Source organism: Heteronotia binoei, chromosome 16 (assembly GCF_032191835.1).
Source record: "Heteronotia binoei isolate CCM8104 ecotype False Entrance Well chromosome 16, APGP_CSIRO_Hbin_v1, whole genome shotgun sequence".
Lineage (NCBI taxonomy): Eukaryota > Metazoa > Chordata > Lepidosauria > Squamata > Gekkonidae > Heteronotia > Heteronotia binoei.
Genome location: NC_083238.1, coordinates 31,868,531 through 32,112,323, shown reverse-complemented (window position 1 = coordinate 32,112,323; position 243,793 = coordinate 31,868,531). Strand labels below are relative to the sequence as shown.

The 243,793-nt window shown below is 43.1% G+C and overlaps 3 protein-coding genes and 1 long non-coding RNA gene across 8 annotated transcripts; 2 read left to right on the top strand and 2 right to left on the bottom strand.

Moving 5' to 3' along the window:
• Window positions 1-1,081: 1,081 nt before the first annotated feature.
• On the top strand, window positions 1,082-71,748 carry LOC132585447 (neurabin-1-like). Of its 2 annotated transcripts, XM_060257344.1 has the most exons (19): window positions 1,082-1,732; window positions 3,256-5,159; window positions 12,639-12,771; window positions 13,324-13,444; window positions 15,942-16,046; window positions 16,179-16,296; window positions 16,455-16,598; window positions 18,126-18,179; window positions 20,817-21,046; window positions 23,573-23,669; window positions 23,749-23,932; window positions 24,687-24,838; window positions 33,697-34,003; window positions 37,086-37,167; window positions 38,722-38,793; window positions 39,007-39,196; window positions 51,704-51,820; window positions 57,729-57,917; window positions 70,475-71,748. In XM_060257344.1, the coding sequence occupies exons 2-19, from the start codon at window positions 3,540-3,542 to the stop codon at window positions 70,640-70,642; spliced, it is 4,083 nt and encodes a 1,360-aa protein (XP_060113327.1). In that variant the 5' UTR covers window positions 1,082-1,732; window positions 3,256-3,539; the 3' UTR covers window positions 70,643-71,748. The 2 variants fall into 2 exon arrangements, with proteins under 2 accessions (XP_060113327.1, XP_060113328.1); XM_060257345.1 differs by lacking the exon at window positions 51,704-51,820.
• Window positions 71,749-73,719: 1,971 nt separating this feature from the next.
• PDK1 (pyruvate dehydrogenase kinase 1) lies at window positions 73,720-98,295 on the bottom strand. 2 transcript variants are annotated; one of them, XM_060257456.1, is made up of 11 exons: window positions 97,857-98,295; window positions 93,678-93,819; window positions 92,035-92,106; window positions 89,676-89,860; window positions 89,352-89,447; window positions 88,421-88,498; window positions 85,460-85,536; window positions 84,420-84,518; window positions 80,919-81,029; window positions 76,920-77,033; window positions 73,720-76,816 (listed from the first exon to the last, which is right to left on the bottom strand). In XM_060257456.1, exons 1-11 carry the CDS (start codon window positions 97,972-97,974, stop codon window positions 76,676-76,678), a joined length of 1,233 nt encoding a protein of 410 aa, XP_060113439.1. In that variant the 5' UTR covers window positions 97,975-98,295; the 3' UTR covers window positions 73,720-76,675. The 2 variants fall into 2 exon arrangements, with proteins under 2 accessions (XP_060113439.1, XP_060113440.1); XM_060257457.1 differs by lacking the exon at window positions 80,919-81,029 and having other exon boundaries at window positions 97,857-98,217.
• Window positions 98,296-108,001: 9,706 nt separating this feature from the next.
• Window positions 108,002-177,732, bottom strand: ITGA6 (integrin subunit alpha 6). Of its 3 annotated transcripts, none has more exons than XM_060257455.1 (26): window positions 177,562-177,732; window positions 147,650-147,777; window positions 146,764-146,843; window positions 144,516-144,774; window positions 140,948-141,079; window positions 139,123-139,239; window positions 135,658-135,871; window positions 133,209-133,402; window positions 132,769-132,857; window positions 131,223-131,350; window positions 130,386-130,481; window positions 129,747-129,808; window positions 127,644-127,801; window positions 125,450-125,608; window positions 122,948-123,063; window positions 122,639-122,828; window positions 122,472-122,555; window positions 120,952-121,031; window positions 120,745-120,822; window positions 120,552-120,654; window positions 117,649-117,822; window positions 117,194-117,286; window positions 115,454-115,564; window positions 115,256-115,354; window positions 113,279-113,404; window positions 108,002-108,524 (listed from the first exon to the last, which is right to left on the bottom strand). In XM_060257455.1, exons 1-26 carry the CDS (start codon window positions 177,729-177,731, stop codon window positions 108,363-108,365), a joined length of 3,402 nt encoding a protein of 1,133 aa, XP_060113438.1. In that variant the 5' UTR covers window position 177,732; the 3' UTR covers window positions 108,002-108,362. The 3 variants fall into 3 exon arrangements, with proteins under 3 accessions (XP_060113438.1, XP_060113436.1, XP_060113437.1); XM_060257454.1 differs by lacking the exon at window positions 139,123-139,239 and adding an exon at window positions 110,958-111,087 and having other exon boundaries at window positions 108,295-108,524; XM_060257453.1 differs by lacking the exon at window positions 139,123-139,239.
• A 74-nt stretch (window positions 177,733-177,806) lies between these two features.
• LOC132585514 (uncharacterized) lies at window positions 177,807-188,341 on the top strand. Its single transcript, XR_009556313.1, has 2 exons — window positions 177,807-178,127; window positions 187,556-188,341. It is a non-coding gene; the product is annotated as an uncharacterized LOC132585514 (long non-coding RNA).
• Window positions 188,342-243,793: the final 55,452 nt, after the last annotated feature.

The following is a 243,793-nucleotide window of genomic DNA, read 5'->3' as shown; positions in this document are numbered from 1 at the left end:
TTCCACTAGCATGCAATGAAGTAGGTAGCAACCTACAAAATTCATGCTCTGTAATTTTTTTTTTTTAAGTTCAGGGCACCACTGTATTTTAAAAATATTATTGGACTGAAACAGTATGTTACCTAAATGAAATGGTGCCAGAGCAAATTTTGATGCAGTGGCACACCTCAGCAAGGTAATAACCAGTCAACAAAGCATACTTTCAAGTTCCACTGTATTCAGTGGCCTTACTCACAGATAATATTGCAGGAATGCGGTTACAACCCCCCCCCCCATATGCATTCAAAAGTAGATTCCATGGATTTCCATAGACTCCATAGTGTCTGTATGAACAGGTTGTCCGGGAATGCCATCCACATAAAACTGTACAGAGGAAAACTTTTAAATGACTGGTCTTAACAAAGTAGGAGTCCAGTAGCAACCTTAAGACCAACAAAGTTTTATTCAGAATGTAAGCTTTCGTATGCATGCATGCATACTTCTTCAGCAACCTTAAGACCAACAAAGTTTTATTCAGAATGTAAGATTTCGTATGCATGCATGCATACTTCTTCAGACAGGAAATGAGGTACAGTGAGTAGAGCTACATACAGCTGGTGGGCAGTGGTTTAGAATGCAAAGTGGTACAACGTTAAAATCCAACCGCAGAGTAGTGAAATTAACAAATTGAGACATTTGGATTTAAGCATCACTGTCACAAAACCCTTACATAAGTGACAGAAACATCCAATAATAATATTTATCTGCTAATTATTGTTAATGCTAAAAGTTTCCAGTTGTCTTCCCTTTACCATGTACGTTTAGTCTTAGAAAACACGTATTAAAGGAAAATGCTTGGTGCTCGGAAGCTGGAACCCCCCCTCCTCAAAAAAAAAACAACAACGGAAAAAAGAAAAGCAACCTAAATATAGTTCACTGGCTTCTGTTGAGATTGCAGCCCAAATATTCCCTCTCCTCCCTCCTTTCTCAGGCTTCTGTGAGGCGCCTGAGAAATGGAAATCGGCAGATAAATAAGTCCCAGGAGTCTCTTTGCTCTGCGGAGTGACACCAAAATCACAGCGCGTCCCAGCTGCTACCCCGCACCAGGCAAAGGCAAACTTGGAACAATAGGCGCTAACGAGCCCTTTTCTTTTTTCCAGGACCGTCCCTCACATGGTATCACCCAAACCCCTTTATCCCAATATGGTATATCCCAACGGATAAAGGAGGCGTTTCCTTTAGAACTTAGACACGCTCGCCTCTTTCCTCTCTCCCCCCTCCCTCCTGTGCCCGAGTCTCAACCCCGCCTCCTTCCATACGCGGACTTAGGGAAAGAAGCGAGAGAGCAGGCTCTTCTTTTGTGTGGGAGCCGGGGCAAGGGGAAGAGGGGGGCGGGGAAGAGAACGAGAGAGCGCGCTCAGGCACACAGTCTCGCGCGCGCACCCGCCCGCCCGCGCGGCCCTGAGGGAGGGGGGAAAAGAGAGAGAGAGTGGGGGGGGGGGGTGAACCCACTATTAAAAACTAACCCGGCCGTGCGGGCGGGCGCGCTAAAAGTCAGTCAACAGTGGCAGGAGCGGGCGGGCGAGCGAATAGTTTGGCGGGGTGTGTGGAATGAAAAAAATAATATATAGGGCAAGAACCGGCGGGGGTTGGAGATAACGTTTTGTGTTCGCCGGCTGAGGGAAACGGCGAGCGGGGAAGCCCAAGCTAAGCAAAGAAGAAGGAGCCGCGCCGGGACTAGACTTGACCTCAGGTGAGTAAGTCTTATGGTAGGCTGAGCTCAGGAAAGTTTCCCCTTGTGTTTATTTGCTGGGCTGGGGAGGCGCGCCGCCGCTAAGGAAGAAAGGACCGAGGAGTTTGCGGCGGGGGGCTCCGTTGTGCGATCCGCCTCCCCTTCTCGCTCTTCGTCCTCCCCATTCCCAGCCCGGCGGCGGCAGGGAGGAGGAGCTGGCCTGGCTGGCTCTTCGCAAAGGAAGAAGCCCCAAGTTTGGGCCGGAATGGTTGACATTCCTGGCTGGGAAATGGAAGCGAAGTCCCCGTTGAGGGGGTTGGGGAAGGCCGAGGAGGGGACGCGGGGAAACCAGGGGTCGTTTTGTAGGTGGTGGAGATCATCAGCATAATTTATTTTTGTTTAAACAAACCAATCAAACTTTATTGAAATAAAAAGGGGTTACAGCAAAAGGCATAGTAAAGTTGAGAATAACTCAATAATAATAACTCAATAGCATATGCCGCCGCCCCCCCCCCCCAACCAGCCAACAGCAACCTGATACAAGAAAAGAGAGCCCCAGGCTAGCAAGGCCTGCTTGGGCTGGCTAAAGATCCAGCCAGCCCAAGCAGGCCTCGCTCACCTGGGGCTCTCCTTGGCCGCCCCCGCCCACACAGCCAATAAGCCACCTGCCACCCAAAATCACATAAGAAGTGGAGAAAGGGTGCCGTGGCTTCTCCAGGGGCTAATGAGGGCTACTGGGGTTGTGGCAAAGCTCCTGGTGGCTGGCCTGCTGCCCGCTCTCCTAATCCAGGAATTGTTATGCAGCTGCACCAACTATTCAATGGACAAGGTAGGTGGGGAGGAAGAGGGGGAACCCTCAGAAAGGTGCTCCTGTGAGCTGCTGAATTCAAGACCTGGGGGAGACAATTATTGCAAAGGGCTCACTGTCGCCTTTTTCACAAGTACACACACCCTGCCTCCCTCAGGAATGATAGACGGGGAGGGCCTCTTTGAGGAAGTGAGCTGTGAGGTGTACTCAGAGCGCCCAATCTCTTGAGGTGAGGGTGGGGGAAAAATCGCCTGAGGGAAGGCATTAGGCTGAGATTCTTCCTCTTTTCCTTTTAAAGATTTGTTTTCGTCCCAGATAGGGACTTTTAGCTGGTGTGAATATTTTTGGGTGCTGGGGATCCAGTCTGACTGCAAGCTGCATCCTTGGCCCTGGAAGCTCTTTTCTGTTTAATCCCCAGATGAGTAGGACTGGGCCGTACATGCTTAGTGCTGTTCTCTTATTTATACCATTTCACATTTAATTCGACTGTGAGAACAGGCTCCAGGGCTATGACCCAGTGAAGTTTGTTCCTGTTAATGTGGTGAATTCCAGAGGTGGTTTTGCGTCTCTGTTTCTTTTCCCCGTCCCCTCCACTTCTGCTTTCAGTCTGGTGGGACACAGCAGAGGTAAGTTTCTTGCTGTTCCTCAGGGTATGAAATTCCATTTGAGACAAGGTTGAAGTGCTTGCCATTAAGTGGGTGAGGCCACAAGCTCATTAACTTTTTTTTTTTGGCAGATAGTTTTCTGGATAGGAGTGGATCAGCGGTGCAATTAGTATCCTGTATTTCCACATACGGTCCTGGAGCGCTTGCTCTCTCTGTGTGTTCCTCTTTCCCACAACTCGCTTCAATGCCTGCTCAGAAGAATAAGCCGGCCAGAGGCGTCTTCCAGTCTCATTCTCTCTGCAGTCTGTAATAGGCTTGTATCCAGGCATTGTGGGGGGCAGTAGGGGCAGCTGCTGTTGGTTTTCATTTCCTCCCCCTCCCCCCCTAAAGAAGTGAACGCTGTCTCCTTTTGACAATGATGAAGACTGAAGGCAAAGGAGAGAGGACTTTGAGAAGTGCTTCTCCACACAGGAATGCCTATAAAGCTGATTTTCATGCCATTAAGTGCAGTTTTGATTCAGTGAACACTGATAATGCTTCAAGCAAATCTGGTCCTCAGCAAAAGCTACCCAACTCATCCAATGGAGGGGGCAATGAACAACATGTTCGTGGCAGAGCTGTCACCTATGGCAACAGAGTACACAAGATCAAAAACATGTTCATGCAAATGGGTGGCTCTTCTGCTTCCTCTTGTTGTGAGAACAGCCTATCCTCTGAGACCAAGACTGGCACCAAAACACCTTCAACTGACTCTGGCCCTTCCTCTCCCAACAGTCCATCTTTTCTCTGCATTCAAAAAAATAACCTTCTCAATAGTGGCAGCGGCTCTCAGGATTCATTGTTTTCTGGTGCTTTAACTGACAAAATTATCCACAACAATGATGAGGGAAATCTAGACAAAGTTGCCTTAGCAGAGAAGTTTTCTGAGACTAGGAAGCTTTTTGAAAGGAACACAAAAAAAGCAAGCACAGTGGAACGATGTACTTCCAACAAAAGTGAAAGGATTGAAGACAGGAGACATGACTCTCTCTCTCCCAATGGTAGTAATGTGGTGGATCATTTTAATTTCAATCATGAAGTGAGTTCTCAGGTTACCCCAGGAAAAACAGAAAGTCAAGGAGGCAGTGAGCGCAAGCTGCAGCAATCCAGTGGTAGCTGCAGATCATCGCTGAATGCTGGACCTATTTCTAGGCGATTGGAGAGTTTCTTGGCTGACAGTGACAGTGAGGATCCCAAAGACACTTTGAAAACTGAAGGTATTCCAAGTCCTGGCGAGGTAGTGTTCTGTAGTTGGGAATTGCCAATGGTTAATGAAGAACAAGGCTTGAAGCAGAATCAGCCACCTGCAACACCTGCTGTTTTCAGCAGCAGCATTGTTGAAAGGGATGAGCTAAGTATGGCTGCTGAGGAAGCATCTAAAACAACTTCTGAAAGGGATCCACAGGATACTTACAGTGCTTCTTCTAAAGTGGACAGAACACCCATAAAAATATCTGAGATAGAAGTTGTTAGAGCAGAATTGATTGTAGTGCAGAATGAAATTTCAAGGGATGAAATTGTGGGGGAAGTGAATGTCTTCCAGGAGAAGAAACCACTCAGGTTCCCAAAAAGGGGTGCTGAAGGGAAGGGACTTGCAGAAGGAAATGGCCTCACATTTGAGGAAGTAGAGGAACTTAGTGTGTGCAGTGAATCCAGTGATAAAGGGGTAAGAGAGATAGTAGCACTGGAGGAAGTTCAAACAAGAGAGCAAGGCCAGGTAGAACAAATAGGGGGTAGTGAAGAAGAGGAGGAAGAACAGCAAATAGACCTGAGAGAGAATTTTAGTGGATTCTCTTCCAGTGCATTTGGTATAGAAAATGAAGCTTTTGATGATGGCAGAGAAACAGAAGCATATAATCAGGACCTTGAAGGGGAAGAAACCTTGGCAGAGGAAGGCTGCGACTATGATAGTGATTATGAGGAATTTCCTGGACTTTCCGAGGAAGAAGATCTTGATCTACATAGGAAAGTAAAGTTTTCCACCGCTCCAATCAAGGTAAAGTATTCTGGATACTCTGTTTTGACTTTTCTTTTTCCTAGTGTCAGTTTTGATGGTACTTTTTCCAGGAGTTTAAATGTTTACAGTGCTGTACTTTATTATTATTTTCAAACAATTTTAAACTCTGGAAATTCATTCTGTAAATTTTTGGTTGTAATTTACTGATTTAATCATAATTAGCTGATTTAATTTTAGTGATGATCAGGACTGATAAGTGTATGTCAAAAGAGAGAAAGCCTGATCCACACATTTACTCAGAAGCAAGTCCCTTTCAATGCCAGCAGGGCTGCTGAATATGCATAGAACAGGAATATAAAGTTTAAACAATTTATATAGAACATTGTGCCTAACATAGTTAACTCAAATATCATTTTGTGGGTTTAGGGAGAAGTGGTTAAGAATATCCTGTAACCTTTTTTGTTGGAGAAGAAATTGTTTTCTATTTTATCAATTTATATTATGCATGGACATATAATTAATATTGCAATAGGTTTGCAAGAGACAGTACTGATAGTCAAAGTGGTCCTTAATTACTTTTGCATGGTCTGGTGTGAATGATCTTAAGACAGTTATCTAAGGCTTTGGACTCTGCTTGTTGGCCCTTCATGACAACTGGTTGGCCACTGTGGGAAGCAGGATTCTGGACTAGATGGACCACTGGTCTGATCCAGTAGGACTCTTATGTTTTTATCATGTCTAGAAACAGCTTCTCTGAGTCACTATGGTGTGAATATCTTTGATAACTTTAAATTGTATTCTTAGTGTGCAGTACATGTACTTATTAAGGGCAAAAAGATAAAGAGCTGGATACAACCATCATTTCTGCTAGTAATTTTTTTAAGTAAGGAGAGAGTGGCTGTTAGCCACAGTGTGTATATGTATGTGTGTGTGTGTGTATATATATATATATATAATTTTTTTGGCCACTGTGTGACACAGAGTGTTGGACTGGATGGGCCATTTGCCTGATCTAACATGGCTTCTCTTATGTTCTTATGAGGGTGTTTTATCCCCCCCCCCCCGGCAAAGATTATAATGGGGGGTCATTGGATATGCATGCATGCAAGCCTTGGGGGGGGATGGGGCTGTAGTAAGGAGGGAAATTGAGCAAGTGAAAAGCTGGCTGGATCCAATCCAAAATTTAAGCAATGCTAAGTGGGCGGTTATAGAACACAAAGTACGGTAATCTTTGTTAATTTAGGGAGGTCAGTTATATCGTAATAATCATAGACAAAAATTTAAAAGTGTATGAAACATAGCTTAGACTTCTGTATTCTGTAGGACGTGAGCAAAAATTTGTAATGTTTTTGTAATGCTCTTCTAATAAGTTTCTGAGACTTAGTAATGTGTTTGAGGCTCCAGTCTTTGTGCTTACTAAGGACAGTAAACACAGTGGGACTTCCTGCTGAATATTTAGAATTGTACTGTAATTCTGGAATTTCATACAATCTTTCACAACTCATATCCCATTTTAATTTTTGTAGAATTTACTTTTATACACAATATTTCTCTATAGTTTCCTACTTACCTTAAGAAATTAGTAGGCACATCATGTCTATACCATTTGTGTGAGCACTGTATACTCCAGAGGTGGCCAACGGTAGCTCTCCAGCATGGCCAATGGCTGGGGCTGATGGGAGTTGTACGCAAAAAACATCTGGAGAACTACCGTTGGCCACCCCTGGTATACTCCATCACTGGCAGTGGCACCCCCACCCCCATAATGCACCTGAAACTGCACTCATGGTGAGCCATTCTAATCTTTAGTCAAAACTGACATCAGTCATAGTAATATGACATATACATGTGAATTCTTGAACTGCAGCCAGTCCTATGCATAGAGGCCTATATTGCTATCCTAGTAGAGGCCCATAACTGAGTTTGTTAGGCTAACTACATTACTATACTTATTATTATAAAGAAAATTTATATAGGCTTGATTAAAAAAGGTCCACTGTTCAAACACTAAAGTTTCAAAAGGGTAGTCTAAAAATTATATGAGGACAAAAACACATTTGTGTTTTTTTGAAAACACAATTCAGAATTGTGTACATTCTTTTTGCAAAATAATCATTTAATGTCAACTTGGCCTTAGTTAAAACATTTGAAGCTTATGACATATACAGTGAACAATTTCAGACTGAAGCCAGTTGTTAGGTTTTCAGAGTTTCAAAACCTCATTTGTAGCCCATGGGGAAATTTGAGATGATCAATGGTGAGAATTCATCATCATGTGAGATTTTTGTTTCACTGTCCATTTAAAGATACTCAGTTGACCTATTTACCATAATGACTTTGACATTTGTTCTTATTTTGCCTCAGTAAAAACCAGTGTTTGTCTTTTGCCTTGTTGGTAATCTCAGGATTAGGCAAATTTTTATATTCAGTGCATTTATGCATAGGTCTAGCTCAGATAGAGAGCCCCGTGGCGCAGAGTGTTAAAGCTGCAGTACTGCAGTCCTAAGCTCTGCTCACAACCCAAGTTCGATCCCCGACGGAAGCTGGGTTTTCAGGTAGCCAGCTCGAGGTTGACTCAGCCTTCCATTCTTCCGAGGTTGGTAAAATGAGTACCCAACTTGCTGGGGGGGAAGTGTAGATGACTGGGGAAGGCAATGGCAAACCACCCCTTAAAAAGTCTGCCATGAAAACGTGAAAGCAACGTCACGCCAGAGTTGGAAACGACTGGTGCTTGCACAGGGGACCTTTCCTTTCCTAGCTCAGATGTAACGTTTTTGATCACATAACTATGGTTGTCTCTATGCTTAGATGCTCCCTTCTCCTTTCTCCTTATTTCTGTGGCATGAACTTCCCTCCCTAGTCAGCATCAGCATAACTATGGTTATGCTAAACAGTTTCCTTCCTGACCTGTGGTGCAAATCTGCATAAAACCCTGACTCTTATGAGAGTTGGATTAGTGTTTGTATCTTCACCAACCAGAGCCATAACCGAACTGTGGTTAAAGATGACATGGAGGAAAGATGACAGTTTACAGCAGTGAGCGGTTATCAGGAGTATGTGGCTTTGTGGTTAAGTGCAGTTAAAGATCTGCATTGTTCCAGAGCTATACATGCTTTACTTTTATAAGTGTATGGATCTTCTTAGAACACTTCAGTTTTTATAAATTCTAAGACGGTTGGCCAAACTGTGGCTCTGGAGCCACATGTGTCTCTTTCACACATATTGTGTGGCTCTCCAAGCCCCCAGTGCCCTGTTGGCTGGCTTGGAGAAGGCATTTCTCTCTTTAAATCACTTTGCCAAGCCAAACCAGCTGGTGGCTTGGAGAATGCATTTAAAGTTGCTTTCTTCCCACCTTTGCCATCTATTTGTCTGCCTGCTCTCAAACATCTGAAGTTCATGTTTTGTGGTTCTCAAACATCTGACATTTATTTTGTGTGACTCTGACGTTAAGCAACTTTGGCCATTCAAGAAATATGTATTAATTAGAAGATTTTATTTGATGATGGATTGAAAATCTTCTGAGCAGGGATCATTTGAATTTTATCAGGAGTTCATGAAGAGGATTTAGTAGATAAATTTGACAAAGCCACACCTCTGTCCTGGAGAGCAGACTCAGGACTCTGTGTACTTAGCAGTGTATCACCAAGTTAAAATCTTTATCTTCCTCTCCAGCTCCGAGGTCAACGGGGGGTTATCCATATCATATCGTGTTTGCCTGAAAGGTGTTGTTTAAACTGCATCTCGCTGTGGAAAGGCCTTGATTCTTTTCCTCTTCCCGATTTTGCTACTACCATTCCTCGCCACTCTCTGCCCGTCTCTGTGGCTACTACAATGACTTCCTTCCTTGCCTTTACAGTGCCAGCATTGCTGAGGTGATCCTCTCCCTCCCTTCCCCTCCATCTGGTGTTCTGTATGTGATCTGCTGCTGTTATTGTGTGGTGCAAATGCCTGCATTGCTCTGTCACCTTGAACTGGAAGAGATGACCCATACGCTGAATATGAAGAAGTGATGAAAGGTGCTTAGAAAGTGGAAAAGGGAGCATGTTGGTTGCCAAGTGTTGCTGAGGCAGAAGGGTGCGTAGAAGAAGCAGGGATCATTCAGCTTTGTCATATTCTTGTATGGGAGGGATGGCAAACCTTTGTTATGGCAAATGCAATACATGGATTTGAGGACCCTCTAGTCTCACACTTATTTTTGTCCTTTGCTGTATGAGTCATATAGGTATCAAACAGAAATTGGTCACATAGGAAAAAGCGAAATACTAGCTGCTGGCTGGTGGCCCTGACCATAATGTCATATTATGCCATGCAGTATGAGTGCTCGTTGTTGTTGAAATAGTTGTGGATCTTAAGAGGTGCTTATACTGATCATTTTGCTGTGCCTGCATTTTTTCCGCTTTTTTAAATGTTTTGGTGTTAGCATACTGATGGTAGTTACCAGTACTTTGTCAGAATTTATTTAAAGTGACTAGGATAAATCCATATTTTTGCAGAGTTGACATTCTTTTGGTATTGCAGAGTGTATGCATAGGTCTAGCTCAGATTAACTACATTAGCTATTTAATGGGTACTCATCTGCTGGGAATGTTAAAGGTGCCATTATATTTGGGGAAACCAGAGATAGTGATCTTCTGTACGTTAAATTGGAAACTTCATGCTACACATTAATGTTGTCATACCCCAAACGAAAACAAATAAAAACCTCCAAAGAAAAGTGAAAAACAAAACTGGTGGCTGGCTGTACTTTGCTATTAGATTCTCTTTCTTTAGTTGTAATTATGTGGCTGAGCTAAAAATTTGTTACAGGTAAATCATATTTTTAAAATATGTACTGAGCAGCTTGTACATCTTATTTCTCCTGTAGGGAAGACATGTGTATATGCAGGGCAATGTGTGTAGAGGATAAGCAGGACTGAGCACTCTGGACTTGCCCCTGCCTTTGAACATTCATCCTAGTCATATTTTTTTTTTTATATTTAAGAAGGCTGAATTGTTGGACAAGCATTTGTTCTAGATTGAGTGCCCAATTTCTAAAAATTTACCTGAGTGTAATTGCACAACACCTTTACTGTCTATTGAAAGCTAAAGTTCAAAATTCTAGGAACATTGAGCAGCTTGTGCATTTTACTGCCCCTGTATGCAAGACTGTGTGTAAACAGAGCAATGTATGTAGAAGGAGAGCAGGACTGAGCTCTGAACTTTATATGTGCAGATTGCAGAAACAGGCTGCAGCAATCAGGAACACCGGCATTTCTCATAATTGGTACAGCACCACTGTGTATTCAGTTTGTACTCACATTAGGCTGAACATGAGCAGGCAGGGCAAGCCAGTGCACTTGATTCTTACATCTTTGTACATGTTGCCTTGTATACCTGTGCTGTGTGTGCAGGGCTTTTGAAGCGAACAAACAGTGGAAGCAAGGCTCTTGAAAGGACCCTTTAAAACACTGTGTTGCTTTAAACTCATTCAAGTGTTGAAGGGGTAAATTTAATGCTTATGTGCTAAGGGTGATTGATTTTTTTTCCTTCGGGCTGTGGATACAGTGGGGGAGAAAGATACAGCTTACTTGCATTGTCCAGAATCTAACTTGGAAATAGGAGACAGCTTTTAGTCAGTGGCAGCCCAAGTGTTGGCTGTAAAGGTCCTTTCAGTGCCTGAGTCCTGAGAGGATCATTGACTGCTAAAGGCTGCATGGGATCTACTTCACTTCAGTCTCAGTCCTAAAACAGCAATGTTCTCAGCTGCTGAAACTCTATCCTTTTTGTTGTACATTTAATCCATGAAATCTACCCCTTTTTGTGGAAAGTAGTATAACTTTCAGAGCGAGGTCCTTTATTCAGAGAATGCTTTTTAAGCAGTTACATTTTATGGCTACTGTGCTTTGGGTATTGCATCAGTGGCGACACAGCACACTGCAAGTGCCTTACAGTATTATTTTTGCTTCTTACTGGTTACTGCCTAGTTCAGAAAGTGAGTCACTCAGCCTCACACTTCTGAACCAGAAGAACTACCGTACTGGTTCTTCTGTTCCCACTAATATGCCATTAAGGGACATAGCTGATAGTCTCTTGTATTATGGAATTTATTTAAATCAGAAAGATGACAGATTATGTCCGTAACTTATTAATATCTTGTGTGGTTGGTACATAATTTACAGTTGTGAGTGTATATAACCTCTTAAGATTCTGGACTGTTTGGATGATCTTCAGGTTGCTCACCTATGTATGAAGAAATAAAAGATAGCTTCAGGAGGGGATTGGATAAACATCTGGAGCAGAGATCCATCAGTGGCTATTAGCCACAGCGTATTGTTGGAACTCTGTCTGGGGCAATGATGCTCTGTATTGGTGCTTAGGGGGCACAGTGGGAGGGCTTCTAATGTCCTGCTCCCACTGGTGAACCTCCTGATGGCAGTTGGTTTTTTGGCCACTGTGTGACACGGTGTTGGACTGGATGGGCCATTGTCCTGATCCAACATGGCCTTTCTTATGTTCTTATGTTCCTCTTCCATTTATAAGATAAGATTTTTCTATAAGATAGTACAATTATGCTAGTATAATAGTTGCTGTTTTGACTGAGTGACTCACCTTCTGAACTAGGCAGCTGCATGGAAGCATGTTGCCCATTTAATTTTGTTTTAGTCTAAACAAAGGATTCTCCAAAACATAATGTGTAACTGTATTTAGCCAGTATCATAGCAAATACACTATTTACTGTGGGATTTGTCTATAGAAAATAAAGATTGAGAAGTTCATCTACAGCGATGATTACTAAATACAGTTCTAGGTGGTATTTCATGATCTTGGAAAACAATTTGACTCTGAACAATTTTCAGTTTCAATATAGAACTGCTAAGACTTTTTAAACCCCTTTCCTTAAAAAAGGAAAAAAATAGAATTGCTTTCAGTGTGGATTTTGGCTTCTCCATATAGAAAACATAGTATTTAGCATATGACTTCAGTGTGGATTTTTGGCTTCTCCATGTAGAAAACATAATATTTAGCATATGACTTCAAGTATGCTTTGGCTGGGATGTTTCTCAAAATGTCCTGCAGTGAGCTTGAACAATGTGCTTAATACCAGTATGTTAAAGAAAAACTGGTTGGGAAATGGGAATTCGTTTTCTTATACAGCTCTTTTTCTTTCTCTCCATGGCTACTGTCATCTTTTGCCTCTATGATTATACTCCACTTACCTCCTGTCTTCATATTTTTCGTTCATTCTATTCTCTCCCCCCCCCCCCCGGTAACATGCCATTTGAAAATGAGTTGTGGAGGCAAAATCAATTATACATATATGTCCTTCATATATACATAATTAAAGGTTATTGTATTTGCTGTGCAATCTGAGCTAATAAGAAACTGAGCTCCTTTTTGATGCTGAGTTCATATGGATGTTACTGCATACTGCTTGCAGGGTGATACAAAATTAGTGCACTCTGTATTTAAATACTATCTATTTTAAGATCTTGTCAGCTTACCTGAGTGAAAAACTTCTAAAATTACTTTTTAATTCAGGTTTTCAGTACCTACTCAAATGAAGACTATGATAGGCGTAATGAAGAAGTTGACCCTGTGGCAGCATCAGCAGAATATGAACTTGAGAAACGGGTGGAGAAAATGGAAGTTTTTCCTGTGGAAATTGAAAAAGGTACTCTTGTAGTAAAAATAGATTAATTATTAGGGATGGAAAAATTGGACACCCAAAGAGTTCTAAAAATCTGATGTGTAGAAATGTAGACCTTTTTCTGCTCAGCAGAAAGACTGCCTCCTGAATATTTCATGGTGGTCCCAGGTCTAACAAAACTTTTCTGGGACTAAGTTCCATTGAAAGATCTGAGTAGAATTCTGACTGAACTTAATTAGGATTGCTCTGTTAGTGCCTTATTGTTCATGATTCAACAGTTTGCATATGAACATATGAAGCTGCCTTATACTGAATCAGACCCTTGGTCCATCAAAGTCAGTATTGTCTACTCAGACTGGCAGCGACTCTCCAGGGTCTCAAGCTGAGGTTTTGTCACGCCTACTTGCTTGGACCCTTTTTAGTTGGAGATGCTGGGGATTGAATCTGGGACCTTCTGCTTACCAAGCAGATGCTCTACCACTGAGCCACCGTCCCTCCCCAATGTGTGTGATAGAGATTTAACTGTAGCTATTGAACTAGTTTTTAAAATGTAGTTTTTATTTTTGTAAATTGTAGGTGACAGTGGTTTAGGTATCAGTATTATTGGAATGGGTGTTGGTGCAGACCAGGGACTGGAAAAGCTTGGAATTTTTGTGAAAACAATAACAGAAGGTGGCGCTGCACAGAAGGATGGTCGGTGAGTTTTCAGTAGAAATGTTTGGTTTTGCGTGCTCTTTCTTGAAGAAGGGTTTATAGTTGCATGGTGACCAAAATGCATTGTAGAGGACTATGCATCATCAAGTTTTGCCATTCACTGATAGTCCAACTCTAACACTATTAATATGCTGTTAAGGGGCATGGCTGAGAATCTTTTGTATTATGGAATTTATTTAAATCAGAAAGGTGACAGATTACATCATGGACTTAAACTGTTTTCAGTCTTCTAACTAATATATTTCTTGAACTGTCTTTATCCACTCTGCCATAGTCACTGTTAGAACCTGTAGGACTCTGATTTAGAAGGACAGAGTAACGGGAGATGCCACTGAAAGAGAAGAACATAGTTTCAGTTTTCTAAACTAGTCACATCAGATATGCAAAGTGTATTGCTTAGAAGTTCTGGATATCCTAGGCTAGCCCAGTCTCATCAGATCCTGGAAGCTAAATCTGGTCAGCCCTGGTTGGTATTTGAATGGGAGACCACCAAGGGTTGTAGCGTGGAGGGAGGCAAGGCCAAACTACCTCTGTATGTTGCTTACCTTGAAAACCCTTAGGGGGTCACATAAGTCAGCTGCAACTTGATGGTGCTTTCTACCACCACCACCACCACCACCATTGCCTAGAATATAGTGAAATATTCCATTGGGCAGTACAATGTTTTAAGCTGTCCATTCACTGGGCTTGTTGAAATGTTGCTACTTCTCCCAAATTCTCTGTGTTGGGAGATTAGAAAAAGCTTTTAGTCTTACATGCTCCTTTCTGCACTCTTCTCAGTGTGCTAGCACTCACAATCAAGATCTCTCCATGTAGTCATTTTCATCTGTGCATGATAAGCAGTGGAGAAAGGAGGCTCATGAACTTGATAGCTGCTTTTGGTCTCAAAGCTCAAGGGGGCTCAAGGTGAAGAGGTACATCTGAACAGCTCCATTGATATATTGTAGTAAAGCTTGTATTAGAATTATGAGGAATTTGAATTACATGGAACTATGAATATTAGTAAACATGTATGTCCAAGGATGCAGAATTAAGATCATTGAAGTGGCTGTAATTACAGGGTATTTAAGGCTGCAATCCAGCACGCAACAACTAGGCTGCTTAAATCCCATTAAAGTAAGGATTTGCTATGCGCAAGATTGCAGCCAAACTTTGAAGCCCAAAGAATGTCAATGTAAAGCTGTAGACTGGTAGACCTTTGGGAGGTTTTTGCCACTTTTTGTGTAAAAGTCTGTCATCTGCAAATTTGATAGACTAGATTGAATAATGATATGGTGTCTTGTAACATTGTTGAGATTTTTAAAGATATTTCAAACAACATAACTGTTGTATCCACAGGACAATGATTTTCTGTTGTGGATTCACTTTTGCCTCTAGTATTCTTTAGCAACAGAGCATCCACATAGATACTTCCCCTGCTAGCAGGCTTTGAGTGATGCAAGGAAAAATGGCAAGTGCCGGGGTATGATGGTACGGATGAGGGCAGAAGTTTTGAAAAAGTACACCTCATGCATATGATATGCAAATCCATTTCAGGACTTCCTGGCGAGTTCAGTTTCCTCTTTCTTATGACCTACGGCTTGCTGTGGCTGGGAGAAAATGGGGGGATCCCACAGTAAGGGTATTTTGCTTCCCCCAGCTTTGAAGTGGGATAGTGAAACTGATGGGTATAATGGCTGCCAGCCATTTCAACCTAACAGCTCAGCTGTGGACCCCACACCACACAGCTGTTAGGTTTAAACGGAGAGCCGGTTTGGTGTAGTGGTTAAGTGTGTGGACTCTTACCTGGGAGAACCGTGTTTGATTCCCCACTCCTCCACTTGCACCTGCTAGCATGGCCTTGGGTCAGCCATAGCTCTGGCAGAGGTTGTCCTTGAAAGGGCAGCTGCTGTGAGAGCCCTCTCCAGCCCCACCCACCTCACAGGGTGACTGTTGTGGGGGAGGAAGGTAAAGGAGATTGTGAGCCGCTCTGAGACTCTTCGGAGTGGAGGGCGGGATATAAATCCAATATCTTCTTGAACAGGCAAACTGGACAAAAGTCCAGTAGATGTTTGGGGAAGGCACCTTTCCCGAATGTTGGTTTAGGGGCGCCGAACAGGCACACTTTTGTGCTGGATTATGGCTCGTGAGCCAGTTTGTGCCCATCCCTAGTATACAGTTTGTAAAAGGCTAAGTTTGCAGTCCTTATCTGTGTAACAGGCAGGTTAGAATTATGGGCCCTACTTTCTGCTTGCAGTTTGGACTGGCGTTTCAATATGCATGGAGAAGAAGCTTCAACCCTCTCTCCAATGCTGTTTTCCTGTCCACTCTCCCTTTTTTATTGTGTTGGGAGAGTTGTGCAACCCCAAGACTGATAGCAGGTTGAAAGTTCTTCATATGGCATAGTGACTGAATAAGCTATCATTTTTGGTGAACATTTTTTCCCCTCAGATCAAAAACAGTGCTAAATGTAAAGTTTTATTTCTTTCTTTGCATTTTAGAATCCAAGTAAATGATCAGATCATTGAGGTGGATGGTACGAGTCTTGTAGGAGTAACCCAGTTTTTTGCAGCAACTGTACTAAAAAACACAAAAGGTACAGTCAGGTATGTATTGCTTTATAAAATAATTAATGAAGTAGAAAGAAAAGTTCCATGCTAATTAAAATGTTTTCCTACCAGAAGAGTTAGTATAAGAGACTCTTAGTTTCTATTAACTAACTGGTGAGTTTTCTTTAGGTTTCTTATTGGAAGAGAAAAACCAGGAACCCAGAGTGAAGTAGCTCGCCTAATTAATGAGACATTGGAACAGGAGAGGTGCTTGCTGGAGCAGCAGTATACCAATGATGCAGAACAGGTAGCAATTAAAATATAATATGGCATATTGCAAATATTCTACATTATTTGCTTAGAATCTTTACTTTGGATACCTTGATTATTTATGACAGTAATTGTTTTTGTCTTGGTTACTTAATGATATATTTAGCTTCAATAAAGTAGTTAATATCTTTTTAGGATGATTATGATGATGATGATGAAGATTCTTTTGAATCACATCTACATGGGAAATCTGTAGAAGTATTTTACCTCCCTGAAAATGAAGATATTGGTCTTCCTCTGGACATGGATTCTACGCAGTTTCTACTGAAGTTCAAAGAGGTATAATGGACGTTGGGTTGTATGATAAATATATGCTGTCATCTGTCTGTCCAGTGGGGAACCCTGAATATGCCTTGCGGTCAGCGTGGTTTATATGGTATGCTGAGTATAATTCCAGATTTAAGGAGACATTTAAGGAGAAGTTGACATTCTCCCTAAATCTTCTGCTTCTTTTTTCAGCAAATTTCTTTACAGTAGAAAGGAAACATAAGATTCATAGAATCATAGAGTTGGAAGGGACCACTAGGGTCATCTAATTCAACCCCCTTGCACAATTCAGGAAATTCACAAGTACCTCCGGCCCGCACCCTCAGTGACCCCCTTGCTCCATGCTCAGAAGGTGGCAAAAAGCCTCCAGGATCCCTGGCCAAACTGGCCTGGAGAAAATGGCTTCCTATCCCAAAAGGATTGATTAGCATTTCTCTGATATTGTAAGAAGGGGCCATAAGAACTAAGCACTGATGCAACTAATACTCCCGCTGGAGTCTTATGAGCAAAAACTCTGTTTGAGTTACTGGCATTAAAGTTGTGAGTTTCTGCATAAATTAGTTTGCTCTGGGGCCATTTTTCTTGAGCTAAGACATAAATGTTTGAGACAAAAACTGTGAGCTAGCTCACACTAACTCAGCTTAGAGGGAACACTGGATGCAGCCCTTCCTGCCCTCCCTCTCATGATCTGCCTAAGTTCACAAAACCAGCATTGCTGTCAGATGGCTGTTTGTCCTCTGTTTAAAAACCTTCAAAGAAGGTAGTTATGTGGCTGTAGTTACATGTAAGTGCAGGGTTTTCAATTTATTTTCTGTTGTTACTTGTAGCATTTTATTCCTTATGGTGTCTCAAATTAGGATATTAACTGATGTGACAATAAACTTTGATAGCTTTCTGAAAAGCCATGTGGTTTAATGCAGGTTTTTCTACTTGCACATAAAAATACTCCCTGTTTTGCTTTTTTTATCTTCTCCCTGAGGTACATCAGAGGTTACTTATACAATTTTGCTGAGTTGCATTGAAGTAAATGAGGGTGGGGGCCTTAGAAGCAGCAAATTGCTCCCCGTTGGAAGGGGGCTCCTTAGAGCTCTGTATTTATCAGGAAGCTTACTGGGGAAAAACAGATATTTGAGCTCACTGAAGGGATCCTTGCTATCTTCAGCTTCTTTCTGAGCTCTGTGAAAATCTGTTTTCTGAGCCTTAGGAGAGCTCCAGAAATCATGTGATGTATTGGTGGGAGTAAGGGGATATTAGCAAAAATCTGATCATGCAAGAATTGGGGGATGGGTGATTCCTGTTTCTCAGAGTCACTTGGACTTCATGTTTGCATATTGGTGCAGTGAGTGCTGAAAAAAGAGAGGAGGCAACAAAGATCCCTTCTGCAAGTTCTAGATCCAAGTCTTTATATTTTGACAATTCAAATTTAGATGAATAAAAAATTGAGAAGTATATTTACTGATTTAAATAAAGACATGGTGATACAAAAACAGCAATCTTTAAAGCGTGCTTTGACAAAGGTATTATTGTATCATTGTTTAGTTGCAGCTAAAACATGCAGTTACAACAGCTGAAGTTAACCAGCTCAAGGAAAAGGTAAGATTTTCTTGTGTAATAGAAACATCACAAAAAGTTCTGCTCTGACACATGCAGTTTTTTATGCCTGGCCCCATTGTGTATGGAGGGGAATGTATTACTTGTGAAAGGAAAACACTCCCTCCATAAAGCAAGGCACATGTGTAGCATGATGCACTCCCATTTGTCATTCCTTAGAGGATCTTCTTGCAGTGACATTAATTTTTCTCTGGACTGAGTAAGAGAAAAGGAAGTTGCTATCCCCTACTTTATGTTGGTCTTGTACAACTGAGGTATTGCTTCCCTGGTAGTAAAAAGACAGAATTAGATTTACCAGATCTAGACTAGAAAGGACTTTTATGCATAGTTATCAGTTTAGCTTTTCTGATCAGAGTGCTGCAGGAGAAGAAACTGGTCCAAAAGTAAGGGTTTTTAAAATTCATGTATGTGGTTTAATAAAGCATTGGTCATGTAGGAAAAATACTATTGAACTTTATTTTTTTTTTCTTTGGCAATGGAATTCTTAAATCTAGAAGTTGCTCCTTCATAGTCTCTGCACAGGCACACTTGTGGACTTCACACCTAAGTAGAGTGCCACTCAGAACCTTCTAATGTCATGGCTTTTTGTTGCAGGTGCCACTTCTCCCAAGTCTACTGCTAGATTGCATGCCTAGAAGCTTATACACAATCACTGCATCACTTAGATCAGCGGTGGCCAAACTTGCTTAATGTAGGAGCATAGAATAAGTGTCTGAGACCCGCAAGATATGAACATTAGATATTTGAGAGCTGGATGGCAGGCAAATAGCTACCCACTGTCTGGCTTGGCCTGGAGAAGTGATTTAAAGAGAGAAATGCCTTCTCCATGCTGGCTTTAAGAGCCACACAATATGTGTAAAAGAGCCACATGTGGCTCCTGAGCCACAGTTTGGCCATCCCAGACTTAGACCTTTCTCTTCATTCTGATCATCAGTGAACAGTCCTTCAAGTTTCTTCTCTTCTTTGCTGTTGTTCAGTCGCGCAGTCGAGTCCGACTCTTTGCGACCCTATGGACAAAGTCATGCCACACCCTCCTGTCTTCTATTATCCTCTGAAATCTGCTCAAATTTGTGTTTGTTACATCAGTAACGTTCTCTTCTTTAGTTTTCCTATTTTCCTATCTGTGGATTTTCTGTCCCTTCTGCACAAGATTACCTTTAAAAAGAATGTATATTCCAAGGAATGTGCCACCAATTTGGGAACTGCTGTGTAGGAATACATGGTGTCAGTAGAGGACATGATGGCTTTGTGGACATCTACCACACCAGTCTGTCTCTAAAGTCTGTGATACTGCTGTTGTCCTCACATCTTCCTGATACTGCAGTCTCTGCTCCCAAGCAACACCTCAGCTCTGAACTGAAGGCATTGAACATGAAGCATTGGGCACATTCTCCTTGGCAGCTAAGAATGTTAAAAAGAATGAGAAATGCCATCCTTTTACTAATGTAAAAGGAGCACAACTGACTGTTCCAACTTTTATATGTACCAGTTTTGGAAGTTCAGAGCACAGATTGCCAGAGTTCCCTCCATCCCAACACCTGGTACTATTTCCTCATCCAGTGTTAGATCCAGGTTAATTCTGTTTCCCTGGTTGCTCTGCTTTGTATTTTCTGAAGTACAATTGATTGGCTCAGTTTTGGAGGGTCATAAAGAAAATACACCATAGGCCTTATTTCCTAGGGTACGGTGGTCTTCCAAAAGCTCATCACCTTGGATAGATTCCCTAAGAGGTCAGTCTCCACTTGAGTCGTCTTGATATTTTCTGACCCAGAATCTGGGGATGTCACAGAGACCAATAGCAAGCTTTTTGGTACCAAATCTCTGAAGTCTTCTGTGTTTCACTCCCTTCAGTTCTCTTAACAGTGCGGTGAGGACAAACATATTACCCTCTGGGCTGTGTCTAGTACTTGACCCTCTCTTCCAGAGCTTGTTCATCTTCTTCTGATTATAACACAGACAGATGGAGAATTGTATGTAACCAGAGGTTGCAACTCGTGGTTGAGATCAACAGCTTCTCTTTCTAGATATGAAAGTGCTTACTTCCCACCCTGAAATGTTCTGGGTCAGGATCAAGTGACTCACCACTAAGGGGAAGATTTTCTTGAATGTGAGGATCTTCTGACTTGAAAGCAGTCTTCCATATGCCTTCATAGTTGGAGTTGAGAGTGATCTCTGATGGTATATGATACCACAGCAGCTAATCTTAGTTTGGCCCAAGATGAACGTTGAAATGAAAACTCTATATAAAATGAATAGTCCTATCTATTCTAGTAGGTTTAATGAAGAAGTGCTTTTCAGAATGCATAAAGCACTGTTAGATAGCATTCATATTAGTATCTGTTTACTGAAAATAGTTGAACAAAGCAGGAGTCAAGTTGCACCTTTAAGACCAACCAAGTTTGACTTCTGCTTTGTTCAACTACTTCAGACCAACACAGCTACCCACTTGGATTTATCTATTGAAAATAGATCAACCAAGATTTTTTTTTAAAAAAAAATCACATTTTCCAGTATTATATGAGAGGCTGGGTATTTTTGAAAAATTAAATTGATTAAAATAGTTGTGTGAAGAATGATAATCGCACACTACTAATATTCTGATGATTGATCGTTTTGAAGTTAAAAGCAACAGAAGCTGAAAAGAGTGAATGGGAATTAAGTAAATCTCAGCTCCAGGAAACTTTGGAAGAGCACAAAGAAAAAATAAAGAAGTTGGAGACCTATTGGTTAGAAGCACAGAGTTTATGTAAGACAGTAAATGAACATCTTAAAGATACCCAGGAACAATATGATGCTTTGGAGAAAAAATACAACAAAGCCAAGAAATTGCTCAAAGAATACCAGCAAAAGTGAGTATATTTCCTTTTAGTTAAGCTCACAGTAGTCTGTGTCTGTCATCTCTTTTATGTACTAAACCAAAAGCTTTGCATATCTGAAAAATCTTGAAGTAGGTTTGGAGCCAGAAGCAAATCTATAGAAATGGCAATGCCCAGGGTTGGGGTTTTTTTGTAGAAAAAGCTGAGCAGGAACTTGTTTGCATATTAGACCACACCCCCTAACACCAAGCCAGCCGGAACTCCATTCCTGCTCAAAAAAAGCCCTAGCAATGTCAGTGCTTCATGTTTTGATAGTCAAATGGTACAGAGTTATGAGAATGGGAAGGCCCTGACAGATAGGGCAGGTTACAAGAGATGGAGTGTAAGTTAAGAAATCTCTATGTAGTATCATGAAGCCACCTTATAAGGTCTGTCATGGTCAGTATTCTCTATTCAGCCTGGCTGTGCCTGTCTAGTTTTTCAGGTGAAAGTATTTCAGGTCATCTCCTACCTGGTCCTTTTAGGTGGAGATGCCAAGGACTGTACCCAGGACCTTCTGTGTGCTGAGCAGATGATCTCTCACGGAGCCACAACTCCCAATGCAATCAAACTGTATCTATATATTTCCTGATCTGGGTCTACACTGAGTGGATTTCCTGAGAACATTTTTTTTTAAGTTGCAATTCTAGTAGCTTATCAGATGCCACCCACTGACTGTTTCCAGGTCATCAGGCTACTTGTGTTCTTTTGCAGAAAAACCCTAAATGGCTTGCATATCAACAGCAAAAGAACAGCAAAGTGGTAATGCAGCTAGAAATCTGAGAGTACAGAGAGGGAGAAGAAATCCTACCCTTCTGCCACTGACTCCAGCCCCCCCCCCCCCCCAAGAAAGTGGGAGTTAGTAAGGGAAGTGAAGAGACTGTGAGAAGCTGATTTCCTTTGATACAGAACAAGAATGACTGCTTGATATCTTGAGGCATTGCCTTGGCAACCAAGATGGTGGCTGAAATCTTGCAAGATGACCACCATGGTTTTTTGGGAGGGTATGATGTTGAGATGCAATTTTTGAAATGTTCAGGTTTTGTGCATAAGTGAGGGTCCCTGTTAATATATAAAACCTTTTCTGCCCTTCATAGTCTCAATGCATGGCTTTCACCATCTTAATGACTTTACTATTATATTTAGAAATCCACAAGGCTTAGCATGTGAATTTATTTTAAAGGAAATCTGATTCCATGTGGCATTAGAACTTAAAAGAGAGAAATAAAATTGGCAAAAGAACATAAAAATAGAAAAATACAATATTTTTCAAAACATATCTCCTATACCTACCAGGGTTTCCAGAACTTGTATTGTTTTTACTTGTTTCAAGCTATAGCAAAGGGTTTTAAAATGTAGCTAGCCATAGTATACCAGGGATCTGGTAGTGTCAGGCAAACAAGGCGTTTGTGTAGGCATCAGGAACTGGAGGGGAAGAAGTGAACTTGCTAAGAGACTTGAGTTCTCCCTTTTTTCAGAGAAAACAGTGACTCTCAGGTCAGTCACTATGGAACCGCAGATAGCTGAGATATACTCAAAATTAGAAAGGTCTTGAAAAGATCAAATGGAAAAGGGTAAAGTGTGAATGTCTAAGGTCTCTCTAGCAACAATGGGTGGATGGTGAAGGAATTCCAAGAAAGGAACAGACGGCCAAAGTCCACAACATGTTTTTTCAGCATGCTGATCAGAGAGATGGGGAATCATGCTTTCCTGTTTGTCGCGGAGAGCAGCACACAGGACAAATAGTCTGATACGAACAGGGAAGTTTTGGATCCTCAGAGAAAAAAATGAAGCCAGTCAAGTTAAGCTGGTAAATTTTTAAAACCTCCTGACCTGATATAGGTTGGTTTGTCACACTTGTTTTCAGAGCTTTTGTATGGAGCAGGTGAATAATGCTTGAAAATAGCTTTGGCAGTATGAAAGAGGCCACCTTTTCATCTGCTGAGGAGAGAATGTTGCTTCAGAAGAACATGGATGAACAGGGTGACAGTTAAGGAAAGTGAGTGGGGATGAAAGTGGAGAAAGCAAAGGATGCTGAGGACAGGAAGAAATGTTAAGTGATTGGTGTGCATTTACCCTCAATCCTATCTGCTGTTTAGAAATTTGGAAGCATTAACTGGTTGCATATATTGGAATAGTTGGAATACTGCATTGTGAGATTATAGAAACAAAAACATAAAAGGTATTATAGGCTAATCATTTTGAGCATGGAAGTTAAAGGACTTGAACTGAAAGTACTGAAAACTGCTTTCCTTTTCAGATAAAACAAGAAGTCCAGTGGCGATTTAAGATTAACTACATTTATTCCAGAATAATCTTTCATGAGTCACAGCTAACTTTTTCCGATACTATGAAAAAGAAATCATATTTCACTTTTTATAGGGAAAGTTACTGAAAGAAGGGAAAGTTAGGAGGCAGACAGAGGCTTGGTGTGAATCCCACCGTAAATCGAGTGTTATTCTAAGTCTAAGATGAAACTCTTCTAATTGCACAGTGTGGTTATGTCTGTTCCCCCAACAGAGAAATAGAATTTATGAAAAAAGAGGAGGACCATATAAAACTTTTTTACGAGAAAGACCAGGGACATATAAATCAACAGAAAATATTGCAGGAGAAGGTAAGTCATGGTGGCTTTTGAACTTTTTTTGTAGGTTACACTACGTTTTGGTTTTAAAATTGTGTTTTAATACTTTTAGATTACAGAACTTGAAGAGAAATTAAAACTCTATGAAGGTGCCCCTTATGTGTTTGGGAATGGCTTAGAGGCTGCTGCTCCAAGTCTTGAACATCTTGGAAGCAAAAGAGAATGTTCAGGAAACTTGGAAGCAAAAGAGAATGTTCAGGAAATTGAGATTTCAATGGAGAAACTAGACTTTTCTGGTAAGTAGAGGGAATATGCTTATGTGATTGTTTTTAAACACTTCTTTTGGCTTTCTTATCATTGTAAAAGATGTAATTTACAGTGCAATCCTTAACAGAATTACACCCTTCTATTTTTGTTCACTTTACTGGATTTAGAAGGGCCTGTATAGGATTGTACTGTTAATTTCTTAAATTAGCTGTAAACTGCATTGCTAGAAAGTAAATACTTGTTGGACACTAGATGATGCAGTTTTTTAAATTAGAGACTGAGAATTTTTTTAAATTAGAGACTGATAAATTAGAGACAGTTTTTTAAATTAGAGACTGATCAATCTTGTTACTTACAGGAAGGAATTAATAGGTTAGGGTGTTATATTTTCACTGATGAAATGTACTCAAGATAAAATAGGTTTTGGGGAAAGCAGGTATGTCTTCTCTTAAGTATTCAGAAGTTAGGATTGTCCCTTTGTCCTGTACTCTACAATTATAGTACAATACGCATTGCGGGGGGTGGGGCGGGAGTCAGGAGTTAGGTAGCACCTTGAGGTATAGGAAAACCTAATTCAGTGTAAGCTGATTCCATCTGAATGAAACATTCAACCATTGGGCCTTATTTTACATACAGTGGGAGTGTGGATGTATTTTGGCTATAGGAATTCAGGTTACCTAAAAATATTTAATGCTAGTATATGAATGTGTATTAGTGAAGTTTCTTGAGCAATAGAAGTTGCATTGCTGGAATTTTTAAAATTTAACACTGAATTTGTTGTAGATTTTGATGTTTTCCTTGGTGACACATCAAGGTTAGACACCAGTGCACATAAAGCAAAAGCTCAGCTTGCTTTGAAAGTGAAACGTCAGCCACCTTCTCGGTCAAAGCGAAAAGAATCTCTTGGAGATGGACTGAAAGATACCAATTCACAGGTACAGTGTTATTGGTTTTTCAGCTTCAGTTTTAACAGTTCCTTTGATGAATGAACATAAGAGAAGCCATGTTAGATCAGGCCAATGGCCCATCAAGTCCAACACTCTGTGTCACACAGTGGCAAAATACACACACACACACACACACACACACACACTGTGGCTAATAGCCACTGATGGACCTCTGCTCCATATTTTTATCTAAACCCCTCTCGAAGGTGGCTATGCTTGTGGCTGCCACCACCTCCTGTGGCAGTGAATTCCACATGTTAATCACCCTTTGGGTGAAGAAGTACTTCCTTTTATCCGTTTTAACCAGTCTGCTCAGCAATTTCATCGAATGCCCACGAGTTCTTATATTGTGAGAAAGGGAGAAAAGTACTTCTTTCTCTACTTTCTCCATCCCATGCATTATCTTGTAAACCTCTATCATGTCACCCCGCAGTCGACGTTTCTCCAAGCTAAAGAGTCCCAAGCGTTTCAACCTTTCTTCATAGGGAAAGTGTTCCAGCCCTTTAATCATTCTAGTTGTCCTTTTCTGGACTTTCTCCAATGCTATAATATCCTTTTTGAGGTGCGGCAACCAGAACTGCACACAGTACTCCAAATGAGACTGCACCATCGATTTATACAGGGGCATTATGATACTGGCTGATCTTCTTCGTGGTCTCTGTGCTTCACACTCATGGGATAGTGCGCCTGCGCCGATCCCCGAATCGGTATCTGAAAAGCCCGGGATTTTTTCGCGCTCTGCGCCAATGGGCGTGCGCATGCTCACCGGCGCCCGCGCGGGAATCCCACCAGTTCCTTTCTGACCGCTGCGCTGAGAGGTTTACCTTTCTGTTTCCCCGGTTGGTGAGAATTCTTGGCTTTGCCTTTTTTCTCGTTATTAGCCCGTTTATTGTTCTTAGTTAGTTAGTAGTTGATAGTATAGTTAGTTAGTGTTAGTAAAAAAAAAAAAAAAAAAAGCGTTCTTTGTTTGTCTGGCGGACTGCCCCTCGGGGTGTTTCGCTTCACTTTTCCCCCGCTTTTTCTCTCAGACCGTTCTGAGTAGTTTTACGTGCGGCCCCTTTCTATGGAAAGTCGCTGGGGTTTTTTCAAGCGCTGCCGTGCTTGTGGGAAGAAAATCGCCCCTCCGGATGGCCATTCCCTGTGCCTGCTGTGCCTGGGAGAAGCGCACAGAGTAGAGACTTGCCCGCACTGTCTCCACTTCTCGAAGCAGACCCGAAAAAATCGTGCGGCCCGGCTATCGGCGGCGTTGACCGAATCGGCGCTTCGGCCTCATCGACCGATGGAGTCATCATCGGTACCGAAATCGACCGACACCCCGGCACAGGAGCTTGCATCAGCCGATGCTCCTCCGACACTGACTTTAATCGAACTGCCGGAAGAGCGTGGCTCCACAAAACGTTCCCGCGAGGGCTCGGTGGATACGCCTGCTAAGAAGCGCCGAGAGGACTCGGGGACCCGAGCTCCTAAGAAGGCGAAATCTAAGGAGAAGCGGAAGCGACCCCGCACTCCTTCCCCGTCGGTCAGCGCATCGGCATCAGCGATCCCTAAACCGCCGAAGAAGCTCATGGCATCTCCACGCCGGAGCCCTGTGAGTCAGCAACGGCTGTCGGAGCAGGAGCCGGAGATCGATCTTACCCAACACTCGTCATCTTCCGGGTCCCGTCGACGGTCGGCCAGCGGATCGACCTGGGAGGTGGAGGCGTCGGCACCGATAGTCCCGCCGATCCCTCTCAGGCCCCGAGACAGGCGTGAGCCGGAGCCATTCTATGCACCTCAACACTTCACCATGGGAGCAACGCAGGTGGCAACCTCCGTACTCGAGATACGAATCCGGTCATTGGTACCCTGAAGACTACCAGGACTGGGAGCGAGCATCGGAGCTCTCGTCCATGTCGAGGGTATCACACCGGTCCCGGAAGGCGTTGGTGTCGGTCCCTCCGGATCGACAGTTAGTCCCGGTCGAAAGTCATCGAAGACCACCGCCGGTCCAGCTTCCACCGCGAGAGTCGACCCCGATTCTGTCGGAGCACTCCGCTCATCAAGACTCCTCGTCATCGGAGTCGGACAACGAAGCCCAGGACTTAGACCCTTCACCGGCCTCCCAGACGGCTGAGGATCTTCCGATTTCGCCTTCGGAGGATCTGAAGTCCTATGGGGACCTCGTGAAACGCATTGCTGCCACCCTCAGACTGCCTGTGACCCAACCAGAACCCGTAGTGGACGACAACGTGTTCGACATAATGCAGAAGAACACGTCCACTGCGGTCGCCTTGCTGGTCACTAAGGTGATCCTTCAGGTTGTCAAAGAGCCCTGGAACAAACTTCCTCAACTCCGGTGTCATCCAAACGGCTGGACCATATGTACAGGGTCCAGGAGGCAGGGGCTGAATTTCTATTCACCCACCCACGGCCTAATTCGGTGGTAGTCTCCTCCTCCTCAAAAGCCAGGAAGGTCCACTCTTCTCCGCCCGACAAGGAGGGGAGGAAGATTGACGGAATGGGCCGCAAGGTCTATTCAGCGGGGGCACTCGGCATCAAGGTATCTAACTATGCCGCCTGCATGGCTAGGTACCAATATGCTGTGTGGGAACAACTTTCCCCGCTCCTCTCTTCTCTAAGCGAGGATAAGAGGGCTGCTGCAACCAAGCTGCAGAAAGAAGGTCTCGCTGTGGCCAGACAACAACTGGCTGCAGCGAAACATATGGTGGAGGCTTCAGCCAAGCAAATCACCTCTGCAGTCTGCATTCGGCGATACTCCTGGCTCAGGTCTACGGCACTCCACCAAGACACCAAAACCTTCATTGAAGACCTGCCTTTTGAAGGTGACGGGCTCTTCAGCACTACAACTGACACGGCGCTGCAAGAGTTCGATAAGAGTGTCAAGACTTCTAAAAATTTGGGCGTCCAATCTACCCCCAAGGCTTCCAGATCCAAGCAGTGGCCTAAGCCCTGGGCCAAGAAGCCCTACCAAAGGTTCTCCCCCGAGCAATGGTGTCCTCGGCCTACACAACCAGAACGACCTTCCTACTCTGGTAACAGCAGGAACCGTTACGGGGCCCAACCTTCTAGCAAGTCTAAGGGGGCTCGTCCCCAGAAGCAGGGGGTTTGACTTCCTACAAGCACGCGTCATCGCTCCCACTGTTGGTTCTTCCATCCGCCTATGCCCTTTCCTGCCTGCCTGGGAGTTGATCTCCACAGACAGGTGGGCTCTGTCCATCGTAAAAGAGGGCTACAAAATAGAGTTCGTTCAGACCCCAAACCAGTCCGTGGTAGTTACCACTCCCCCTTCCCCACCTCTGCTGGCGGAGGTGAACAACCTCCTACAGAAACAAGCCATAGAGGTAGTTCCACTGGAGGCCAGGACAGGAGGCTTCTACTCCCGTTACTTCCTGGTCCCCAAAAGGGACGGGGGCCTGAGGCCTATCATGGACCTTCGGAGTCTGAACAAATTCATTCTTTACCAGAAGTTCAGAATGGCTACCCTGCAAACTAGGATGCCTACTTTCATGTCAGCATTCACCCTGCGTTCAGGCGTTTCCTAAGGTTTGCAGTGGGTGCTTGGCATTTCCAGTTCAGGGCCCTGCCGTTTGGACTGTCTACTGCTCCTCGGGTGTTCACGAAGCTGATGAGTGTGGTGGCTGCCCACCTTCGTCTTCAGAGAGTCGTTGTCTTCCCATACATCGACGACTGGCTTCTTGTGGCGAAGTCGAAGGAGAGATTAACAACACACATTGCCATCACTCTGCGTCTTCTCGACATCCTGGGTTTGCAGGTCAACCTGGAGAAGTCCCATCTTACTCCTTCAAGGACAGTTCAATTTATAGGGGCTCTGTTGGACACAGATCAACACCGAGCATTCCTTCATTTGCAGAGGGCAAAGGACATTATCAACCTGGTAAAGCTTCTTCAAAGGCGGCAGTGGGGCACAGCCCAGCAGCTCCAGCGCATGCTGGGGCTGATGGCTGCGACGACAAGCGTGCTACGTTTTGCAAGACTGCGAATGAGAGGACTGCAACTATGGTTCTTACGCCATTTTCGTCCCCTCAGAGACTCGCTCCGCAAGAGGTTCTCCATTCCTCCTGGGACTCTCCAATCTCTGCAATGGTGGGGATCGGAGAGCAACATCTGCCAAGGGGCTGCCTTCCATCTGCCAACCCCTACCGTGACTATCGCTACCGATGCTTCCATGTGTGGGTGGGGAGCTCACCTGGAAGATCTATGTGTGGGGGGCCAGTGGCCACCGAAGTTGAGTCGGTGCCATATAAATTACTTGGAACTGCTGGCGGTTCACTTCGCCCTTCGCTCCTTCTGTCCTCTGTTAGTGGGGAAGACTGTGGCACTACTTACAGACAACACCACTGCCCTGTGTTATATAAACAGACAGGGGGGGACAGTGTCCCGCAGACTATGCTCGCTAGCAATGGATCTCTGGACGGAGTGCCTCCAATGGGACATTTTTGTGAAGGCAACACATCTGCCGGGGGTCCTCAACATACAGGCGGACTCTCTCAGCAGGGGTGGAGCTTTCCCACACGAATGGTAACTGCGATGGCAGTTCCTGGAGCCGGTGTTCCAACGTTGGGGGTACCCGCAGTTAGATGCCTTCACCACAGCGGAGAACAAGAAGTGTCCCTTGTTCTGTGCCAGGGGGGGTGCGGATCCAGCCTCGCTGGGAGACGGACTCCTACTTCAGTGGGGGGGCTGGTTCCTTTACATGTTCCCACCCTTGCCTCTGCTGACAAGGGTAGTCCACAAGCTAGTGCAGGAGAGGCCACGTTGCATCCTGGTGACTCCTTGGTGGCCCCGTCAGAGCTGGTTCTCGATCCTGCTCCAGCAGTCGAGGGGGGTCTTCTACCAGTTCCCGACGGATCCGGACCTGTTGTCGGCCCAGGGCGGGCACGTACTCCACCACAGCGTGCCTCACCTGAAGTTGACAGCGTGGTTCATCGATCACTAGCTTTTTCCACCAGGGTCCAGCAAGTCCTCCAAAGCAGCAGGAAGCCTTCCACGCGTGCTTCTTACGAGAGGAAGTGGAAGAAATTTAGTAACTTTGTGGCTGACTCCCCTAGGTCGCCTGACTCTGTTGGGCTTTCGGCAATTTTTGAATTTCTTTTAGCCTTGGTGGATGAGGGGCTGGTATTCTCTTCCATCAAGGTTTATTTGGCAGCTATCTCTGCTTTCCATGGTTCAGTAGAGGGTTACTCTGTTTTTGCCCACCCTCATTCCAAGAGGTTCATGAAGGGTCTGTTCCGCCTTCACCCCCCCCCCCTCTAGATCCCCCCACAGTTGTGGGACTTGACTCTGGTTCTGGACAAGTTGACTCGTCGTCCCTTTGAACCTATGGCGACATGTTCCTTACAACTTTTGTCTTGGAAGACTGCATTTTTAGTTGCCATTACCTCAGCACGTCGTGCAGGGGAGCTCACGGCAATGCGCTGTGACTACCCTTACCTTGCCTTTAGGGAATCAGGGGTCTCCTTAGCCCCGGACATCACCTTTCTCCCCAAGGTGGTTTCCCAATTCCACCTTAACTTAGAAGTTTGGCTACCCACGTTTTATCCTAGCCCTTCCTCGGATGAGGAACGCAGGTTGCACGCGTTAGATGTTAAACGTGCCCTCCTGTTTTATTTGAATCGTTCACGGGGTTTTCGTAAGGACAACCAGCTTTTTGTCTCCTACTCTGCCCCTAAGTTAGGGTCCAAGATTTCGTCTCAAAGACTTTCCAAGTGGCTTACTGAGACGATTAAACTGTTATTTGTTGACAAAGAAGCCTTTACCTGGACCTGTTCGTGGACACTCCACAAGGGCGATGGCCACGTCGGTGGCATTCCTGAAGGGTGTGTCCCTTTCCGAGGTCTGCAAGGCGGCTACCTGGTCTTCTCCGCATGCCTTCATGAAGCACTACGCGCTGGACGTGCATGCTCAGCAGAGGACTCGGTTGGGAGCTGCGGTGCTGCAAGCTGTGTCTTCAGGTTGACCGTCTTCCCGCCTCCAGGTATGCTTTGCTTGCTAATCTCCCATGAGTGTGAAGCACAGAGACCACGAAGAAGATAGACAGGTTGCTTACCTGTAACTGTAGATCTTCGAGTGGTCATCTGTGCATTCACACTACCCGCCCTCCTTCCCCACTGCTGACGGTCTCCCTCCAGTAAGGAGCTTCCAGCGGTCAGGAAGGAACTGGCGGGATTCCCGCGCGGGCGCCGGTGAGCATGCGCATTGGGACGCCTGCGCATGCCCATTGGCGCCGAGCGCGAAAAAATCCCGGGCTTTTCAGATACCGATTCGGGGATCGGCGCAGGCGCACTATCCCATGAGTGTGAATGCACAGATGACCACTTGAAGATCTACAGTTACAGGTAAGCAACCTGTCTATTTGTTTTCAATTCCCTTCCTAATAATTCCCAGCATGGCGTTGGCCTTTTTTATTGCAAACGCACACTGTCTTGACATTTTCAGTGAGTTATCTACCACGACCCCAAGATCTCTCTCTTGGTCAGTCTCTGCCAGTTCACACCCCATCAACTTGTATTTGTAGCTGGGATTCTTGGCCCCAATGTGCATTACTTTGCACCTGGCCACATTGAACCGCATCTGCCATGTGCATTCATAATACTTAATTTGATAATAATTCATAATACAAGAATTTCTGAAAAACTGGCTTAGACTCAGAAAATCTCTTACATAATTAGGCCATTATTGCTCTGAATCCAGAGCAGGTACTCTGATTCGTCTTCCCTGCTGCCCAGCTGCAATCTTTCACATTGTGTTGTATGCAATTGCAGTCTCTCCTCATCCTGTGGAGCAGTCAGGGAAGGGGGAGCTGTAAGAGCCTGCAGCAGGAAGGAAGAGGCAGACCACCCATGGTGTACGGGCCCACTCAGGGTTCTTTGGAACATAGCAAAATAAACATAATTTTGGACTGAATACTTTCCTGATTTTGGGTTCTGAAATTGAAACATATTATCTATATATTAAGGAATTTTCAGTAATGTTCTCCAATAAGCCAGCAGTACATTGCAGTCCAGTGGTAAGAAGCCTGCATAGTTGGCACTGATCTTCTGATTTTTATAATTGGCATTGTTAACCTGTAATTGAAAAGCTGTTTTGCAGACAGGCTTAGTGGCATGACAGAACTACCTCCCCCTCCCCACACACCCTTCCAGCAGGCAAAGCACAGAGAGTCCCTTGTTTCTTTGTTCTAATATCTTTCTGAGCAAATAAAGAAGTCCATTTAGCTATAGTGTTCGTAGCTAAACGGTGTGTAGGCAACTCTCCCCCCTTCTTTGCAGCTTTTCACTAATTTTCTGATCTCAACTGATGGTGCATTTCCAGTGTTAGGTAAAATAATTGCAAATAATAATAAGTACATTCCGAGGAGGTTAAGACTTAATGGAGTTCCATGAAAAAAAATACATAGAATCCATAAAGGGGAGAAGAAGATACTTTAGGTATGCTTCAGGGACAGTTCACTCACCGCTTTTGTGTGTGCTGATGACCCACCTCAGTAGGACTCTATTGTTTCTCCTTCACTGCTGCCCTGTCACCACCACCAGGATATGCACTGTCTGTGTCTTGAAAGTCTTGTTCTGAGAACCAACAACATGCCCAGGGCAGAGAGGAAGAGATAGTTATGTTTAATGATAACAGCAGCTGTTTGTGTGCATGCATACTGTAGTATTGTTTAAAGGATGAAGAATTTATCTAGGCATACTTCCACTATAAACTGCATTTGTTTTTAAAGATTCCCTCAGACACTCTTGGACAACATGAGCTGGTGCAACCTGGACCACCCTTTAACCTTTGGGAACTGGTGACATTATTGGGCCCTCCTTCCTGCTAGCCACCTGCTCTCTTGTTTACAGATCTTTCCTCCTCTCCAAAACAAAGTTTGCTCTTACAACCAGGTTGTAAAATCCTGGTTAGGGATGAAATGTAGTCAGTTTAACCATAGTTCACTTGAGTGACAATGGTTAGGGCTGTGAGGGAGAAGAGCAGGAAGAGTTTGTGGGGTTTGCAGGGAGAGCACAGCCCGCTCCTAATCCCTTGATCAAGTATAATGGGCCGACTGAGTTATATGTTTAAGTAAAAAAAGGTAAAGGTAGTTGCCCTGTGCAAGCATCAGTCGTTTCGGACTCTAGGGTGATGTTGCTCTCACAATGTTTTCATGGCAGACTTTTTACGGAGTGGTTTGCCATTGCCTTCCCCAGTCATCTACACTTTCCCCCCAGCAAGCTGGATACTCATTTTACCAACCTCAGAAGGATGGAAAGCTGAGTCAACCTGGAGCCAGCTACCTGAACCCAGCTTCTGCTGGGATCGAATTCAGGTCGTGAGCAAAACTTAGGACTGCAGTACTGCAGCTTTACCACTCTGCGCCACGGGGCTCTATGTTTAAAGTACCTAATTTTAAATATTTTAATATCCCCGTTGGTGATACTTACAGAATGGTGTTACTTTCCCTAGTTTTCACCTCACTTTCATAGAGCTTATATTGCTAATAGGAATATAGAGAGTTAGTTTCATTCTGTTGCCTGTAAAATAAGGTAGTCAGGATGCAGTTTAGTGGAGGAGTCTGTAGAATAATTCATATGTTCTGGCAGTGGTGCAGTGTGAATTGCTTCTGTCTGATTGGGGTTCCACACATCTGCAGCAGCATTTGAATCAGCTTTCTGTAACATGGCATGCAGATTACATGGTGAAATAATTTTCTGCTGCAACTAGAAAGGGGGAAAATTAAAGATTATTTAAACAGTAGAAATACTCAATCAGAACTGCGCTAAATGTTTTGCAATGAAAAATAATTTTAGTTTTATGTTTTTTAAAGTTTAATTTTAAAATATTTTCAGGATGATGACTCAGAGGAAACTGTCCAGAGCAAGTTTTCAGAAGTGACAGAAAAGTTAACTTCACCACAGCGGAATGACGTGGATGAAAGGGTTGATAAATATGAGCGTGCTGAAAGCACAGATAGCTTATTAGAGTCCAGTCCATCAGTTTCTGTGCACTCTTCTCCAATTTATAAGCCACACATAGAAAATAGTTCTGGAAATGCTCATTCCACTTCTAATGATGATGCAACTCTAAGTTGTCCTTCAGGATACTGCAGAAATGTTAAACAAAGAGAATCAAAGGGCAAAGGCAAAGAGAGCAAAGGTAAGTTATTTGCATGATAGACATTCTGTGCTACTATTCTGCCGCTCTGTTCGGCAGATCTACATAGCTACAGTGGCACAGAAAGCAGTGTTACTTAGGAAAAACAAGTTTTACAAAGCTTGAGTTCTACTGGAGTCCTGTTACAGCAAATGATTACAGCAGGGGTGGCCAACGGTTGCTCTCCAGATGTTTTTTGCCTACAACTCCCATCAGCCCCAGCCATTGGCCATGCTGGCTGGGGCTGATGGGAGTTGTAGGCAAAAAACATCTGTAAAGCTACCGTTGGCCACCGCTGGACTACAGTGTATTAGTGCAATGTTGATGATTCTTGCTTGGAAGGTTGCTTAGTGTCCTCCAGGACAGTGGTCCCCAACTTTCTTGGAACCGGGGACCAGCACCAGGGGTGGCCCGCCCACCGCGGCCCCAGGGCCAGCAGGGTGGGGGCACCGAATTCAGTCCCACCCCCATCCCCTGTGGTGCTGTGCAGCGTCACCACCCCTCCATGCCATGCAGCCTCGCCACCCACTCCACCATGTGGCGCCTCCTCCCCCCTCCATTGTTACAATTTTAAGGCTGGGAAGGGGGTGGTGAAACGCCGCCTTCCCTGGCTCTTTAAAGGCCAACACCCCTTTCCCCCTGGGGAAACCGCTGCCACTACTGCGGCGGTTACCCAGCTGATCGAAGGTGGGGGGGGAGCCCGCTTCACCACCCCTTTCCCAGCCTTAAAATTGTAACTTCGGAGGATGCAGACTGAGTAGTGCCGTGGGGGGGGGGGTGGCCAGGCTTCGCGGCCCGATTGCGAACAGGCCATGGCCCGGTAGTGGTCCATGGCCCAGGGGTTGAGGACCCCTGCTGTAGGATGACATGTACCCAAAATGCACCTTCTTCCCATGTCTTCTGTGGTCCATGATGGCTGTTGCCAATAAAGATGTAAGTTCTCAAGTCATAATGAAACCACAGGGGGAAAAACCAATGTTTTTGTGGGGAAATTGAAATGTGTTGAGGGGGGGGGGGGATGAAATGTATGATACTTTCCTGTCAAACTTTCCTATCAGATCTGTACTTTTTATCCACCGCACCATAAAATAAATTACTTACAACTTAGGTAGCATATAAAATTGGTACTATTCAAGGAGAAGAAGATGATGTAGGATTTATATCCCGCCCTCCACTCCGAAGAGTCTCAGAGCGGCTCACAAACTCCTTTACCTTCCTCTCCCACAACAGACACCCTGTGAAGTGGGTGGGGCTGGAGAGGGCTCTCACAGCAGCTGCCCTTTCAAGGACAACCTCTGCCAGAGCTATGGCTGACCCAAGGCCATGCTAGCAGGTGCAAGTGGAGGAGTGGGGAATCAAACCCTGTTCTCCCGGATAAGAGTCCACACACTTAACCACTACACCAAACTGGCTCTCCATTCAACATTCTCATGGAATTTAAAAGTTTAAATAACTTCACTTTCTTTAAGATAAATACCATGTCTCTAGAGGATGTTGCATACTGCTGTACCATATGCTACCCATAGCACATGTATCTTTAATTTTTGCCACGTGTGTGTGAGAGAAAAAAAGTTGAAGGCAGAAAAGAAATTTTGTAGTAATCAGTGCAAATTGTGTTTAGAAAGAAATTCTCTCATGGAATTCCAGCTAGGACTGCCAGAATATCAGGTGTTAAGCTAAACGTTATAATATTGAAAATACTGAATTCTTTATTAATGCATTTAACACATTATAGCATTTTGCCATCCAAAAATGTTGCAAATCAAAAAGTTTGCAAATGCTGTGTAAGTCTACAGTATAAGACGGGGTTTTTTTCCAGTACACCTCAACATTTCCCATTTTTTTGTTGAAAATCTTGAAAAAGTCCTCATGGTTTTTCATGGTAGAAATTTTGATATGAAAACCCTTGCCTTGTCGCATTTTATATATGCATGTGCTGTTAAGTCAGAATAACCTTATGGTGACTTCAGTAAGGGCTGTTCAAGGCAAGTGAGAAGCAGGTGGTTTGCCACTGCCTTCCTCTGCAGAGTCTTGGTGGACTCCCATCCAAGTACCAGCTCTACTCATCTTTCGAGATCTGATGACATCAGGCTATACCAGGGGTGGCCAAACTGCAGCTGGGGAGCCACAGGTGACTCTTTCACAGATATTGTGTGGTTCTTGAAGCCCCTCTGGCCAACTTGGAGAAGGCATTTCTGTCTTTAAATCACTTATCCAAGCCAAGCCAGATGTCAGCTTGGATAATATAATTAAAGTTGCTTTCTTTCCACCTCCCTTCCTCCCTTCCTGTCTTGTGGCTCTCAAACTTCAGATGTTCATGTCTTGCAGCTCTCAGACATATGGCATTTGTTCTATGTGGCTCTTATATTAAGCAAGTTTGGCCATCCCTGATGTAAAGCATGTCAGATACCAACTGTTGACAAAAAAAGTACAATGTCATCTGTCATATAGTAATACAGGAAATGTAAGGCTGGCAAGCGTTGGAGCATGAAGGAAAGATTATGAGTAGATGAGGACAAGTAGACATTAAATAATCGAAGGGCTAGAATGTAGGCATGGCAGACCACCTATGAAGGTCTGTTGCCTTGAAAACCCTATGAAGTTGCCATAAGTTGGCTGTGACTTCACCAGAAAAAAAATACAGGAAGACATTGCTAATGTATTTCTGCCCATACTTCAAAATGTTCCAGGAGACCATTTCAAAGGTATTGTCATGGGATGTACAGAAAGTTCTTGCAGTAATGACTGTATACCACCAACTTAGCTTTCTGGAATGCAGACATTACAGGACTTAACAGGTCGGGAAAAGCTGTGTCGCTAGGGGTTCTGTGCCAACTTAGGAGCATTCCAAAAATGTCTAATGGCCTGCCTCTCCATATCTACTTGCTTTTGAGGTAGGTGGGAATTAGGAACAGAAGACAGAAGCAGAGGTTAGGTGGTCTCACTAGGAACTTAATAGAATTATTGGACACAGAACATCAGCTTCATTTTGCAAAGCGTCTTTAGGGCAGATACTTCATATCAGTATTTTCATTTGTTAGACTTAGGAATTATGAGTGATGTGAATCTTTTTTTAATGTAACAGAAGAGAAAAAGAATGAAGAAAAGGCTGAATCAAATGAAGGTGCTTCTACAGGAAAATCCAAAAGGCGTTTTCCTGATTTTGGGTAAGATTTCTTTATATTTTAATGATGGATTAGTAAAGTTTTTTCATTATCTAACCAAACTACATTTTTACTATATAGTGTTGGTTTGCTGTTTGTATATCTCCTGAGAATAGAACCTTCCAAATGTCTTGCTGCATCTTGGTGGTGACAGTGAAAAATGCTTACTTTTAGTTACGTATGGTTAGGAAGCTGGCTCCTATTTGCATATGCCTTATCTGTCCATGATAACCATGGTGCAGTAACCTTGAGGCTAGATTACTGTAATGCACTCTACATTGGATTGCCTTTGAAGATGATTTGGAAATTATAGCTGGTGCAAAAATATGGCAGCCAATTTATTATCAGGGGCTAACCAGCAGGATCATGCCATTCCTGTTATGAGGTTCCCTCACTTGCTGCCAACTAATTTCTGAGTTCTATTCACAGAATCATAGAACCATAGAATTGGAAGGAACCTCCAGGGTCCAACCCCCTGCACAATTCAGGACATTCACAAGTACCTCCCTCTGCCATCCTTTTCATGATCTGCCTAAATTCACAGAATCAGCATTGTTGTCAGATGACCATCTAGCCTCTGTTTAAAAACCTCCAAAGAAGGAGAACCCACCACCTCCTGAGGAAGCCTGTTCCACTGAGGAACTGCTCTAACTGTCAGGAAGTTCTTCCTAGTGTTTAGTCAAAAAATCTTGATTTAGTTTCAACCCGTTGGTTCTAGTTTGACCTTCTGGAGCAACAGAAAACAACTCTGCACAATCCTCTATATAACAGCCCTTCAAAGTACTTGAGGACAGTGGTCATATCACCTCAGTTGTCTCCTCTTCAGGCTAAATATACCCAGCTCCCTCATCCTTTCCTCATAGGACTTGGTCTCCAGACCGATCAGTGTGTTGGAACTCATCTTTAAAAACATTCATGACCTGTGGCCTGCATGCTTGAGGAACTGCATGTTCCTAAAACTCTCTGATCCTAAAACTGCAGCTTTGTTCTTGTTAGCAGGTTCTAGTGTCAGTCTAGTGTCTCTTATCCAAGGAGTGCTTGGCTAGATGATTGGGCCTCAAACCTATAAGAGAGTAAAAATAAAGACTGAAGTGTATTTCTCTAGCAGGTGGGATATATCTTAGATGTGATGAAATATGGTTCAGTAAGGGCAGGAGATATTGGAGTTCTGAAGAATCCTCAAATTGACACTGGCAGCATTTCTAGGGACAGCTTGGAATTCATATGTTGCTTGTGATGAATGCTGGTGGTACACTTCCAAGATGAAACATTAATGCTTTATGATGCTAATATAGTCACCAAATGAAGCATAGGTTGCTTCCGTATGCAGGGTTGCTGCAGACAGAGCATCCATATCTAGGAAGGAGGTGCAGCTAAATACCACCTTCAAAGTGGCAGTGCTGAACTTGGCAGCCTCCCTTTAGTGTTTTGTGTCTTTTAAAATGTGAAGTGTCAGTTCTAATTGGCAACTATGTGATAGTTACCAAATTCATATCACAACTGTCTTTGACGTCCTGTTTTTATGACTGCCAAATTAGATGTCTTCCTTATTTTCAGGGGCCTGAGAAAATCTGGCGGTAAAGGCAAGAAACAGGAAAAAGAAAATGCAAGAGGTTCTCTGGATAGCCGGTATTTATAGATTCATATTGCATTCTTAACGTTGCCCTCCAGACTGAAAAGATTATTTGAAACTTGAACTTTTAAGTTTCCTGTTTGTTTTGGCCTCAATAGACTTAACATAGCTGTCACATTTGGAATTTTTAGTCAAATATATTTAGTACAGTATAGTTATGAGTACAAAAGGTTATCTCAGAATCATTTACAAGATTCATTCTATTTCAGAGGCTCTCGTGAATTACTGGAAGACAACAATTTATCTGCCTCAGATTCCGATTCCCCTATTCCCACTTGCATGCCTTTCTCTTGGTTTGGAGACAGCCATAAAGAGCATAGTTCTGGTAGCACTCTGAGTTTTTCTCAGGGTGGCCCTGATATTGTCATTGAACAGACCCAAGAGAAGAATAGAATCAAGGTAAATGTATACAAATTCACTATATTTTGTGTATTTAGATTCGATGACTGATGCTTGGACTTTACTGTACTTGTAGCATGTTCAGTACTGAAGGTAAATTATTGCAGTGTACTTTAAAGCTGTCAATTTGTGATAAGACTGAGAGTTTTAAAAATCTGTGTCTTAATCTGGCCTAATGCATGGATTACCCACATGTGCTTTTATTATGCAGATAAAATGCATAGCGAATGCGTGTTGTCTTCTGTTGGCTTTTGGGATGCAAGAGCTTTGATTTTTGTTTGTTTTTTGTAGTACAGCTTTTTATAAGGAACTATTTAAATACCCTGCTATAATATTCTGAAAAAGTACACAATTGTGTTCTGAGGCATATTTATACCTCAAGCCAAATTCCAGCATACATCATTCTTTAAAAAACAACACCCCAATGGTAAAATAATTTGTTCCCTATGTTTGTTTTATACCCCAGGTGCTTTTTTTGTAAATAGAAATAAAACTGTTCAGCAGCTGCACTTTGAGGACATAATTTACTAATGTGCAAGTGACAATGACCTAAGAGGAAAACTCTGTAGAACTACTTCTGTATGTAGTCTGCAAAAAAAAAAAAAGTACCACTGGGGTTGTAAATTTACCCCATAAAATTTTACCAAGTTTTAATACAAAATATCAGTTGGAGTTCACTTGCAGACTCCCTTTCCATCCTCCCCTTTCCTCCATATAAGACAACACTTTAATTATGCCTTAGTTCAGAGTGTTTTAACATTTTCAAAATATGTTCAGACTAAGACAATTATACCGCCAAAGAATCAGCAGATATCAGTAAAATTTGCATTCAATAAAACTCTCATAACTAGCGTCTTAGCCTGTGGGCATAATTCTTTAATAAAAGGCAACATGTTTTGACTGTTCTTTGATTTGTTTTTTAAGGTAGCAAACAGTTTTTAAAAATTATGGAGCAGTTGATATTCTCATTTCAGAAATGTTTTATGTGTTGCCCATATGTTGTCAATTGTAGTTGTTACGTAATATTAATCTGTCTTAAATGGTACTCTAATATCAATTAGTTTATAGGCTTGAAAAGTATTTGTGACAACTTCCCTTCAGTGTACCCTGTTTCCATCAGTAGTATGTGACTTTTTCATTTTCCCCATCCCACTGCTGTTCAAAATACTTCCTGAAATGCTGCTCCCAAGGAATAGGGGACCCCCAGGAAGATCGGGGTGTGTGTGCATTTGTGTGTGGAGTCTGAGGTCTGTAGTGGAAGGTTGGACTTGATGGCCATCTCCAGGTTTGTGGAAATTAGGGGTGTGCATTTTTTTTTCTCAGTATTTTTTGACTCAGGTCTATTAGACCTGGAGAAAATTCGGGATTCTTGAAAAAACCTAGATCCCAATATTGGTAAAGTATTTGGATCTGGGATTTTTCAGAAATCCTGATTTTTTTTTCAGATCTAGTAGACCCAAACCAAAAAATACAGGGGGGGGGGGGAAGCAGCAGCAAAGCCACAGAAAAAAACTGAGAGGTGGCTCAGCTGGGGCTCTTTTGGGCAGACCCTTCAAACTGGACTGCCCAAAAGAACCTGCAAAGGGGCTGATCCTGCAAGAACTCTCCCTGGAGGCTTTCCTGGGGCTCTTCTGGGCAGCCCAGTTTAAACCAGACTGCCCATCAGAGCTTGCTAAGCAGCTGGTCCTGTGGGGAAAGTTATTCCCGCAGGCTCTTCCAGGCAGTCCCCCTTAGCTGTTCTTTGGGTTTGCTGGTAATTCCTGAATATATCCGGGATTCTTTGGGAAATTTCCTCGTGTTTAAAATGAGTACCCAGCTTGCTGGGGGGGAAGTGTAGATGACTGGGGAAGGCAATGGCAAACCACCCTGTTAAAAAGTCTGCCATGAAAATGTTGTGATGTGACGTCACCCTAGAGTCGGAAACGACTGGTGCTTGCACAGGGGACTACCTTTACCTTTAATATACCTGAAAAATACCGATTTCCCCCGGATAAATTAGGTGGGGAAAGTTGCCACTGTTGCAAGTTGTGTATTCATTTTTCACTATATTTAACAAAGTTCTTTAAATTGCCTCACAAGAAATAGTTGGCTCATTAGCTGAAGGCTGCACATCTTAGTATACTTTTACAAAGCCAGCATTTAATTACTGGACTTGCTTCAATCACAGCATGCACTGATGTGCTGTCTCGCTGTTGCATGTCTGATGCTTTTCGTATGGTGGTAATTTTGACCTAATAAATGTAGATTATTTGTGAATCTTTCAGCTCTTTCTTGCTGTGGCTTCGTTACATGTTTCAGCTTTCTGTGTTAATGTTGTACATGTATGCATATTTTAGGTCATATCTACTTTTTTTCTCTCTTGATCTAGTGAAAGATTAGTTGAAAGTTTGCACAATCTTTGCCAACTGACAGATTCCCCATATAACATGCTATCTCAAACAAATGATTGTATTGGTGTTTGTGCCTGCATAGGAGCAGCAGACTAATGCTCGCATAATGGACATAAGTCTTAAATAACTTTGATATATTTTCATTACAGCTTAATATTTGTATTGAGTTTGTTTTTGTAATCTGCTTTGATAATACAGTATTGGGGGACTGAAAGGCAGAATAAAATTCCATAAATAAATACGACCTTAGATGAGATTAGGTTGGTTGTCACCAAGGGAGCAGGGACTGCGTCCAAAGTTCTTGTTCAATATGAATTTTTGTTTAGAACTTCAAATTCTGAATTCCCAGGAAGCAATATTTGCTGTAATTACATAATTGTATTGCTGGTTAAGAGAATTTAAATATCTGTCTCCATCTAGTTGCATTGCTTGAGGGAGTAACTCATTTTAGAGCATGTCAGAGCTTTATACATGAATGCATTATGGAGCAGAGGTCCATCAGTGGCTATTAGCCACAGCGTATTGTTGGAGCTCCTTGGGGCAGTGATACTCTGTATTCTTGGTGTTTGGGAGGGGGACAGTGGCAGGGCTTCTAGTGTCCTGGCCCCACTGATGGACCTCCTGATGGCACCTGGGGTGTTGGACTTGGTGGGCCATTGACCCGATCCAACATGGCTTCTCTTATGTTCTTATTATACCTAATCAGACCCATATTTAGGAGTGTGCAAAAAAATGGCAATTTTTTGGTTCAGGTCTATTGGAACTGAAAAAAACTCCGGTATTTTTGAAAAATCCAAAGTTTTTCAGATACAATAGACCTGAGAAGAAAAATGCCAAAAATAATAATTTAAAAAGCCAGCCTGACCCTGGGTCTGGCTTGGCTTCTCCTGCAGCACTGTTTAAACCATGCTGCAGAAGAAACTGACTCCAGGAGCTGCATGCAGTGGAGAGGTCTCTTTCTCCCTGCCACATGCAGACCTGGCTGGGAGGGCTTCTGTTGTGGTGTGGCTTAAATCTTGCCACGGGAGAAGCTGACCCCAGGAGCTGGGTGCAGTGGGGAACTCGTAGCTCCTGCCACCCTGGCCGATCCTGGGCTGGCTCCTCTTGCAGCTCATTTTAAACTGAACTGCAAGAACCAGCCCCAGCTGAGGTGGTGCAGAACTCTCAGATCCTGCTGCCCCAGCTAATCCTTGGTGTAGCTTAATATCCCCCAATAAAATAAAAATGGCTTTTGTTCAGGCTCAGCTATACCAGTAGCTGATCAGATTCTCTGAATCTGTATTCAGCTTAAACAATATCTGAAAAATTTTAGACTTGGTCTGTGCTGAATGCACACCCCCTACCCTTGGTCCATCAGAATCTGTATTGTCTTCTCAGACTGGCAGTGGCTCTCCAGGGTCTCAGGCAGAGGTCTTTCACATCACCTACTGCCAGATCTTTTAAATGGAGGTACTGAGGATTGAACCTGGGACCTTCTTTGTGCCAGGCTGATGCTCTAAATTGAGTTTGATATGGAGGAGATTTATTCAATGGAGTGTATATCTGTCTTGTCAGATAGGAACCCTTTCTGCCCTTCACGGCTTGTTATGATAAACATGTGACTGTGGGGCCCAGTCTGGCTTCTGTTTGTTGATAGGAAGATTACGCTAGCTTTTTTTCAGAATTAGGTCATACTGCAATTAGATGTGAACTATAAAAACATTAGGCTTTGCTTTAAAGGTATTAAGTATAAGATATCAAATTATATTGAATGTCAGATGGCTGTTTACAGTTTTTCTTACACTGTGGTTCTCAGAGTGAGTGGTGAACTTCACTTAAGAAGCAGTTAAGGGAAACTGGGTAGGCAGGAGAATTTTTTCATCTCCTAGAGCTTCATCTGTGAGGTGGCCAGGACTTCTCCTTCCGCAAACATTTTGTATAGGTGGTTCTGTAGACTGTGCGCCTGTGTTCAAATATATTTCTCCCTATTCTCACAAAAACAAGACATTCCTATTTCATTTAAACCATCCATCCATCCTTTGGCATCAGTGAACATTGCTTTTGTGATGTTTTCTCTTTTACAAATATGAAAACCAGAAAGGTTCACGGTTGTAAATTACTTGCAAGTATTCAAACTATTAAAGTGTATAATTCAAAAAGTCTTAAAAATACATTTAGCACAAAGCTGATAACATCAATCTACACAAGTGAATTCCTATGACATCAAATTGACTTGATTTTTCATTTTGTATAGATATGAGGGGAAGGTTGGTCTCGAACAGGATGGGACTTCCAGGTTATGTTGCCTTGAGCTCAGTGGGGATCCGCAGAGCTTATCTCTAGCGGCCCCCCTGAATCAGGCGGTTGGAGAGGTGCCACAAACATGGCATCTCCAAGGAGACCCTGAAGGGGTTTCCTTTCAGCATGGGGCTTTGCAAGAAGCCAGGGGCATAGCGGCAGCTGTTCCTGTCCTTATATTCCCTGAAGCTCCGCCACCATGATTGCCATTATGGCAGTAAGAGGTGAACACCCGACCGCTTGCTCTTTTTTTTCTTAACAAGCTTCTGATGCATCGCTTTCCTACCTCAAGCACGGCAATTCTACTCGGCAAGTAAGTTTTTAACTATATAAATAAATAGTTAACTTGGATCAATTTTTAAGATAGCAGACAACACAATTATTCTGTTATCTGGTAGATCTGCTCTTAATATGTTTGTTTGGAGAAATTGTTTATACTGAGACAGATAAATTACTATGGTTTTTTCCTGCTTATTACTTTTTTCTCTCTCTACATTTTATGATATTTTAAATCTGATTTTTTTCCCTCTTTCTGTTTGAAATAAGTTAGAAGGATAAAGATATTTGCATTTTATGCTCATTTTAATTATGACATTATTAAAATAACAAATTTGTATTTTTAATATGGTTAAGCTTAGCCAGTTAGTTCTGTGTTGAGACTTCTCTGACTTTTTTATACTTATATGTGCTGAAGAAGAATAGTTTAGTAAAAAGTGTATAATGAAAGATAAAGATGGTAAAATATAAGGGGAAAATTTAATACTTGCAGGTAGAAAGAATTGGGTATTTCATTTGGAGGTAGAAATGTAACTGATATATTTGCATTTTTCTTTGTTTCTGGTCTCCCACCCTGTATCCACTCCCTCCCCCTCTTTAATGCTTCTGTATCTATGCTTATGCTTTTTCTTTTTATAGTTAAAATCAATAAAAATTATAAAAAACAAATCAAAGTGTATAATTCAAAAAGTCTTAAAAATACATTTAGCACAAAGCTGATAACATCTATTTACACAAGTGAATTCCTATGACACCAAATTGACATGGCAAAAAGGGAAAACTTGAATCATCAGTCCAAGATATATCAAATTCCACCATAATCATTTCCACACTTTATGAGGCAATCATAATGCCATTTTTCAGAGATTGTCAGTGGTGCAAGAGCTAAATCGAGCAGCCAGAGCATTTAAAGTGCCCAATAGCACTACTAGCTCTGGCTGCTCGGTTTGCCATCAATCTTGGCAGGGGAAAGAATTTTGGAGTCCCAACGGGGTGAAAGTCACCCTGAACCATTTCAGCAATTGCCGCACTCAACGGGTGGTGTACTGCATGTCCTGCTCGTGTCCAAAATGATACATGGGAAGTACCACGCGCCAAGTGAGAACCTAAGGTCCTTGAGTACAAATCTCGTGTTTGTTTATCCGTGCCTGATGCTCCTCTCGTGGGCCATTTCACCGAGATGGGCCACAGAGCAGAGGATTTTCGATTTTTCATCTTGTATTGATATGAGGGGAGGGTTGGTCTTGAACAGGATGTACGCAAGGTGTTGCTTAAAGAAGAGACTTCTGGGTCCTTTAAATTAGGTACCTTGGCTCCCAATGGTCTTAATGTCAGTTTGGATTTTTCTTGTTTATAATTCATGATTTTGGTGTTTTCCAACTAACTGCACTTCTTGTGATGGTAATAAATTTTTGTACATATGTACTGTGTTACTGTACCTTTAAACCTGTAGCAGCTTGTTTGCAGCTGTGCTCAATTAAGATCTTTTAGAGTGTGAGACTCCCGGGCTTCTTTCTGGACTTCCTGGGAGGAGCCAGCAATCTTGACTCAGAATGTTGAATGTATTGATTAATGAATGTAAGTCTGATTAAGTTTTTTTTAAGAATTCACTATTTGTATTTAAGCCCAAAATTGTATGGTTTGTAATGTTGTGTATGTTTAGATATGAAATACTGCAAGACCCCGTTTTGAACATCTGACGAAGTCATTCAGTGTGAAACGGCCGGCTCCAGCATGCTGCTGGCCCCGTGATCAACTCATGGAATTGGGGTTTAGCTCTTGCACGACTGACAATCTCTGAAAAATGGCATTATGATTGCCTCATAAAGTGTGGAAATGATTGTGGTAGAATTTGATATATCTTGGACTGATGATTCGAGTTTTCCCAGTTTGCCAGGTTTTTGCCGAGTCAATTTGATGTCATGGGAATTCACTTGTGTAAATTGATGTTATCAGCTTTGTGCTAAATGTGTTTTTAAGACTTTTTGAATTATATACTTTAATAGTTTGAATATGTTGCCAGTAATATATAACCATGAACCTTTCTGGTTTTCGTATTTGCATTTATTTGTGGTTTCCTCTTATTGTTTTTGCATTTTCTTTTACAGCATGATTAGTGAATATTCCTTTCTATACAGCCTTTAGAGAGATTCAGTGTATCTGAATTGAAATAATCATATATTTTTTTCTGTAATGAACTGCATTTGCACTTTTGGTTAATTGTGACTGCTGTTGCACACAATTGGGGGTAATTTTGACTATTTTTCTATGTGGTTTCTCTGGGACAGTGAGAGAAGAATAGATCCATTGTATCAGACTTTGCAGATGAGTTTTGGGTATAGGAACTTTGAACAGTACAGTGAAAATGTTACAGTTCTTATCATATGTCCCAGCTGTTTAGAGTTATATTCATGTATATAATTAATACTCAAACGTGTGTTCTTCCTCATTCTTTCCCTTATGCCTGTGATATATAATGTAATTCAGAATTCATGGTTAGAGGAGCCTGAATCCTGTCTGTTCTTAGTTTCTTCTTATGCTGTTTGTTTGTTTTCTGTTATGTTTGGATTTTGATACTGTAGGGAAAATATCCTTATGGGGAGAGTTAAAGATCAAGAGAATTTCTAAAAATAACTAATGAAGTGACCGAGTAGAATTATTCCAGCAGCATTTTTCATTTCCTTAAGAGAGAAGGTTCACTGTGTCAGGAGCAGATATGTGACATTTCAATTTGGCAAATTAATTCCTAGATGATTAAATACGTTCATACGACTATAAGAAGAGTTTTGCTGGATCAGACCAGTGGTCCATCTAGTCTAGCATCCCGTCTCACACAGTGGCCATCCAGTTACTTACTATGAAGGGCCAACAACAGGGCTCAGAGACTAAGGCCTTCTCCTGATGCTGCCTCCTTGCATGGATATTTAGAGATTTGTTGCCTCCTTAGTTCCATAGCATCGAATACACCTATCCTCCATTAACTGTCTAATTCCTCTTTTAAAGCCATCTATGCTCTTGGCCATAACTACATCATCGGGCAGCAGATTCCATGTTTTACTCACAAAAGTATTTTCCTTTGCCCTGAATTTACTTCATTGGATGCCCTTGAGTTATATTAGGGAAAGAGAGAAAAAGTTCCATGTCAGTTCTCTCTACCCCATGCATAATTTTCTTCCTTAGTCATCTCTTTTCTAAACTGAAAAGTCTCGGAGTGCTCAGCCTTTCTTCACAGGAAAGGAGTTGCAACTGCTTAATCATATTGGTTGTCCTGTGTCCTGCCATACTTTTTCCAGCTCTGAAATGTCCTTTTTGAGATACAGTGTGCACAGTAGTCCAAATGAGGCTGAACCATAGATCAGTACAGAGGCATTATGATATTGACTGTTTTGTTTTCAATCCCTATCCTACAAATCCCCATCACTAACTTTGCCACTATTACTGCTATAGTACACTGGATTGACACTTTCATTGAGCTATTTACCATGATCCTAGGGTCTTTTTCCCTCTCAGTTTTTGCAAGTTTAAACTCTATTGGCATGTATGTGAAGTTGGGATTTTTTGCTTCAATGTGATCCTTACAGTTACTTATACTGAACTTAATTTGCCGCATGCTGCACATCCACCCAATTTGTGGAGAACTTCCCGGAGCTTTCAGTCAGCATTGGTTTTCATCATCCTGAATACTTTTGTCCTCTGCAGACTTGACCACTATACTTGTCACCCCCTGTTCCAGATCATTTATGAACAAATTAAATAGCACTGGCACCAATACCAATGCTTTGGGACTCCACTGCTTACTTTCCTCCATTAAGAGAACTGTCCACTTATTTCTGCTCTTATCTTTCTGCCATTTAACCAATTCTTAATCCATAAAATGACACATCCTCTTATCTCATGTCTGCCAAGTTTACTCAAGAGTCTTTGTTAAGGTTCTTTGTCAAAAGCCTTTTGAATGTTCAACTGTATAATATCAACCAGGTCACTATTATCTCTGTGTGTGTGTGTCAACTTTCTCAAAGAACTTCAGAAGGTTAGTTAGGCAGGACTTCACTTGAGAGAAGCCATGCTGATATTCCATTAGCAGGTCTTGTGCCTAAAAATCTGACGTTTGATTGATTTTGCTAAGATAGACATTAGTCTATCTGGCCTGAAATTACCTTTAAAAAAATCAGTGTAACTTTTGCTACCCTCCAGTCCTCTGGTACAGTGATTTTAGTGACAAGTTACATATACTGGTTACTAGATTAACAGTTTCCCATTTGAATTGCCTAGGAGCCCTTGAGTGTATGCAGTTAGACCCAATTAGATTGATTTTTATTTTCCCCAGTAGGCCTAAAAAGTCATCTCTTATCACCATAATTTGATTCAGTGCTTCAGACTCCTTTCCTGAAAATGGGACTCTAGCCCGGGTACATCCCCTACACTTTCACAGTAAACACAGATGCAAACGGTTCATTTAGCTTCTTTTACATCTCCCATTTTCTTTAGCAATCTTTTTATTCTGTGGCCGTCCAGAGAATGTTAAATAAACAAAATACTGCGAGAGCACTGATCTTTTAAGCATTTTATTTTTTAAAAAAATTTTCATTGTGTTTGTGCCCTTTTATAAAGTTTACATCTCTGGTACCTGGCATTACATTTTATGACTCATAGGGCCCGCCCCGCCAAGGTCTCATGTATGTCAAATCCAGTCTTCATAACAAATGAGTTTGACACCCCTGCTAGGGTTTTCAAGGCAACAGAAGTTCAGAGGTGATTTGCTATTTCCTTCCTTTCTGCCTGGTATTCCTTAGAGGTCTCATTCAAATACTAGTTAGAGCTGGCCCTCCTTGGTTTCCAAGATCTTTGAGATCAGGCTAGCCTGGGCTGTCCAGGTTAGGGTTTCTGATTTCTAGGAATCTCATTTCTGTAGCATGATTTGAGCACATGTTTACCTGGTCAGTATGAGAGTAGCTGAAGTCACCCAGTGTCACAGCATTATTTGCTTTAATGCCCTCCCTTATTTCCTTCTCCATTTCAAGGTAAGTTTCAAGGGAGGTTTGATTCTCTGCTACTGGATTATGGTTAAATAGTGGGGGAAGGAGGGAGTTGATGGACTAATTGATTGACATCCCAACTTGAGGTGTGGCCTTCTCTACAGTAGCCAAGGAAACAGGTTTATGCTGATGGTTTAATAAATGCGGGTCAGTGCTGAGTAATAGAGTTGTGAACTTGGACAAGGTTGAAGTTCACTAGCTGTCTTTGGACAGGTCATTAGACTTAAAGGATGAAATGTAATTAGGTGTTCCTTGAAGAATGAGTAGAATACAAATGCTGATTACAGTTATTGCCTCTCCCAACTAGTGGTACTGCACTAGATCATAGTTCTCCTTTTATAGACAGAAGAAAGGGCACATTATGCAGAGCCAAACTCCAGTTTGTCATCAAGTCTTGCAGAGCTGCTTCGTACAGCTTACCCTGTTCTTTCTCTTCTGTTCTGGCTTAATAGTTCATCTGAGAGAGAGACAGTTCACTTCTGGGTCTCAACTTATGCTTTGAGAACTGCTGCTGTTGTAAGGTTTTTAAGCATTTTACACTGTAACATTATATAGGAGAAAGGGAATGATAATTCAGGTAATTTGCTCTAAGCATGTTAAATCTAGGCTAGATGTGAATCAAAACCAGTTGATTTGGTTGCTCACATAAAGGCACGTGTGTGTGTATGAATTCTATTTGCCTAAATTGATACATGTAAGAATTAAATCTTAACAGTTAACAGTGAAAGAATTTCAGTATATTGAGAATTTGGGTGTTTTTTTTAACTTCTTGAAATTTAAGATGTATATTAGGAAGTTAGGAAGTCAGTATTTTACATTTGGTTAGAAAAATGCATCAGGCTGTTGGTTAGTAGTATGTCTGGTGTATCTCTTGTGTGGTATAAATCTGACATGATTTATATGTAACTAGTTGTTAGGGTTGCCAAGTCCAATTCAAGAAATATCTGGGGACTTTGGGGGTGGAGCCAGGAGACTTTGGGGGTGGAGCCAGGAGACATTGGTGGCAGAGCCAGGAGCAAGGGTGTGATAAGCAAAATTGAACTCCAACAGAGTTCTGGCCATCACATTTAAAGGGACAGCACACCTTTTGAAATGCCTTCCTTCCATAGAAAATAATGAAAGATAGGGGCACCTTCTTTTGGGGCTCGTAGAATTGGACCCCCTGGTCCAATCCTTTTGAAACTTGGGGGGTATTTTGGGGAGAGGCACTAGATGCTATACTGAAAATTTGGTGCCTCTACCTCCAAAAACAGCTCCCCCAGAGCCCCTGATACCTGCAGATCAATTCCCCATCATTCCCTATGGGAATTGTTCATGGAGGTGCATAATAGCTGTGGGGGTGGAGCTTCCCCCGCCGGCCAGCTGGCTGGGGGAGGGGGGAAGCCTGTAAAACCAGGGGATCCCCCACTGGGCCCGGGGATTGGGAAGCCTACTAGTTGTTAAGCCTGGGCAATCCTTGCATGTTTGCTCTTTCCTCTTTGCTCCAAGGTGCTCAGATTGAAATGCTTCAACAAGCTATAGTTAGTTATTTTATCCAAATCGCAAGCTCTTCTGCTTTTGTGTGTGTGTGTGTTTGTATGTGTGTCCATTCTGGCCCCATATTGCTTTGGTTTATCCCCCAGTTTCTGCACACGTTTTTGTGCCTCTAGTCTTCACTTCTTTATTTTTTTCCTTTTTTCTGGTGCTTTAGAAACCACTTTTATCCTGATCTTTTCCTGGAAGTTTGCCTTTTTCCTTGTGCATAAAGTTTCTGTTGGTTTTCTTTGTCCTGCCCCCCCCCCCCGCCTCCAGCCCACTTTTCAGTGATAGGACTGTCATTGTCACACCACTCCCTCTCCTCCCCCCCTAAAGCTGATTGATTTAATTTTAATCTCTTTTAAAAATGGCACTGAAAGATCAATATACTGTTGCAATAGTAGGGTGTGCAGGCTCTCTGAATTCCAAGCTTTCATTTTTTTAAAAAAGTTTTTCCCTTGTGGAGATATGCCTCCTCCTCCCCCAAATTCATATAGGAAGAAGTTAGAGACTTTTTCAAAAAATGAAAGCTGGGAATTCAGATAATCTGTTTAACCTATCAGTTCAGTGGGTATGTTGATATTTGAGTGGCCAGAACAGACTCATCAAAAAAAATTACCTATATTTTTGCCCTCAGTTCCTCAGATACATCTCGGTCTGAAGGGAATCACCAGCACTATAAACATTCTCTTCACAGTGCAGCTCTAAGGAGAGTTATATGCTTCCATGCCCATTAACTTCAATAAGAAGGGTGTAAAGATTGCACTGCTAGCATACTTCTGGGATTTTCTGAAAGTTCATTTTTACAAATCAAGTAGAAAGAACCCACATTTGTGTGTTGTAAGATGGGAAAAATTAGTGTAAGTTATTCTAGCTAAAATTGATTAAAGCTGACTGGAAATTGAAGCTGTTGATTCTTTTTTAAAAAAGACATGCTTAAGGTACTGTGTCTCCTTGCGATTTACTATCCCCCAGGGGTAAGTTAACAAAACATTATTTTCACTTGTTTGCAGAGTAGAATTGTCATAGATGATTCATACCATAGCAATCCAAGTTGTGATCTCTCAGGGTTAGTGACAGAGCCCAGTCTTTCAGGGCGTTCACACACTTTAACCTTCTCTTCAAATGAGGTGAGTTTTAGTGTGTCTGTGTATATTGTTGATGTCATCATTCAGTCTACATTATACCATTTTGGTTTGTCTAAAATTAAAATGGTAGTCATCATCATTGCACCTTAGTATTTTGATAACCGGATATTGAAAAATGTACCCAAGCAAAGAACATTTTATGAACATTTATTTGCTCCTTACTAATTCTAGTTCTATAAAGGCATCCAATAAAGGCTAACTTGCACATACATGAAGTACACAAGAAGCTGCTTTATACTGAATCAGACCATCGGTCCATCATGGTCAGTCCTGGCTACTCAGACTGGCCGCAGTTCTCCGGAGTCTCAGGCAGAGGTCTTTCACATCACTGCCTACCTGATCCTTTGAACTGGAGATGCTGGGGATTGAACCTGAAACCTTCTGTGTACCAAACAGAGGCTCTGCCACTGAGCCACAGCCCCTCGCTAATCATATTTTATATGGCTTTGCAGATCGTTTTATAAATAAAATTGCAGCACTTGTTATCAGAGCAAGATTAAAAGAAATTAAATTTTCCTATACAGTGTATTAAATATACGTCTATATTAGGTGAGAGTTAATTCGTACTGGTAAAATTCTGTATGTATGATGCTTTCATCAACTAATCTTACTTGCAAGTTGTTAACTATTTAAATATTTAGTAGTTCATTGAGTTTTATAAACTATATAAAATAAAAATGTATATTTACAGAATAGGTCAATGGGGGAAAACTGCAAATCAGTTACATTTTAAATACATCCCTACTGTGTAGGAAGGCAGCTCATTAATTAATGGCGTCACTAGCCAATGCAGTTTACTTTGAGCATGGTTACATTTTCAAATACCGCAGCTTTTGTGAATGACGTTTCAGAATACAGAGATATTCATTTCTAAAGGAAAGGTGCTTGTCTTTTTAATTGTAATGGGTAATGCTTATTCAGTTACTGTTAAGACCAACATACGTCTGCATGGTCTCTGCATCACATTGGTGGATTTTATGATTGTGCAAAGCAATGATTCAAAATGTGTAGAGCTAGCTTTGTGGCATGAAGATTTTTCCTTGAGGAAAGTAGCCCCAAACTCTTAAGATACAGTTCTTTGCCTTTCTGACTCAGGCTGGAGCTATTAAGACATCTTTGACCAGGGTAACCCATTCTTACCACCAAAACCTCATTGCACTCTGCTCTCAGACATCTCTAGACAGGGCTCCAAAAGCAACATTAATTCTTTCAGTTGTCCCTGGGCAGTGTAAAAAAAAGAAGTTCCACCTCATTTCTCTGGAACTCCTGGATGTGATTGTGCTTTTCTCATCAGGTAACAGCAAAGTAGTACAGGTGGGCCACCAACAGTGCATGGTCCCATGCTTTGAAGAGCCTACCCTGCTGCCTGTGAAAGAGATGCATCATATCCAATATCATGCCCATTGCCATCCATATTGTTGCCCAGGACAATGTGTGTGCTGATGCTGTCAGTCATCAGTGCCCTATGGTTAGGGAGTGGAAATGCAACAACTGGTATTTTGGTCCATTCTTCTGTTGATGGAGGTTTCCCCACATAGACCTTTTTTGCAGTATTATGTCCCAGAACAGGGAAGGGTAATTGATCATTGATCTCTAAGAGATGTCTTCCTACAGAAGTGGTCAGGATTTCTATTCTGTGCTTTGCATCCTATCACCCTTGTCATCAAAATCTTGAGGGAAATAGAGAGGGACTGCATGGATTACCATCCTAATGACCCCAGTTTAGCCTCTCCAGCTGTGGTTCCCTTAAGCGCTGCAGAAGTCCCAAGAGTCACTGCATCCTCCTCACCAGGACTTGAAACTTGTGACGGCATCCCAGCAGGATCTTGTAGCTGGACTCTGTGCACCAGCACTTTGGAGGACTGAGCCAACTAAAAGATTAGAGAAAGTCTGAGGGAGGATCCTTCGAATGCATGGAAGCCATCTATGTGGAGATTGTGTAAGTGGAAGCAATTCACCTTCTTTGCTTCCCAGTATGGGTAGAATCCATCTACCTGCCCCCCCAACATCTGTTCTGGAGCACCTGCTACATCTTCAGCTTCGTGCATAATTCAGAGATCTCAGCACCTTTTCTCAAAGTTCAATAATTTTTCCAACGATCTCTAATGAAACAGTTATTCCTGGATCTTCCAATCCAGACTCCCATTTTCTGCATGGGATCTGCAGCTGGTCCCTGAGTAATGGGTAAAACCTTTGAGACTGGCTACAGTTGACATCAGCCTCATCACCTTCAAAGTGGCCTTTGTTATCTATGTATGTTCTGCAAGATGAGCTGCAGAACTCTGTACACTGAGATAGGATCCTCCTTACATCAATTTTCATCAAGAGAAGGTGAAGGTGATACCTGACAATAGCCTTTTTACAAAGGTCATCTCAGGCTTTTACTTAAATCAGAATTTGATTCTGCTGAACTCTCATTCCCTCATCAGACACAGACAGAACATTGATCATTTGACCTGAACAGGGCATTTTCATTTTTCAGGCAAGATAAGAAACTATTCATATGTTACTCTGGAGCACATACAGTCTGAGGCTGTGCTCATGAGGACCAGGTCTTCATGTCAAAAAGCTAGTCACAGCAATGTCTGAATTGTTGCTCTGCACAGGTACAAAGACCATCCATGTGAATGTATAGATAACCTCTCAAAGAACAGCAGTTACAGGTAAGCAGATTTTTAATAAAATATTGTGCAGGTTTCAGTGATGTGGTGTGAGTTAAGTCATCCTCATTGTTGAACTTCACAGTCCTTCATGAGATATCTAGTCATTGCCATCCGGATTACAATCGCTTTTAAAATTCTTTTGTTTGTGGAACAGATATGGTTTCTTTGCAGTACTGGCTGACTTCTCTGTTTATGCTTTTTTGACCTTCCATTTTTTTTCCTTTTAAATATTGTTCTGTGCCCTTCTGTATTTAGCCAGGTACAGTTCTTCATCTTTCTTCTCCTGTGTGGAGATCTTGCACTCTTAAAACAGCAGGAATATCTTTTACTGTTATCTTTTGGTAGGAATTGGTGTATCTTGCATTCAATTCCTTCTTTAGAAGTGGTGGGTTTACCAGTTTACAAGGAAGAATGAATTGGAGCCAATTAAAAAAACTAATATTGTTTTTGAGTAAGCATATGTACATAGTTTACTGAAAATGTTTTAATAAAGCAGTGTTATTTTTATAAAATCATATTTTCCATTAGAGGTGGAAGACTTGATATTTTAGAACTGAGTAAGAAGAAAGGTGTTCTGAATCCAAAGACACCACTTACTAATACATTTTTGAATTTGTTGTTTTGTTTTAAATGATCCAGTTATTTTTAAACTGTGACTTTTCTGGTGCATTTTCAAATTACCCACAAGAATTCAGCACTAGCAGAAGGAAATGCTGAAGAGCAAGGTGGAGCTGGGGTGGGAAGGGTTTGCTGGCTTAGAAATTAACAAGACTCCAGCCTTGACCTAGATAGCCCAAGCAAGCCCATCTCATCAGATCTTGGAAGCTAAGCAGGGTTGACTCTGGCAAGTTCTTGGATGGGAGACCTCCTTGGAATACCAGAGCATGGAGGCAGAGACAGACTGTATTCAGCCACCTCTCTGAATATCCTCCACACACCCCCAGTAGGGTAAGTCGCCAGAGGTTGCCATGACTTCCAGATATGCACAATTGCACACACACACTCTCATGAACAAAAATACCACAAAATATATTAACAAAACTCATTGAAAACACAACTCATTTTTCAGTTTTAACATTTAAGTTGAAATGCACATTGCCACTTCAACAATACAAGCAGCTGCCATTGAACCTTGATTTTGCAGAGTTCTCCTGCATGTGCAGATTTAGCACTATTATATCATGACCAGCAGCTCAGTTTAATTTGAAAGCTTTTTAGGCTCCCTGCAGATAGCACATGTAAGAAAACGTCATGGTCTGCAAGGAGTGCACAGATCAGAAAAGCATCTATAATAACTTTACACGTTATGGTCATAATCTAAGGAAATGAGCTGTAAGTCCAGAGGGAATGGGGTGTTCTGATAAACACTTTTCAACCCAATTACAGCTAGAAACTTGTTATAGTTACAGCAGAACTTGTTATAGGTAGAATGAATTAAATACAAAGAAAAGTTACTAGAGATCATATGGCAAGTCTAAGCAGTGGTAGAATTTCAAAGAATATAGGTGTATGATCGTCTTAATAGGTTTTGTTTTGTTTTGTTTTGTTTTGGTGTAGTAATAAGTAAACAATGAAGGGGTCTGCTGTGTGGACTTGACCAAGAGACGAAACATTCATTAGCTGAAGATTGTATGCTAAGTTGCTAACTTTAGAGCCTTGGGTTCACAGCATACTGCCTTCCTAAACTTCTAATCACATCCCTAATTTGCAATGCAGTGGGAGTTTGGTTTTTAAATGGAAACTTCTGGCTGCATCCCAGAGTATAGATACATCTAGAAGCTTCTTGGCTAGGGCATCAGAACAGTGACGAGATGGGTCACTGATGCCCAGTGCAAACTTCTGGGATGCAATGGAGACATTTCCTGTGAGGAGTGGCTCGGAATGCCACTCTCTCAGCTGTTGTCGGGACTCAGATTCAGCATTCTGACACAGAAATGCACTAGTGGAAATTTCTCCTTGGATCCCAGGAACTTGAACATCTGAGAGGCCAGAAAACAGCCAAAAGTTGGTGTTCTGCCCCCTCTCCCCCCAAAAAAAGTTACTTGGGCCATAATGGAGCCAGGTGGTTTCACAGGGTTGCCCACAGGGTTGCCCACATGATCCATTATGGTTCATGTAACTGCTGGAGTTGTGCACTCCTGCTTGTGCTCTTGGTTCTAAGTTTGGAAATCATAGTATTTCTGAAAGAGAGGGGAAAAGAAGAAAAAAGATTTCCTTTATACCCTTAATAAGAAGCAAAAAAGCCCTTGCTGTTCTATATAAAACTTACTGTCCTCATATTTAGATTTGCATTTAATTATGCATCTAAGTCATAACCCTAGATACCAAATTGTAAAAAATTGGCTATGCTGTCCTGTCAAATAAATGTAGAAATAGATTTCATCTAAGTTGATAGATATATGGTCTCGTACACATGGTACTCAGCCTGAAATTTCAGCTTTTTTTCCCTTTCCTTTTGGATTGGCTAGTATCAGTTTCAAGGGAGTTCATAAGCAGTCATAAGTGGGAATTTCTGTACAACTTCTATATGTGGTAGAAATACTGTGTTCTGAACCTAGAAGATCAGCAGCTGAAAGCAAGACAGATTCAGATGGGTAGTCATGTTAGTCTGAATCAATAGAACAAAATTTGAATCCAGTGGCACTTTTAAGACCAACAAAGTTTAATTCTGGGTGTAAGCTTTTGTGTGCATGCACACTTCTGCACATTAAAGCTTACACCCGGAATTAACTTCGTTGGTCTTAAAAGGTGCCATTGGACTCAAACTTTGTAAGCAAGACAGTCTGACAAATTCACTACATACTGTCATCCCTGTAAGTATTAAAGGTGATCCAGAAGTTATGGATGCATCCAACTTTGAGACCTGCTTTTTCATAAAGGTATTCAGAAAGAGGGACCCTGAATTACTTCTCATGAACGTGTGTTCTAGCATTTTATTTCAGATACTTGAATTTATTTCAGTCAATATCTGTTTCTCAAAAGTATGGCAGAAAAGTACATTTTACTGTACATTAAACTAAATTTGGGGGGGGGGGGATCACAAATTTGAATACCTAGCTATTTTAAACGCATTTTGACCTAAGCATGGGTTTAGATTAACAAATGTTATTTTTAAAAATGTGTATATTAAATGTGCAAGTATATTATTCTTAAACTAGTAAATGATATCTTCTTGTTTAACCAGTTGAATACATGCTAGTTTACATTGCTTGGTTTTGCTTGGTCAGACTTTAGATGATGAACCATCGAGCACAGGGAAACAAAATCAGTGGCACAATAGGCCTATTTCTGAATGGACAACACAACAAGTATGCCATTGGCTAATAGGAATGAACATGGAGCAGTACATCACAGAGTTTACAGCCAGGAATATAGATGGACAACAGTTAATGCTGCTGGACAGTGATAAATTGAAGGTAAGCTTGTGTCCTAATATGAATCTACACAAATTTTTAATAGGATAAATGATGATGAGCCTAGATTTCTTGCTTAGGACATGGGTCGACGACAACGAAAAATCCAGAAACAACTTGCAGGCTACTAAAATTTGATCTTAAAAATATACCAGTATCTTTGATGATATTGGATTTATACCCCACCCTACACTTTAACTCTGATGTAGCCACTCCACACACCCCTGATGTAGCCAATCCTCCAAGAGCTTACAGGGCTCTTAGCACAGGGCTTCCTGTAAGCTCCAGGAGGATTGGCTGCATCAGGGGTGAGTGGCCTAATATGCAAAGGAGTTCCTGCTACAAAAAAGTCCTTGGCAGATTTGGAGTTGGAGCCAGTTTGGTGTAGTGGTTAAGAGTGTGAACTCTTATCTGGGACCAACCGGGTTTGATTCCCCACTCCTCCACCTGCACCTGCTGGAATGGCCTTGGGTTAGCCATAGCTCTGGCAGAGGTTGTCCTTGAAAGGGCAGCTGCTGTGAGAGCTCTCTCAGCCCCACCCACCTCACAGGGTGTCTGTTGTGAGGGGAGAAGATATAGGAGATTGTAAGCCGCTCTGAGTCTCTGATTCAGAGAGAAGGGCGGGGTATAAATCTGCAATTCTTCTTTCTGATTCATTTATACTCTTATGATTCTTTCAATACATTGTAGTCTTAGTAACTGGAAGAGACCCAGCAAGTCATTTAATCTGAACTCCCAGGCTAAGTAACCATTATTTTATACAACCTTTTTCATTAAAATTGTAAGCAAGAAGAAGATGTCTGTTTTCATTTCTGAATTGTTCAAATTATCAAGAGTTCCCTGAAGGAACCTTATATGGAAATCTGGGTTAAAACTAATGAAGCAAAACTTCTGAAAACTTTGAAACTTTTAAAGAAAACCATTTTCTGTTTGGGGGAAAAAAACCCTGGAAATTTGGGGGAAATAGATGCAATACTTATCAAACCTGAACTTCTTACTCTTCAGCAAAATAAAATGCAGATTTATAGCAAGCGAAAGCATATCCTTTTATTTGTTTATGACATTTAAAAATAAAGATGTCTTTCTTGGTTGTCTGCAAACAGAACTATGAATCCAGTACTAGAGAAAGGGACAGAGCTGCAGACTCCTGCACATTGTGCTATTTTAGCACATGTATCTTGTTTGCACGATCTGACAAGCAGGAGAAAAAGTAAATGTATACAGTATGCAGAAATGTTGTTGTCTAATATTGTGCATTATACTACAGATTTTGGGTGAGTCCTATCATTAAAATCATTTCACTCATTCCAAAAGAGAAAATATTGTTTTTCTGTACTCAAAATTTCCAGTTTTCCGATGGGGAAAAAATTGAATAGACATTGAAAAGGAAAACAAATCTGTGGGGTTTCTCCCCCAATATTCTTTTTTAGGGGGAAGGCCTGGGCCTCCACATTTGTTTCAAACTGGATTTTTATTATGGAACAGAGATCAACTTTTGTTCGTAATACTGTTGTTCATTACTGTTGTGGTAAGATTTTAGATTTCTGTTCCAAGACAGGGGTGGCCAGTGGTAGCTCTCCAGATGTTTTTTGCCTACAACTCCCATCAGCCCCAGTCATTGACCATGCTGGCAAAAACATCTGGAGAGCTACCACTGGCCACCCCTGATCTAAGAAGATTAGACTGCTTAAAAACACACATACACACAAAATAGGGTGTTGTTTTCCTGGGCATTTTGGTAAAAGGGCAGAGGAGATTGTAACACTTGAAAATCTGACTATTGGCTACTTCCTAGTGATAAATTACATCAAATCTACACAAATAACATCTAAAATCTATTACTTTGAAAATGTGGAAGGCTAGTGTGTTCAGAACTTGCCAAAAGGTTTTTCTTATCTTGTCAGATGTTGCCATCTGCTGATTAAAAACTATACTACACTTTGCTATCAACTCGTTGCTACCTTTTCATTTGCTATAGCATATTTTTAAAATCGATCTGTCAGTCAAATGTATAACTTCTTCTTACAAGCTGGTGTAAAGTGAAGCTGTTCATTTTTTGTTTTGTTTTTTACTTGTCAAAGTAGTGGGAAGTACAGCAGACTGAGAAATGGGAATCAGCTCAAGGCACCCACTGGACTAAATTGCCATGTAGGGATTTGATTCCTGGCCTCCCCTGTCCAAGTCCAGCATCGTAGCCACAGGGCTGCTTTGCATGCACCATGAGCTTACCTCTGACCAGAGCGGTTTTTGTTTTCTTTCAAATTCTTGTACCCCAGTAGATGGAGCTTTCAGATTCTAGAACCACAGTAGATGGAGCTTTCAAATTCTTGTACCACAATAGATGGGACTTTTGAAATTTCTCTTGGATTTTCAAAGCAGTTTTTGCCATGTGGCATTGGGGAGTGAGGGGCTGTTGCTGAGAAACACACCTCTATGCAGTTATTTCTATCCTGGCCACGGGATGATCCAGTAAGAAAATTTTTAAAGAAATTTCATTAAGAACTTGGCCTTAAGCTAATGTTACTTATATTGGTTGTGACTTAAAGTATCCTGTTGATTTCAACCTGTTAGGTTGTTGGGTGGAGGTTGGGGAGGGCGTTGAGTGTCTTTACATATCCTTAATAACCTATTACTTGTTTTTCTTCCAACTGGTCTGCACCTACGTGTGCAAACACAAAAATTATTCAGTGGTCTTGGTGATTTTGGCTCTGTTTGAAGTGCTGTCAAGTCACTTCTTACTTATGGCAACCATGTGAATTAATGACCTCTAAAACATCCAATCATTAAGAGCCTTGCTCAGGCCTTACAAACCGAAGGCAGTGGCTGCCTTTATTAGAGCCAATGCATCTCATGCTGAGTCTCCCTGATCTTCTTCGTGGTCTCTGTGCAGTCACACACATGGGTCTTGCCGCAGGCAATGAATCCATTCCTCGGAGTTCCAATAGCTCGCCTATAGCGCTTTTGGCGCGCTCCCCTCCCGCCCTGGGGAGCAGGCAGCGACCGCGCATGCCTGGAGCGGGGGGGGAGCGCCCATTCCACTCAGTTTCTTCCTTTCCGCCGCCCGGACAACACCTTCCTCGCTGCGCTCTTCCTTAGCTCGTCTCTCCTCAGCTCATCTCATCTCTACTTTGACTGGTATCGTTCTCTCTTTCTCCCGTTTCGTCCTAAAAAATATACAAAAAAAAAAAAAAAAAAAAAGAACCCCGTTTCTGCGCTTTTAACTCTCTTTTTCCATACCCGTCCCTTCCCGCCCTTCCCTCTCCCCCCCCCCCCACCGTCCGGGGCGTATGGAAGGGAAGGTTACCTTCAAAAAGTGTAGGCACTGTGGGGCTAAAATTCCCACCACAGACGGCCACAGCCACTGCCTTTTCTGCCTCGGGGAGGGCCATCGAGTCGACGCTTGCCCGCATTGTGCAAACTTTGGCAAGCAGGCACGCAAAAACCGCGCCGCACGACTACAGGCCTTCCTCTTAGAACGGTCTCTGCGGGCTATGCCCACCTCCGACTCGCCGCCTCCCCCACCTCGAGCGGGAGATTCGGCTGCCCCGGCTGCGCCTCAGCCTCAAAAGACGCACAAGTCCGGGAAACGTCCTTCGAAGCACGCCGAAGCCGGCCACAAGTCTTCGAAGAAACTGCGTCATCCCGAATCGGAGTCGGCGCCGAAGAAGCCTCGGCACTCGGATTCGGCGCCTAAGAAACCTCACCATTCCGAGCCGGCGCGTCATTCCGAATCAACGGACTCGGCGCCCATAAAGCCCCGCAGCACCATGTCCTCGACCGCTCAGTCGAGTTCAGCCCAACCACTCTTGCCGTCCGAGTTGTCGACCCCGGTTGATGTCATCACGGACATGCCCAGGCTTACACCTCACACCTCCACGGCTGTGGAGGTGATTCCGATTCGATCTCGATCGCCTTCAGTACATAGCGTGGTACCTTCCGAGATCCTTGAACCCGACCGTTCCACCGACCCGACGCAGACTTACTTACGCCCGTCTTTGCGACCTGACGCCTTCCACGATGTTGCACTCTCTCCGCTGTACCGTGAATCGGCAACGCAAGTTTCCTCCCATCGGATTCGAATTCGATCACGCTCTCCGCGTAGCCGCCACGACTCCGGTTCCTCCGTTTACTTTGAACAACAGGATTACTACTCGAGAAGGCGATATGAATACTCTCCTCTATCCAGATCGCCCTCACCTCGACAGGGCAGATCCCGTCACCGTTCCGGCTCCCACTCTGATTGGGACATCCATCGTAGATACCACGAGTCAGACTCCTACTTCCACCGTGATCCCGAGACTCCACGGGTCCGTTATGGCGGTTCGCCTCGGTCCCGCCACGCGCGCACAACCCGACGCGAGGATTCGCCTCAGCTCCACTTCGACCGCCCTTCTCGGCTTCGTGACCCTCGAAGTCACTTCGAGTACTCACCCAGACTCCTCAATCGCCTGCTATCATCTGATCAAGAGGCTGGCCCCTCGCATCATCACCGTGACCACCCTCGGTACCGAGACGTGGCTAAACCGCGTACTGCCTCTGCCACCGTTTCCGTGGCCCCGGATTCTAGACTTCGGTCTTCTCCCAAGACCTCGGAGGCAGCCCCCGTCTCGGAACCGATCGTTCATCCACCCTCCCCCTCCACGGGGGCCTCTTCCTCGGGAAAGGAGTCCCCAGGCTCTTCGGATTCGGAGGACCACTCTCCCTCTCTCCCACCGGACTCGGCGCAACAGCTCAGGCTCTCTCCGTCCGATGCATCCAAGGCCTATCTCAATCTTATTACTTCCATGGCGGAGGCACTGAAGATACCTCTCCAGGCAGACTCCCCCAAAGTGTCGGACATGGTACATGACCTGGTTCAATCAGACTTCCCTTCAGGGTCCTTGCTTCCTATGCTACCGGTGCACCTGGAGGGTCTTCAGGAGACTTGGGACAAACCTGCATCAGTACCTCCCACTTCTAAAAGGCTGGACTCCCTCTATCGAGTCCATGCCCCTGACGCCAAATTCCTTGCATCACATCCGGCTCCGAACTCTATAATTGTTCATTCTGCCATGAAGGCCAAGCCCTCCAGGCATCCCGCACCGCCGGATCGTGAGGGAAGGAAATTAGACACCTTGGCAAGGAAAATCTTCACACTTGCTTCCACCAACTCGAAGCTTAACAATTACCTGGCTTATTTTGCTGCTTATACTTTTAATCTAGCGAACCAGTTCACACCACTGATACCATCGCTTCCCGATTCCTCTCAGGGAACAGCATCAGCCCTGGTTTCCGAACTCTCCAGGGTCTCCAAACAACAAATTAATTCGATTCGACATGCGGTCTCCTGTTCATCCCGTGTCTTTGCCTCTGCGGTTGCCCTGCGTCGTCATGCTTGGCTGAGATCCACTAATCTTCAACCCGACATCAAGCAGAAGATAGAGGATCTTCCGTTTGATGGCCTTGGCCTCTTTCATGCCTCCACCGATGAGGTCTTGTCCTCTGTTGACGACGGCCGTAAAAGGGCCAAGCGCCTAGGAGTCGCCCAACCTGCTTCGCAACCCTTCGGCCGCAAACAATCTTGGAAACCATCTTTCCAAAGACGCCAGCGTTCTCCTAAACAGTCTGAATACTGGAAAAGAAGACCTGCTCAACAGAAGCCTTCTTTTCAGCAAAGGCAACGCCCTCAGCAGTCCAAAAAATCATCCCCCCCTACCAAGCAGTCTCTTTGACTTCCCCATACAGTCACCTTACCCCACGCGTCTTTCCCCATTCTACGGGACTTGGACTTCAATCACGACCGACTCCTGGGTACTCACCATCGTACGTCTGGGGTACGCAATAGAGTTCGCTTCGCTGCCTCGCCACCACTATTTCGTTGCTACCCCTCCATCCCATCACCTCCATCACGAGATTCTGGACCTGCTCCAGAAAAAAGCCATAGAACCGGTTCCCCCCCAACACCGGGGAACGGGACTCTACTCAAGGTACTTCCTGGTCCCCAAGAGGGATGGAGGCAAGCGTCCCATTCTGGATCTTCGGAAGCTAAACAAATTTATCCTGTACAAAAAATTCAGAATGATCTCGTTGCAGTCCATCTTGCCCTTGATTCCGAAGGATTCATGGATGGCTTCCCTAGATCTTCAGGACGCTTATTTCCATGTGACTATTCGACCTCAGCATCGCAGATACCTCCGGTTTGCGATGGGCCAACATCATTATCAGTACATCTCCCTACCATTCGGCCTCTCCACCGCACCCAGGGTATTTACCAAGTGCATGGCGGTGGTGGCAGCTGCTCTTCGACTACGAAACATCACGGTCTTCCCGTACATCGACGATTGGCTCCTCATTGCACCGACCCCAGACCAGCTCGAGTCCAATCTCCACGAAGCCCTTCTCCTGCTGGAGTCTCTAGGCCTGCGGGTGAATGTTACAAAATCGCACTTCACCCCCACTCAACAGCTCTGCTTCATAGGGGCCCATCTTCGCACCTCTATCCACCGTGCCTTCCTCCCAGAGGACCGTGCTATGACTATCATCACCCTTGCCAGGATGGTCCAGCTACATCCCATCCAACCGGCCCTAACTATTCAGCGTCTTTTAGGTCTGATGGCCGCTACTACAGCAGTCCTCCTCTTCGCCAGGCTACGAATGAGACCACTTCAGCTCTGGTTCGTACGTGCCTACCGGCCTCACGTGCAACCTCAGAGCACCCTGCTCACCGTCCCCAGGAGAGTCCTTCCTTCTCTCACTTGGTGGACCAGCCTCGACAACCTCCTCGAAGGCATGCCGTTCCTACCAACTACTCCAACGGCTATCGTGACAACAGACGCCTCCATGTGGGGATGGGGAGCCCACTTGGAAGGCAAGACTGTCAGAGGTCTCTGGACCCCTCAGGAGAGGACCCTGCACATAAACTGCTTAGAACTGATTGCAGTACACAGAGCTCTTCAATCCTTCCTTCCTCTCATTGCGGGTCGCCACATCCAGATTTCCACGGACAACATGGCGACAGTATTTTATGTAAACAAGCAGGGAGGCACCAGATCCCCTCGACTATGTCGCATAGCCACTCTGCTCTGGGAATGGTGTATCAAACACAGCATCCACATGACCGCCATCCACCTCCCAGGTGTACAGAATGTATTGGCCGACTCCCTAAGCAGGATACGTATAGACGACCACGAATGGTCCATCAATCTGACCTACCTTCGTCGGATTTTCAGGTGCTTCGGGACCCCCAGGGTGGACGTCTTTGCCTCCAGGGACAATGCCAAATGTCACCGCTTCTACTGCAGGAAGGGCGACGATGCCTTCCTACATCTCTGGAGAGGTCCCCTCCACTACATTTTTCCGCCAACCCCCCTACTGACACGCGTGTTGACGAAGGTCGCACGGGATGGCACGGACTGCATCCTTATCGCACCGTGGTGGCCACGGCAACCATGGTTCACCAAACTTCTGCAAATGTCACAACACACTTACCGCCGCCTCCCGATCGTGGGAGACCTTCTCTCGCAGGCGAACGGCCAGGTACTTCATCACAACCCTCGGGTTCTGGCCCTCACCGCTTGGAGGATACACTCACCTGCCTCTCCACAGAAGTGACCAATATTCTTCTCAACGCAAGGAAGCCTTCCACTAGACTCTCGTACCAACGCAAATGGAAGCGCTTTTGTTCCTTCGTTGCACCCTATCATTGGACTCCTGAGGTAACACCTCTGAACCTGATTTTAGATTATCTCCTATCTCTGCAGAAATCAGGCTTGTGCTACTCTTCACTTAAAGTACACTTGTCTGCCATCTCGGCATTCCATGACACTATCGACGGCAGGACAGTGTTCTCTCACCCCTTATCTAAATCCTTCCTCAAAGGAATGCTGCACCTACATCCACCGGTTAAACCATTCGTCCCAACGTGGAGTTTATCCCTTGTTCTTTCCTGTCTAATGAAGGCGCCCTTTGAACCCATGGCGACAATACAGCTCAATCTTCTCTCTTGGAAGACAGCATTGCTAATAGCCCTCACCTCGGGTAAGCGGGCAAGTGACTTATGTGCCTTCAGACATGACCCTCCCTACACCATCTTTCATAGGGACAAGGTTGTCTTAAGACCGGATCCTACGTTCCTCCCCAAAGTTGTCTCCAAGTTTCATCTGTCTACCTCCACCGCGTTACCAACGTTTTTCCCTAACCCGTCGGACCAGGGACAGCGATCCCTGCATTCTCTGGATGTCAGAAGGGCGCTAGCCTTCTATCTGCATCGCACACAACCTTTCCGTAAGGACCCTAACCTGTTTGTGGCCTACGGTAAACCACGTAAAGGACACAAAATTTCTACCCAAAGACTATCCAAATGGGTAGTTAGTGCCATCAGGTTGTGTTACGAACTGGCTAAACAGCCTCTTCCCGAAGGCCTCAAGGCCCACTCTACTAGAGCGGTCTCCACGTCTTCGGCTTTTCTACAGGGCGTCTCCTTAGAGGACATCTGTGCAGCTGCATCGTGGTCCTCTCCTTCCACGTTCGTCTCCCATTACGCTTTGGACGTTCGTGCGAGACGAGACGCCTCTTTCGGCCAAGCAGTTCTCCGATCCATCTTCCACTGAAGTATGGTGAGTGTTTTCGCTTCTGCCTCTATGTCTTGGAACATGATCTGTTTTCTTATGTGACTAACTTTCTTCTTTTACCAGCACCCTCCTCCAGGTTACTCAGCTGGCTAGTCACCCATGTGTGGGACTGCACAGAGACCACGAAGAAGATAAACAGGTTGCTTACCTGTAACTGATGATCTTCGAGTGGTCATCTGTGCAGTCACACACGCCCACCCAGCCTTCCCCGCTGCTGGCTTCCTGTGATTGTTATTTAACTCTGTACTGTGTTAGGTCAGCGGCGGCTGGAAGAAACTGAGTGGAATGGGCGCTCCCCCCCCGCTCCAGGCATGCGCGGTCGCTGCCTGCTCCCCAGGGCGGGAGGGGAGCGCGCCAAAAGCGCTATAGGCGAGCTATTGGAACTCCGAGGAATGGATTCATTGCCTGCGGCAAGACCCATGTGTGTGACTGCACAGATGACCACTCGAAGATCATCAGTTACAGGTAAGCAACCTGTTTTTTCCCTGCTGCCTCCAACATTTCCTAGCATTATTGTCTCTTCCAGTGAGTCTTGGCTTCTCACAGTGTGACCAAAGTGTGATAGTTTCAGTTTAGTCATTTTAGGCTTGTTTCACTAATGATATTATGTATATTTTTAGTTCCCCTTACCAAGAGTGCAAAAGAGAATCCTTTGTTCTCTCTAATATACTGCAGGGTGGAGTGTCTTCAGTAATTTTAAAGGAAACTTTAAAGTGAAAATACACCCAGGCCCAATTCATTTCTTAGATTCTTGTAGATTTATTTATTTATTTATTTATTACTTTACATTTATATCCCGCCCTCTCTGCAAGCGGACTCAGGGCGGCTTACAACATCAACCTGTTAGGTTGTTGGGTGGAGGTGGGGGAGGGCGTTGAGTGAGATAAAAGTGAGTTTTGTCACATTCCAGAAACACAGCTTTGGGGGAGAAAGCCAGAGAGTTTTGTGAAAACTCTGTGAAGGAAAAAAAGATTGCAGAAGAAAACATTTGAATTTAGCCCAGTAACAAGTTGGTTACTGATGGAGCTTTTGAAGGGTATCTGCCTCCACCGACTGATGATAACCACCAATCTGGCCAAGTGGGGTTTCAAGGGCAGTCTGTGGTGGTTACTGGGACCCACCTGTGAGGGGACAGTACTTTAAAGATCCAAATGAAGATTAAAACCTCTTTGGCTGAATTAAAACAATGTATTGATCACTAAATCACAGTGCTGCTTGATAATTGAATGCACCCTGTGTGAGGCACAGTCCTTAATCTCTAAGGGAGATATTGAGGGTTTTTGTTTCAAGTGCAGAGTAAAATTCTTTATTTCTGAGCCAATAAACAGTCAATATATTTCTTAAAATTTTATTTAAACATAATCTGAGCACTCCAGATCTGATTAAACAAAACATTAGATACTCAAAACACTGGCATTCCCTATACAAATCAAGCCTGTATACCGGGTGGGGAATCTTTTTTCTGCCAAGGGCCATATGGATATTTATAACATCATTCGTGGGCCTTAAAAAATTATCAACTTAAAAAACAGTGCTCTGCTGAGGGAGAATGATTCAGGCCAGCAAAATTAATGCAAATAATTGTTTTTCTATTTGGTCGTGTGGGGAGAGCCTAATCTGGCACACATACACACAGCCCACCGCCCTAGGCAAATGCCTAGTTTCAGGGCTTTTTTGTAGAAAAAACGCAGCAGGAACTCAGTAGCATATTAGACCACATCCCCTAATATTAGCATATTAGGCCACACACTCATTAGCATATTAGGCCACCCCATCTGGGATAATCAAGTGCAAACTGAACTGTGACAGTAACTTTTCCAGGCCCTGCAGCAATTCTGGCTGGCCAGCCAGGCCCCAGGGAGGCTGCTGCACAGTACATCTGGGCCCTGTAATCCCTGTCTGGCCCTGGGGAGGCTGCTGCACAGCGCAGCTGGGCTCCACGATCTTCACTGGCCAGCCAAACCCCAGGGAGGCTGCCACATGGCTCGGTTCGGCCCAGCAATCCCCGAGGGCCACACCAAGTGACCTTGAGGGCCGTATACGGTCCTCAGGATGGAGATTCCCCGCCCCTGCTGTATAAGCATAGAACTTATACCCATGCCCAAGTTGACTTTAGGGGGTGAAAAGTTTCAAAGCTTTTTACCCAGAACTTTGACAGAAAAGGGGAAGGCAGATTTCAATGAATTGCAGATCTGAGAGATTCAGAGGTTATCAGATGTGGCCAGTTTATATAGAAGATACTATGTAAGCTAACATGTGACTTTACTGAACCTTTTGATTCATGCTCTCTGAAGGCATGATTATTTATTTATGTCATTTATTACCCACCGAAGTGTGCTTAGGACAGGTTACAACATAAAATCACAATAAGAAAAAAACACGATACAAGAAATTGTTTCTAAAAATCTGAGATTAAAGTAATTTAAAAACTACTGAATAACATTAAAATGGCAGACATGCTGTCCTTGGGTCTGGTCAGATGTTTTAACTTACTAGGCATCTCTGAGATCCCAAAGAATAATTGTTGCAAACTCTGTTCCATTAGTTCTGGGCATAAAGCGATCTATTTGTAAGTTCCCATTCAAGGCTGAAGGTTAGCTAGTTAACTACAACAGTAAAAAGATGCATGTTTGCAAATTTATACTAAAACCTAAAAGCAAAATCTCAGGCCTACTATTTCAAAACATTTTAAACAATGATGTTAAAAATCTGCAATAACTCCATAAGTATAAAGTATCTTAAATGCCATGTGTTTTACTGTTGTGCTAGTCTCCAGAGACTTAGAATCTAAAAAGAACAATACCCAGAAATGGGGAAGGAGAGGCAGAAATTAAGAGGTTAGAGGTGTGCAGAAGCAATAGAGTTTCAGATGCTGTGTTTGAATACTTCCAAGGAGCAAGGTGAGCAATTGTAAAGGTAGGGAGTTCTAAAGAAAGGGGATAGTAAGATAGAAAGGACAAAGGCATGAAATAAAGTAACTGACCCAAGGTTTTAGCCAAGACAAAAGTACCTGCAGAGCAAAGGCAATAAGAGAGCCAGTAAAGAAAAAATCTATAGAGGAAAAAGAACCAAGATATTCTACAAATAAAAAAGCAGAGATTTAACTGAACTTGATATAGAAATGGAAGTCAGATAAGAGAGTATAGCAAAGGAGAAATGTGGACAAAGTGAATTACAGGGAAAAATCAAACCAGCAATAGAATTAAGGATAAGGGGAGCAGGGGTGAAGCTGAGAAAAATATACACAAGCAGAAAGAGAATAGAGTACTCAACGTGAGAAGTAATAAGCAAATAAAACAACTTTTATCTGAACACACACATACACATAAATTGATTGACTTAAAACTTGGAATCAGCTGGTTTTTGAGGTAGCTTGAATTTTTAAAGAGTTAAAAAGGAGGCTTCATGATTCCATCTTGGGAAGGTGGATACATAGAAACTTTACCTATGGTGAGAGCAAAATGTCAGCCAGGTTAAGAAAACATATTCACCACAAGTGAGCTGATGTGTATTTTGTGGGACTACTGTCTCCTTTGCCTTCCTTACAGGGTCACATACCCTTGTGATAGGGACAGTTTTTTTGTGAACAGCACTATCAGAAAGGGTTAAAATCCCCACTCCTCCCCCCCCCCCAAAGCTGCCACCAATTGTCTGAGTAAAATTTCACCCATAATGGCTGCATTTCACAGGGGAAATTCTTTTCTGAGAAAGGGCCGCAGAACTATATAGAAGTTATACTTGTACTTCCACACTCTTTCCAAACCAAGACTAGAATTCATTTAAAAAAAAACCTCAGCAACACCCTTTCTGGATGCAAAGGAATACTCCATTTGAATTTTTGTTTTGTCATGATGAGTTCTGGTAATAGGTACTGATAGATAGCACAGGACAGAACAGAGCACTGCTGCTACTCTTCGGGAATTTAATAAAATGTACTTCTTTCTTTGATAGGCCCTTGGAGTGACTAGTCAAAATGACCGATCAACAATAAAGAAGAAAATTAAAGATATCAAAAAAACACAAGAAAAACTGGAGAAACAAAAAGAAAAGTTTCAAAGGAAAGAGAGGGAAATGCGAAGAGGCGGCAGAGTGGTTGCTACTGTAGAATCAAGCTGCTAAAATGATCAAGCTGCCATATGCAACTAGATACTCTGGTGTAGTCTCAAGGGCTAAACTGGAACTATGCCAGGGTAATGCCTCGTTATGTTAATTTTATCACAAGACTGTACTTCAGCTTGAAGAAGTGTAATAATTGTATATTACTGTATAATTATGGATTGGGACAAAAGGAAAATGATAGTTATACTTTATAGGCTTTTTACCTCCAATTTCCATAGTTGTCCCCCCATTTATATGATTCACTAAATGAAATATTTTCAATTTTTTATATTTAGATCACTACTTATACTAATGAGTATTAAATTAACTTTGTCTTAAGTAAGGTGTAAATATGTGTTTGGCTGTCCTAACTTCCTGAAGTGTGTATTGAAAGCGAGAGATACAGTGTAGGAAAAATAGAATGTGATGCAAGTAGCAGTATAGCATTGGGTGATATCTGGCATAGACACAAGATCAGGTCATTATGTTTTGTTGGAGAGAGTCTGCCATTAGTTTTGTATAGAGAAAAAAATTAAGTTTTAAAAAGTAATAGAAAAATTAATTTAATCATATTTCAAAGTTAAGTTTGTTAAATTCTGTATTTTCCAGAGTCCATTTTAAATTCAAAACCTATTGTAGTAATATAATTTGCAATTTACTTATTTTCTGGAATAAGATATCACTAAGTGGTCTAGTATGCTGCAGCAGGATTTCAAAGCTTATAGATCAATTTTATACACATTTTTGTATGTTATACAGTTTTATAGTATATGTGATGAGCAAGATCAATTTGTAATACACATATTTCACTTTCTTACTCAAGATGTGTCAGGACCAAAATTTATTTTTTTCTAATTTTTAAATGATTCTGATCTTCCAGGCATAAATACAAGAATTGGACTAGCAGGGAGGAAAAGGCAATAGCAGAACTCTGGATTTCTACATTACATATCACTGCATTGTAGGCTACAGAATTGTATTCCTCTTTTTTAATGGATTGCATTTGTTTTCCAGAATAGTGTGAAACACACCTGCTTTTGGCTTACGCCACAATCTGTTGTACAAAAACAAAGAATGCTTCAGTGATGCTTATGAAAAATTGAATAAATTTCATTCAAAACACACAACTTTTGGTATGTTGCAGTTTCAGGGACAGTGTTATACAACTATGGCTGCAATCATAGCTCTACCTGAATATGTCAGATTGAATGACGTGAGATGTTACTCTGAGTAAACATACCTTAGACATATATGACTAGAATGCTGTTTTCTGAAGAAAGATACTTTTCATCAAAAATATATCTAATGTGGCCCACTGGTGTTGAAGGAAGCCAGACTATACTATGTTTCTGCAAACCTTGGTTAATCTCAAATCCAGAGCACACTAGACATTATATTTGACATATAATCCTGCCCTGTTGCTGCCCTGACATTAGTAAAGGAGAAATGGAAAGTAGTTCCACTTAATTCTACCGTTACAGGGGCTGCCTCCTTGGGTAATGTATCACCACGGAGGAGCTGAGACAGTTGTAATCAGAAAGAAAACATCAGCTGGCCTCTAGACTGGCCAGTTACCAATGCTTCTGGACCAAAGTACCTTTTCATATTGCTGCCAAAGCATTTTGCATACCTTCTGGATGGGCCATTTGATAGGTTTAGAGGGGATTTTGTGTAGTGCTGAGAATTTTCTGTGCTCTGAGAACTGGTTCCATCTTATTGTTCTAAGTATGTTTACTGGAGCCACACTGATGGGAGTTGTAGGCAAAAAACATCTGGCTACCATATTCTCACAAAGTGGATTCAGTTCAAGTACAATGTGGCATTCATTCCAACAATATTCCTAAGGCTATACCATTCTGAAAGTTCTGATTAATTTGTGTTTTAAATAAATTTTTGAATGGTTCCCCATGGGCAAGACAGCGGAGTATTTTTGAAGTAGGAATTTATATATATTTTTCTACTGGTATACGGTTTTCATAATAGACTGGTAAGTATATATAAAACTAAAAAAATACATACATTTTATGTAATTGAGTGTTTAGCATTTGATTACGGTCGTTTTGGTCATTATTGACTTTGTATATGCACTATAATCCTTATGGCTCAATTAGTTACAGGTCTACAGCATTAATGATACCTATCTTACACACACATTTTGCACTATACATTTTGAGTAAGGAAAGGTCCCCTGTGCAAGCACCAGTCGTTTTGACTCTGGGGTGATGTTGGTTTCACAATGTTTTCACGGCAGACTTTTTATGGGGTGGTTTGCCATTGCCTTCCCCAGTCATCTACACTTTCCCCCCAGCAAGCTGGGTACTCATTTTACCGACCTCAGAAGGATGGAAGGCTGAGTCAACATCGAGTCGATTACCTGAAAACCCAGATTCCACCAGGGATCGAACTCGGGTCGTGATCAGAGTTTAGGACTGCAGTACTGCAACTTTAACACTCTGTGCCACGGGGTTCTTATTTTGAGTAAAGCCCTCTTAAAAAAAGAAAAATCGCTCATTCCAAAAGGTACAAAATATTTCATGGGAATTTTTTGCAGTGCTCCCCAAATTTGACTTTTCTCCATTGGAATAACTGAAAAGTCCTGTAATAAAAAACATAGGTTTGCCCTAAATTTTTTCCTTCTCCTCCTTCCTTGGCATTCACATCTTTCTCCAGGGAAAATTATATTAGTACTCTGGAAATTAGTTGTAATGCTGGTGAAACTCCTGCCCATCTCACACCTTGAGGTTTGTAATCCTAGGGTGGTGGTGGCGGCTAGTATTCTGAAAGTATTTTACTTTCTGTAGAATTCTAGTGCAGTTACAAACTGCGGCTTGATTTCTGAGTTTACCAAGGTCTAGTCTTTTGGCAAGATGCATATTCAGTTCCACAAATTTACAGATTGTAGAATATAGGCTACAAAATATAGTAGCATAAACTCCTCCTTCAGAAGAAAATTAAGACAGTTTTGAAGCCCTAAAAATTATATGACGAAAATGTACAAATGTGGGAATCAGAAGCATCACCCATACAATAAACCAAAAATCTGATTTGTAGAGAAATGCTTAAACTTTATTGTTCCTTATAAAAATCACCACAAGGCATTTTCTTGCAAGCCAAAATTTATTTTCACAGTACAAGATTAAAAATTCTGAATACAAAATGTCTCAAATTTCTACTTTATTCTTCCCTCTGCAAGCAAAATTTGTTTAAACCTACCTGTATTACTAGCAGTAAGTGAACAATACCTATGTGTCATCATAAATTAATCTTATGAAACGTGTTTTTAATGGGAATCTATCTTCAGAGAAACAGTAAATTAATTCATTACACCTATGACTGGGCAATGAGATTCCCGCAACAAACAAAGCAGTTGTTATGGTTATCTCAAAACATTCAGTAGTATGAATTCTTGAGGCAAGGGCACAGCAAATCATTCTCATCCAAGAAGGACAATAGTGATGCAGATCCTCTGTTGACTGGGAACCATTCACAAAATAAGCATCTAGTTCATATGGCTATATTCACAGTTCCTGTTATCATATTAGAAGCTACAAACAGCTCGGATCCAGAAGGTGGCTACAGCAGTTCAGATTTGCAGGGATAGAGGTACTAAACAGGTGGCCAGCCCTTCTTGATTTGCAAGTAGGTATGCATTTGGGTACTGCATTAAACCTATTGAACTAGCAAAATTACTGTATGTAAAGCAATGGCTCCATTTAGGCGTTAACTATGCCTTCTATGAAACCTTTCTGCCGTTTTAAATACCATTTTAATTCTACAAGCCTAAATCTACCAGTACCAAAGCATATGAGAGTGCTGTTCTACTGTGACCCTCATTGTCTAAGCATGCAATTTGGCACAGCCATTATCTTCAAAAGGGTCATATTCCTGAGTGAATTTTATTTAGGATCTCATCGTTAGGTTCCACTGCTCTAAATGTGCCTTTCTCTGTCTTCCTGACTTCCATTCAGTTAACTGCAAACTGGTTGCCTTCCTGATTCTGCAGCTGCAGGTTAACTGAGAATTGTGAAAGGGGGGGGGGGGCAATTAAATGTATTGCAATTGTGTACCTGAACAATTTATTTGACAGGATGCAGCAACTGCAGTGATCATCTCCTTGGGTTGTATACAGTACATGCTGTAGGTTAAGGATATGTATAGGATTAAGAAACAGTAAAGCACAGCCTGAGACACTTCACAGTTGAATGAGCTATCCAGATTTACAGCAACAGTTGTTAACTAGGTATTTCGAGAAGTCACAGGCTTCTACATAACATGTTTACAACTTGACAGCCTTTCTGGGAGTTCTTATTTTTTCTTTTTCTTTGCATGTCTGGCATTAAATTCCCTAGAAGCTGCCTTGACAGCATTGCTAGCAGTAAGAATTTACTAGAGTTACATGAAACAAAGCTGATTTAATGCTACCACTTTGGCTTAACTGAGTTATTGGTCAAGAACACATCAATATTATTCACAGATAAGTAGCAGCCTGGAAAGTTCTGAAACAATAGCTCTGGGGAGGGAACTACACTATGCACTTGAGAACTGATAAATTTAAATAAAAAAATCATTTCAGTAATGCCTTTTAAAACAAAAATAGGGTATCCAAATGTTTTGACAGAGAAATGCTATAATGTCTAAGGAAGTATTTCCAAAGCAATTCGACACGAAAATTCCAGTAGACACAGCAGCTGAACTGTCTCAATCTTTCTGTTCCTAAAGATTGCTATAAGAGCAAGCTGTGGTTAGGTGAATCTCAGCCTGGAAAGTTATGAAACATATGTTATGAAACATATATACACACATACATATACACACACATCAAGTTGGATCCATACTGCATGGAGTGCCATTTTCCTGCCTCCCGCAGCAGCCCCAACAGCCGTCCAAACTCCTGTCTCTGTTCCCTGCCCAGAACAGAATTTGGTATTTCAGGCTGCTGTGAGTGGGGATGTGGGAAACTTGGTGCGTGGCAATCCTAATGTCTGTAGAAACAGCTAGTCTGCACCTAAACCATCAGCTGCTGTACAGCGTATCTCCACAAACACCTGCGACTATGCTGGCAGTGCAGCTACAGACATGCAATGAAGGCACAGGTTTCTAGCTTTGTGTACCAGACAAAACTAGCACATGGAGATTTCAGGTTTGGGCTTCAAGGGGTTTTATTTATTAAAAGTGGTGCCACAGTTCAGAAATCTAAGACTGTTAAATAAATTCCTTTAACTTCCACAGGTGAGTTAAAAGGCCTGGCCTGCTTAACTTCAACTGAAATAATCTGCGCCTGAAGTAAGATGGTACCCAGCAGGGTGACAGACACAACTCTAAATACAAAATGGCTGCCTGTTCTAAGCATGTGCCAATATAAAACCAAAACCAAAGACTTTTTTTTACCAGTTGGCAGATTTGAAATGTTCATTGAAAGCAGAGTACAGTATCTGATCCAGCCAAAGTTAAGTAGGTTTTCCCCCCAAATTCAGCAATCTTAGTGAGATTTAAATATAGTTTAATTACCCGACTGAAATTAAAGAGGACTCAAGTACTTTAATCTGGATCAAACACAAATTGTGTACTGGAATCTAAAAAACTTGTTTAACAATGGTTGGTATCTAGAACTAAAACCACAGAACAGTGTGATTCCAAGGAACATTTAAAAATAAAACACATGATTATTTTTTTATGTGTCATCTGCCACGTTGTATGCCACTTTTGGAGCACTGCCAGAGAGGGGTTAATAAAGCGGTAATATTTTAAATAAAACTATGCCCCTGAATACTTCATTAGGATGTTTAGTACGATAATGCATGAGCAAGTCTTCTACAAATCTGTACATCTCAAACTAGAATTTGTACCCCAGATAGATTGGCTGAAACAGCTTAAAATAAAGACTGAAGCAAATGAGTATGCACAATACTATAGAAAAACCATGTTATTCTGGTTCTTGTTGAGCAGATGTCTTACCTTCCCTAAAACAAAATATTAGAACTCTCCTGGAGTACAAAGCCCTGCCACAGCCTGGTGGTGCAGTATCTTCAGCGTGCTCCGATCTCTTCCATAGCGCTATATACTGCGGAATGTAGTCATGTCCTTTGGTTCACTGCTTGGGACACACCAGTCATCTGCTTCATGATTTGCTGTGTAATGTCTCCAAGCTGATTTGTTATACACTGGCAGCCTTTCAATAGATTCTGTTGATAAAGCCTAGGCAGAGAAAGCGATTGAGAGTGTCAGTGCAGTTTGCCCTATTGAGAGTCTGTCTTTTAAATGGAAAGATGTCAGTCAAAATAAGTGGTAAACTACATGCCTTGATGAAGATAACAGCATCTGTCCCATAACCCTCTAAAGAATACAGCTTCAGATCTCCTTGGAAGTACTGAGCATAAAGACGTGAGATAGGTAAGCCATAACCAAATCCAGCCTAAGCAGAAAAAACACACTAGAATTAATGGGCACACAGAAATAAAGAACAAATAACTACTACTCAGTACTTCTTAAATTTACATGAAAGCAAGTTTACTGCTAAACATCAGGAAGAAAAAAAACCCTTTTACAACTTTTACAGCTGAAAACAGAATGAAGGCAACAATACAGCTTGGATTTTATGGTTAAAATGTGTAGAATTGATTTTATTTTATTTTTTTTTATTCTATGTGGTTTTTAACTTGTTAGCTGCCCTGAGCCTATTAGGGGAGGGTGGGATATAAATCTGATAAAATAAAAATAAATACAAGTAAGTAAATCTTGTACTCTTTCTTTCGCATTCAAGCCAAAGGTGTCCTACTCAGTAGGAACTGTAACTAGCAGCTGACCTTGGCCGTCTTGTTCTTTCTGTACTACTGCTGCTCAATAGCTCAGCCAGCGCATTTACTCCTAGTACAGAAACTGGGCAAAACAAGCCAGTTCACATATTGCAAAATCAGGGTTGCATGTGTTTAACATGAAAGGAATACATGTGAGTAACGTGTGTTGAGCCACTTGTTTTACCTCATGTGTTACAAGTGGCGCTTGGTCCCATAACAATACATGCAATCCTTACAACAGGGCTATGTTCAGATATACAAACTATGCACCCATTAATCTTATAATGTGTCCCTTGGGTATATATATTCTGTAACCTGGTATACATGTCTCTGCCTGGATAGTTCAGGCTAGCCTGATTTTCTCCAAACTCAAAAACTAAGCAGGGTCAACTCTGGTCAGTGCCTGGATAGGAGACTACCAAAGAAGTCAAGGATTGCTATGCAGAGGAAGTATATCATAAGAACCATCTCTTTGTCTCTTGCACTGAAAACTGCATGAGGTTACCTTAAGCTGGCTGTGATCTGATGGCCAAAAACCAAAATGCAGTACCTACATAGCTTAATAAAAAAGAATGCAAGGGAATCAGAGGCCCTGCAGAACTTCTCACAAAAAGCAGAAGCCATGCACCTGCAAAACGAAGCCTGTACATCATTTAACAACCTGTCCATCTGACAGGTTATTCCGTAGCAGAATTGTTTTAAGAAGGGAAAAGATCTCAACACCAACACAAGCAGCTTTGCCTTAGTGTTGGAACTAGGAATGGGCATGAACCAAGAAAATAGAAGTTCATCCCGATTCGTGAAGTCCCACGAACCGGGATGAACCTCTTCCAGTTTCCAATCTGGTTCACTTCATGGATCTTCCCCTCTCTCCTTTCTGCTGGCAGCGACTCCCCAAGGCCAACAGACTGGAAGGGGAGGAAGATATTGCAAAAGCTTTTGCAAGTCATTTCAGCAATCCCTTTAGCTCCCCGCCCTGCTTCTAAGTAGGGAAGACATTTAAATGGCTTCTTGGTTCACCTGTGAGTTGTGCCGCAGCAGTGGTGTGGTTTGCAAAAACCATTTAAGGAGACTGCAGTATCTTTAGAGGCACCGGCACCAGCATGTCTGGGGACACAAAACACACAAACCCACCCAAGCAGTTTGTGTACCTCATAAGGGTGGGATAGCATGAACTGAGGTTTGCAAAGCAGAAACTGGCCCCAGTTCATGACAAACTTTGATTCGTAATTCAGTTTCTGCCCATTCATAGTTGGAACCTAGTTAGGACCACTAGTGCAGGACTGCATCACTGCTACTAGCTAAATGAGCTCCCAAGATTATTTAGTTTATGTATTTCAGCAGCAAAGAGAAAACATTCTGGGCTGAGCTTATTACTGTGTGTTTATGTACATTTCACCCTGCCCCCCATTCAAGGAAAAGTTGAACTTGTAGTTTTTAAAATGACTGTCCTGTCAAAATCTTTTATTGGAACAATACTACCAAAAAATCTTCATCCAACGTTGTCTTGAATCATTTACCTTTGTCCCAGTGACATGGCCTGAATGAGAATACAGTCTTTTATAAAACAGGAATACGGTGCATTTAAAATTCCTCTTTGCTTCTAGTCTGAGAACAGCCATCAGAAAAGGGAATTAAGTTTCTTCTTTCCATGTGCTCCAATACCCTTGGAACTGATACTAGCAACCCTTAGTGGAGCATATGTTTTACACTAGCAGTTTCTGTAAGCTTTCAAGAGAAACTGAGCTGGTGCAGAAGTTATTGCAGACAGATAATGGCCTGAATATAGTTAGGGACCACAGGACTGTTAACATCAGAGAAAGAGATTCTCAGAAGTAAATGGTTCTTGTGGTTGGGGTTGGGGGGAAATCACATTTCCAATTTACAATTGTGGGATTTTTGTGACCAATGAAGAACAGTGGTTATTATTATTTTTCTGCCCTTGGACAATGGTCCTATGAATAAATAAGTAAACAGTTATTTCTGGATGTAAACCCTTGGATTTCACCAGTTTACAGAATCTCAAAAATACAAATGTAGTTTAAAAGTTCAGCATTGTACCATTCCACCTGTTAGAAGCCCACGATCTTGCACAAACTAAGCATAATTAAAAGCATGGATCTGGATTTCTGTGCTTCTATAATGCTTGATTTTCCTCCTGGAAGATTGGTTTATTTAGTTTACTTATAGCCAACCTCTCTTCCTGAGATTCAAGAGAGATTACAGGGTGTAAGATAATGCAATCAAATAGCATGAGACATCCAACAAACTTTTATTTTGACATCAAAATGCAGCTGACTTATGGTGATCTCAAAGGGTTTTCAAGGCAAGAGACATTCAGAGGTGGTTTGCCATTGCCTGCCTGCACGTCATGACCCTGGTATTCCTTGGTGGTCTCCCATCCAAATACTGACCAGGGCCAACCTTGCTTAGCTGATGAGATCTGGCCAGACTGGGCTAATCAGGGCTATCCAGGTGAGGGCAAACAAACAAATAGGATAACAAAAATTAGAAACGGGGGGGGGGGGGGTATGAGAGGAGCCAAGCCTCACCGCACGGGGAGATGACGGAGCTGTGTCACATTGCAGCTCTGCAAAGGGCAGGTGGGAGGTGGCAGCAGTGTGCAGGGAGCCTGCCTGGGGCGCTATGCACCCTTGGGCCGGCACTGGTTAGCAAACAGCACAAAGTTTTAACACAGCAGTCACTTGTATTGAATCTGAACAGACCATGTGGTTGCAAAGTTACAAGATACAAATAGCCACCATTTCAAGTTGAAATTAAACAGTAACTACTTTATTACAGAAATACATGTCTGGCAGTACAGGTTAAGAGAAAGAGACAGATTATAAGCTATCTATCTGGCAGATGGGGATGGATGCAGAGAGAAGCATCCTGATTCCCCATCCTGTATGCATGCAAGGAGAAAGGAGTGTTCATTTGCACTCCAAAGGAAGACTGTGACAATAGAGAGCAAACAGGAAGGAGATTAGGATGCGCCTGCCTTCCCTGTGGTCACTTGCTTCTGGAGGTCTGTTTGAGACACAGGGGCATCGCACCAGTAACTTCCAACACATAACAGCATTTTGTAAGAACTAGTTCCCACCAAGGAACTTCACTTAACAGTGTTGCTGGCGGGGGTGGGGGAGCTACTCTTGCACCAGTTTTTCTGACACAAAATACCACTGGAGGCATGATTTGCTCTTATGCCATCCCACACCATTTTGGGTCAGAAAAACAGCACAGCTGTGAAGGTAGGCGCCCCCTCTCCCCCACCTGCATCACAGAATTTCTAAACAGAAATGGGCCTACACAGTGCTTTTTTTAAAAGTTCCACACGGTGTACTCACACCTGCAAAATGGCAGCTCATTTCCATTGTTCCGCTCTAATTTATAAGAATTTCAATTTATACTTGTAATAAACAGTGGATTCTGATTAAAAATAGTTTAAAATGAAGAAAAACAAAGCATTTTTATTTCTTAACAATGTAAATGATTGCACAAACCAGAGGTGTAGCTCGTGACGTCTCAACACGAGGACGTGGTGCAGTTGAATACATATAATTAAACAGGCGATCTATTTTCCTCAAAGGAACGCCACCACCGCGATCACACATCTAGGATGCAAAAATACCAATTGTTCCTATGTGTATAACAATTCTTTTCTTTTTTAATGGAATATGTTCCACAAACATTAGCACTACTGAGTAGCCCTTAGAGCTGATTCAGATACCAATTTACAGGTTTGCCAAAAACCAGTTTCACATTACAAAGTCCAAACTTATATTTATTTACGGTATTTACAAATTTTATACCCCAACTGGTTGTCCTCAAAAAGGGCCACCAGGGTGGCTAACAAACACACATGATAAAAACACTTCATTAAAAACCAACCCATACAAAATTTCATAATTAAAACATTAAAACCATAGCTGAAATACTCAAAAACATAAAAACAGAAGTTGAAACATGAGACAGGAAGGAGGGATCACTGATGGAACAGCAGACAAAACCAAAAAAATGGGTTTCACCCACTGGTGGAAAACAGCAAAAGGAGACAGACTTTATGGTTTCCATCAGCACAGGTGTAGACAGCCTAGGGTGTGGTCGGATTCTGCACTATCACTGGATAAACAAGTGTCCATGGTAGCGTGGTTGGCATTTTTTTTTCACCTACGCCAGGCCTGCCAGCTGGCTCCTTATTTATTTGGGTTTGACCTTGCCACATTGAGCCATGCAAGTTACCTCCAGATTGGGCTACTGCAATTCACTCTACCCTTGAAAATGCTTCAGAAACTGCAGGTGGTCCAGAACACAGCTACCAGGTTGCTGACCAGAACCTTGTGGCCTGCTCATATTACTCCAATTCTGCAGCAGCTGCACCGGCTACCAACTACTCTCTGGATCCAATTCCAGACTATTAAAGTCCTTAATAGTCTGGAACCCTCATACCTAACAGACCACCTCTCCTGTTGCAACCCCCTGTGCTCCCTTTGGTCATCCTCTAGGGGCCTCTTGCAAATGCCTGACCCTAGGATGGCTCCATTAGCTGTCACCAAGGGAAGGGTCTTCTCAGTTGTGGTTCCCCTGTGGAATGCACTCTCGCATGACACCTGCACCTTGCCATTCTTGTTTAGTTTCTGCAGGGCATGCCAGGCTGAACTGTTTAGTTGCTCATTTAGGTTGCCCTTTTGAGGGTAATCCATGTCTGGGTTGTTTTTGCCAGGGGTGTGATGCTAGCCACATATTTTAATACCTTAGCATTTTAATGTTAATAGTTTATATTTGCTGTTTTTTACCTTATTTATTTTTAATGTTGTAAGGTGCTGTGAAACCTTTTTGGTAAACCTAATAACTAAATAAGTCTCCCTGGGGAGAGTTCCAGAGTTTGGGTGCCACAGCTGAGAAGGCTCTCTCCTAGGTTGCCACTGGTCTAATCTCAGAAGGCAAGGGCAAGGGCACCCAAAGCAGGGCCTCAGAAGATAACTGAGGGTCAGGTAGACTCATAACAGAGTAGGCAGATGTGAATGTTGATTTGCATGTACGAAAATATAACAGGCAAAGCAAATCACAGTGTTCAAATTTTACTGCGACTTCCACATCCTGCCTCAGGATCCAGTACTTCAAGCAGTGAACAAGATTTTGTGCGTGAGAGCAAGGAAGAGTTAGAATATATTTGGGTATGACTGTATATTCCCAATCTGCAACCTGTAGCTCAGTTTAAACCAAACATGGCTTTAAAAAAAACCCCAAATTAAATCTTTAAGTTACAGTACATTGCAGGACCGAGTGAGATGCTAGAGTCACCAGCAGGTAAAAGAATGAAAGGTGAAGATGTTCATGGTCTTAAAATTTTTACACGTTTTTATATTTCCGTGGCAAAAACTGAGTAGAAATATAAGGAGCTGTGGCTCAAGCTGAGTGGAAATACAAGCTCCACCGTCAGGCTCGGTGCTAGGGGTGCCTGCGCCCATAGGCCGGACTGCAGATTTTCTGAACTCAGCTTTTCAGGTCTCAGATCTCAACATTGTATTAGGCCACGTGACATGACTTCAAGTTGGGAAATCTCATAATACCAGAAACTTTGGCGTTTAAGGGCTGCTGCTATTGCCAAAACACCTTATACTGCAACTCAGGAAAGCTGTGGCTCCACCATATATTGCTACCCAGACAAAAGAATTACTGGGTTTAATGGCAAAGGAAAGAATAGCATTTAATACAAAGAATGCAGGAAATTAAACGTGAAACTTATCTTTCAGAAAAATATTAAATCCAAGGCATTTATTTGTAACTCCTAGGAAATGTTTCCACCTTTACTTTCCCTCCTTTCATTCTTTACCCCCCCCCCACACACACACCTTTCTTTGACCTTTCCCTTTGTCTTTTATCTTATTAAATGTCCTTCTATTCATCCCTTTCTGTTTCCAGTTTAAGGCTAAATGAGAGGATGGCTTTATGGGAGGAAGAGGGTTATTTGATAACAAGTATTTATTGCATCCCCCCAAAAAAGCAGGGCATGTATATATATGAGAAAATGTGGAGTCAATTTCTTTCTTACATGTCCAGGGAAATGCTGATCACCTTTTCGGGGTCAGGCAGCAATTTTTCTCCAGGCCCAACTGGCCAGGGATCCTGGAGGGGCATGCAGCATGAATCACTGGGGTGTTTGAGGGGGAGGTATGTGTGAATTTCCTGCATTGTGCAGGGGGTTGGACTAGATCAGGGTTTCCCAAACATTCCCCCCCTGTGGCCCATTTATTTTTACATGTCTCCTTCGTGGTCCACTAAAATTCGGGGGTGGAGCAAGGCGACAGGAAACGCTGGCCAGGAGCTTTCTCCGCCCCTCTCTGATGTTTCTGAACATCAGAGGGGTGGGGGAATGTGCCTGGCTGGTGCGCAGTCTCAGTATCGCACCCTGAACATCCTCCAGGCAGAGGACGCTTAGGGAGCGATACTGAGACTGCACGCTGGCCAGGAGCTTTCCCAGTCCCCCTCTCATGTTTCCAAACATCAGAGAGGGGCTAGGGAGTGTGCCTGGCTGGCGCACAGTCTCAGTATCATGCCCTGAGTGTCCTCCGGGTGGAGGAAGCTCAGGGAGTAATACTGAGATCGCGCACTGGCCAGGAGCTTTCTCCACCCCTTGCTGATGTTTCCGAACATCAGTGAGGGGCAGGGGAGGGCTTCTGGCCTGCATGCAGTCTCTGCAGCGCTGAGCGTCCTCCACCTGGAGAACGCTGAGGGAGTGTTAAAGTCAGTGGCGGCAGCGTGGGAGGGCAGGGGCTGGAGGGCAAGAGGGGAAGGGGCAGTTGGGCTGCCCCTGGCGACCCAGCATTGAGGCTTGCGTGGCCCAGTGCCGGGTTGTGACCCTGCCAATGGGAAATGCCAGACTAGATGACCCTGCAGGTCCCTTCCAACTCTATGATTCTAATTATTAAAAAAAAAATCACAACTGGCTGGCAGTTGCTATCACAATGAATAGGAGATGGCAGGGTAAACAAAGCAATTACCTTCACTGTTAAATCCTCATTGCCTAATGTGACGTGAACGTGAATTGGAGGGTAAATCCCTCTATCAGCATGGTGTTCCATGGTCGCCCTCATTGCATTCTAAGATTTCAAAAAAATCAAAAGAATATTAATAAAATGCTATTTTATACCACACTTATTTACTATATATTTTCCTAAGTGTGCGCAGATACTGGACCAAAGTTTTTCAAATTTATAAAAGTCTGACACCTATTATATCTTGCCTCCTGTTTTATCGACATGGCTGTCTAACTAGCTTAAATGATCAATTGTTGGTCTATAAGCAGAGGGCAGGGTAAATTTCAAAAGGGTTCATGTAAACAAATGTTGACTCTTAGAACTTAGCACAGCATAGAGAGAAAGCTCCTAATTTCAGTTTAGTGGAACTTGAACAAGGCCCCCAAAGTACTTTGCCGTTTCAAAATTGAAATTAGTTCCATTTTGTTTCAGAGTAATCTATTAAAAAACAGATAGATATGGGCGTAGCAAATTTTAGCTGGAAGGAACACAAGGGTTTCCCTCCCCTCATATTCTATCAAGAAAAAGTGCAGTGTTTCCGATTTGCATATGATTACAGTTATGTACAATTAGTTATGTAATGTACATTTAAAAATCCGTTTGTGTATAAATAACCTTTTTCAGAAGAATAAGAGTTGGGTTTTATACCGAGCCTTTCTCTATCCTAAAGAGCCTCCAAGTGGCTTACAATCGCCTTCCCTTCCTCTCCCCACAACAGGTACCTTATGAGACACATAGAGCTGAGAGAGTTCTGAGAGAACTGGGACTGGCCCAAGGTCATCCAGCAGGCTTCCTGTGGAGGAGTGGGGAATCAAACTTGGGATCCATTTAAATAGTTTTTGCAAGCTGCACTTGAACCACCGTACCAGTGACGCTTAACTGCCTGTTTTTTAGCATTATCAAACATGAGGAATTATCAGGTTTATCTTCCCTAAGAGCTTTGACTAAAGAAAACAGAAAAAAAGAGTAAATACATCAAAGTTTTTGTTTTCCATTGAACAAACCTTAAAAAGTTCAAAAACCATGTAGTAGAGGTGTGATGGTACATACACCACCTGCATGGGTTGCTCTGGTAATTTTACTGAAACAGAAGGGGAAAGAAAACAATCAACTGAATTGGGAGGGATTTTAAAATTATTTTTGCCTTTGAACAGCAGACTCCCCCCACCCCCGCAAAATAACATATTACAAATTGATTGCAAATGTGTAAGTTTCACAAGTAGTTTGCTGCACAGAAGTCCAGGAGCTGGGTTGCTACTGAACTAGCAGAAGTCTAAAACATCACTGGTATGGGAACCAAGCAGCAGGTGTATTTATATGTTTTTATGCAATTTATTACAATACTGTTTTGAGTTCAATCCAGTAAAATGTACTCAAACCTGGTTTTAGAAAGCTGAATGGATGTTTAAATAAAGTTTTAGAAAGGCAATTTCAATCACTAACCACTGTATTGAAGGCAGAAACCTAATACATCAGAATCCATATTACTTAAACTTTTGGCCAAACAATCCTCAGAAATCAAACACTGAGGTAATATCTCTTTTATTAATGGCAGGAAAAATTGAATTAGCCCAATTTTGGAAAAGCAATAGATTTCCTACTTTGAAACATTGGTTTGTGAAAATATGGGATATTGTGGTTATGAACAAGCTGGCCTCACAACTTGTTCAAATGGAAAACCCTAAGTTAAGTAATTCTTTTGTGGAAAAATGGTTTGTTTTTTAAATTATATAACTGAACAATCTTCAGATATTTGTACTTTACCTACTAAGTATAAAGATTTTGTATTCTATTGATAGAATACTCACTTGTATTGTTAATATTATCTCCTGATGTTAATGGATGGATTTTTTGTTTTATTTTTATTAATGATGTAAAATTATATGTAAAAGGTAATACATTTTTTAACTTCAAAAAAAAGTTATATTTATGCTTATTAACTTCTTTCACTTACAATGGGATTAACAATTTAACTTGTTACAGCACTTGTCTCATTTGAATAAGTAACAATGGGATTAACAATGAAAGTGGTATCTATTTCCAGCTGCTGGAGTTTGGAAAGGCACATCTGTCTCTCTTCTACAACCTTTTATATATGTGGCAATTGATATGTTAAATCTTTACAATCAGAGTAGACCTTATTTGAAGAGTAGTGTGTAGTCTCTGCAAGAGAGCAGGCAGGAACTGTGAATTCTAGCATCATACTAATTTATATATTCAGAACATATTTTAAAAGCAGTTCCTAAGACTTATTTCTCCAGTAAGAATCAACTAGAGTTAAGTTCTGAATTAAGCTGATAATAGTTGTACTTTTGTCTGCAACAGCCAACAGCATGGAGATTATCTGAGCACTCACACATGTTTTAGACTCATTTTACAAGCAGTAACTTAAAACTTTTCCACAGTAAACAAGGATAACAACTAGTGTCACACAACAGCATAATTCATGATAGGTTCTACTTGCTCTGGCAGAATTCTTTTCATCTACACTTGAAAGAGCAGAAAAATGAAGCTCCCTTGATCTGCTCTCCCAGCTTCACAGATAATTTTATTCAAATAAAGAGTAAACATTTGTGAAAATGTTCTGATCAGCTTACCAGACTTATGTGTGTACTACAGCCAAAGACCATGCTGAGCTTATCAGCACTTTTGGAATCCTGAGAACATCTAGCGAGCGTCATCCTAAAATGGCTGACATGCTGGGCTCAGCGAACCACAAAATGGATGCTATGATGGCTACAACCAACAGTTGGGAGCTCCAAGCCAAGCATTATTCTAGAATAGAGTCAGTTGTTCCCAATTAAGTGCTCCCTGAATCTCCTGACTGTTCTGAAGCACCTCTTGCCTTAATGAGATGGTGGAAACTCAGGACACAGACAGCTCTTTGCTTTGGGGAACTGTGCTGAGCATCACACACTTTGGTCTGGGTGAGAATACTGTTGGCATGCCAATACTGTACAACTTTGGGTGTGATGCACATTGGAAGCATATTCAAATGAGACAAGTGCTGTGACAAGTTAAGTTACATCACATGACTCACAACACATTTGTTCCTTGCTGTAGTAACCTCTGAATGATACTGCAGCTCTTTCACTAAGAAACTAGAGGGATCTCATCCTGTGTAAATGAAGGTCTGCCACGTACTTCCAGAGCAACCCAAAGCAAGAGAAGCCTGAACAAGCAACATTTTTTAAATATCACTTGTAGCAGCTCTGTGGTTTCTCTTGACACTGTATGAATGCACACAATCCGGTACAGGATCTGTCAGTACTGCAGAATAAATAGACCAGGGGTTCCAATGCAATGCCTGTGGGTGCCATGGCGCCTACCAACAACTTTTTTGGAGCTCACCAAGTTTTATTAGGAAGAAGCTGGAGCCTGGTAGGGCTTTTGCCCAGCAAGGCTTCTGACTGGCTGTGCAGATATTTAAAAATGTTGTTTTGGCAGCAGCTGCCACCACAGTACAAGGCTCTGCACAGCATTACTGAAGTTAAGCTGTGGCAATCACTCTGTGGTTAGCTCCGCCTTCTGTGGCAACCCATTTTGCTGATGCACCCACTACGCTGTGTCAGAATTCCAAATGTGCCCAAAGGCTCAAAAAGGTTGGGGACCATTGGAATAGATGCATCTTGCACCAGATGACCATTAAACCTTTTTACAGGCCACAGGGCCTGTAAAAGAATTCCCATCTACACAGATTTTCCTGCCTTTTCTTCACTCTGTTCTTCCCCTGGAACAGTATCATAGACTTATTATGAGCCATCTAATAAACTGTAAATGTTGAAATTTTTAAACTGGTATGTTTTAATTAGGTTATGATTTGTTTATTATATGTTGTGACCTGCTCTGAGCTCTACCATAGTGAGGTAGAGTGGGATACAAATAGAATAAATAAATAAACAGAAATCCTTCTGCTGGCAATTTTTGAAAGAAAAAAAAAGTCAGTTCCCCCTTCACGTTCTTACCATTCTGTTCTTCAAGTACAAGCTCTGGACAGCTCATGTAATATAAGTCACAGAGTCTCTTTGCATTTTCATAGCCATCTGTAGGAAATTAAAGGCATAACAAACTTGTTTAAAACACTCCCTGGATTATACAATCTATTGTCTACAAGCTTCAATGTCTCCTGAAATTCTTGGAGGAAAGGGTTTAAGGGCTGCCCAGTTTTACTACTCAAGAATAAAATTTTGAAGTCTGTGGTTTACATTTATCATACACTTCTCCCAGCACAGCAAGTTAAATTACCAGTATAACCAGGACAGTCCATTAGCTCTGATACCATGAAAGTACAAGTCAAGTACTTGGCATAAAAAAGGCAGTCCCCTGTGCAAGCACCAGTCGTTTCCAACTCTGGGGTGACATCGCATCACGACATTTTCACGGCAGACTTTTTAATAGGGTGACTTGCCATTGCCTTCCTCAGTCATCTACATTTTCCCCCCAGCAAGCTGGGTACTCATTTTACCGATCTCGGAAGGATGGAAGACTGAGTCAACCTTGAGCCGGCTACCTGAACCCAGCTGCTGCCGGGATCGAACTCAGGTCGTGAGCAGAGAGCTTTGACTGCAGTACTGCAGCTTTACAACTCTGTGCCACGGGGCTCCTACTTACTGTAATTACCTGTTTATTTTAAGAAAAAAGCAAATTTCTATGCTTGGGAATTGTGTATCTAATAGTGTGTGGACAATGCATGGTAAAATCTCAGAAGGTAGCTAGGTTGCTGTGGAACATTTCCATTGGTCAGGAGAATCGGCTTTGAACATAATCGTCATGTCTGCAGTTCAGCAGAACTGAAGCTATGAGCCCCTGATTTACATTAGAGACAGTCAACAACCCCCATATACTAACGCCAACTATTTTTCAGTAATATGGCAGTATTCCTTCCCTAAATTTTACCTTTTATAACTTCAACAACATTGCACTTTGGATCAATGCTTCCAATGTGTTTCGGATGAGCTGGGTTAACTTTGACTTTCCCTCCAAACAACAAAGCTGCCAACACACACAAAAAAGATAACAATGTCTCATTAAGTGGTTTCACAACTTATGGGCTTTGAGAGCAACACACTGAAAAAACTGAAAGGCAAACAAAACACCCACCAAACATTAAGCAGTATACACTCGAAAGGTATTAAAAGAAACAGCACACACTTAAGTGTTCTTTTTCAAAAAGGTACACCATTCTCCACATATAGCCCCCCCATATGAAGAAGTACTTACTGTGTTGATTAAGCAGCATTCTAATTGAAATGCGACTCATGAAAAAGCGATCTAAGAAATACTGCACGTTCTGACTGGTCACTGGATCGACTCCGTAATGATCCTTATATTCTATTATGCCCTGAGCCATGGTAGGAATGACATCATTGTGGCGATTTCGGATCGTTATCACAGTATCTGTAAAACTGAAAAGAGGTTTGTTCTCTGTCCAGTGGATTTAAAGGAACTATTAAATATCCTAGCCTGTCACTAGCGGCTGCCATACTGACTTCATTAAACTATCCAATGCAAAATTCATGGCAACTTGCTATTTAGATATAGTGGGGTGGTTTTACACACTACAAGGGGAGAAGAGTTTCTTAGGCATGGAGAGAACAGGAGGCATGAAATGGCATGCGTAGAAGTAGTAGCAATATCCCATCTATGCTGTGTAGCCACCTCAGTCACACCAAAACTCACTCCCATTGTGGTGCAGCTCCACCCACTGATCAGACACATTTGGTATATTTCTTAGTTGGCTCCTAGATTGATTTTATTTGGATTTTATGATTACATCCTGCTGGTGGACCTCCGGATGGCACCTGGGTTCTGGCAACTAAATGACACAGACTGGATGGATCATTGGAATGATCCAACATGTTCTTATAAAGAGTACGATTTAGAATTTCTCTAGTGGAACTTCTGTTTATTCCAGTGGAGTCTGCCTGGAAGTTCTCAGTGAATGATATCTTTAAAAAACTGCAAAGAAAAAAAATACTGGAGATATTTAGAGGATCCCAATAAAAGTGAGCCCCACAAAATTACATACTGAATTTAAAAAAACAAACAAACCCCAGGGGAGAGCTTTATTCAAATATAGAAGCTTTTCCTTCCAACCTGGGTACAGACTGTATTTCTAGAATGACATAATAAGAATGATGTCAAATTTAGCATATAAACATTATTTACTTTATCAAAGATTTCAGGTTTTCACGGCTGGTAACATCATTAGGGTTTGTAGAATCTTTTGAGCTCAAGTGCCGTGTTCTACTGGAGAAAGTTTTTCTTCCAGACGTTTCGTTCTCAGCTGCGGAGAACATCCTCAGTGGCGTTGCAGCCGGAGCAGGCGCTCTGACCTTCTTGCTTATGCACAGCAGCCAAGAAGGTCAGAGCGCCTGCTCCGGCTGCAGCGCCACTGAGGATGTTCTCCGCAGCTGAGAACGAAACGTCTGGAAGAAAAACTTTCTCCAGGAGAACACGGCACTTGAGCCCGAAAGATTCTACAAACCCTAATTATTTACTTTTGTTTTTTGAATTAAAATAATTGACTCCCAGCAGCAATTTGCTACCTGAATCCAAGGTTCCTCAATATTCTCAAACTACCCATTCAGATACTTGGCAGTAGAAAAGGACAGGCCTCATCCTCTCAGGGTAGAGAAAGATCTGCCCTGGTAGCACATAGGGTCCGATCACACAAGGAATCTGGTGTGACAGTATCGCCCTGGATAGTGTCATGCCAGATACTGTAGCTGGAAGAGACACTGGCCATACACATGCATGAAGAGCATCCAGACCACTCATGCTCGTGTGGGGCAGATGTGCCATATGCCCAGCCATTCAGATGGCTGGGAAATGAACCCTCATATGGTTTAGAGCAGGGGTGTCAAACTCATGTGTTATGAGGGCTGAATCTGACATAGATGAGACCTGGCCGGGACAGGCTGTGTCGGGACAGGCCATGTGCTTATCTATTCAAGATTAGGTAGCAGAGATATAAACTTTATAATAGACTCAGACAAACATAAAGATTTAAAAAAAACTCTTAAAATAAAACATGCTTAAAACATTAGCACTTGTTGGTCTTAAAGGTGTTTTATTTATAATTCTCCCTTGGGATCTGGGGAACTGGGCAAAGGAAGCTCTGGCTCTTTCCCTCCTTTCCCAGGGAACCAGGATGGGGAGGAACCTCAATCAATGGAGGAAACAGAAGTTTTGTTCTGTAGCTGCTGTGTGATTGAGTAAGCCTGGCAAAGCAAGCTGTGATGCAGAAGGAAGCAAGAGAGAGGGTGAAGGAAGCAGATGACAGCCAGTTGCTCAGGAGGCTGATTGGAGCCCTCCGGGGGCCTAATTCGGCCCCCGGACTGCATGTTTGACACCCCTGGTTTAGAAATTTGCTACCAGGAAGCTCCTGCTTCCTCTCTAATCCAGTCCCAACTCTTCCTAAGATGAGGTAGGTACAGGCGGGACTTGGGTGGCAGATGTGCACGTGGGATTGTGCACATTAGATCTGAATGGGAGGTGTGGCTATGTCAGGTCAAATCTCTCGTGTGAATTGTCACATTACCTTCACAATTAATTAAAACACAAAAAACTTTCTTACCAAGAAACAGTTTCTAAATCTTCGGCACTTTTATCTTTAAAATCGAGGATCTCCTGAAGACTTTGGACATACCTAAAACACAGTGTTTACCTTTGTTATACCAATTTAGTTAGAGAAGCATGTACAATGCATTGTCTCTGTTATGTGAAAAGTGTTAAATGTTAAAGTCCAGTTAAGATCTCTTTCTGTTTCAAGGAAAGTATTCCTCCTTTTAAGCCATCAAGTAATTCTTATAACTGGTTGATCCTTGGAGGGGGGGGGGGGGTTGGAGCTGCCTATTCCTATCTGAGTCTGCGTAGTCTAGTAGTTTAGATGTCAGACCAGAATCCAAATCCCATACTGGTTGACTAGGGCCAGCTGATTTTTCTCAGCCTAGCCTACCTCACAGAGTTGTTGTGGGGATAAACTCTTTGGAGGAAAGGTAGAATACAAATATAGCTAGTACACAGCCAGTTCCACTGAGCTCTGATGTTGCAATCAACAGCATGAACAGCCACAGTTACCAAAACATCCTTGCCAAGCCAAACATGTAACATGCACTCAATGTACTTACACACAGAAAAAATGCTATACAGACCCATTCCACACACACACACCATGCTGGCTTCTCAACAAAAGTACCCATCATGATCCCTTCGGCACAGAAAGAATCGTCCTGTGTGTTTTATGGAATGTAGTTCGCTTTTGCACACTACAGCATTTCAATGAAGTCAATTACATTGGAAACTGATGCAACCCCAGTCCAAATTCACACTGTGCTCTGTTTTCTTAGTGCAGCACAGCCTGAGCATGTCCAAAAGCAAGATCCATCTAGATAAATGTTCTGGTGATAATGCTCATATAAATACTGAGACTGATATTTAACTTAAAATTGCCCCAAATCTCTTTTGCTTTTACAATGATAAATTGTCAGGAATCCCAAGAACCGCACAAGAAGTCCCATGTGGCGAACGAGAACTGCAGCCTTTCTTGAACAGCACAACAAATTTTATAGACTTTTAAAATCAAAATTAAAGTCTGCTATTCAAAGGGAGAGGGAAGGGCTCAAAAATTCCAGTGGAAGTGCTAAGACTTTTGATTCACCTGGAATAGCTTCCTGGGAACCAGTCATTACACTTAGTATTTTTTGGAAACAAATTTGTGATACAAGCCGAGCTTCTTCAATTAAATGGAAGCATCACATTCAAACAGCTTGAATTTAATGTAGTAAGAATAACAATGACGTAGACACAAGCCTGTGAATCAGTAACTATTTAAGCATCTGTTTTGTGCTTTGGTCTTGTCATGAAACTTCTCAAGCAAATGTTTTTGTTCTGAAGAAAATTTGACTGCAATTGTTTTTCAGCTTTACAGATTACAGAAGTGGTGTAAAAGATCAATCTGAATTTTAAGACAGAAAAATACATTCAGGAATGTTGTTCACTCAGTACCAAACAAACCAAAATTTTGCATGAAAAAGACAAAGCATATGGTATTTGAGGAAATGCAGCCAGACATACGTGAGATAGAAGAAATTTCAACACAAACTTGTTAACTGCCTCCAAAACAGAAGCGTCTTTCCAAGAATCATTCCAAATATGCTTCTTCACTTTCTTTATCACCACATATACTGATTAAATTATTTCAATTAAAAATGTTCTTACCAGCTCTGAACAAGCTGAACTGAAGGTGTTTTGAGAAGATTGTCTGGAAGCAGGCTTATTTCTTTCATTATATTTGCCAATCGTACAGGCAGCTCTTGCCTTAGAAACATAAACGAAGTTTTCTCACAAGCATTGTCAGATCCTAACGGGGGGAAATGCATAATTGTTACTGGGACAAGAGAAATCATCTCTTGGGAAAGCGCTGAAATTTATTGGCAGTGCACACAATTTGCATATAGAAATAACAGATTCAATCCCTGGCATCTCTAATTAAAGCAGGGGTGTCAAACTTATTTATGAAGGATGGATCTGACATAAATGTGACCTTGTCGGGCCGGGCCACGTGTGTCATAAAATGCAATGACAGGTAGGGGAGATATAAACTTTATAAAGGACACAGACTAACACACACACTCAGCCTAATCCACCTCACTGCCTTGTTGTTATTCCTTATCTAAATAGTTCACATTGCTTTCCTACTGAGACAGACTGGATCATGAAGGCATGAATACAGTGGCAGTTGCACCCAAGAGAGCCCTGGCGTAACGAGCCAACAAAACTCTCTCTCTCTCTCTCTCTCTCTGAAGCAAAGCAAAAAGCTCATACCTTGAATAAAACTCTATTGGCCTTAAAGGTGCTTTGTATTTCTCCTTGCAATCAAGGGAACTGGGCAAAGGAAGCTCTTGCGCTTTCCCTCTCTCCCCGGAGGAGGAGGAGCCTCAGCCAATAGAAGGAAGAGAGGCTTGGCTCAGTAGCTCTGCTGTGCAATTAAAAGAGTTTGGCAAAGCAAGCTCTCCTCCCTCCGCTTCCTCCCCAAGGAAGGCGGTATAGCCAATGGAGAAAATAGAGGCTCTGTTCTGTAGCTCCTGTGCAATTGAGCAAGCCTGGAAAAGCAAGTTGTGGGGAAAGGAAGCAAGAGAGGGAGAAGGAAGCAGATGACAGTGAGTTGCTCGCTGGCCTGATAGGAGCTCTCCGGGGGCCTGATTCAGCCCCCAGGCTGCATGTTTGACACTCCTGCTGACAATGGGGCATAGAAGCTGTGGTCTTCCCCTAATGTTGCCTCATGGCTCTGATTCAGAGGATAAGCCTCTGAATATGGAGTTCCCCTTCAGTCACCATAGCTAGTGGCCATTGATAGACTTATCCTCCAAGTCTATCTAATCCTCTTTTAAAGCTGTTTATTCCTGTGGCCATTACTACATCGTCTGGCTGCGAACTCCACATTTTAATCACTCTCTGTGTAAAGTAGTATTTAGTCCATCCTGAACAAACTGCCCATCAGCATCACTGGATGCCCCCGAGTTCTAGTATTTTGGGAGGGGGAGAAAAAGTTCTTTGTCAACTCTCTCCACTCCGCACATAATTTGACAGTTACCAGTCTACATGTTGTTGCATGCTTTTCCTGCCAATGTCTGAACTACTGTTTACTGTGTTGCCTTTGATTTTATAGTAATCGTCCTGTTTTAATCTTGATACGTGGATTTTAATTTTGATATGTTGTTTTTATTGTTGTAAGCCACCCTGAGCCCACTTGTGGGATAGGGCGGGATATAAATTAAAAAATTAAATTAAATTTTATAAACCTCTACCTTGTCTCCCCTTAGTTGTCTCTCTTCTAAACTGAAAAGTCCCAGACTCTTCAGCATTCCTTCATTTCCTCATAGGGAAGGTGCTCCAACCCCCAATCATCTTGGTTGCCCTCCTCTGTACTTTTTCCAGCTTTGCAATGTCTGTTTTGAGATATGGTGACCAGAACTGTACATAGTATTCCAAATGAGGCCACACCACATAGCACTATGTTGTTGTTCAGTCGCACAGTCGAGTCCGACTCTTTGAGACCTCATGGACAAAGTCACGCCAGGCCCTCCTGTCTTCCACCATCCCCCGAAGTCTGCTCAAATTCGTGTTTGTCACATCAGTAATGCTGTCCAGACATCTCATCTTTTGCTGTCCCCTTCTTCTTTTGCCTTCTGTCTTTCCCAGCATCAGCGTCTTCTCCAGTGAGTGCTCCCTTCTCATTTGGTGGCCAAAGTATTTGAGCTTCAGTTTCAGCATCTGACCTTCCAGGGAACAGTCTAGGTTGATTTCCCTTAGGACTGACTGATTTGATCTTCTTGCAGTCCGAGGGACTCTCAAGCACTATACAGGGGCATTATAATATTGGTTGCTTTATTCTCAGTTCATGTCTCCAGGAAACAAGAATGACCCCTTTTCAAAATTCTTACACTATTCAGGAGTGCAGGCACCAAACACTGATATTCATGCATCATGTAAAATTACTACTCAAAAGACAAATCATCCCTGAGCATTTTTGTCATTAGAAACACTGTCAGAATGACATTTATCAGCTGCTATGCCACCTCAATATCAGAAATCGTGAAGATGCAATAAGCAATTGGATACAACAAAGGAAACAACAAACTAAGAGCCAGTTTAGCTTTGAGATGCACGACTATTGTTAAACCATTATAAAGCCTGGTGTTTGCAGATTCGTAATGTGTAACATTACTGATTTTCAAAAGCTACAGTGTGGCTGATGCAATATAACGCATATTTACATGGGCCTGTTTGCAACTTTGACAGATAAGGGAAAAAAACCAGTTAATAAAACAAACTTATCTTTGCCTAGCCTTGTGCACCCAGCTACCCTGTATTAAAGAACTTTATAAGGAAAGTTATTTTGAACTGGAGTCTTTTGGAACAAAGAACATGCATTTTAACACTAATACTTAAAAAGAAAAAGGTCCTGTCACCTGACCATGCAAGAGAAAAAGTACTATATCAAATAACTGTTGATGTATAAAACCTGGATTAATTTCACTGTGATGTTTCTCACTCCAGCACAATAGCACCAATCTTCTGTTATTATCTCAAACAGCTGCACTGCCATTTTCCTTGCAAAAGTAGTTTTATGCATTAGCCTTCAGAACTTGGACAAACTTCTCAAAGCCGGCTTTTAAACCCACAGGTCCAGTTCTCATCACATTCTGAGTAGCAGTTGCTTTGTAAAAAATAAAGCAGAAGTCTTGTGGCACCTCGCAAATCACCAAAATGCTATTCCAACATAAGCTTTGGTGGAATCCTCACTATGCAAACATTTTATGTCTGGAAATCAGTCACATTAAGACAAAAAACAAGGCTGTCCGCCCCCATCCTCCAATATATGATTGGTTTTGGCAAATGGTAGCTGATACTGTATTTGTTGTGTATTGCACTTTGTTGTTAACTGTTTCAGCTCCTGCTTTTGTCAGGAGAAAAACAAGCAGATAAATATTTTAAGTAACTAAATAAAAAAGTCTTCATTCACAGCACTGGAAGAACTGGGCTCAGTCCATGGAAGATTATGATGGAATAAAATTTTAAGTCTTTACAGTGCCAGGACTCCCATTAATTTGTCCTAGTATGGTTCCTCACTCCAATCCCAAGAATTGCTAGATGCCAAGTAAGTGGAGGTATAGAATTGGAGTCCAGTATGCCATTAGCAGTTAGGGTGGCCAACTTCCAGACGGAAGCTGGAGATCTGGGAATGGGATTACAACTGATCTGCAGGAGACAGAGATCAAGTCACCTGGAGAAAATGGCCACTTTGGAAGGTGGACTCTGTGGCATTATATTCCACTGAAGTGCCTCCCCAAACCTCGCCCTCCTCAGGCTCCACCTCCAAAATTTCCAGGTATTTCCCAACCTGGAGCTGGCAACCCTACTATGCAGAGCGACCCCAGCCTAGGTGCGAAGCAATCGGCGAGCTTTGACGGGCACCATTCTGCACTTAGACTGCAGAAATTTGCACAGGAGGCCTGCACTCTTTGCAATGAGTTTAGACTGGAGTCACTTTGCATCAGGGGCTTGCGGTGGAACTTCTTCAGACCGGAGTCCTTTGACACAAGACAACTAGCGAGTCTCCAAAAACTCATCCTGTATGCAGCTGAGGCCTCGTTCCCTTTAACCGGGGAGACTGCAGAAGGATTGGCTGCGGGGCCTGGGCCCCCTATCGCCTGCATTGCTCCCTCGAGGCACCAGAAGCAGAGGCCTGGTGGCTCAACTCTGCGGAAAGTGGGCTGGGTAGGGGGCGGGAAATGGGGGGGATAAAGTGCGCGTGTGTCTGCGGGGGGACTGGGAGTAGGGGGGAGGCAAGGAAGAAGGCGAGGGGCAGCTGACTTCCCACCCGCGCTCACTCACCGAAGTCGAGGAACTGTTTCATGGAAAGGGGGGACGGGGAGAAGCGGCAATAGAAATCCACCTGCTGTGGGATGGTGGCGGGGGAGACGCTCCTCAGCAGCGCCCGGAGCAGCCTCATGGCGACCCTCCGGCAACAAGCAAGCACCCGCGACTACTTGGCTCTGGTTCCCGTCCCCCTGACCTTAGCTCGTCCCGGCCGCCATTTCCAGCCTCAGCCCCGCGCGGCCCGACCCGAAGCCTCCCGCCGTCGTCACGGCGCTTTCCTCAGGCAGGAGGACGGGGGAAGAGGAGGAGGAGGAGGCCCAAGCTGGGACGAGGGGCCGGGCGGCGAAGGCAGCTGCCGCGGCGCCACCTCCTACTCGTCGTAGGGACAACCCCGCGTCCGCCGAGAGGAGGGCCGAGAGGCGGTGCGGCCGCCGGGGAGGTGGGAAGAATGCCTGCTCGGTCGACCGCCAGGGCCGCTCAGGTTTGGGGCCTGCTTGCTGAAGGAGGCCAGGCGCGGCCCGCCCAGTTTGCATTTGGAAACACAGAAATACGTTGGGATGGGGCCAGGGTCCCGCCTGTATGTGGGGCGGGGATTAGTTTGGCTTTAGTGGCTGAATTTTCTGGATTTCAGTGGCCTTAGTTAAAAGGTTGGTCTAGGTGGGCAGCCGTTTTGGTCTGAAGCAGTAGAACGGTATAGGGTTGCCAAGTCCAAGAAATATCTGGGGACTTTGGGGGTGGAGCCAGGAGACATTAGGGGTGGAGCTAAGATCAAGGCTGTGACAAGCATCATTGAACTCCAAAGGGAGTTCTGGCCATCACATTTAAAGGGACGGCACACCTTTTCAATTCCTTCCTTCCTTAGGAAATAATGAAGGTTAGGGGCACCTTCTTTTGAGCCTCATAGAATTGGACCTCCTGGTCCAATCTTTTTGAAACTTGGGTATTTTGGGCACTAGATGCTATACTGAAAATTTGGTGCCTCTACCCCAAAAAACAACCCTCCCAGAGCCCCAGATACCGGTGGATCAATTCTCCATGATTTTCTATGGGAATAAATCTCCATAGGGAATAACAGAGTTCCCAGCAGACATTTCCCTCCCCTCCCCCCGCTTTCTGACGACCCTGACGCGGGGGGAGGGTTTCCAAACTGGGGGATCTCCTGCCCCCACCTGGGGATTGGCAACCCTAGTACAGTATCACCATAGAACAAAGTTTTATTCAAGGAGTGAGCTTCTGAGTGCACAAGAAAGCTTACACCTTGAATAAAACTTCGTTGGTCTTAAAGGTGTCACTGGACTCAAAATTTGTTTAACTGGAGGTTGTGGCTGAAGGGCAGTCGATAAATAGACTCCTGGTGGGACCTGACTCAGGCATAGAGTGCCTGCTTTGCATGCTAAAAGCGCAGAAACCTGGCATAGACTGTCAAGAAGTAGGTGATGTGGAAGACCAGCAGCCGCAAATCAGAATAGACAAGGCTATTCATAGGCTAAAGGCGTAAGGCAGCATCATGTACAATACAAATTGTGTATTAATTGTGTATTAATATAATAAAAGAGAGAAGCTGTGGGTATTGTTTCATGCACTATGAGTTATGGGTAACACAGGCTGAAAAGCCCTGTATAAAGAAAGAAATCTTATAGTCTTTCAATAAAGGGGAGAGATGGGGGCTCAGTGGTAGAGCATCTGCCTTGGTAAGCAGAAGGTCCCAGGTTCAATCTCTGGCATCTCCAACTAAAAAGGGTCCAGGCAAATAGATGTGAAAAACCTCAGCTTGAGACACCCTGGAGAGCTGCTGCCAGTCTGAGTAGACAATACTGACTTTGATGGACCAAGGGTCTGATTCAGTATAAGGCAGTTTCATATGTTCAAATATGGTTGGCACGTCTGTATTTCCTATTTTCATCTGCCAAAATTCAAAGTCAGATTGGCATCAGCGTTTCATGCTTTTCAAAATCTATTTTGTATGCAAGTTCCCAAATTCAGTCCCTGGAATCTCCAGTGGAAAGGATCAGGTGATGAGAAAGAACTCTGTCTTCAATCCTGAGAGCTGCTGCTGGTCAGAGTACACACTACTGATCTGGTCTGAGTATAAGGCAGCTTCATATGTAATTCAAGTTTGACACTCTCTCTCTCTCTCTCTCTGGCTGTCTAGTTGCAGCCGACTTACAGCAACCCTGTAGGTTATTCAATGCAAGAGATGTTCAGAGATGGTTTGCCATTGCCTTCCTCCATATAGCAACCCCAGTCTTCCTTGGTACCATCAAGTTGGTGGTCTCCCATCAAAATACTGACTGAGGCCAGCCCTTCTTACCTTCCAAGAGCTGATGAGATTGGGATAGCCTGGGCTACCCAAATCAGGGCCCTTTTTTTCACTATGATCTGCTAAAATTTGGGGTCCAGCTGGCATTGGGAGGTTGCAAGTGAAGAGACCCTTGACTATTGTAAACTGAGAAAGGGCTGCCCTTTTATAACAGTCTTGTTTAAATGCATCCCTGAAAACTTTTCTCATTTGTTGCATCTGTAGTACTAGTCCATGAAAGCATAGGCTAGGATAAAGTTTTGATAGGCTTTATGGTGCCGCAGGACTCCTACTTTGTGTTAGTATATTTTGATGCCTTTCATAATGAATTAGTGTTCATAATGAATTAATTAATGTTAATTCTACAGAATACAGGGTTCCTCCCCTCAGTGAATACCAGCTGTTTTCATTCACTATACACTAAGCAGCCTTGAGTACAATGTTGTCTACAATGAAATAGAATGATTCACCTTCTCACTTTGACTTTCTTCAGTGTATTAGCTCTGTACTTCACAATGCCACTGTATCACTTGTATTGTCTTGTGCTAATTTACCTTTACCATTGGTTGAGAAGCAGCCCATTCCTGTGCTTGTTTTCTGAGAAGTCCCACTGTATTCAAGGTAGCTTAGTAAAAAAGGTAAAGGTAGTCCCTTGTGCAAGCACCAGTCGTTTTCAACTCTGGGGTGACATTGCTTTCACGTTTTCATGGCAGACTTTTTACGGGGTGGTTTGCCATTGCCATCTACACTTTCTCCCCAGCAAGCTGGGTACTCATTTCACCAACCTCAGAAGGATGGAAAGCTAAGTCAACCTGGAGCCAGCTACCTGAACCCAGCTTCTGCTGGGATCGAACTCAGGTTGTGAGCAGAGGGCTCCAACTGCAGTACTGCAGCTTTACCACTCTGTGTCACGGGGCTCTTGACAATGTGTATAGGATTATAACCTGAATAGACTGTACTGGGGTTTTTTTTAATAATATGACTGTATTGGTTTAATGTTGCAAAATACTGTCTGATTCATCAGTGTGATATTTCATAGAATTAAAACTTGGAAGGGACCTAGAACCCATCCAGTCCAACCCATTGCATCATGCAAGATGACCTAAAGTACTCCTGACAAATAATTACCCAATCTCTGCTTAAGTGCTGCCAAGGACACCAAGCAACCAGTTCCACCACTGAACCATATTTTGTTTTAAAAAGTTTATCTTATATCATGACGGTATCCTCTCAACCATATACACCCATTATTATGAGTCCTATCCTCAACTTACAATTGAAACAGCTCCCTATTCTCATCTAAATGACAGCACTTTAAATACTTTAAAAGAGTAATTCGATCTCCCACAACCTCCCAGAGGCTGAACATTCCCAGTTCCTTCATCCTTCAAAATCTCTAAATCTCCTAATTATCCTTGGTGCTTGCTCTTACGTTTCTGTGTCCTTACAAAAACGCCTCAGAACTGGACACAATACTCCAAATAAGGTTTGACTTATGTATACAGTGGTTCTATCGTATAGTATGTCACAGAAGTGAGTACACGCCCTCACATTCTGTAAATATTTAAGTGTATCTTTTCATGAGACAACACTGAAGAAATGACAATTGGCTACAATGTAGTGAGTCTACAACTTGTAGAACAGTGTAAATGTGCTGTCCCCTCAAAATTACGCAACACACAGCCATTAATGTCTAAATTGCTGGCAACAAAAGTGAGTACACCCCTAAGTGATAATGTCCAAATGGGGCCCAAGTAGCTGTTTTCCCTCTCTGGTGTCATGTGACTCGTTAGTGGTACAAGGTATCAGGTGTGAAGGGGGAGCAGGTTATCACTTTCCCTCATACTGGTCACTGGAAGTTCCACATGGCACCTCATGGCAATGAACTCTCTGAGGATATGAAAAAACGAATTGTTGCTCTACATAAAGATGGCCTAGGCTATAAGAAGATTGCCAAGACCCTGAAACTGAGCTGCAAGACAGTGGCCAAGAGCGTACAGCGGTTTAACAGGACAGGTTCCACTCAGAACAGGCCTCGCCATGGTCGACCAAAGAAGTTGAGTGCCCTTGCTCAGCGTCATATCCAGAGGTTGGCTTTGGGAAATAGATGTATGAGTGCTGCCAGCATTGCTACAGAGGTTGAAGGGGGGAGGGGGGGTCAGCCTGTCAGTGCTCAGACCATACGTCTCACGCTGCATCAAATTGGTCTGCAGGGCTGTCATTCCAGAAGGAAGCCTTTTCTAAAGATGATGCACAAGAAAGCCCGCAAATGGTTTGCTGCAGCCAAGCAGACTAAGGACATGGATTTCTGGAACCATGTCCTGTGGTCCGATGAGACCAAGATAAACTTATTTGGTACAGATGGTGTCAAGCCTGTGTGGTGGCGACCAGGTGAGGAGTACAAAGACAAGTGTGTCTTGCCTACAGTCAAGCATGGTGGTGGGAATGTCATGATCTGGGGCTGCATGAATGCTACTAGCACTGGGGAGCTACAGTTCGTTGAGGGAACCATGAATGCCAAAAAGTACTGTGACATACTGAAGCAGAGCATGATCCCCTCCCTTTGGAGACTGGGCCGCAGGGCAGTATTCCAACATGATAATGACTCCAAATGCACCTCCAAAACGACCACTGCTTTGCTAAAGAAGCTGAGGGTAAAGGTGATGGACTGGCCAAGCATGTCTCCACCTAAACCCTATTGAGCATCTGTGGGGCATCCTGAAATGGAAGGTGGAGGTGCGCAAGGTCTCTAACATCCACCAGCTATGTGATGCCATCTGTGGAAGAGGACTCCAGTGGCAACCTGCAAAGCTCTGGTGAACTCTATGCCAAAGAGGGTGCTGGAAAATAATGGTGGTCCCACAAAATATTGACACTTTGGGCCCCATTTGGACATTATCACTTAGGGGTGTGCTCACTTTTGTTGTCAGCAGTTTAGACATTAATGGCTGTGTACTTTGGGGGCAGCACATTTACACCGTTCTACAAGCTGTAGACTCACTACTTTACATTGTAGCCAAGTGTCATTTCTTCAGTGTTGTCACATGAAAAGATATACTTAAATATTTACAAAATGTGAGGGGGTGTACTCACTTCTGTGACATATTGTATTTCATGTCTTAGACACCACATCTGTTGATAGACCCTAAAATTGTGTTTGCTATCTTTGCTGCCACATCACACTGGCTATTCATACTAAATTTGCAATTTACCCAGATCCCAAGATTTTGTTCGCACACAACTACCCAGAAGGGTATCCTCCATCTGGTATGTGTGTATCTCTTTTACTATCCAGATGCAAAACCTGCTGGGTGACCTTGGGCCACTCATGATTCTCTCAGCCCCACCTACCTTACAAGGTGCCTGTTGTGGGGAGAAGAAGGGAATGTGCTTGCAAGCTGCTTTGAGACTCCTTAGGGTAGAAAAAAGTAGGGTATTAAAACCTTCATTTTGCTTGTAGTGCTCATTTTCTATTGCAGGAGGTTTTAAAGTGGAAGACTATGCCTACACATGGTCCTTTACCTGCAGTCCATTCTGCAGCTTTATTCCCCTCCTATGAACAGATCAGGCCTGGGAGAAAGTCAAATTGACTTCAGTGGTCTTACAGGCTAATCATATCCATGTGTACTCAGAAGCAAGTCCCACTGTAACCAATAGCTTGGTTAGAGGCCAGTGTTCTCTCCGAGTTATTGTGAGCTAGCTCACAGTTTTTAGCCTCCAGCTCGCACATTTTTGTCTTAGCTGAGGAAAGACAGCCCCAAGAGCACACTAATTTATGCAGTAGACAAATTGCTTATTTACTTTAATGCCAGTAGCTCACAAAGTAGAATTTTTGCTCACAAGACTCCGCAGCTTAGAGGGAGCATTGTTAGTGACTACAATCTAGTTCTGTTGTTTTGAACTGACCAGCTCCAACTACTGCCAATGGAGTGAAACTGTCTGAAAATGACTTCCTTGCCTCTCCCCAGTCCTCAGTCACCTCAGGAACGGTTCAGGGGGCAAGTTGAAATCACTGCCCCCTTTGAAGTGCTGTTCCATCGGCGTAATTGCTGTTATACTGTTGAAATGGCACCTTTGGATCAAACTTAGTCACAACTAGCTAGCTGAATTGAGCAGATATTCTTCTGTAATGAATGAAGTGGACTCAATCAAGCACAAACCAAGTATTTCATATTTACAGAAATTAAACACATGAAAATAGTATGCAAATACTACCAGCACCAAAAGGAGTTTTTCATACAAAATTTATTTCACACTTTTATACAAATATCCACAGGTAATTTCTAACCATGACTTAACATTAGATGTTAGTAACAGTCAGTGTATAAGATGGAGATATATATATACAAACACCAGTGATGTGACTTGAAATGATATTTAACGCTGCCTAGATATTTGCTCTTCTTTACAAGCCACTAGAATCAACTGAAGTTGTCATGAAAATAAAACAGTAGTGTATCAAAAGTATACATTTTCAGGGTAAGTAGTCCAACCACACACACATACACACAGGTGGAATTGAGAAGGATGCTATCCACCAAACATGCTGCTTTTGGGGCTTTTGTGCAGGCCCCACAAATGACAGGTGAGCTGGTAGCAGTGCTTGGTGGGTAACAGTCATAGAGCAATCCTAAGCAGAGTTATACTATTTTAAGTTGATTGACTTTAATGGACTCAGAAGGATGTGATTCTGCTTAGGATTGCACTGTGAGGCACCATAATTGTTACTGAAACTTGGTAAGAGAAAGTTTATACACTGAATAGAACCCTTTTGATTTTTTTAAAAAAAACGTATAAATTGTGTCATCAAAAAGTTATTTGAACAGCTCTAAAAAGTTAAAATTGGCAATTAGAAACCAAATTCTGCTTTAACCTAGAAAGAGCAGTAGTCACTCCAAAACTTCTTTTGTAATGTGACTTACATAGAGATTAAAGTGTATAGCAGTTGGTGTTGCATAGCTTTTATCCCTTCTCAAACAATATCACATACTAAAGATTTGCCTTTTAAATACAGTAAATATCAGCACTCTTTATTTAACCAGTACCAATATTTTAAGATGCAGCTTTTAAAAATTGCAAATACCTATGTTACAATCATAAGTATTATCAAACACACAAGTTTACAGAACTATTCTTCCTTAAAATGCCAGTATTTAAAACATTCAGTAGTCTTAAGTTGGACCATTATAGATCCATAAGTTTGGAGCCTGTGTTTTGGTTCAAGGGCTGTAACATTTGCAGTAGCTGATCTTGCTCCAGATTCATAACTAGAAAATTCTCCTCCACCTCACCCCCAAGAAGCACCTGCCATATTCTCCATTAAGTTAGTCATATAAAACTTCTATAGATAAAACATCTGTAGGTATGCATTAGTGCACAAATTATTCGGAAGATACAATATTTCCATACTACATAATCAGAACTATGTAAAGAGCTTTCCAAGAATATCTCGGTCACTGAAATCCAAAGTATTGGCACATACGGTGAAATGTTTGGTTTTAATCAATGAACTATTATATGCTATTGTTCACTAGTTTTAGGGTTCCGTTAAAAATCTTTGGCTTAACAGTGAGTCAAAGACAAAGATTCATTGTAAAAATAAATATATATGACTTACAGTATATACAAAGTACAACCAATATTCAAGCTCTTTTCAAAAAAACCTGTATATATTTGGCAACAGCAACGGATTCACACAAATTGACTTTACAAAGAACATCAAAATATGACCTATTGCACATTTAATATCATGCTTTCCCTAACTACCATGGCTATACAAGAGGCTTAGAATAAGCAATCAGCAGATCTACAAATTCCAAGTTTACCAGAGAGGGGGAAATGCCAAACCCACAGTGAACAAAGGACTTGTACAACAATTGAAAGACTGACTTTAAATATTCAGATAGTGCCTCCGGTCTAAACTAATTGATATCCAATCCTCAAGTCCACCACATGGACACAGTGCCATTTTAGAGCATGTTTAGTTGTAAAAAATTGAACTCTAAATAGCACCACATCTTTGTGGTGGACTCAGGAGCACAGTATTGTAGTTTGGCCCTTGGTCACTCCACTAAGAAACAATATACCTATAGACAGGGAAAATAGCTTCCATGTGTTAAGGCATGAGTATAATGTCCAAAGCTGATCCCCAGCACTTCTTTTTCATTTTGAAATTAAGCCATGGCATAAGTTCATAAACCCTTGTACTTCTAGGTGACTATGTACATGTCAATCGACAAAAGACAAAAATGAAAAATAAAAGCATTTAAAATGCCAGTAAACTAGTTGCATGTGGGTGGGGTTTTTTTTAAACCATTTTTTTCTAAAATTCATCACTAAAATTTGAAAAAGAATTTTAGTTACGTGGACAGAAATCAACAGGTTGGATCCCACCTAAAATTCCTGCATGCAAAGGGGAGTGATGTTGCTAATTCCTTCTTCCTGTGGCAGGTTTCCAACTCCCCCACTCAGCTATTCCTTGGTTCCCCCCTCTCACAGGAGTATTTTAGGGGGCATTTCAGACTTAATATGGGGGAGGCAGGGAAGTTGGTACTGATGGAAATTTAAGGCAAGAACCAACCCAAGGTTTAATTTTATCCAAGGCCTACCAGAGCTTGGCATTTCAATGCCATGACTTGGGTTCAAGAATGGTGATGTCATAACCTCTGACCACACGCAGAGTACCTCTTTACAACTGAGTAATTAGCTTCCACATGTCTGGGATTAGAGAGAATGTTTTCAAAGTCTGGTAATTTAGCTTGGTATCAATAGCTTTGAGAAACCATATTTTTCATGTTAGGAATTTCACTGTCTCTCAAGCATACCACACACACAAAAAGCAAGCACCAGAGTCGGTGCTTTGCATGTCACAGGTAAGAAATACAGGCAGGATCACCATCTGCACCTGAGGCAAGAGGAAGAAATTATACCATCTTCCACTTCACATAAAGAGTCTCATTTTTTTTTCTAGAACTTCTAAGAAGTCTGGTGTGATATTACCCCAACAAACAAGCAAGACTCAGTACAAGTGGACTTCTCCCTCCTGCAGACACCTATTTAAATAAGAAGTGTTAATGAAGTAAACTGCAGAACACTCTTAATTAGGAAAATAGCATCGTTCATTCAGGTGGGAGTGGAGGGGTCCAGCTGCAGAAGTACGCAGCTCTAGCCAAGAGACCAAAGTCCAAAAAGCTGAGGTGAGGTCTTTATGCAGTTCAGACTCAGGCACAGAGGGAAAAAAGACTGAATAAGCCACAAAATGGACTTCATTCCTTTTATTTCTGTTTGAGTTACAGCCCTTCCCTACAGCAGCTCTGATAAGCAGGTGATGGGCTCTCAGTTGGGCTGCCTTCTCCCAGCCCCAGGAGGCATTAGGGAGGGATGGTGGCTCAGTGGTAGAGCATCTGCTTGGTAAGCAGAAGGTCCCAGGTTCCAATCCCCGGCATCTCCAACTAAAAAGGGTCCAGGCAAATAGGTGTGAAAAACATCAGCTTGAGAGAGCTTGAGAGACCCTGGAGAGCCACTGCCAGTCTGAGTAGACAATACTGGCTTTGATGGACTGAGGGTCTGATTCAGTATAAGGCAGTATAAGTTCATATATATGTTCATTCATTGCATTTGCCTTTGCAGGAAGGGAGAGAGAGAAGCCTGACAGGCAACCAGCAGGCGGCAAGCATTCCAGCTACAAAAACTGGTGTGTTGGGGGGCGAGGGACAGACCCACTAAATGGGATGGACTTATCTGGCTATGTTCCAAACAGCGGCAAGGCAGTCTAAATAATAACCTAACTCTCTTTGCAGGAAATGTTCCTGATTGCTGGTTCAAATCTGAAATGAAAATTAGTTTGGAGAAACAAAGCACACACCATAAAGAAATTCTCTTTAATTTTTTTTTCTCTCTGATTAGAGAAACTCCACCCTTCTTCTCATAATTAAAACAGCTCCTGGTTCTCTATGCGCATTGTAAGCCAACTGCCAAAATAAAACAAAAGCTTGGGCAGGCATGCTTTCTAGCTCAAAAGACTGATGAAGAATGCAGTCCTTTTAGTTTTTAAGACTGGAAAATTTAAATAATGCATTCAAAGTTACTTTTAGTCTGTGAAATTAGATCTGTAAAACAAAAGGCTTTGACATAAGCTGACAATATCTACCAAAGCTTTATCCATCTGTCATGTGAGTCAAAGACATTTAAAACCATTTAAGCCTTCAGTACAGGGGGAATCCTCAGGAGTAACTTTCATTTTCATTCCATTTCGTGACCCATTGCTTTTTTGCATGATGCTCTTTAGTTTTTCCATCTTTGATCTGCCTCTCCTCTTTCCGAATTCTTACAGCATGGTATCGGGGAATGCTGGCGTCGTACCTAGAACGCTGGAAGAACCCACACTATGGAGAGAAAAGAATGCAAATTGTCACAGCAGGCACATTATAAGAACCATAACAATGTCCTTGTTATATATATAAAACAGATTGCATTCCAAAAATTGTTGTAAATTAAGACACCCTAGAGGATATAACAGCAGAAAGCGACAGCAGAAAGCACAATCCAAGCATGTAAATGCCTCCATTAATCTCAAATCTGTTTTACAAAAGAACTGTTTTTGAGCCAACATGGTATTTCCTGCTTTGTATTGGATAGCCCAGGCTAGCCTGATCTCGTCAGATCTCGGAAGCTAAGCAGGGTTAGCTCTGGCTAAGATTTGGATGGGAGACCACTAAGAAATATGAGGGTCATGGTGCAGAGGCAGGCAATGGCAAACCACCTCTGTTACTCTCTTGCCTTGAAAACCCCACAGGGTCACCTTAAATCAGCTATGATTTGACAGCAAAAAGTGAATGAGGCTGTTATAGTGCTTTATTATATTCATTTTATTATTTATTTATTATATTCATATATTTATTATAGCTTGCTGGGGGCAAAGTGTAGATGACTGGGGAAGGCAATGGCAAACAACCCCGTAAAAAGTCTGCCTTGAAAACTTTGTGAAAGCAACGTCACCCCAGAATTGGAAACGACTGGTGCTTGCACAGCGGACCTTTCCTTTTCCTTTCCTTATCATGAACACAAGCCCTAAAGGCAGGCTCTCACAAATGAGGCCAGCGTGGTATGGTGGTAGAGGGCTGGATTAGGCACTGGGAGATCCAGGTTTGAATCTTTGTTCTGCCTTGGAAGCTGCATGTGTGACTTTGGGCCAGCCACACACTCTCAGCCCAACCTCCATCACAGGGTTTTGTGAGAAGAGGAGAGACTTATTTACATTGCTATTAATGGGCTAAAACATCATGAGGTTATATATTATTCTCTGGGGGGTTATAGTATTCAACAGAACAAAGCAGTAGACAAGTGCACCTTTACGACCAACTAAGTTTTATTCCGAAGGTAAGCTTTCAACAGAGATCAGTATCCTGGAATATATCTGAGGAATGGCTAATTTTCCTATCTTTACATTTTTAGCCTCTTCAGTCATTGTAATAAGTAAGAAATCTGGGACTTGATCATCCTGACAGTTCTGTAAGCATAACACACATTTATATATATGATTCAGGTTTGCAAAAGCACCAAGTGTACATGCAGTAGGCAGGCTTAAGAAAAATGCATACTTAAGTATAGAACAATCTAAAGTTGCAAAATTTATCAGTAAACTTCCCACAGAATGTGAGAATCCAGAATGGCCTCAATGAAAAAGGCAGTCAAAGCAGTCAAAGCTTTTAGCATGCATTGGCAGTTAATAAAGCTATTTAACTTCTGAGCATAGAGCATCTGCTAGTATAAATGAAAAAAAATACAGCTTAAGATTGTAACATGTATAGCTCTCACCCTTCTGAAATCGATTGCAAATCTCACTTTGATTTAATGGCTGTGGAATGCACATATGGGCCAGGGATTGTGGCAACTGTGTAGTTAGAATGGTAAAATGCTAATTTAATAGTGGCACATAATACTTCTTTCTTTGTGTTGGGAGATCCTATAAATAAGCTTACATTCATTTTCCATTGTTAGATTTGTTGACTGTATTAAAAACTGATAAGGCTGCCTCCTTAAAGTGTATATATGAGAAAAGTTAAGTTCTACTGAAATCAACGACAGAGAAGGCCTTTTCATACATGAGGCTTGAAGGGGCTCTTTAGTTTCTAATGCAAAAAGCAAAACCTGCTGTTAGCCAGAATGGTCATTCATATACCTCCTCTTCTGCTTTCTCTATGGTAGTAACACCAATAAGGCACTCAGGTAAAAAGCAGAAGAGATACTCAAAGGCTACTTAAGCTTCACATATGAAAACATTCCAACTTCTTAGGAAAGAACTGGAGTTTCATACTTAAGGTGGCTTAGGTCAGTGTTTCAGAATATGTCTTCTACGTCAATGGATCTGCTGTGAAATCTCTCAGTGTCTGCTACAGTATCCTGCATTATAAAGAATTCTTGGTCATGTACACTCAATTCATATGAGATTCTCTAGCTTAACACAGGACCTTTTCCCTTCTTACTTGCAAAATAAATAGGCCACAGAGCACATTTTGTCTTTGGGACCATGAGCTTGGGTGTTTAGAATAAGCGTTCCAACTCTGAGATGAAGTCTTCAAAATTTCAAGGAAGAATGCACCAGAAAACAGCTGTTAAAAAAAAAAACTGACAAAAGGATTTTGCGTCCTTGTGCACGGAGAAAGGGGATTATTATAAATGTAAGCAAGCAAAAAATTGACATTTTAAAACGAGGCAATTAATGGAACAGATGCAGCAAGCTTCCAGTCATTAGCCACCACAACCAAAGCAAGTCCCGCAGCTAAAAATGTTTCTAAAAAAAAAAATCAATCAATTACCAATTACAGAAGTAGATCAATACTATGCATCAGAAGTAAGCCTCTCTTTATCAGATGGCTGAGCATGGATCTCAGCCTTGTGATATGTGGCATCATAATGATCTTTCTTATCTCTCTTGAAGAAACCACACTATAAGGAAGCAAGGCATTTAGTCAATTTTATGGACTAATGTGAAAAACAAAAAGAGGACAAACCAGGTTTATTTGCATGCGCATTTTAAAGCAGGCACCTGATCCTGCTTCACAATCACATCTCAAGTTGACATTTTCTGCATTAGAATTCTTCACAGGCTGTCAAACCTTGTTGACTGCTTTCTTCATGATAGATTAAATATCACCATAATAATAATACTCATTATTTAGAGAGCCCAGCATGTTTAATGTGCTGAAATCATGCTTGTTTTCTCTAGTAATAATGCTCTGACTCGCTTGTCTTCAGAACTGGAGCTTGATGTTATAAAAAGAGAATTCCAAGGCACCATGTGAATAAGTTTAGTTTTGATTCAGAGTAAAAAGCTGCCCATTGCAAACTTTTAGCAAATGACTGTGCACTGAAGAAGCCCTGAGAAATTCAACAGAACACCACTTTTCCACACCACTGTTGCAGCTCAGCTTTGTAACTCCATCTGTTCTCACCATCCCTTAGCAATGTCTGTGGGGAACTGCTCTCCCACTTTTTCTTCAACTTTTTCCTGTGTTTTTTTTCAAACACCTTTCAGGTGGTCGGAAAATAAAACCCACAGGAATAATGCAAGAAAAATAAGGGCAGCAACAACCAGCCAACCATTCTAGCTGTAAGGCAGGAAGGAACCCAATACAGTTAAGAAGCTGAGCTGCTTCAAAAACATGGTGTGGAAAAAACCCATTTCTTGCAAGCAACCAAAACCCCAGATTTCAGGTAACTTGAACAGCACTGACAGGGCAGCTGAGTAAAGATATGATAGGCACATCAAAATACCTTCCATTCCCTGCAATGTCCTAGTGCTCTGTTTCTGCACACATCTTGGCATATGCACCAAGGTGAGGGCAGGGAGAAAGAGAACAGACTCTGTTGGCCACTATGACAATCCTCCTGTAGACATGTATTGTTCTATTGTATGAATAAATGGTTGTCTCTGCAATAGTTTTAGACCATGTAACAAAATCATTTTTAAAATTACTGGAATCTTTCAGTACAGGTGATAGCATATTTATATACATCAATATATCTAATTCTCAACATGACCCCATCTATGGATACTTAAATCCTGAGACTGGTACTGTGAACAGATAAGACAGATCTTTCTATAAATGTGTGTGGGGGGAACCCTAAGTTAGCAGAAAAATCTGAAATATGGAAAAAAAACCCACTGGGACAGGGTTAAAATCCCCTAAAATAATAGAAGCAGTGCCTGTGGCTTTAAGAAATATATGTCCTTTAAGTGGCCACTGTGGGAGTTACTAGGCAAGTGGCTGCTGTGGCTCCAGATCTCTACCATACATGGAAGCTTGCAGGGTGATCTTAGGCCAGTCACACACTCAGTCTAACTAATTTTACAGGGCTGTGAGGATAAAATGGAGGGGGGAAGAATGATGTAATGATGTAAGCTGTTTTGGGTTCCCATTGTGGAAAAAGACGTGGTATAAAATAAATGTATCTGAAGATAGGGGAAGAAAAGTTGGTTGCTCAATGGGTGAGGATATGGGGGCTATCAGGAGGGGAAAAGGAAATAGGGAAGAGGATGCAAGGTGATGTGATGTTCCCCCCACAAGACTTGTGGGCTCTTCATCATGTAGCTAGGCTCAGCCAAGACTGATGGCTGGCACTTGGTGACTTAGCCATAGTTTTTCTGAGGAGAGGTTGCTGGGGAAAGGAAGGTGGGACTGCTGAAGACAGAAGGGACGATAAAAGTAAATTGGCTGGTAGGTGGGGAGGAAAGAAGGAAGCAGGGAAAGAAGAAATAGTGGGGAAGGGAGAAAAGATCCCCCTGAAAGTTCTTGCAGGTCGCCTGTTTGTACATATCTCTATTCTGAATCTCAACTTTTGTAGACATGTGAACATATTTATCCCAGGGCTGACATATGAACATATTTATTCCTAGGGCTGTTTATTTAATATTTGTACATTCAAACAACATTATCCGGAATTTCTGCCAAAAATGCATATGAATTTAAAAATCTGATATATTTTAAAACCCAAATAATGTAGCATTTAAAATTAATTTAATTCATTAAATTGATGTCTCTTTCCCATATGCAAAAACATTCAAAAGTTAAGTTGCTTGCCCACTTTACGTAACATGTGAGCAAATATTAGATAACAGTTCAGTAAAGTAACTCACCTTCCATAGTAAGAATACCAACAGAGCAAGCATTAACAATCCTGCAAGAATGGCTACTAAGATGATCCACCAAGGCACACCTTTATACAATGCTATTGTCTTTGCAGGAAAGACAGTGACCCGTACCTGAAAGAGAACGGGGAAGAGATACTTTCAGTGTGTGCAGGTAACATATCCTAGTTTTATTCTTTTTGAAGACTGCTAAGATTCTGTGAACCATATTGTGATGGACAGGCTACGTTTCGCCTCTCCCAGAGAGTGATCAGTGACAGCTGACAAAATGCTGGGAAGAGGAAGTGGGAAAATGGCAGTTAACAACAGCAGTTGGGAGTTGGCAGCTGAGGGGCTGAAAGGGAGAAGGAGGATATCTGACTGAGGGAAATGTACATAACAGCTGCTTCCAGCATGGTGAAAATAGTAAAATTGTAACCAAATTTTCCAAGTTGTGGGAATAGGACCACAGTTCAAAAGTTCAATGGAAGCCAGACTTTGTAACTTATACCTTACTTTCTTTAATGTTATGTTAATAAAAAATAATAGTTAACATTGTGTTTTTGTTGAACCCTATGGGCTGTGTGTCTAAAGGAAAGAAACACACACAATTTAATATCTCAGTGTGTGACAGTGAATGCATGGAAGATTGTTTGAGCCCCAACCCCAATAATGTTGAGTTATTAAAGGGTGCTGGGCTACCCTGTCTGTGGATGTCTCTGGGAGTATGAGAGAGGACTTGAGGTGTAAAATGGTCATGGCTCTCTGTGTATTTTAAAAGGGACAAGAAGGGTGGTGAGTGTGAAGTCCTGACTTACGTGTAACCAATAACCTGAGAGGTTTAAGGGGGTGTTAGCACTCTGTGTGAGCAGAAAAAGGTTGTCATACCAAGCAATTTTAAATATCTGGAGATGTCTAAATATCATGCAGGGATGAATGTCACTTCCTCCAAGGCAACTGATCTCTGAAGTCTGGAGATCAGTCATAGAGTTCCTTCTAATCAAGGGGCAAGGTTGATTAGATATTATGTCAGGGCCTTTTGAGCTGTGGCCCCTATAGGGTCAGTTATCATATGAGGCCTGACCTGGCAGTAGGGTTGCCAGCTCCAGGTTGGGAGATTCCTGGAAATTGGGGATAGAGCCTGAGGAGGGTGAGGTTTGGGTGGGGAGGACCTCAGCAGGATATAATACCATGCAGTTCATCCCTCCAGGGTTGGCTGTCACTTCCTCCAAGGCAATTGATCTCTGAAGCCTGGAAATCAGTCATATTTCTGGGAGATTTCCAAGCCCAACCTAGAGAATGGCAACCCTGCCTGGTAGGCCAAGCACAAGTGGTACCAGTGTTCCCTCTAAGCTGAGTTAGCGTGAGTTAGCTCACAGATTTTTAGACTCCAGTTCACACATTTTTGTCTTTGCTCAGGAAAAATGGCCCCAGAGCAAGCTAATTTATGCAGTAGCTCACAACTTTAATGCCAGTAGCTCACAAAGTGGAATTTTTGCTCACAAGGCTCTGCAGCTTAGAGGGAACATTGAGTGGTACAAATATTTTTTACCTAAATTTGATTTTAAAACATAATTCTTGCAATATTGTTCTGAGAATGTGAGAAGACAAAGATGGCCATGGGGCATATAGTTTGCTGTATGCAATTTGAACAGTGGTGGGTGCTTGCGAGGAAGGAGAAGACTTAGAAGTTAAAAATAAAATGGGTGTAGTGGGGTTGATAAAGTCTGAGAGCATCTGATCTAAAACATTTCTATCCGTTCACAGCAGCAACATCCAATGCTAACTTCCTGCAAAATAGTACAGCGTTTGGAAACATGTTTAGGAAATAAGGCCTAATGTAGCAACTGGCATATGAACGTTTGGAGATTGAACAGAATCAGAAACTCTGTACTAGAAAATTCCTAGCTACATGGAATCTGTTCATTTCCTGCAAGGTTGCAGTCTCTACTGTGAATATCATAAAAATAAACTTTTCAGACTTACCTGAGTAGCTTCATTTACTAGCTTAATATTATCTGCAGAAGCGGCAATGCTTATTTTAGCTTTAAGGAGAACATCTACATAGTTGAGTTTAGAATATTCCTGATGCGGAGTAAGAAAAAAACAAAATATATGTTTAATATTAGAACCAATAAAAAGGGCTGATGCAAACCTGTAACAGAATACATTCATGGAAGATACCTCTAGGAAAGTGCTGTTCCACAATCGTGAGCGCAACATGACAGATGCCTTACTGTCCAGATCTTGCAGGGGACAACTTATGACGACACAGTTTGCTTCACCATTACAATCCTGTGTTAAATACACAAAGAGCTAATAAAAAATACATATTTCAAAGCAGACTGACAAAATGTGTTTGTTTGCCGACTTCTACAGCCTCGAGAAAATCCCAAAGAACATTGAAGAAAAAGCAGAAACTGTATAATTTTATTAACTGCTAAGCTACTATTGGGGTGGAGGATTCAGAAACAAAATTAGAAGAAACAAAGTGAAGAAACAAAATTAGGATATAACAATGCAAATAATATAAGCCTCAGCAGTAGGTGATGTGAAAAGATGATGTGTTGTTGCTTCCCTTTCACTGGCTTTGTTCCTCTTTAAAGACATATTCCTGAGGGATAATGGTATTCATCTCTTGTAGCAAAGAAATAATTAAGCATCCTGCAGCTCAGAAGCTATCAGAATGGCCTAGAAGGAATGTTGACTTTGTTTGTTCACACAATCCCTTTTCAGAGCCAGTTTGGTGTAGTGGTTAAGTGTGCAGACTCTTATCTGGGAGAACCGGGTTTGATTCCCCACTCTTCCACTTGCAGCTGCTGGAATGGCCTTGGGTCAGCCATAGCTGTGGCAGAGGTTGTCCTTGAAAGGGCAGCTGCTGTGAGAGCCCTCTCCATCCCCACCCACCTCACAGGGTGTCTGTTGTGGGGGAGGAAGGTAAAGGAGATTGTGAGCCGCTCTGAGACTCTTCGGAGTGGAGGGCAGGATATAAATCCAATATCTTCTTCATCATCATCATCTTCTTCTTCTTGTTAGATGTCTTGCAGTTTGTGGTATCTGAACTGGCCTGCTATATATTGTTCAAAGCAGAGTCACAAATAGCAGTTTGTTCTTTGTCTAAAATCCTGATTGACAAGGAAAGTGCAAACTTTAGGATGTCATTTGAGATACAATAGCAGCCCGTGGCTTGTCACAAACCAGGAAGTATTTTATTAGCTGACAGAAGAGGATTGCACAAACAAGCCAAAAGTTCTTTCCAGGCTTTCTTCTTATCCAAATATTTTACACCTGAACAGATGAAGCTGCCTTATTTTGAGTCAGACCTTTGGTCTATCAAGGTAATTGCTGAGGGGCAGCAGCTCTCTTTAAGGCCTCCGGCAGAGGTCTTTTCACATCACCTACTGCTCAATCCTTTTGACTGGAGATGCTGGGGATTAAACCTGGGGCCTTCAGCATGCAATGCAGAAGCGCCACCACTGAGACACAGCCCTTCCCCAAACAAAGCTATTGACCAATAATTTATGGTTAAGCTTTTGTAGATCTGAGGCCACTTCATCACACCTCAACCATGTAACACAGTGGGGTCTAAATCAATAAAAGCTTAAGCTACAATAAAATTATTAGTCTCAAGGATTCACAGGATTTTAATGGATTTCAAGGACAATTTTAGAAGGGTGTTTTAAACAAAATGGTCAGTATGAAGGCTGAATAAACTTAATCAACAACCCATCACATTTATTATGTATATATGTAAAAAAATCTTCATGCATAAACCATCATCAAACATTTTTAACATTTATCTGCAGAAGAATAAAAGAGTAAAACTCATGTTATCCTGGCAGACAGACCTCTATACTAGTTCCCAAAATAAAAGAAGGAAAAAGACCAGAAAGCAAAAGGCGATTGCCTAAGGGAAGTGCTTACCAAAGTCTTGTATTTTCTTTCTGAAAACAAAGAAAACCTTTTATCTGTCTGCTTCTCTGCAACTTCACGTTTTTTCCTTGAGCTTCTAAATGTCTATAAAAATTACATACAACAAATGAAAACAATCAATAAAAACTGTGTTAGAGAATGTTCAATCTTTGAAAACAATTGAGTATTTAGAACATGACTGCAGAAATACTGAATTGTGTAACCTAATTCTGGAACAAGTGTAGCATTTTTGAATCTGAGTTGTTGATATATGCAGCAGTATCACGTGCAGCTGATTGTGCAGAGAGCATTATGCACATGTATAAACTACAGTTGTTCTGTCCCTATTCAAGAAGCAATCCATTATGACTTCTGCCTTATCATGTGGCTTGCTCTTTTAAAAGGAAATCTTGCTGTATCAATGGGTCAGCAATATAATTCAAAAGTTTAAAGACAGGGAACATTACCTGAATTCCTAAAGGGTTTATTTCATGTCGTGGTTCACACTGAAGTTCTCCTAATTCTTTGGAGTTTATTGACACCAAATACAGCAGCCACTTGCCATTCTTAATTTCTTTGGGCCACAGGATATCCAAGGAAGCAGTGCCAAATGTTTTAAGCGGCTTGCCCAAATTCGTTATCTGTCAGGAATTACAATAATGATAATAATTAATAATATAAGAACTGTCTTCATAAAATAGACTTTATAGCTGTGTACTGACAGGCAGCCTTGTTTTGGGAACGATAATGTAGCTGCAAAAGAGACATTCTTACATTTCTATAAATGATATTGTTTTCTGGCCAATTTTTGACTACCAGAAGAAAATAGTAGTACAATGAAATTACAGAAACTATAACATACAAAAATATCTAGTTAATCAAATTCTGTTTTTCATATTAACAAAGGTTTTTTAAAAAAGCTAAAAACTAAGCAAATATCAGTAACTGAAATGCTTCTTCCTGAACTAACGGTTTCTGATGCTTATTTTTAATCTACATCTTGTTTTTCCTCCTAAATTGGGTTCCAAAGTGGTATATTATATCATTTCTCCCCTCATCCAGTCTTGCTTCACAACAACAATAACCCTGTGAGACGGGTTAGGTTGAGAGACTATGACAGGCCCAAAATCACCCAGTGAGCTTCCATGACAGAACAGTGATTTGATCCCAGTTGTTCAAAATTCAAGCCAGTATACTATTCCACACTGGCTCTCTGATGGCTTTTGTACCCAGGAGGAAAGAAGCGTTCAGATTTCATGATTCACCTTTAGTACATCATTCCACCCTAGCAGATAACTAGGTATTTCTTAAAAGTTCAACTATTTGATCACTTCAGATGCCTTTATATTACTTTCCACTATAACCCCCTGGCACTTTTCAAAACCATTAAAACAACACAGGGCCTTTTTTTGTAGCAGGACCTCCTTTTCATATTAGGCCACACACCCTGATATAACCAGTCCTCCAAGAGCTTATAGTAGGCCCTGTAACAAAAGCCCTGTAAGCTCTTGGAGGATTGGCTACATCAGGGGTGTATGGCCTAATATGCAGAGGAGTTCCTGCTACAAAAAAAGCCCTGAAACAACATATTTAATTATTTAAAGCATTGAATACATTCATATCCTGCGTTTTTGAATAAAGTGCATTAAACTGCATTAAAAAACAAATATACGGTAATTAACAGTGCAATTGTCAATAGAGTTATGCCCTTCTAAGCCCACTGACTTAAGTAGACGTGGAAGGGTGTAGCTCTGCTTAGGACTGCACTGTAAATTTTAAAAAGAATGACAGAATTATAGAAAGACCATATTATAGGACAGCAGTATAGGGAGACCAATTAGAATCATAGGGTTGGAAGGGACCTTTAGGATCATCTAGTCCAACCCCCTGCACCATGCAAAAAACTCACAAACACCTCCCCCTAAATTCACAGGATCTTCATTGCTGTCAGATGGCCATCTAGCCTCTGTTTAAAAGCCTCCAAGGAAGGAGAGCCCAACACCTCCTGCGAAAGCCTGTTCCACTGAGGAATCGCTCTAATGGTAGAAGAAGAAGATGAAGATATTGGATTTATATCCCGCCCTCCACTCAAGAGTCTCAGAGCGGCTCACAATCTCCTTTACCTTCCTCCCCCACAACAGACACCCTGTGAGGTGGGTGGGGCTGAGAGGACTCTCACAGCAGCTGCCCTTTCAAGGACAACCTCTGCCAGAGCTATGGCTGACCCAAGGCCATGCCAGCAGGTGCAAGTGGAGGAGTGGGGAATCAAACCCGGTTCTCCCAGATAAGAGTCCGCACACTTAAACACTACACCAAACTGGCTCTCAGGAAGTTCTTCAGGAAGTTCTTCCTAATGTTGAGCCGGAAACTCTTTTGGTTTAATTTCAACCCATTGGTTCTGGTCCTATCTTCCGGGGCCACAGAAAACAATTCCACACCATCCTCTATATGACAGCCCTTCAAGTACTTGAAGATGGTGATCATATCACCTCTCAGCCGCCTCCTCTCCAGGGTAAACATCTCCAGCTCCCTCAACCTTTCCTCATAGGACTTGGTCTCCAGACCCCTCACCATCTTTGTCGCCCTTCTCTGGAACTGTTCCAGCTTGTCTATATTCTTCATAAAATGTGGTGCCCAAAACTGAACACAATACTCCAGACGAGGTCTTACCAGAGCAGAGTAAAGTGATTATCATCACATTACGTGATCTGGACACTATACTTCTGTTGATACAGCCCAAAATTGCATTTGCCTTTTAATATTAATATTAAATTAACATTAAATGTTATTAAAAATGGGGGCAAATAGAAAGCACTTCATTTTATATCCAAATGATAATAATGATGGTGGCCAGGTATCAGAACAGAAAAGGCAGTAAGCCCCCAGCCTCAGGGTTTTAAGGATGGGAAACCAGAAGGCAAAAGATGAAGTTCTTAATTGACAGACTGGTCCATATGAAAGCATGTTCTTCAACAGTCGTAGAAGTGTTGTGATGAATACATTCAAGGAGCATAGCCATAAATTTCACAGGGTTCAGAAATGATTTTTATTGGTCTATATATCTTGTTTTGGATGCCCCAAACCCAGGTTACTCAATTTCTTTTAACTTCATTCCTCAAGCATGTCATGATTTTGTTTCAAGCACATACTCTGCATACACGTCCACATTATGTATACCATACCACACAAATTTGAAGAGACCATCTAACAAAAACACAACAGCTGCCTTATTCAGAATGAAGTTTAGTTAGCAGGTTAAGGCTAGTTTTTTTGTTGGTTGGTTTTTTCCCTTTGGTTTGGGGTTTTGTTTTGTTTTTGGCAAGACTAGCTTTCTGACAGGATTACATGTGAAATTAAGAGAACGTCTTACTCGGAAGTCGTATTCTATCAAACTACCCATGTCATCTTCGTATTTCATAGCACTTTCACCAATGACATTGCCTCCAAAATACACCTGGGACGGCTTTGCAACCCTGTGTTTGGAAAGAAACATCACATTTAAATTACTGTCATAACAGGTTGTCTTGAGCATTGATTTGTTATGCTAACTATAAAAGGCTTACCCTGTCAGCGACAAGAGCAGTTCAATAACTACTTTAGCTCTAGCAATAATTGGATCCAAATTAACTTGATTGCTTGTTCTGCATCAAAAAGAAAGCACAAGACTCAGATTTTAAAAAAGTGAAGCCATTAACAATTTTCACTGAGTTGCCTTCACAACTATTTCAGCATTTTAAAATTAATGAGGGATATTTGTTTTTGGATCTTACGTTTCCAATTTCAGATTAATGTCCAAATCCCGCGTATCAACGTTCACTTTAGTTGTACTTATAATTACATAAAATGTAACCTTAAAAAAAGAAGAAATGCAGAATGGTTAAGATATATTCCAGACGTATAAAAACCTCCCCCCCACCACCCCAAAAAAAAATGGTTTTGGTATGAACCAAAACTATACATTTTACAGAAGGGATTCCTAAAGTGCACAAATTATAACAGTACACTATGATAAATTAACCCCAACGTCAGATTCCACTGTGTACATAAAGTACCCACAGAGGAGACTATCTTCTGCTTCTCTGTATGATCCCCTGCTATGGACTTGCTTCAGCCTCAGTTGAAGGTAGGTAATTCTGCAGTCTCTCTGAACCAGCTGTGATTTGTGAATGTAATTATTCCTGTGTTGAGCTGCAGCTACTACTCATCGTCAAAGAAGGCTGCCTATTGCTTCTTTGTACGAACCACCACTTTGCTTCTTTCCCAAGGCTCAGCCTGGTAGATCGAGTGGATACACTACCTGCCTTAGTATATATATGCCCCATATACATTTTTAAAAGTTGGGACATGGCAACATCTGCTTGAAATGACCAGCTTGTTTTTGAAAGCAGGAAAAAGTTGTTAAAAAGTTGTGGTTAAAAATATCACTGGTGGTGAATGTCTCCCCCCCCCCAAAAAAAATCCCTCCCCCCACACAAGTAGTACTTTACTTGCCCAGCTCTGCCCACCCAACTTTCCCCTGACCCTCTTGTCCTGTTTAAGTCACTCAGGAAAAAAAAAACAAATACCTGTGACAAGGAGCTTAAAGGGAATGAGAAGCACTTCTTAAAAATATTATTTAAGGAAGAGGTTCAACGACTGGAATGTATTATTAGCGCCAAATTGTTTTTAAAATGTTTTAATTGTTATATTGTTTAAGGTTTTAATTAATGTTTAATATTTGTACATGTTTTTATCGTTGTGAGCTGCCCTGAGCCTGCTTCGGCGGGGAGGGCGGGATATAAATCCAATAAAATAAATTAATGAATAGGCACTTCTGCACTTCAAAGTAATTGTCAATATTTAATGTATGCTTGGGTACCTGGGCTTAATGGTGCAAAAATTCAAGGAAATGACTCCCTCTTAAAAAAACAGCAGCACCCTCTATGGCCCTATTCCTTCCGATCAGGAGACATTCCCAGATCAGTGACTCAGATGAAATCTATTGAGGGTTAGCAATGTTCATCCATAATAACAATCTGTAAGTTTTAGTTTATTGGATTTATATCCTGCCCTGCCCGCCGGAGCAGGCTCAGGGCAGTTCACAACCCATAAAAACCGAACAATTCACATTACATTATTAAAACAATTAAAACAGTCTGGTGCTAATATCAGTTGACAATATTACTCTCTAAAACTCTGTACGCGTGCCTCTGACTTTAATTCAGATAAAAGCATATCTCGGCTTTCAAAACTATAGAAAACATCAAATCAAACATTTCTGTGTTGGCTATCAAAAGTAAATCCCACTTACTGTTGAGTTTCTTTTGAAAGGATTTCCAAGTTCACATTCTACTTGAGAACCATTTTGATTGGCTCCACAGGTCAGCTGTTTGTCCTAAAAAATTGTTTAAAAAGATTCTTCAGTACCAAGTTAAGCAAAGCCTTTGTATTTCCTTAAAAACTAAACTGAATACTTACCAGAGAGCCTTTTGACTCCCTGAAGGCAGAGTAAGTCAAGCTATCTGGAAAGGTGGCAATTAATTTAGCTTCATGGGCATCGTCCCCATCCTTCTGGGGTTGTCTTGGATCTGATGGGAGGTTTGTCACTGTAATTTCAAGGGCAATATCTTTCTGGTCTTTCAGGACAAGCACCGGAATACCATCCTCACTAGGAACAAAAATATAAAGAACGAGTCACATCCTAGAGACTTAAGGGAGAAAACATCCCACCAAAGAACAAAAGACGCTATCTTTTCTGATGCTACCACTTTATGCAACAAAGCTTACATTGGTAAATAGGCAAATCTCTCTTCAATTCCTTCTCTGGTGCAGTATCTGTACTGAAGCTCCAGATTGCTGTGACATATATTGTCCGATCCACACCCTTCTTTTAGGAACTGTACCTATGAAAAGCCCATAATTTAAATTCATTAGTCGGGTATTAAATATTTTAATTAATTAATAATTTCAAAGCCCGGCTAGGCCTTCATTCCACAGCCCTGCTTAAATGTCTTCCCTTCCCCAAGTAAACTACCATTTCTACCATGATCAGAGCCAGAGTAAGGTCAGCTTCCTTATGGTCCTGTTCTACAGCGCTCCAGTAACACTTGCATCTGGGAAGCACCAGGGAGGTGACTTGCTAGTTGCTGAGTACTGTTCTGTACTGCCCAGCCAGAAAACAGGGTGAAAAGAACTTATGCAACTCACTAGTTCCTAGATCATTGGTTCTTGACCTTTCATTTACTGCTGCTTCCCCCAAGTACAAAATATTACCATTGAATGCCACCTCCAATGTGTTTATTTGTTTAGATTCTACCTTTCCCACCAACCAACCACAGGAGCTCAAAGCAAAAGACACCTGTTCCACAGATGACATAACATCAGGGCTTTTTTGTAGCAGAAACTCCTTTGCATATTAGGCCACACACTCCTGAAGAAGAAGATGAAGATATTGGATTTATATCCCGCCCTCCACTCCGAAGAGTCTCAGAGCGGCTCACAATCTCCTTTACCTTCCTCCCCCACAACAGACACCCTGTGAGGTGGGTGGGGCTGGAGAGGGCTCTCACAGCAGCTGCCCTTTCAAGGACAACCTCTGCCAGAACTATGGCTGACCCAAGGCCATGCCAGCAGGTGCAAGTGGAGGAGTGGGGAATCAAACCCGGTTCTCCCAGATAAGAGTCCGCACACTTAACCACTACACCAAACTGAAGTAGCCAATCCTCCTGAAGCTTCCAGTAGGCTCTGAGCTAAGAGCCTTGTAAGCTCTTGGAGAATTGGCTACATCAGAGGCGCGTAACCTAATATGCAAAGGTGTTCCTGCTGCAAAAAAAAAAGCCCTGCTAACATTAACATTAAAATTGACAAGAACACAGAGCCTATAACTTGTCAACAGAAAACTCCCTTTACAAAATTGACTGGAAAATACCCACCTGACAGTCTTATATTTCTGAGGGAAGGCAGAAACTGTTGTGGAGGGCACTCCATAACACTGGAGCCACCACCAAAAAGGAGGAGGCCAAAGATGTGGCCAAAAAGACAGCTCAGAAGAGAAGGTTCAAACACGAGGCAGCCCTGGGAGCACCCACGGTGATGAACAGGGTCTTAAGTGGTTGGTTGTTTTTAAAAAGGACATAGAAACAGCACTCCAGAGAAAGTAGAATTATTTATATGAACATCAAGGATTTTATGCAACATGGATCTTAGACATGCATTCAATGAAACGGCCGTCAGCCCACTCCTTAATGTGAGGTTTCAATCCTATTTGCTATGTGCCACTTTTTCAAGAGCCTCTGAGAAAAATGCAAGACCCAGGATTGTATCCTCAGTGCAGTGCAAGCTATATAAAAGAACAACCCTTCTCTTGCTGTCAGAAGCAAATGGAAGTGAAGAGAAAGGACTGCCTAAAATCTTGAATTCTTTCCCATTTTTCTCTGAAGAGTCGGAACATTTTTTTCCGCAGGCCCTGTTTCTTTGGCATTGGGAATGTTTTAGCCTCCCCCTTCACACACACACTTTAGCCTCCTATGAACACTGTGTTGGAACAGACCATGTCGGGTGTACAAAGAAGAAAAGAAAACCCTGCAAGGGGCAGCAAGAAGACAAAGATAGGATACTGAGGTCAGCACCTCTCTTGTTAAGTGTCAATCCTTGTCTGTCTCCAGATTGCCACTCTTAGGGCAATATTCTGCTTCTTCTCGGAAGTTCCACACTTCATCTACCCTCTCTCTCTCAGCAAGAGATATAGTTAGGACTGTATCTCTGCCACTCCTCTTTACTATCAAGTGTGTTCATTCCTAAATAAGCCTTTATCCACACTTTAATCATGTTATGCACTGTTGCTGTGTTAATTACTCTGCCAACACACTACTGCACCCTTCTGCAAAAGGGGAGGAGCAGGTATGTGGGGAAAATAATAGTACTTCTTGCAGGGAATAGCACACAAGAAACACAGAATTTGAATAGCAAATAAAGTTGAAATAAGTGTCTGAGGTAAATCTGTGTGTGTTCTTCCAAATAACTGTGGCATAAGTTCTAGGGTGGCCTGCCTTGAGGTGGGGGAGGGGCTCGAGTTCTTATGGAATGACAATGGTCTTCAGACTTCAGAGGTCACAGTTCCTCTGGAAAAAACGGCAGCTTCAGCAGATGGACTGCATGGCATCATCCCTGTTCAGTTCCCTCACCTCTCCAAACTCTGCCCTACCAAGGCTCCACCCTCAAATCTTGAGGAACTTCCCAATTTGGAGTTGGCAACTGGAATAGATCAATATTTAAAAACAAACAACTTACTTCTGAATGAACTGTTCTTGGTTCGTTTGAGTTTAGAATTGGAACAAGATCTGGAAGTGACCTTCCTTGCCTCCTGCTGGGTTGAGCACTGGATTCAGACCCTTGAATTCTGACGCCAACTGTTACAGGAATAGGACGCAGTTTGTCTTTAATTTTGTCCTAAGGAATATTGAAAGAATATTCAATTAGTACCCCATGAGAAGATGAAAATCCCCCCTCGAACCTGCAACCAGCAACTTGATCCTCGGATGTTAAATTACTAAGCAAAAGCTTTGACTGTTGTGTAGTCACAGTCCGAATCACAAAAATGGGTTGCACTAGAGTTCCCAAGGCACATCTGTTTGCAACACAAGGGAACGTCACGGATGGCACATATGCAACTTTTGCTGCACCAGCTACACTGGCTTCCAATGGAGTACCGAGTCAAGTTCAAGGTTTTAGTATTGACCTTTAAGGCCTTAAGTGGTCAGGGACCAACATATCTGCAGGACCATCTCCTCTGGGATGTCACCAGGGGAGCGTTACGCTCCCTAGACAGTAATTTATTGGTGATTCCCTGCGGAACCTTATGCAATAAGGTGATGTTCCACCAGACGTTTGGCTGAGGACAGCAACGGTTTCCATTCCCTCTCTTCCTCTCCAGGCTGCTCTGTTCCCTCCCCAAACACCTATGAGGTGACCACAGACCAGAATAGAAAACTGAAAGAAATTTTGCCATCTGATTTTTTTTAGAATTCTGTATTAGTATTGTTCTGTGTTTAATTTATGGTCATGACCTTTTCACAACTCTGGTCCTCTCATTCACATAGACATCAGCAGAAAGGATAGCCCAGCCCCCTTTACTAATAGGCCCTCATGCAAACATTTCACTGAGTTATTGGGGTTGGGGGCTCATATGCTGTTCCACTCACATGCCATCACCATTTATTCATATCCTATACACACACACACACACAAAACAACAACTTAATATCTTGTGTGTGTGTTTCTTTCCCTAAGACACACCATGCAATTTAAATAAACAAGGAGTTAACTTTTATTTGTAGTTTGAAAATAACATTAAAGGAAGTTAGATGTTGCTGTTAATTTCCAATTAAACTTCTGAACTGTTTCCCTATTCCCACAACTGAGATCCTTTGTTACAAATTGACTCTTTTCAGCCAGCTCTAAGCAGCTCTTCTCCAGTGTTTCACTCAACCAGACACACTCTTTTCACTCTTAACTTCCTAGCTGTCAGTTCCCAAATACTCCCTTAACTGTTCTTTTCCAGCTCTCATTGGATGGTCTAAGGAAGAGACAGAACCTAACCTGTTTGTCAGAAGTATCTACATAGCCATGCCAGAAACATATATGCTCATTTACTTCATCCTACTTTTCTCCATATTGGGGACACAATTCCCCCCCCCCCGCCCCTCCATGTTATCTTCACAACAGCCCTATGAGATATGTACTGTGGCTCCGTGAAGCAGCTTTAAAGACAGATCAGGCTGAAGAAGGACTGAAACCATGGAAAAAACCTAGGAGTGCAGTCCCATATTCTCTCTTCTGGATACTTTGGACTCCTTTAACAATTATTGGATCTTTGGGGGTTCAACAACATAATACTTTGGAGGCATTTAGCCCAGAGGAACATTTTTTGAATTATTTCCTGAGGATGATATGAGAACCTGGACTTTGTTAAAGGACTAGTCACTGCATTCAAGGGAAAGGCAAAGGCTGTATTGTATGAATGGTGTGCTTTAATTGTTTGTATAAAATTTATTAGAATATACTCATTTTGAGTTTGAGAGTTAAATAATTTCCAGTGAGCTATTGCTATTCCAATTTCACCTTACATCAGAACCTGCGGGGGGGGGGGTTGCTATGAGATAGGTTAGGCTGAAGGTGAGTCACTAACCCAAGGTCACCAAGCAAGCTGCCATGGCAGAGTGGGGATTTGAACTGGGGCCTCTCAGATGTTAGTCCAACCACTTGCTTGGGATGGTTTGTGTCTGGTTTACTGAGCTGGGGAGCAGGAGGAATACAGTGCCAGAGAGGCAGGCAGGAGTGTAGGCTTGTTTCTCTGCCATAGCCAGGTGTGCCTCAGATTCCCACTTCCTGGAATTCTTGAGGCACATGAGCCACAGACCCACGAGGTATCCTGAAATCCAACTAAAAGCACAAGGAAGGAAAAATGCATTTGTACTTGTCGTACCTGCAGAATGAGCTTGTTGGTCACACACTCTCGCCTCTTCTGTCCCGCCAGAGTCACACTTCCGCTGAACTGATCGGAGAGGCGTTCCACAAACTGCACTCTAGATGGCAAACCTAAGCGCCGCCTTTCATTTTCCGCTTCAAATGTATAGTCCAGAGCTGGGAGGGTTGCAGGGGTTGGGGTGGAGGAACAAAAGCAAAATCACCAAAAGTAGTTAGGTAAGACTTTGTGAGGGCTGTATTCTGAACTATGCAGCCTGCAGAAGAAGTCACATGCTAACCAACAGGTAAAATATACATGTTTTACTAATGTTTAATTGTTACTGTACGTGTTGCCATACCTACAAATGATGTGCATTAAATGAGTCATTTCTATGCTGTGCTTGGTGCATAAAGCCCTGCAGCAATAAAATGCAAGTAGGTAGGTGAGACAGGCCAGGGACAAGGGCCCATGGATGGGGTGGAGGAGATGGGCTGGGAGATTTCCTAAAGAGACCCACAGGCAAAGAAGTGGGTCACTGCCCCATCAAAAGAGTATGGCCAGGAACGCCAACAGCAGGACAAGGCTGGCTGATTTAAGCTGCTGTAAACACTTAAGCTGGTAGTGCAAAGGAGCTGGGTGGGGGGATCACGGGAGTGAAGGGAATTTCATCAGGAGTGCACAGGGTTAAAGGAAACTGTAGGGCTCATGGAGGAGAGCAGATGGGAGGGAGGTGAACTATCTGCCTACACCCCGAGAACAAATGCTGTATAAATGCATTTGTCAATAAAAATTTGGGAATGGCTAGAAGGACAACGCCTCTTTAATATGATGGAATCCCTGCTCAAGTGTCCATCCTATCCACTTCACGTCTCCCACCCCCACACAGTAGCCCATCATAGTAGAACAAAGTACAGCAACCCTGAGCTTGTTTAAAACATAATATGAAGCTGCTGCGGGGACATTGTGATAAACAGCACCAAAGGCTCCAAGTGACAGCAGTGGTTAAAGTTAGGTTTTCAAGCATGACCTTCTCAGTGATGGCACTCACACAACAGAACTCTCTCCCTTGAGATGTTCAGGAGGCCATTTTGCTTCTGGCTTTAGTTAGTATTTTTCTGGAGCTGTATAATTTTTATTTTTTATTTTTTTATTATATGTACTATATTTATTAAGCTAGAGGATGTTTGACCACTACTGTATTATTTGTCGTATCTCATTATTCATACTAATGTCTTATATTTTATTTTCACATTTATTTTTTAAATATCTTACGTTTCACCTATTTAGGTCCATCTTGATTTTTTATGATTTTTATGTGGTTGTTGTTGGCCTGCATTGTGCTGTGTATTTGGTCATGGACCGTAATAAAGCAAACTGAACTGAACTGAAAATTAGTTAACATCTTTGAATGCTGGTAGGCATTTGGGGGGACATAAATGTCATTCCTGACTAGCTTAACTGTATTGTTACTGATAACTTGTATAGGACTGTCATTTACATTGTTTAAGCCAACTGTATTATTGTTAGCTTCACTGAGGCGTCTTTGTTTGCACTGAGATATAATAAATACACACATATTTGAACTGTGTTATTCGTCTATGATATCAGTGTAATGTCACAGCAGGTGGAACTGCGCAGACCCAGCAATCTTGCACATATTGTGCTCACAAACATACCTTCTTAAGCATTTGTTGTTCTATAGATCACTGTAATTAATAAAGTACTCTGCTGATCCCATCCATGGGGCATTCTAGGCAAGAGAAAAGCAGAGGAGATCTGCCATTGCCTTCTTCCACCTTGCAACCCCCAGTCTTCCTTGATGGTCTCATGATCTCAATACTATAATCTGGTCAACTCTGCTTAGCTTCAAAGTTCTGATGAGCTTGGGCTGCTTGTCGTCTTCAGGTGATGAAAAGCACAGTATCTACGAAACTCTAAATTAACAATAATCCACCCTCAGAACATGACATCTTCATGTGGACACCCACTATGGGAATCCACATGATAGTTATGGAGTAAATGTGTCCACACACAAACATGTACCACAATAGGGTCAGAACACAGATTATTGGAATTCACCCACAGAACTCAGTGATATGCAAGTATGATTATACAACTTACTTATTGGGGGGTTGAAGTTACTCGGACTAGCTGTATATTCAAAGCATGCTTTAACGTTCATGCTGCAAGAATTCAAGAGCACAGAATTAATTTTTAAAAGTTCAGTAGGGTAAATACTTTGTTAAACAACATGGCACTTCTCAGGAGAGAACTAGAAATACTGGTCTATTTCAGGGCCCATTCATGACAGCCAAAAAACTTGCTATAAACCCTGTACTTGTGTTACTACAAGGATGTACTTAAGTAAAGACCTGTACTTGTGTTACTACAATAATGTGGGAAACTTGGCAGCCTCACTCATTCTCACATTGCCAGATTAGCATGAAGATTTTAGAATTATTCAAGAGGAATCTCCACGGTGGTTTCTACACTTGTCAGCATCAGCCCTAAGGAATCCTGGCTAACTCTGGGGTGAGGAGGAACTAGAGCGCGGGTTGCTCTCAGAGACACTGAAAGGAATGGAACTATGGCAGCTCCCGCACTGCCAAGCAACATCTTTTCCTGAGAGGCAGAATATTAGTTGTCAGGCACAGCAACTTCTGATGCTATATTCCACCCACCCTCCCACACAAGGCTTGAAGTATATGGCATACAAGGAAGTTAGTTTCCTAAACAAAAGATGAAGATTATACTTCTTACCATATTCCACTGGACTCAAGACAATTTTTTCTGTTCATGTCAATTTTGTTTGGAGAGATCTCGATAGTTTTCTCAATGTTTACCACTGGTCTCGATCTGGTGTATTTGAGAGGAAGAAATTATTACAGTTATTATTTGGCACCAAAAAAGGAGGAAACCAGCTACTATGATCAATTGCAGAAATATCACTAGGCCTCCCTTACACGGCTATGGAAGTACAGAGACAGCATGCTTTGCTATTTACTCTGCATTGCTATTCAAGGCATTCCGAGCCTCTCTTTTTCACTGGTGACAAAACCGTAGAACATTTTAATTTTAAAAACTTAGCTCAACAGACAAAAGCCAAATGACTACGTCGAGATCAAAACCATGACTTCCCATTCCCTCTTTTCTTATTTATTCTGCACAAAAGACAGGAAAAGTCATAACGATGATTCCCTACAGTGGATTTGAGTCTCACAGGTAAGGCGGTAAATCTGCACCACTCCAAACTCACATAGAAAAAGGTTCAGAAAAGCAGGTTCTGCTAATCAGTCATTTATTCTTTGCTAACACTTTGTGTTAAGCACACTCGAAACTTGAAGTATCCACACACTGGAAAGAACAAAGTCACTGCCACCTTCTGTTACACATATCCTCACTCCCTCAGCGCTCTCAGTAACTTCCTACTGACTTCCAAGGCTGAGAGCTACACACCACTGCATGTGCAAATGTGACAGCAAGTGAGAAATAGACAATCCCTCCATGAGTGATCTAGAGATTGGGTCTTAACTGCCTCTCATCACCTTTTTACTCAAGCAACCCAATGAATAATAGTGAAGAGAGCACTGTACACACCTGAAAACAGCCACAGAATCTGAAAGTGATCCAACAGCAATATCAGGATAGGAGTTTCTGTCAAGATCCATGTTTCCGGCAATAGAATAACCAAAGACCATAATGTCATTGCCTTTGCCTTCGAGAATCTAAAACAAAACCAGGGGTATACAAGCTGTTATGACAAACTGCATTAGACTATCAATTAAACTATATCCCTGAGAAGAGGAATATGCAAGTTTAGAGTGCAACCAATTATCTAACAGGAGTATTTCCAGTTCTAAAGCTGTTAATTTGCAGTATTTTGTTTATCTCTGATATAACAGCTTTCCAGTATTTCTGGATATGTCCACCAAGAGTGTATATATGTAGCGATTTGACCACATTGCTTGACACAAAAAGTAATAGTGGTTGCTTTAAATCTATATAATGTAGATAAAGGTAATACCATCTGGTTAAAAGTTTGATTGATTGAAATTTAATTACAAAAGTGTTAGAAGTGAAGCCGGGAGCAGACCAGTTTTCATTCCAATCATCATTTGTTAATTGTTTCCCTAGGTCTGTTGACCATTGTTTTTGATATAAAATTACTTCTTCTTCTTCAATTGAGTTTAAGAATTTGTATAATATGGTGATAAATCCCAGTTGTTGTTCTTTATTAGTATGCAAAATTTGTTCAAAGGGAGTCATTTCCTGTTCCATTCCTGTTCCATAGTATGCTTCAGTTGAGTTGATTCTAGACAGTGACGAATTTGCAAATATTTAAACCAAGGTAAGAGCCCCGTGGCGCAGAGTGGTAAGCTGCTGTACTGCAGCCCAAGCTTTGCTCACAACCTGAGTTCGATCCCAGTGGAAACTGGGTTCAGGTAGCTGGCTCATGGTGGACTCAGCCTTTCATCCTTCCGAGGTCAGTAAAATGAATACCCAGCTTGCTGGGGGTAAAGTGTAAATGACTGGGCAATGGCAAACCGCCTTGTAAAAAGTCTGCCATGAAAACGTTGTTTTAGCAATGTCACTCAAGAGTCAGAAACGACTGGTGCTTGCACCTTTACCTTTTTATTTTTTGTTTCAATTTTTTGTACTAAAGTCTTCTTATCTATTATGGAGTCTCTTTCCCAAAAAGGAATAAGGCTGATATCTATGATTAAAATTTGAGAGGGTCCATACCTGGGCCAAACCACTTTTGGTTAACATAAGATCCTTGTGGTGAAATTTGTGGTGCTAATTTATTTGTCCTTTGGCACCATAAATATATTGAAGTGTCCAATAGATTATAACCCCTGTTTTCCATTTTCTTTAAAAGGTCAGAGTTCCAAAGCATATCGTAAAGCATGTTTGGGAGTAGAGGATATAATTCTCTGTCTACCCAATGGGGGGATATTGCGCTGTGGCACTTTTATGAGAGTACCTATGTTTGCCAGAAGGAATAGAAAGGAGTAAAGGCTGGAAGGAATAAAAAGAAGCACATAAAGGCAAAGAGGAGGCAGGGAAAAAAAGTGATCAGCTGTTTAGGATCTTGGGTATATGTGAAAGAAAGTTCAGGGAAGCAGACCCTCTCTTTTATTACCTGTGCTGGTTTTGTCATTATTCCATTGCTGGAGCCATGATATATAAACACTTTGCCTTCCTCATCATATGGTGCTCCCACAGCTATATCTGTTTTGTTTTCCCAAATAAAAAAACACAAGCATTCAAAACCGAACTCATGATTTTTTTAAAAAAAATGCTTATGCATTATTCATTTGTTTATATAAGACATTGTAAATTGTATTTATACAAATTTATACTAGAATGGTACCATTTTTGACATAAATTTTGTAAGGCTATATTTTCAAATAAATGAACTATACCATATTTAGGAAAGGAGTTTATACCACCACCAAAACAGTTTTTGTTGGATTCAACAACTATGACCGTGAAAACATCTCCATGGACACACATGCAACCCCCCCCCCTCTCTTTTCAGTGCCAATGAACAGAGCATAAGCTGATTTTTGGACTCCTTACCAGGAAAGCCATCTTGATTAACGTCACCAATACTCTCAACAGCAATTCCAAACATGGAGTTTTTGGTTCCATTGAGCCGAATTGGCTTGACCCCTTCCCACTTGCCTTGTTGATTAATAAAAATGTACACAGCACCACCAATGTCTCCACTCCTGTCAAAATATTGTGGGGCGCCAACAACTATATCTTGCCAACTAAGGGGAAGAAAGAAACCAACAAAACTATATCAGTGACCACTGAATAACTCAATACAGTATACAATACAATGAGAAGCAGCAACTCAGAAGTGTTCCTTTAAAGCTATTTTAGTAGGTTCAAGGAGAAAATGACCAGAACCTTTTAAGAACATAAGAGAAACCATGTTGGATCAGGCCAATGGCCCATTCAGTCCAACACTCTGTGCCGTACAGTGGCAAAAAAAAACACCAGGCGCCATCAGGAGGTCCATCAGTGGGGCCAGGATACTAGAAGCCCTCCCACTGTGCCCCCTCAAGCACCAAGAATATAGAGCATCACTGCCCTATATATAATAATAATAATAATAACTTTTATTTCTATCCCGCCCTCCCCGCCTAGGCGGCTCAGGGCGGCTAACAACAACTTAGACATTAACATAAATGATAAAACTTTAAATTTAACAATTAAAATTAAGCATAAAAACCAGTCAGTTAAGTTAAAATACATGATTTTCGTTAGCCTAGATATATATGAGTGTATCTGGCAGCGATTGAGCTGTTATGGCGCTGGTTCTGCCAGTTTAGGTAGTCTTATAGATGGCGGTTCTTACACCAGGCAACTCAGCAGTCAGTGTCGTTATAAGCTTGCCTAAAAAGGGCGGTCTTGCAGGCCCTGCGGAACTGGCCGAGGTCCCGCAGGGCCCGCACCTCCTCCGGAAGCTGGTTCCACAATGCCGGTGCAGCCGCTGAAAAGGCCCGTACTCTAGTATGTTGGAGTTTGACCTCTCTCGGCCCAGGGATGGTCATTTTGTTTTTACCCACTGACCTCAGTGCCCTCTGGGGTTCATATGGGGAGAGACGGTCCCTTAGGTAGGCTGGTCCTCGGCCATATAGGGCTTTAAAGGGCTTTATCACTTTTACCAAACTAAGTTCTACAGTGTTTTATGAAGTATATTTATCGGTATTCTGTTAACTTCTTTGTAGTTTTGTGCCTGCAAAGACCATCAGCATACATGACCCACATGAAGAACAAGGACATTGAGCTTCCCAGCTTTGATGGGGTTCAGCTGACACTTGCTGACTCGGTTAAGAACCATGGAGTCATACTAGATCCAACATTACTGCTGGAGAAGCAAATTAATGCTGCTGACAAAAACACTTTCTTTCAACACAGTTGACTCCAGAAGACAGCCCTTTACCTTGACATATTTGATGTTGCCACCTGGATCCACACTATGGTGACATCAAGACTGGACTAATGTAATACACTACACATAGATCTCCTCTTGAAGTCAACTTGGGAGTCCAAGTTGATGCAAAATGCCACAGTTTGGTTATTCTCAGGAGCAAGGGAGAGCATGAATACAATTTCCATTCTATAGTCACTTTGTTGGCTGCTCTTCAGTTACCAGGTCCAATTCTGTGTATTGCCTGTCACATACAAAGCCCTTCATGACTTTGGACCCTCATATCTGTGGGACTGCCTCTCCCCCTATGCTTCACTGAACAGCTTCACTCATCTAAGCAGGGCCTTCTGCAGGTTCCATCCTGCAAATGGGGAAACATCAACAACTGCCCACACACCTGCATTATCTGTGGCAGCCCCACCTAGTAGAGAAGACGCCCACATCCCAGCATTCCACAAACTATGCAAAACTTAATTATTCAGAAGGAATTCTTACACAGGTAATAGGACTATGGTATAATGGAACAGTTCAGAAACAAGCTCTATAAAAGGGAAAGCGACTATGGACTATACCATTGAGTATAGTACATACTACCTTTTACTGTACATATTAGCCTACCATGTAATTTTTGCATCTTACATGTCATGCTAATACTTAAGTTTTGTTTCAGATTTGCCTCAAATTTTTGCTCAATCTCAGATTTCTCTAGTCCTAACCCTATTCCATGGTTTATTGGATGTTCCTTTGCCTTACACTGTGCAATCCGCTCAGTGAGAAAGGCATAAAGAATGTAAGCAAATATATAAAATAAATAAAACAACAGTTACAGGGGTTTTAACTGTTATAGGCCTATCCTGAAACAGACCATTGGTACATAAAGGCTTGTATTGTCTACTTAAACTGGCTGCAGCTCTCTGGGGTTTCAGGCTGAGGTCTTTCACATCACCTTTTAACTAGAGATGCCATGGATTGAACCTGGGATCTTCTGGATGCAAAGCAGAAACTCTTCCACTAAGCCAGAACACCTCCCTCTGAGCTACAATACAAATGAAGGAAGCACAAGTAAGAGTCAGAGGAGAACCTTACTCATCGTTGTTGAGGTCTACAACTGCCACATCATAGCCGAATGAAGAAGCCAGCCCCTCGCCTTCAAACATGTGCTCAAGGGTCAGCGCACTTGGAGTGTTGCGATCTTTTTTCAACAGGACCACAGCTCCGCTATGGTTTGCTCTTGGGGCTCCAGAAACAAACGTCATATCTTCTTTAGATACAATACCTTTTCCCGAGTCCAAGGAAAACCCTACAACATAAATGGTTCAATTGAAGTGAACTTTACACTGTTACTTGTCAAGCATCAGTAACTTTACTATATTAAAGTGGTGGCTGAAAAGATGGGTTTTATATACGTATATTTGTATAGTTTTATATAATCACATGGGCTTTGCCATTTTGATTTAACTGCACATACTTCCAAAAGTCTGTGCCGTACCACTTTAACATAGGGTGCCCATGACATTAAATGAATGTAATTCCTCATGAAGAATGACCCATGCTCTTCACATTCTCTATACAAATGCCATTCATCATCAAGCTTATCAAGTGGGACCTTACTAAGCACTGACACTATACCTCCACATTCACTTTGATGGGATAACCAACACAGCATTCCATGAACTGAAACCTAAAAAACTAAGCAGCAGTGAATTCATCAGCATTATTCTCAAAAGGCCCGTGAAGGAAATGTAGAAGCAGTAGTCTACAATGTCTGGGGGTTTTGGTTAAAAAAATCTTAACTTTCAGGGCAGAACTACATGTTACAGCAGCATGTGATGATCCTGGCCAACTCAGCAAGATTACTGAGAGGGCTTTTTTTGTAGGAAAAGCCCAGCAGGGATTCATTTGCACATTAGGCCACACCCCCTGGTGTCACTATTGTTTCACACAGGGCGTTTGTAGGAAAAGCCCAGGAAACTAATTTGCATATTAGGCCACACCCCCTGACACCAAGCCAGCCAGAATTCCTGCTCAAAAAACCCCCTGGTTACTGTAATTAATATAATGCTTGGGTCCATTTTGGGAATTTGCACTACCATCCATCCTAGCCAAAATAAATATATATTGCTTTTCCTTTGTTGAATCCTGTCCTTCCTGAACTCTCAATTCAATGATTAATAAGGACAGGTGCTTGGCAGAGGTGACCTTCATGACTGCCTTAATTCTAACTGTTCCAGGTCTGGAGGTACAGTGATATAGCCTTTGCAAGTAAAAATAATGAGGTTTGCTTTGTTGTTTCTTGTGGGTTTTTAAAAGAAGGACTGGTAGGTGTTTGTAAGGGCAATTCTAAACAGGTCTTTTCAGAAGTGTCCCGTTTTATTCTTATTCCCAGGAAGCTGTTTTTATGTGCTCTGTGTGCTAGGTTCTTCAACAGCTGTACAGGAGACTAGGAGGCTATATAGGAGACTAGTGGGCTCCTCTAGAACTTGAAGAACATCGGGACCTTGTAGTCAGCACCATGGTTTTTAATCTGAGAAGGCAGGAGTAGGGACTTCCATAAAAATTTAAGCTCCACCATTTGCCTCTCATTTAAAAATTAAACCATACTGCATGACGTGTGATTTAATCAATAAATTTTAAAAGTACACGCATTTATATGAGGTGGCAATGCTGCTATACTGAAAAACATTGTGGCAAACATTTCGAAAAGGGATTAACTCTAAAACAGAACTACTATTGTTAAATTATGTTGTAAGCATCCCACTTTTTCACCAAGAAATAGTTTTATATACTGTCACAACTGTTCATATAGTGTGTGCCAGATACTGGAGGAAAAATTCCTCTTGTAGCAAATGGCTAGACAAACTGAATGATACGTTATGCATGATGACACGGACTGCTTATTTACAAGTAAGGCCTTTTAAAAACATGACTTTCTGGCAGCAAATGATTTGCCCAGCAGATGATAATTAACATTGATTTGTGTATTTTATATCTATTGAAGACCTCTCTCTTTTTTTTCATCTCCATGCTTGTAACTTCCACGGAAAATAAAATCCAAAACAAAAAGTATATGCATCCCCTCTGCCCAAACATTTTGTAAAATGCAAGCAGACACTAGCTGATGGTAGCTTGTTTTTAATTCAATATCTCAAAAATTTAAGAATTTGTTTCCCTACATTTGAAAGGGAAAAAAAACCTGAATCATTTCAGTCACGTGGATAAAAGCAATGGTTTAATTTGAGCCAGGGTCCACTAGATTATATGAACATATTGAACATATGAAGCTGCCTTATACTGAATCAGACCCTCAGTCCCTCAAAGTCAGTATTGTCTACTCAGACTGGCAGCGGCTCTCCAGAAGCTCAAGCTGAGGTTTTTCATGCCTATTTGCCTGGACCCTTTTTAGTTGGAGATGCCAGGGATTGAACTTGGCACCTTCTGCTTACCAAGCAGATGCTCTACCACTGAACAACCAATTGTACTGAATAAGTGCTGGTCATTATGATGTCACAATTAAACAATAATACTCTACTGATGGGCAAGGGTGGAATTCTAACAGGCGCTCCTTTGCATAATAGGTCACACACCCCTAATGTAGCTAATCCTCCAAGAGCCTACAAAAAAGAACTCTTGGAGGATTGGCTACATCAGTGGGGTGGGGTCTAATATGCAAAGGAGCTCCTGCTAGAATTCCATCCCTGTTGATGGGGGACATCTTGACAATGGGATACCAGTTTCAAGGCAGCTCAGTGTTTTCTATAACAGGTACTGTAGCTCCACTCTCAGTTTCAGTTGTACTAAACTCAGTTCTAGAAAATAAAGAAATATCAAGGTGAACGTATCCAAATTCAATCTTTTTTTTAACATTCTGAAGTAATTGTCAGGAGAAATCGGAAAGGAAACATGATGCCCCAGCCAGTGTTACCCCCTTAGACTCCTTCACTGTTGCCATTTTGACTGTCAGAGAAAAGATATTCATTGTCAGATGAGATCAGGTCAGATGCAGATACCAATGAACTACAACTCTTCGGTGCTACTACATTTTCTCTCCCCTAGTGATGTATTTGGAGAGGGAATTGATGACTGGAAGACCACTTGTCAAGTGACTATGGTTGCCAACTTCTAGGTGGTGACTGGGGATCTCCTGGAATTACAACTCATTTCTAAGAGAGTGAACAGAGATCAGTTCACCTCAAGAAAGTGACCAGTTTGGAAGGTGAGTTTTTTTGGCATTATGCCCCACTGAAGTCCCTCCCCTCCCTACACCCTGCCCTCCTCAGGCTCAAAATCTCCCAATCTAGATCTGGCAGCCTTTCAAGTGACCACTGGATCTTCCAATCTCTCCAAGGCCCCTAATCAGGGACTACCTAGAAAGTTTGAGTTCTAGTGCTTCTACATTTTAAACAAAAGCCATCTTGTATCATAAAGACTCTCATCTCATTTGTATTTCTTCTATAGTATGCATTAATTTGAAATGGAAATAAAACATGGCGGGAAAATGTCTGGAATTGAATTAATGAAGCAGCATGGACTATCATGTCAGAGGTCACAAACCTAGGTAGCTATTCGTCATCAAATCAGTGGGCTTGTCTACTCTGACACCAGGAGGTGGTGTTTTGTAGACAAACTGATCAGGGTTAGTATCAGACACACTTGTCATAAAAAGAAGACCTGTAAAATGTGAGCGGAGACAGAAGATTCAGGAAAGGAAGACAGTCGAGTTAAGAAAAGAGCATCACAAACAGAACCTGATGTGGTTACCTGAAATACAGAAGAAGTTTACCAACACAGAGTATAGACCAGGAAGAGAGAAATCAAGACAAAATACATTAACTGAGGAAAAGAAGTAGAAGGATGTCTACCGACAACACATTCAGAAATGTAAACATATGAACATTTGTTGTAATACAGCATTATTAGCTTCTTTTTTATCTTATTCTTGGCAAACTGAACATTTCTTTACACTGCCTTCTCAAATCTCAGTCCATATAAACAATATTAGCTCATACACGCTGGTCTGCTTAAGTCACAGTTATACAATAATACTCTAGTAATGGGGGACATCTTGACAATGGGATACCAGTTTCAAGGCAGCCCAGTGTTGTCCATAACAGGTGGCTTAAGTTCTGTGTAAATGCACTGCAAAGAATTTCATTAATTCTATATTGTAAGCCACACTGACTCAGCAAGACACAGATTAGTAACCTGGATAATTTCAAGTGTATGAAAGATCAGAAGAATGTGAGTAGAGGAAACTATATTTGGAGGCACAGTTCCCCATAGGAGTGTGACTATAAAACTGCCAAACTGTATGGTGCAATTCACTTTCTTTATTGCTTTATTGTTCCCCACTTTCTTTATTGCTTTATTGTTCCCCTTCATCACAAAGTGTCATTTCTGTCAATCCACATTCGAAAGCAGGGCACCAAAAATCATCCCTTGCAATGCCCAGGTGACACAAAAAAATCTCTTCATGCACCCATTAAAGCATCACAAAGAAGCCTCTGAAGTTACCCGACAATTCTGGAACATTATTTTGATGACTTCACAGCAGATATACTACAAAAGCCAGTCCCAGCCACCAGAGTCCTGTTCAGTTACAAACTCCAAAGACCTCTTTGGGCTTTGGGCTTGAAGTCTGGGCTAGTAATCCATATATGTATTCAGGGGTCATTTTGTAGAAAAAGAGGTGCCAGAGCTCATTAGCACAACTCATTTGCATATGCCACACACCCCTGACATCACCAGAAGGTGTACTAAATTGTATCAGCTCAGCATCTACCTCCAAAAGCTTTTTGAATTAGAATTGCCATAATAAAACCTTCCTCCCATCATACTTTTAAAATTACTTTCTCTTATGTGGCCCAGTGGCACGGTGAAGATTTCTATGTTTTGGTTATGCTCCCTTTTTTTGTGGGGGGAAATATTAGAAAGTTTGTCAGATCTTAGAGTTCATCAAAATTCTCCCAGGGGGGGTTTGAACAATGAAGCCCAGAAGCAAGTATGGGGGGGTAAGAAAGAAAAAGCACAATAAAATGCAGAAGTTCCAGAGCTCCGCTCCTGTGAGCTCCTGCCCAAAATGAGGCCTGTATGTATTTTCTGTGCAAGGCAATTATTATGACACCAGAAACATTTGCAAATCCTCATCATCCCTCTTAAATGTCTCATTACGTTAGCAATTCATGGAGGTACCTCTCCAGAGTACTGTTTTACCCTTTCAAACCATCCATAATGTAAAAAGAGGGCAGTGAACAGCCAACTATTAGCTTACACACATACAAGGAACTCTGTAACTCAATTACTTTCCCAGCAGAAACTGACATTATTCCCCTCTGTTTGAACAGCAATTCTCGTAGACCTCTGAAGAACTTAATCCTACCTAAGTAACTGTTAGCTGGAACAGGGACTAGGTTCTCATCACGGCTGTTCTCATCACCAACTTCGTAAGGCCCATCGTCAAAGATACCCATGTCATAAAATGTCTGATTTTTTTGCTCTGCCCGAACCACTCCTAGAAGGATGAAATGGCAAAAACAAAAATGGAATGAATAACAAGGGAAGGGAGTGGGGGAGGGGACAAGGTAACAGTGGTATGGGCTTGTCTGGAAGGGACAAGGGAACCACAGCTCAACACTGATGTTGTAGCACATTGCAGTTTGTCATGTGAACAAGCCTGTTAGAGATAGCTATTCATCATCAAATCAGTGGGCTTGTCTACTCTGATTACTGAGTCTATTGAGACGAAGGGTACTTGTACCAATTCCAATGCAAATATTAGAAATCCTCCAAAATTAACACACTCATATGCATGCTCTCTAGTTCTTCTTGCATGCATGGTGATTTCATGAAGGATTTTCCTTTGCAGAAGGTCATAGGCTTGGCTCTATGAATTCCTTCTATTCCTTGGTATTCTATTCTAAATTACAAGAAGAAGAGCATTAATTGTCTCACACAGGAGCTAAGTGAACTGTATTGTCTCCAAGCTTGGCAAAGGGCTGCAATCAACCATCAGGACAAGCTGTAATTAAAATGTGATCATCCACAAATTTAGCCTGTTGCCATGTAAACGTGCTCCTCTGATCCCCTTCCCCTCAGAATTTCATTCAGAACTTTCTGGGGGAAAGCTCAGAAGAGGAGCCATGCTGGATCAGGCCAACATCTAGATCTTGCATCCCGTTTCAAAAGGTAGACAGATGCCTACAAAGTTCATTGGCAACTGCCCACACCTCCTGACTGCTCCTCAGTATTGTCAATCAGAGGCACCATGACAACTAGACAATCATAGACTATGTGCAACTCCCCAGACTTCAAAGCAGTTAAGCTGGTGGCAATCACCACATCTTCTGCTTGAAGCAATGAAACCAGTCAATTTTCTCAGTGCTTGAAGTTAATGCTTCCTTTTTTGTCCATCTCCTTTCTCACTGCTGTGTTTGTTTTGTTTCCATATTTTTTCCTCTTTAGAGGAACAACGTTGGAATCCACCATCTGTAGTCTGAAGAAGTGTAGACCTTGATCTCACGGTATTTCAGCAACCTGCCAAAAACATAGCCAACTTGCTCTGACCTGGACAGCCCAGGCAAGCCGGATCTCATCAGTTCTTGGAAGCTAAGCAGGGTTGACTCTGGTTAGTACTAGGATGGGAGACCACCTTGGAACACCAGCAGTCAGGAAGACTGGGGCAGGCTTTATTTAGCCACCTCTCTGAATATACGCCAGGTCCCCAGTAGGGATCAGTCACCATAAGTTGCCACACACACACACACAACAAAAAATACAAAACAAAAATCGCCAACACACAATCAAAACTAAGGGTACTTATACCAGTTCCAGTACAAATATTAGAAATTCTCCAAAATTAAACAGAGCAAGCTGAGTAGAATGTAGGGCAGAAGGAACTTAGTGAAGAAGAATGGAATGGAAGAGGTGATGTATGGACAAAGGTGACTTCAGGTTGGTGACATACCAGGAAACATTCTGCTGCGTTGTGACTATTTGAAAAAGGAAGGGACACGTAGTTCCTTCAGTAGCAGTGCCAGTGATGGACTTAGCTATCACCAATCAGAGACCGCTTTGAGGTCTGGGACAGGGTATGGGAGCAGACTGTAGGAACAAGCATAGAGATAGAAATACCAGAGTAGTCTGCGTTGCTTGGTTTCCAATTTGACTTGGGAAATCCATTGATCTCCACCTAATGTGCTCACTGGAAAAAAACAGACATGGTCCCAACGGGAAAACAAAAGAGTGACATGGTGAGTGGAGCGAGCTGTGATTGGTAGCTCCCACTACTGGCGCTACACTCTTCTACACTTCTTCTCTGGATGCGAGTTGCCTTTCTGTACTAATAAGAGCTCATAAATGCTCTTCAGGGGCTGTTCAAAGTGTAGATCAATTCATAATCATAAATAGTACATTCTTTTGAATGAGCCTACGATAACTACTGAAAACAATTACTTAAAATCTTAACTTCTGTTAGGTACAGAACTGTCCATTAACTATGTCTTCCTCCACACAAAAAACAAGAAGCTCTTACTATATCTAACAGAGACTTCTACTTTGTTCAGCAGATATAACCAATCTAATTTTGCAGGGATTTCCACTGGAGCAATCGTCCTCACAGTTCTGATGAAGCAATCACACAGCCTGATGTTCCATACCGGAAACTGTCAGGTTTCCATGGCATAAAACCAGTGTATGGTTTTCAATCAAGCCCACTTTGTGCCCAGGCTCAGGGATTTTGTGTGGCTCCTGTGTCAAGCACAGGTGCATGCTGCAAGGATTTATTGCACCGGTCAAAGGTCACAGGAGGAAAGAATTTCACAGCTGTTCCCGTAACAGGAAAGAGAGGAAAAATTAGGGTGTTTTTTGTTAATGCAAGAAATTGCGGGTGCGGGGAGGAACAGTTCACAGCCATTCACCATGCACAAGCTGAAACAAATCCATTTGTTATGGTCATCCAGTGAATTCACCAGGGTTCTCTCCCTTGATTACTGCCTACCTCAAGCAAGTCTTTTTGCACAACTAGCAAACAAAACAACAATAATCCCAGCTATTCTTGCATCTACGTTCTGTCTTTGTGCAATCTTCCTAGGCACATAGATACACATATTTAGAACAAATAGGAGGAGGTCTTTCTGATTTCTTACTTTATCTGTATTTGTGTGCATATGCATTGTTGACAATACATTTAGCCCCATAAGCCCCCACTCTCTAGGCACTCTGGGAAAAGCTTGTGTTGTAACAGTCCAGAGCTGGAGGAATGGAAGTCAGAGTGGTTAGCAACTACCCAGAGTCAGAATGCACAATGAATTTGCACTAGCTTGCTATCTTCATGCATCCTAACTTCCAGCTTCTATGTTCAGGGACAGTATATCTGGAATTATTATACGCTGGAAATGAACAAAAGGCAATGGCTTTTACCATTCTGCTCTGTTTTTGAATTCTCCTGCAACATTAGGCTACCCAGTGTGAGGCTGGGGGGACCTTAAAATAACCCACATGGCAATTCTAACATTCATGGAAACATAGAACTGGAAGGGACCAAGGATTATCTAGACCCCTGTACAATCCAGGAAATTAACAAATTATAGGGTATGTGTGTACAGCATACACCTGATTTTTCCTTTTACAGATGTTGAGTAATTCACATGTTACATTCAACATACATGAAGCTGAAAATGTGATTTAAACCTCACATTTATCCCTATATTGCTCCCCAGTTGCTTGCAGGTACTTGTTGGCTAGCTGTGAGCTCACCGAAACACTGATTCTGGAGCTTGGGATGCAGGGATGCCCTCATTATTTTTTTTAAACTTCTGCAGATGAAGTTAAAGAAGCAACTTCATACAATTAAAATGTCTGCAAAGAACAAAACAGCTCCTGACAAGAGATTTGAGTATTATTTAAGAAAGCTTATTCTTGGAAGAGTGCAGGAAAACTAAAGCCTGTACCTTTCCAGTTGTAGGTGCCAGGTGCCCCAAATACGACATAATGGTGGTCCCTGGTAAAAGTGGCAGCCACTCCTTGTTGGCATGAACCAAACTTCTCGTGGCCTCTCAGCCGGCCATCACAAAAGCTCCAGTCCCCGCCATCCATGCCATCATCCTTGATGGTGAGATCCTGACTTAGGACATAGCACCTCCCAATGATATCTCGAGTTTCCTGGATCGTGTTGACGTACTGCCTTTTCTCGTAGCGATGGGCACAGGTCTGCAAGATATTAAGAAAACGTGGCTAAGCCGGACATTTTTCTCCTTCTTGGACAGAGTCACCTTCCCTGCAAGAGCAATGAAAGCTTCCCATTTCTGTATTGCATTTATGTATGGGAAATATTTTATTTATTTGTTTATTATCTTTGATCTATAATTTGCCCTCCCCACAAGTGGGCTCAGGGCAGGGCAGGTAAAAACACGTAACATTTACAACTAGGAAGATATCATAACATAAAATATGGGTTAAAATATCAGATAAAATATTAACTAAAATACCAGAATGGTGACATAAAATCATGTCCTATATGTGGGCCCATAACTGGCTAAAGCAATCAGATGTTGGTAATCCAAAGATGGGCCATTTAAAGCAGGGAGGCCCTGTGGTGTTGGATGTAGTGGTAAAGTGCATGGACTCTTTCTGGGAGAACCAGGTTTGATTTCCCACTCCTCCACTTGCAGCTGCTGGAATGGCCTTGGGTCAGCCATAGCTCTTGCAGAGGTTGTCCTTGAAAGGGCAACTTCTGCGAGCGCTCCCTCAGCCCCACCCACCTCACAGGGTGTCAGTTGTGGGGGTGGGGAAGCTAAAGGAGACTGTGAGCTGTTCTGAGACTCTGAGATTCAGAGTATAGGATGGGGGTACAAACCCAATATCATCATCACCTCCTTCTTCATCATCCACAACCTCACTCAGACACACACACAGAGGCTCTGAGACATACATCTATTCTGAGACATCTAGAACTGTGAATTTAACAGGATTAAATTACTTTCAAGGAAATATGCGTGCAGTTAGGGCCTTCTTAGGAAGGACATATATTTCTTACACAAAGAATGAAAATGGACAATTGTCGCATCAGTAGCATTTAATGCTTTTGTACTGAATAGCTACAATAAGATTTGTGCAAAAGTCACTAGATGGGACTATGGCTTTTGTGGTGGGCTTTTCCACCAGTCACACAATATTTTCCAATTACATTTTTAAAATGCTTGTCCACTAACAAGTTCAGGGCAATGTCCTTTACTCTCTTCCCCTCCCGTCTTCATAACAACCCCCTGAGATCAGTCAGGTTCAGGGAGAGCAACTGACCCAATATCATCTAGATAGTTTCATGGTAAGAAATGGGTTTGAACCCAGGTTCCCTGAGTCCAATAATCTAATCCAGGGGTCCTCAAACTTTTAAAATAGGGGGCCAGTTCACTGTCCCTCAGACTGTTGGAGGGCTGGACTGCCGTTACTGTACCGTCAGTTCTCCGTCTTCTGCATCTCTCTCCCTTCCCCACACCACACACCCCGGCCTGGGAACTCACCTCACCTTGGTATCACCTCACACTCTGTCTCCGCCACCTCAGCCCAGTGCCAGAAGTGTGCGTTGCTAACGCGAGTTTAGGTCGAACGTCACTTCCAGTCTGATTTTGCCATAACCCGGCGGGCCGCATAAACGTCCTCAGCGGGCCGCATCTGGCCCATGGGCCGTAGTTTGAGGACCCCTGATCTAATCACTACACCACAGCAGGCTCATGAGGACTTTTATTAGTGTACTAGCCAAATGTTTCTCTTTTCTGCTCAAGGGTGTCATCAACATTAGGTCCTACAACAGGTGTTGCAACTTTCATAAATGTTGAGAAAAGGCCCATTAATAAAATCTAATTAAAAGTTTAAAGTAAAGGTAGTCCCCTGTGCAAGCACCAGTCGTTTTCGACTCTGGGGTAACATTGCTTTCACAACGTTTTCACGGCAGACTTTTCACGGGGTGGTTTGCCATTGCCTTCCCCAGTCATCTACACTTCCCCCCACAGCAAGCTGGGTACTCCTTTTACCGACCTCGGAAGGATGGAAGGCTGAGTCAACCTCGAGCCGGCTACCTGAACCAGCTTCTGCTCAGATCATGAGCAGAGGGCTCCGACTGCAGTACTGCAGCTTTACCACTCTGCGCCATGGGGGTCTTAATTAAAAGTTTACAAGAGTATTAATTTATGGAAATCTTACCACCACTTTCCCGCCTGGCCCTTGACTTCGGACAGTTACGCCCATCCATTGGTCCTCCTTGCTTTCTTTTGTTGGATCAGCTGAAAAAAAACACCATAAAGGTGGTTTTGTGTGTTCCCCCCCCCCCCAATATAATGGTTTTGAGAGCATTAGTCCAATAATACACAAATATCATTTTCACTCCAAATCCCTTAATTCATTTCATTTAATACCTGAAGCCACCTCTAGATGGCACTGTTTGTCTACAGTATCACTCTAAACCGCCAATGCTCATCACTCTTATTTACTCTCTGGGCATTATTTTGAGGATAATATACTTTCAAAAAAGGATATGATGAAACTCTGAACTCCCTTTATAAAACCCATAATTATTAAGATGTTGTTTTAAATGGGCCAAATGACCACAAACTTCCTCTGGTTCACTGAAATGAACAGGAGGCTTGGAATCCCAATTTGTGAGAAAAAACAAACTTCATATTGCCCAGGACAAATGCCAAATTTCCTAAACCAGGAGAATTTCTCCTGGAATTACAGTGGATCTCTGGAGTACAGAGATCAGCTCCCATGGAGAAAATGGAAGCTTTAGCAGTATATTTCTGATGAGCTCCTTCACTCTCCAAACTTCCATGTTCCATCCCCAAATCTCCAGGAATTTCCCAATGCAGAGTTGGCAACCCTATGTCTGAATGTGCCTGTAGGCCAGAAAGGCAATGGAAGCCTGGCTTTAATTTGAAAAGAACTGCCAAATGGTCCTAAAACATGGGTTGACTGGTTTCCCTCATGATTTTTAAAAAAAACTTTTTTAAACTTCACAAAAAGTCTACATAAGGCCAATAATTTCCCTAAAAGAGGACAGATGTTTAAGCCCAGATATGGCAGAGCTCACCTCTTTCATCAAATTTTATCCGCGTGCATGGCACATCTGGAAGCAAAATGTCACAGCTGTACAACCCTCCCGTCCTATTGGCTAGCTGCGTCCGAAAAGCTCTCTGTCGAGGTGCCCCTACCAGCAATCTGCAGAGAGAAGAAAAGCAGAATAATATTTTAGGATGAATTAATGGTTTCACAGAAGAAGAAGAAATTTCTAGCTTATGCAAAGAAAAATCTGATTTCCCAGAACACATGGCAACGAAAATAGACACCTTTCCTTATTTTCCTGCTTTCAGTTACTTTCCACTGATATATAAAGCAATCAGCACAACATCAGGCATTGGCAGAGACCCCGTCTCCTGTGGCAGCTCTTCTTTGGAGAGCAGGATTACTTTCTTTCCACAGCCCATCTAATGGGTACCTTTATATAGTAAGCAGATGGTCTATACCAGCAGTGGGCCAAACTGTGGCTCTCTCACACATATTGTGTGGCTCTTGAAGCACCTGTCACCCCATCAGCCAGCTTGGAGAAGGCATTTGTCTCTTTAAATCACTTCTCAAAGCCAAGCCAGTCACAGCTTGGAGAATGCATTTAAAGCTGCTTTCTTTCCACCTCTCCCTCCCTCCATCTATTTGCCTGCCTTCCATGCAGCTCTGCAATAGCAAACCACCTCTGCTCATCTCCTGCCTTGAAAGCCCTAAAGGGTCACTGTTCGCACTATGATCTGATTAGTTGTTTTATTGTTTTAATTGATTATTTATTTCTAATTTTATTGCCTATTGTTATTATTTAAGTCTGTTGTGATCTACCCTGAGACCACTCGCAGGATATGGCAGACTAGAAATTTACATACATACATACATGCATAAAAAGTCAGCTACAATGTGAACACATGGAACTGCCTTCTACTGAATCAGACCCTTGGTCTGTCAAAGCAGCTCTCCAGAGTCTCAGGCAGAGGTCTTTCACATCACCTCCTGCCAGATCTTTTCACCAGAGATACTAGGGATTGAACCTAGGACCTTCTGCACACTAAGCAGATGCTCTGCCACTGAGCCACTTGACAGCACTTTCTACCAGAATTAGGCATCATCAGCTTGGAATACCCACTATTTATGAACTGGACAGCAGGTGGGATGGGACACCAGATTCTCTACCAAGCAAGTAATATATGATTATGACCTATTAGATGTATTTGTTGTGTCTATGTTTAGATGATTTCCAGCTTCAAAGAAAAAAACTTTTCAAAACAACTTACAAAACTGGAAGAATGCGCTGCCATTAGTGAACATGACTAACAATTGATCCATCGTACCACCTAATGTTCCTTTCAGTCCTTTGCATCTGAATGTGTCAAGTGTGCCATCTATTGCCACTGTTTTGGCTTCCTCCACCTCCACCTCCCTTTCAACACTCTGGCTTCTTCCCTCTACTCTCCACTACAATCACCCTCACAAAAATAACTTATCTCACTCTCAAATCCAAAGGACTCTGCTGTCTCCCTCCTTAACCACTCAGCTATCTCTAAGTGCAATACTCCCTTCACAATCAGCTCTTTCTCTTCTGACCTGTCTAATCACGCAATCTTTCCACCAGGCAGGGCCAGTGCATGGGAGCAGGTCAAGTAGACGGATACCTAGGAGCGCTATGAGGCGCCTCCTCTCCCACACCCGCTGCCTTCCGGACTTCGCTGAGGCCTCCTGAGGCTTGGGAGACCTGGGCAAAGGGGGGGGGGGCATGGCAGCACATGCGTTCAGAGCTGGGCTCTGAGCGTGTGCTGCCTTCCAGACTTCGCTGAGGCCTCCCAAGGCTCAGGAGTTAGGGGGTGTGACATGATGTCATCACTGAATATACTCCGGGGAGCAGAAGAGTGGGGTTCAGCCTGGGGCACAGGAAACCCTAGCACTAGGCCTGCCACCAGGAGGTCTTCCTTTCCTTTCCATGTCTTTCTGGGGGTCCCCCAGGGATCTGTCCTTTGTCCTCTTGTGTTCTTTCTCTACCCACTGTCTCTGGATGACCTCATCAAATCCCATGGTGTTTAGTACCACCTATATGCAGGTGATACCCCCTTTCCTTCCTGTCACATAGTTCAGCTGGGATGACTTACTGCTCTCTTAAACCTAGTTTGTCCAGATGGAACTCTTCATCTTTCCTCCCAAACCTTCCTTTCCTCAACAACATGACCACCCACTGAGTAGAACAGACTCAAACCCGTGACTTTACCTTTGACTCTTCTTTTCTCCTTTGTCCTATGATCTGTTGCCAAGTCACATTCCTTCTTTCTTTACAACATTTCAAAACTACAGACCTTCTTGCCCTTCTTTATTTAAAAAACTGATTCATGCTCTGGTCCTCTCACACCTTAACTACTGTGACCTTCTCCTCTTTGTTCTGCCATTGTCACACACCAACATTTTATCTCATTTGTTATATTTACTTTGTTTATATTCCATTTTTCTCCTCATTGGAGACCAAAAGTGGCTTCCAATATTCTCCCCTTCTCAGTTTTATTTTCAGAACAACCCTGTGAGGTAGATTAGGCTGAGGGTGTGTGACTGGCCCAAGGTCACCAGGCTAGCTTCCATGTCCTGAGTGGGGATCTGAACCTCCTAGATCCTAGTCCAGTATTCTAATCACTACACAGTGTGGCCAGAATTATCCACCTTACCACCAATGTTCCCTCTGAGCTGAGTTAGCGTTAGCTAGCTCACAGTTTTTTGCTTCCGGCTCACACATTTTTGTCTTAGCTCAGGAAAAATGGCCCCAGAGCAAACTAATTTATGCAGTAGCTCACAATTCTAATGCCAGTAGCTTATGAAGTAGAATTTTTGCTCACAAGACTCCACAGCTTAGAGGGAGTATTGCTTATCACTATGACCATTGACAGCTCTCCTTAAATCTCTGTGCTGCCATCTTGTCTGCTCCAGACCCAGAAAAAAAAACCTTCATTATTACACAGTTATCAGCCTCCAGGTGGGGCCTGGAATTTTCCAGAAATTATAACTTATCTGCTAACTACTGGGATCATGTTCCCTGGAGGAAATGGCAGACACAGAGGGCAGACTTTATGACACCACATCCCTGCTGAGCTCCCTCCCCAGTCTCCGCCTCCCAAATCTCCAGGAATTTCCCAAGCCAGAGTTGGTAACCCTATTTTCTTGATTGGAAAGCTTCACAAGTTCCCCATGCTTATCCATCTCGGCTCTTATATTCCCATCCATCCTCATCTGCTACATTTTCTTTTCAGTCCCTGCCAAAGTGTTATAAAAATATCTTTCCTTGGCCAGATCAGAACCCACCCTTTTCTTCAATATGAGGGTAAGGGCCTAGCACACAATAGGGAAGTGTGCACAAAAATCCTGGAGGAGGAGGAGGAGAGCGCACTCACTTTATGAGGGTCAACCACAAAGAGCCGCTAGGATCAAGGCTGGCTTGGCTCACTCTCACAGCACAATCCTTTGCCCCAAAAGGTTTAATTTTGCAAAATTGGCCTGTACCTTTCCATCAGTCTCTTTTCTGCTTTAAAAACAACAACAAGAGCCTAAAGTCAAATTTTTAAAGTGCCACAAATACCAGGCCATATTTACTTTGAATTATTATTACTGAAGGAGAAATGAAAGATTTGGGGGCAGGGAAGGCAATAGTCACCCTGACCTGGATTGTCCAGGCTAGCCTGTTCTCATCAGATCTCAGAAGCTAAGCAGAGTTGACCCAGATCAGTATTTGGATGGGAGACCACCAAGGAACTCCAGGGTTGAGATGCAGAGGCGAGCAACGGCAAACCACCTCTGAAGATCTCTTGCCTTGAAAATCTCATGGGGTCACTATACGTCAGCTGTAATTTATTGGGGGGGGGGGAAGGCAACTGCCACTGATACTGGTTTTATTAACTGTGCTTTCCGAATTATTTATGGAATGTATGGGTGGTGTCCCAAATATTTAAGCACAGCTGCTACAAAGAAAAGGATCGCTGACAACTCTGGTTTATACAAATACTGCCAGGTAATTTTACCCTCCAGGCTCTGCTGCCCTCATTCAGCATCCCATTCCAAACAAGCAAAGTACCACCATAATGTATACAACATAAAATGGGTCCAGAGACCCCTTCAAGATTAACAGAATTTATTCCATCATAAAATTTTTGTATCAGCATTCACATCGTGAGATGTTTTAAAGTACCTAGACCAGGTATATCCTGTTCATTTTTAAAGTTCACAGAAGCTCATTTGCCACTAACACAAGGGATAATTAATATAGATTGTGTTGGAGAAGGAATATGCTAGCAGCTAGATCTTAGCACCTAGTCCCCTCATTCAGGTGGAGCTTTGAAGGCTTTCAATTCCAGGCCTTTGGCCTACTGCCAATATAACTCAAACTTGCCTTTAAGCATTGGGTTGAATTTCAACAACACTGTGAGATAGGCTGAGAGAAACTGACTGGCCCAGAATCTCCCAGCATGCTTCCTGGCTGCATGGATTCAAATCCTGGTGCAAACAAGCTGGATGGGTTGGATCTGCCAGAACAGTTTGCAAGAAGACATTCATAAAATAGATCTTTCCTCACCATCCCTTTCTCATACATAACATTCAGACTTTTGGAAGGCAGGCAGGATCAAGATGGGACAGAGACAGCTAGAGAGAGAAGTCAAAACCAGATCACATGCTCCCATTGTCTGAGCCTCAGCCCCCATTTTCACAAGTGAGAAAATCTCCACAGAATTTCCACATGGTTTTACTGCTGTGTCAGTTTCCATATCTGTCTAACCCAGGAGTCAATCCTCACCCAGGTTCTGGAGGTGTAGTCTAAACACAGATGAGGGCTACACCTTGGTTAGAATCCTTTGCACACCTGTGCATGCAACATGAAGCAACGGTGTACCAGACTAAATTCACATGACAGGACAGAGCTAGGAAAGGAGTGTGAAATAACACAGCCTGCTCTCAGTTTCTCATAGAAGGTTAACGACTGGCGAGCATCACATCTGCTTTCAACACATCCTATCTGGATGGTTCCAAAGCATTAATTTTTCCCAGGAGAACTGATCCCTTTAGACTGGAGATGAACTGTAATTCCGGCGATCCCCAGGCCTCACTAGGAGCCTGGCAACTCCACAAGGACCTGCAGCTCTCCTGGGATTAGACATATATCAGAGTCTCAACTGTAATATCGTATGGTTGACAGAGATACAAAATTGAGGTAGGGACAGACAGGGGCAGATTTCTGTTCATGCCTGAAGCAGTCCCAAGTTTGCAGGGGAAAAAAATCTGAAATCTGAGGGAAATAATACATTATAGAATCAAAACTCCCCCCCATAACCAAAAACAATGTCTGTAGCTTTAAGAATACCCACTGAAATCTGTGGCTGTTGGGAGTCGCTTGGCAACCGAAGCAGTATTGCCAAGCATTCCAAGCTTTGGTTTCTGGAAAGCAAAGATGCAGGAGGGGGAGCAGAAGTAAACTGGCAGGCCAAAACAGCTTAGGAAAGGCCTCTTCCCTCCCCAGATCATTGTGTCCCCTGATAGAGGAGGACTTGCCAATGACTGGCCCAACAGCAACTACTAGAAACTCACTATGGATACGATTTAGCCTGCCTTGGTGCCTTTAGGCCTGGCCCACTGACTGCAGCAGTCTCCACACAGCTGGAACCAGCCATAAGCTGGCAGCCACCACACAACCTAGCCAGAGTTTTCATGGGAAGACAATGATGAGTAGGAAAGGAGGGAGGAAAGATAAAGATGGGGACAAATAAAGATAGATTGGCTGGTGAGTGGTAAGAAGAAAGGGAAGGGGTGAGGCTGTAGGGCTCTGTGCCTTTAATCTGTGACATTTATAGGTTTATCATTTTATTGTGTTTTTATAATGTTCTGCTTATATTGTAAGCCTTGAGTTCCACAAGGCAGAAAGGTGGCTCACAAATGTTTTAAATAAATTAAATAGGGGCAGCCAAGAAACTAGAAAGCGGAAGCAACGGAGAATGAGGATACGGTGGAAAATGGGATGGTGCGGTGATACATATGTCAACATGTTAAAATTGAAGCATGGAAATGACACAAGATGTGTGAGTCGAGGGATTTTGACATTTTAAAGCCCCCCCCCCCCTTGAGCCAGAACCTTGTCATCTGAGACCAGTCACTCAGCCTGGCCCACCTCACAGGCTTGCTGGCGATGGTAGGGATGGGGCAGTGGAAAGGAGTCCAGTGTGCCTCCTTGAGAACCTCAGAGATTAAGACAGGGGAACATGGAAACAAAGAACAAGAGACAGATCATAGCTGTGCTTGGCTACTGAGGCTAGGCATAATCCACCGGTCTTCCTAAAAGTGCTATATATACAAAAAGTAACTGATTTGTATGGAAATGTAAGACACCCTCAGTGACAGACAGGCTAGATTCCGCCTCTCTCCAAGAGCAACCAATGACAACGGACAGAATGTTGAGAGAAGGAAATCTGAAAAGCGGGAGTTGAAAAAAGACAGCCAAGGGCAGCAGAGAAAAGCTATCAGCTGAGGTGAAAAGGGTTTTTCTGAGGGGAACTGTGCAGAAAAGCCATTTGGAAGACGAAGACTGCAGATTTATACCCTGCCCTTCTCTCTGAATCGGAGCAGCTTACAATCTCCTATATCTTCTCCCCCCACAACACACACCCTGTGAGGTGGGTGGGGCTGAGAGAGCTCTCACAGAAGCTGCCATTTCAAGGACAGCTCTGTGAGAGCTATGGCTGACCCAAGGCCATTCCATCAGGTGTATGTGGAGTAGTGGGGAAACAAACCTGGTTCTTCCAGATGGCTGAAAATAGTAAATTTGTAACTAAAGTATCCCAGTTGTAGGTATAGGACCTCAGTACAAAAGTTCAGTGGAAGTTAAGCATTGTTTCTTAGACCGTACTCTCCTCTGTATTTTGTTCTTATAAATAAAAGTTTTCTCGCCTGTGGGCTGCATGTATAAGGGAAGGAAGCACACAAATTTTGATGTCTCAGTCTATACACACACATTATAGGGTATGAGTGAATGGTGGCAGTGAGTGATTGGAGCCAAACCCAATAGCTCTGTGTGACTGAGGGATGATTATTAAAGGGGGCTGAGCTACCCTGTCTGTGGATGTCTCTGGGAGTGGGAGAGAGGACCTGAGGCATGAAGTTGTTGTAACTCTATGGAGATTTTAAAAGAGACCAGAAGGTTGGTGAGCATGACCATATCCTGGATAAGAGAGATTGTAGAAGGTGGTAGGCATTGTGTGTGAGTGGACAAGAGGCATCACACACACACACACACCTTATGGCAGGGGTGTCAAACATGCAGCCTGGGGGCTGAATCAGGCCCCTGGAGGGCTCATATCAGGCCCCTGATCAACTGTCTCTTTTCTCCTTCCTTCTCCCTCTCTCTGGCTTCCTTCTGCATCTTAACTTGCTTTGCAAGACTTGCTCAATCGCACAGGAGCTACAGAGCAAAACCTCAATTTTCTCCATTGTTGAAGCTCCTTCCCCTCCTGGTCCCCTGGGGAGGGAGGGAATGAGGCAGAGAGCTTCCTTTGCCCAGTTCCCTGGATCCCATGGGAGAAATACAAAGAAAGCACCAACAAGTGCTAATGTTTTAAACATGTTTTAAGTTTTAAAAAAAAAATTTAGTCATGTTTGTCTGCTACCTAATCTTTAATAGGTACACACATAGCCCAGCCCAACAATGTCTCCTGTATGTCAGATCCAGCCCTCGTGAGTTTGACACCTCTGCCTTATGGTATCTAGTCTTGCATATGATTAATACATATATTGGGGCTTTTGCAGATTCCTCAGTAAATCAAGTTCTTTCAGTCCATAGCACACACTCAGAATATAGCTGGGCTTTGTTTCAATTAGCTCTCAAACTTTTCTAAATCTTGCTCATCTAGAACATTTTCATGGTACAACTGGCATGCCAAAGTGGCATAGTGATTACACTGTCAGGCCTAGATGCAGGAGATCCAGATTCAAATCTCTCATGGAAGCTCACTGGGTGACCTTGAGCCAGTCACTGTTGCTCTCACGAGGTTCTTTGTGAGCACTTAATCCACTACTTATACAAAAGATTTGCAGCTCCTGCTCTGCACCAAGTTAGTTGCTAAGGTGGCATAAGTATATGGGCAAAAGGTAATATACAGAAGTAACCAACTGCCACACATTTTTAAAACACAGAACAATGCCTACACATTTTCATTTCCAACAACTATACAACAGAAATCAAGGTTAAAATTTACCACTGAACACTGATAAGCCTTCTAATACAATTGGCAGCCAGGTTTGGGTGTTCCTTGGACAAATATTGATTTCTTTTTGAACTTCAATCCAGATAGCTGTATGCCAAGCTGACCATCTGCCTTGAGTCAAACTTGCTCAGCAGTTCAGAAACAAAATGCAGCTCCATCTTACTGCTGATGTCAACAAACACCTGACCACTGAAAGTCCCATCTGGAAGAAAAGATACTGCTAAAATCTAGAAAGCCCACTGCTTTCATTTTTAAAAAAAAACTTGAAGAGAAGGTTTTTATACCCCACTTTTCTCTTCCTTAGGGAGTCTCAAGGTGGCTTACAATCTCCCTCCCTTCCTCTCCCCATAACATGCACCTCATGAGGTAGGTGGGGCTGAGAGAGTTCTGAGAGAACTGTGATTGACCCGAGGTCATCCAACAGGCTGCATATGGAGGAGTTAGGAATCAAACCCATACAGAGTCCATCTCTCATAACCACTACATTGACACTCTTGAAATCACAGAGTCATTTGACCAAAACAACTTTCCTAAATGCAGACACTCTGATATTATAATGTAATAGGTCTAGCTCAAAGTCAAGCCAAAAATGGAATTTAGAAAACCAATAGAGTTAGGGCACAATAATCCTTGAAGACTGTCTTCAAGAGGGTCATCCCAAACACACCTAAGCCCTTCCAAGTCTCTTGAAGTCAATGGGTTTAAAGAAGTTTGTAACTGTGCATAGGATAGCATGATACATCCCACAAATCATCACAAGAATAATGCCCCACAAGGTAAATTCGGGAAATTTATACACCAGCAAGCAATGACAGTTGTAATTTTCTTGCAATCTGAAGAGGAACTTGTAATCCAACTGCAACACTGAAAAATTGGTCATTATGATAAAATCCATGAAATAACATTCCAGGATTAGAATCAGTCAGAGAATACTGCAAACATAATTCCACCAATTGCTTACCCATGGCTAAATAAATCAAGATGAGCCATGAGGTCATATGTAACTTCCACCACTCCTTCCTTCCAAACCATGAATTCTCACCAGCAGATTTAAACAGGAGAATTCAAATACTGGTATGAACAGCAGCCAAGGTTAGCCTTATGTGTAACCTCGGTGCCAATTGGAGCTTTGAACTTTAGAGTGGGCTTGATGGGGACAGGAGTGCACAATTCCATGTCCACTACCCGGAGCCCTAGGGCGCAGGGTGCCTTAGGCACACACCCCCCCCCCCCCGTTGCCCTCACCACCGCTCTCACCGCCACCCCCACCAGCAAAGGCAGAGGGTGGGGAGAGCACACACTGCAGACCCTGGAGGGACCTCCAGGGTAATCTAGTCCAACCTCCTGCACAATCCCTTGAAAGCATCTTGTTGTTCCCAACTTTAATCCAGTAATGGGATGTGCTCCTTCCTTGAGAGTCACAGGATCAGGCACTTGTATGTGTAGGGGGATCCTTGGTTTATTCCCATGGAAGGTAGGTACCAGATAAAGCTTGACTCTCCAACGTGAGAGAAATCTGTAATGCTGAAAATACTGCAGCCATTGATAGAACTGGAATTCAACTGCACCTCAGCAACAAAGAAAGTTATCATGGCTCCCTATAAGTGGATTAGGCCCAAAATTGTTACACATAATGTATCTAGCTTTGTATTGCCTTTGTATTCAAAGTATTATCACACCCAGATGAATACTTTGTATTCAAAGTATTATCACACCCAGATGTTCAAATCTCTAGACCAGGTAAAGGGAACCTGATCAGGTTGTCTATATCAGCAGTCTTTAACTTTTCCTGACCCAGGACCCACCCTTAACACCCAGTTGGTAGCATAGGACTCACTGAGCTACAAGCACATCACACAACAAAAAGAGGAGAAGCCAGAACTGTGACCTCACAAACAGGGAAAGGGATTCTGGGCTGTAAGCACACAGGGATCTTTGGAGGAAAAAGAGTTGGATTTATATCCCACCCTTCACTTAAGAGTCTCTCAGCGGCTTACCATCACCTTCCTTTCCTCTCCCCACAACAGACATCCTCTGAGGTAGGTGGGACTGAGAAAGCTTTGACAGAACAGCTCTGAGAACTGCGACTGGCCCAAGGTCACACCAGCAGCTGCATGTGGAGGAGTGGGGAATCAAATCTGGTTCTCCTAGATTTGAGCCCTTAACTACTATAGCAGACTGGCCCACTGACTAGTGGAGGGGGTGGAACAGAGGGATAGGAATGAAGGCCAGGGACAGCTGTTGTGGGGAGAGGGCCCAGAACCCATCTAGGCTAAAAGGAATTTTCTCCACCACTAACTGTTTCCGCTGGTCCTTTCAGTGAGTGTGGGACAGGAAGTGTGGCACCACTACTCTCTACACACGTGCATGAGCGGCAGGGCCTTCCAAAAAGGAGAGCCAGTTTGGTGTAGTGGTTAAGTGTGCGGACTCTTATCTGGGAGAACCGGGTTTGATTCCCCACTCCTCCACTTGCACCTGCTAGCATGGCCTTGGGTCAGCCATAGCTCTGGCAGAGGTTGTCCTTGAAAGGGCAGCTGCTGTGAGAGCCCTCTCCAGCCCCACCCACCTCACAGGATGTCTGTTGTGGGGGAGGAAGGTAAAGGAGATTGTGAGCTGCTCTGAGACTCTTCGGAGTGGAGGGCGGGATATAAATCCAATATCTTCTTCTTCTTCTAAAAAATGTGTCTCCATATGAAGTTCCTGAGCCAGCAGGTGGAGCCCTGCAGCACCTGAGGGCGTGACCAAATGTTTTTAAGGCCAGCAGCCCAAGTAAAGACAACATTGACATATGAGATGTGCTTCCAGAGTCCTTTACGATGGGTGGTCCTCATAGCATGGGGTAGCACAGCCACAGCTCTTTGCATGCTTTCTTGGATGTAAATCCCACTAAAATCACTATCTAGAACTGAGCTGTAAATGTCTTCTAATTCAACTTCAGCAAGTTAATGTTAGCCTGCCCTAATAAAACAGAAATGCAATGCAATTCACATCCTTGGTATGGCGCCTTTGTTTTTATTGCTCAAAGTCCATTTTCCAAGGAAGGCTTCTTTTATTTGGACTTCATTTTTATTCTGTTTCCATCTTGCCATGGTTTTACTAGTCCTGGAACTATGCCTCTCAAATTGCCCAATGTATGCTCCAGTTTCAAAATGTTTTAAGGAAAGTAAAGCTTAAGAGTCCATTCTCATTTTAATTCTGGCTAGGGTTGGCTCTTTCTGTAAGAACAGTCTTGCAAAGGAAAGAAGCTTCTTGGACGGGCCTCTGGCTAGATTTTTTAATGAAAAAGGGGGGGAATCTGTCACACTTTGCAGCGTCTAAAAGATTTGCTTCTGTTACAGATGCCAAACACTTTAATGGAGACAGTGATGTAGGAAGCATTCTGTTTTGCCTTTTGTTAGATGAAGAAACCAGACCTGAATGAATTAAATCTGGAAAACACTCTGCTCTTTTATTAGCCTTACAAGAAATAACACTGATAGGAAACCCATTTCCTTCTTATGACTCACTCTCTATATGCTTCTGGTCCACGCTCCAAGTTGCTCCAAAAGTCTATGGCTAAGATCCAGGCTAAATTGGCAATTTCCAGTTATTCTAGTCTCCGTTTCCGCTGTAAACCCCCTTTGGTGTTTTGCCTCAGGGTCCCCTATCCTCACAGGAGCACCACTCTGCAATAATCAGTGGGAGGGGGAAAATAAAAAAGTTCCATTCAACTGATGGAAAATGTAGTTGGGATCCAAAGGGGAGTCATTCCATCAGGATAACAGCACTGCAACTGGCAAAAGAAGAGAGAACAATTTTCACTAACTGAACCCTCCCAATGCAGACCCCCACTGTGCTCCCCTTTGCTTGTTTTGAGGGTCCCTTGGTCCCCAGAAGCAAGATTTTATTGGGCTCAGTGGACCACCGGAGGAAGCCAAAGATGCGGAATTCCTGTCCCATCAGCTTCATTCTGATGGTGGTGGTTTGGATTCAATCCCATACATGAACACATGGTTAAAAACAAGCACTCTTCCTTTGTGTGGAACAGCTGACGTCTTCTGAACATTAGGCAAGATTGCCTAGGACAAGATAGTGTCCAAGTTCCAAAATGTCCGCCCTTTGGTGCATGTGCTCACATGTACAGCCCCCTGGAGGATGGACTGGAGGAAAACTCTTTCATGTTCCTTTGATGCTGTTGGCACTGCCAGTGTTTTAAAAGTATGCAGAATATTGCACACTGCTCCCTCCAAATGCTTCTCTGGCATGAAACCACAAGCTGCCCCATGGCACTAATGTAATCACACAAGGATCTCTGGAGTAGATCACAATGAGTAGCTGTGTTAGTCTGTCTGTAGCAGTAGAGAAGAGCAAGAGTCCAGTAGATAACTATTCGAGGAAGTGAGAAGTGACTCACAAAGGTTCATACCATGCCACAGTCTTTAAGATGATACTGGCTTCTTGCTTTTTTCTACTGCTAAGGATCTCCCATTCCTGGAGAGAAAATAGGCCAATCATCTCTAGTCATTGTGGACCTTTTACAAGACCCTTTGTTCTTCGGTGATGCCCTGTCATGGTGGCCCTTCACACCAACAGCCAAGAGAGCATTAGCTGACTTTTCTATATGATGTTTCAGAGGCCTGGAGGATGTTCATGGTTCTGCATGACGGGACATAACCATCAGTCACCAAGCTATGGAATAATGCATTCTTTCATCATCATCATCATCATCATCAGACAGACAGCATTGTGCATGCACTAGTTAGAGCATCATACTAGGACCTGGGTTCAAATTCCCTCTCTGCCATGGAAGCTTGTTGGGTGACCTTGGGCCAATCACACTCTCAGTCTATCCTACCTCACAGGGTGGTTGTGAGGATAAAACGGAAGAGAGGAAAACAATGTCAGCTGCTTTGGATCCCGCTGGGGTGAAGTGAAGCACAGGAATAAATAACTTAATCATCAAGACTAGACAAGAAACAGCACAAGCCGAAAGAGAGAAGCAATAACATACCAGCTGTAAGCAAAGGCAACATTCCTGCAGTGGTAGAAGCAGCTAACACCACACCTCGAACCCCAGCCTACAAAGGTCACAGAGGAAAGAAGGCTGGGACGAGAGAAAAGCCAAGAATGCCAGAAACCTTCCTCTTTCCACAGACTTTCTATGGATGACAATAGGCCTTTCAGACTAGTTTTCACATATCCCATTAAATTTCAAATTCAGAGCCTTCACTTATTTTTTTAAAAAAAACCTTTTTAAAAAAACCTTGACCTTTAAAAAAAAAAAAGAATGGTTCATTAACAACTTCTCTGAAGACAAAAAAAGTGTTTAACATTTGAGAGAGATTTGTGTTGTAGGTCCCTGGCTACATGACAAAGGTCTGCCCATCTTTCTCCACATGTTAATGTCAGGCCTGGTCTCAAAAGAAACAGCAGCAGTTGGTTTTTAATTTAGGGGGCTGGGGGGTTCTTCTCATTAATCATCCTTGAATGTAACTTATTTTCATAGCTACAAAGGAAAACTTGGATTTCCATACTTGAGAAGAATGAGAGAAATTTGTCTGAGTCAAATGGTAAAACTTGAAGAAGAGCCCCATGGGGCAGAGTGGTAAAGCTGCAGTACTGCAGTCGGAGCCCTCTGCTCATGACCTGAGTTCGATCCCAGAGAATACTGGTTCAGAATACGGCTCCAGGTTGACTCAGTCTTCTATCCTTCTGAGGTCAGTAAAATGAGTCCCCAGCTTGCTAGGGGAAAAGTGCAGATGACTGGCAAAGGCAATAGTAAACCACCCTGTAAAAAGTCTGCCGTAAAAACGTTGTGAAAGCAACGTCACCCCAGAGTCGAAAACGACTGGTGCTTGCACAGAGGACTACCTTTACTTTAAAACCTGAAGATAGTGGGCAAGCTTTTCAGCCCCTCCAAAACCATAATGTCTGCCTGCAGAACTCTTGGTGTGCTGGAACAAAAAGCTGGGAGACATGAGGTCAGAAACACACGTGCGTGCGTGTTCCAGTTTGCTTGGAACTGGGCAACAGTTTGTCTTTTCCCCTCATTTGGGTATCAAAGGGAAACGTGGTTCCTTATTCTGTATTTCTCTGTGAAATGTGTTGACTAATCCACTTTACCTCAAGTACAAGTTTCACTTTGTTTCAATAAAAACTCTGCTACACACAACCTCACCCCCCCTTCCGTTTTAAATGTTTTCTGCCATGGCATGGCTATCCCAGACTAGCTCAATCTTAGCCAAGCAGGATCAGCCCTGGTTAGTACTTGGATGGGAGACCATCGAAGAAGTCCAGGGTTACTACAGCAGAGTCAGGCAATGGCAAACCACCTCTGAATACATCTTGCCTTCAAAACCCTACAAGGTTGCCATAAACTGGCTGTAATTTGAGAGCATAAAAAAAGACATAAGTATTTTTTTTTTCAGTTCTAAGGACTTTTTTTAGCCTGTACTTCCTATATGAGATGAAGTCTCCCACCCACATCCTGATTTGCACTTTGCAATACAAGATAAGTCTTCTCTGATGCTCTCTTGTTGAAGCTGCAAAGCAGAGAATCATGTCTCTAAACACCTAGAAGAACCCACCCCACAGGGAGCCACAGCCAACCACAGTTCCTAAACACACATCCTCAAATATTTCTTACATTTAGCTACCCTGAGCCCACCAGGGGAGGGCAGGATATAAATATGATAAAATAAAATACATTTTCACACAGCTTGATTATTTTTATTTATAATTTCAGTACAGGTCTTAAGGTGGGGGGGGGGGGGTTACACCCACTTTCCCCCATATTTTTTGCTGAGTACTTTTTAAAAATTTCCCTGCAACTTTTCCCTACCAATGCAACCAATGAAGACAGGACTTAACAACAGGAAGAGAAAAGAGCAAGAGTCCAGTATCACCTTAACGACTAACAAAATTTGAGGCAGAGTTAGGGTTGCCAGATCTGACTCAGGAGATATCTGGGGACTTTGAGGTAGAGTCAGGAGCAAGGTTGTGACAAGCATGATTGAACTCTGAAGGGAGTTCTTCCCATCACATTTAATGGGACCATGCTTCTTTTAAATGCCTTCTCTTCATTGGAAATGGGAGGATGGGGGCACCTTTTGGGGCTCACAGAACTGGACCCCCTAGCCCTCTCTTTTTGAAACTTGGAGGGGGAACTGAGGAGAGGCTCCAGATGTTATGCTGAAAAATTGGTGCATCTACCTCAAAAAATGCCCCCCCCAGAGCCACAGATACTCACAAATCAATCCTCCATTGTGCCCTATAAGGACCAGTCTCCACAGGGTATAATGGAGTGCCCAGCAGACATTCAAACCCCACCCCACCCCACTTTCTGATAACCCTGAAGCAGAGGGAGGGCCTCCAAACTAGGGGATCCCATGCCCCAACTGGGGACTGACAACCCTAGCAGAGTATGAGCTTTCATAAGTCAAAGTGACTCATGAAAGTTCATCCCCTGCCACAAATTTTGTTAGTCTTTAAGGTACCACTGGACTTCTGCTCTTTTCTACTGCTACAGCCAAACGTGGCTACCCATCTTGATCTATCTCAACAGGAAGAGAAGAAATCCAAGAAGGGTCTTTGCATACTCCTGCTAGCTATTTAGAAACATGGATTTTCAAGGAGTAATACAAAAGCAGTCCAAAACCAGTTTATTCAGTTTTATTCATACAAAAGGGCACAGTTACAGGCCTACTCAACATGAATACTGGTATTTAACAGACTGAACTACTCTGGCAAATTATGGGGTGTATTCTGTCAGGGTATATTTCCACCCTTACGCCAGGTTTAAATCACTGATGGTGGATCACAGTTTCAATTTCATCAATGAAAATATCCTTTAGTAGAGCCAGAAAAACTTAGGTGGGCCCAAACATTGCCCAGAATTTGGTAAAGCACCTATGGTCACACAGCCAGAAATGTCAAGAGAGTTCTGGGATTCACAGACATCTCCAGAATTCCAGGGATCCCATGTCTTCCTGGAAGGTATCACTGGCATTCAGCTCAATCAGTTCTCTTTGGTGTAGTGGTTAAGTGTGCGGACTCTTATCTGGGAGAACCGGGTTTGATTCCCTACTCCTCCACTTGCAGCTGCTGGAATGGCCTTGGGTCAGCCATAGCTCTAGCAGAGGTTGTCCTTGAAAGGGCAGCTGCTGTGACAGCCCTCTCAGCCCCACCCACTTCACAGGGTGTCTGTTGTGGGGGGAGAAGATATAGGAGCTTGTAAGCCCCTCTGAGTCTCTGCTTCAGAGAGAAGGGAGGGATATAAATCTACAGTCTTCGTTGTCTTCTTAAAACTGAGCCATGTTGATAGGGCAGATTCTTGTCATTAATTCTTTCTAATATCCCAGTTTCATATTGTAATTACCTATAGCAGAAATTCTGTTTTTCTGAGAACACCAACATCTGTGTGCCATAAGATTAACAATAACTACTTACTTAGATGGTTTTAAAAGATTAGACACTCTCATGTTTTACAAGGAGATAACAGCTATTCATCGGTGGCTATTAGCCACACTGGTTCAATGGGACCTCCATGTTCAGAAGTAGTGTACCAATGAACACTAGTTCCAAGAGACCAACAAGAAGGAAAGGTTCTGATCTCTGTGCTCTGCTTTGTAGATAATAATTAATAATTTTCATACAACATTGCATATAGAATAGCCAGGAGATCCTAAGATTGTATGGCAGCCACAAGTTCTAGCACTTTTAATGTTATGCAAAACTAGGTGGCAAACTAGACTTATTTTTTAAGGCAAAAGACATTCAGAGGTGGTTTGCATTTGCCTGCCTCTGTGTCAGGGCCTTGGTATTCCTTGGAGGTCGCCCTTCCAAATACTAGCCAAGGGCAGCCCTGATTAACTTCTGAGATCTGATGGGATTAGGCTAGCCTGCACTATACCCAGTCAGGGCTGTTTTGTAGGTGAGACTTCTAGAGATCAACTGACTGTGAAAAGCTGGAACAGACCACTGACAAACCTAGTAGGGCTGCCGTTGTGTCCTGAAAAAGTCAGTCTGGTGTAGAGGTTATTTATTTGTTTATTGCATTTATATCCTGCCCTCTCCTAGCGGGCTCAGGGCACAGTATCAGATCAGCTGAAAGACCCAAGATTGAATGTCTGCTGGGCCATAGAAGCTTCTTGTGCGATCTTGGGCCAGGCACTGCCTCTCAGCCTAACCGATCTCACAGGGTTGTCGTGAGGATAAAATGAAGGAAAGGAGAATGGTGTAAGATGTTCTACGTCCACTCTGGGGAAAAAGGTGGAGTATAAACGAAGTAAAAATATGTAGAATAAAATGTGGTCAAAATGGCCTTTGTTCATAATATGAACCACTTGTCAGTCTAGTCACGTGCAAGTGTAATTTTTAGATACACTCTCTTTTTTGCCTCAGAGATGCTTTTAGTGCTCTGAGAACATCAGTTCAAACTGTACCTGACAGCCCAAGGTTGATTTATATATGCTAATAAAATAAAAACAGCCTTGGTATTCCTTACACTGCCCTAGCCAGCCTCTTTCCCAAATGAAAAAGACATGTAAGAACCTACCGGCAGCCATTATAATTGAAATGCGGCCCTATAAAGATGACACATGTCTGCTTTTCCCTCCAGGATAGGGCTTGCTGAAAACCTTAGGCAGCACTTAAAACTATTACAGCTTCAAATACAATGTCTGACAAGAAACTAATTAGCAAACCCAGGAGTTTTTCATTTCTCATAAATAAATATCCTATATCTTTTTAACCAATCGCCAGCATGGCACTCATCTAGGTTAGAACTCCGTGTGAATGAATTCCAGCACTGCTTCCAATATTAAAGCCATCAGTGTGGGGTAGGGGCTAGAGTGGGAGACATGGGTTCAAATCCTGCTCTCTGCCATGTCACCTTGAACCACTCCCTCTCTCTTGGCCTAACCTATCTCAGGGATGATGTTGCAAAGATGCTGTCCTAAGCTCCTTGAAGACAAGGGAGGACAAAAATGTACTAAATAAATACGGGGATTCTTTTGAAAAGCTTTCCCACAACATGGCAGCCAAACCACATTTCAGAAAACAAGAGAACATCATTGCCTGATAGGACTTGTGGTTATCAGGTGACTTCCTTAGAATGGAGAGAGGTCTCCTGCAACACTACAGCTCAACTGGAAGGGAATCCTTTGCTAAGGCTATCAATTCTGGCTTGGAAGATTCCCAGAGATTTAGAAACAAAGTCTGGGGAGCATAGAGTTTGGAGAGGGGAGAGAACTCAGTTGGGATGTGACGCCCTAGAGTTCACCTTCCAAAGCTGCCATTTTTCTCCAGCAGAACTGATCTCTGTAGTCTGGAAATCCACTGCAACTCCAGAAGAACAACAGGCCCCACTTGGAGGTTGGCAATGCTACTCTTTGCATAGGGAAATGTTTGCTTGTTTTTAACCCAGGCAAATGAAAGAGTTCTGGAAAACCTGAATGCTTGCACACAATATGTTGTGTCATAATTTTAACTTGCAAGCCTCACTCCAGATATACAGCAGTAATGCGGGGGGAAGAACCCTGCATGCTCAGATATACTCCATAATTAAAATTTAAAGTCATATATTTAATATTAATAGCTACATCTTATATTGTTATGTATGTGTGTGTTTGGTGGGGTAGTGCAGGGGGGCGTGCCATAGTCATGTAGTTTTCTCCACATGCCATGGAGTACCACTGATCTAGGGAGATGGACTTTGTACCAACAAATGTTCAAACGCCTGGACTTTAAACCAACAATGGAGGGCAAGTAAAGCTTCAAGTGCCTCCTTCCCCAGCGCTCAGGATGCTGCCTCCCAAGGCAGTTTTTCATGTTAAAGGAGGGGGACATTTGCTTCTCTCCCAGGACAAACTAGCACTGAAATAAAGAGAAAAAACATGAGCAACTCTTCCTTTGCTGGAGTCCCACTATCAACTCTACATGAATTACAGGCAAGAATCAACTTAGGTATGTAGATTCACAGAAAACCAGTTAGCTGAAATAGGCCTGGTGTCACCCAGCAAGAATGTTTTTTTTAAGGAGGGAATCTGAGGTTCCCAACCTTAAAACACTCCATCTGCTGGTTCAGAGCCTCGGTGAATTTGAGAATTTGGGATTCCCAGAAGCAGCGGGCCAAGCATCACTTCAGTGACATCAACAGTAGATAATCTCTCTCAGACCATTACCGCTGCATTGACATTTCACAAAGATCAATTTCTGCTGTGAGGGATGTCAATTTGGGGGGGGGAATGTCCTGCATTTCTCCAGCCTTGTGTTAGGTGCAGAAAGACGGGCTTTCTTGAATCCCTTTCCCCTCCACCTTACACTTTGAGGCTGGGTCCCATGTGCCCAGCAGAACAGAGATGAACTCTGCTTTGCACTGTGGTTTATAGAAGGGCCTGCCCACATGAGTACAGAAGCCAGCTGTCACTGTGAATTAACCCCGCTGGGAACACTTGGGCATTTTAGCCAGCTCTTCTGTTTGTTCAGTGATCATATCTGAAAAGCCACAACTAAAGTTTGGCTTTGAAGCTGGGCTTACCCATTCATCCCAACACGGTGAAACAAAGGCCTTTATTGTTGTCTTCTATCCACCTCTCTGTCTCTCCACTCTTCCCTTCACAAGAGACCAATGTGCAGAGACTGAAAATAAGAAAGCCGCTCTTTCCCAATATGCTGGAGTGGGAAGTGAAGACTGCAAAGGTCAAAAACAGTTGAAAACTACGAAGTAACACCTTTTTTCCCTCGTCATCCACAATCTTGAGGTTGCTAGGTCAAGTTACTCCAAGATCAACATGCTACTCCCATTGTACTATTATGGTTGCTATGTATTTTTTTTAACCTTCAAGTCACGGTGACTTATGGTGACCCCATAGGGTTTACAAGGCAAGAGGCATTATTTCAGAGCTGGTTTGCCATTGCCTGCCTCTATGCAGCAACCCTAGACTATCTTGGGAGTCTCCCATCCAAATACTAATCAGAGCTGACCCTGCTTAGCTTCTGAGATCAGGCTAGCCAGGTTAGGACAAATATAATATTTATAAAAACCATCAAGTCACAACTAACTTATAATGACTTCTAATAGGGGTCTTCAAGGCAAGAGCTGAACAGAGGTGGTTTTGCCATTGCACAGCAACACTGGTCTTCATTGATCTCCCTTCCATGAGCTAACCATGGCCAACCCTACTTAGCTTCCAAATTCTGCCTACTCTGGGCTATTCAGATTGGTTGCTGAATACTCAGGTTGGTTGCTATGGCACAGGGGTGGCCAAATTTGCTTAACATAAGAGCCACATAGAATAAACATCAGATATTTGAGGGAGGGAGGAAGTTAAAATGCATTCTCCAAGCTGCCAGCCAATGGGGCAGTGGGGGCTTTGAGAGCCACACAATATGTGTGAAGGAGCCACAGTTTGGCCACCCCTGCTATAGCAAGTTCAAATCTATGCATATTTAATGAAGTCATTTCTAAGGGCCTTGAATAGAACATTATTTACTGTCTTGTAATATGCCTCCATCACAAGTTGAAATAACATGTTACCTTCATATCTGATGCACATGAAAGGAAATATTCCCCCCAGACTGACAATCATCCATACTTTATCCAGGACTCACTGATTGGGAACATTGTCCTGTTTGCTCACACTGGTTAGACTCATCATACACTAAGCATTGTGAGGGGCTATGGCTCAGTGGTAGAAAATCCACTTTGCAGGCAGAAGGTCCCAGGTTCAATCCCTGACATCTCCACTTAAAAGGACCAGGCAGTGGGTGATGTGAAAGATCTCTGCCTAAGACCCTGGAGAGCCACTGCTGGTCTGAGTAGACAATACTGACTTTGATGGGATGATCCAGTATAAGGCAGCCATGTGTGTACACCTTTTTATGTTTGTTAACTGGTGGGAGGGAAAATACCCTCTCTCCAAAAGAGATATTGACAGTGCACAGCTTGTTCTGCAGCTGCAAAACATCAGAGAGATCCAAGATGCCCTTTTCTTTTTTCCCCTCTAGTTTTTTGTAGATGCAGGAATGGCATGTGCTACTGCTTCTGCATACCTGAAAATAAATGTGAAGGAGCTGGCACAGAGATCTCAGCCACAGTTGTAAACTTGAGTTCAAATGAATCCAGCAGACACCAATATGCCCATGCAAGAAACATGCATGCTACAATAGCATACATTACAGCAACTTCAGATACTTAGAGACACAGACGATTCTTAGCTAAAACACACACAAAATTAGCCCATGTCATTATTTGGGGCTCTTATTTGCCAGATAAACTTGAAAGCCTAACTAGCTTTCCTTCAGGAGAAGACAAATAGACCATTCTCTCTCTCTGTGTCAACAACTGCAGGGTATACGAACTCTTCAAAACACCGCACAGCAAATAGTTTAACAATCCATCAGATCCTGTGAGGCAGAGCACCATAGTTTCACCAAAGGTTAACACAAATAGTGCGTCAAGAGGTAATTGGCTAAGTACAGGGCTTTTTGGTAGAAAAAGCCCAGCAGGAACTCATTTGCATACTAGGCCATACCGCCTGACATCACCATTGTTTTGTGCAGGGCCTTTTGGGCAGAAAAAAGCCCAGCAGGAACTCATTTGCATAGTAGGCCATACTCCTGACATCACCATTGTTACGCACAGGGCTTTTTTTTTGGTAGAAAAAGTCCAGCAGGAACTCATCTGCATATTAGGCCACACACCCCTGATGCCAAGCCAGTTGGAACTGTGTTCCTGTGCAATCCTGCTTTTAAAAAGCCCTGGCTAAGCGAAAAAAACTTCTCAGTTCAGTAAGAGAGCCAGGAGTAAGTTGCATCATCTTTTGGAGGGGTCCAGCACTCTGCTTGGATTCCAAAAACCACCTATTTAGTGTAGTGTAAACACATCCATTGCTTCTCTTCCTCTCCATGCCCTTCTCACAACGGCCCTATGAGGTAGATTAGGGGGAGAGAGAATGACTGGCCCAAAGTCACCCTGTGGGGCTTTGAAACTGGGTCCCCTTGGATCCTAATCCTCGATCTCTGAGAACGTTGCTTAATCTGTAACAAAATTAAGCGATTCTATTAATACTGAACTCTAACAATCTACAGACCTAGATGCCCACACATGCCACACAGGGAACAATTAACCACAACTAGAAAACGTTGATTTATTTCAGCCACATCTCTGAATTTGCCTTTTTGCCAGATTAAGTTGAAGAAAAACCCTCGAGCCAGGCCTGTTTCAAACATTTCAGCTGAATTTCTCCAGACATGTGCTTGGGGAAGTCTAGCCCGCAAGAACTTACATCACAATAAATCTGTTGGTCTTTAAGATGCCACAAGACTCCTTTCTGCTTTGATTAGAATGACCATTTACTTGCAGTTAACAGTCATTTGGTTCGGCAGAGGAAATTTCAACCAGATTTCAAAAACCACACACAGACCACCAGGCACCCTTTCAGAAATTATTAACAACCTGCGAGATCTCTTAGCGAAGACTTTTACCACTCTGTGACTCGACATAAGCTGGAGGTCTGCAGCCCAAGAAATGGCCAGTTATTTTAGGTCAAAACAAGATTTCCAGTCTTCCTCCACAGCCCCCACATGCTTATCCTTGTCCAGTGTATCTCATAGCTTTACTTCAACTCCCAGTCCCCCTCCCTTTGACCTTTCCCACTTCCCATAATTCCTCTGGGCCACTGCTCTCCACACTCTGATGGTAAGGCGAGACCTGGCAAACACTCTGTTCTTCTCTCACACAAACATAGGCACTGTAGTTATCAACATAACTCCAAAGTAGGCATGGCCAAGTGGTTACGGTGATGGACTAAAAAACCATTCAGGTCACCCTGGGTCAGAATTCTGCCAACTATGAAACCTTTGCCCTGACTTAAATAGCCCAGGCTAGTCCAATCTCAGAAGCCAATCGGAGTCAGACCTGGCTAGTATTTGGATGGCAGACCACCAAGGAATACCAGAGTCATGACCGTGCAGGCAAGCAATGGCAAACCAGCTCTTAATGTCTCTTGCCTTACAAACCCTACAGGGTAAGTAAACTGTGACTTAATGGCAAAAACTTTTACCACTCTGTGACTTGACATAAGCTGGAGGTCTACAACCAAAGAACCATTTCAGTCATTTCAGGTCAAAATACATTTGTTAGCTCAGGGACAGACCACTTGCTTTGCAAGCAGAAGTTCCCAGGCTGAAGAAGGATTTATACCCTCACCCTTCACTTGGGAGTCTCAGAGCAGTTTACAATCTCCTTCCCTTCATCTCCCCACAACAGACACCCTGTGAGGTAGGTGGGGCTGAGGATGAATCCCCAGCATCTCCAGTTAAAAGTATCAAGTAGCAGGAGATGTGAACAACCTCTGCCTGAGACTCTGGAGAACTGCTGTCAGTCACAGTAGACAATAGTGGCCTTGACAGACCAACAGTCTGAATTCAATATAAATCAATTTCATAGTTTCAGCATGAATCAACTTGACTCCAGAAGAACAGATGATGGCAGGAGAAAGTCCAGCAAGCAAACAGCAATTGCATGCGCTGGAGAAAGGAGAAGTAAAAATATGGATGGAAATGAGTAATTTTCAGATAGGAAGATACACTGTTGGAAAGGATGGCATTTTGACAAATCCTTTCTCCAGCATCTTCAGACTTTTTCAGGCATCTCTAGGCAGTTTTGGTGCTCTCTTGGCACACCAAAAACTACAAAATGGTCTATTCAAATACTTCTCAGCCTAGAGTAACTGCATAACAACCACACCATATTTAGCAATAGGAAGAAATATCCTGGGGCTACTTTACTCATCCATACCATCCTTATCAACACAGGACAGGAACATCCGGGACTCATTCATTCTTGCATGTCATGCAATCAACAGATTACTGTTTGGACAAGCCGTGAATGCAAACTCGTTTTTAGTTTAGAAGCAAGCAAAATTAAATTCTTGGGTAAATTGAGATGATTCAGTTAAACTCTGTCAGCTACTCTGTATGAAGTTAAGAACGCCACTACGTAGGTGGGCAGTTTGTGTTTTCATTTCATTCTTTTTGTCCTGTTCGCAAAGACAGGCGTGAAGAAGTCTGCTTATCCCTGCCCACTCCTCTCCCACACATTGGTCAAGGACAAACTTGGCAAAATCACAAACTTTCTCTTACTGCCCACCTGATAGGAGGGAAGGCATCATAAAACAAGCGGGAATATGAGCAGAGTGCCAGTTTAAATTCGTTACCAAAAAAATGATATGCAAAACAACTCATTTGGGTTTCGAAAATATCAGAAATATTAACCCCTCTTATATTTCAAGTTAATTCTTGAGCCTGTATAGTGTAATGAAGTGTGCGGACTCTTATTTGGGAGAACTGGGTTTGATACTCCACTCCTCCGCTTGCAGCTGCTGGAATGGCCTTGGGTCAGCCATAGCTCTCGCAAGAGTTGCCCTTGAAAAGGCAGCTTCTGAGAGAGCTCTCTCAGCCACACCCACCTCACAGGGTGTCTGTTGTGGGGGAAGAAGATAAAGGAGATTGTAAGCAGCTCTGAGACTCTGATTCAGAGAGAAGGGTGGGGTATAAACCTAGTCTTCTTCTTCACCTGACCATTTTTTGAGGTTGGTTTGGATCCCACTGAAATTTAGAACTTTCTTGTTCCCCTTTCCCATTATAGCCCCAAATTCGCTCTGAAACATTGGTCTGGGGGTGGGGGATATCCATGAACATAAGAAGAGTCAGAGGTATACAACAGGAGAGGAGGAATGAGCAAATATTTTTTTTTTAAACCCACACACATACTTCAAGCAGCAGAAATGTTTGGAGAAATCGAAGCCAATATTTGACCCATAAATCAATCAAGGTCCCTCCTGGTCACTGGCAAGAGGAGTAGTGCTGCCTTCTCCAGGTTAGGAAAATCCTAGAAATTTTGGGATGGAGCCTGGGAAGGACAGGGACCCCTGTGGGGTACAATGCCATAGAGTTCACCCTCCAAAGCATCCATTTTCTCCAGGGGAACTGACCTCTGTAATCTGGAGATGAGCCATAATTCTGGGGGACCCCAGGTATTACCTGGAGGTTGGCATCCCTATTACTTGCCCAGCATGAAGGCCCTGTGAGTAGCTATGACATATCCACGCTAAGTTACCTGAGGCTCATTGCCTGTTATGAAAGAGCCTTCTCTCTGGGACTTAAAATGTCTATCCTCCAGGGTAAAACCTGTATCTTATTTCCCACTATACATGTTCACATTTGCAGCATCTTCGCTACTCTACTCAGAATTACAAATGTGCAGCTGAAATCATACTTTGGGATGGGAAGTGTCCCATGGTACACACACTCATAGAAAAAGAAAGCGGGTAAATCACTAGTAGAAGGAACATGCACAGCCCAAAAGCAAAGCTAATAAACGCTGGGTGAAAAGCCAGCAGTAGGGGATGAATCAGGCAATCTCAGAGGAAGTGCATGTAGACACTTGTGTCGGTGCAACCCAACCTCCAGGGCAAAAAGAAAGGGAGAGTGACCCTCCCTTTCAGCTCCGAAAGGAGCTGCCAAAACCCCCCACAAACTTGCTCAAGGCACATGTGTCCTTTTTGCCTTGTCATCACAATCTCTCATAACATCCCTTGTTGGATTTTTCTCACTCTGAAAATGATTATATGTTTCAGAGTCTGAGTTACAACCTCCACATAAACTGTGAAAGAAACTCAGGTTTGAATTGCTGATCTCTTCTTCTTTAAGGTCTTTTTCTTCCTAAGAAGGCATCAGTAATGTGTTTAATCCAGGAATGCTGCTATGGATTGGAAAGGGGGGGAAATATTCTCATCACATCACAACAGATGGCTCTTAGATACATTATAAAGTTTAAATTACAAAAAAAGTGATCTATTTTGTTGTAGGATTTTTGAAATACTTTGCCACTTTCAGCAAGGCCATTCACAAAGGAGTCAGTCTTTTCTTTTCTTTCTCCTTTTCCTTTTAAAGCAAAGGGTTTTGTGCCTTTGTCATGCCATTATATAGCCCACTAAAATGTTTATTACACTCACTCAGATTGGGTGCTGATGTCCTATCTAAATCAGAGGTTCCAGAGTCAAATATGGCTCTTTAAAAAACAAAATGAAACCTTTAAACTAAGGCATGGGGGATGTTAGAAAAATCAATGCTCTACCTACTTATTTCGTTTATCAACTCTCCTTTCTCCACAACTGGACCCAAAAGAGCTTACACAATCCTCCATGTTATCCTCACAGCAACTAAAGGTCTTCTTAAATTTGTTTTACAGAAACAGAGATGATAGAGGTGGACAACTGCCAGTAATCCAACACACAGATTTATGTCAGTGCATAAAAACCATTGTGCAAGGTACTCCTATGCATATTTATAACATATTGTGAGATCCCGTGTGTGTCATTTCCTCATAAAAGCCTCACAATCATAATTGGGCTGTGGAAATTTTATGGACTACCAGTATAAGTGTCAATAATCAGCAACATTAAAAGCATACTTTTTTCAGCTATGCCAATGGGCTTTGTTATACTGGCTCTCTTTTAATCTCTTGCTTAGAATTTTGATGTCGTTTTGATTCTTTCATACACTGATTCCCAGATTCCCTGGCCCTGGCTCCCAAAACTCACAGCAACAGCCATTTCCAGTTGTACCCATTAGGGATGTCACAATGCATCAGGAATCCCTCAAATTGCTAAGGGATGTACCACAGAGATTTGGGAATTCCTAGAGCATCGTGATGTCACTTCCAATCACAAACAGAAATGATGTTGTGACACTGTGCATTGCTCCCCCCCATTTTTGCTCCCACTTGAGTGAAGAAACCCACTAGGGACTCTTGCTCTTCAACTATAAAAGCCAGCTGACCCCTGTTCTAAGTCATGGTTTAGGGACCAAGAAACCACTGGGGGGGCTATCTCCATCTCTACTCTCTCAAGTGAGTTCCCCTCTGCCTCCAACAGTTTATGTTACCCAGGGGCAACAATACCTTCATCACAACTAGGTATAATTAATTTTAACCAGATAACTGAAAGGAAATCTTCAGTTAGGCAATCAAAGTTACTATATTTCAACCAACAGAAACCTACTGAACTTATCACAGATATAGGCATTCCCGATGAACTGTCTCATGGTTGTATCTCCCCCCCACAAAGAATAAACTAACAGGGTGAGAAGGGCATCATAATGCAAACACCTTTTTAAAAATTTTCCTCCCCACCATATGATACGCAAGAACTGAAGTGAATTTTATTTCCTAATTCATGACGCTATGCCAGAGACACAACAGAGCTACCTCACCTTAATGGTGGCCCCACTTCACTTCTGGCCATTATTTTTTTACTTAATTTGCCCAATGGTGACTCAAAGCACCTCACAACATCATTCTCCTCTCCTCTGTTTTACCCTCACAAGAGTAATTTTACCCTTGTGAGGTAGATTAGGCTGAAAGAGAGTAACTGGCCCAAAGTTTCCTACATCATAGTCCATCCAGTAATATGATAAAGGGAGATTTAACTCTCAAAAGCTAACATCTTGTAAGTCTTCTTCATCTTTTAAGGCACTACTGGACTTGAATCTTGCTCTTCTAACCATTGTACCACATTGGCTTTGTCATTTCTCCTTTCTCCAGCTCAAAATTGACTTTTAGTCTGAAAATGGTAGTACCTGCATCCTCCAGATCTACAGCAACTGCTGCAACCCAGTTTACTTCTAGAACCAAGCAATGGACACTGTAAGATAGGCAATGTCCTGTCTGGAACAGCCTTCTCTTTAACAACAGCTTCACCGGTCGCAAGAAGCTGGTAATGTTCAGCTCCTTGACAGGGAAAGTTTCACCTGTTGATTTCTACATACCAGACTTCTGAAGGCTGGCGGGCCCATGGAATGGAGCCACCTTGCTAAAGCTAGGAGATGCAGGCTTGGTCTGGTCTTGAAGTATTACCACCTTGGCATTCCACAATGGAAGGTAGATAAGAGATAAAGGCAAAAGATAGATGATAATGAGAAACATTCCAAAACATGATCCTGCAGGATCCCCCCGCCCCCACAGACTGAAGTGTCACTCCACCTCATTCCTCTGCACATGGGATGGAGCTGTGGCTCAACGGTAGAGCATCTGCTTGGCATGCAGAAGGTCCTAGGTTTGATCCCCACCATCTCCAGTTCAAAAGGACCAGGCAGTAGGTGATGATGAAGATCACAATCTGAGACACCTGAAGAACCTCTGCTAAGTCTGAGTATACAATCCTGGCCATGATAGACAGATTCAGTATAAAGCAGCTACCTATGTACACACACACGCACACACAGAGGAACCAGTGTTGCAGACAAAGTTGTCTGTCTGGATGTCTTTCCTTTGGCTTTACAAAGGGCTGTAAAAAGACTACTCTTTGGCGGCCACTGGGCTTTTGACCAAACAACCTTTTCTCTCTTTTTTGTATGTGAATGTCTGTTTCCCCCCTGCCAACATGCATCTGACGTAGCAGGTTCCAGCTCACCAAAGCATATGCCACAGCTGCTGGTCTCTGTGATGCCACAAAGCCCTTTTAAACTCATTCCCTGGTTCGTTGGGGGCAGAGAGATGCCTCAGCAAGACTGCATCTTGTTGGTGTGTGGCAGTGCTGGACATACAGGCCGACCCAACCACTGGAAGAATGTTTCCATTTGCTTCTTTGGAGAAGTCAACATTCAAACCCTGTTCAAACTAAGCACCCTGTGTGTGGTTTTTTTTCTTTTAGATCTGCTTTCCTGCAGAGGAGAAAACACTCATTTTAGCACCACCCCTTTTGCACTGCTGACCTAACCCCAGAAGTTTGCATTCCCTTAGGGGGATGGGTGCTTTTGTTGCTGCGCACCCCCCCCCCCCCCGCACTCTTTGTTAAATAGAGATCAGGAATGCAAGACGTAGGTGGGCAGTTTTAATTCCTTCAGAATATTTTTGTGGTTTGCCACTCCTCCCCCCCCCCCCGCCACCTTGCTAGATCAGGAGAAGCGTACGGGAAAACATACACACACACACACAAAACCGGATTTCTTTTTCAAACATCACTCTCAAGCGCCCTTCCGGCATCTTGATAAGTGCCATCTGTCGGCCGTATTTTCCAGAGCTCCTCTGCTTTTCTCATCTAGGCAGCCTGCGCTAACAGGTGGTTGGTGATTCCCCCCCCCCCCTCGCCAAGCCATTTCGCAGAAAAAAAACAAAACCGAAGCAAATCTGGTTTGCACCACACCGGCGGAAGTGCCTGCAGCTCGAAAGCCTCCACACACCTCCAGCCCCTAGCGGAGGCAGCACAGCACAGGCGCAAAAGCGGCACTCCAACTTCCAAAGGGACGCCTGCCGTTTCCCGCAACACAGCAGCCGGCGCAGCCTTCCCTTAAGTCCCAGAACCCTCCAGGGTTGCGGGGGAGCCGGCGCCGCTTGGAGCGGGCGAAAAGCAACCCGATCACTCACTTTCTCCGCCAAACCCAGAAGTCGACTCCCGCCCGATCCCACCTGTGCGTGCTTGCGCCTTCACACACCCGCCCCGCGCGCGCCATGCTCGTCGGGAAAAGCTCCCTGCAGCCGCCTTTCCAACTTTCAGGGCCAGGATTCGCGCCTCGGCGGAGACAGAAGGACCACGGACGCCTCTCCCGAAGAGCCACGCGGAACTCCAGGCCGAACTCCCCCTGCCCCACCAGCCAGTCTCCACGCACGCCAAGTCCCCCGCCGCCGCGCCCCCGAGGAGCCACTCACAGCCTCCTGTCCTGCGGCTCCAGCTGCCGATGCATGGCCAGGGAGAAGCCGAAGAGGCTCCCGGACTCGCCGTTCCACACGACCACGTTGCCCGTGTCCAGGTTGAAGGCGGAGGCCAGGTGGCAAAGGAGCGGCCCGAGCAGCAGCATCTGCCCCGGAGAGCGCGCCATGCGTGCCTGCCCAGCCGGCCGGAATCCCGCGGGAAGGAGGGAGGAGAAGCAAAGGAGGCTGACGAGCGGACTGGCGGGGCGCCCCTCTCCCGGCTGGCCACTGCCCGGCGCTGCTGCTGCTGCTGCTCTCCCTCTCCCCCTCGCTGCCACAGCCTGAATGAGCCCCTTGTTCTCTCCAGAGACTCTCCCGGGCTCCGCACCGAGTGACGAGCGCGCAGCCCCGCCCCGTCTCTCTCCCCGGCCGCCCTGCCTCGCCTTGCCCAGCCCTACCCCGACAGTGCCCTGCCTGCCTGCCTGCCTGCGGCGGCTCTGCCTCCCGGTGTGGAGCTTGTGGCTTCGGGAAGCCCGACCAAGGCGGCTGTGAAAACCACTCACGAGGCTCGGCGTGCCCTCCAGGTAGACGGGTTTGACGTCTGGCGGGGCGCGGGTCTGTGTCATCTGACTTCGCCAAACCCGGAACGTGGCTGTGATTTGGGGGTGTGCCTGGGCGGGGCCGGGCAGTGACCCGTGGCGCTCGCACCCCGGCTACCTTGGAGCGCTCGGCTGCTTCCTGCGGAATCAGCGCGCCCTGTTAAGGCTCCTGCTCCAGCCACCCCTGGCTGGCACCTTTGACGCCATGAGGCTGCCTTAGACCGAGTCAGATCTTTGGTCTCTCCAGATCGGCAGTGGAGCTCCTGGGCCTCCCGTGGAAGCTTCGATATCACCTGCTGGTCCTGGGACTTTTTGCAGGCTAAGTACATGCTCTCCCCCAGAGCCCTGGCCCTTCCAGAGATGAGGTGTATTACACAGAATCCAGTAACAGTATAGGCAAATCCAGGTGGGCAGCGGTGCTGGTGTTAAGCAGTACAACAGGGGTGGCCAAATTTCAGCTTGGGAGTCACAAGTGGCGCTTTCACACACTTGTGTGGCTCTCGAAGCCCTCAACATCTCATTGGCCAGCTTGGAAAAGGCATTTATCTCCTTAAATCAATTCACCAAGTCAGTCTGGAGAATGCATTTAAAGTTGTTTTCTTTCCACCACTCTCTCCCCCCTTAACCCCATGTTTTCTTTGCTTCCTTGTCTTACAGCTCTCAAACATCTGACATTCATGTCTTGCAGCTCTCAAACATCTGATGTTCATTCTATGTGGCTCCTACATTAAGCAGGTTTGGCCACCCCTGCGGTAGAACAAATTTTGAGTCCAGTTGTATCTTTAAGACCAACAGAAGTTTATTCAAGGTATGAGCTTTCATGTACAGGCACACTTCCTCAGATACATAGAATTGGAAATTAACAGTGCGTGTGTACTGCTAACTTCCATTTCAGTGTGTCTGAGGAAGCGTACCTGTACATGAAAGCTCATACCTTGAATAAACTTCTGTTGGTCTTAACGATGCCACTGGCTTCAAAATTCATGTTACAGCCGGTGTGGTGTGGTGTGGTAAAAAGTGACAGACGAAAATCTGGGAGACCCAAGTTCGAAACCCCACCTGTGCCATGGAAGCTCACTGATGACCTTGGTCCAGTTTCAACCTAACCTACCTCACAGGTTGCTCTGAGGATAAAATGGAGGAGAGGAGAATTATGTAAGAAGCTTTGGGTCTCTGTTGGAGAGAAAGGCAGAGTATAAAAGAATTAAATAATGTTTAGATCATTGGTCTATCTGCCAGTCTCCAGGATCTTCCACAGCACCTACTGCAACTGGAGACAGCAGGATTTGAATCTGGAAACTTCTGTGTGTAAAGCAGGTGCACTACCACCCAGAGCTTGTGGTTGGTACCATATCTGTTTTGACCTTAATGTGTATTCATTGGGAAGAAACCAGTGCACTATTTGGTGTGATCCTTTTTCTGGTCTGTTTTTCAACAGAAGAATAAAGGCTTACCTGTTACTGGGCTGTACCACATCCAAGGCAGGGTGAATCAGAATAAAGCACACTCTGATTGTGGAAAGCTAGATGAGAGGAAGAAAGATTTGGTGTAGCTTAATCTGCTTCCTCATGTGTCAGTTTTTCATACACAGCAAAAAAAAAATTGTGTGGAAACATTCAGTTTTGTATGTCCCCATCTGCTCTCTGGAGTGGCACAGTCCAGAAACAGGAGGGCCTTTTCCATCCATTACTTGTGACAATGAGGCCATAATAAGCCCCTAAGTAGCTCTTACAGCCTTTTGCACCCTTTCTTCTGTAATATATGGCTTTAAAAATGAGTTAGACAGATCCATGATAGGGTTGCCACTCTCGAGGTGATGCCTGGAGATATCCTGGGATTACAGCATTTTCAGGGGACAGAGATCAATTCATCTGAAGCAAATTACCTCTTTGGAAGGTGGACTGTATGGCATAAGTCACCAGGTCCGGATGGCATACATCCGAGAGTTCTGAAAGAACTCAAAGTTGAACTTGTGGATCTTCTAACAAAAATCTGTAATCTTTCATTGAAATCTGCCTCCGTTCCTGAGGACTGGAAGGTAGCAAATGTCACCCCCATCTTTAAAAAAGGTTCCAGAGGAGATCCGGGAAATTACAGGCCAGTCAGTCTGACTTCAATACCGGGAAAGTTGGTAGAAACCATTATCAAGGACAGAATGAGTAGGCACATTGATGAACACGGGTTATTGAGGAAGACTCAGCATGGGTTCTGCAAGGGAAGATCTTGCCTCACTAACCTGTTGCATTTCTTTGAGGGGGTGAACAAACATGTGGACAAAGGAGACCCGATAGATGTTGTTTACCTTGACTTCCAGAAAGCTTTTGATAAAGTTCCTCGTCAAAGGCTCCTTAGAAAGCTTGAGAATCATGGAGTAAAAGGACAGGTCCTCTTGTGGATCAAAAACTGGCTGAGTAATAGGAAGCAGAGAGTGAGTATAAATGGGCAGTCTTCGCAGTGGAGGACGGTAAGCAGTGGGGTGCCGCAGGGCTCGGTACTGGGTCCCATGCTCTTTAACTTGTTCATAAATGATTTAGAGTTGGGAGTGAGCAGTGAAGTGGCCAAGTTTGCGGATGACACTAAATTGTTCAGGGTGGTGAGAACCAGAGAGGATTGTGAGGAACTCCAAAGGGATCTGTTGAGGCTGGGTGAGTGGGCGTCAACGTGGCAGATGCGGTTCAATGTGGCCAAGTGCAAAGTAATGCACATTGGGGCTAAGAATCCCAGCTACAAATACAAGTTGATGGGGTGTGAACTGGCAGAGACTGACCAAGAGAGAGATCTTGGGGTCATGATAGATAACTCACTGAAAGTGTCAAGACAGTGTGCGTTTGCAATAAAAAAGGCCAACGCCATGCTGGGAATTATTAGGAAGGGAATTGAAAACAAATCAGCCAGTATCATAATGCCCCTGTATAAATCGATGGTGCGGTCTCATTTGGAGTACTGTGTGCAGTTCTGGTCGCCGCACCTCAAAAAGGATATTATAGCATTAGAGAAGGTGCAGAGAAGGGCAACTAGAATGATTAAAGGGCTGGAGCACTTTCCCTATGAAGAAAGGTTGAAACGCTTGGGACTCTTTAGCTTGGAGAAACGTCGACTGCGGGGTGACATGATAGAGGTTTACAAGATAATGCATGGAATGGAGAAAGTAGAGAAAGAAGTACTTTTCTCCCTTTCTCACAATACAAGAACTCGTGGGCATTCGATGAAATTGCTGAGCAGACAGGTTAAAACGGATAAAAGGAAGTACTTCTTCACCCAAAGGGTGATTAACATGTGGAATTCACTGCCACAGGAGGTGGTGGCGGCCACAAGTATAGCCACCTTCAAGAGGGGTTTAGATAAAAATATGGAGCACAGGTCCATCAGTGGCTATTAGCCACAGTGTATGTGTGTATATAACATTTTTTGCCACATTTTTTGCCGTTGGCCTGATCCAACATGGCTTCTCTTATGTTCTTATGTTCATTACACTCCACTGAAGTTCCTCCCCTTCCAAACCTGGTCCTGTTCAAATTCCACCCCCAAAATCTCCAGTTATTTCTCTGTCTGGAGCTGGCAACCTATCATGGAAGATAGGTCCATCAATGATTATTAGACTGTGGTGAACCTCCATAGTCAGAGGCTATGAATACCAGTGCTCGGAGGCAATGTGAAGGGTAGATCTTGGCCTGTGTGTTGTTTGTCTTCCAGAGCATTTGATTGGCCACCTTGTGAAACTGGACTAGATGGACCATTGGTCTGATCCAGCAGGGCTCTTCTTATTCAGTAGCACAAACTACAAATCCCAAACCAGCATAAAGACTCTTGAGTGGCTTCACACTTTGTGCACCGATGCTGTTCGCTCTGTGTGAATGAGATACACATATCCTTAAACACCTGTGCATATGCACACGGGAGCCTGGATGAGGCAATAGCTCCTTGACAACCGTGCAGGGATGTTTAAAGGTGCATCCCATCTTTGAAGATGTTTGTCCACACACTCGACAGACAGCAATCAACTTAACCTCATTTCCACCCCATTCGCTAATGTCAGCAGTCAGCTTTAGAGCATTGCTTTCCCTCCTTGCTGATGTGACATGTGCAGCGAGAGCTGGTTGACACTTACTTAACTATAATTTGATTTCTTTTGGGGACTGAACACTTGATGACTAACTGTTGAAAATCCCTCCATTTGAAGAGCTCTGACAGTTCTCTCTATGGTGGCTCATTCAATAGAGGTGAGCCATGCACTGGATTCCAGCAATGCATCAGTGTAAGGCAGTGGCAGTTACCAGTCTTCCTGGCTTTTCAGTTCCCCCAGCAGTCCTTTCCAACCTTGGGAGAGTTTATTCCCTGGGCCACAGGTCCCACATGAAGCAATAGCCATGTGTATAGGGAGGCTACAGTGGGGAGCAAGGAGAAGAGGCCAAGATAGTTCCCTCCTTCTGTCAGTGCAAATGCAAGAAGCAGAAGGGAGTGATTCCCCCCGCCCCCCCGTTCTCCACTTGTGCCTCCTGATCCATGGGAATCCCACAACCTCAGAAATAAATTTTCCTGAGGTTGGAAATTGCTGATGGAGCAGGAAGAGGAGAAAAAGGAGGAGAGCTAGGAAGATCAGCAGTCCTTACATCGTCCTGCTGCTGGATCCAACTCTACAATGAAGAGGAAATCATGCAGCTGTGGATGAATCCTATTTAGAGGTGTTGGGGACTCATCCTTGTCTAGGCAAAGCGTGCCTCTGCCACATTACCACAGCCACTGTCCGATCCCTAGCCCTAATCCTTGGGTTTCCCCTTCTGCCTTTGTAAAGGCTAAGTTGATCTGGCATGAGGATCTATGTTAGCAAGTGTTGTGAAAGACCTTTTCATTCTGGGATCTGCTGTCAGTTACAGTAGATTATGCTGAGCTAGAATTATTTATGAATGTTGTCTTAATTAAGCAGAGAAAAGGAATAAGTCAGAGCCACGCTGTGTGTGTTTGAGCTTTAAAGGGATAGTAATCGTCATCTAGAAAACAGGAAGGGTACACATATGGAGAAAGACAAGAAAACCTAGAGCTACCTCTAATCAGTTACATGATTAAAAGCTAAAGATGGCAACTCTGTCTCTGCTCACAACTCACAGAACAAAGACAGGAAATTCTACCATAAAACATCAAACAAATGTGTAAAAAGCACATATTCAAACCAATATATTGATCAGCCGATGACAAGACTAAAGATTACAGCATTATACTAAAACACTCTAGCCCAGGAAAACTTTATCTCCTTCTAATTGGTTATAGCTTAGATAAGTAGTATCCTGTTCTCACACATCAGTTTGACTCTGTCATGACTGAAGTGTTGACAACTTGCAAATATTCCAACAATGAATTTATTTTTATTTTACAAAATTTATACCCTGCCTTTTTGCCCTCACAAGGGTCACCAAGGGAGCTAACATTTAAAAACACATAAATCATTTTTAAAGACCCTCTTAAAACCATATAAACCAACAGGAAACACACCATTAAAAGCAGAGCCAGAATACATACAAAACCATAACAACAGCAATTAAAATATTAGGCAGGAAGGAGGGATCATTCCATGCTCGACAAAATGAATAATTCTTCCAGCCCTGACCTGGATAGCCAGGCAAGTCCCGTCTCATCAGATCTCAGAAGCTATGCAGGGTGGACTCTGGCAAGTACTTGGATGGGAGACCTCCTTGAAATACCAGCAGTTAGGAGGCAGAGGCAGGCTTTATTCAGCCACCTCTCTGAATATTCTCCAGGCCCCCAGTAAGGGTCAGTCACCAGAAGTTGCAATGACTTCCAAGTGCACACACACACACACTTTTATTTTAAACCCAAAAATTCTTCACATGCACTGGCAGAAGATGGCAACAGAAGGCATGTCTTTCTGAATAAAGAGTTCTAGAGTTTTGGTGACATAACTGAGAAGGCCCTGCCCAGGTTGCCAACTACTTAATATCAGAAGGCAGGGGAAAGAGAAGCAGGGCATCCAAAGATTATCATAGTGTTCTGGTGGGCTCATAAATGAGGTCCTTCAGGTCTCACTCAACAGAAGCAACTTCACGTGGTCAGTGACTGAGTCATTAATATCCCACCTTATCTCATTAGACTCAAGGTAGCTTACAATGCTACAACACATTGCAAGGGCATACAAAAAACAGCAATCATTGGCAAGATACAAACGCGGCTTTAAAATGCTGCTTAAGTCTGTCAAAACAGTTTATTACTCCACCAAATGTCCTCACACAGACACCTCATTTTAAGTGTCTTCCTAAATAGCAAGTAGCAGTGCCTTCTGCACTCACTGTGGTAGCACAGTTGATTTTTAGTGACTTCTAGTGGGATTTTCAAGGCAAGAGTCTTTCAGAGCTGCATCTGCATAGCGACCCTGGTATTCTGTGATGGTCTCCTATCCAAGCCCTGGCCAAGGCTGACCCCACTTAGCTTCCGAGAACTGACGAGATTGGACTAGCTTGGGCTATCCACATCAGGTTATGGACATACAGTGTGGGTTTTTAAGACCCAGTTTGGTGTAGTGGTTAAGTGCACAGACTCTAATCTGGGAGAGCAGGGTGTGATTCCTCCCTCCCTCCCCCACTTCTCCACATTCACCTGCTGAATGACCTTGGGTCAGTCACAGTTCTTGAAAGAGCTGCTCTCGCAAGAGTGGTTCTCAAAAGAGCTCTTTCAGCCCCACCTATCTCACAGGGAGTCTGTCATGGGGAGGGGGAAGGAAGGAGATTGTAAGCCACTCTGAGTGAAGGGCAAGGTATAAATCCAATTTCTTCTTCTTCTTCTGTGTGATGATCCCACACCTGTAGAACTCACTCTCAAGAAAGGTCTGCCAAGCTCTGTCTTAATGGCCTTTTTAGAAAGCAGTTTGGTTTTTTTAAAATGTTTTGTTCTGCCTGACAACTGGCAGGTGGATTTCCCTATTTGGTACTATTTTTTTCTTCTTTTGACTGCTACATAAATTGTTTCTTAGCATTTATTCTATATGGGTGTATATGATCCCTGTGTTTTACAGTTACAATCTCGTGCAAACTCACTCCAGTCTAAGCTCATTGATTTCAATGTATTTCGGCTAGGGGTAACACTACTTAGCCCTGACCTGGGTAGCCCAGACTAGCCCTATCTCATCAAATCACAGAAGCTAAGGAGGTTCGGCCCTGGTTAGTATTTGCATGGGAGATCTCCAATGAATACCAGGGTCACTACGCAGAGCCAGGCAATGGCAAACCACCCTTGAAAACCTTGTGGGGTCACCATAAGACGACTGAACTTGACAGCAACAAAACAAAACTCTGTTTAGGATGGTGGTGTGCAGGCTTACTTGTTAAAGAAGGCTGGTCTCAGCCAGATGAAATCTGTACTGTCTTTTCTGCTCACACATGCTCTGCCCTTGCTGATTTTTCAGCCGCCCGCTTATTAACAGCACGCTGGTCCCCTGCCAAGCGCTCCACAAGACACAGGCCTGCTGTGACTACATATTGAGCAGCCACTGTGCCAGAAATGCTCTCCTCATCAATGTAACGATTCTTTGTTTAATGATAGGGTAGAAGCTGGATTTCCCCCCCCCCCCTTTTAGAGGAGAAAAAAGGGAGAACTGGGCACTGAAGCCAGATGAACTGCTCCGATCTGCCTTCTGGAGACATTCTAAGAATGGTCCTTTTCATTACAAAGCCTTCATCTGTCACAGGGACAAAAAAACAACAACACCCAGATCTGTACGTTTATTTGGCCTCAAATGTAATGTGTAATTTGTTGGGATGTGCAAACACACAGCTGTGTATCTTTCAGGCTGCAGGTGAAACGAGTCTTTAAAACCCCCGAATAATTTTTTTTTAAAAATCTAACAGTGATGACAATAATTGCATTTAAGGATAAAAGGTGCCCAAGTCTATGATTAATAACGTTGTTCCCCTCCAGGGGCCATTGTGGCATTCTGGGCACTCTTTCTATTGCTGTGAGACTGATTTCCATTGCATTGTGAGCTCATTCTTCCAGATTCCACTGCTGGCATTAGTGCATAAATCCCTTTGACGGGAGGCGATGCTGTGCGACAGAACAGCAATTCTTGAAAGAGTCTTTCCAGGAAACATCGGGCAGAATTTGCTGCGAGGCATGCAGCATTCAAACCATGTAAAGCGACCCTATGAACGAGTCCACCAAAGTGAGGAGATTATGAAAAAAACTTGTTAGCCCGCCAACAGACTCACATATCTAACTGCAATTCTAAGCAGAGTTATGCCTTTCTAAATTCACTGATGCCGATGGGCTCCAAAGCAGGGGCTTTTTGCTTAGGATTTACTCTAAGTCTTATTGTCACAACAGCCAAGAAAAAACGAGGGAGACAGAATATTTTTTCAATTTACAAAACTTCTAAAAAACCTCATTTATGCTCTACTTTTCTTCCCAGTAGTGACTCAAAGAGATTTTTATTCTTTTCTCCTTCATGTTGTCCTCACAACAACCCTGTGAGGTAGCTGACTGGCCCAAGGATCTCCCACAGCAAGTTTCCGTGGCAGAATGAGGATTCTCATTCATGGGAAGGGTGGGATGGAAGCAACAACAATAATAAACCTGAGTCTCTCAGATCCTTATTTGATACTCTAACCTCTGTAGTACACTCACTGACCGTTTTCGCACACAGCTTACCTCACAGTCACAATCCTGTTCCCTCTGCAGCGTTTGTTGGATTTCCCACCATCTGCGCCGGAGTTACAGGAAGTGCCACGGCTTTTGCGTAGCAAACGTAAACTGGGTTTTAGCGGTTTACGTTTGCTACGCAAAAGCTGCAGCACTTCCTGTAACTTCAGCGCAGATGGTGGGAAATCCAGCGGGACACTGCGGAGGGAACAGGATTGTGACTGCGAGGTAAGCTGTGTGTGAAAACGGTGACTGTCTTCCATGCTGGATTACTTGGAAGAGATTCTTGGTTACCATAGGCAGCCAGTCTGACATTGTGACGTAATGAGCAAAATTCTGATGTAACAAGCTATAGGAAAAAATAGCAAAGTGCCTATAGCATCCAAGAAATGGTTTGACAAACTATCTGCAATATTGGTTTGAAAATCTGTTGAAAGCTAGTAAAGAGCACTTCGTTAAAAGTACTTTCTTGCAAGTAAGCCCCAATGAGTAGACCTGAGTCAGAGTATTAGTAGACCTGCTAGGATGGCACTGTTAATACAGAAAGTAACTAAACAAATCAATTAAGTATTTATATCTGTAATCATATATTTTTAATAACTCCTTTTAAAGTTATTACCATTTGGGATGTTATTATTCCAGTCTTTGGTGCTGAGACAGAAAAAATGCTCTTAAACAGGAAGAATAGTCAATAGAATATTGGCAAGGAATTTCTAAACCAGGACAGGTTTTTCTGATATCATTTTCTATCCATGGTGATGTTCTTCTAGCGCGAACAATGCAGAAGATAGCCCACAGAGAGAACAGAGCATTTCAGGACCTCATTGTGGAATGGATCTGCATAGATCTCTCAAGGGGGGTTGAAATTCAAGAGCTTTATTGTTCCTCATGAAGATAATTTGGTGACTGGCTTATTCTATGTATGAACTTTAAAATCTGAGAATTGGACCACTCCATGGAAGAGATTGTAATGAAAATACCTTCAGAGTGGATTCTCCTCTGAGTAAGTCCCCTTACGAAATGAGTCAAAACCTAGATACTTGTCAAGTTGATGCTTATGTTTGTTGTAAGAGTTTATCACAAGTTGGAACAAGCTGACATTTTGTTTATGTTTGTTGTAAGAGTTGTCACAAATCAGAATTTCTCCTATGTTTGGTATCACCAGTTGAAACTCTGTCCGTGTTGTTGTAATTGTTTTGTCACTTAAGAGTTCAGATTTTGTGATGGTTGTTTATAAAAAATGATTCATGATTTTAACAGAGGTCTATGACATGTGATTTAAACATACGTATTCAACCGTATTCAGTATAAGCTGAGCAACCATCATTCAGTTATTTTTTTCTATATTTAATCCAAAGCAAGTTTCCTTTTGTCCTGTGGTTCTTGCTACCAAGAAAGTATGCATAGTGTCACAAACTTAATTTGAGTATTTATTTGCTTACTTAATACATTTCTATACAATTTTTTCTTGTTGTTCAAAGCAATTTACAATAAAACAAACATATTAAGCCAAGCAGAAACCTGACATATTAAAATATTAACACAATGAAACTCCAGTGAAATTCCTATGTGTGTGTGTGTGGGGAGAGGAGGGAGGGGGGACGTTTATATATATAAACTCCTTTGAAACCCAGAGAGAAAAAACTTGCCTTCCCCTGCTGCCAATATTGGACCAAAGAAAAGACAGTCTTTATGCTTTGCCTTTTAGCCCATTCCATAAGAACAGGGCCACCACAGCAAACATTCTTGCCCTGGTAGTTACAGATCTCACCACCATTAAGAATGGAAAAGGTAGAAAACTTTATTGTGAGGATCATAAGGTCCATCTGAGCTCATATGGATTATGACTTCTAAAGACAGTTGCACAGTGATAGGGCAGAGAAGATTGGTTCTCCTCTTGATAGACCAACAACAGAACTCTAAAGCAAGCACGGATACTCTCCCATAAAAGTTATAATGTTTGGAAAGATTTGTTGTAACATTTCTGGGTCCGCAAAGGAACAACTTAAAACAATTTCCATATGAACAGTAACTAAGGTATCTGATAGTCTTGCTGGGCTCTTAGTGTCAGGATATGCAAAGCCTTAACAGTTTATATGCACATGCTGGGAAAGTGAAAGTAACAGAACTGCCAGGTAGATCATCTAAGTGACAGAAGGTGGCTGGTTGCCAGATTGCATCAGCCTGAGCAATGTCAGCATGACTCAGCAGGAAGCTGATTGGTTACCTGGCTGGACCTGATGTATAAATGTACAAAGACACTTTGGGATATGTATGGTGGAGGTGCAGCGGAGCATTCTGTTGGAATGGAGAGTGGAGGTGTAAATAAATTGTATATAGTGGTTTTAACACTACTGTGTGCAAGCCTTCATTCTTTGCGTCACTAAAACCACCCTCACTAAGCACAGGCGCATCAACACCTAGTGGGGGCAAGGAATGCTCCACCCCAATTCCCATTTCCTAACAAAAATAAATGGTCATTGATCAGAGGGCATGACATCACTTCCAGGGGAAACCTGGAAGTGACGCTAGTCCTCTCTGGAAATTGCTGGAAGCTCTTATGGTTTTACAAGAGAGGAATGATTTCACTTCCAGATTTTACCAGAAGTATCATCATGACCAGTAGCATCCCCTATGCCTCTGCCTCCCACCCTACTGTCCTAGAACGAACCAAGGTCATATGATCTTTAGGCAAGTCTGCAAATTCTGATTCTTTAACACTAAAATAAATGGGAATATCTCTAAACTGTAAACTCTATCACTTCATCCATGAGATGTACTGACAATAAGGCAAGATTATTCAGACACCGTTACAGAAGATTTCCTTAACAAAGAAAGCACTTCTTCATGCCTCTCTAAAATTAAAAAAGGAAAGGGCTGGTTTTTCTAGCAGTCACTCAGTGAAGAGGTCCACTAGCAGATTCAGTTAAAAGGGAAGGACGAGAACCACCTATGTTTATGATGTACTTAAAGGCAGTGCTGGTATCAACAGTAGGCGGGGGGGGGGCAGATGCCATGGCTCACCCCTGCTGAGATATATTGGGGGAGGGGGTTCCTCACATTACAAACTTTACACCACAGTAAAGTGGAAAATGGCAACTCTGTTACTGTATGGTGATGGGTTCTAAGCGCTCACTAAGATGCCAAGGGACAATTTGCCTCCTCTAATGACATACATTCCCCCTTCCCAAGAGGAAAGGGCCAAGACTGTCGGTAGAAGAGAAAGGGCCAGTACTAAAGAGGAAAGCAAGCCCAGTTATACTTTCCTCCCATATCCCACACCAACCTGGAACTGGCCCTGATCCTAAAAAACCAACATGTTGTGTCCACTTGAACAAGCATTCAGAACACAATCACCAACAGAACAACATTTTGTGAAGCAGATAGCCTGTTAAAGATTAGACGAGCTTTGACTCAGCAATCTTTAACAACCGCCAATCATAATGCATATTTCACCACTCCAAAGCTGACATTGTAATCACATTCTGTCTCGGTTCCTTTGGCCATCTATAAATACAAGTCTTCTTTGAATAAAGCATTTAATTAATTAAGCCGTTGCTGGTTATAATTTCTAAACCCATTAGGTTGGATTGGATCCAGCCTGCTTTTCTGCTAGCAAAAAAATAAATATTAAGGCTCCCTTTCAAACACGGTGAAGGATCACTAGACCTGCATGGACAAAAGCCATGTGGAATCTCAGCCATAGGAAGAAGGGAACAGGGCTGTTGTTAGCGTACCCTGAGATGGGGCAGCTGGCCAGGCCCAGATCTTTTAGTGGGGCCCAGTACTTGTCGCCCAGCACCTGCTTAACATCCCTGAAGCCCATCTGCTTGTTGTGAGCCCCACCCCGCTCTCTATGCTCCCAGCTGCATATGCTGCCCAACATAATCAGGGAAGAGGAGGCAACCACAGAGAAGACTGGGAAATGGACAAGTGGGTGAGGAAAGAACAGATGGCTAGGCAGTGGGAGAGAAGAATGCAGGAGGTGGACGGTGTGTGAGAGAGATGGCAAGCAGAAGAGGCAAAAGGGCTGCTGGGTACTGTTTGTTTAGGGCCAACTGAAACCCAAACCGGCCTTGGGAGGAGAATTAGGTGAGAACAAATGGAAAAGCTGGCTGGATCCAAACATTGTTTTAGCAGATTTGGTAGTTATTTGATAAGTCTTTCAAGGAATCAGAGTTGCAACACTCTCCTCCAGGTAGTTGACACAGTAACAACATGCAGGGTTTTTCTCTTCTAATTCTGGGTAGGAGCAATTCTATCACTCCGTTTTTATTATATTCAGGCTGCTGCTTGGTTTTGTGTGGTATGTGTTAAGTTCACTGCTGATTTATTGTGTGTGTGTTGATTTAACCAATTCTTTGGCACAGTTCCATCTCTTACTACAGTTCCATCTAAATTTCTGGTTGGTAAACAGCAACTGACTTTTAAATTATTATTCTCCACCATTACGGATTGGTCTTTCTGAATATAGGATATGTGGCGCTTCCTTTGGAATTCATATAATAGACCTTCATCCTCCAGTCCCCCATAACCACCTTGCATCCTCAGGATGGGGATTTTGTATAATAGAAATCCTGGTCTACAAGTAGAGTTGCAAGCCTCCAGGTGGGAAAATAACGCTACTAACCCAAAGGTAACCATGACCAAAATCACTAAAATATATACAATGTTTATTACATCAAGAACAGGCCAGCTGAGCATTTTGCCTGTAAGAATTATGTATGACGAGACACATGGTCTAGCATAAACTTTTGTATGGAGTTTATATCCTTAAGGATGTTATAGAACTGACATGTTAGCCCCGTGCCTGAAGAAAAGTGGCATTGAAACAGGAACTGAAACACCAGCTGTCCTGTTGCACATATATATTTTAATGGGATTAATGAAGATACAGAATCACTGCATGAATTGGAAAGATTAATACCTTCAGGAAGACTATGGACTTTATGGGAATATTGTGAATGGAATTGGACTAAGTGTTCTTTATGTGGATAGTAATTCTATAGTGATTTGATTCTATTTGATTTCTATAATTCTATATTAACCATCACCAGTGGTCTGACCTAGCCTCAGATCGCAAAGCATGGAGGCACACCGTCCACCAGGCTGTCTCTTCCTTTGAGAACGCACGCATAGCTGGTCTTGAGGACAAAAGGAGATCGAGGAAGAATCGTACTGCTACAGCACCAACCTCAAATCAGACTTTTCCCTGCAGCCACTGTGGCCGGACCTGCCTGTCCCGCATTGGTCTTGTCAGCCACCAGAGAGCCTGCAACAGACGTGGACTACTGCACCTTTCTTAAATCTTCGTTCGCGAAGTCAAGCCGAGAGAGGGAATTCTATAGTTTGCCTGTTCTTGATATAATAAATGTTGTATATATTTTAGTCACAGTTACCTTTGGGTTAGTAGCATTAGTTTCCTGTGTGGCCTCTCCCACTGTATATTGTAGCCTCCAGGTGGGGTCACAGTTACCTTTGAGTTAGTAGCATTAGTTTCCTGTGTGGCCTCTCCCATTGTATATTGCAGCCTCCAGGTGGGGCCTGGAGATCTCCTGCTTTTATAACTAATCTCCAGCTGGCAGAGATCAGCTCCCCTGGAGCATTTTCTCTGCTTTGAAGGGTGGACTCTATGGCATTGTACCAAGCTGAGGCCCCTCCCCTCCCTAAATCCCACCCTCTCCCAGCCCCACCCCCAAAGTCTCCAGGTATTTTCCAACACAGACCTGGCAATCCTACCTAGAAGTCCCAGGCTAGTCTGATCTCCTCAAATCTCAGAAGTTAGATAGGGTCAGCTTTGGTTAGTATTTGGATGGGAGACCACCAGGGAAGTCCAGGGTTACTCTGGAGAGTCAGGCAATCGCAGACCACCTGTGTTAGTCTCTTGCTTTGAAAACTCTGCAGGGTCCAATGTGACTTGATGGCATTTTACACACAAAACCAGGGCAAGGAGTTAGAGATGCTAAATATTGAGTCATAGAATCATTCTTACATGCTGAAACTTGCCTCTTCATTGTCTAGCATAAGAATGGACCATGTAAAATTACAATTTGTTCTCAGTGAAAAGGTTTTCTTTAACAAAGTGTACTAAAAGCTATCCAGTTCCTTCTTGCAACTGGTATGAGAGGTGGAGAGGGTTTGATTGACTAGTCAGATGGAGCTCCTGTGAGGCAGAGGAGCCGGAGGGACTGAGTCAGCACATACTCAGACCCAGGGCCTTTTTTTTTAAAGAAAAGACCCAGCAGGAACTCATTTGCATTTTAGGCCACACACTCTGATATCACCATTGTTCCACGCATGGGGGTTTTGTGGGAAAAGCCCAGCAGGAACTCATTTGCATATTAGGCTACACTCCCGATGCCAAGCCAGCTGGAACTGCATTCCTGTGTGTTCCTGCTCAAAAAAGCCATGCCCAGACCGTTTTGGTAAGTTAGGGCCCCGGCTGATTTGCACCAATCAACGGCTTTGTTTCCCCGCGTAAGCAAAACTCCTTCATCGTTGCCATCAGTTACCAGGATGCAGAGAGAGCTTTTTCTTCAGTGGTGCAATATGACTTGAAAGTTTGCCAGCTGTGGAACATCTATTCTTAAGAATGCTCCCCCACCCCCCCGTCTTAAATATTTGAAAAAGCTTTGCTAGGACCAGTCTATCTTCAGTCCAGCTAGCCAATTATTCCAAGACCAGCCTGAGATGCTCTTGGTCTGATGTTTTGATGCAATCTGGTTTATATATGTATTTTAATTCTTGTAACCCAATTTAGGTCCTCTTTGGAGAAAAGTAGGATATTCATACATTTAATATAAATGGCCTGGCCTGGATAGCTCAGGCTAGCCTGATATCATCAGGTCTTGGAAGCTAAGCAGACCCTGGTTAGTTCTTAGATGGAAGATCACTGAAAAAGTCCAGGTTGCTACCCAGAGGCAGCCAATGGAAAACCACCTCTGTTCGTCTCTTACTTTGTGAACTCCATTGGGTTGTTGTGTGTTTCTGCAACTTAATGGCACTTTCTACCCCAACATGTCAATGCTTAAATAAATAAACTCTCACTGGCAGTGACTTCCCAGGGTCTTGGGCAGAGGTCTTTCACATCACGTCTTACCTGATGCTTTTGTGTACTGGAGATGCCAGGGACTGAACCTGGGACCTTCAGTGTGTCAAGCAGATGCTCTACTACTGAGCCACAGCCCTTTCCTTGAAATCCTGGGATCATTTGGGGGAATCTTGCTGCTGTCCATGTTTAGACTGACCAGGACTTGCAGGATGGACTTCTTGGATCTCTCTCTCCCAGGAGGTGTGTTTATCTTCCTCTTGCAGGCCTAGTTTTCTCCTAATAAGATGCTAACCCTTTCCCCCACCCCCTCAAGCAATGCTTATTCACTATTTCTTGCTAGGAATCTTTTTTTTATTATTATTTAAGGGCAAAAGACTTTGCCAAGTAAAGAGAAATGTCAGTCAGGAAGTCTATGGGTTCTGCTATTAGCCTCTAACCATTCTTGAATGAAAGGTGAAAGGGCTATATACCCGCACTTTGCTAAGAAGGAGATTTCTTTGCAGAGTTCCAGTTTCATTCTTTGAAAAGCCTCATTGCATTGTGCAGCCATGAACAAGCCCAGCTTAGCAAGTGAACAGTAAATCTAATTGGTTTGGCACATGAGGGAGGGGTCGTGGGATCTGGGTGAACAATAGGAATAGTTGTGCGGGCTTCACTGACTTCAAGTGATTCACTAGTTTATCCAGAACAGCCAGAGAAAGAACAAAGCGGCCATTAATTACTGATGTGCAGGTCTCACAAAAGATGTGGCGGGTGCGGAGGAGAGGCGGGAGCCACTGAAGACAATTCAAGAAAGCCATTGTTTCAAAAGAAATTGCACTTTCCTATCATTCCATTTTCTTACCCACCCGTTTCCCAGATATCTCTTCCCCAGGCATTCATTCCATTGAGTTCTAGGACAAAACTGGATTGGAACCAAGAAGTGGCTGTTATAGCTTTAGAGCAATTATTACGGTAAGACTGTGCAGTAGGACATTCTAAGGTATAATCAGTGATGCTCATTCCTAGTCCATAGCTATCCCATCCCATTCTCTTATGAACATATGAAGCTGCCTTATACTTAATCAGATCCTCGGTCCATCAAAGTCAGTATTGTCTACTCAGACTGGCAGCGGCTCTCCAGGGTCTCAAGCTGAGGTTTTTCACTCCTACTTGCCTGGGCCCATTTTTGTTGGAGATGCTGGGGATTAATATCGGTGTAGGACTTATATCTTTCACATCACCTCGGTTACAATTAACATCTGAGTTGCTCAAATTCCTTAGGATCCAGAAGTGCTCTTTGGTTCATGGAAGGCATATTTCAATTGTGGAAAATCTCATTCTGTGAGCAAAACATTCTTCTCAGGAATGGAAGGGTACTTTTGGACCTCTTTCACAAAAGTGATATTTCTGTTCAAAGAATCTTGGTTAGAAATATCCTAGACTTTTTCATGCTAAATTTTTGTTAATAATGATTTCATGTTTATAAGATAAATGAAAGATCCCACTGTAAAAGTGGAAATAATGAAAACAAATCTAGAACAAATCTAAACATGTACATGATTCTATATCATGGAGTAGGTAGGTAGGCAGGTGGATGGAAGGAAGGAAGGAAGGAAGGAAGGAAGGAAGGAAGGAAGGAAGGAAGGAAGGAAGGAAGGAAGGAAGGAAGGAAGGAAGGAAGATGATGAATGGTCCCTTCAAACTTCTGTGCTGCAGAACTCTCAAAAATCTTTGTATTGAACTCTGGGGTTTTGATTTTAGAGGAGAGATTTAAAAGAATTTTCTTGCTTTGTTTTGTTGAACAAGTGCATTACTGTGGAAGAGTCATTTTCTGAAAAGACACATGCAGGTCTTTTTCCTGCTTGAAGACATTTCTTCCTTCTGACTACAGCAGAGCCAACACCTAAATATTTTGGTGAGCTGTGTCTCCACACGCCAGAGCTGAAGAAGATACATACCCTCAAGGCAGTATTTCCGAGACGTATGTGTCGCTGCTCTTGGGTGTATATTATGTACTCTAGATAGCAACGTGGGAATTAAGCAATAATTCTTAATGCATCAAACACCACCCCTGGTATCATGAACTAGCAATCTTTTAATACCAAACAGATTAACTTTTACTGAGTCACAGCCAGTCAGGTCTATAAAGCGCAGGAGTCAGCACATTGAGGGGTTTATACAGGTTTAGGTTGAAATCACACACATGTTTTATTTCAAGCTCTTTACAATCATCCCACTTCAGTTAATAATGCATTATTGATGTATACCAGTTATGCTTCTTCTGCTTTAAATACCATCACTTTCAGGGCTTTTTTTGAGCAGGAACGCATTTCCGTCTTACTTGGCATCAGGGATGTGGCTAATAAAGGATTCTACCCCACAAAAATCATTGTTTCTTGTACTTGTGTAGAGTGTAAAGGAAGTGGATAGGGAGCAGAGAAGAAATTAATGGATGTCAGACCCCAGGAAATTCCCAGTTGGTCCTGCTTGGGTTGACATTTGCCCAGCCAGCTGGCCAGGTGTGACATCCCTATGCTGTGATCTCCTCCCCCCCACATCTGACATACTTTGCTCATCTCAGTATAATGGCGTTTGTGAGTCAATAGAATGCTACACAAGACATGGCCTGCCCCTTTCCCACAGGAAGTGGTGTACCTTAACACTCACTTCAGTAACCATTTTCTTTCACTTCTTGTCAAGAATTAACTACATTTGCATTTGTTTTCTGTTCTGAATATTTTAGGGCTCCCAGGCAACCATTTTTCCCCTAAGGAATAAGTTGTTATTTGGCAGGGGAGGGGGGGATCCAAATGTCATTCTTCACAATACTTCTTCTGAAAAACATGCTATTAACCGCAAATTATATTGGGGGTATATTATATATTAGGATAAAAGATTTTTGTTACTAGAAAAAATGAAATGCTTCCCCTACCCTACTATGCAAATACAGTGTGGAAAACGACTGATCTTACAAGAGATTCCTTCTTCAGCTTCCAACTGCACCATTTTTAAGTTGTGGGTTCAGACGCTAGAGTGATTTCAGCATAGCTCTTTATTGGAACCCAAAACAAGCATACACACACAGCAAGCCGCAACTATATACACAGAAAAGGTAAAGGTAGTCCCCTGTGCGAGCACAAGTCGTTTTCGACTCTGGAGTGACGTTGCTTTCACAATGTTTTTACGGCAGACTTTTTACGGAGTGGTTTGCCATTGCCTTCCCCAGTCATCTACACTTTCCCCCCAGCAAGCTGGGTACTCATTTTACCGACCTCAGAAGGATGGAAGGCTGAGTCAACCTGGAGCCGGCTACCTGAACCCAGCTTCCGCTGGAATCGAACTCAGGTCGTGAGCAGAGAGCTCTGACTGCAGTACTGCAGCTTTACCACTCAGCGCCACAGGGCTCTTATATACACAGAAACCCAACCCCAAAATACACCTCCAGCAATAACAAACCAATCAGAACACGGGCTAGGAGCCTTTACTTATATGGACATTATACTATAGATGTTACCTGATTGGCTAGCTTGGCAAGAGCGGCCAATTTGAAAGCAGCTGCAAGGAGCCTCTCACCCAATGAGTGCTTGCTCAAAGCTCTTAATACACAGCAGTTTTCACAATAAAAATTATGCCTCTAGAACCACTTTTATTTATTAAAAACTTTTATTTATTAATTTAAAACCCAATCAGGATTGCAGTGGTGACAAACATTAAAACACTTGAGCACTTAAAAAGAACATTTAAAATTGTAAAAAAGTTCAACAAAAACACATAAACAATATATGTATTAGCCCCAGTAGGTTAAAAAAAGAGATATAATATGGGTGCCTGTCTTGTTTCCTTGCTGGGATTCCTAGCAGCTGGGGGCAGGCTGCTATCAGGGAAATGGCACAAAATATAACACACACACCCCAACTAACAGTGAAGACTCCAGTCCAAATCGTCTCATGCCATGGCTGTTTTCAAAGGCTAAAATATATGACAAATGTAATTTGGTGTACTTCAGTTACCTCCTGCTTTAAAACTGACTGAGTCTAGTTATCAGCAACTACTGGATTTCTAATCACTCTGTCTAATAGTAAACTGGTGGACCACTGTTAAGATAACAAAACTTCAAACAGAGCCAGAGGAATATTCTTTTCATTCGCCAGAAAGAAAAATCAATGTCCAATGCTCTGGACAGGATGGCATGTTGAAATCAGCCATGATGCAGATAAGATAAAGGGGGGAGGTGGGATCAAAAAGTGGGAGATTTGGATTGCCAAATGCCCCAACCGTCTCCCCCCCCCCATGATTCTTCATGGGATCCCATCTTTTAAGTAGTATTGTTTTTGCATTTCAAATAGATGCGAGGTGATGGGCAGCCCAATCTAGACATACGTGGTGGCTGGCCGCTCGGGCGTGGGCAGATCTACAGCGCCGCTCATTGGCTTCCAAAGGGGAGATGTTATGCCACACTTGGAGGGGGAAGAGCGGCCCTACGAGTGAGAGAGATTCCACCCAGGCGCACGCCATTGGCCCGCTGCCAAAGCAGGGGTGGGGGAGGCGCATGCTCGTGCAGGACCACGGGATTGACCAGCCCATTGTACATGATCGGGCGAGGGGGCAGAAAGCCCGCACCTGAGAGACTGTCAATCCCCCCACTCCCTCCCACTGTCAGAGACTCTGCCAATGGCAGGCTGGCGGGCAGAGGCATGCGCGGACAAGCAGGAAGTGCCAAGTGCAGGAGTTCCCTGTCCTAGACAGCGGCTGGAATGTGTGTCTGGGAGTGGCCAGACCAAGTCTGAAAGACACCCCCTGGAGCCCCTCCCCCGGTGTTGCCCTGCTGCCGCCCCCTGCTATGTGCAAGGAACACCTCCCCTGGGGGCCGCAGAACAAGCCGCTGGGCATGCATCCACTTCAGCGCTCCCCCCAAGTGCCCAGGGCACAACAGCCCTGTGCGGTCGGGTAGGCCATCAGCCCAGGCAGGCTGAGGGGCGAAACCCCCCCTCCCCTATCCAGCCACGCAGGGGGCAGAGTGGCGGCTCATAGCCCATTCCCCCACCCTCCCAGGCATTCCCTTGGAGAGGCCACTGATGGGGGAGGGTTGCCTCAGGAACGTGCAGCAGATGCCAAGCAGGAGAGACAACACAGGGCATAGCTCAGACTTTATTTTTCTGGAACAGAGTGCAACAGTTTCCCTGGAGCATGCTGGGCAGTCTCGCTGTGGGCGGGGCTCCATTCCAAGCGGCAGGCAGAAGCAGCTGAGGGAGTGGGGGGCGGCGGTGAAGCCTCTGTGTTGGAGTCCCACCAGCAAAACGGAGACAGAGATCAAGAGCACCTGCAGGGGCGGCAGCTGGAAGAGCAGGCTGCATTTCAGTCAGGCGCTCTCTTAAAGGGACAGTCTCTGACCAACCTCCCCGCATTGGGGCAGCTGCCACACACACACACTCTGCCCTTCCAGGGGTTGGGAATGCGGCAGAGGGCAGACCAAGGGAAGGGAGCAGGCAGCAGCACAGGGGAGTGGGCTCAGCAAATGCCCCCTGCTGGAGCCCACTGCCAGGTTCAAGTGCCAGAGACGCTCGCACACCAAGCGGTCAAGAGCAAGGGGAGGAGGAAGACGGGGGGGGGGGATAGTGTAACTTACCCAGCCGTGGGCGACAGTCCTCGCATGCAGAGCCTCCGGGAGCCCAGAACCTGTGGAGACCTGGAAACAAGAGCAGTTAGCCCCAGGGGAGAGACCTCTCTCTCCCCCTCGCAAGTCAAAGATACTGACAAAGCAACTGCACAGTGCAAAACCCATCACCAACGTGCCTGCCTGTCCCTCACTCTAAGTCTGTATGGCTGGGAGCTTGCTGGCAGAACTTCCCACCACGCGAACCTGTCCCTAACAACTGAGTTGTGTGAGGCAGAGCAGAAGGAGCGGGGGGCCGCGATTGGGAGCCAGGGAGGGGGCTCGCCAGGCCGAGGTGCGAGGGGATTGATGAGGCAATCACGCCACTCTCTAAGGGCTTTGCGAGCTTCCGCAGTGGCAGCGGTGACCTTTGTTTTTGGTTTCAACTAGTGCCTATGGGATACGCCGCTATTTTTGCAGGCGTGACGTTGCACCTCTCGGGGGGGCGTGTCATGGGCCAAACTGCTTAGGAAGCTGCCTAAGCCTGGCCACGCCCCCAACTCCACCCCCTCCTTTGCCAGAACACCGCGCTCCGCCTCACTTCTGCCTGTGCTCAGGCGCAGCCCTCAGGCGCCACTGCCCTTGGGTGGAGCGGCGCTCGGGCAGCCCTCCGCCCACGTAACTCCCCTCCACAGCGCTGGTCGTTTGTTAGCGCACACCCTTCCTGCGCCCATGTAGCGGCTCGTCTGCTCCAAAAAGACTTTCCGCACCCCCCCTCTGGATTGTGCTGTTAGCATATGATTTATAATTTAAATTGAAACACATTTAATAAATGTAAATATTCACTAGCGTTCAGACCATAACCTAAAATCTCCTTAATTCAGGCATTGCTATGCCTATGTAGTTTTGGCAGATATTGTACACTCTCGATAGGTTTGAATGGATCCCACTATTAGAACTGTGAATGTAGCAGGATTGGATTAAATCTAGGAAAAAATTAATTACATGAGTCTCCTCTATTGATTTTGATAGTTTATTTTATGTTTTTCCCAGTCCTTCTCACACTGGAGTATGGTTTATTATTAAAGTTTGATCTACAGAACTGTAGTTCTGTGGCACCAGATTCAAGCCAGCGATCTGTGGGATTCTCTTATATGTTTGTGTCATATTTTGGCAACAATAGCATAAGCCTGGCATTTTTTGTGGCACAGTTAATTAATTTGGTCACTATAAATGCTAAAATGACTGGAGCAGTGGGAAAAACTCTTTTCTAAGCTTAAAATCCTTTAGAAAAGCCATTTAATTTACATAACAATGTGAGTTAAGAAAGAGTTTTAAATTATCTTTAATTTAGAAATCAACACAGAAAAGTTACAATAGAATCCTGGGGTAAACAGTAGACAATAGTGGCCTGTCATGTTCTCCTTAATTCCACCTCCCCCCCCCGGGCTTTCTGTATGTGGAATTTATATATATATATATACAACTGCCAAATACAAAGCATTTTCTGAAACAATGAAATAGATATTCTTATAAAGAAATTTTGACGGCACCCTATTTCAGCTTTGGCTGTGACTGGCAAGACATTTGTATATCATAATGATGGCAATCTAAATAAGCAGGGGGAGAAACAAAACCCACAACTGTCACTCTGCAGAACTCACAGGAATATGGCAAAATCAGTCCCATCAGCTCAAATGCAGATGAAACCCCCATGGTGCAGCTGTGGTTCAGTGGTAGAGCATCTGCTCTGCATAATGCAGGCCGCAGGTTCAATCCTCATCATCATCTAATCTTCTCCCCCTCCTGCTGCAGTCCAGAATGCCCCTGTTATGAGCCTGGGCCTGTGTAGCGGGGCCTAGAGGTTCTGCAAATGAAGAAGAGATTGGATTTATACCCTGCTCTTAGGGTTGCCAAGTCGAACCCCAGAAATATCTGGGGACTTTGGGGGTGGAGCCAAGAGATTTTGGGGGTGGAGCCAGGAGACACTGGGGTGGAGCTAGGGGGAGGGGGGAAACGGCACCGGGGAGCGTGGCGAGCCGCCCCGCAGCTGCCGCCTCTTCTCCGCTCGCCGTGCTGCTGCTCCGAGATGGGCTCAGGCTGAGCCCATCTCGGAGCAGCAGCACGGCGAGCGGAGAAGAGGCCGCCGCGCCGCAGCCGCCTCGCCCGCTCAGCCTCTGGGGTGGAAGCGGAGGGGGGGCGTGGAGGCGGGCCGGGAGCGTGGCGAGCCGCAAGTCCGGGTCCTAGAAGGGCCCGGATTCGCGGCTCGCCATGCTCCTGGCCTGCCTCGCCCTCCCCTGCGCTGCTGCCGTCTCTTGGCTGCTCCTCCGAGATGGGCTCAGCCTGGGCCCATCTCGGAGGAGCAACTGCGGTGGGCGGGGAGGGGGCGGCAGCGGTGCGGCGCGGCGGCCTCCGGGCGACTCGCCATGCTCCCCGGCGCCCTTTCCCTCCTCTCCCCCCGCTTCCATTTTTTTGGGGAGCGGGGGAAGAGGGTGGAAACTCTGGGGTCCCCTGCTATAAGCCTACCTGCTCTTCACTTGGAGTCTCACAGTGGCTTACAATCTTCTTTCCCTTCCCTTCCCTGCAACAGACACCCTGAGGTAGGCAGGGCTGAGAGTTCTTTTGAAAACTGCTCTTGAGAGAACAGCTCTTTCAAGAACTGTAATTGGCCCAAGAACACTCAGCAGGTGCATGTGAAGAAGCCATAGCTTTTGTAGGAGTTGTCCTTGACAGGGCAGCTGCTGTGAGAGCTCTCTTAGCCTCACCTACCTCACAGGGTGTCTGTTGTGAGGGGGGTGGAGGTAAAGGAGATTGTGACTGCTCTGAGATTCAGAGTATAGGGCAGAATATAAATCCAATATCTTCTCATAGGGCACCAAAAACCCCAGCACCGGCCCTGCTTACAGGACTTTTAGTACAGGGCCTACTGTACATCTTGAAGGATTGGCTATATCAGGGTATGTGGCCTAATATGCAAAGGAGTTCCTGCTATGAAAAAAGCCCTGGAGCCCGTGATTAGTTAACAGGGGATTTAGAGCCGAACCTTACATCAGTAGAGGAGTAGGGTGTGGTGCTTGGGAAGAAGGAGAAAAGCCTTGCCCAAAGTGGGGGGTTGTTCACTCCTAGGGAGCAGAGCTGAGGAGAGGTCACTGCAGACAGAGGGATCCCTCATCCAGAGAGGATGAGTCACCTTGAATCCAATCACCAAGATTCAGCTAGGAACAGTCTAGCTAGCTTATGGTGCTTTATTTTGTTTGTTCACCTACTTTTAGTGTTTTCTCATTATTCTACAAACTATTCAAAAACCAGTGATTACTAGATCTCTTAAATAAAATTGTTTATTATTCTGCCTGGGTTCTCAAGCCTTACTTGGTCACATATAAAGTAAAACCTACTGGGAAAGAGTGGACACAAAGGGTTGGGTGGGTGCTCTGGGCCCTCCCTAAGAAGCGCATACCTGAGTGGTGGCAGCCTACAGAGAGCTTCCATGGACCCCTGCTTACTTCTGCCCCTGAAATGCTGTTGCTGGGGAACATGAGAGAAGAATTGCATGAGATGAGAGGTGCAAGTCTGCTGTGGGAGGAACAGGTTTTTTTTTCTTTCTTTCTTTTTTAGCTCTTAGGGTTAGTATTTGACAGGACTGAAGTACCAATCTTGAGGCTGAGAAAGTCCTAAGAAATAAATAAAGCTGATGGTAACCCTGTTGTACAAGCTATGTTGCCTGGCTGTTTTGTGGAACACTACAGTGGAGCCAGGGGGCAACTGAAGAATGGTCCCAGCCGGACTTGCTCAGACCCTCTACCTTGGCCACTCTGGCAACAGTGTCAATCCCAGCCAGGGCTTTTTGTGTAGCAGAAACTCCTTTGCATATTAGGCCACACACTACTGATGTAGCCACTCCTCCAAGAGCTTACATGGCTTTAGTACGGGGCCTACTGTAAGCTCCAGGAGGATTGGCTACATCAGGAAGAGACGGCGCATGGGAGTAGGTGGGATAGGCAGCTGCCTAGGGCGCCACTCTGTCTGGGGACACTGCTGGGAACCCCCCACCTCTCCCCTGATGAGCTGGGCCCAGGGCTTGCGTACCGTGTTGCTTGCAAGGAGCGTGATACGCAAGCGTCGGCTCTCCCCGCCCCTGATCAGGCTTCCTACAAAGCAAGAAGCCTGAGCAGGGGGTGGGGACTTGCATACCGTGCTCCTTGCAGGAGCAGGATACACAAGCGTCGGCTCTCCTCGTCCCTGGCCTGCTTGATGACATCACTTTTGACGTCATAATGCTGCACACACTATTTCATTTCCCAAAGGAGCTGGGGGGGAGCGCTGCGCAGGGGTCTGCCTTGAGCGGCAGAAACCCCAGTGCCGGTCCTGCGTATTGCCTAATATGCAAAGGAGTTCCTGCTACAAAAAAAAGCCCTGGTCCCAGCCACATATTCACTACAGCCATATCAGAAGCAACATGGCATAGTACAGCCTGATCTTGTCAGACCTCAGAAGCTAAGCAGGGTTGGTACACGAATAGGAGACCACCATAGAAGTCTTTGCAGAAGAAGGTAACAGCAAACATCTTCTCACTTGCCTTGAAAACCCTTTACTGGCCATAAGTCCAATGTAATTTGAAGGTACTTACCTATGTTGTTGTTTCCAAGTGGGTTGAGGCGATCTTTAACGACAACTTTCCTGGATTATGTAAAACAAAGGTGGCCAATGTATAATTATTACATTGATTGTACAAATGTAGCAGAAGTCAAAGTGTCCCCCCCCCAGCTGATATGCAAATACTGCATTACCAGGTAGGTACTGAACAACCCAAGGTAATTATTGTATTTGATAACGTGTAATTATTACTGTCTATTTAAGTAGTTCAGAATTCAAAGTGATTATTATGCCAGCCAGTACACAAGAACTACCATACCCAAATAGATAGCATATAACATCAACAGGAGGACCAACAAACGCCTCTGGTGGTTTTGTGTCCTGTGAGAAAAATGTGATTTCTGCCAGGGCTTTTTTTGAGCAGGAATGCAGTTCCAGCTGGCTTGATGTGGCCTAATATGCAAAGGAGTTCCTCCTAGGCTTCCCCCCCCCAAAAAGCCCTGTGTGAAACAATGGTGATGTCAGGGGGTGTGGCCTAATATGCAAATAGGTTCCTGCTGGGATTTTTCTACAAAAGAGCCCTGATTTCTGCATTTTGAAATGTCATATCCAGCAGACAGGGAAATTAGACATATACCGTACTTCTCTCAAAGAGATACATCCCTATATGAACAATAAAGTTTAAATGTCTCCACAATAATAATTTAAATATTATTATAGTAGAGGTGGAGATTAACGGTACCAAAACAATTCTTGGCAATATCTATGCCCCTAACGAAAATCAAGAAAAATTTTATCAAGCATTGTACCTCAAATTTAGAGAATTTGATTCCGACAGGTACTGCATTGTTGGAGACTACAATGCAATATTCGATACTAAAATGGATAAAAAATTTGATGATCCTCTAAAAAAGAAAAAGAACCGGAACCTATTACCCAACTCTTTCATGAAAATGGCAGATGAATTAAATTTAGTCGATGCTTGGAGAACGAAAAACCCAAATACTAAAGACTTTACGTTTTATTCACATGCACATAAATCTTGGTCCAGAATAGATATGTGTTGGGTATCACTGAATCTTATATTGTCCATCAATCAAGTCAACATTTTACCTCAATCCTACGCTGATCATAGTCCAATTCTGCTAAGCCTCCAGGAAAAATTAAGAAATCCCCGTTGGTCTCTAAACTTGCAAATTTAAAAAAAAAACTCAATTTTTGGAAGCAGTTAAAAAAGAGGTTAAGGAATTCTTTGCCCTCAACTTGGAGAAAGATACAAAGATGCCAGTCATATGGGATGCATTTAAGGCCTTCTTTAGAGGAGTTGCTATCAGATATTCAGCGAAAAGGAAGAAAGAACAAAGGAAATCATACAATGAGCTTATAACTAAATTGAAGTCTTATGAGAAACAACAGAAAACTTTGAATTTAAGGGAGACGAAGGCCAAAATTATTTGTATTCAACATCAGATAAACCTTCTTTTGGCAGATGAAATTGAGAGAAAATTAAAATGGGCGAAGCAAAATCATTTTGAAAATGCCAATAAAGTGAGTAGATGGCTGGCTTACAGACTGAAGAAAGAAAAGGAGAAAAAGATTATAAAAATGCTGAAAAATGATGCTAAGGAGGAAGTTTTTCAGAATTCTCAAATGAAAGATATTATTCAAAATTTTTATAGGAATCTTTACAAAGAGCAAAAGATAATAGACCAAAAACAAGAAGACTATTTGGAGGAAGTTAAAATGAAGCAATTAACACGGGAACAACAAGTAACTTTGGAGAATCCTATCTCAATTCAGGAAATCGTTGATGTGATTAAAATTCAAAAAAGTAATAAGACTCCAGGCCCGGATGGGCTTCCGATTGAGTTTTTTAGAGCTTTTGAAGATATACTATTGTTGCCTTTCAAAAAAGTGATCGAGAGTATCCAAAATACAGGAGAGATCCCAGACTCCTGGAAAGAAGCTCTAATTACTTTGATTCATAAAGAAGGTACTGATCCATCAGAAATCAGAAACTACAGGCCAATTTATCTCCTTAATAGCGACTACAAGATCTTCGCAGCAATTCTAGCAAATAGGTTAAAGAAAGTAATTGTTGGTTTAATCCATGAAGACCAAACGGGTTTTGTTCCGGGTCGTCTTATGAGCCAGAACGTGAGACTGCTACTAAATACGATTGAATATTACAGAGACCATCCCGATAAACAATTTGCGGGTATCATGGTGGACGCCGAAAAAGCATTTGATAATGTGAACTGGAACTTTATGGGAGCAACATTGGCCGCAGTTGGCTGTGGCGAAAAGTTTTGTAAAATGGTTGCAGCAATCTACTCGAAGCAAGCAGCGAAAGTTAATTTCAATGGAGTGATGTCTGACCCAATAGAAATAGAACAAGGCACCAGGCAGGGGTGCCCCTTATCGCCCCTGCTCTTTATTTTGACGTTGGAACCTTTAATCAAGAAAATTAGAGAAGATCCCAAAATTCAAGGAGCTAGAATAAACAATGAAGAATTTAAGACCTTGGCGTTTGCAGACGATTTAGTATTTATTTTGGAACAACCGATTTCTTCGATAGCTCTTCTAAAACAAAGATTAAGAGAATTTGGAGAAGTTTCCGGCTTTAAATTGAACGTCTCTAAGACAAAAATTTTAGCGAAAAAATGGATAAAGCCCAAATTGAACTTCTTGAACAACTTTCAGGATTTAAGCATGAAAGAAAAATAAAATACCTTGGAATTTATTTAACAAATGATTTAAAGAGTCTGTATAGAGACAATTATGAAAAAATATTGAAAGAGATTCGCAATGATTTAACCAGATGGAAAGATCTCCAAATATCACTTTTAGGCCGAATTGCTACAATTAAAATGAACATTCTTCCTAGAATCTTATTCTTTTTCCAAACAATTCCAATTATTCTACCCAAGTTATTTTTCCAGCAACTTAATTGCATGACCAAGACGTTTATTTGGCAGGGCAAGAAAGCCAGAATAAAATTGAAAGTTTTACAGGACAGTAAATTAAGAGGCGGTCTGGCTCTTCCGGAATGGAACCTATACTATAAGGCCTGCTGTATTGCGTGGTTAAGAGATTGGTGTATGTTGAGTAATAAGAGATTATTGGCCATGGAAGGTGCTGGTCTGGGGGAAGGCTGGCACAATTATATGTGGTATCATACTCCTAACAAATCCGGCCGTTTTCTTAGGCATGAAATAAGAAGATCTTTATACAGGACCTGGCTGGAAATCAAAGTGCATTACTCTTACACTCCAAAGTGGATATCTCCAATAGAAGCCTTGACCCACCCTAATCTGTACAATTGGGACAATCAACAAAACTATGGCTACTTGTTGAATGACCAGAACGCCCTGATTGAGGAAGAATTTTCCAAGCTGAGTTGATGGGTACAATGTCAGCTTAAATCAAGATTTCAAAAGGATAAAGAAAAAGGATTTTCGAATAAACCAATTGAATTGGACCTTATTTTAGAGACCAAGCAGAAGATTATCTCCAAGGTTTATGACTGGCTGCTCCAAATTAAGATGCAAGATGAGACGGTAAAAGAATCATGGATCCGTTGGTTGAAAGACTTTGGATTTAACATAGACTTGGTTGAGTGGGAAAAACTATGGAAACAGAACTTGAAATTAATAAAACCAGCAGATTTTAAAGAAAACCTGTACAAAATGGTATACAGATGGTACCTCACACCAGATAGATTGGCTAGAATATATCCTACATATTCTAACAAATGTTGGAAGTGTCGAGAAATTAAAGGATCCTTGTTTCATATTTGGTGGCAATGTGAAGATGCCAGAAAATACTGGGCCCAAGTCAATATTTGGGCACAAAAAATCTTGAAAATAAAAATTAGTCATGTACCAGAACTATACCTCTTGAATATCTGCAGACAAAACCTCCCTACGACAAAACTAAAACTATTACTATACATAGTTACTGTTGCCAGAATACTTTATGCCAAGTATTGGAAGACCAATAAAATCCCCAACAGAGAGAAATTCATTACCAAACTGTTAGATGCCGCAGAATCTGATTTAATGTCCATAAGATTAAGAGATGATAATGTGCAAAAATGTCTGGAGGAATGGGATCCCATATACAAGTGGGTAAAAAGTAAAGGTGTTGATTTGGAGTAACAGAAGTTTATTGATCCTCTCCATTCCTTAGTGTGAATGAGTTTGTAGTTGTAGTGGTTTTTCTTCTTAATTGTATGGTTGTGTATTTTCTATTGTGTTCATTGTGTTTTATTGTGTTTTATAGTGTTCTTGATTTGCTTTTTTGTATTTCTTCGTTTATTGTTGTTTTGGATGTATTTGTTTCTTTTTTACTATTTGCTTGTTTGTTTGCTTGCTTAATAAAACTATTTCTACTAGAATAATAATTTAAATATCATGGATTCTCCCAAAAGAATCCTAAGAACTGTGATTTTGTGCTGAAGATTCCTCTCCCCAGACTATATTCCACAAATATTTCCCATAACATGGGTGGGTTATAATTTTGTGAAAGTGCTCTGAATTCTTGTAACCAGTCTTGACCCTTAACAGAACTACCATATCTGCATGCCTTCTCTGAAATGCATGACAGTTAAACTGTCTTGAAAGTGGTTTAAATTGTAGACAATTTTGGATTTTTGACTTTAGGGTGAATCCTATCTAGCACAAGTGTAACACCACCCAAGGAAGTGAACTTTTCTCCTCTTTAGTGCCTTCAGCCTGCTGTTCACCAACAATCATTCCCTTGGCTCAGTGGGCCGCTGGGAACATGGAAGGGGGCAAAGTAGAATGTTTACTGTGGGAGGAGGAACTCACCAAACTGTCAGTTGTCTTCTATTCATGAGAAAATTAGGGTTGGATCCCACCAGCTCATTTACTCAATCTTGTCCAATTCCCCTCCCTTTCACAGCTCTTGTCTCATGGTTCACAGCATTGCCTTTTTGCTAATCAAAGGGGACCTTTCCCCTCACTTTTTCACCAGTAGAACCACTGGTGGGATCCAACCCATCCTTTGAATTCACCTATTTTAATTTTAAATCATTGAAGAACTGGGAATCTGAGACAGGGACTGGGACAGGAAATTGAGGGACCAATTTTGGGAAGAAGACATGAAGAGAAGCCAGATCACTGCCTAATGGCATTCCGACAAAACAGGTGAAGCTTTTCCTAACTGCTTTCACCTGCTGTTTTTATGTTCCCGCTGAAAAGGGGTCAGGAGCACAGCAAAATGATGGGAACTCTTCAAAGGAACAAAGTCCTGATCTCCTTTTTCCAAGATCAAATTATGAGAGACAAAGATAGCTGATCCCTTAAAAGCTAAATTATTGCTGCATGGAAGCCCAATTCATACCAGGGCTATACAGAGAAGAAAGACAATTTTCAACCTCCCTCCTTGCCACCAAGTTTGCTTAGCAAAACTGGCATTGGTGGGTGCTGTTATTAGCCCTTTAAAAGGAAAAATAATCCATTCTATTTATGACCTTTAGCAGTGTTAGCTTCCTCTTTTAGAAACAGCTAGTTTGCTCTTTTGAAAATATTAACACTTTTGATCTTCTGGCTTAGCTTATTCTACAAAACTTCACTACTGCACAGTAAAACGGAAACCCAGCCATTCAGAGGTCTAACGCTTATGCAAATCTTTGTCTCTGCTAATGTCCCAGAGGCAACCACATCTAACCTGTGGAGTGATTTCCACTACATCAGGGTGATGCCTAGGGTTGGATCCAGCCAGCTTTTTCTGTGTTTCGCTTGAGTACCATCCTTTCTCCAGCCCTCACTGCACATGCATTTGCTCATGCTGTTCCCATGATTCCACACCACACAATCTTTTTGGTGGTCAACAGAGACCCACTTTTCCCTTTATCACCAGTGGAAAAGCTGGGGAGATCCAAGCCATAAGAATGTGATCTATTCTAAATGCAAAAACCAAGGAATGACTACTAATCTAACCCCCACTTACTTGTCCCTGAATTGCTTGTCTTTGCAGTTATCAAAATGAGAGACGCCACGACTGAGAAGTCATTGCCTAATTCTGGAATAACAATGCAGTTTAAACAGAAAAAATCCATCAACATGAGTTTAATGCCCACTGACAGTATAGTCATCTTTCCCAGCCCATTGTCTCTGTTGGTCCTATAAGAGTGTAACTCTGCTCTCTAAACCGGAAAGTACCCTTTCTTTTCAACACAGCAAAGAGATTCCTATAGGAACCGTTATGAAGTTTATTCTATAAAGCTCACTTGACCTACATGCCTAACACAACACATAAACTATTACCTTTTCTATTTACGGTGTTCTCAGTAGATAAACTGTTTAAAGGGCGGGGGGTATTTTTTAATGGGAAGCGGTAGTGTTCATTGTGGGTGCCCTAAACTAAACACTGACAACGTGAAGGGGGTGGGGGAGAAGATGCATTTACCTTATGTAACCGTTTGGCTGTTGATTATATAAGTACCCTAAAAGGAGAGAGGGGAAACAGTTGTTTCCTGCATAGAATGTTTGCTTTGTCATTTGCCCAACAATGTTCGAAAGCGATCAGCCACCTTTGTTCAGCTTCCTTGAAAGGGGAAAAGAAAACAACCCCCCAAGTGGCTGTTTTAGTATAGTTTTTTTCTTCTGTGTTTTTATTAAATCTGGGCTTGGTTTTTTAGATTTTTTTTGGGGGGGGGGTTGTTTTTTGCTTTTGACAAACCCAATATGAAGGTTTGTGAGGGGTTTATGTTCGTATTTTCTTATTGAAATTCCCACTGTGAAGCTGTTCCCATAACAACAGTCATAGTCTCGGGCTTTTGAGAGCCAGCAGTGTGGTACAGTGGTTAAGAGTGGTATCTGACAGACCCAAGTTCGAATTAGAGATGCCAGGACCATTTGAGATGCTGGTGGGGGTGGGGGGAGGATCTTCTGGGAGCAGGAAGCACTGTCCCTCATGTGTCAATGTCACTGGAAGTGATGTCACACACAGTCCCTATGTCACCTGGAAGTTATGTAGCCATGTTGGGGGCAACACTCTGGTTTTGGGGGCAAAACTCTATGGTAAAATAGCCCTCAAACCATAGAGATTTGACCAAAAAAGAACATCACTCCTCAGTTTGCCCATGTTACTTCCAGGTGGCATAAACACATCTCGTGATGTCACTGTTGGGGGGGGGATTTTTTTCCACTGGCCAGCTGGCCAGTGACAGGAAGGAGCCCACAAAACCAGGGGATCCCCCAACCCCAACTGGGGAATGGCAAGCCTAGTTCGAGTCCCCAGTCATGTCATGGAAGCTTGCTGGGTGACCCTGGGCCAGTCAAAATCTCTCAGCCTAACCTACCTCACAGAGTTGCTGGGGGAATAAAATGGAGGAGGGGAGAATGATATAAGCTGCTTTGGGTCCCCATTGGAGAGAAAGGTGGAGTGTAAATGAATTAAATAAATATGCTTCAGGAATGATGCAAATCATGGCATAGATCCTGCAATAGTTCTGCAGTGATGGATGGGAAGAAGGTGTTAGCCCCCCACACACACACACACACACTGCAACCCAAAATGATGCTGTTTCTGGGGATAATGGAATTGAGCCCCCTGAACACTGGGAGATGGGAATCAGAGATCTGCGGTAAGAGGGAGGAATAACTTGAAAATCAACCTTCTTTGTGGTTATTTGAAATATTTAATGGGAATCAAACCACCAAACAAAAGCAAAGGTGATAGGAACAGCCACTGGAAATTGAAACAGAAGACAAAGAATTAGAGGATGATATCAAAGATTAACAATAGCAAATTGTTCTTAAGGCTTGGAGAGGCCAGTTAGGTTCCTTCCAAATATTTTTGTTCTTGTTCCCCATTTGAGACTCTGCCACCGCTAGTCAAAGTGGACAATGCTGACCTTGGTAGACAAATGGTACATGGCAGCTGCAGTTGCCCCCTGTTCCTGCTACAGTGAAAACACATACATCCTACATGTACTTGCATATATTGGTTCATAAGAAAGAGCCAACACCAGTGTTCCCTCTAAGCTGAGTTAGTGTGAGCCAGCTCACACTTTTTTAGCCTGCAGCTCATGGATTTTTGTTTTAGCTCAGGAAAAATGGCCCCAGAGCAAATTAATTTATGCTGTAGCTAATAACTTTAATGCCAATAGCTCACAATGTAGAATTTTTGCTCACTCCACAGTTTAGAGGGAGTATTGGCCAACATATGTTCACTTTACAAATGAAACCTGTACCTGGGTCAGTTGAGTATGGGTTTTAAATTGCGCATTGAACTGTACATGTGTTGAATGTAACATGATAATTACTCAGTGCATGTATAAAGAAAAATCAAATATACACTGTGTACACAGATTGTACATGCCTTCACTGTCCCTGTCAACAGAGTTAACTTAAGATAGCTTCATGTGTTCATGTGTGTTCAATTAAGTCAGTTATGCTCATCATCTTTTCCAGTTTTCAGGCCTTTGAATTGCTATTAAACTTTTCCCTGCCAGAAAAGTAGGTGGAGCAGGAGTTTGGCCAAAATAACTCTTTAACTTAAGTTTTGGGTATGGCTTATGATTCAAAAATGTGGAATTTCCGAGTGGGAACAAACTTTTGTGTTGATGTTTTATATTTGGAAGGAGCTGAATTTGACTTTGAATTGCAGCATATTCCGTTTATAATTAGCAGAGTAGTGGCTGAATTCCCTTGGCAGTTCTTCTTGCAGAGTGATGACACATAAATTAATGGATGGATGGACAAGATGCTGCCGGATGACCTCAGGACTAACATAGGAGGACAAGAAGAGAGGAAAAAAGTAGAGGAAATGGTCCAGGCACGTGGTGATTGAATGCTAGATGTGGATCTGAGAATGGACAGAGTTCCCAAAGTTGACCTGTGGGTTTCATGCAGTCATGCTTAGAAATTCTATTAAACATATGCTGTTTAATTAAGATTGAAATTACCACTGAGTGTTCATTTTTAAAGCTGCATGGTTGGAATCAAGCAATGAACCAAACATAGCCTTGTTTATTAATAACATGTTTATGAGTACTACTACTTGACAAATGAATTATTTCAATGGCCTTAGAACTGTCTGTAAGATTACACTGCCAAAGATCTTAAAAAGTTAAAAAGAACTAGCTGTGTTTTCAAAGAGTTACTTACACCAGTCAAACTGCTGGCTCGCTATGTTTTTCTTGAACATAAGAGAAGCCATGTTGGATCAGGCCAATTACCCATCCAGTCCAACACTCTGTGTCACATAAGAACAGAAGAGAAGCCATGTTGGATCAGGCCAGTGGCCCATCCAGTCCAACACTCTGTGTCACATAAGAACATAAGAGAAGCCATGTTGGATCAGGCCAATGGCCCATCCAGCCCAACACTCTGTGTCATACAGTGGCCATAAGAACATAAGAGAAGCCATCTTGGATCAGGCCAATTACCCATCCAGTCCAACACTCTGTGTCACATAAGAACAGAAGAGAAGCCATGTTGGATCAGGCCAGTGGCCCATCCAGTCCAACACTCTGTGTCACATAAGAACATAAGAGAAGCCCTGTTGGATCAGGCCAATTACCCATCCAGTCCAACACTCTGTGTCACACAGTGGCCAAAAAAACCAAGTGCCATCCAGAGGTCCACCAGTGGGGGCTTTGATTTGATTGTCTATCAGCAGCACATGATCTACCGCTTGTATGCTGTTGTGTTCATTTTTGGGCTGCTTATGTTAGGCACAGGTGACATATTTTGCTTGTACACACTGACATGCAGGCAGAAAGCACTGCAGACTGGGGGATGAGTGCAAATGTTACACTTGCCTGCCCTTCCGGTGACTGACAGCATCTGCAGTACAATTTTAAGGTGCAACTACAACTACTATAGTGCAATCTTATGCAGAGTTTCTCCAGTCTAAGCCAGCTGGAATCAAGCAGCATGGAATTTTTTTTTATAAACCCCTAAGGAGGGTGTTGCTTTCACATGAAAACAATCCACTTTTTTGAGCACCAGCCTTAGTGCAGTTCTGCAGTATTGCAGTCCAAGCTCTGCTCGTGACCTGAGTTTGATCCCGGGGGAAGCTAAATTCAAGTAGCCAGCTCAAGGTTGACTCAGCCTTCCATCCTTCCGAAGTCAGTAAAATGAATACCCAGCTTGCTGGGAGTAAAGTGTAGATGGCTGGGGAAGGCAATGGCAAACCACCCCATAAAAAGTCCGCCGTGAAAACGTTGTGATGCAACACCACCCCAGAGTTGGAAATGACTGGTGCTTACACAGGGGACTACCTTTACCTTTAAGCAGAACTCTAAAGACAATTAAAATCAGTAGATTTAGGAGGGGGCAGCTCTGCTTAGGGTTGCACTGATGATGCAGACCCAGATCATAGCTTTCCTAATATGATTTCCCCTTCCCTGTATATCTGAAGAAGGGATCTGTGATCCACGAAAGCTAATATTGAAATAAATGCTGTTAGGTTGCCACTAGACTTTTGTTTTGCTACAACAGACTAACATTATTATCCCTTTGCAATGGTCAACGATCTGACCCTCTTTTAATTCTGGCATTTTACAATAAGTGATCAATGGTAAAGCCAATGAATACTTGGCATGAATACTTTACTTGTACCTTGAAGCAACAGCTATATGCTTACCCACCCCAACAAGACCAAATGGACTACATTGAAAGGGGCTATAGTACTGAAAAGCATTGAAAACAGGGCTTTTTGGGTAGAAAAAGCCCAGCAGGAACTTATTGGCATATTAGGCCACACCCCCTGACACCAATCCAGCTGGAACTGTGTTCCTGCTCAGAAAAAAGCTCTGATTGAAAAGTTTCATACAGAGCAAAATCACGAATGGCAGTCATTTGCAAATGGAGCTAACTGCAGATTGGGGCAACCATGTTATCTGATGAGAAATATAAACAGACACACAAAACCTACAGACAGTTCTTAAGAGTGCACTGCAAACCCCGTACCACTGCCTCTGTGGTATACGGAGAATGCTGTCTAATTCAGTCTTATACCATGAGCTATTTGTTCAGCTGGGGAGGGAAGGCATCGGCGTGGTATGTATAGCTCAACCTCATCACATCCTGAAAGCTAAGCAGGGTCAGTACTTGGAAGGAAGGCCACCAAGGAGGACTCTGCAGAGGAAGGCAATGGCAAACCACATCTACTGGGGTTGCCATCAGTTAGCTGTGACTTGATGGCACTTTACACATACACATTTGCTCAGTTAAAAAAATTGAGAAACAGTGAGTAGGGGTGCCAGGTCCCTCCTTTCCACTGGGGTAGGGTTGCCACCTCCTCCAGGTTGGGGCACTCCTAATTCCTGGAGATTTTGGGTGAGCTTGAGGAGGATAGGGAACTCAATGAGGTACAAGGCCATAGAGTCCACCCTCCAAAGCACCAGTTTTCTCAAGAAAAACTGATCTCTGTAGTCTGGAGACAAGCAGTAATTCTGTGTGATCGTCAGACCCCACCTGGAGCCTAGTATTCATGGTGAGTAGGGAAAGGGTTAAGCACCTCTCCTCTGCCAGGTCATTGACCCCCTGAAATGCACAGATGAGCATCCTATTTGCTTCTTAACTTGGAAGTTCCAATTGATTCTAGCCTGGCTCTCTTTTGTATCTATGCTGGGAGAAAAATCCTTCAAATAAGGGTGCCAATAGGGTATGGAAGTGGAGGGGCAAGGCTCCATTTTCTATTTAGAAAAAAAAAGCTATCCCCCTCTTTGAGCATATGAGCCCCCCCACCCAGGCTCTGCAGTCAGCTGCACAACATCTTCTCATGATCCCTGGGCCTAGGGATGCCTGACTGGCTTCAACGAGGGCCAGGGCCTTTTCAGTCCGGGCCCCTACCTGGTGGATTGAGCTCCCACTAGAGATCGAGGCCCTGCGGGACTTATCTAAGTTCTGTAGGGCCTGTAAGATGGGGCTCTTCTGCCAGGCTTTAATTGATCCAGCCGGTGTCCCCTGAAGTCATTGCTTCCCCCTCTGCCTTTCTATCTAGCTTTAGGTTTAGGTTTTACAAAATTTATACCCCACCCTTCCTGCCGAGGCAGGCTCAGGGCGGTTTACAACAATCATCATAAAACAGTGCACCATCATAATAAAATCAATTAAATATAAAACAATTTAAAAACAGTTGGTGCTAATTCTGATATTATTCAAGTTCGATGACGTCAGCAGCTAGGTGCGTAAGTTATGCTGAATATTACCAGCCTATATGTAGTATTATGACTGGTAGCCAATGAGGTGGATCCTGGTTTTTGATCTAATCTGATAATCCTGTAATTATGATATTGTTTTGTTTGGATGTGGTTTATTTAATGTTGTAAAGTTTTTAATGTTGTAAGCTGCCCTGAGCCCACTTGCACGATAGGACGGGGTATAAATCGAAAATTAAAATTAAATTAAATTAAATTTGCAATGAAGCACATATTTTACATGCTGGTAAACATGGTCACTTGTAATTTTTGAGTTAACATCAATAGGTAGAAGAAGATATTGGATTTATATCCCGCCCCCCACTCCGAAGAGTCTCAGAGCGGCTCACAATCTCCTTTACCTTCCTCCCCCACAACAGACACCCTGTGAGGTGGGTGGGGCTGGAGAGAGCTCTCACAGCAGCTGCCGTTTCAAGGACAACCTCTGCCAGAGCTATGGCTGACCCAAGGCCATGCCAGCAGGTGCAAGTGGAGGAGTGGGGAATCAAACCCAGTTCTCACAGATAAGAGTCCGCGGCGCACACTTAACCACTACACCAAACTGGCTCTACACCAAACTGGTAGCAGCAAGTCAAAGGCACTGAAGACACAGTTAATGGACACATTGCCCTTGATTAGGGTATAATGGAGTACCCAGCCGACATTCCCCCCTCTCCATTTTCTGATTAACCTGATGCAGAGAAAGGGCCTCCAAACCAGGGGATCCCCTGCCCCCAACTGGGGATTGGCAACCCTAATAACATGTGAGTCAGTGAGTTTTAAAAACATGTAGCTAAAGGAAACCTCCCAGTCCAGAAACAATAATACCAGTTCTAGAAGAAAATGTCAGAAGGCCTTGGCTTCTATTACCCTCTTTGCTGGCCCTTCGGGGCAGCTGGTTGGTCGCTGAGTGAAAAAGTAGATGGACCACAGGTTTGACTCAGCAGGGCATCTCTTACAGTATGTTTTTAACTATGGCTGCATTGTGCCCATTTTAGCAGGCCTTCCCTGCTCCCTGGCATTTTAATATGCTATCAGCTGATACACACTTGGCTGACACATACAACGAGTTTTGACCTTTAACAGTTAGCCCCTGGTCAAAGTCGGCATGGAGGCACGCCGTTCCAGAAAAGTGAGAAAAGAATCATTTCACCCACATTAATCACAGAGCTTAAAGTGCCAGCAAAATATTAGGTGTGTTCTGGAAAAACATACAAGCCGCTTCCATTACTGTCATTCACCCAACCCACAATTTAAAAGGTTTCAAAAGGACAGCTTGAATTTTTCTAAATTGAATAGTGGAGTGTTGCTTTGTTACTTTCTCACCAGCCTGAGAGCTAGGTATGGTTTATTTCCCTCCCCCCCTAAAGGATACAGGACAGCTGTCAACTGAAATCTGAAGAAAGACGGATGTATCATGTATAAAGGTTAATAGTAGCAGGGGATAGATAACATCTTCAGAAGTGAACAGTGACTCATGAAAGCTCATCCCCTGCCACAAATTTTGGTAGTATATATGGTGCTGGTGGACTCTTCTTGCTTCTTTCTACTTCTACATAGAGACTAACATGACTACCCCGTTTATTTACAGGGAAATGTGCACAGAATTGTTACGTCCTAAGCAGAGTTACACCCTTCTAAGCCCCATGAAGCCATTAACTTTAGAAGTGTGTAACTTCACAATTGCACAATTGTCGCCTAATTAGAGTTGCCAGTCCCCAGGTCCCAGTGCGATTTCCCCCACTTTTGGGGAAACCCACCTCCAAACAGGGATGTCGTTGCATGACATCCCTGGCATGATGATGTCACCTAGACGTGACATCATCACATTGACAACATCACATGGAGACATTCTGGTTGTTGGGCAAACCAGGGCTTTTTTTTAGCAGGAACTCATTTGCATGTAAGGCCACACCCCCAATGTAGCCAATCCTCCTGCACCTTACAGTAGGCCCTGTACTAAGAGCCCTGTAAACTCTTGACTACATCAGGTGTGTGTTGCCTAATATGCAAAAGAATCCCTGCTACAAAAAAAGCCCTGGGGCAAACTCTGTGGTTTTGTAGCCCAAAGATCTTAGAGTTTCTGCCCCAAAACCAGAGCATCACATGCTATGCTGACACAATATCATCACTTCCAGGTGACTTCATCGCATTGGGGGTACTGCACATGACATCCTACCCACCCCCAGAATGCCCCCCATCCCCCCGCTGTGATACTGAGGGACTTGGCAAGTCTATGGCAGCTCTAAAGCAAGTTCAAGTTCATTAAGTTTAACAGCTCACAGGTCATACACTAGTTAAAAGAGCTGAGAGTTAAGAATCACATTAGAACAGAAATTTGCCACATTGACAATACGGTTTTTGCAGAGGCTGCTCAGAAGTAGTCAAACTCATTGTGTGTCAGGAATGGTTAGATATTTTAATAACCATTTTCTGAGGAATCTCTCTTGAGCTGCTGTATACTTCGGAAGTGTGGGATAGCTGCTCTAAAGCAGATTTCTTCTGCAGGGGTTTTTGATCACAAGACTAACTTAAGAGAGCCAGTGTGGCATAGTGTTTAGAGCTAGGATCTGGCTTTAAGCGCCTGAACTAGGATCTGGCAAGCCTGGTGTGTGTGTGTGTGTATATATATACATATATACATATATATAACATATATACACATATATATACATATATATATATATATAACAGGGCTTTTTTGTAGCAGGAACTCCTTTGCATATTAAGCCACACACCCCTGCTGTAGAAAACCCTCCAAGAGCTTACAGGGCTCTTAGTACAGGGCCTACTGTAAGCTCCTGGAGGATTGGCTACATCAGGGCGTGTGGCCTAATATGCAAAGGAGTTCCTGCTACGAAAAAGCCCTGTAACTCAGTGTGGTATGATGCCATCAGGGCTGGATTAACAATTAGCCAAGTAGGCACTGGCCTATGGGCCCGCATACCTTTAGGGGCCCTGGGCCGGCTTTCCTCCCAGTTTTCCCCCTGCTTGCAGCCCTTAGAGCCTGCACATGCAGCCAGCAACTGAGCCTCTCTGCCTGATTTGCCTGGTAAGGCTGCTGCTGGCATTGTTGCCAAGTTTGCCTTTTCCCCTCAGCTGTGTCAAAGGGGCTTTTGTAGGGTTGCCAAGTCCAATCCCAGAAATATCTGGGGACTTTGGGGGTGGAGCCAGGAGACACTGGGGTGGAGCTAGGGGGAGGGGGGGAAACAGCGCCGGGGAGCATGGCGAGCCGCCCCATCTCGGAGCGGGCGACACCGCTGCGCTGCTGCCACCTCTTCTCCGCTCGCCGTGGCTGGTCCTCCGAGATGGGCTCAAGCTAGGGTTGCCAAGTCCCATTTTTAAAATATCTGGGGACTTTGGGGGTGGAGCCAGGAGACTTTGGGGGTGGAGCCAGGAGACACTGGGGTGGAGCTAGGGGGAGGGGGGGAAACGGCGCCGGGGAGCGTCGCTGCGCTGCCGTGGCTGCTCCTCCGAGATAGGCTCAGGCTGGGCCCATCTCGGAGGAGCAGCTGCGGGGTGGGGAGGCGTCGCGGCGGCGTCGCGCGCTCCGCCTCTGCATTGGAATGGGGGTGGGTGGGAGGTGGGCCAGGAGCGTGGAGATCCGCGAGTCCGGGTCCTAGAGGGGCCCGGATTCGCGGCTCGCCATGCTCCTGGCCTGCCTCCACCCTCCCCTTCTCTGGTTTGGCTGCTCCTCCAAGATGGGCTCAGCCTGGGCCCATCTCGGAGGAGCAGCTGCCGGGGGGGGGCGGCGCGGCAGCGTCGCGCGCTCCGCTCAGCCTCTGGGTTGGAATGGGGGGGTGGAGGCGGGCCAGGAGCGTGGCAAGCCGCGAGTCCGGGTCCTAGAGGGGCCCGGATTCGCGGCTCGCCATGCTCCTGGCCCGCCTCCACCCTCCCTTTCTCTGCTTTGGCTGCTCCTCCGAGATGGGGTCAGCCTGGGCCCATCTCGGAGGAGCAGCTGCGGGGAGGGAGGGGGCGGCAGCGTCGCCCACTGTGGGATGGGGTGCCCGCCGTTTCCCCCCCTCCCCCCGCTTCTGTTTTTTGGGGGAGCGGGGGAATAGGGTGGAAAACCTGGCATCCCCCGCCAGAGCGGGAGGGTTGGGAAGGCTAGCTCAAGCTGAGCCCATCTCGGAGAAGCAGCTGCGGTGGGGCGGGGGGGGGCAGCGGTGCAGCGGCCTCGCCCACTCCGCTCCGCCTCTGGGGTGGAATCGGAGGGGGTGGTGGAGGCGGGCCGGGGGCATGGCGAGCCGCGAGTCCGGGTCCTAGAAGGGCCCGGATTCGCGGCTCACCATGCTCCTGGCCTGCCTCCGCCCTCCCCTTCTCTGGTTTTGCCTCGCTGGTTTTGCCTGCACTGCTGCCGCCTCTTGGCTTCTCCTCCGAGATGGGCTCAGCCTGGGCCCATCTCGGAGGAGCAGCTGCGGTGGGCAGGGAGGGGGCGGCAGCGGTGCGGAGCGGCGGCCTCGCCCGCTCCGGGATGGGGCGGCTTGCCATGCTCCTTGGCGCCGTTTCCCCCCCTCTCCCTGCTTCCGTTTTTTTGGGGAGCGGGGGGTGGAAATCCTGGGGTCCCCCGTCAGGGCGCGAGGATTGGGAAGCTTAGGCTTTTGAGAAGGTGCCAGTAGGCCACAGCAGGGGCAACAGGCTGCAGGGCAGGTGCTCCGACTCTGAGATAATTTGCAAGGAGCCTAGGGTTGCCAATCCCCAGGTGGGGGCAGGGGATCCCCTGGTTTGAAGGCCCTCTCCCTGCTTCAGGGTCATCAGAAAGCGGGGGGAGGGGAGGGAAATGTCTGCTGGGAACTCTATTATTACCTATGGAGATTTATTCCCATAGAAAATCATGGAGAATTGATCCATGGGTATCTGGGGCTCTGGGGGGGCTGTTTTTTGGAGTATAGCATCTAGTGCCTCTCCCCAAAATACCCCCCAAGTTTCAAAAAGATTGGACCAGGGGGTCCAATTCTATGAGCCTCAAAAGAAGGTACCCCTATCCTTCATTATTTCCTATGGAAGGAAGGAAATGAAAAGGTGTGCCGTCCCTTTAAATGTGATGGCCAGAACTCCCTTTGGAGTTCAATTATGCTTGTCATAGCCTTGATCTTGGCTCCACCCCTAATGTCTCCTGTCTCCACCCCCAAAGTCCCCAGATATTTCTTGAATTGGACTTGGCAACCCTACCTGTAAATGAATTCACAAACTATCTGCCCATTTTATCTGCAATTGCCAATCAGTAGCCAAATGTACATAGAAGTGGAATTCTAGCAGGAGCTCCTTTGCATATTAGGCCACACACCCGTGATGTAGCCAAGGATCTTTTTTTATAAGCTCTTGGAAGATTGGGTACATCAGGGGTGTATGGCCTAATACGCAAAGGATCTCCTGCTAGAATTCCACCCCTGCATAGAAATACAGATTTGCCTCGTATGTACAAATAATCCTGTTTAACTATACATCTACTTCTGTTCAATATATGCTGAGGGAGCTGCCTGATTTGATTTTGGTACACCACACTGGAGTTATTAAGAATTCCACTGCCATCACGTTTCAAATAGCATTTACAAACTAAGCTGAATACCACTTCCCTGCCATGCAATGAAACCTTGCATTTCTTTCTAATTCCATGTGAACCATTCAACATGAAGCTGAAAAACAGATTAAAAGCCTGATATTTGGCTCCTGTGTCAGTCACCTTGGATATTTGTTTATTCATTATTGTGCTTTGAATGGGGGGGGTAATGCTGGAATCATTTGGGATTTAGACCTATTTTAAGATTAGATTTGGCTTAGTTGCACTGAACATAATCTTGGATGCAGAAAACAGAACGTGGTGATTAAACGCCTGGCAGAGACTTTCATGAGGCAAAAATGTAGCAGAAAGAGAGACTCAGTTGACATGCTGGCAATATGTTTCTTAAAAAAAAATGTCCTTTTGCAACTGTCTGGATTCAAGATGTGTCTTCAAGAATCGCAAGCTCTGGGGCAACTACCACAGCCAGAGGTAGCCAAGTTTTCTAGTGAATTCAAAACATATTTGGAGCATAGAGCACCACAGACCAGAGTTCCATGACCCTGCTCAGGTTGCTGAAGTACCCCATCAACAATATGGAAATTAATTTGGTAGGCATGGATAAGGGGAACCAGAATGGATAAGGGGAACAAAAGTTGACACAAGGTTTATGAGCAAGGAAGCAAATACTCTAGGAGTTTTTTGCCAAAAAAAATTTGGAGGATAATGTGCAAGTGCAACAGGCAGGAACTGGAAGATTGTTTTCACTAAATGTGAAGAAGCCTTGCATAGAATACAATCCAGATTAGGGCTACCAAACCACCAAGGTGGGTGGTGGATCCCCCCACTACTGCTACAGCCAGTAGGAAAGAATAAATCTAAAACAATTGCTGTTGGCCATGTGATACGACTTCCAGGAAAACCTTGAAAATGACCCCAGCCCTCTCTAGAACATAAGAACATAAGAGAAGCCATGTTAGATCAGGCCAATGGCCCATCCAGTCAAACACTCTGTGTCACACAGTGGCCAAAAAAAATTATGTGTGTGTATATATATATATATATATATATACACACACACACACACACACTGTGGCTAATAGCCACTGATGGACCTCTGCTCCATATTTTTATCTAAACCCCTCTTGAAAGGTGGCTATGCTTGTGGCCGCCACCACCTCCTGTGGCAGTGAATTCCACATGTTAATCGCCCTTTGGGTGAAGAAGTACTTCCTTTTATCCGTTTTAACCTGTCTGCTCAGCAATTTCATTGAATGCCCACAAGTTCTTGTATTGTGAGAAAGGGAGAAAAGTACTTCTTTCTCTACTTTCTCCATCCCATGCATTATCTTGTAAACTTCTATCATGTCACCCCGCAGTCGATGTTTCTCCAAGTTAAAGAGTCCCAAGCGTTTCAACCTTTCTTCATAGGGAAAGTGTTCCAGCCCTTTAATCATTCTAGTTGCCCTTTTCTGGACTTTCTCCAATGCTATAATATCCTTTTTGAGTTGCGGCGACCAGAACTGCACACAGTACTCCAAATGAGACCGCACCATCGATTTATACAGGGGCATTATGATACTGGCTGATTTTGTTTTCAATTCCCTTCCTAATAATTCCCAGCATGGCGTTGGCCTTTTTTATTGCAAACGCACACTGTCTTGACTTTTTCAGTGAGTTATCTACCACGACCCCAAGATCTCTCTCTTGGTCAGTCTCTGCCAGTTCACAGAGGAATTACCAGAAACCACTATTCCCTCAAAATTGAGTTAGTGTGAGATAGCTCACACATTTTTGTCTTAGCTCAGGAAGGATGCCCCCAGAGCAAACTAATTTATGCAGTAGCTCACAACTTCAATGTTAGTAGCTCATGAAGTAGAATTTTTGCTCACAAGACTCCACAGTTTACAGGTAGTATTGCCAGTTTACCATAGTTTCCAGTGATTCCTACAGAGAATTGTATGACATCACTTCTATGTTTTTCTTGGAAGTGATGTCATTGCCAATGGTGCCCCCCATGCCCCTGTCCCTCTTGGTCTCCCATTGGCTGCCAGGTTATGTCTGGCAATCTGATCCTGATCATTGTTTTAACGGGGGGCGGAGGGGAGGGAGGATTCAGGGTGGGACCAGCTAATCTTATTATTATTATTTTGAGGTGTAATTTAACCTTTTATTGGTGCTGACAGAAAAGAATACAAATATTTAGAAAATTAAAAGTCAGGGGGGTTATTTTAATTTTTTGAATCTTTATATAATATCTGACATTTAATTTCAAAATATTTTATTGTTTTCTTTTCATTTTTATTTATTTATTTATTTATTTATTTATTTACATTAAATTTCTATCCCGCCCTCTCTGCAAGTGGACTCAGGGCGGCTAACAGTCAATTCAGATATTTACATTTACAGTTGAAAAACCAATAAAATGCCATTACAATTAAAACATTCTAAAAAACATTCTATGGTGCTGTCTTCAGTAGAGGCTACATACTTCACACACACATACTATACACACACACACACATCAAATTAAATGTCAGGCTTTTTATTTTAATCAAAATCTTATTCTAATAGTGAAGCTGGACAAATCTTGGGATACTTAAACCCAGTGACTGGAGCTGCGAATGGACAAGAGAGGTCTTTCTGCAACCCTAGAAAGGGGCCCAGGTTTGCAGAAAAATGTAAAATTGAAGGGTTTAAAAAAAGGCTGTAAACAATAAAAGGAGTGGCTGGAGCTTTAAGCAACAAATTCCCTCAGTGGCTGTTGCTGAGCAACCATAGTATTCAAGGCTTGGCTCTGTCAGTATAAGGCAGGTAGAGGAAAACAGGGCCCTTTCCAGGCCTATGTTGGCCTTTGTGGGAGGACTCACTGAAGACAGGCCTGACTATTCCAGGTTGGGAAATTCCTGGAGATTTTGTGAAGTCTGGGGAATGCAGGGCAACCTGGAGCTGGCAATCTTAAGGAGGAACAGATTTTTGGAGTTGGGAGATCTGTTGTGATTCCAAGAGATCTCCAGGTTGGCAACCCTAGAAGGATTATATAACATCTGCCATTTAGTTTAATTTTCTAAATAGTTGTGTCATTTCTTCTGACACACGCACACACCATCTCATAGATGACAGTGTTACTGGCTATACACACTTTGCTAGTTCTTGTGGCAAATTGTACTGATCTAGAGTATGGTCAATTGATAGCAGTAGCCTCTTGTCATCTATTGGAGGCCTACTTTCTCCTCAAATTAGCCTTTCTTCCCTGGATCTAACCCAAAACAATAAGTAGCTTCTTGCTACTTGCAAATATACTGCTCTACACACAAAGCCCTGAAGGGAGGCCATCACATGCATTATCCAGATGTGCATGATATCCATCTCAATAGTTTGGGAGAAAGCAGATGTGGTCAACTTCATCACACAACAAGGCCAACTCTCCATATGGTAGCATGCAGACTGGAAGCAAATAAGTGGTGAGCACATGGCAAAAACGGTCATCTATATCCACCCAATATCTCATATATATTGGTATATCTTTCCATTTCCTTTCAGCCTTTTTGATGGATTCAGACCAGAGCACTGAACACACAATACATTCATAACCAATTTTCCATCTTGGTTTTTCACACCACACCCCTTGTCATGGTTGATGAATGCATTACACATCTACATAGCTGACTGTTGATCAGACTGTGCTGAAGGAATCCAGACATTTGATTACAGCTTGTTGGCTTCTAAATATAAAAAAAACATTCAAAGAGAATGTAGAATCCTAAAATTGTTTGCTTGTTAACTTGCTTTTAACAGGCTGAAATTCTACCTAACCACACCTTGGGGTGTGACACAGAGAACCAGTGTTTACCTGGAAGGTAGGCAGAACATATTTGATCTAGTTGTCTGGTATTCCCAGTGACTGAGCCAGAATGCTGCCCAATATTTACTGAAAATAAGTTCAGTTAGGTGCAGAAGGAAACATTCAATAGCATGTAAGGCTGCCCTTGGCTATGTTTTGCCTTATAGTCTTTTAGATACAATTTCTAAACTATCAAGCATTAAAGATTTCAGGTTTTCACGGCTGGCATCATCATTAGGGTTTGTAGAATCTTTTGGGCTCAAGTGCCGTGTTCTACTGGAGAAAGTTTTTCTTCCAGACGCTTCTATCAAGCATTATGTAACAGACTGAGCAGAAGGAATAAAGCTGCACTGGGAACAGGAAGGTGTTTCATCTCTCAAAGTAGAGGAAAGAAAGGAGTCTGGTGAAAAACACAATGTTTGTGACTTCTGTAAGAGCAGCCAGGCTTGACTGGCGTCTGACATGTCTGAGATAAGAGAAGAAGAAGAAGATATTGGATTTATATCCCGCCCTCCACTCCGAAGAGTCTCAGAGCGGCTCACAATCTCCTTTACCTTCCTCCCCCACAACAGACACCCTGTGAGGTGGGTGGGGCTGAGAGGGCTCTCACAGCAGCTGCCCTTTCAAGGACAACCTCTGCCAGAGCTATGGCTGACCCAAGGCCATGCTAGCAGGTGCAAGTGGAGGAGTGAGGAATCAAACGCGGTTTTCCCAGATAAGAGTCCACACACTTAACCACTACACCAAACAGGCTCTCCAAGGTGCCCTCATGCTTATGAAATAACGGGATGTGATAGGTGTAGCTGCTGTGTTTCTAATAAAGAGACTCACTGTTGTGAGATGGGATTAAAAAAAACAAATGGAGAAGAGAAGAATGATGTAAGCAGCTTTGGATTCCTATTGTGGAGAAAGGCAGGGTGTAAACATAATAAATATAGATGAAGATGGGGGGGCAGATAAAAGGTAGGTTGGTAGATGGCTGAGAAGGAAAGGAGGCAAGAAAAGGGGAGAGGATATGGGGACTGCCAAGAGGAAAGAAAGTAGAAATAGTACAGGCAGGGTTTTTTTTTATATAGCTGGAACCCCTTTGCTTATTAAGCCACACACCCCTGATGTAGCCAATCCTCTAAGAGTTTATAGGGCTGTAGGGTTGGCTACAATAGAGTGTGTGGCCTAATATGCAAAGGAGTTTCTGCTACAAAAAAACCCTGAGCACAGGGAGAGGGGAAAGAAAGGGAAGTAAGGTGCCCCCAACAAGTACTTGTGGGTTCCCTATCATACAACTGGACCTGGCCCACTGACAAGAACCACACAACTGCCCCATCCTTTTCCCAGGTAGAAGCTGCTATGGGTGGAGCTGAAAATGAGGAGTAGATCTAGGTAAATTGGCCAGTGAGTTGGAATGACAGAGGCAGAAAAGGGATTACTGGGGCTTTCAGGAAAGGGAAAAAGGAAATAGTGGGGGAGGGAAAATGAGCTATCCCTTGCAAGCCCTTGCAGATCCCCAGCTTGTATTATACTATTATATGTAACTAGAAAAAATGGGTAAATGGTTCAGTAGAACACAAATATGGGATGTTTAATTGAACTGGAAATGGGAAGGTTTACTTACTTTTTTCTGATGGAACTATCTTCTCTTCATTCCATTTTTGTATTAACTACTGTGAGTAGTGTGATTGTGAAACTTTATCGGTTTGTTTTGATGAACACGGTATGTATTGGGGTGGGTCAAACCATCCTTCCTCCAACCTGACTCTTCCTCCAGTGGAAGAGCTGCTTCTTTTGAAGGAAGACTTCTTAAGGGGAGGAAGGCTTCAGACCTGAGCCAAAAGGAAAGGTCGTGGTGGGGCATAAATGTTTAAAGTTTTAATAAATAAATACAGTTTGTTTCGTTGGAGCAGTAAGGATAGGAATCAGAGCTACCCCATTATAAAGGCAGCATAAAAATCCAGAAGTAAATAGACATGGGACCACTATGATAAATGTGTGGGCATACTTCCAAATGGACAGCAGTTTGTTGCAACAAAAATAAACAGCAGTCTAGTAGCACTTTAAAAGCTAAGTTTTACATTCCATCATAAGTTTTGGTAGATTAGAGTACAGAACATGTAATGGGCGCTTACTAGACAGACTTCTGTGTATGAGACTACAAAGGAAAAATATGAGCAGGTTCAGAGGGCCAGGAAATGCAGGAACCATGGTGCAATGTAGTTACATGATCAAGAAAAATATAGAGACCATTCACAACAGCAAAAATTGGTGTTAAACCCATAATCCTAGTTTTACTAAGCTAGTAAATACCTGTAATAGCCAAAGAGTTCTAAATCCTTCTTTGGTCTTCATTGTAGGTGATCAGAAGTCCAGAATTACATTCCAAACAGGGGCATAAATTACATGGGAGAGCGAGGCCCAAGTCCTCCCTGGATTTCCTGGTGGAAGCAATGCCCCCTGTGGCCTGTCAAGCCCTCTAGGATTTCCCAACAGGGACAATTCCCCGCCTCCCCGGACTGCCCCTGGCTGACAGGGAGCATCCCGATACAACAGAGACTGTGCCAAAAACAACAGCAACTCCAAAAAGGATTCAGATAATTATGTAATCAAATAAACATTAACAGGTGAACATCGAAGTGTAAGAAAGCTGCATATTCATTTATTTATTTATTTTATCAAATTTATATCCCGCCCTCCCTTGACAGGCTCAGGGCAGCTAACAACAGGTAAAAACCAAGTAACATGTTAAAAAACAAAATATACAATAAAAACAATTCCTAGACCTTTTCCAACCATAAAAATCCAAGATGCACATCTGATTATCTGTATTTGTGCGATGAGATTGTCATATAGTCCTCAGAGGACTCAAAAGTCGCTTAAAGATCCAGCCAGGTAAATACAGTCAGGGCTTTTTTGAGCCAGAACGCACCAGAACAGCGTTCCGGCTGGCAGGGGCAGTGTTCCGGCTGCCTACGTCAGCATTCTGGCTCACCTCAGGTGGCTTTCTGGCTGGCCACTGGGCTCAGGGGGCTGAGCCGCACTTGTGTGGAGGCCTCCCAACTTCCCGTTGGCTGTGGGGTTCAGTGAGCCCAACCACGCTACAAAACTGACATACGTCAAAAATGACATACGTTAAAATGACATGTTATTTTTTTTCTACAAAAAAAGCCCTGAATACAGTCACCAATTCAAATGTCCTCCAAAGATCTGAAGTGAAGGAAATTAATCTTCATAGAAGTGTCGTTCATAATTCCATATTCTTGTCAATGAAAATCATTCCACTGTTGAGTATAGTAAAGTCTAGATAATCTGATAAATTTGTGCTCTCCTCGACACATTTGCCAGCTAATTAGTCCCACATTTTGGGGGCGTACCTTACAGCCAAAACCTTTTCAAGAGTAGGGTTGCCAAGTCCAATTAAAGAAAAATCTGGGGACTTTGGGGGCAGAGCCAGGAGACTTTGGGGGTGGAGCCACGAGACATTAGGGGTGGAGTCAGGAACAAGGGTGTGACAAGCATAATTGAACTCCAATCACAGTTCTGGCCATCACATTTAAAGGGACAGCACACCTTTTTAAATGCCTTTCTTCCATAGGAAATAATGAAAGATAGGGGCACCATCTTTTGGGGCTCATAGAATTGGACCCTCTGGTCCAATCGTTTTGAAACTTGGGGGGTATATTGGAGAGAGGCACTAGATACTATACTAAATATTTGGTGCCTCTACCTCAAAAAATAGCCCCCCCAGAGCCCCAATACCCACGGATCAATTCCCTATTATTCCCTATGGGAATCGTTCTCCATAGGGAATAATAGAGTGCCCAGTAGACATTTCCCTCCCCCCTCACACTTTCTAAAGCCGGGGGGGGAGGGCCTCCAAACCAGGGAATCCCCTGCCCCCTCCCTCTCTCTCACACACAAATACTTACTAGAACTTCTTCCTGCAGAACTTTACTTGCTGTGAAAACGAAAGCAAAAGAAAGGGAGGGGCTGTTCTCCATGGAAACTATTACTGACCCTTTCCAATGAAGCCCTTCCTGTTTCCTGTGCAGCCTTAAAGGCACACATTTTACAAACGGATCAGGTTGCAGGTTTCTAAACCTGCAGGAGCTCTACAACTACATGACTGTGGGGGTGGGGCTTCCCCCACTGGCCAGCTGGCTGGGGGCGGGGAGAAGCCTGTAAAAATGGGGGATCCCCGGCTGGGACCTGGGGATTGGGAAGCCTACACACATATTCTTTTCTCTCACTGGCCCAGAGCAAGTGGCACCAAAATTTGCGCTGTTTCTCCCCCCCCCCTTCCGGATTTTTGGAGAGCGGGGAAGGAGGCTGCAAATTCAGGGGTCCCCCGCCAGGGCGGGGGGGTTGGGAAGCCTATTCAAGAGCCTGCTTGCTCACCAAGACTGCAGCCACTGCCTTGGACCCCCCTTTTCTCTTCCCTTTTCTCTCAGGGATTTTTTGTAGAAAAAGCCCAGCAGGAACTCATTTGCACATTAGGCCATAACAATGTGGAGATTTGAAATTGGGCCTCTCAGGTCCTAGTCTGACACTAACCACCACAACCAAGTTGGCTCAGGACTGTATTGTTTCCAAAAAGATTAGAGCAAAGCAGATTTGGAAAAGAGCTAACTGAGGACAGCAAAAAAATGATTAGTGCAGGAATAGAGAACAATGCTCCCAAAAACAAATATTCTTGTTTTGGAAGCCAGAGCAGAGAAAACCTCCATGGGGAAGCTCCTTACAAATGATGGACCCTTAATAGAGATTTGTTTCCCCCATCTAAGCTTCACCTCAGTTACCTCCATCCTGCATTCAGAATTGGTCCTTCCCAGCAAAGGAACTATCAGTTACATTTGAAAATAAATACATCCTTGTCATCTATCACCTTAACCACACAGCCCAAAAGAAAAGATAATTACTAATGAAGTGTCTCTACACCTTTATTGCAATCTCCCACAATGGTTATCACCTTTTAGCAGCAGTTACACCAAGCAGCAACACCTTTTGTGTAATCCTTCCTATTATGAAGGGACTTACATTTTTGGTTTCCTGAACAATTTCCGCTCATACTGTAGAGGCAATAGATAATCTAAACGTTCTGCTGCAGCTTGATCCCCATAAATGAGTCTGGGACATGGGGAGCAGGAAAACCAGTATGAGTTGCTGTCTCTTTTGAACAACCCTACTTCCATCTCTATAAGAGCCATGTGACTCAGAGTGGTAAAGCTGCAGCACTGCAGTCCTAAGCTCTGCTCACGACCTGAGTCCGATCCCAGTGGAAGCTGGGTTCAGGTAGCTGGCTCCAGGTTGACTCAGTCTTTCATCCTTCTGAGGTCGGTAAAATGAGTACCCAGCTTGCTGGGGGGAAACTGTAGATGACTGGGGAAGGCAATGGCAAACCACCCCATAAAAAGTCTGCCATGAAAACATTGTGAAAGCAATGTCACTCCAGAGTCGGAAATGACTGGTGCTTGCACAGGGCACTACCTTTACTTTTTTACTTCCATCTCTTGGTTGGCAAAGAGGTGCCCATGGAAGGTGGGGTCTAAGTGTTCTGATGATGGAGCTGTGGGTGCCCTGCTGGGACAATGTAGCTGGCAGACGTTTGCTTTTAAACTTGTGGTGCTGATGGAGCAACATACATCTCCCCAGCAGCTACTCATAAGAATGCTCCTTGCACTGAACAATATACCTCCAGCCTCTTTTCTTTTCCCAAATGTTTCCCAGCCCATAGGTGATTCTGGCTGCTGAGCCATATAAAAGACCGTTGTTTCAGCTGTTCCATTCATTCCCTATTTTCAGCACAGTTATAAATACTTTTGAGATCTTGCTCCATAAGCTTGACCCAAATAAGCAAGTTCCTTTCATTTGGTTTGTTCTCTCTCTCTCACACACACACACACACACATATATACACACCCTCATTTTATTTTTTGTCCAAAACAAGTTTATAGAAGAACAAACATTCTACTTAGCTTTTGTCCGAGTCATAGCAATAAGGAAAAGGAAATGATTCAGTAGATTTTGGGAGATATTTTCATGACTTAAAGCTTTATTAAGAATATGGGTTGAACTGTATTTTACAATGCAGTTCACTATTTAGAACAAATGTACATGAAAGAAATTCTTCAGGAGCTAAGATGTAGCAAAATTCCTGTATACATTTGCAGCTTGTTTTCTCCCCTGTAAAATAATATACAACTAATGGGGTGGGGGGAAAGGTCTAGCCACTCTAGCAGTGGTTTTGCTCTGGCCTTGATGGCCTAGGCTAGCTTGATCTTATCAGATCGCTGAACTAAGCAGGGTTGGCCCTGGTTAGAACTTGAATGGGAGACTGCAAAGAAAATCCGGGGTTGTGACATGGAGGCAAGCAATAGCAAACCACCTCTGAAGATCTCTTGCCTTGAAAACTATATGGGATTGTCATAAATTGACTGAAACTTTATGGCATTTTGCAGTAGGGTTGCCAATCCCCAGGTGGGGGCAGGGGATCCCCCAGTTTGGAGGCCCTCCCCCCACTTCAGGGTCATCAGAAAGCGGGGGGAGGGGAGGGAAATGTCTGCAGGGAACTCTGTTATTCCCTATGGAGATTTATTCCCATAGAAAATCACGGAGAATTGATCTGCGGTTATCTGGGGCTCTGGGGGAGCAGTTTTTTGGGATAGAGGCACCAAATTTTCAGTACAGCATCTAGTGCCTCTCCCCAAAATACCCGCCAAGTTTCAAAACGATTGGACCAGGGGGTCCAATTCTATGAGCCCCAAAAGAAGGTGCCCCTATCCTTCATTATTTCCTATGGAAGGAAAGCATTGAAAAGGTGTGCCATCCCTTTAAATGTGATGGCCAGAACTCCCTTTGAAGTTCAATTATGCTTGTCACACCCTTGTTCCTGGCTCCACCCCCAATGTCTCCTGGCTCCACCCCTGAAGTCTCCTGGCCTCCGCCCCCAAAGTCCCCAGATATATTTTGAATTGGACTTGGCAACCCTATTTTGCAGACACACAACAATGGTGTTGGTTCTACCTGATGGCCCAGTGTTGATGTGGCTGTTGATCTCCTGCTTGGGAATTAGCCAAGTTGGGATTATCTGAAGCGGGGTAGAAACTTTTTTGGGCTATGTGCTGAAAAGAATTCAGCGTCTACCTGTGAAAATGATGGTGAGCTGGCAAGCAAGTGGAGGGTGGTGGTAGTGGCGAGGGTTGTCCTTGGCCAGCCACACTTAGAGCATTTCAAGACCTAGTAACACAACCACCTGGCTTCCTCTAGTATCGTTTTTGATGGGAAAAGATATTGTTCTGACAAATCCATTTTATTGTAAACTTATTAATTTTTTATTAATTATGTTTTACTTTTTGCTTTAGATGTATATGTTTGTATTTCTAGACTTAACAATACTGTTAACACTGTGATTTGCTAATTATTTTTTCTATACTCTGTAATGCTCTTATTTTCAATAAAAGCTTTAGATTTGAAAAGAAAATTAAGGAAAGACCTAGCAACACTGCCAACATCTCAGGGACTCCTCTTAGATTTGAACAGCAAGTCTGTGCTGATCTGGGAGGTGATGATAAGCATAAGCCTGGGCTTTTTTGTAGCAGAAACTCCTTTGAATGTTAGGCCACATACCCCTGATGTAACCAATCCTCCTGGAACTTGCAGTAGGCCCTGTACTAAGAGCCCTGTAAGCTCTGTAAGGCACCAGTTTTGGAGTTCTTTTGGAGGAGCATTATAGTACGTGGGTTTAAAGAAACATTATCTATACAGAATCCCGGAAATTTGGCTATTGTGATTTGAGTGTTACGTTGTTATTTTGTTTGGAATTATATAAAGAATTTGTACCACTTTGTATAGTCAATATTTGTTATACATATTGTATTGTTTTTCGGTGGATTTTGTATCCAGGATCATAGAACTTGGCTAAAGATCCAGAGTGGATTCAGAGAAATCCCTGAATAGAAAAATTGCTTGGATCCTATTCCTTTACTTTGTGTACATGTTTCTCCAGGTGTTGCAGTAGGCTTGCCAATCCCCAGGTCCCAGCGGGGGTTCTTCTGCTTTCCCAGGCTCCTTCCCGCCCCTAGGCTCCTTCCCTGCCTTTCCACCTCTGGAGGCTTCAGCCTCCGATTGAAAGGCTTCCTCTTGGGATGGTGTGTCTGTGTTACTTTGAAGAAGTTGGCAGCAACTCATGAGTAGAGAGGCCAATCCCTCGCTTCAGAGTCTCCAGAAACGGGGGGGGGGGGGAGGGAGGAAAATGTCTGCTGAGCACTTCATTATTCCCTATGTGGAGATCAATTCTCATAGGGTATAATGGGGAATTGATCTGGAGGTTTCGGGGGCTCTGGGGGAGCTGTTTTTTGAGGTAGAGGCACCAAATTTTTAGTATAGTATCTAGTGCCTCTCCCCAAAGTACCCCCCCAAGTTTCAAAACAATTGAACCAGGGGGTCCAATTCTATAAGCCCCAAAAGAAGGTGCCCCTATCCTTCATTATTTCCTATGGAAGGAAGACATTTAAAAAGGTGTGCTGTCCCTTTAAATGTGATGGCCAGAACTCCGTTGGAGTTCACTTATGCTTGTCACACCCTTGTTCCTGTCCCCAATGTCTCCTGGCTCCACCCCCAAAGTCCCCAGATATTTCTTGAATTGGACTTGGCAACCCTATGTTGCAAAGATAATCTTCCACCATGGAGCTCTTTCACTAGCGCTTGAACTAGAGCAGTGGTTTTTGAGGATCCCCAAGAAACAGGAGGAGCAAGCCTCATAGTGAAGGACAGCCTTTTCACTGACCAGAGAGAAGCAAAGTTACAGAACCCAAAACACAACTTCCACAGTAGTAACTGTTGTGTGTGTGGAACCCACTATATTATAGTAACCTATCAATATATAGGTAAAAGAGAGTTATAAAACTGACATCATATTTAACAATCACCTGTCATCACTCATTTGGTGCCAGCATTGTTTTGTAATGAAAACCATTTTGGCGTTGGGCGGAAGGAGAGTCTTAATGGCTCCAAGGGACCTGTCAACCTGGATTGCATCATCAATGGCCTGTTTTGAGTGAAAGGGAACACAAAAGACCCTAAGTTGGATTTTGTATTGTTCAGCTCCTTTGTGAATAATGCATAGCTCAACACCTGGGTTGTGTTTTCTTGGCTTCCTCGGCAATATTTAGTTATATTTCTGCAGTGGCTTTCAGTGTCATTTCTATTCATAGCAGTAGGAAGTGCTAAGGCAGAAACATTTATCAACACTCCTGATGTTTGTAAGCCACCTAGAGTAGACATTCAATACATCTAAAGTTAAACTAGGGTACTACTGGGGGGTAAATTGTATAAAGCAATCTTGAAGAGGAAATGGACCTCCTCTAAAGCTATCCAAAGGACATGGTCAAAACCAGAATATTACATCCTATCATCAGCTCATTTGAAGCGAGGCCAAGTCATAGGACTGCAAGAGTTCTGATTTTTAAAATGTATTGCCTGTTCAGGATCTGCCTTTATAATTTGATCAGCTGTATTCCTCACTCAGGTTCTGCTACCTTTATGGTTGCCAGGGAGAGATGATACAATCACCATCTTCAAGTACTTGAAGGGCTGTCATATAGAGGATGGTGCAAAGCTGTTTTCTGTTGCCCCAAGAATGTCAGATCAGAATCAACAGGTTTAAATTAAATCAGAAGAGTTTCCAGCTCAAAATTAGGAAGAACTTCCTGACAGTTAGAGTGGTTCCTCGTAAAACCGGCTTCCTCAGAAGGTGGTGATTTCTCCTTCTTTGGAGGTTTTTAAAGAGAGACTAGGTGGCCATCTGACAGCAATGCTGATCCTGTGAAGTTAGGCATATCATGAGAAGGAGGGCAGAAAGGACTGCATTGATACTTAGTTTTCATGGCCATTTCTTACACACCCAGGGAAATGCAGTTCACCACTTTGGGATCAGGAAGCAATTTTTCTCCAGGCCAGATTGGCCAGGGATCCTGGAGGCTTTGTTGTTGGTTTTTTGCCATCTTCTGGTCATGGAGCAGGTGTCATTGGGGTTGTGGGGGGAGTTACATGTGAATTTCCTGAACTGTGCAAGGGGATTGGACTAGATGACCCTGGAGGTTTCTTCCAACTCGATGATTCTATTCACTCCTTTGTTGACCCCTTTCCAAAAGATTTCCATCTGTATATTTCTTGTTTGTTCTTCCCCAGTGTTAAGAGACATATGTTTTACAAATTGACTTACCATCTTTGTAACTAAACAATTGTCTTCCTTTTCCAGCCAGTTAAACATGATTTTCCTTTCTCACACTTGTTATCAACATGCTTACTGAAAGATAACAAACAGCCTTGGAACACGGACAGCCCATTGAAATGAGAGAGGCTCGGCCACGGATTACAAAGTGAAGTTCATACTCTGTAAACATGCTGCAGACAGATTGGCTGAGAAGATATTTACTGTCAGGCTTCTGGTAGCCCAGCAGCTGCTATCCATTTATAAGCTCTCTTTCCTCAAAAAATCTTGAGAATGTTCTGTAATCACCATAACACAGATGTTCAGAGACTCTTGCACAGCACAACACCCTACTTCAAAAAGCCCCCTCACTGCCAACCAAAGCCATGTCACAAAGAGAAAGGAAATCATCACCATGAAATGACTCTTTTGGAGAAAAGTTGAGCTTTGGCTTAAATCTTTTGTCCCCACATGTTCCTATCCTACCACAGGCTTGGAAAGAGCATCCAGTGCACTAGATGACACAAACCCTCACAGGTTTCAATAGGCCAGGAAGACTGCTTGAGTCTTGGGATGCTTCCAAATGAAGGGCCCTCTTGTGCTGCTCAAGCATTCCTTTTCCGCAGTCAGCTGCAAGTAGAATTTCTGCATTCGTTCCCTCAAAAATCCAGCAATGCCCATCTACAAGGTTAATATGCTGCAAGTGAAATAAAGTGAATTCAGCCAGCTCTGAATCAACCAAGAACACTTTATTGCAAGAAGAAACAGTCACAAACAGCACAGCCACTTCACTTATAATATATACTCTGGCCATGGTTAACAATCCCACCCTGGCAGGGAACAATTACTTCTATTGGCTCACTCCAGAATCCTTTATTTGCATTTCTTTGTTACAAGTTGTTACATGCCTAGCATTCTGATTGGCCCATTATTCCAGGCTTCAGGATCCTGGTTTGCAAGAAGTGCCTGTCTCAAGCTCAGGCAACAGAACCCAGTGAGATGCAATACATAACAGTAAGTCTCTTTAATTAGTAGTAAAGTGAGTAAATCCAGTTCTAAAAAGGGCACACTTCTCCTTTGTCATCTCTTTAAATTGTGTTACCTTTCTCCTCTGCTTCCCTGTGTGTAATTTATAATGTCTGCAGTATTCCTGTATGAATCCTTAATTGGTCCCTTTTCTACGGGTAGGCTCCTTTGCAGCCAACATGAGCTTTTATTGATTCATTCATTTATCACCTGCCTTTCCCCTGTGATGTACTTAAGGTAAGGATGAAGTGATGTGCTCTATCTGATGCTATTTACAACACTCTAAGCATTTGAACAGGTTCTTCCACATTTGGAGTTTCTGATGTGCTTTAAGAGATTTATCAGAAAAGCTCTTGTCACAATCTAAGCATTTCTAAAGCTGTTTGCCAGTGCAAATGTGTTTGTGTCTGATAAGGAGGCGCTTGCTTCTGAAGTACTTTCTGTATTCTAAGCATATATAAGTGGTGTCTGCCTTATACGCATTATTTGATGTAAAATAAGGCTTTTATTCTGACTGAAGCGCTTTGCAAACTCCTGGCATTTAGAAGATGAGAGCCAGTTTGGTGTAGTGGTTAAGAGCGTGGACTAATCTGAGAGAACTGGGTTTGATTCCCCACTCATCCAACTGCACCTGCTGATGTGACCTTGAATCATTCACAAGTTCTTGCAGAGCTGTTCCTCTCAAGAACAGTTTCTGTCAGAGCTATCTCAGCCCCATCTACCTCCCAGTCCAGAGTATGTGTTGCGAGGAGGGGAAGGGAAGGGAAAGAAAAGGAAAGGAGACTGTAAATTGCTCCAAGACTCCTTTGGGTAGTGAAGGGTAGGGTATAAATCCAAACTCTTCTTCTGTTTAGGTTCTCTGATGTAAAGTTAGGGTTAAGCTTCACCTGAAGATCTTTCCACTTTCAGAGCAGCAATCTGGTTTCTCCCCATGTGGGTTCTTCAATAGGAAGCTCTCCCAAAAGCTAACGTATTAATTTTTAAATTAGAAACATCATGTTAGAACTGTGCAAATGCAGTAGTATACAATAAATCAGTAACCACTTTTGCTGCAAAGAGAAAGGCAGTAAAGAAAACCTTTTTTCCCCTTCTCCAATGAACTCATAAAGGATCTATGCAGGAATGCAACGCAAGTACCGGTAAGTAGTAATGAAGTAATTCATTAGGCTGGGAAGTAGAAGGAAGGTAGAAATAGGAGCCCAGGGAAGACTCATTAGCAGTCTGTCAGCACATTCATGGAGAGCTGGCTCTGCAGTCGAATTCTATGTGGAAAAACATTACCAGAAAAAGAAAGAAAGAAAGGATTTCAGAAAGTTTGGCAAAGTAGTTAACATTTAGCACACCCATGAACTTACGGTGCAAATCTGTGGCATCTTCAGCATCTTAAGAATTTCGGCAGTTGGATTTCTTTTTTTAAAAAAAGTATTTGAAGACTATCTGTACAAGTCTCACCTTACTGTATACTTGGAATTATCCAATAAGACCTGGTTCAGAGTCCTTAGTTTGTCTCAACCATTGTCTCAGGTAAGGAGGAGACATGACTCAGTGGTAGAGCATCTGCTAGGAATGCAGAAGGTCCCAGGTTCAATCTCTGGCATCTCCAGTTAATGGATCTGGAGTTTGTGATGCAAAAGACCTCTGCCTGAAACCCTGGAGAGCCACTGCCAGTCTGAGTACACCATACTGAGTTTAATGGACCAAGGGTCTGATTCAGTATTAGGCAGCTTTGTGTGTTCATTCATGTTTGTTTGTTTGGAAAAAGATTATGAGGGATGCTTGAAGGCTTTCCCATTGGTGGCTTCAACATTTTGGAATATGAGTGAAGAAGATGATCTTAGACCATTCCTTCAAACATTCAGAAGACACATGAAAACTGTGTGCTCAGCCAGCCATCACAAGTCAGACAAATTTCTGTACCAAACCGTATAAATTACAAACTTGGAACATCATGAATTTGAACTTTCAACCTACTGTGTGAAATGGTACAGCCTAGAGGCACAGAACTTCAGAAAACCTTCTGTCTCGGCAGTATCTGTCACTTTGAGAGGCTTCTGCTGCATTGCTTTGCAACAAGACCTGGATGCCTCATGGGTTGTCCTTTGTTTTACAGCCCAGCCGAGCACACCACATCGGTAGGTAAGACCTTGAAAAAATGAACAGGTCCAGCCTATGAGAAGTTGCATTGGAGAATGTAAGTGCCAATACTGCTTTGGCTGCATCAGAACAAGCCATTCTCTGTGCCATTACAGCTACACACACCATTAAGACTGGGGTATAAATAATCTGAGCCTCCTCTAAGCATACAAGATAGAAAAGGGAGACTTTTTTATTTCTCCTGTGGGAAAGGAACACCTACTTTGAACTTAAAAGACCCTTTCTGGACATGCCTGGTTGCCTATCAGCAGACACTAAATTAAGTGAAACTCTAGAAAGGGTGGTTTGTTGCAATGAGAATAACCCTGAATAACAAACCAATTACTTAGGCATTTGCTTTCATTGGTTACAGTCTGCCTCACCAGACACTTAAAGCAGTTTTGAGGGAAACAGACAGGTTTACTTGGAAGTTCAGAATTCTGTGGGTCTTACTTCCTAGTAAATGTGTATAGATTGCAGTTTTGATAGGTTGGAGCTAAAATATAAACATATGCATAGGTGTATATGGATGGGGAAGGTTTCTAAATGAGCCAAAGGCCGAACAATATACAAGGGGCGCAGGTCCATGAACACTTTCATTTTGCTATGAAGTCATAGCTGACTTATAGCAACTCGGGAGTGTCGAACTCATTTGTTATGAGGGCCAGATCTGACATAAATGAGACCTTGTCCAGTCAGCCACATGTGTCATAAAATGTAATACCAGGTAGCAGAGTGGGAGATGTAAACCTTATAAAGGACACAGACAAGCATAATTAAAGATTTTTAAAAACCCTAAAATAAAACATGCTTAAAGTATTAGCACTCTTGCAATATTGTGGTCAGACTCAAAGCAAGCTCTCCTTCCCCCCCCCCCACTTCCTTCCCAAGATAAGAGCCTCAGCCAATGGGGAAAATAGAGGCTTTGCTCTGTAGCTTTTGTGCAGTTGAGAAATCCTGGCAAAGCAAGCTGTGACACAGAAAGAAGCAAGAGAGAGGGAGAAGGAAGCAGACTTGCTCATGGGCCTGATAGGAGCCCTCCGGAGTCCGGATCCAGTCCTCGGGCTGCATGTTTGACACCCCTGTGTAGGGTTTTCAAAGCAAGAGACATTCAGAGAAGGTTTGCCATTGCCTGCCTCTGCATTACAACCCTGTTATTCCTTGGAGGAATCTCATCCAAGTACTAGCCATCTGAGATCTGACAGCCTTAAGCTAGCCTGCTCTATTCAGGTCAGGTTCTATACACTCTTACCTGGAAGTAAATACCACTGGACACAATGAAACTTACTGCTGAGTAGACATTGCACTCTAGTTGAAGTAGTCAATGCATCCCTGACAATCACGTTTGGGTTGGATCTTGAGTTTATCTATGCTCTGTGTAAGGTTGTTGTATACACACAAACACACTACACTCCCTTTGCCTTTTGGCCCCCGCTGTGAAAAAATGTTTTCTTGCCCCTGTATTTCACATACTTTTAGACCACCCTGCATCTGGTAGAATGGAGTCCAGCACACAAAATCTTTATGGCACAATAAATTTTGTAGCTTTTAAGGTGTCACAGGATTCTTTGTTGTTTAGGTAAAGAAGAGAAATGTGGAAAAAAAAGATTATGGCTTGCATAACACTGGAAAGGCAACATCTGTTTTACAAACAGTCCCCAGGATACTCTGAATATCTCTTGAAAATATATTAAGCAAACAAGTTAAGAAGACACACAACCGCTATTGCTATAAATAGCCAATTGATCAATTTTATCTCAGTCCTATGCCAAGGTTTTAATTATAGGCATAAATCATTATCAGAAGTCGACTACCAGATCTGAAAGACAACAGAAAAATTGTTTGGCTAAAGACTGAGAACCATCCATCTGTGTTTAAAAGGGAAGGGACATTTTAGTTAAGTAACATATGCCAAGAATTTTCCTGACAAGTCTGAGTTGATTTATTTAAAAAAAAAATATTAGGAACACAGGTCCATTATTTAATTTAAAAGTCAACTGAACCTCCATTTATGTAAACACATGAAAAGGTTATGATTTGGCTAACAGACAAGTCTGTGGAAGTGTGAGCTCTTTTTTTACAAAAATCAGAAAACATTCACAGTTTAGTAATTTTCCTTTTCAAAGAAGTTTTGGGGCAAAGTTATGAGTTTTGGCATCAATTTAGTTTTCTGCCTTTGAACAAGAACTCACTGTAGAAGAGGAAATTGACCCTGGATTAATAAAATGTCTCCTTCCATTTAAAGACCACTTTGTACCATACACACAGTGATGTCTGCACATTAATGACATGGTTGGGGCCTATTCAGATATTACTTCCCTGCTTTTATATGCAGTGAGATCGTCTCAGGCACCTGCTTTCCTGTCAGCTCTAACTTTCTTCCTGGAGGAGACATGGGGGTGTTCCTGTTGTATATTGAACTCTGCCTTGTCATAGTTTGAGCTTTCAGCTAGGCTCCTAAGCTTTGCCCAGTCGGGAAAGAGACTATTTCGGAGGAACTGTCCTGATTGGGCCTTCAACGAACATTTGGATTGGCTGACTTTTGAGACACTTGTGACATTGTATATAGTAATTAGAAAGATGATTGGCTGAAGGCAATGTCTGGAGTGTATATAAGTGGGGATATTGTTGGGCTGTGTTGTGTTGTTTGTTGTGAGCTGAATAAATCACTTGCTGTTTTCAAAGAAGAGCTGGCTTCAGTTTATAACAGTTCCACACAGAGGCATGAAACAATACTCCTACTGTGGAGGAAGGAGTAAACAGGGTGGAGACAGGCGTGTACATCAGCACTGCCCATTTTCCTGCACTGCTCATGACTGTTCTCATTCCCACTTCCTTATGGTTTGTTGAGTCAATGCAAAAATGCCAACACAGAGACACCCAGTAGGACTGCCAACCGAATGGCAGCAACTGGTAGGAGGTGGACAGAAGCAGGACCTGTAAATATGTGGTGTTCTAGCACTGCAATATCACTTCTGGTGTGATCATGAAAGTGATGTCATAATATGACATGGCACTCTAGGGGTGCAGTCACACCTACCATTAAAAGCGGGTGTATAGCGCTCAAATCTGAACTGCTGAATATTGAATCGATGCAGGGCAGTTCAGACGAGCATCCAAGAATGCGATTCATTCTGTTGTGCGCGATCAGACATCCAATACTATCACGCTGCTTTCTTGGAGCATGCGTAATCAGATGGTGATTTCTGGGAGGGGAGGGGGTCCATTGAACATGCGCCCAGCTGTTTGGAGCTGGGAAATCAAAACTTTCTTCAGAGGCAGGGGGAAAGGGCGAAAGTTTCCAGAATTAACATTGCCGATCCAAACCACGGAACTGCCAGGAATTATTTTCCTAGAAATTGGCAGTGACAATGATATCTTGAAATCCTCCACAGTGAAAAAAAAGAATTTTTCCCTGTTCTGAATAGTGGGATAACGTTTCCCCCCCCCCCCCTCCGATCCTGTGTTGATTGGAGAAGCAGAAGCGTCACCTCAGCTTCCCGGATGATCTGGCAATGCGCATGTCTGCTGGGGCTTTCTTTTAAAAAAAAGGTGAGAGGCGGTATCGTGCGTGAGCTGTCCAAACAACAAAAAGCCGATCTCGTGCCGCTGTTTTGAAAAAGGGCCGGACTTTATGTACTGTCAAATTAATGCGCCATTCATGCGTAGCAAGCCTGGATGAGCCCGGATGACGATCGATTGCCAGATGTGGCTGTCTGAACGAACACATTTAATCTGTCAGCCAGACGGAGCTGTGTCGTCACTAATGGTACGTGTGACCGCACCCCAGGATGATTATAGTGTTTTGTGGGGCTCCTAGAATCCTTGAGCGTTGAACCAGCATGATAACCTCCATTCAGGGTCATGCTGGAAGTGATATTGATGTGTAGGAATGCTGCTTATTTCCTCCCCCCGATTTCTGCCTCCTTGGCAGCACAGAACGGAAAAGAGAAAATCCATTCTGTTCTTATGGAACAGAATGGAAAGGAAATTGATGAATTAAAAGTTATTATGAAACTTGGAACAAACACCTCCCTGGGACTGAACAGGGATATTGGTTTCTTATCTCATTACATATGCTAAACCCATTCTCACCAAGTAGTGCTTACATCCACTGTTAGAATAGTGTATCATGAGAATAATGTTTGGATATTACGCAGTGTAACAAAGTAGAAATCTCTGACAGAAATACTCTTAGAAAAGGATGTTGTTAGTTCAACACATACTTGAGAGGTATACATCCACTGTATTGTAATGTATTTGTGTACTAGTATTTGAACATAGTAGACTCCAGCTTCATTCTACAGGAAAATGTTATTTTAATTTTTAACCCATGCTTTAGAGGAGACCAATGAAACACTACAACAGACTCTGATTTATTACTCTTCACAATCAAGAAACCTAAGGACATAGACATCAATCTCCAATTCTGATGTTTATTGCCTTTGCTATTTTTTCCACCCAGTCAGCCCAAACCGATGATTACCAGACCCCCAACTTGCTATTATTTTAATCTGCCAAAAATGTTTCTGCTATTTTGCTTACTAATTCACTGCTCACTCTCTATATATGTAGGACTGCTAATTCCATCCCATACTATTGTCTAATGAAGTGTGCTTTTAGCACACGAAAGCTTACATTCTCAAGAAAACTTTGTTGGTCTTGCTATACTGGACTCCAGCTTCATTTCATTTTAAATACAGGCATCTGTGACAGACTCAGGCAAGTTAGCCTGGAAGCTAGGGAACAGCCTTGCAATGATTGGCTGGGCTGCAGCTATGGTAACGAAAATGTAGCAAATTGAGAGATGCTTGGAGAGAAGTAAAATGCCTTAGGGTTTTTAGATTCAGTCTGGAGTTGGAGCTTGAGTACTGAACAGTTAGGAGTGAAGACTGTACTTAGGC

Excerpts from the sequence above, each read along its gene's own strand:
- LOC132585447 (XM_060257344.1), top strand. The coding sequence starts at position 3,540 with ATGATGAAGACTGAAGGCAAAGGAGAGAGGACTTTGAGAAGTGCTTCT. Across the intron at positions 13,445-15,941 it reads GCTGCACAGAAGGATGGTCG|AATCCAAGTAAATGATCAGA; the intron begins GTGAGTTTTCAG and ends TTTGCATTTTAG. Across the intron at positions 16,297-16,454 it reads ATACCAATGATGCAGAACAG|GATGATTATGATGATGATGA; the intron begins GTAGCAATTAAA and ends ATATCTTTTTAG.
- PDK1 (XM_060257456.1), bottom strand. The coding sequence starts at position 97,974 with ATGAGGCTGCTCCGGGCGCTGCTGAGGAGCGTCTCCCCCGCCACCATC. Across the intron at positions 89,861-92,034 it reads GATTTAGAAACTGTTTCTTG|TTTTACAGATACTGTGATAA; the intron begins GTAAGAAAGTTT and ends ACCTCTTTTCAG. Across the intron at positions 85,537-88,420 it reads TGTACTTGAAGAACAGAATG|TAAAATTACCAGAGCAACCC; the intron begins GTAAGAACGTGA and ends CTTCTGTTTCAG.
- ITGA6 (XM_060257455.1), bottom strand. The coding sequence starts at position 177,731 with ATGGCGCGCTCTCCGGGGCAGATGCTGCTGCTCGGGCCGCTCCTTTGC. Across the intron at positions 129,809-130,385 it reads CTTGAGTCCAGTGGAATATG|CATGAACGTTAAAGCATGCT; the intron begins GTAAGAAGTATA and ends GAATTCTTGCAG. Across the intron at positions 127,802-129,746 it reads TAACTTCAACCCCCCAATAA|CTCTGGACTATACATTTGAA; the intron begins GTAAGTTGTATA and ends CAACCCTCCCAG.